The sequence below is a fragment of the Capricornis sumatraensis genome, chromosome 20 (genome assembly GCF_032405125.1).
Source record: "Capricornis sumatraensis isolate serow.1 chromosome 20, serow.2, whole genome shotgun sequence".
Classification (NCBI taxonomy): domain Eukaryota; kingdom Metazoa; phylum Chordata; class Mammalia; order Artiodactyla; family Bovidae; genus Capricornis; species Capricornis sumatraensis.
Genome location: NC_091088.1, coordinates 2750310 through 3029392, shown reverse-complemented (window position 1 = coordinate 3029392; position 279083 = coordinate 2750310).

Here is a 279083-nt window from a genome sequence, read left to right as displayed (position 1 = left end):
AACCTTGTGTGGAGTCAGGGCCGGAAACGAGGATTCCTCTCAGGGGCTGACATGGATCTTTGGGTACTTCTGGAGTCTCCGCAGGGGAGTCAGGCCTCGTCTCGAGTGGGGGCATGCACGTGCGTTTTATTTCCAGGCTGTAGCAGCAATGTCACGCTTCCCGTCGCGTGGATCAAAGGATCTGTGGTTTTCCCTCGAGGCTTTCCCTCGAGGCTTTCCCACAGGGCTGTCCCACGTGCCACCGTGGTGTGAGTCGATCCTCGGCGTGAAAGATGAGCCAGTGCAGGGCAAAGAGTTTCCTCTGGAATGGACTGAGACATCTGGGGGACTCTTGGAATGGTGGTACGACCATGGAGTTCCTCTCGCCTTTCCTGTTGAGAGTGCCTCCTCTTGAGATGCGACGGGAACGCCGGGAATTTTTTCCCGTTGAAAGCAGGAAAAGGATCCCTCATCTCGAGCTACGAGGGGGAAACGGGGCTCCTCTGGATGTGGGCGGGACCATCGTGCTTCCTCTCGAGTGGAGACGGGTATGGCGGTGAACTTCTTGAGTTGCAGCAAGGGTGTGAAAGACCCTTTCGAAGTTCCAGAGGTTAGGTGTCATTAGTCTCCAGACGCCTCATCAGAAATAGGCCTCATCTCGCCTGGAAGGGAGAACTTCCTGGATTTTTTCGAGTTGGGGCAGGTGTTCTCTAGTTACGACGGGGACCTCAGGGACCCGCCCTGGTGGCCTCAGTAGAGGCCAGTCCCCATGCGAGTTGCTAGGGGGCCTCTCGGGATTCCTCTCCCGTCGATACCGGGGCCAAAAACCTTGTGTGGAGTCAGGGCCGGAACCGAGGATTCCTCTCAGGGGCTGACATGGATCTTTGGGTACTTCTGGAGTCTCCCCAGGGGAGTCAGGCCTCGTCTCGAGTGGGGGCATGCACGTGCGCTTTCCTTCCAGGCTGTAGCAGCAATGTCACGCTTCCCTTCGCGTGGATCAAAGGATCTGTGGTTTTCCCTCGAGGCTTTCCCTCGAGGCTTTCCCTCAGGGCTGTCCCACGTGCCACCGTGGTGTGAGTCGATCCTCGGCATGAAAGAAGAGCCAGTGCAGGGCAAAGAGTTTCCTCTGGAATGGACTGAGACATCTGGGGGACTCTTGGAATGGTGGTACGACCATGGAGTTCCTCTCGCCTTTCCTGTTGAGAGTGCCTCCTCTTGAGATGCGACGGGAATGACGGGAATACTTTCCCGTTGAAAGCAGGGAAAGGATCCCTCATCTCGAGCTACGAGGGGGAAACGGGGCTCCTCTGGATGTGGGCGGGACCATCGTGCTTCCTCTCGAGTGGAGACGGGTATGGCGGTGAACTTCTTGAGTTGCAGCAAGGGTGTGAAAGACCCTTTCGAAGTTCCAGAGGTTAGGTGTCATTAGTCTCCAGACGCCTCATCGGAAATAGGCCTCATCTCGCCTGGAAGGGAGAACTTCCTGGATTTTCTCGAGTTGCGGCAGGTGTTCTCGAGTTACGACGGGGACCTCAGGGACCCGCCCTGGTGGCCTCAGGAAAGGCCAGTCCCCATGCGAGTTGCTAGGGGGCCTCTCGGGATTCCTCTCCCGTCGATACCGGGGCCAAAAACCTTGTGTGGAGTCAGGGCCAGAACCGAGGATTCCTCTCAGGGGCTGACATGGATCTTTGGGTACTTCTGGAGTCTCCCCAGGGGAGTCAGGCCTCGTCTCGAGTGGGGGCATGCACGTGCGCTTTCCTTCCAGGCTGTAGCAGCAATGTCACGCTTCCCGTCGCGTGGATCAAAGAATCTGTGGTTTTCCCTGGAGGCTTTCCCACAGGGCTGTCCCACGTGCCACCGTGGTGTGAGTCGATCCTCGGCGTGAAAGATGAGCCAGTGCAGGGCAAAGAGGTTCCTCTGGAATGGACTGAGACATCTGGGGGACTCTTGGAATGGTGGTACGACCATGGAGTTCCTCTCGCCTTTCCTGTTGAGAGTGCCTCCTCTTGAGATGCGACGGGAACTCCGGGAATTCTTTCCCGTTGAAAGCAGGCAAAGGATCCCTCATCTCGAGCTACGAGGGGGAAACGGGGCTCCTCTGGATGTGGGCGGGACCATCGTGCTTCCTCTCGAGTGGACACGGGTATGGCGGTGAACTTCTTGAGTTGCAGCAAGGGTGTGAAAGACCCTTTCGAAGTTCCAGAGGTTAGGTGTCATTAGTCTCCAGACGCCTCATCGGAAATAGGCCTCATCTCGCCTGGAAGGGAGAACTTCCTGGATTTTCTCGAGTTGCGGCAGGTGTTCTCGAGTTACGACGGGGACCTCAGGGACCCGCCCTGGTGGCCTCAGGAGTGGCCAGTCACTATGCGAGTTGCTAGGGGGCCTCTCGGGATTCCTCTTCCGTCGATACCGGGGCCAAAAACCTTGTGTGGAGTCAGGGCCAGAACCGAGGATTCCTCTCAGGGGCTGATATGGATCTTTGGGTACTTCTGGAGTCTCGCCAGGGGAGACAGGCCTCGTCTCGTGAGGGGGCATGCACGTGCACTTTCCTTCCAGGCTGTAGCAGCAATGTCACGCTTCCCGTCGCGTGGATCATAGGATCTGTGGTTTTCCCTCGAGGCTTTCCCTCGAGGCTTTCCCACAGGGCTGTCCCACGTGCCACCGTGGTGTGAGTCGATCCTCGGCGTGAAAGATGAGCCAGTGCAGGGCAAAGAGCTTCCTCTGCAATGTACTGAGACATCTGGGGGACTCTTGGAATGGTGGTACCACCATGGAGTTCCTCTCGCCTTTCCTGTTCAGAGTGCCTCCTCTTGAGATGCGATGGGAACGCCGGGAATTCTTTCCCGTTGAAAGCAGGCAAAGGATCCCTCATCTCGAGCTACGAGGGGGAAACGGGGCTCCTCTGGATGTGGGCGGGAACATCCTGCTTCCTCTCGAGTGGAGACGGGTATGGAAGTGAACTTCTTGAGTTGCAGCAAGGGTGTGAAAGACCCTTTCGAAATTCCAGAGGTTAGGTGTCATTAGTCTCCAGACGCCTCATCGGAAATAGGATTCTTCTCGCCTGGAAGGGAGAACTTCCTGGATTTTCTCGAGATGCGGCAGGTGTTCTCGAGTTACGACGGGGACCTCAGGGACCCGCCCTGGTGGCCTCAGGAGAGGCCAGTCCACATGCGAGTTGCTAGGGGGCCTCTCGGAATTCCTCTCCCGTCGATACCGGGGCCAAAAACCTTGTGTGGAGTCAGGGCCGGAAACGAGGATTCCTCTCAGGGGCTGACATGGATCTTTGGGTACTTCTGGAGTCTCCGCAGGGGAGTCAGGCCTCGTCTCGAGTGGGGGCATGCACGTGCGCTATCCTTCCAAGCTGTAGCAGCAATGTCACGCTTCTCGACCCATGGATCAAAGGATCTGTGGTTTTCCCTCCAGGCTTTCCCACAGGGCTGTCCCACGTGCCACCGTGGTGTGAGTCGATCTTCGGCGTGAAAGATGAGCCAGTGCAGGGCAAAGAGGTTCCTCTGGAATGGACTGATACATCTGGGGGACTCTTGGAATGGTGGTACGATCATGGAGTTCCTCTCGCCTTTCCTGTTGAGAGTGCCTCCTCTTGAGATGCGACGGGAACGCCTGGAATTCTTTCCCGTTGAAAGCAGGGAAAGGATCCCTCATCTCGAGCTACGAGGGGGAAACGGGGCTCCTCTGGATGTGGGCGGGACCATCGTGCTTCCTCTCGAGTGGAGACGGGTATGGCGGTGAACTTTTTGAGTTGCAGCAAGGGTGTGAAAGACCCTTTCGAAGTTCCAGAGGTTAGGTGTCATTAGTCTCCAGAAGCCTCATCGGAAATAGGCCTCATCTCGCCTGGAAGGGAGAACTTCCTGGATTTTCTCGAGTTGCAGCAGGTGTTCTCGAGTTACGACGTGGACCTCAGGGACCCTCCCTGGTGGCCTCAGGAAAGGCCAGTCCCCATGCGAGTTGCTAGGGGGCCTCTCGGGATTCCTCTCCCGTCGATACCGGTGCCAAATACCTTGTGTGGAGTCAGGGCCGGAACCGAGGATTCCTCTCAGGGGCTGACATGGATCTTTGGGTACTTGTGGAGTCTCCCCAGGGGAGTCAGGCCTCGTCTCGAGTGGGGGCATGCACGTGTGCTTTCCTTCCAGGCTGTAGCAGCAATGTCACGCTTCCCGTCGCGTGGATCAAAGGATCTGTGATTTTCCCTCGAGGCTTTCCCTCGAGGCTTTCCCACAGGGGTGTCCCACGTGCCTCCGTGGTGTGAGTCGATCCTCTGCGTGAAAGATGAGCCAGTGCAGGGCAAAGAGCTTCCTCTGGAATGGACTGAGACATCTGGGGGACTCTTGGAATGGTGGTACGACCATGGAGTTCCTCTCGCCTTTCCTGTTGAGAGTGCCTCCTCTTGAGATGCGACGGGAACGCCGGGAATTCTTTCCCGTTGAAAGCAGGCAAAGGATCCCTCATCTCGAGCTACGAGGGGGAAACGGGGCTCCTCTGGATGTGGGCGGGACCATCCTGCTTCCTCTCTAGTGGAGACGGGTATGGAAGTGAACTTCTTGAGTTGCAGCAAGGGTGTGAAAGACCCTTTCGAAGTTCCAGAGGTTAGGTGTCATTAGTCTCCAGACGCCTCATCGGAAATAGGCCTCATCTCGCCTGGAAGGGAGAACTTCCTGGATTTTCTCGAGATGCGGCAGGTGTTCTCGAGTTACGACGGGGACCTCAGGGACCCGCCCTGGTGGCCTCAGGAGAGGCCAGTCCACATGCGAGTTGCTAGGGGGCCTCGCGGGATTCCTCTCCCGTCGATACCGGGGCCAAAAACCTTGTGTGGAGTCAGGGCCGGAAACGAGGATTCCTCTCAGGGGCTGACATGGATCTTTGGGTACTTCTGGAGTCTCCGCAGGGGAGTCAGGCCTCGTCTCGAGTGGGGGCATGCACGTGCGTTTTATTTCCAGGCTGTAGCAGCAATGTCACGCTTCCCGTCGCGTGGATCAAAGGATCTGTGGTTTTCCCTCGAGGCTTTCCCTCGAGGCTTTCCCACAGGGCTGTCCCACGTGCCACCGTGGTGTGAGTCGATCCTCGGCGTGAAAGATGAGCCAGTGCAGGGCAAAGAGTTTCCTCTGGAATGGACTGAGACATCTGGGGGACTCTTGGAATGGTGGTACGACCATGGAGTTCCTCTCGCCTTTCCTGTTGAGAGTGCCTCCTCTTGAGATGCGACGGGAACGCCGGGAATTTTTTCCCGTTGAAAGCAGGAAAAGGATCCCTCATCTCGAGCTACGAGGGGGAAACGGGGCTCCTCTGGATGTGGGCGGGACCATCGTGCTTCCTCTCGAGTGGAGACGGGTATGGCGGTGAACTTCTTGAGTTGCAGCAAGGGTGTGAAAGACCCTTTCGAAGTTCCAGAGGTTAGGTGTCATTAGTCTCCAGACGCCTCATCAGAAATAGGCCTCATCTCGCCTGGAAGGGAGAACTTCCTGGATTTTTTCGAGTTGGGGCAGGTGTTCTCTAGTTACGACGGGGACCTCAGGGACCCGCCCTGGTGGCCTCAGTAGAGGCCAGTCCCCATGCGAGTTGCTAGGGGGCCTCTCGGGATTCCTCTCCCGTCGATACCGGGGCCAAAAACCTTGTGTGGAGTCAGGGCCGGAACCGAGGATTCCTCTCAGGGGCTGACATGGATCTTTGGGTACTTCTGGAGTCTCCCCAGGGGAGTCAGGCCTCGTCTCGAGTGGGGGCATGCACGTGCGCTTTCCTTCCAGGCTGTAGCAGCAATGTCACGCTTCCCTTCGCGTGGATCAAAGGATCTGTGGTTTTCCCTCGAGGCTTTCCCTCGAGGCTTTCCCTCAGGGCTGTCCCACGTGCCACCGTGGTGTGAGTCGATCCTCGGCATGAAAGAAGAGCCAGTGCAGGGCAAAGAGTTTCCTCTGGAATGGACTGAGACATCTGGGGGACTCTTGGAATGGTGGTACGACCATGGAGTTCCTCTCGCCTTTCCTGTTGAGAGTGCCTCCTCTTGAGATGCGACGGGAATGACGGGAATACTTTCCCGTTGAAAGCAGGGAAAGGATCCCTCATCTCGAGCTACGAGGGGGAAACGGGGCTCCTCTGGATGTGGGCGGGACCATCGTGCTTCCTCTCGAGTGGAGACGGGTATGGCGGTGAACTTCTTGAGTTGCAGCAAGGGTGTGAAAGACCCTTTCGAAGTTCCAGAGGTTAGGTGTCATTAGTCTCCAGACGCCTCATCGGAAATAGGCCTCATCTCGCCTGGAAGGGAGAACTTCCTGGATTTTCTCGAGTTGCGGCAGGTGTTCTCGAGTTACGACGGGGACCTCAGGGACCCGCCCTGGTGGCCTCAGGAAAGGCCAGTCCCCATGCGAGTTGCTAGGGGGCCTCTCGGGATTCCTCTCCCGTCGATACCGGGGCCAAAAACCTTGTGTGGAGTCAGGGCCAGAACCGAGGATTCCTCTCAGGGGCTGACATGGATCTTTGGGTACTTCTGGAGTCTCCCCAGGGGAGTCAGGCCTCGTCTCGAGTGGGGGCATGCACGTGCGCTTTCCTTCCAGGCTGTAGCAGCAATGTCACGCTTCCCGTCGCGTGGATCAAAGAATCTGTGGTTTTCCCTGGAGGCTTTCCCACAGGGCTGTCCCACGTGCCACCGTGGTGTGAGTCGATCCTCGGCGTGAAAGATGAGCCAGTGCAGGGCAAAGAGGTTCCTCTGGAATGGACTGAGACATCTGGGGGACTCTTGGAATGGTGGTACGACCATGGAGTTCCTCTCGCCTTTCCTGTTGAGAGTGCCTCCTCTTGAGATGCGACGGGAACTCCGGGAATTCTTTCCCGTTGAAAGCAGGCAAAGGATCCCTCATCTCGAGCTACGAGGGGGAAACGGGGCTCCTCTGGATGTGGGCGGGACCATCGTGCTTCCTCTCGAGTGGACACGGGTATGGCGGTGAACTTCTTGAGTTGCAGCAAGGGTGTGAAAGACCCTTTCGAAGTTCCAGAGGTTAGGTGTCATTAGTCTCCAGACGCCTCATCGGAAATAGGCCTCATCTCGCCTGGAAGGGAGAACTTCCTGGATTTTCTCGAGTTGCGGCAGGTGTTCTCGAGTTACGACGGGGACCTCAGGGACCCGCCCTGGTGGCCTCAGGAGTGGCCAGTCACTATGCGAGTTGCTAGGGGGCCTCTCGGGATTCCTCTTCCGTCGATACCGGGGCCAAAAACCTTGTGTGGAGTCAGGGCCAGAACCGAGGATTCCTCTCAGGGGCTGATATGGATCTTTGGGTACTTCTGGAGTCTCGCCAGGGGAGACAGGCCTCGTCTCGTGAGGGGGCATGCACGTGCACTTTCCTTCCAGGCTGTAGCAGCAATGTCACGCTTCCCGTCGCGTGGATCATAGGATCTGTGGTTTTCCCTCGAGGCTTTCCCTCGAGGCTTTCCCACAGGGCTGTCCCACGTGCCACCGTGGTGTGAGTCGATCCTCGGCGTGAAAGATGAGCCAGTGCAGGGCAAAGAGCTTCCTCTGCAATGTACTGAGACATCTGGGGGACTCTTGGAATGGTGGTACCACCATGGAGTTCCTCTCGCCTTTCCTGTTCAGAGTGCCTCCTCTTGAGATGCGATGGGAACGCCGGGAATTCTTTCCCGTTGAAAGCAGGCAAAGGATCCCTCATCTCGAGCTACGAGGGGGAAACGGGGCTCCTCTGGATGTGGGCGGGAACATCCTGCTTCCTCTCGAGTGGAGACGGGTATGGAAGTGAACTTCTTGAGTTGCAGCAAGGGTGTGAAAGACCCTTTCGAAATTCCAGAGGTTAGGTGTCATTAGTCTCCAGACGCCTCATCGGAAATAGGATTCTTCTCGCCTGGAAGGGAGAACTTCCTGGATTTTCTCGAGATGCGGCAGGTGTTCTCGAGTTACGACGGGGACCTCAGGGACCCGCCCTGGTGGCCTCAGGAGAGGCCAGTCCACATGCGAGTTGCTAGGGGGCCTCTCGGAATTCCTCTCCCGTCGATACCGGGGCCAAAAACCTTGTGTGGAGTCAGGGCCGGAAACGAGGATTCCTCTCAGGGGCTGACATGGATCTTTGGGTACTTCTGGAGTCTCCGCAGGGGAGTCAGGCCTCGTCTCGAGTGGGGGCATGCACGTGCGCTATCCTTCCAAGCTGTAGCAGCAATGTCACGCTTCTCGACCCATGGATCAAAGGATCTGTGGTTTTCCCTCCAGGCTTTCCCACAGGGCTGTCCCACGTGCCACCGTGGTGTGAGTCGATCTTCGGCGTGAAAGATGAGCCAGTGCAGGGCAAAGAGGTTCCTCTGGAATGGACTGATACATCTGGGGGACTCTTGGAATGGTGGTACGATCATGGAGTTCCTCTCGCCTTTCCTGTTGAGAGTGCCTCCTCTTGAGATGCGACGGGAACGCCTGGAATTCTTTCCCGTTGAAAGCAGGGAAAGGATCCCTCATCTCGAGCTACGAGGGGGAAACGGGGCTCCTCTGGATGTGGGCGGGACCATCGTGCTTCCTCTCGAGTGGAGACGGGTATGGCGGTGAACTTCTTGAGTTGCAGCAAGGGTGTGAAAGACCCTTTCGAAGTTCCAGAGGTTAGGTGTCATTAGTCTCCAGACGCCTCATCGGAAGTAGGCCTCATCTCGCCTGGAAGGGAGAACTTCCTGGATTTTCTCGAGTTGCAGCAGGTGTTCTCGAGTTACGACGTGGACCTCAGGGACCCTCCCTGGTGGCCTCAGGAAAGGCCAGTCCCCATGCGAGTTGCTAGGGGGCCTCTCGGGATTCCTCTCCCGTCGATACCGGTGCCAAATACCTTGTGTGGAGTCAGGGCCGGAACCGAGGATTCCTCTCAGGGGCTGACATGGATCTTTGGGTACTTCTGGAGTCTCCCCAGGGGAGTCAGGCCTCGTCTCGAGTGGGGGCATGCACGTGTGCTTTCCTTCCAGGCTGTAGCAGCAATGTCACGCTTCCCGTTGCGTGGATCAAAGGATCTGTGATTTTCCCTCGAGGCTTTCCCTCGAGGCTTTCCCACAGGGCTGTCCCACGTGCCTCCGTGGTGTGAGTCGATCCTCTGCGTGAAAGATGAGCCAGTGCAGGGCAAAGAGCTTCCTCTGGAATGGACTGAGACATCTGGGGGACTCTTGGAATGGTGGTACGACCATGGAGTTCCTCTCGCCTTTCCTGTTGAGAGTGCCTCCTCTTGAGATGCGACGGGAACGCCGGGAATTCTTTCCCGTTGAATGCAGGCAAAGGATCCCTCATCTCGAGCTACGTGGGGGAAACGGGGCTCCTCTGGATGTGGGTGGGACCATCCTGCTTCCTCTCTAGTGGAGACGGGTATGGAAGTGAACTTCTTGAGTTGCAGCAAGGGTGTGAAAGACCCTTTCGAAGTTCCAGAGGTTAGGTGTCATTAGTCTCCAGACGCCTCATCGGAAATAGGCCTCATCTCGCCTGGAAGGGAGAACTTCCTGGATTTTCTCGAGATGCGGCAGGTGTTCTCGAGTTACGACGGGGACCTCAGGGACCCGCCCTGGTGGCCTCAGGAGAGGCCAGTCCACATGCGAGTTGCTAGGGGGCCTCGCGGGATTCCTCTCCCGTCGATACCGGGGCCAAAAACCTTGTGTGGAGTCAGGGCCGGAAACGAGGATTCCTCTCAGGGGCTGACATGGATCTTTGGGTACTTCTGGAGTCTCCGCAGGGGAGTCAGGCCTCGTCTCGAGTGGGGGCATGCACGTGCGTTTTCTTTCCAGGCTGTAGCAGCAATGTCACGCTTCCCTTCGCGTGGATCAAAGGATCTGTGGTTTTCCCTCGAGGCTTTCCCACAGGGCTGTCCCACGTGCCACCGTGGTGTGAGTCGATCCTCGGCGTGAAAGATGAGCCAGTGCAGGGCAAAGAGTTTCCTCTGGAATGGACTGAGACATCTGGGGGACTCTTGGAATGGTGGTACGACCATGGAGTTCCTCTCGCCTTTCCTGTTGAGAGTGCCTCCTCTTGAGATGCGACGGGAACGCCGGGAATTTTTTCCCGTTGAAAGCAGGAAAAGGATCCCTCATCTCGAGCTACGAGGGGGAAACGGGTCTCCTCTGGATGTGGGCGGGACCATCGTGCTTCCTCTCGAGTGGAGACGGGTATGGCGGTGAACTTCTTGAGTTGCAGCAAGGGTGTGAAAGACCCTTTCGAAGTTCCAGAGGTTAGGTGTCATTAGTCTCCAGACGCCTCATCAGAAATAGGCCTCATCTCGCCTGGAAGGGAGAACTTCCTGGATTTTCTCGAGTTGCGGCAGGTGTTCTCGAGTTACGATGGGGACCTCAGGGACCCGCCCTGGTGGCCTCAGGAGAGGCCAGTCCCTATGCGAGTTGCTAGGGGGCCTCTCGGGATTCCTCTCCCGTCGATACCGGGGCCAAAAACCTTGTGTGGAGTCAGGGCCGGAACCGAGGATTCCTCTCAGGGGCTGACATGGATCTTTGGGTACTTCTGGAGTCTCCCCAGGGGAGTCAGGCCTCGTCTCGAGGGGGGCATGCACGTGCGCTTTCCTTCCAGGCTGTAGCAGCAATGTCACACTTCCCGTCGCGTGGATCATAGGATCTGTGGTTTTCCCTCGAGGCTTTCCCTCGAGGCTTTCCCACAGGGCTGTCCCACGTGCCACCGTGGTGTGAGTCGATCCTCGGCGTGAAAGATGAGCCAGTGCAGGGCAAAGAGGTTCCTCTGGAATGGACTGAGACATCTGGGGGAGTCTTGGAATGGTGGTACGACCATGGAGTTCCTCTCGCCTTTCCTGTTGAGAGTGCCTCCTCTTGAGATGCGACGGGAACGCCGGGAATTCTTTCCCGTTGAAAGCAGGCAAAGGATCCCTCATCTCGAGCTACGAGGGGGAAACGGGGCTCCTCTGGATGTGGGCGGGACCATCCTGCTTCCTCTCGAGTGGAGACGGGTATGGAAGTGAACTTCTTGAGTTACAGCAAGGGTGTGAAAGACCCTTTCGAAGTTCCAGAGGTTAGGTGTCATTAGTCTCCAGACGCCTCATCGGAAATAGGCCTCATCTCGCCTGGAAGGGAGAACTTCCTGGATTTTCTCGAGATGCGGCAGGTGTTCTCGAGTTACGACGGGGACCTCAGGGACCCGCCCTGGTGGCCTCAGGAGAGGCCAGTCCACATGCGAGTTGCTAGGGGGCCTCGCGGGATTCCTCTCCCGTCGATACCGGGGCCAAAAACCTTGTGTGGAGTCAGGGACGGAAACGAGGATTCCTCTCAGGGGCTGACATGGATCTTTGGGTACTTCTGGAGTCTCCGCAGGGGAGTCAGGCCTCGTCTCGAGTGGGGGCATGCACGTGCGTTTTCTTTCCAGGCTGTAGCAGCAATGTCACGCTTCCCGTCGCGTGGATCAAAGGATCTGTGGTTTTCCCTCGAGGCTTTCCCACAGGGCTGTCCCACGTTCCACCGTGGTGTGAGTCGATCCTCGGCGTGAAAGATGAGCCAGTGCAGGGCAAAGAGGTTCCTCTGGAATGGACTGAGACATCTGGGGGACTCTTGGAATGGTGGTACGACCATGGAGTTCCTCTCGCCTTTCCTGTTGAGAGTGCCTCCTCTTGAGATGCGACGGGAACGCCGGGAATTCTTTCCCGTTGAAAGCAGGCAAAGGATCCCTCATCTCGAGCTCCGAGGGGGAAACGGGGCTCCTCTGGATGTGGGCGGGACCATCGTGCTTCCTCTCTAGTGGAGACGGGTATTGCCGGGGTCCAGCCCCGGTGGATCCAGGGAATTCGAAGGGTGGACGGCGTTGGCGTGGAAAGACTTGTTTATTTATTAATATAAGATTAGATTAAGAAACTGTAGTGCAGTAGGAAGATTAAGTGGAGAAAGAGGGCTGAATAGCTTGGTTTACGCGGAAGACCAATAAAATTCCAGACAAGGAATTTGCACCATCTACGTTGGGCCACCGGTGCCCGCTTGAATATCTAAGGGTGCCTCGCCTTAAGCTCCCTTTCTCGCGGATCTTAATAACCAGGGCAAATAAGTAGACCTGGCGAGCCTCCGCGCCCCAGATGGAAATTCAGCCTGAAATTAAAGTAAAGAGCAGAGGGAAGAAAAGGGAGAGAAAAAGAGAGAGAGAGAGAGAGACGGGGGGAGCCAGATTCCCAAGAAACCAGGCCGAGACTAGTCCGAGAAACTGGTCTGAGAATCTGGTCCCGTCCTTTATTGTTCAGAAGGCCTTTTATACTTTTGATAAAACATGGAGATCAATGGGTAACACAAAGTTATGCAACGTTAGCAGTCCAGACTCTTATCAAAACCAGGCTTTTCTCTCTGCATACCTAATTGTATACACAAGTCTTAGGTAATTTACATCATCTTCCAACCAAAAGGGCCAATTAACATTTTACAGCCTTTTTTCTGATAAGGGTTTGTCAACCACAAGACTTATTTGTGTTGATCTTCCCAAGGTCTGGTGCCACTCTCGGAAAGCACTAAAGAAAGTTACATTCTTAGACAGCAAGGATACAGCAACTTATAACAAGTAGAGGGAGTGCAGTGATTTATAGCAAAAGAGAAGCAATTAACTCAAAAGTCTAGTGTTGCTAACATCAAAACTACTATGTATCTTTTTCTACATCCTGCTTACATTAACATCCTTCCAGGTGCCTAAAAGATAAAGAATAAGGAGGTCTGGCAGCAATCCTTGAGTCAACAGTGAAAACCCTCTACCAATATAATTTTTAACTCTTTAGAAAAGGCTCTGTATCTTTAAGATGCTTTTAAGCTTTGTGCCTCCCGCGGTTGGGGGGCTGTAAGCAATTCACAAGCTGTAAGCTTTGTGCCTCTCGCGGTTGGGGGGCTGTAAGCAATTCACAAGCTGTAAGAGGTCTGGGGAACCTGTTAGGCAGACTAGAGAGCTATCAGAGGGGTTTAACTGAAACATCCCTTTCAAATGCAGAAGACTAAAACCCTGAATTGACTTTTTTCCAGAGAATATCAGAAAAGTGGAAAAGCAGAGCACAAAAGCCAGCAGATTTTTGCTGGGGTACATGCTTAGGAATATCCAGAGGGGTCCCTGAAGTCTGAGCACGCCTTGCGTATGTCAGCTTCCTTCCTCATGACCTTGTCACGGGCGGGATTCCTCACACTGGCTTCCGGCAGGGTATGGTGGTGAACTTCTTGAGTTGCAGCAAGGCTGTGAAAGACCCTTTCGAAGTTCCAGAGGTAAGGTGTCATTAGTCTCCAGACGCCTCATCGGAAATAGGCCTCATCTCGCCTGGAAGGGAGAACTTCCTGGATTTTCTCGAGTTGCGGCAGGTGTTCTCGAGTTACGACGGGGACCTCAGGGACCCGCCCTGGTGGCCTCAGGAGAGGCCAGTCCCTATGCGAGTTGCTAGGGGGCCTCTCGGGATTCCTCTCCCGTCGATACCGGGGCCAAAAACCTTGTGTGGAGTCAGGGCCGGAACCGAGGGTTCCTCTCAGGGGCTGACATGGATCTTTGGGTACTTCTGGAGTCTCCCCAGGGGAGTCAGGCCTCGTCTCGAGTGGGGGCATGCACGTGCACTTTCCTTCCAGGCTGTAGCAGCAATGTCACGCTACCTGTCGCGTGGATCAAATGATCTGTGGTTTTCCCTTGAGGCTTTCCCACAGGGCTGTCCCACGTGCCACCGTGGTGTGAGTCGATCCTCGGCGTGAAAGATGAGCCAGTGCAGGGCAAAGAGGTTCCTCTGGAATGGACTGAGACATCTGGGGGACTCTTGGAATGGTGGTACGACCATGGAGTTCCTCTCGCCTTTCCTGTTGAGAGTGCCTCCTCTTGAGATGCGACGGGAACGCCGGGAATATTTTCCCGTTGAAAGCAGGGAAAGGATCCCTCATCTCGAGCTACGAGGGGGAAACGGGGCTCCTCTGGATGTGGGCGGGACCATCGTGCTTTCTCTCGAGTGGAGACGGGTATGGCGGTGAACTTCTTGAGTTGCAGCAAGGGTGTGAAAGACCCTTTCGAAGTTCCAGAGGTTAGGTGTCATTAGACTCCAGACGCCTCATCGGAAATAGGCCTCATCTCGCCTGGAAGGAAGAACTTCCTTGATTTTCTCGAGTTGCGGCAGGTGTTCTCGAGTTACGACGGGGACCTCAGGGACCCACCCTGTTGGCCTCAGGAGAGGCCAGTCCCTATGCGTGTTGCTAGGGGGCCCCTCGGGATTCCTCTCCCGTCGATACCGGGGCCAAAAACCTTGTGTGGAGACAGGGCTGGAACCGAGGATTCCTCTCAGGGACTGATATGGATCTTTGGGTACTTCTGGAGTCTCGCCAGGGGAGACAGGCCTCGTCTCGTGTGGGGGCATGCACGTGCACTTTCCTTCCAGGCTGTAGCAGCAATGTCACGCTTCACGTCGCGTGGATCAAAGGATCTGCGGTTTTCCCTCGAGGCTTTCCCTCGAGGCTTTCCCACAGGGCTGTCCCACGTGACACCGTGGTGTGAGTCGATTCTCGGCGTGAAAAATGAGCCAGTGCAGGGCAAAGAGGTTCCTCTGGAATGGACTGAGACATCTGGGCGACTCTTGGAATGGTGGTACGACCATGGAGTTCCTCTCGCCTTTCCTGTTGAGAGTGCCTCCTCTTGAGATGCGACGGGAACGCCGGGAATTCTTTCCCGTTGAAAGGAGGGAAAGGATCCCTCATCTCGAGCTACGAGGGGGAAACGGGGCTCCTCTGGATGTGGGCGGGACCATCGTGCTTTCTCTCGACTGGAGACGGGTATGGCGGTGAACTTCTTGAGTTGCAGCAAGGGTGTGAAAGACCCTTTCGAAGTTCCAGAGGTTAGGTGTCATTAGTCTCCAGACGCCTCATCGGAAATAGGCCTCATCTCGCCTGGAAGGGAGAACTTCCTGGATTTTCTCGAGTTGCGGCAGGTGTTCTCGAGTTACGACGGGGACCTCAGGGACCCGCCCTGGTGGCCTCAGGAGAGCCCAGTCCCCATGCGAGTTGCTAGGGGGCCTCTCGGGATTCCTCTCCCGTCGATACCGGGGCCAAAAAGCTTGTGTGGAGTCAGGGCCGGAACCGAGGATTCCTCTCAGGGGCTGACATGGATCTTTGGGTACTTCTGGAGTCTCCCCAGGGGAGTCAGGCCTCGTCTCGAGTGGGGGCATGCACGTGCGCTTTCCTTCCAGGCTGTAGCAGCAATGTCACGCTTCCCGTCGCGTGGATCAAAGGATCTGTGGTTTTCCCTCGAGGCTTTCCCTCGAGGCTTTCCCACAGGGCTGTCCCACGTGCCACCGTGTTGTGAGTCGATCCTCGGCTTGAAAGATGAGCCAGTGCAGGGCAAAGAGGTTCCTCTGGAATGGACTGAGACATCTGGGGGACTCTTGGAATGGTGGTACGACCATGGAGTTCCTCTCGCCTTTCCTGTTGAGAGTGCCTCCTCTTGAGATGCGACGGGAACGCCGGGAATACTTTCCCGTTGAAAGCAGGGAAAGGATCCCTCATCTCGAGCTCCGAGGGGGAAACGGGGCTCCTCTGGATGTGGGCGGGACCATCGTGCTTCCTCTCGAGTGGAGACGGGTATGGCGGTGAACTTCTTGAGTTGCAGCAAGGGTGTGAAAGACCCTTTCGAAGTTCCAGAGGTTAGGTGTCATTAGTCTCCAGAGGCCTCATCGGAAATAGGCCTCATCTCGCCTGGAAGGGAGAACTTCCTGGATTTTCTCGAGTTGCGGCAGGTGTTCTCGAGTTACGACGGGGACCTCAGGGACCCGCCCTGGTGGCCTCCGGAGAGGCCAGTCCCCATGCGAGTTGCTAGGGGGCCTCTCGGGATTCCTCTCCCGTCGATACCGGGGCCAAAAACCTTGTGTGCAGTAAGGGCCGGAACCGAGGATTCCTCTCAGGGGCTGACATGGATCTTTGGGTACTTCTGGAGTCTCCCCAGGGGAGTCAGGCCTCGTCTCGAGTGGGGGCATGCACGTGCGCTTTCCTTCCAGGCTGTAGCAGCAATGTCACGTTTCCCGTCGCGTGGATCAAAGGATCTGTGGTTTTCCCTCGAGGCTTTCCCACAGGGCTGTCCCACGTGCCACCGTGGTGTGAGTCGATCCTCGGCGTGAAAGATGAGCCAGTGCAGGGCAAAGAGGTTCCTCTGGAATGGACTGAGACATCTGGGGGACTCTTGGAATGGTGGTACGACCATGGAGTTCCTCTCGCCTTTCCTGTTGAGAGTGCCTCCTCTTGAGATGCGACGGGAACGCCGGGAATTCTTTCCCGTTTAAAGCAGGGAAAGGATCCCTCATCTCGAGCTACGAGGGGGAAACGGGGCTCCTCTGGATGTGGGCGGGACCATCGTGCTTCCTCTCGAGTGGAGACGGGTATGGCGGTGAACTTCTTGAGTTGCAGCAAGGGTGTGAAAGACCCTTTCGAAGTTCCAGAGGTTAGGTGTCATTAGTCTCCAGACGCCTCATCGGAAATAGGCCTCATCTCGCCTGGAAGGGAGAACTTCCTGGATTTTCTCGAGTTGCGGCAGGTGTTCTCGAGTTACGACGGGGACCTCAGGGACCCGCCCTGGTGGCCTCAGGAGAGGTCAGTCCCCATGCGAGTTGCTAGGGGGCCTCTCGGGATTCCTCTCCCGTCGATACCGGGGCCAAAAAGCTTGTGTGGAGTCAGGGCCGGAACCGAGGATTCCTCTCAGGGGCTGACATGGATCTTTGGGTACTTCTGGAGTCTCCCCAGGGGAGTCAGGCCTCGTCTCAAGTGGGGGCATGCACGTGCGCTTTCCTTCCAGGCTGTAGCAGCAATGTCACGCTTCCCGTCGCGTGGATCAAAGGATCTGTGGTTTTCCCTCGAGGCTTTCCCTCGAGGCTTTCCCACAGGACTGTCCCACGTGCCACCGTGTTGTGAGTCGATCCTCGGCGTGAAAGATGAGCCAGTGCAGGGCAAAGAGGTTCCTCTGGAATGGACTGAGACATCTGGGGGACTCTTGGAATGGTGGTACGACCATGGAGTTCCTCTCGCCTTTCCTGTTGAGAGTGCCTCCTCTTGAGATGCGACGGGAACGCCGGGAATTCTTTCCCGTTGAAAGCAGGGAAAGGATCCCTCATCTCGAGCTACGAGGGGGAAACGGGGCTCCTCTGGATGTGGGCGGGACCATCGTGCTTCCTCTCGAGTGGAGACGGGTATGGCGGTGAACTTCTTGAGTTGCAGCAAGGGTGTGAAAGACCCTTTCGAAGTTCCAGAGGTTAGGTGTCATTAGTCTCCAGACGCCTCATCGGAAATAGGCCTCATCTCGCCTGGAAGGGAGAACTTCCTGGATTTTCTCGAGTTGCGGCAGGTGTTCTCGAGTTACGACGGGGACCTCAGGGACCCGCCCTGGTGGCCTCAGGAGAGGCCAGTCCCCATGCGAGTTGCTAGGGGGCCTCTCGGGATTCCTCTCCCGTCGATACCGGGGCCAAAAACCTTGTGTGGAGTCAGGGCCGGAACCGAGGATTCCTCTCAGGGGCTGACATGGATCTTTGGGTACTTCTGGAGTCTCCCCAGGGGAGTCAGGCCTCGTCTCGAGTGGGGGCATGCACGTGCACTTTCCTTCCAGGCTGTAGCAGCAATGTCACGCTTCCCGTCGCGTGGATCAAAGGATCTGTGGTTTTCCCTCGAGGCTTTCCCACAGGGCTGTCCCACGTGCCACCGTGGTGTGAGTCGATCCTCGGCGTGAAAGATGAGCCAGTGCAGGGCAAAGAGGTTCCTCTGGAATGGACTGAGACATCTGGGGGACTCTTGGAATGGTGGTACGACCATGGAGTTCCTCTCGCCTTTCCTGTTGAGAGTGCCTCCTCTTGAGATGCGACGGGAACGCCGGGAATTTTTTGCCGTTGAAAGCAGGGAAAGGATCCCTCATCTCGAGCTACGAGGGGGAAACGGGGCTCCTCTGGATGTGGGCGGGACCATCGTGCTTCCTCTCGAGTGGAGACGGATATGGCGGTGAACTTCTTGAGTTGCAGCAAGGGTGTGAAAGACCCTTTCGAAGTTCCAGAGGTTAGGTGTCATTAGTCTCCAGAGGCCTCATCGGAAATAGGCCTCATCTCGCCTGGAAGGGAGAACTTCCTGGATTTTCTCGAGTTGCGGCAGGTGTTCTCGAGTTACGACGGGGACCTCAGGGACCCGCCCTGGTGGCCTCAGGAGAGGCCAGTCCCCATGCGAGTTGCTAGGGGGCCTCTCGGGATTCCTCTCCCGTCGATACCGGGGCCAAAAAGCTTGTGTGGAGTCAAGGCCGGATCCGAGGATTCCTCTCAGGGGCTGACATGGATCTTTGGGTACTTCTGGAGTCTCGCCAGGGGAGTCAGGCCTCGTCTCGAGTGGGGGCATGCACGTGCGCTTTCCTTCCAGGCTGTAGCAGCAATGTCACGCTTCCCGTCGCGTGGATCAAAGGATCTGTGGTTTTCCCTCGAGGCTTTCCCTCGAGGCTTTCCCACAGGGCTGTCCCACGTGCCACCGTGTTGTGAGTCGATCCTCGGCGTGAAAGATGAGCCAGTGCAGGGCAAAGAGGTTCCTCTGGAATGGACTGAGACATCTGGGGGACTCTTGGAATGGTGGTACGACCATGGAGTTCCTCTCGCCTTTCCTGTTGAGAGTGCCTCCTCTTGAGATGCGACGGGAACGCCGGGAATTCTTTCCCGTTGAAACCAGGGAAAGGATCCCGCATCTCGAGCTACGAGGGGGAAACGGGGCTCCTCTGGATGTGGGCGGGACCATCGTGCTTCCTCTCGAGTGGAGACGGGTATGGCGGTGAACTTCTTGAGTTGCAGCAAGGGTGTGAAAGACCCTTTCGAAGTTCCAGAGGTTTGTTGTCATTAGTCTCCAGAGGCCTCATCGGAAATAGGCCTCATCTCGCCTGGAAGGGAGAACTTCCTGGATTTTCTCGAGTTTCGGCAGGTGTTCTCGAATTACGACGGGGACCTCAGGGACCCGCCCTGGTGGCCTCCGGAGAGGCCAGTCCCCATGCGAGTTGCTAGGGGGCCTCTCGGGATTCCTCTCCCGTCAATACCGGGGCCAAAAACCTTGTGTGGAGTCAGGGCCGGAACCGAGGATTCCTCTCAGGGGCTGACATGGATCTTTGGGTACTTCGGGAGTCACCCGAGTGGAGTCAGGCCTCGTCTCGAGTAGGGGCATGCACGTGCGCTTTCCTTTCAGGCTGTAGCAGCAATGTCACGCTTCCCGTCGCGTGGATCAAAGGATCTGTGGTTTTCCCTCGAGGCTTTCCCTCGAGGCTTTCCCACAGGGCTGTCCCACGTGCCACCGTGGTGTGAGTCGATCCTCGGCGTGAAAGATGAGCCAGTGCAGGGCAAAGAGGTTCCTCTGGAATGGACTGAGACATCTGGGGGACTCTTGGAATGGTGGTACGACCATGGAGTTCCTCTCGCCTTTCCTGTTGAGAGTGCCTCCTCTTGAGATGCGACGGGAACGCCGGGAATTCTTTCCCGTTGAAAGCAGGGAAAGGATCCCTCATCTCGAGCTACGAGGGGGAAACGGGGCTCCTCTGGATGTGGGCGGGACCATCGTGCTTCCTCTCTAGTGGAGACGGGTATGGCGGTGAACTTCTTGAGTTGCAGCAAGGGTGTGAAAGACCCTTTCGAAGTTCCAGAGGTTAGGTGTCATTAGTCTCCAGAGGCCTCATCGGAAATAGGCCTCATCTCGCCTGGAAGGGAGAACTTCCTGGATTTTCTCGAGTTGCGGCAGGTGTTCTCGAGTTACGACGGGGACCTCAGGGACCCGCCCTGGTGGCCTCAGGAGAGGCCAGTCCCTAGGCGAGTTGCTAGGGGGCCTCTCGGGATTCCTCTCCCGTTGATACCGGGGCCAAAAACCTTGTGTGGAGTCAAGGCCGGAACCGAGGATTCCTCTCAGGGGCTGACATGGATCTTTGGGTACTTGTGGAGTCTCCCCAGGGGAGTCAGGCCTCGTCTCGAGTGGGGGCATGCACGTGCGCTTTCCTTCCAGGCTGTAGCAGCAATGTCACGCTTCCCGTCGCGTGGATCAAAGGATCTGTGGTTTTCCCTCGAGGCTTTCCCTCGAGCCTTTCCCACAGGGCTGTCCCACGTGCCACCGTGGTGTGAGTCGATCCTCGGCGTGAAAGATGAACCAGTGCAGGGCAAAGAGGTTCCTCTCGAATGGACTGAGACATCTGGGGGACTCTTGGAATGGTGGTACGACCATGGAGTTCCTCTCGCCTTTCCTGTTGAGAGTGCCTCCTCTTGAGATGCGACGGGAACGCCGGGAATTCTTTCCCGTTGAAAGCAGGGAAAGGATCCCTCATCTCGAGCTAAGAGGGGGAAACGGGGCTCCTCTGGATGTGGGCGGGACCATCGTGCTTCCTCTCTAGTGGAGACGGGTATGGTGGTGAACTTCTTGAGTTGCAGCAAGGCCCTGAAAGACCCTTTCGAAGTTCCAGAGGTTAGGTGTCATTAGTCTCCAGACGCCTCATCGGAAATAGGCCTCATCTCGCCTGGAAGGGAGAACTTCCTGGATTTTCTCGAGTTGCGGCAGGTGTTCTCGAGTTACGACGGGGACCTCAGGGACCCGCCCTGGTGGCCTCAGGAGAGGCCAGTCCCTATGCGAGTTGCTAGGGGGCCTCTCGGGATTCCTCTCCCGTCGATACCGGGGCCAAAAACCTTGTGTGGAGTCAGGGCCGGAACCGAGGATTCCTCTCAGGGGCTGACATGGATCTTTGGGTACTTCTGGAGTCTCCCCAGGGGAGTCAGGCCTCGTCTCGAGTGGGGGCATGCACGTGCACTTTCCTTCCAGGCTGTAGCAGCAATGTCACGCTTCCCGTCGCGTGGATCAAATGATGTGTGGTTTTCCCTCGAGGCTTTCCCACAGGGCTGTCCCACGTGCCACCGTGGTGTGAGTCGATCCTCGGCGTGAAAGATGAGCCAGTGCAGGGCAAAGAGGTTCCTCTGGAATGGACTGAGACATCTGGGGGACTCTTGGAATGGTGGTACGACCATGGAGTTCCTCTCGCCTTTCCTGTTGAGAGTGCCTCCTCTTGAGATGCGACGGGAACGCCGGGAATTTTTTGCCGTTGAAAGCAGGGAAAGGATCCCTCATCTCGAGCTACGAGGGGGAAACGGGGCTCCTCTGGATGTGGGCGGGACCATCGAGCTTCCTCTCGAGTGGAGACGGATATGGCGGTGAACTTCTTGAGTTGCAGCAAGGGTGTGAAAGACCCTTTCGAAGTTCCAGAGGTTAGGTGTCATTAGTCTCCAGAGGCCTCATCGGAAATAGGCCTCATCTCGCCTGGAAGGGAGAACTTCCTGGATTTTCTCGAGTTGCGGCAGGTGTTCTCGAGTTACGACGGGGACCTCAGGGACCCGCCCTGGTGGCCTCAGGAGAGGCCAGTCCCCATGCGAGTTGCTAGGGGGCCTCTCGGGATTCCTCTCCCGTCGATACCGGGGCCAAAAAGCTTGTGTGGAGTCAAGGCCGGAACCGAGGATTCCTCTCAGGGGCTGACATGGATCTTTGGGTACTTCTGGAGTCTCGCCAGGGGAGTCAGGCCTCGTCTCGAGTGGGGGCATGCACGTGCGCTTTCCTTCCAGGCTGTAGCAGCAATGTCACGCTTCCCGTCGCGTGGATCAAAGGATCTGTGGTTTTCCCTCGAGGCTTTCCCTCGAGGCTTTCCCACAGGGCTGTCCCACGTGCCACCGTGTTGTGAGTCGATCCTCGGCGTGAAAGATGAGCCAGTGCAGGGCAAAGAGGTTCCTCTGGAATGGACTGAGACATCTGGGGGACTCTTGGAATGGTGGTACGACCATGGAGTTCCTCTCGCCTTTCCTGTTGAGAGTGCCTCCTCTTGAGATGCGACGGGAACGCCGGGAATTCTTTCCCGTTGAAACCAGGGAAAGGATCCCGCATCTCGAGCTACGAGGGGGAAACGGGGCTCCTCTGGATGTGGGCGGGACCATCGTGCTTCCTCTCGAGTGGAGACGGGTATGGCGGTGAACTTCTTGAGTTGCAGCAAGGGTGTGAAAGACCCTTTCGAAGTTCCAGAGGTTAGGTGTCATTAGTCTCCAGACGCCTCATCGGAAATAGGCCTCATCTCGCCTGGAAGGGAGAACTTCCTGGATTTTCTCGAGTTGCGGCAGGTGTTCTCGAATTACGACGGGGACCTCAGGGACCCGCCCTGGTGGCCTCCGGAGAGGCCAGTCCCCATGCGAGTTGCTAGGGGGCCTCTCGGGATTCCTCTCCCGTCGATACCGGGGCCAAAAACCTTGTGTGGAGTCAGGGCCGGAACCGAGGATTCCTCTCAGGGGCTGACATGGATCTTTGGGTACTTCTGGAGTCACCCGAGTGGAGTCAGGCCTCGTCTCGAGTAGGGGCATGCACGTGCGCTTTCCTTTCAGGCTGTAGCAGCAATGTCACGCTTCCCGTCGCGTGGATCAAAGGATCTGTGGTTTTCCCTCGAGGCTTTCCCTCGAGGCTTTCCCACAGGGCTGTCCCACGTGCCACCGTGGTGTGAGTCGATCCTCGGCGTGAAAGATGAGCCAGTGCAGGGCAAAGAGGTTCCTCTGGAATGGACTGAGACATCTGGGGGACTCTTGGAATGGTGGTACGACCATGGAGTTCCTCTCGCCTTTCCTGTTGAGAGTGCCTCCTCTTGAGATGCGACGGGAACGCCGGGAATTCTTTCCCGTTGAAAGCAGGGAAAGGATCCCTCATCTCGAGCTACGAGGGGGAAACGGGGCTCCTCTGGATGTGGGCGGGACCATCGTGCTTCCTCTCTAGTGGAGACGGGTATGGCGGTGAACTTCTTGAGTTGCAGCAAGGGTGTGAAAGACCCTTTCGAAGTTCCAGAGGTTAGGTGTCATTAGTCTCCAGAGGCCTCATCGGAAATAGGCCTCATCTCGCCTGGATGGGAGAACTTCCTGGATTTTCTCGAGTTGCGGCAGGTGTTCTCGAGTTACGACGGGGACCTCAGGGACCCGCCCTGGTGGCCTCAGGAGAGGCCAGTCCCCATGCGAGTTGCTAGGGGGCCTCTCGGGATTCCTCTCCCGTCGATACCGGGGCCAAAAAGCTTGTGTGGAGTCAAGGCCGGAACCGAGGATTCCTCTCAGGGGCTGACATGGATCTTTGGGTACTTCTGGAGTCTCGCCAGGGGAGTCAGGCCTCGTCTCGAGTGGGGGCATGCACGTGCGCTTTCCTTCCAAGCTGTAGCAGCAATGTCACGCTTCCCGTCGCGTGGATCAAAGGATCTGTGGTTTTCCCTCGAGGCTTTCCCTCGAGGCTTTCCCACAGGGCTGTCCCACGTGCCACCGTGTTGTGAGTCGATCCTCGGCGTGAAAGATGAGCCAGTGCAGGGCAAAGAGGTTCCTCTGGAATGGACTGAGACATCTGGGGGACTCTTGGAATGGTGGTACGACCATGGAGTTCCTCTCGCCTTTCCTGTTGAGAGTGCCTCCTCTTGAGATGCGACGGGAACGCCGGGAATTCTTTCCCGTTGAAAGCAGGGAAAGGATCCCTCATCTCGAGCTACGAGGGGGAAACGGGGCTCCTCTGGATGTGGGCGGGACCATCGTGCTTCCTCTCTAGTGGAGACGGGTATGGCGGTGAACTTCTTGAGTTGCAGCAAGGGTGTGAAAGACCCTTTCGAAGTTCCAGAGGTTAGGTGTCATTAGTCTCCAGAGGCCTCATCGGAAATAGGCCTCATCTCGCCTGGATGGGAGAACTTCCTGGATTTTCTCGAGTTGCGGCAGGTGTTCTCGAGTTACGACGGGGACCTCAGGGACCCGCCCTGGTGGCCTCAGGAGAGGCCAGTCCCCATGCGAGTTGCTAGGGGGCCTCTCGGGATTCCTCTCCCGTCGATACCGGGGCCAAAAAGCTTGTGTGGAGTCAAGGCCGGAACCGAGGATTCCTCTCAGGGGCTGACATGGATCTTTGGGTACTTCTGGAGTCTCGCCAGGGGAGTCAGGCCTCGTCTCGAGTGGGGGCATGCACGTGCGCTTTCCTTCCAAGCTGTAGCAGCAATGTCACGCTTCCCGTCGCGTGGATCAAAGGATCTGTGGTTTTCCCTCGAGGCTTTCCCTCGAGCCTTTCCCACAGGGCTGTCCCACGTGCCACCGTGGTGTGAGTCGATCCTCGGCGTGAAAGATGAGCCAGTGCAGGGCAAAGAGGTTCCTCTCGAATGGACTGAGACATCTGGGGGACTCTTGGAATGGTGGTACGACCATGGAGTTCCTCTCGCCTTTCCTGTTGAGAGTGCCTCCACTTGAGATGCGACGGGAACGCCGGGAATTCTTTCCCGTTGAAAGCAGGGAAAGGATCCCTCATCTCGAGCTACGAGGGGGAAACGGGGCTCCTCTGGATGTGGGCGGGACCATCGTGCTTCCTCTCGAGTGGAGACGGGTATGGTGGTGAACTTCTTGAGTTGCAGCAAGGCTGTGAAAGACCCTTTCGAAGTTCCAGAGGTTAGGTGTCATTAGTCTCCAGACGCCTCATCGGAAATAGGCCTCATCTCGCCTGGAAGGGAGAACTTCCTGGATTTTCTCGAGTTGCGGCAGGTGTTCTCGAGTTACGACGGGGACCTCAGGGACCCGCCCTGGTGGCCTCAGGAGAGGCCAGTCCCTATGCGAGTTGCTAGGGGGCCTCTCGGGATTCCTCTCCCGTCGATACCGGGGCCAAAAACCTTGTGTGGAGTCAGGGCCGGAACCGAGGATTCCTCTCAGGGGCTGACATGGATCTTTGGGTACTTCTGGAGTCTCCCCAGGGGAGTCAGGCCTCGTCTCGAGTGGGGGCATGCACGTGCACTTTCCTTCCAGGCTGTAGCAGCAATGTCACGCTTCCCGTCGCGTGGATCAAAGGATCTGTGGTTTTCCCTCGAGGCTTTCCCACAGGGCTGTCCCACGTGCCACCGTGGTGTGAGTCGATCCTCGGCGTGAAAGATGAGCCAGTGCAGGGCAAAGAGGTTCCTCTGGAATGGACTGAGACATGTGGGGGACTCTTGGAATGGTGGTACGACCATGGAGTTCCTCTCGCCTTTCCTGTTGAGAGTGCCTCCTCTTGAGATGCGACGGGAACGCCGGGAATTTTTTGCCGTTGAAAGCAGGGAAAGGATCCCTCATCTCGAGCTACGAGGGGGAAACGGGGCTCCTCTGGATGTGGGCGGGACCATCGTGCTTCCTCTCGAGTGGAGACGGATATGGCGGTGAACTTCTTGAGTTGCAGCAAGGGTGTGAAAGACCCTTTCGAAGTTCCAGAGGTTAGGTGTCATTAGTCTCCAGAGGCCTCATCGGAAATAGGCCTCATCTCGCCTGGAAGGGAGAACTTCCTGGATTTTCTCGAGTTGCGGCAGGTGTTCTCGAGTTACGACGGGGACCTCAGGGACCCGCCCTGGTGGCCTCAGGAGAGGCCAGTCCCCATGCGAGTTGCTAGGGGGCCTCTCGGGATTCCTCTCCCGTCCATACCGGGGCCAAAAAGCTTGTGTGGAGTCAAGGCCGGAACCGAGGATTCCTCTCAGGGGCTGACATGGATCTTTGGGTACTTCTGGAGTCTCGCCAGGGGAGTCAGGCCTCGTCTCGAGTGGGGGCATGCACGTGCGCTTTCCTTCCAAGCTGTAGCAGCAATGTCACGCTTCCCGTCGCGTGGATCAAAGGATCTGTGGTTTTCCCTCGAGGCTTTCCCTCGAGGCTTTCCCACAGGGCTGTCCCACGTGCCACCGTGTTGTGAGTCGATCCTCGGCGTGAAAGATGAGCCAGTGCAGGGCAAAGAGGTTCCTCTGGAATGGACTGAGACATCTGGGGGACTCTTGGAATGGTGGTACGACCATGGAGTTCCTCTCGCCTTTCCTGTTGAGAGTGCCTCCTCTTGAGATGCGACGGGAACGCCGGGAATTCTTTCCCGTTGAAACCAGGGAAAGGATCCCGCATCTCGAGCTACGAGGGGGAAACGGGGCTCCTCTGGATGTGGGCGGGACCATCGTGCTTCCTCTCGAGTGGAGACGGGTATGGCGGTGAACTTCTTGAGTTGCAGCAAGGGTGTGAAAGACCCTTTCGAAGTTCCAGAGGTTTGTTGTCATTAGTCTCCAGAGGCCTCATCGGAAATAGGCCTCATCTCGCCTGGAAGGGAGAACTTCCTGGATTTTCTCGAGTTTCGGCAGGTGTTCTCGAATTACGACGGGGACCTCAGGGACCCGCCCTGGTGGCCTCCGGAGAGGCCAGTCCCCATGCGAGTTGCTAGGGGGCCTCTCGGGTTTCCTCTCCCGTCAATACCGGGGCCAAAAACCTTGTGTGGAGTCAGGGCCGGAACCGAGGATTCCTCTCAGGGGCTGACATGGATCTTTGGGTACTTCTGGAGTCACCCGAGTGGAGTCAGGCCTCGTCTCGAGTAGGGGCATGCACGTGCGCTTTCCTTTCAGGCTGTAGCAGCAATGTCACCCTTCCCGTCGCGTGGATCAAAGGATCTGTGGTTTTCCCTCGAGGCTTTCCCTCGAGGCTTTCCCACAGGGCTGTCCCACGTGCCACCGTGGTGTGAGTCGATCCTCGGCGTGAAAGATGAGCCAGTGCAGGGCAAAGAGGTTCCTCTGGAATGGACTGAGACATCTGGGGGACTCTTGGAATGGTGGTACGACCATGGAGTTCCTCTCGCCTTTCCTGTTGAGAGTGCCTCCTCTTGAGATGCGACGGGAACGCCGGGAATTCTTTCCCGTTGAAAGCAGGGAAAGGATCCCTCATCTCGAGCTACGAGGGGGAAACGGGGCTCCTCTGGATGTGGGCGGGACCATCGTGCTTCCTCTCGAGTGGAGACGGGTATGGCGGTGAACTTCTTGAGTTGCAGCAAGGGTGTGAAAGACCCTTTCGAAGTTCCAGAGGTTAGGTGTCATTAGTCTCCAGAGGCCTCATCGGAAATAGGCCTCATCTCGCCTGGAAGGGAGAACTTCCTGGATTTTCTCGAGTTGCGGCAGGTGTTCTCGAGTTACGACGGGGACCTCAGGGACCCGCCCTGGTGGCCTCAGGAGAGGCCAGTCCCTAGGCGAGTTGCTAGGGGGCCTCTCGGGATTCCTCTCCCGTTGATACCGGGGCCAAAAACCTTGTGTGGAGTCAAGGCCGGAACCGAGGATTCCTCTCAGGGGCTGACATGGATCTTTGGGTACTTGTGGAGTCTCCCCAGGGGAGTCAGGCCTCGTCTCGAGTGGGGGCATGCACGTGCGCTTTCCTTCCAGGCTGTAGCAGCAATGTCACGCTTCCCGTCGCGTGGATCAAAGGATCTGTGGTTTTCCCTCGAGGCTTTCCCTCGAGCCTTTCCCACAGGGCTGTCCCACGTGCCACCGTGGTGTGAGTCGATCCTCGGCGTGAAAGATGAGCCAGTGCAGGGCAAAGAGGTTCCTCTCGAATGGACTGAGACATCTGGGGGACTCTTGGAATGGTGGTACGACCATGGAGTTCCTCTCGCCTTTCCTGTTGAGAGTGCCTCCTCTTGAGATGCGACGGGAACGCCGGGAATTCTTTCCCGTTGAAAGCAGGGAAAGGATCCCTCATCTCGAGCTAAGAGGGGGAAACGGGGCTCCTCTGGATGTGGGCGGGACCATCGTGCTTCCTCTCTAGTGGAGACGGGTATGGTGGTGAACTTCTTGAGTTGCAGCAAGGCTGTGAAAGACCCTTTCGAAGTTCCAGAGGTTAGGTGTCATTAGTCTCCAGACGCCTCATCGGAAATAGGCCTCATCTCGCCTGGAAGGGAGAACTTCCTGGATTTTCTCGAGTTGTGGCAGGTGTTCTCGAGTTACGACGGGGACCTCAGGGACCCGCCCTGGTGGCCTCAGGAGAGGCCAGTCCCTATGCGAGTTGCTAGGGGGCCTCTCGGGATTCCTCTCCCGTCGATACCGGGGCCAAAAACCTTGTGTGGAGTCAGGGCCGGAACCGAGGATTCCTCTCAGGGGCTGACATGGATCTTTGGGTACTTCTGGAGTCTCCCCAGGGGAGTCAGGCCTCGTCTCGAGTGGGGGCATGCACGTGCACTTTCCTTCCAGGCTGTAGCAGCAATGTCACGCTTCCCGTCGCGTGGATCAAATGATGTGTGGTTTTCCCTCGAGGCTTTCCCACAGGGCTGTCCCACGTGCCACCGTTTTGTGAGTCGATCCTCGGCGTGAAAGATGAGCCAGTGCAGGGCAAAGAGGTTCCTCTGGAATGGACTGAGACATCTGGGGGACTCTTGGAATGGTGGTACGACCATGGAGTTCCTCTCGCCTTTCCTGTTGAGAGTGCCTCCTCTTGAGATGCGACGGGAACGCCGGGAATTCTTTCCCGTTGAAACCAGGGAAAGGATCCCGCATCTCGAGCTACGAGGGGGAAACGGGGCTCCTCTGGATGTGGGCGGGACCATCGTGCTTCCTCTCGAGTGGAGACGGGTATGGCGGTGAACTTCTTGAGTTGCAGCAAGGGTGTGAAAGACCCTTTCGAAGTTCCAGAGGTTTGTTGTCATTAGTCTCCAGAGGCCTCATCGGAAATAGGCCTCATCTCGCCTGGAAGGGAGAACTTCCTGGATTTTCTCGAGTTTCGGCAGGTGTTCTCGAATTACGACGGGGACCTCAGGGACCCGCCCTGGTGGCCTCCGGAGAGGCCAGTCCCCATGCGAGTTGCTAGGGGGCCTCTCGGGATTCCTCTCCCGTCAATACCGGGGCCAAAAACCTTGTGTGGAGTCAGGGCCGGAACCGAGGATTCCTCTCAGGGGCTGACATGGATCTTTGGGTACTTCTGGAGTCACCCGAGTGGAGTCAGGCCTCGTCTCGAGTAGGGGCATGCACGTGCGCTTTCCTTTCAGGCTGTAGCAGCAATGTCACGCTTCCCGTCGCGTGGATCAAAGGATCTGTGGTTTTCCCTCGAGGCTTTCCCTCGAGGCTTTCCCACAGGGCTGTCCCACGTGCCACCGTGGTGTGAGTCGATCCTCGGCGTGAAAGATGAGCCAGTGCAGGGCAAAGAGGTTCCTCTGGAATGGACTGAGACATCTGGGGGACTCTTGGAATGGTGGTACGACCATGGAGTTCCTCTCGCCTTTCCTGTTGAGAGTGCCTCCTCTTGAGATGCGACGGGAACGCCGGGAATTCTTTCCCGTTGAAAGCAGGGAAAGGATCCCTCATCTCGAGCTACGAGGGGGAAACGGGGCTCCTCTGGATGTGGGCGGGACCATCGTGCTTCCTCTCTAGTGGAGACGGGTATGGCGGTGAACTTCTTGAGTTGCAGCAAGGGTGTGAAAGACCCTTTCGAAGTTCCAGAGGTTAGGTGTCATTAGTCTCCAGAGGCCTCATCGGAAATATGCCTCATCTCGCCTGGAAGGGAGAACTTCCTGGATTTTCTCGAGTTGCGGCAGGTGTTCTCGAGTTACGACGGGGACCTCAGGGACCCGCCCTGGTGGCCTCAGGAGAGGCCAGTCCCTAGGCGAGTTGCTAGGGGGCCTCTCGGGATTCCTCTCCCGTTGATACCGGGGCCAAAAACCTTGTGTGGAGTCAAGGCCGGAACCGAGGATTCCTCTCAGGGGCTGACATGGATCTTTGGGTACTTGTGGAGTCTCCCCAGGGGAGTCAGGCCTCGTCTCGAGTGGGGGCATGCACGTGCGCTTTCCTTCCAGGCTGTAGCAGCAATGTCACGCTTCCCGTCGCGTGGATCAAAGGATCTGTGGTTTTCCCTCGAGGCTTTCCCTCGAGCCTTTCCCACAGGGCTGTCCCACGTGCCACCGTGGTGTGAGTCGATCCTCGGCGTGAAAGATGAGCCAGTGCAGGGCAAAGAGGTTCCTCTCGAATGGACTGAGACATCTGGGGGACTCTTGGAATGGTGGTACGACCATGGAGTTCCTCTCGCCTTTCCTGTTGAGAGTGCCTCCTCTTGAGATGCGACGGGAACGCCGGGAATTCTTTCCCGTTGAAAGCAGGGAAAGGATCCCTCATCTCGAGCTAAGAGGGGGAAACGGGGCTCCTCTGGATGTGGGCGGGACCATCGTGCTTCCTCTCTAGTGGAGACGGGTATGGTGGTGAACTTCTTGAGTTGCAGCAAGGCTGTGAAAGACCCTTTCGAAGTTCCAGAGGTTAGGTGTCATTAGTCTCCAGACGCCTCATCGGAAATAGGCCTCATCTCGCCTGGAAGGGAGAACTTCCTGGATTTTCTCGAGTTGTGGCAGGTGTTCTCGAGTTACGACGGGGACCTCAGGGACCCGCCCTGGTGGCCTCAGGAGAGGCCAGTCCCTATGCGAGTTGCTAGGGGGCCTCTCGGGATTCCTCTCCCGTCGATACCGGGGCCAAAAACCTTGTGTGGAGTCAGGGCCGGAACCGAGGATTCCTCTCAGGGGCTGACATGGATCTTTGGGTACTTCTGGAGTCTCCCCAGGGGAGTCAGGCCTCGTCTCGAGTGGGGGCATGCACGTGCACTTTCCTTCCAGGCTGTAGCAGCAATGTCACGCTTCCCGTCGCGTGGATCAAATGATGTGTGGTTTTCCCTCGAGGCTTTCCCACAGGGCTGTCCCACGTGCCACCGTGGTGTGAGTCGATCCTCGGCGTGAAAGATGAGCCAGTGCAGGGCAAAGAGGTTCCTCTGGAATGGACTGAGACATCTGGGGGACTCTTGGAATGGTGGTACGACCATGGAGTTCCTCTCGCCTTTCCTGTTGAGAGTGCCTCCTCTTGAGATGCGACGGGAACGCCGGGAATTCTTTCCCGTTGAAACCAGGGAAAGGATCCCGCATCTCGAGCTACGAGGGGGAAACGGGGCTCCTCTGGATGTGGGCGGGACCATCGTGCTTCCTCTCGAGTGGAGACGGGTATGGCGGTGAACTTCTTGAGTTGCAGCAAGGGTGTGAAAGACCCTTTCGAAGTTCCAGAGGTTAGGTGTCATTGGTCTCCAGACGCCTCATCGGAAATAGGCCTCATCTCGCCTGGAAGGGAGAACTTCCTGGATTTTCTCGAGTTGCGGCAGGTGTTCTCGAATTACGACGGGGACCTCAGGGACCCGCCCTGGTGGCCTCCGGAGAGGCCAGTCCCCATGCGAGTTGCTAGGGGGCCTCTCGGGATTCCTCTCCCGTCGATACCGGGGCCAAAAACCTTGTGTGGAGTCAGGGCCGGAACCGAGGATTCCTCTCAGGGGCTGACATGGATCTTTGGGTACTTCTGGAGTCACCCGAGTGGAGTCAGGCCTCGTCTCGAGTAGGGGCATGCACGTGCGCTTTCCTTTCAGGCTGTAGCAGCAATGTCACGCTTCCCGTCGCGTGGATCAAAGGATCTGTGGTTTTCCCTCGAGGCTTTCCCTCGAGGCTTTCCCACAGGGCTGTCCCACGTGCCACCGTGGTGTGAGTCGATCCTCGGCGTGAAAGATGAGCCAGTGCAGGGCAAAGAGGTTCCTCTGGAATGGACTGAGACATCTGGGGGACTCTTGGAATGGTGGTACGACCATGGAGTTCCTCTCGCCTTTCCTGTTGAGAGTGCCTCCTCTTGAGATGCGACGGGAACGCCGGGAATTCTTTCCCGTTGAAAGCAGGGAAAGGATCCCTCATCTCGAGCTACGAGGGGGAAACGGGGCTCCTCTGGATGTGGGCGGGACCATCGTGCTTCCTCTCTAGTGGAGACGGGTATGGCGGTGAACTTCTTGAGTTGCAGCAAGGGTGTGAAAGACCCTTTCGAAGTTCCAGAGGTTAGGTGTCATTAGTCTCCAGAGGCCTCATCGGAAATAGGCCTCATCTCGCCTGGAAGGGAGAACTTCCTGGATTTTCTCGAGTTGCGGCAGGTGTTCTCGAGTTACGACGGGGACCTCAGGGACCCGCCCTGGTGGCCTCAGGAGAGGCCAGTCCCTAGGCGAGTTGCTAGGGGGCCTCTCGGGATTCCTCTCCCGTTGATACCGGGGCAAAAAACCTTGTGTGGAGTCAAGGCCGGAACCGAGGATTCCTCTCAGGGGCTGACATGGATCTTTGGGTACTTCTGGAGTCTCCCCAGGGGAGTCAGGCCTCGTCTCGAGTGGGGGCATGCACGTGCGCTTTCCTTCCAGGCTGTAGCAGCAATGTCACGCTTCCCGTCGCGTGGATCAAAGGATCTGTGGTTTTCCCTCGAGGCTTTCCCTCGAGCCTTTCCCACAGGGCTGTCCCACGTGCCACCGTGGTGTGAGTCGATCCTCGGCGTGAAAGATGAGCCAGTGCAGGGCAAAGAGGTTCCTCTCGAATGGACTGAGACATCTGGGGGACTCGTGGAATGGTGGTACGACCATGGAGTTCCTCTCGCCTTTCCTGTTGAGAGTGCCTCCTCTTGAGATGCGACGGGAACGCCGGGAATTCTTTCCCGTTGAAAGCAGGGAAAGGATCCCTCATCTCGAGCTAAGAGGGGGAAACGGGGCTCCTCTGGATGTGGGCGGGACCATCGTGCTTCCTCTCGAGTGGAGACGGGTATGGTGGTGAACTTCTTGAGTTGCAGCAAGGCTGTGAAAGACCCTTTCGAAGTTCCAGAGGTTAGGTGTCATTAGTCTCCAGACGCCTCATCGGAAATAGGCCTCATCTCGCCTGGAAGGGAGAACTTCCTGGATTTTCTCGAGTTGCGGCAGGTGTTCTCGAGTTACGACGGGGACCTCAGGGACCCGCCCTGGTGGCCTCAGGAGAGGCCAGTCCCTATGCGAGTTGCTAGGGGGCCTCTCGGGATTCCTCTCCCGTCGATACCGGGGCCAAAAACCTTGTGTGGAGTCAGGGCCGGAACCGAGGATTCCTCTCAGGGGCTGACATGGATCTTTGGGTACTTCTGGAGTCTCCCCAGGGGAGTCAGGCCTCGTCTCGAGTGGGGGCATGCACGTGCACTTTCCTTCCAGGCTGTAGCAGCAATGTCACGCTTCCCGTCGCGTGGATCAAATGATGTGTGGTTTTCCCTCGAGGCTTTCCCACAGGGCTGTCCCACGTGCCACCGTGGTGTGAGTCGATCCTCGGCGTGAAAGATGAGCCAGTGCAGGGCAAAGAGGTTCCTCTGGAATGGACTGAGACATCTGGGGGACTCTTGGAATGGTGGTACGACCATGGAGTTCCTCTCGCCTTTCCTGTTGAGAGTGCCTCCTCTTGAGATGCGACGGGAACGCCGGGAATTTTTTGCCGTTGAAAGCAGGGAAAGGATCCCTCATCTCGAGCTACGAGGGGGTAACGGGGCTCCTCTGGATGTGGGCGGGACCATCGTGCTTCCTCTCGAGTGGAGACGGATATGGCGGTGAACTTCTTGAGTTGCAGCAAGGGTGTGAAAGACCCTTTCGAAGTTCCAGAGGTTAGGTGTCATTAGTCTCCAGAGGCCTCATCGGAAATAGGCCTCATCTCGCCTGGAAGGGAGAACTTCCTGGATTTTCTCGAGTTGCGGCAGGTGTTCTCGAGTTACGACAGGGACCTCAGGGACCCGCCCTGGTGGCCTCAGGAGAGGCCAGTCCCCATGCGAGTTGCTAGGGGGCCTCTCGGGATTCCTCTCCCGTCGATACCGGGGCCAAAAAGCTTGTGTGGAGTCAAGGCCGGAACCGAGGATTCCTCTCAGGGGCTGACATGGATCTTTGGGTACTTCTGGAGTCTCGCCAGGGGAGTCAGGCCTCGTCTCGAGTGGGGGCATGCACGTGCGCTTTCCTTCCAGGCTGTAGCAGCAATGTCACGCTTCCCGTCGCGTGGATCAAAGGATCTGTGGTTTTCCCTCGAGGCTTTCCCTCGAGGCTTTCCCACAGGGCTGTCCCACGTGCCACCGTGTTGTGAGTCGATCCTCGGCGTGAAAGATGAGCCAGTGCAGGGCAAAGAGGTTCCTCTGGAATGGACTGAGACATCTGGGGGACTCTTGGAATGGTGGTACGACCATGGAGTTCCTCTCGCCTTTCCTGTTGAGAGTGCCTCCTCTTGAGATGCGACGGGAACGCCGGGAATTCTTTCCCGTTGAAACCAGGGAAAGGATCCCGCATCTCGAGCTACGAGGGGGAAACGGGGCTCCTCTGGATGTGGGCGGGACCATCGTGCTTCCTCTCGAGTGGAGACGGGTATGGCGGTGAACTTCTTGAGTTGCAGCAAGGGTGTGAAAGACCCTTTCGAAGTTCCAGAGGTTTGTTGTCATTAGTCTCCAGAGGCCTCATCGGAAATAGGCCTCATCTCGCCTGGAAGGGAGAACTTCCTGGATTTTCTCGAGTTGCGGCAGGTGTTCTCGAATTACGACGGGGACCTCAGGGACCCGCCCTGGTGGCCTCCGGAGAGGCCAGTCCCCATGCGAGTTGCTAGGGGGCCTCTCGGGATTCCTCTCCCGTCGATACCGGGGCCAAAAACCTTGTGTGGAGTCAGGGCCGGAACCGAGGATTCCTCTCAGGGGCTGACATGGATCTTTGGGTACTTCTGGAGTCACCCGAGTGGAGTCAGGCCTCGTCTCGAGTAGGGGCATGCACGTGCGCTTTCCTTTCAGGCTGTAGCAGCAATGTCACGCTTCCCGTCGCGTGGATCAAAGGATCTGTGGTTTTCCCTCGAGGCTTTCCCTCGAGGCTTTCCCACAGGGCTGTCCCACGTGCCACCGTGGTGTGAGTCGATCCTCGGCGTGAAAGATGAGCCAGTGCAGGGCAAAGAGGTTCCTCTGGAATGGACTGAGACATCTGGGGGACTCTTGGAATGGTGGTACGACCATGGAGTTCCTCTCGCCTTTCCTGTTGAGAGTGCCTCCTCTTGAGATGCGACGGGAACGCCGGGAATTCTTTCCCGTTGAAAGCTGGAAAAGGATCCCTCATCTCGAGCTCCGAGGGGGAAACGGGACTCCTCTGGATGTGGGCGGGACCATCGTGCTTCCTCTCGAGTGGAGACGGGTATGGCGGTGAACTTCTTGAGTTGCAGCAAGGGTGTGAAAGACCCTTTCGAAGTTCCAGAGGTTAGGTGTCATTAGTCTCCAGACGCCTCATCGGAAATAGGCCTCATCTCGCCTGGAAGAGAGAACTTCCTGGATTTTCTCGAGTTGCGGCAGGTGTTCTCGAGTTACGACGGGGACCTCAGGGACCCGCCCTGGTGGCCTCAGGAGAGGCCAGTCCCCATGCGAGTTGCTAGGGGGCCTCTCGGGATTCCTCTCCCGTCGATACCGGGGCCAAAAACCTTGTGTGGAGTCAGGGCCGGAACCGAGGATTCCTCTCAGGGGCTGACATGGATCTTTGGGTACTTCTGGAGTCTCCCCAGGGGAGTCAGGCCTCGTCTCGAGTGGGGGCATGCACGTGCGCTTTCCTTCCAGGCTGTAGCAGCAATGTCACGCTTCCCGTCGCGTGGATCAAAGGATCTGTGGTTTTCCCTCGAGGCTTTCCCACAGGGCTGTCCCACGTGCCACCGTGGTGTGAGTCGATCCTCGGCGTGAAAGATGAGCCAGTGCAGGGCAAAGAGGTTCCTCTGGAATGGACTGAGACATCTGGGGGACTCTTGGAATGGTGGTACGACCATGGAGTTCCTCCCGCCTTTCCTGTTGAGAGTGCCTCCTCTTGAGATGCGACGGGAACGCCGGGAATTCTTTCCCGTTGAAACCAGGGAAAGGATCCCTCATCTCGAGCTACGAGGGGGAAACGGGGCTCCTCTGGATGTGGGCGGGACCATCGTGCTTCCTCTCGAGTGGAGACGGGTATGGCGGTGAACTTCTTGAGTTGCAGCAAGGGTGTGAAAGACCCTTTCGAAGTTCCAGAGGTTTGGTGTCATTAGTCTCCAGAGGCCTCATCGGAAATAGGCCTCATCTCGCCTGGAAGGGAGAACGTCCTGGATTTTCTCGAGTTGCGGCAGGTGTTCTCGAATTACGACGGGGACCTCAGGGACCCGCCCTGGTGGCCTCCGGAGAGGCCAGTCCCCATGCGAGTTGCTAGGGGGCCTCTCGGGATTCCTCTCCCGTCGATACCGGGGCCAAAAACCTTGTGTGGAGTCAGGGCCGGAACCGAGGATTCCTCTCAGGGGCTGACATGGATCTTTGGGTACTTCTGGAGTCTCCCCAGGGGAGTCAGGCCTCGTCTCGAGTGGGGGCATGCACGTGCGCTTTCCTTCCAGGCTGTAGCAGCAATGTCACGCTTCCCGTCGCGTGGATCAAAGGATCTGTGGTTTTCCCTCGAGGCTTTCCCTCGAGGCTTTCCCACAGGGCTGTCCCACGTGCCACCGTGTTGTGAGTCGATCCTCGGCGTGAAAGATGAGCCAGTGCAGGGCAAAGAGGTTCCTCTGGAATGGACTGAGACATCTGGGGGACTCTTGGAATGGTGGTACGACCATGGAGTTCCTCCCGCCTTTCCTGTTGAGAGTGCCTCCTCTTGAGATGCGACGGGAACGCCGGGAATTCTTTCCCGTTGAAACCAGGGAAAGGATCCCACATCTCGAGCTACGAGGGGGAAACGGGGCTCCTCTGGATGTGGGCGGGACCATCGTGCTTCCTCTCGAGTGGAGACGGGTATGGCGGTGAACTTCTTGAGTTGCAGCAAGGGTGTGAAAGACCCTTTCGAAGTTCCAGAGGTTTGGTGTCATTAGTCTCCAGAGGCCTCATCGGAAATAGGCCTCATCTCGCCTGGAAGGGAGAACTTCCTGGATTTTCTCGTGTTGCGGCAGGTGTTCTCGAGTTACGACGGGGACCTCAGGGACCCGCCCTGGTGGCCTCAGGAGAGGCCAGTCCCCATGCGAGTTGCTAGGGGTTCTCTCGGGATTCCTATCCCGTCGATACCGGGGCCAAAAAGCTTGTGTGGAGTCAGGGCCGGAACCGAGGATTCTTCTCAGGGGCTGAAATGGATCTTTGGGTACTTCTGGAGTCTCCCCAGGGGAGTCAGGCCTCGTCTCGAGTGGGGGCATGCATGTGCGCTTTCCTTCCAGGCTGTTCCAGCAATGTCATGCTACCCGTCGCGTGGATCAAAGGATCTGTGGTTTTCCCTCGAGGCTTTCCCTCGAGGCTTTCCCACAGGGCTGTCCCACGTGCCACCGTGTTGTGAGTCGATCCTCGGCGTGAAAGATGAGCCAGTGCAGGGCAAAGAGGTTCCTCTGAAATGGACTGAGACATCTGGGGGACTCTTGGAATGGTGGTACGACCATGGAGTTCCTCCCGCCTTTCCTGTTGAGAGTGCCTCCTCTTGAGATGCGACGGGAACGCCGGGAATTCTTTCCCGTTGAAAGCAGGGAAAGGATCCCTCATCTCGAGCTACGAGGGGGAAACGGGGCTCCTCTGGATGTGGGCGGGACCATCGTGCTTCCTCTCGAGTGGAGACGGGTATGGCGGTGAACTTCTTGAGTTGCACCAAGGGTGTGAAAGACCCTTTCGAAGTTCCAGAGGTTTGGTGTCATTAGTCTCCAGAGGCCTCATCGGAAATAGGCCTCATCTCGCCTGGAAGGGAGAACTTCCTGGATTTTCTCGAGTTGCGGCAGGTGTTCTCGAGTTACGACGGGGACCTCAGGGACCCGCCCTGGTGGCCTCCGGAGAGGCCAGTCCCCATGCGAGTTGCTAGGGGGCCTCTCGGGATTCCTCTCCCGTCGATACCGGGGCCAAAAACCTTGTGTGGAGTCAGTGCCGGAACCGAGGATTCCTCTCAGGGGCTGACATGGATCTTTGGGTACTTCTGGAGTCTCCCCAGTGGAGTCAGACCTCGTCTCGAGTGGGGGCATGCACGTGCGCTTTCCTTCCAGGCTGTAGCAGCAATGTCACGCTTCCCGTCGCGTGGATCAAATGATGTGTGGTTTTCCCTCGAGGCTTTCCCACAGGGCTGTCCCACGTGCCACCGTGGTGTGAGTCGATCCTCGGCGTGAAAGATGAGCCAGTGCAGGGCAAAGAGGTTCCTCTGGAATGGACTGAGACATCTGGGGGACTCTTGGAATGGTGGTACGACCATGGAGTTCCTCTCGCCTTTCCTATTGAGAGTGCCTCCTCTTGAGATGCGACGGGAACGCCGGGAATTTTTTGCCGTTGAAAGCAGGGAAAGGATCTCACATCTCGAGCTACGAGGGGGAAACGGGGCTCCTCTGGATGTGGGCGGGACCATCGTGCTTCCTCTCGAGTGGAGACGGATATGGCGGTGAACTTCTTGAGTTGCAGCAAGGGTGTGAAAGACCCTTTCGAAGTTCCAGAGGTTAGGTGTCATTAGTCTCCAGAGGCCTCATCGGAAATAGGCCTCATCTCGCCTGGAAGGGAGAACTTCCTGGATTTCCTCGAGTTGCGGCAGGTGTTCTCGAGTTACGACGGGGACCTCAGGGACCCGCCCTGGTGGCCTCAGGAGAGGCCAGTCCCCATGCGAGTTGCTAGGTGGCCTCTCGGGATTCCTCTCCCGTCGATACCGGGGCCAAAAAGCTTGTGTGGAGTCAAGGCCGGAACCGAGGGTTCCTCTCAGGGGCTGACATGGATCTTTGGGTACTTCTGGAGTCTCCCCAGGGGAGTCAGGCCTCGTCTCGAGTGGGGGCATGCACGTGCGCTTTCCTTCCAGGCTGTAGCAGCAATGTCACGCTTCCCGTCGCGTGGATCAAAGGATCTGTGGTTTTCCCTCGAGGCTTTCCCTCGAGGCTTTCCCACAGGGCTGTCCCACGTGCCACCGTGGTGTGAGTCGATCCTCGGCGTGAAAGATGGCCAGTGCAGGGCAAAGAGGTTCCTCTGGAATGGACTGAGACATCTGGGGGACTCTTGGAATGGTGGTACGACCATGGAGTTCCTCTCGCCTTTCCTGTTGATAGTGCCTCCTCTTGAGATGCGACGGGAACGCCGGGAATTCTTTCCCGTTGAAAGCAGGGAAAGGATCCCTCATCTCGAGCTACGAGGGGGAAACGGGGCTCCTCTGGATGTGGGCGGGACCATCATGCTTCCTCTCGAGTGGAGACGGGTATGGCGGTGAACTTCTTGAGTTGCAGCAAGGTGTGAAAGACCCTTTCGAAGTTCCAGAGGTTAGGTGTCATTAGTCTCCAGAGGCCTCATCGGAAATAGCCCTCATCTCGCCTGGAAGGGAGAACTTCCTGGATTTTCTCGAGTTGCGGCAGGTGTTCTCGAATTACGACGGGGACCTCAGGGACCCGCCCTGGTGGCCTCCGGAGAGGCCAGTCCCCATGCGAGTTGCTAGGGGGCCTCTCGGGATTCCTCTCCCGTCGATACCGGGGCCAAAAACCTTGTGTGGAGTCAGGGCCGGAACCGAGGATTCCTCTCAGGGGCTGACATGGATCTTTGGGTACTTCTGGAGTCTCCCCAGTGGAGTCAGACCTCGTCTCGAGTGGGGGCATGCACGTGCGCTTTCCTTCCAGGCTGTAGCAGCAATGTCACGCTTCCCGTCGCGTGGATCAAAGGATCTGTGGTTTTCCCTCGAGGCTTTCCCTCGAGGCTTTCCCACAGGGCTGTCCCACGTGCCACCGTGGTGTGAGTCGATCCTCGGCGTGAAAGATGAGCCAGTGCAGGGCAAAGAGGTTCCTCTGGAATGGACTGAGACATCTGGGGGACTCTTGGAATGGTGGTACGACCATGGAGATCCTCTCGCCTTTCCTGTTGAGAGTGCCTCCTCTTGAGATGCGACGGGAACGCCGGGAATTCTTTCCCGTTGAAAGCAGGGAAAGGATCCCTCATCTCGAGCACCGAGGGGAAAACGGGGCTCCTCTGGATGTGGGCGGGACCATCGTGCTTCCTCTCGAGTGGAGACGGGTATGGCGGAGAACTTCTTGAGTTGCAGCAAGGGTGTGAAAGACCCTTTCAAAGTTCCAGAGGTTAGGTGTCATTAGTCTCCAGACGCCTCATCGGAAATAGGCCTCATCTCGCCTGGAAGGGAGAACTTCCTGGATTTTCTCGAGTTGCGGAAGGTGTTCTCGAGATACGACGGGGACCTCAGGGACCCGCCCTGGTGGCCTCAGGAGAGGCCAGTCCCCATGCGAGTTGCTAGGGGGCCTCTCGGGATTCCTCTCCCGTCGATACCGGGGCCAAAAACCTTGTGTGGATTCAGGGCCGGAACCGAGGATTCCTCTCAGGGGCTGACATGGATCTTTGGGTACTTCTGGAGTCTCCCCAGGGGAGTCAGGCCTCGTCTCGAGTGGGGGCATGCACGTGCACTTTCCTTCCAGGCTGTAGCAGCAATGTCACGCTTCCCATCGCGTGGATCAAAGGATCTGTGGTTTTCCCTCGAGGCTTTCCCACAGGGCTGTCCCACGTGCCACCGTGGTGTGAGTCGATCCTCGGCGTTAAAGATGAGCCAGTGCAGGGCAAAGAGGTTCCTCTGGAATGGACTGAGACATCTGGGGGACTCTTGGAATGGTGGTACGACCATGGAGTTCCTCTCGCCTTTCCTGTTGAGAGTGCCTCCTCTTGAGATGCGACGGGAACGCCGGGAATTCTTTCCCGTTGAAAGCAGGGAAAGGATCCCTCATCTCGAGCTACGAGGGGGAAACGGGGCTCCTCTGGATGTGGGCGGGACCATCGTGCTTCCTCTCTAGTGGAGACGGGTATGGCGGTGAACTTCTTGAGTTGCAGCAAGGGTGTGAAAGACCCTTTCGAAGTTCCAGAGGTTAGGTGTCATTAGTCTCCAGAGGCCTCATCGGAAATAGGCCTCATCTCGCCTGGAAGGGAGAACTTCCTGGATTTTCTCGAGTTGCGGCAGGTGTTCTCGAGTTACGACGGGGACCTCAGGGACCCGCCCTGGTGGCCTCAGGAGAGGCCAGTCCCTAGGCGAGTTGCTAGGGGGCCTCTCGGGATTCCTCTCCCGTTGATACCGGGGCCAAAAAGCTTGTGTGGAGTCAGGGCCGGAACCGAGGATTCCTCTCAGGGGCTGACATGGATCTTTGGGTACTTCTGGAGTCTCCCCAGGGGAGTCAGGCCTCGTCTCGAGTGGGGGCATGCACGTGCGCTTTCCTTCCAGGCTGTAGCAGCAATGTCACGCTTCCCGTCGCGTGGATCAAAGGATCTGTGGTTTTCCCTCGAGGCTTTCCCTCGAGGCTTTCCCACAGGGCTGTCCCACGTGCCACCGTGGTGTGAGTCAATCCTGGGCGTGAAAGATGAGCCAGTGCAGGGCAAAGAGGTTCCTCTGGAATGGACTGAGACATCTGGGGGACTCTTGGAATGGTGGTACGACCATGGTGTTCCTCTCGCCTTTCCTGTTGAGAGTGCCTCCTCTTGAGATGCGACGGGAACGCCGGGAATTCTTTCCCGTTGAAAGCAGGGAAAGGATCCCTCATCTCGAGCTACGAGGGGGAAACGGGGCTCCTCTGGATGTGGGCGGGACCATCGTGCTTCCTCTCTAGTGGAGACGGGTATGGTGGTGAACTTCTTGAGTTGCAGCAAGGCTGTGAAAGACCCTTTCGAAGTTCCAGAGGTAAGGTGTCATTAGTCTCCAGACGCCTCATCGGAAATAGGCCTCATTTCGCCTGGAAGGGAGAACTTCCTGGATTTTCTCCAGTTGCGGCAGGTGTTCTCGAGTTACGACGGGGACCTCAGGGACCCGCCCTGGTGGCCTCAGGAGAGGCCAGTCCCTATGCGAGTTGCTAGGGGGCCTCTCGGGATTCCTCTCCCGTCGATACCGGGGCCAAAAACCTTGTGTGGAGTCAGGGCCGGAACCGAGGATTCCTCTCAGGGGCTGACATGGATCTTTGGGTACTTCTGGAGTCTCGCCACGGGAGTCAGGCCTCGTCTCGAGTGGGGGCATGCACGTGCACTTTCCTTCCAGGCTGTAGCAGCAATGTCACGCTTCCCGTCGCGTGGATCAAATGATGTGTGGTTTTCCCTAGAGGCTTTCCCACAGGGCTGTCCCACGTGCCACCGTGGTGTTAGTCGATCCTCGGCGTGAAAGATGAGCCAGTGCAGGGCAAAGAGGTTCCTCTGGAATGGACTGAGACATCTGGGGGACTCTTGAAATGGCGGTACGACCATGCAGTTCCTCTCGCCTTTCCTGTTGAGAGTGCCTCCTCTTGAGATGCGACGGGAACGCCGGGAATTTTTTGCCGTTGAAAGCAGGGAAAGGATCCCTCATCTCGAGCTACGAGGGGGAAACGGGGCTCCTCTGGATGTGGGCGGGACCATCGTGCTTTCTCTCGAGTGGAGACGGGTATGGCGGTGAACTTCTTGAGTTGCAGCAAGGGGGTGAAAGACCCTTTCGAAGTTCCAGAGGTTAGGTGTCATTAGTCTCCAGACGCCTCATCGGAAATAGGCCTCATCTCGCCTGGAAGGGAGAACTTCCTTGATTTTCTCGAGTTGCGGCAGGTGTTCTCGAGTTACGACGGGGACCTCAGGGACCCGCCCTGTTGGCCTCAGGAGAGGCCAGTCCCTATGCGTGTTGCTAGGGGGCCCCTCGGGATTCCTCTCCCGTCGATACCTGGGCCAAAAACCTTGTGTGGAGTCAGAGCCGGAACCGAGGATTCCTCTCAGGGACTGATATGGATCTTTGGGTACTTCTGGAGTCTCGCCAGGGGAGACAGGCCTCTTCTCGTGTGGGGGCATGCACGTGCACTTTCCTTCCAGGCTGTAGCAGCAATGTCACGCTTCCCGTCGCGTGGATCAAAGGATCTGCGGTTTTCGCTCAAGGCTTTCCCTCGAGGCTTTCCCACAGGGCTGTCCCACGTGCCACCGTGTTGTGAGTCGATCCTCGGCGTGAAAGATGAGCCAGTGCAGGGCAAAGAGGTTCCTCTGGAATGGACTGAGACATCTGGGGGACTCTTGGAATGGTGGTACGACCATGGAGTTCCTCCCGCCTTTCCTGTTGAGAGTGCCTCCTCTTGAGATTCGACGGGAACGCCGGGAATTCTTTCCCGTTGAAACCAGGGAAAGGATCCCTAATCTCGAGCTACAAGGGGGAAACGGGGCTCCTCTGGATGTGGGCGGGACCATCGTGCTTCCTCTCGAGTGGAGACGGGTATGGCGGTGAACTTCTTGAGTTGCAGCAAGGGTGTGAAAGACCCTTTCGAAGTTCCAGAGGTTTGGTGTCATTAGTCTCCAGAGGCCTCATCGGAAATAGGCCTCATCTCGCCTGGAAGGGAGAACTTCCTGGATTTTCTCGAGTTGCGGCAGGTGTTCTCGAGTTACGACGGGGACCTCAGGGACCCGCCCTGGTGGCCTCAGGAGAGGCCAGTCCCTATGCGAGTTGCTAGGGGGCCTCTCGGGATTCCTCTCCCGTCGATACCGGGGCCAAAATCCTTGTGTGGAGTCAGGGCCGGAACCGAGGATTCCTCTCAGGGGCTGACATGGATCTTTGGGTACTTCTGGAGTCTCCCCAGGGGAGTCAGGCCTCGTCTCGAGTGGGGGCATGCACGTTCACTTTCCTTCCAGGCTGTAGCAGCAATGTCACGCTTCCCGTCGCGTGGATCAAATGATGTGTGGTTTTCCCTCGAGGCTTTCCCACAGGGCTGTCCCACGTGCCACCGTGGTGTGAGTCGATCCTCGGCGTGAAAGATGAGCCAGTGCAGGGCAAAGAGGTTCCTCTGGAATGGACTGAGACATCTGGGGGACTCTTGGAATGGTGGTACGACCATGGAGTTCCTCTCGCCTTTCCTATTGAGAGTGCCTCCTCTTGAGATGCGACGGGAACGCCGGGAATTTTTTGCCGTTGAAAGCAGGGAAAGGATCTCTCATCTCGAGCTACGAGGGGGAAACGGGGCTCCTCTGGATGTGGGCGGGACCATCGTGCTTCCTCTCGAGTGGAGACGGATATGGCGGTGAACTTCTTGAGTTGCAGCAAGGGTGTGAAAGACCCTTTCGAAGTTCCAGAGGTTAGGTGTCATTAGTCTCCAGAGGCCTCATCGGAAATAGGCCTCATCTCGCCTGGAAGGGAGAACTTCCTGGATTTCCTCGAGTTGCGGCAGGTGTTCTCGAGTTACGACGGGGACCTCAGGGACCCGCCCTGGTGGCCTCAGGAGAAGCCAGTCCCCATGCGAGTTGCTAGGTGGCCTCTCGGGATTCCTCTCCCGTCGATACCGGGGCCAAAAAGCTTGTGTGGAGTCAAGGCCGGAACCGAGGATTCCTCTCAGGGGCTGACATGGATCTTTGGGTACTTCTGGAGTCTCCCCAGGGGAGTCAGGCCTCGTCTCGAGTGGGGGCATGCACGTGCGCTTTACTTCCAGGCTGTAGCAGCAATGTCACGCTTCCCGTCGCGTGGATCAAAGGATCTGTGGTTTTCCCTCGAGGCTTTCCCTCGAGGCTTTCCCACAGGGCTGTCCCACGTGCCACCGTGTTGTGAGTCGATCCTCGGCGTGAAAGATGAGCCAGTGCAGGGCAAAGAGGTTCCTCTGGAATGGTCTGAGACATCTGGGGGACTCTTGGAATGGTGGTACGACCATGGAGTTCCTCTCGCCTTTCCTGTTGAGAGTGCCTCCTCTTGAGATGCGACGGGAACCCCGGGAATTCTTTCTCGTTGAAACCAGGGAAAGGATCCCTCATCTCGAGCTACGAGGGGGAAACGGGGCTCCTCTGGATGTGGGCGGGACCATCATGCTTCCTCTCGAGTGGAGACGGGTATGGCGGTGAACTTCTTGAGTTGCAGCAAGGTGTGAAAGACCCTTTCGAAGTTCCAGAGGTTAGGTGTCATTAGTCTCCAGAGGCCTCATCGGAAATAGCCCTCATCTCGCCTGGAAGGGAGAACTTCCTGGATTTTCTCGAGTTGCGGCAGGTTTTCTCGAATTACGACGGGGACCTCAGGGACCCGCCCTGGTGGCCTCCGGAGAGGCCAGTCCCCATGAGAGTTGCTAGGGGGTCTCTCGGGATTCCTCTCCCGTCGATACCGGGGCCAAAAACCTTGTGTGGAGTCAGGGCCGGAACCGAGGATTCCTCTCAGGGGCTGACATGGATCTTTGGGTACTTCTGGAGTCTCCCCAGGGGAGTCAGGCCTCGTCTCGAGTGGGGGCATGCACGTGCGCTTTCCTTCCAGGCTGTAGCAGCAATGTCACGCTTCCCGTCGCTTGGATCAAAGGATCTGTGGTTTTCCCTCGAGGCTTTCCCTCGAGGCTTTCCCACAGGGCTGTCCCACGTGCCACCGTGGTGTGAGTCGATCCTCGGCGTGAAAGATGAGCCAGTGCAGGGCAAAGAGGTTCCTCTGGAATGGACTGAGACATCTGGGGGACTCTTGGAATGGTGGTACGACCATGGAGTTCCTCTCGCCTTTCCTGTTGAGAGTGCCTCCTCTTGAGATGCGACGGGAACGCCGGGAATTCTTTCCCGTTGAAAGCAGGGAAAGGATCCCTCATCTCGAGCTAAGAGGGGGAAACGGGGCTCCTCTGGATGTGGGCGGGACCATCGTGCTTCCTCTCTAGTGGAGACGGGTATGGTGGTGAACTTCTTGAGTTGCAGCAAGGGTGTGAAAGACCCTTTCGAAGTTCCAGAGGTTAGGTGTCATTAGTCTCCAGAGGCCTCATCGGAAATAGGCCTCATCTCGCCTGGAAGGGAGAACTTCCTGGATTTTCTCGAGTTGCGGCAGGTGTTCTCGAGTTACGACGGGGACCTCAGGGACCCGCCCTGGTGGCCTCAGGAGAGGCCAGTCCCCATGCGAGTTGCTAGGGGGCCTCTCGGGATTCCTCTCCCGTCGATACCGGGGCCAAAAAGCTTGTGTGGAGTCAAGGCCGGAACCGAGGATTCCTCTCAGGGGCTGACATGGATCTTTGGGTACTTCTGGAGTCTCCCCAGGGGAGTCAGGCCTCGTCTCGAGTGGGGGCATGCACGTGCGCTTTCCTTCCAGGCTGTAGCAGCAATGTCACGCTTCCCGTCACGTGGATCAAAGGATCTGTGATTTTCACTCGAGGCTTTCCCTCGAGGCTTTCCCACAGGGCTGTCCCACGTGCCACCGTGGTGTGAGTCGATCCTCGGCATGAAAGATGAGCCAGTGCAGGGCAAAGAGGTTCCTCTGGAATGGACTGAGACATCTGGGGGACTCTTGGAATGGTGGTACGACCATGGAGTTCCTCTCGCCTTTCCTGTTGAGAGTGCCTCCTCTTGAGATGCGACGGGAAAGCCGGGAATTTTTTGCCGTTGAAAGCAGGGAAAGGATCCCTCATCTCGAGCTACGAGGGGGAAACGGGGCTCCTCTGGATGTGGGCGGGACCATCGTGCTTTCTCTCGAGTGGAGACGGGTATGGCGGTGAACTTCTTGAGTTGCAGCAAGGGTGTGAAAGACCCTTTCGAAGTTCCAGAGGTTAGGTGTCATTAGTCTCCAGACGCCTCATCGGAAATAGGCCTCATCTCGCCTGGAAGGGAGAACTTCCTTGATTTTCTCGAGTTGCGGCAGGTGTTCTCGAGTTACGACGGGGACCTCAGGGACCCGCCCTGTTGGCCTCAGGAGAGGCCAGTCCCTATGCGTGTTGCTAGGGGGCCCCTCGGGATTCCTCTCTCGTCGATACCGGGGCCAAAAACCTTGTGTGGAGTCAGGGCCGGAACCGAGGATTCCTCTCAGGGACTGATATGGATCTTTGGGTACTTCTGGAGTCTCGCCAGGGGAGACAGGCCTCGTCTCGTGTGGGGGCATGCACGTGCACTTTCCTTCCAGGCTGTAGCAGCAATGTCACGCTTCCCGTCGCGTGGATGAAAGGATCTGCGGTTTTCGCTCGAGGCTTTCCCTCGAGGCTTTCCCACAGGGCTGTCCCACGTGACACCGTGGTGTGAGTCGATTCTCGGCGTGAAAAATGAGCCAGTGCAGGGCAAAGAGGTTCCTCTGGAATGGACTGAGACATCTGGGGGACTCTTGGAATGGTGGTACGACCATGGAGTTCCTCTCGCCTTTCCTGTTGAGAGTGCCTCCTCTTGAGATGCGACGGGAACGCCGGGAATTCTTTCCCGTTGAAAGCAGGGAAAGGATCCCTCATCTCGAGCTACGAGGGGGAAACGGGGCTCCTCTGGATGTGGGCGGGACCTTCCTGCTTCCTCTTGAGTGGACACGGGTATGGCGGTGAACTTCTTGAGTTGCAGCAAGGGTGTGAAAGACCCTTTCGAAGTTCCAGAGGTTAGGTGTCATTAGTCTCCAGACGCCTCATCGGAAATAGGCCTCATCTCGCCTGGAAGGGAGAACTTCCTGGATTTTCTGGATTTGTGGCAGGTGTTCTCGAGTTACGACGGGGACCTCAGGGACCCGCCCTGGTGGCCTCAGGAGAGGCCAGTCCCCATGCGAGTTGTTAGGGGGCCTCTCGGGATTCCTCTCCCGTCGATACCGGGGCCAAAAACCTTGTGTGGAGTCAGGGCCGGAACCGAGGATTCCTCTCAGGGGCTGACATGGATCTTTGGGTACTTCTGGAGTCTCCCCAGGGGAGTCAGGCCTCGTCTCGAGTGGGGGCATGCGCGTGCGCTTTCCTTCCAGGCTTTAGCAGCAATGTCACGCTTCCCGTCGATTGGATCAAAGGATCTGTGGTTTTCCCTCGAGGCTTTCCCTCGAGGCTTTCCCACAGGGCTGTCCCACGTGCCACCGTGGTGTGAGTCGATCCTCGGCGTGAAAGATGAGCCAGTGCAGGGCAAAGAGGTTCCTCTGGAATGGACTGAGACATCTGGGGGACTCTTGGAATGGTGGTACGACCATGGAGTTCCTCTCGCCTTTCCTGTTGAGAGTGCCTCCTCTTGAGATGCGACGGGAACGCCGGGAATTTTTTGCCGTTGAAAGCAGGGAAAGGATCCCTCATCTCGAGCACCGAGGGGAAAACGGGGCTCCTCTGGATGTGGGCGGGACCATCGTGCTTCCTCTCGAGTGGAGACGGGTATGGCGGTGAACTTCTTGAGTTGCAGCAAGGGTGTGAAAGACCCTTTCGAAGTTCCAGAGGTTAGGTGTCATTAGTCTCCAGAGGCCTCATCAGAAATAGGCCTCATCTCGCCTGGAAGGGAGAACTTCCTGGACTTTCTCGAGTTGCGGCAGGTGTTCTCGAGTTACGACGGGGACCTCAGGGACCCGCCCTGGTGGCCTCAGGAGAGGCCAGTCCCCATGCGAGTTGCTAGGGGGCCTCTCGGGATTCCTCTCCCGTCGATACCGGGGCCAAAAAGCTTGTGTGGAGTCAAGGCCGGAACCGAGGATTCCTCTCAGGGGCTGACATGGATCTTTGGGTACTTCTGGAGTCTCCCCAGGGGAGTCAGGCCTCGTCTCGAGTGGGGGCATGCACGTGCGCTTTCCTTCCAGGCTGTAGCAGCAATGTCACGCTTCCCGTCGCGTGGATCAAAGGATCTGTGGTTTTCCCTCGAGGCTTTCCCTCGAGGCTTTCCCACAGGGCTGTCCCACGTGCCACCGTGTTGTGAGTCGATCCTCGGCGTGAAAGATGAGCCAGTGCAGGGCAAAGAGGTTCCTCTGGAATGGACTGAGACATCTGGGGGACTATTGGAATGGTGGTACGACCATGGAGTTCCTCTCGCCTTTCCTGTTGAGAGTGCCTCCTCTTGAGATGCGACGGGAACGCCGGGAATTCTTTCCCGTTGAAACCAGGGAAAGGATCCCTCATCTCGAGCTACGAGGGGGAAACGGGGCTCCTCTGGATGTGGGCGGGACCATCGTGCTTCCTCTCGAGTTGAGACGGGTATGGCGGTGAACTTCTTGAGTTGCAGCAAGGGTGTGAAAGACCCTTTCGAAGTTCCAGAGGTTTGGTGTCATTAGTCTCCAGAGGCCTCATCGGAAATAGGCCTCATCTCGCCTGGAAGGGAGAACTTCCTGGATTTTCTCGAGTTGCGGCAGGTGTTCTCGAGTTACGACGGGGACCTCAGGGACCCGCCCTGGTGGCCTCAGGAGAGGCCAGTCCCCATGCGAGTTGCTAGGGGGCCTCTCGGGATTCCTCTCCCGTCGATACCGGGGCCAAAAACCTTGTGTGGAGTCAGGGCCGGAACCGAGGATTCCTCTCAGGGGCTGACATGGATCTTTGGGTACTTCTGGAGTCTCCCCAGTGGAGTCAGGCCTCGTCTCGAGTGGGGGCATGCACGTGCGCTTTCCTTCCAGGCTGTAGCAGCAATGTCACGCTTCCCGTCGCGTGGATCAAAGGATCTGTGGTTTTCCCTCGAGGCTTTCCCTCGAGGCTTTCCCACAGGGCTGTCCCACGTGCCACCGTGTTGTGAGTCGATCCTCGGCGTGAAAGATGAGCCAGTGCAGGGCAAAGAGGTTCCTCTGGAATGGACTGAGACATCTGGGGGACTCTTGGAATGGTGGTACGACCATGGAGTTCCTCTCGCCTTTCCTGTTTAGAGTGCCTCCTCTTGAGATGCGACGGGAACGCCGGGAATTCTTTCCCGTTGAAAGCAGGGAAAGGATCCCTCATCTCGAGCTACGAGGGGGAAACGGGGCTCCTCTGGATGTGGGCGGGACCATCGTGCTTCCTCTCGAGTGGAGACGGGTATGGCGGTGAACTTCTTGAGTTGCAGCAAGGGTGTGAAAGACCCTTTCGAAGTTCCAGAGGTTTGGTGTCATTAGTCTCCAGAGGCCTCATCGGAAATAGGCCTCATCTCGCCTGGAAGGGAGAACTTCCTGGATTTTCTCGAGTTGCGGCAGGTGTTCTCGAGTTACGAAGGGGACCTCAGAGACCCGCCCTGGTGGCCTCAGGAGAGGCCAGTCCCCATGCGAGTTGCTAGGGGGTCTCTCGGGATTCCTCTCCCGTCGATACCGGGGCCAAAAACTTGTGTGGAGTCAGGGCCGGAACCGAGGATTCTTCTCAGGGGCTGACATGGATCTTTGGGTACTTCTGGAGTCTCCCCAGGGGAGTCAGGCCTCGTCTCGAGTGGGGGCATGCATGTGCGCTTTCCTTCCAGGCTGTAGCAGCAATGTCATGCTTCCCGTCGCGTGGATCAAAGGATCTGTGGTTTTCCCTCGAGGCTTTCCCTCGAGGCTTTCCCACAGGGCTGTCCCACGTGCCACCGTGTTGTGAGTCGATCCTCGGCGTGAAAGATGAGCCAGTGCAGGGCAAAGAGGTTCCTCTGGAATGGACTGAGACATCTGGGGGACTCTTGGAATGGTGGTACGACCATGGAGTTCCTCTCGCCTTTCCTGTTGAGAGTGCCTCCTCTTGAGATGCGACGGGAACGCCGGGAATTCTTTCCCGTTGAAAGCAGGGAAAGGATCCCTCATCTCGAGCTACGAGGGGGAAACGGGGCTCCTCTGGATGTGGGCGGGACCATCGTGCTTCCTCTCGAGTGGAGACGGGTATGGCGGTGAACTTCTTGAGTTGCAGCAAGGGTGTGAAAGACCCTTTCGAAGTTCCAGAGGTTTGGTGTCATTAGTCTCCAGAGGCCTCATCGGAAATAGGCCTCATCTCGCCTGGAAGGGAGAACTTCCTGGATTTTCTCGAGTTGCGGCAGGTGTTCTCGAGTTACGACGGGGACCTCAGAGACCCGCCCTGGTGGCCTCAGGAGAGGCCAGTCCCCATGCGAGTTGCTAGGGGGTCTCTCGGGATTCCTCTCCCGTCGATACCGGGGCCAAAAACTTGTGTGGAGTCAGGGCCGGAACCGAGGATTCTTCTCAGGGGCTGACATGGATCTTTGGGTACTTCTGGAGTCTCCCCAGGGGAGTCAGGCCTCGTCTCGAGTGGGGGCATGCATGTGCGCTTTCCTTCCAGGCTGTAGCAGCAATGTCACGCTTCCCGTCGCGTGGATCAAAGGATCTGTGGTTTTCCCTCGAGGCTTTCCCACAGGGCTGTCCCACGTGCCACCGTGGTGTGAGTCGATCCTCGGCGTGAAAGATGAGCCAGTGCAGGGCAAAGAGGTTCCTCTGGAATGGACTGAGACATCTGGGGGACTCTTGGAATGGTGGTACGACCATGGAGTTCCTCTCGCCTTTCCTGTTGAGAGTGCCTCCTCTTGAGATGCGACGGGAACGCCGGGAATTCTTTCCCGTTGAAAGCAGGGAAAGGATCCCTCATCTCGAGCTACGAGGGGGAAACGGGGCTCCTCTGGATGTGGGCGGGACCATCGTGCTTCCTCTCGAGTGGAGACGGGTATGGCGGTGAACTTCTTGAGTTGCACCAAGGGTGTGAAAGACCCTTTCGAAGTTCCAGAGGTTTGGTGTCATTAGTCTCCAGAGGCCTCATCGGAAATAGGCCTCATCTCGCCTGGAAGGGAGAACTTCCTGGATTTTCTCGAGTTGCGGCAGGTGTTCTCGAGTTACGACGGGGACCTCAGGGACCCGCCCTGGTTGCCTCAGGAGAGGCCAGTCCCCATGCGAGGTGCTAGGGGGCCTCTCGGGATTCCTCTCCCGTCGATACCGGGGCCAAAAACCTTGTGTGGAGTCAGGGCCGGAACCGAGGATTCCTCTCAGGGGCTGACATGGATCTTTGGGTACTTCTGGAGTCTCCCCAGTGGAGTCAGACCTCGTCTCGAGTGGGGGCATGCACGTGCGCTTTCCTTCCATGCTGTAGCAGCAATGTCACGCTTCCCGTCGCGTGGATCAAAGGATCTGTGGTTTTCCCTCGAGGCTTTCCCTCGAGGCTTTCCCACAGGGCTGTCCCACGTGCCACCGTGGTGTGAGTCGATCCTCGGCGTGAAAGATGAGCCAGTGCAGGGCAAAGAGCTTCCTCTGGAATGGACTGAGACATCTGGGGGACTCTTGGAATGGTGGTACGACCATGGAGATCCTCTCGCCTTTCCTGTTGAGAGTGCCTCCTCTTGAGATGCGACGGGAACGCCGGGAATTCTTTCCCGTTGAAAGCAGGGAAAGGATCCCTCATCTCGAGCACCGAGGGGAAAACGGGACTCCTCTGGATGTGGGCGGGACCATCGTGCTTCCTCTCGAGTGGAGACGGGTATGGCGGAGAACTTCTTGAGTTGCAGCAAGGGTGTGAAAGACCCTTTCAAAGTTCCAGAGGTTAGGTGTCATTAGTCTCCAGACGCCTCATCGGAAATAGGCCTCATCTCGCCTGGAAGGGAGAACTTCCTGGATTTTCTCGAGTTGCGGCAGGTGTTCTTAAGTTACGACGGGGAACACAGGGACCCGCCCTGGTGGCCTCAGGAGAGGCCAGTCCCCATGCGAGTTGCTAGGGGGCCTCTCGGGATTCCTCTCCCGTCGATACCGGGGCCAAAAACCTTGTGTGGAGTCAGGGCCGGAACCGAGGATTCCTCTCAGGGGCTGACATGGATCTTTGGGTACTTCTGGAGTCTCCCCAGGGGAGTCAGGCCTCGTCTCCAGTGGGGGCATGCACGTGCACTTTCCTTCCAGGCTGTAGCAGCAATGTCACGCTTCCCGTCGCGTGGATCAAAGGATCTGTGGTTTTCCCTCGAGGCTTTCCCACAGGGCTTTCCCACGTGCCACCGTGGTGTGAGTCGATCCTCGGCGTGAAAGATGAGCCAGTGCAGGGCAAAGAGGTTCCTCTGGAATGGACTGAGACATCTGGGGGACTCTTGGAATGGTGGTACGACCATGGAGTTCCTCTCGCCTTTCCTGTTGAGAGTGCCTCCTCTTGAGATGCGACGGGAACGCCGGGAATTCTTTCCCGTTGAAAGCAGGGAAAGGATCCCTCATCTCGAGCTACGAGGGGGAAACGGGGCTCCTCTGGATGTGGGCGGGACCATCGTGCTTCCTCTCGAGTGGAGACGGGTATGGCGGTGAACTTCTTGAGTTGCAGCAAGGGTGTGAAAGACCCTTTCGAAGTTCCAGAGGTTAGGTGTCATTAGTCTCCAGAGGCCTCATCGGAAATAGGCCTCATCTCGCCTGGAAGGGAGAACTTCCTGGATTTTCTCGAGTTGCGGCAGGTGTTCTCGAGTTACGACGGGGACCTCAGGGACCCGCCCTGGTGGCCTCAGGAGAGGCCAGTCCCTAGGCGAGTTGCTAGGGGGCCTCTCGGATTCCTCTCCCGTTGATACCGGGGCCAAAAACCTTGTGTGGAGTCAGGGCCGGAACCGAGGATTCCTCTCAGGGGCTGACATGGATCTTTGGGTACTTCTGGAGTCTCCCCAGGGGAGTCAGGCCTCGTCTCGAGTGGGGGCATGCACGTGCGCTTTCCTTCCAGGCTGTAGCAGCAATGTCACGCTTCCCGTCGCGTGGATCAAAGGATCTGTGGTTTTCCCTCGAGGCTTTCCCTCGAGGCTTTCCCACAGGGCTGTCCCACGTGCCACCGTGGTGTGAGTCAATCCTGGGCGTGAAAGATGAGCCAGTGCAGGGCAAAGAGGTTCCTCTGGAATGGACTGAGATATCTGGGGGACTCTTGGAATGGTGGTACGACCATGGAGTTCCTCTCGCCTTTCCTGTTGAGAGTGCCTCCTCTTGAGATGCGACGGGAACGCCGGGAATTCTTTCCCGTTTAAAGCAGGGAAAGGATCCCTCATCTCTAGCTACGAGGGGGAAACGGGGCTCCTCTGGATGTGGGCGGGACCATCGTGCTTCCTCTCTAGTGGAGACGGGTATGGTGGTGAACTTCTTGAGTTGCAGCAAGGCTGTGAAAGACCCTTTCGAAGTTCCAGAGGTAAGGTGTCATTAGTCTCCAGACGCCTCATCGGAAATAGGCCTCATTTCGCCTGGAATGGAGAACTTCCTGGATTTTCTCGAGTTGCGGCAGGTGTTCTCGAGTTACGACGGGGACCTCAGGGACCCGCCCTGGTGGCCTCAGGAGAGGCCAGTCCCCATGCGAGTTGCTAGGGGGCCTCTCGGGATTCCTCTCCCGTCGATACCGGGGCCAAAAACCTTGTGTGGAGTCAGGGCCGGAACCGAGGATTCCTCTCAGGGGCTGACATGGATCTTTGGGTACTTCTGGAGTCTCCCCAGGGGAGTCAGGCCTCGTCTCGAGTGGAGGCATGCACGTGCACTTTCCTTCCAGGCTGTAGCAGCAATGTCACGCTTCCCGTCGCGTGGATCAAAGGATCTGTGGTTTTCCCTCGAGGCTTTCCCACAGGGCTGTCCCACGTGCCACCGTGGTGTGAGTCGATCCTCGGCGTGAAAGATGAGCCAGTGCAGGGCAAAGAGGTTCCTCTGGAATGGACTGAGACATCTGGGGGACTCTTGGAATGGTGGTACGACCATGGAGTTCCTCTCGCCTTTCCTGTTGAGAGTGCCTCCTCTTGAGATGCGACGGGAACGCCGGGAATACTTTCCCGTTGAAAGCAGGGAAAGGATCCCTCATCTCGAGCTACGAGGGGGAAACGGGGCTCCTCTGGATGTGGGCGGGACCATCGTGCTTCCTCTCGAGTGGAGACGGGTATGGCGGTGAACTTCTTGAGTTGCACCAAGGGTGTGAAAGACCCTTTCGAAGTTCCAGAGGTTTGGTGTCATTAGTCTCCAGAGGCCTCATCGGAAATAGGCCTCATCTCGCCTGGAAGGGAGAACTTCCTGGATTTTCTCGAGTTGCGGCAGGTGTTCTCGAGTTACGACGGGGACCTCAGGGACCCGCCCTGGTGGCCTCAGGAGAGGCCAGTCCCCATGCGAGTTGCTAGGGGGCCTCTCGGGATTCCTCTCCCGTCGATACCGGGGCCAAAAACCTTGTGTGGAGTCAGGGCCGGAACCGAGGATTCCTCTCAGGGGCTGACATGGATCTTTGGGTACTTCTGGAGTCTCCCCAGTGGAGTCAGACCTCGTCTCGAGTGGGGGCATGCACGTGCGCATTCCTTCCATGCTGTAGCAGCAATGTCACGCTTCCCGTCGCGTGGATCAAAGGATCTGTGGTTTTCCCTCGAGGCTTTCCCTCGAGGCTTTCCCACAGGGCTGTCCCACGTGCCACCGTGGTGTGAGTCGATCCTCGGCGTGAAAGATGAGCCAGTGCAGGGCAAAGAGCTTCCTCTGGAATGGACTGAGACTTCTGGGGGACTCTTGGAATGGTGGTACGACCATGGAGATCCTCTCGCCTTTCCTGTTGAGAGTGCCTCCTCTTGAGATGCGACGGGAACGCCGGGAATTCTTTCCCGTTGAAAGCAGGGAAAGGATCCCTCATCTCGAGCACCGAGGGGAAAACGGGACTCCTCTGGATGTGGGCGGGACCATCGTGCTTCCTCTCGAGTGGAGACGGGTATGGCGGAGAACTTCTTGAGTTGCAGCAAGGGTGTGAAAGACCCTTTCAAAGTTCCAGAGGTTAGGTGTCATTAGTCTCCAGACGCCTCATCGGAAATAGGCCTCATCTCGCCTGGAAGGGAGAACTTCCTGGATTTTCTCGAGTTGCGGCAGGTGTTCTTAAGTTACGACGGAGAACACAGGGACCCGCCCTGGTGGCCTCAGGAGAGGCCAGTCCCCATGCGAGTTGCTAGGGGGCCTCTCGGGATTCCTCTCCCGTCGATACCGGGGCCAAAAACCTTGAGTGGAGTCAGGGCCGGAACCGAGGATTCCTCTCAGGGGCTGACATGGATCTTTGGGTACTTCTGGAGTCTCCCCAGGGGAGTCAGGCCTCGTCTCGAGTGGGGGCATGCACGTGCGCTTTCCTTCCAGGCTGTAGCAGCAATGTCACGCTTCCCGTCACGTGGATCAAAGGATCTGTGGTTTTCCCTCGAGGCTTTCCCTCGAGGCTTTCCCACAGGGCTGTCCCACGTGCCACCGTGGTGTGAGTCGATCCTCGGCGTGAAAGATGAGCCAGTTCAGGGCAAAGAGGTTCCTCTGGAATGGACTGAGACATCTGGGGGACTCTTGGAATGGTGGTACGACCATGGAGTTCCTCTCGCCTTTCCTGTTGAGAGTGCCTCCTCTTGATATGCGACGGGAACGCCGGGAATTCTTTCCCGTTGAAAGCAGGGAAAGGATCCCTCATCTCGAGCTACGAGGGGGAAACGGGGCTCCTCTGGATGTGGGCGGGACCATCGTGCTTCCTCTCGAGTGGAGACGGGTATGGCGGTGAACTTCTTGAGTTGCAGCAAGGGTGTGAAAGACCCTTTCGAAGTTCCAGAGGTTAGGTGTCATTAGTCTCCAGACGCCTCATCGGAAATAGGCCTCATCTCGCCTGGAAGGGAGAACTTCCTGGATTTTCTCGAGTTGTGGCAGGTGTTCTCGAGTTACGACGGGGACCTCAGGGACCCGCCCTGGTGGCCTCAGGAGAGGCCAGTCCCCATGCGAGTTGCTAGGGGGCCTCTCGGGATTCCTCTCCCGTCGATACCGGGGCCAAAAACCTTGTGTGGAGTCAGGGCCGGAACCGAGGATTCCTCTCAGGGGCTGACATGGATCTTTGGGTACTTCTGGAGTCTCCCCAGGGGAGTCAGGCCTCGTCTCCAGTGGGGGCATGCACGTGCACTTTCCTTCCAGGCTGTAGCAGCAATGTCACGCTTCCCGTCGCGTGGATCAAAGGATCTGTGCTTTTCCCTCGAGGCTTTCCCACAGGGCTGTCCCACGTGCCACCGTGGTGTGAGTCGATCCTCGGCGTGAAAGATGAGCCAGTGCAGGGCAAAGAGGTTCCTCTGGAATGGACTGAGACATCTGGGGGACTCTTGGAATGGTGGTACGACCATGGAGTTCCTCTCGCCTTTCCTGTTGAGAGTGCCTCCTCTTGAGATGCGACGGGAACGCCGGGAATTCTTTCCCGTTGAAAGCAGGGAAAGGATCCCTCATCTCGAGCTACGAGGGGGAAACGGGGCTCCTCTGGATGTGGGCGGGACCATCGTGCTTCCTCTCTAGTGGAGACGGGTATGGCGGTGAACTTCTTGAGTTGCAGCAAGGGTGTGAAAGAACCTTTCGAAGTTCCAGAGGTTAGGTGTCATTAGTCTCCAGAGGCCTCATCGGAAATAGGCCTCATCTCGCCTGGAAGGGAGAACTTCCTGGATTTTCTCGAGTTGCGGCAGGTGTTCTCGAGTTACGACGGGGACCTCAGGGACCCGCCCTGGTGGCCTCAGGAAAGGCCAGTCCCTAGGCGAGTTGCTAGGGGGCCTCTCGGGATTCCTCTCCCGTTGATACCGGGGCCAAAAACCTTGTGTGGAGTCAGGGCCGGAACCGAGGATTCCTCTCAGGGGCTGACATGGATCTTTGGGAACTTCTGGAGTCTCCCCAGGGGAGTCAGGCCTCGTCTCGAGTGGGGGCATGCACGTGCGCTTTCCTTCCAGGCTGTAGCAGCAATGTCACGCTTCCCGTCGCGTGGATCAAAGGATCTGTGGTTTTCCCTCGAGGCTTTCCCTCGAGGCTTTCCCACAGGGCTGTCCCACGTGCCACCGTGGTGTGAGTCGATCCTCGGCGTGAAAGATGAGCCAGTGCAGGGCAAAGAGGTTCCTCTGGAATGGACTGAGACATCTGGGGGACTCTTGGAATGGTGGTACGACCATGGAGTTCCTCTCGCCTTTCCTGTTGAGAGTGCCTCCTCTTGAGATGCGACGGGAACGCCGGGAATTCTTTCCCGTTGAAAGCAGGGAAAGGATCCCTCATCTCGAGCTACGAGGGGGAAACAGGGCTCCTCTGGATGTGGGCGGGACCATCGTGCTTCCTCTCTAGTGGAGACGGGTATGGTGGTGAACTTCTTGAGTTGCAGCAAGGCTGTGAAAGACCCTTTCGAAGTTCCAGAGGTTAGGTGTCATTAGTCTCCAGACGCCTCATCGGAAATAGGCCTCATCTCGCCTGGAAGGGAGAACTTCCTGGATTTTCTCGAGTTGCGGCAGGTGTTCTCGAGTTACGACGGGGACCTCAGGGACCCGCCCTGGTGGCCTCAGGAGAAGCCAGTCCCTATGCGAGTTGCTAGGGGGCCTCTCGGGATTCCTCTCCCGTCGATACTGGGGCCAAAAACCTTGTGTGGAGTCAGGGCCGGAACCGAGGATTCCTCTCAGGGGCTGACATGGATCTTTGGGTACTTCTGGAGTCTCCCCAGGGGAGTCAGGCCTCGTCTCGAGTGGGGGCATGCACGTGCACTTTCCTTCCAGGCTGTAGCAGCAATGTCACGCTTCCCGTCGCGTGGATCAAAGGATCTGTGGTTTTCCCTCGAGACTTTCCCACAGGGCTGTCCCACGTGCCACCGTGGTGTGAGTCGATCCTCGGCGTGAAAGATGAGCCAGTGCAGGGCAAAGAGGTTCCTCTGGAATGGACTGAGACATCTGGGGGACTCTTGGAATGGTGGTACGACCATGGAGTTCCTCTCGCCTTTCCTGTTGAGAGTGCCTCCTCTTGAGATGCGACGGGAACGCCGGGAATTCTTTCCCGTTGAAAGCAGGGAAAGGATCCCTCATCTCGAGCTACGAGGGGGAAACGGGGCACCTCTGGATGTGGGCGGGACCATCGTGCTTCCTCTCGAGTGGAGACGGGTATGGCGGTGAACTTCTTGAGTTGCAGCAAGGGTGTGAAAGACCCTTTCGAAGTTCCAGAGGTAAGGTGTCATTAGTCTCCAGACGCCTCATCGGAAATAGGCCTCATTTCGCCTGGAAGGGAGAACTTCCTGGATTTTCTCGAGTTGCGGCAGGTGTTCTCGAGTTACGACGGGGACCTCAGGGACCCGCCCTGGTGGCCTCAGGAGAGGCCAGTCCCTATGCGAGTTGCTAGGGGGCCGCTCGGGATTCCTCTCCCGTCGATACCGGGGCCAAAATCCTTGTGTGGAGTCAGGGCCGGAACCGAGGATTCCTCTCAGGGGCTGACATGGATCTTTGGGTACTTCTGGAGTCTCCCCAGGGGAGTCAGGCCTCGTCTCGAGTGGAGGCATGCACGTGCACTTTCCTTCCAGGCTGTAGCAGCAATGTCACGCTTCCCGTCGCGTGGATCAAAGGATCTGTGGTTTTCCCTCGAGGCTTTCCCACAGGGCTGTCCCACGTGCCACCGTGGTGTGAGTCGATCCTCGGCGTGAAAAATGAGCCAGTGCAGGGCAAAGAGGTTCCTCTGGAATGGACTGAGACATCTGGGGGACTCTTGGAATGGTGGTACGACCATGGAGTTCCTCTCGCCTTTCCTGTTGAGAGTGCCTCCTCTTGAGATGCGACGGGAACGCCGGGAATTCTTTCCCGTTGAAAGCAGGGAAAGGATCCCTCATCTCGAGCTACGAGGGGGAAACGGGGCTCCTTTGGATGTGGTCGGGACCATCGTGCTTCCTCTCGAGTGGAGACGGGTATGGTGGTGAACTTCTTGAGTTGCAGCAAGGGTGTGAAAGACCCTTTCGAAGTTCCAGAGGTTAGGTGTCATTAGTCTCCAGACGCCTCATCGGAAATAAGCCTCATCTCGCCTGGAAGGGAGAACTTCCTGGATTTTCTCGAGTTGTGGCAGGTGTTCTCGAGTAACGACGGGGACCTCAGGGACCGGCCCTGGTGGCCTCAGGAGAGGCCAGTCCCCATGCGAGTTGCTAGGGGGCCTCTCGGGATTCCTCTCCCGTCGATACCGGGGCCAAAAAGCTTGTGTGGAGTCAGGGCCGGAACCGAGGATTCGTCTCAGGGGCTGACATGGATCTTTGGGTACTTCTGGAGTCTCCCCAGGGGAGTCAGGCCTCGTCTCGAGTGGGGGCATGCACGTGCCCTTTCCTTCCAGGCTGTAGCAGCAATGTCACGCTTCCCGTCGCGTGGATCAAAGGATCTGTGGTTTTCCCTCGAGGCTTTCCCTCGAGGCTTTCCCACAGGGCTGTCCCACGTGCCACCGTGGTGTGAGTCGATCCTCGGCGTGAAAGATGAGCCAGTGCAGGGCAAAGAGGTTCCTCTGGAATGGACTGAGACATCTGGGGGATTCTTGGAATGGTGGTACGACCATGGAGTTCCTCTCGCCTTTCCTGTTGAGAGTGCCTCCTCTTGAGATGCGACGGGAACGCCGGGAATTCTTTCCCGTTGAAAGCAGGGAAAGGATCCCTCATCTCGAGCTACGAGGGGGAAACAGGGCTCCTCTGGATGTGGGCGGGACCATCGTGCTTCCTCTCTAGTGGAGACGGGTATGGTGGTGAACTTCTTGAGTTGCAGCAAGGCTGTGAAAGACCCTTTCGAAGTTCCAGAGGTTAGCTGTCATTAGTCTCCAGACGCCTCATCGGAAATAGGCCTCATCTCGCCTGGAAGGGAGAACTTCCTGGATTTTCTCGAGTTGCGGCAGGTGTTCTCGAGTTACGACGGGGACCTCAGGGACCTGCCCTGGTGGCCTCAGGAGAAGCCAGTCCCTATGCGAGTTGCTAGGGGGCCTCTCGGGATTCCTCTCCCGTCGATACCGGGGCCAAAAACCTTGTGTGGAGTCAGGGCCGGAACCGAGGATTCCTCTCAGGGGCTGACATGGATCTTTGGGTACTTCTGGAGTCTCCCCAGGGGAGTCAGGCCTCGTCTCGAGTGGGGGCATGCACGTGCCCTTTCCTTCCAGGCTGTAGCAGCAATGTCACGCTTCCCGTCGCGTGGATCAAAGGATCTGTGGTTTTCCCTCGAGGCTTTCCCACAGGGCTGTCCCACGTGCCACCGTGGTGTGAGTCGATCCTCGGCGTGAAAGATGAGCCAGTGCAGGGCAAAGAGCTTCCTCTGAAATGGACTGAGACATCTGGGGGACTCTTGGAATGGTGGTACGACCATGGAGTTCCTCTCGCCTTTCCTGTTGAGAGTGCCTCCTCTTGAGATGCGACGGGAACGCAGGGAATTCTTTCCCGTTGAAAGCAGGGAAAGGATCCCTCATCTCGAGCTACGAGGGGGAAACGGGGCTCCTTTGGATGTGGTCGGGACCATCGTGCTTCCTCTCGAGTGGAGACGGGTATGGTGGTGAACTTCTTGAGTTGCAGCAAGGCTGTGAAAGACCCTTTCGAAGTTCCAGAGGTTAGGTGTCATTAGTCTCCAGACGCCTCATCGGAAATAAGCCTCATCTCGCCTGGAAGGGAGAACTTCCTGGATTTTCTCGAGTTGTGGCAGGTGTTCTCGAGTAACGACGGGGACCTCAGGGACCGGCCCTGGTGGCCTCAGGAGAGGCCAGTCCCCATGCGAGTTGCTAGGGGGCCTCTCGGGATTCCTCTCCCGTCGATACCGGGGCCAAAAAGCTTGTGTGGAGTCAGGGCCTGAACCGAGGATTCCTCTCAGGGGCTGACATGGATCTTTGGGTACTTCTGGAGTCTCCCCAGGGGAGTCAGGCCTCGTCTCGAGTGGGGGCATGCACGAGCGCTTTCCTTCCAGGCTGTAGCAGCAATGTCACGCTTCCCGTCGCGTGGATCAAAGGATCTGTGGTTTTCCCTCGAGGTTTTCCCTGGAGGCTTTCCCACAGGGCTGTCCCACGTGCCACCGTGGTGTGAGTCGATCCTCGGCGTGAAAGATGAGCCAGTGCAGGGCAAAGAGTTTCCTCTGGAATGGACTGAGACATCTGGGGGACTCTTGGAATGGTGGTACGACCATGGAGTTCCTCTCGCCTTTCCTGTTGAGAGTGCCTCCTCTTGAGATGCGACGGGAACGCCGGGAATTCTTTCCCGTTGAAACCAGGGAAAGGATCCCTCATCTCGAGCTACGAGGGGGAAACGGGGCTCCTCTGGATGTGGGCGGGACCATCGTGCTTCCTCTCGAGTGGAGACGGGTATGGCGGTGAACTTCTTGAGTTGCAGCAAGGGTGTGAAAGACCCTTTCGAAGTTCCAGAGGTTTGGTGTCAATAGTCTCCAGAGGCCTCATCGGAAATAGGCCTCATCTCGCCTGGAAGGGAGAACTACCTGGATTTTCTCGAGTTGCGGCAGGTGTTCTCGAGTTACGACGGGGACCTCAGGGACCCGCCCTGGTGGCCTCAGGAGAGGCCAGTCCCCATGCGAGTTGCTAGGGGGTCTCTCGGGATTCCTCTCCCGTCGATACCGGGGCCAAAAAGCTTGTGTGGAGTCAGGGCCGGAACCGAGGATTCTTCTCAGGGGCTGACATGGATCTTTTGGTACTTCTGGAGTCTCCCCAGGGGAGTCAGGCCTCGTCTCGAGTGGGGGCATGCATGTGCGCTTTCCTTCCAGGCTGTAGCAGCAATGTCACGCTTCCCGTCGCGTGGATCAAAGGATCTGTGGTTTTCCCTCGAGGCTTTCCCACAGGGCTGTCCCACGTGCCACCGTGGTGTGAGTCGATCCTCGGCGTGAAAGATGAGCCAGTGCAGGGCAAAGAGGTTCCTCTGGAATGGACTGAGACATCTGGGGGACTCTTGGAATGGTGGTACGACCATGGAGTTCCTCTCGCCTTTCCTGTTGAGAGTGCCTCCTCTTGAGATGCGACGGGAACGCCGGGAATTTTTTGCCGTTGAAAGCAGGGAAAGGATCCCTCATCTCGAGGTACCAGGGGAAACGGGGCTCCTCTGGATGTGGGCGGGACCATCGTGCTTTCTCTCGAGTGGAGACGGGTATGGCAGTGAACTTCTTGAGTTGCAGCAAGGGTGTGAAAGACCCTTTCGAAGTTCCAGAGGTTAGGTGTCATTAGTCTCCAGACGCCTCATCGGAAATAGGCCTCATCTCGCCTGGAAGGGAGAACTTCCTTGATTTTCTCGTGTTGCGGCAGGTGTTCTCGAGTTACGACGGGGACCTCAGGGACCCGCCCTGTTGGCCTCAGGAGAGGCCAGTCCCTATGCGTGTTGCTAGGGGGCCCCTCGGGATTCCTCTCCCGTCGATACCGGGGCCAAAAACCTTGTGTGGAGTCAGGGCCGGAATCGAGGATTCCTCTCAGGGACTGATATGGATCTTTCGGTACTTCTGGAGTCTCGCCAGGGGAGACAGGTCTCGTCTCGTGTGGGGGCATGCACGTGCACTTTCCTTCCAGGCTGTAGCAGCAATGTCACGCTTCCCGTCGCGTGGATCAAAGGATCTGCGGTTTTCCCTCGAGGCTTTCCCTCGAGGCTTTCCCACAGGGCTGTCCCACGTGACACCGTGGTGTGAGTCGATTCTCGGCGTGAAAAATGAACCAGTGCAGGGCAAAGAGGTTCCTCTGGAATGGACTGAGACATCTGGGGGACTCTTGGAATGGTGGTACGACCATGGAGTTCCTCTCGCCTTTCCTGTTGAGAGTGCCTCCTCTTGAGATGCGACGCGAATGCCGGGAATTCTTTCCCGTTGAAAGCAGGTAAAGGATCCCTCATCTCGAGCTACGAGGGGGAAACGGGGCTCCTCTGGATGTGGGCGGGACCATCGTGCTTCCTCTCGAGTGGAGACGGGTATGGCGGTGAACTTCTTGAGTTGCAGCAAGGGTGTGAAAGACCCTTTCGAAGTTCCAGAGGTTAGGTGTCATTAGTCTCCAGAGGCCTCATCGGAAATAGGCCTCATCTCGCCTGGAAGGGAGAACTTCCTGGATTTTCTCGAGTTGCGGCAGGTGTTCTCGAGTTTCGATGGGGACCTCAGGGACCCGCCCTGGTGGCCTCAGGAGAGGCCAGTCCCCATGCGAGTTGCTAGGGGGCCTCTCGGGATTCCTCTCCCGTCGATACCGGGGCCAATAAGCTTGTGTGGAGTCAGGGCCGGAACCGAGGATTCCTCTCAGGGGCTGACATGGATCTTTGGGTACTTCTGGAGTCTCCCCAGTGGAGTCAGGCCTCGTCTCGAGTGGGGGCATGCACGTGCGCTTTCCTTTCAGGCTGTAGCAGCAATGTCACGCTTCCCGTCACGTGGATCAAAGGATCTGTGGTTTTCCCTCGAGGCTTTCCCTCTAGGCTTTCCCACAGGGCTGTCCCACGTGCCACCGTGGTGTGAGTCGATCCTCGGCGTGAAAGATGAGCCAGTGCAGGGCAAAGAGGTTCCTCTGGAATGGACTGAGACATCTGGGGGACTCTTGGAATGGTGGTACGACCATGGAGTTCCTCTCGCCTTTCCTGTTGAGAGTGCCTCCTCTTGAGATGCGACGGGAACGCCGGGAATTCTTTCCCGTTGAAAGCAGGGAAAGGATCCCTCATCTCGAGCTACGAGGGGGAAACGGGGCTCCTCTGGATGTGGACGGGACCATCGTGCTTCCTGTCTAGTGGAGACGGGTATGGCGGTGAACTTCTTGAGTTGCAGCAAGGGTGTGAAAGACCCTTTCGAAGTTCCAGAGGTTAGGTGTCATTAGTCTCCAGAGGCCTCATCGGAAATAGGCCTCATCTCGCCTGGAAGGGAGAACTTCCTGGATTTTCTCGAGTTGCGGCAGGTGTTCTCGAGTTACGACGGGGACCTCAGGGACCCGCCCTGGTGGCCTCAGGAAAGGCCAGTCCCTAGGCGAGTTGCTAGGGGGCCTCTCGGGATTCCTCTCCCGTTGATACCGGGGCCAAAAACCTTGTGTGGAGTCAGGGCCGGAACCGAGGATTCCTCTCAGGGGCTGACATGGATCTTTGGGTACTTCTGGAGTCTCCCCAGGGGAGTCAGGCCTCGTCTCGAGTGGGGGCATGCACGTGCGCTTTCCTTCCAGGCTGTAGCAGCAATGTCACGCTTCCCGTCACGTGGATCAAAGGATCTGTGGTTTTCCCTCGAGGCTTTCCCTCGAGGCTTTCCCACAGGGCTGTCCCACGTGCCACCGTGGTGTGAGTCGATCCTCGGCGTGAAAGATGAGCCAGTGCAGGGCAAAGAGGTTCCTCTGGAATGGACTGAGACATCTGGGGGACTCTTGGAATGGTGGTACGACCATGGAGTTCCTCTCGCCTTTCCTGTTGAGAGTGCCTCCTCTTGAGATGCGACGGGAACGCCGGGAATTCTTTCCCGTTGAAAGCAGGGAAAGGATCCCTCATCTCGAGCTACGAGGGGGAAACGGGGCTCCTCTGGATGTGGGCGGGACCATCGTGCTTCCTCTCTAGTGGAGACGGGTATGGTGGTGAACTTCTTGAGTTGCAGCAAGGCTGTGAAAGACCCTTTCGAAGTTCCATAGGTTAGGTGTCATTAGTCTCCAGACGCCTCATCGGAAATAGGCCTCATCTCGCCTGGAAGGGAGAACTTCCTGGATTTTCTCGAGTTGCGGCAGGTGTTCTTAAGTTACGACGGGGAACTCAGGGACCCGCCCTGGTGGCCTCAGGAGAGGCCAGTCCCCATGCGAGTTGCTAGGGGGCCTCTCGGGATTCCTCTCCCGTCGATACCGGGGCCAAAAACCTTGAGTGGAGTCAGGGCCGGAACCGAGGATTCCTCTCAGGGGCTGACATGGATCTTTGGGTACTTCTGGAGTCTCCCCAGGGGAGTCAGGCCTCGTCTCGAGTGGGGGCATGCACGTGCGCTTTCCTTCCAGGCTGTAGCAGCAATGTCACGCTTCCCGTCACGTGGATCAAAGGATCTGTGGTTTTCCCTCGAGGCTTTCCCTCGAGGCTTTCCCACAGGGCTGTCCCACGTGCCACCGTGGTGTGAGTCGATCCTCGGCGTGAAAGATGAGCCAGTGCAGGGCAAAGAGCTTCCTCTGGAATGGACTGAGACATCTGGGGGACTCTTGGAATGGTGGTACGACCATGGAGTTCCTCTCGCCTTTCCTGTTGAGAGTGCCTCCTCTTGAGATGCGACGGGAACGCCGGGAATTCTTTCCCGTTGAAACCAGGGAAAGGATCCCTCATCTCGAGCTACGAGGGGGAAACGGGGCTCCTCTGGATGTGGGCGGGACCATCGTGCTTCCTCTCGAGTGGAGACGGGTATGGCGGTGAACTTCTTGAGTTGCACCAAGGGTGTGAAAGACCCTTTCGAAGTTCCAGAGGTTTGATGTCATTAGTCTCCAGACGCCTCATCGGAAATAGGCCTCATCTCGCCTGGAAGGGAGAACTTCCTGGATTTTCTCGAGTTGCGGCAGGTGTTCTCGAGTTACGACGGGGACCTAAGGGACCCGCCCTGGTGGCCTCAGGAGAGGCCAGTCCCCATGCGAGTTGCTAGGGGGCCTCTCGGGATTCCTCTCCCGTCGATACCGGGGCCAAAAACCTTGTGTGGAGTCAGGGCCGGAACCGAGGATTCCTCTCAGGGGCTGACATGGATCTTTGGGTACTTCTGGAGTCTCCCCAGTGGAGTCAGACCTCGTCTCGAGTGGGGGCATGCACGTGCGCTTTCCTTCCAGGCTGTAGTAGCAATGTCACGCTTCCCGTCGCGTGGATCAAAGGATCTGTGGTTTTCCCTCGAGGCTTTCCCTCGAGGCTTTCCCACAGGGCTGTCCCACGTGCCACCGTGGTGTGAGTCGATCCTCGGCGTGAAAGATGAGCCAGTGCAGGGCAAAGAGGTTCCTCTGGAATGGACTGAGACATCTGGGGGACTCTTGGAATGGTGGTACGACCATGGAGTTCCTCTCGCCTTTCCTGTTGAGAGTGCCTCCTCTTGAGATGCGACGGGAACGCCGGGAATTCTTTCCCGTTTAAAGCAGGGAAAGGATCCCTCATCTCGAGCTACGAGGGGGAAACGGGGCTCCTCTGGATGTGGGCGGGACCATCGTGCTTCCTCTCTAGTGGAGACGGGTATGGCGGTGAACTTCTTGAGTTGCAGCAAGGGTGTGAAAGACCCTTTCGAAGTTCCAGAGGTTAGGTGTCATTAGTCTCCAGAGGCCTCATCGGAAATAGGCCTCATCTCGCCTGGAAGGGAGAACTTCCTGGATTTTCTCGAGTTGCGGCAGGTGTTCTCGAGTTACGACGGGGACCTCAGGGACCCGCCCTGGTGGCCTCAGGAGAGGCCAGTGCCTATGCGAGTTGCTAGGGGGCCTATCGGGATTCCTCTCCCGTCGATACCGGGGCCAAAAACCTTGTGTGGAGTCAGGGCCGGAACCGAGGATTCCTCTCAGGGGCTGACATGGATCTTTGGGTACTTCTGGAGTCTCCCCAGGGGAGTCAGGCCTCGTCTCGAGTGGGGGCATGCACGTGCACTTTCCTTCCAGGCTGTAGCAGCAATGTCACGCTTCCCGTCACGTGTATCAAAGGATCTGTGGTTTTCCCTCGAGGCTTTCCCTCTAGGCTTTCCCACAGGGCTGTTCCACGTGCCACCGTGGTGTGAGTCGATCCTCGGCGTGAAAGATGAGCCAGTGCAGGGCAAAGAGGTTCCTCTGGAATGGACTGAGACATCTGGGGGACTCTTGGAATGGTGGTACGACCATGGAGTTCCTCTCGCCTTTCCTGTTGAGAGTGCCTCCTCTTGAGATGCGACGGGAACGCCGGGAATTCTTTCCCGTTGAAAGCAGGGAAAGGATCCCTCATCTCGAGCTACGAGGGGGAAACGGGGCTCCTCTGGATGTGGGCGGGACCATCGTGCTTCCTGTCTAGTGGAGACGGGTATGGCGGTGAACTTCTTGAGTTGCAGCAAGGGTGTGAAAGACCTTTTCGAAGTTCCAGAGGTTAGGTGTCATTAGTCTCCAGAGGCCTCATCGGAAATAGGCCTCATCTCGCCTGGAAGGGAGAACTTCCTGGATTTTCTCGAGTTGCGGCAGGTGTTCTCGAGTTACGACGGGGACCTCAGGGACCCGCCCTGGTGGCCTCAGGAAAGGCCAGTCCCTAGGCGAGTTGCTAGGGGGCCTCTCGGGATTCCTCTCCCGTTGATACCGGGGCCAAAAACCTTGTGTGGAGTCAGGGCCGGAACCGAGGATTCCTCTCAGGGGCTGACATGGATCTTTGGGTACTTCTGGAGTCTCCCCAGGGGAGTCAGGCCTCGTCTCGAGTGGGGGCATGCACGTGCGCTTTCCTTCCAGGCTGTAGCAGCAATGTCACGCTTCCCGTCACGTGGATCAAAGGATCTGTGGTTTTCCCTCGAGGCTTTCCCTCGAGGCTTTCCCACAGGGCTGTCCCACGTGCCACCGTGGTGTGAGTCGATCCTCGGCGTGAAAGATGAGCCAGTGCAGGGCAAAGAGGTTCCTCTGGAATGGACTGAGACATCTGGGGGACTCTTGGAATGGTGGTACGACCATGGAGTTCCTCTCGCCTTTCCTGTTGAGCGTGCCTCCTCTTGAGATGCGACGGGAACGCCGGGAATTCTTTCCCGTTTAAAGCAGGGAAAGGATCCCTCATCTCGAGCTACGAGGTGGAAACGGGGCTCCTCTGGATATGGGCGGGACCATCGTGCTTCCTCTCGAGTGGAGACGGGTATGGCGGTGAACTTCTTGAGTTGCAGCAAGGGTGTGAAAGACCCTTTCGAAGTTCCAGAGGTTAGGTGTCATTAGTCTCCAGACGCCTCATCGGAAATAGGCCTCATCTCGCCTGGAAGGGAGAACTTCCTTGATTTTCTCGAGTTGCGGCAGGTGTTCTCGAGTTTCGACGGGGACCTCAGGGACACGCCCTGTTGGCCTCAGGAGAGGCCAATCCCTATGCGTGTTGCTAGGGGGCCCCTCGGGATTCCTCTCCCGTCGATCCCGGGGCCAAAAACCTTGTGTGGAGTCAGGGCCGGAACCGAGGATTCCTCTCAGGGGCTGACATGGATCTTTGGGTACTTCTGGAGTCCCCCCAGGGGAGTCAGGCCTCGTCTCGAGTGGGGGCATGCACGTGCGCTTTCCTTCCAGGCTGTAGCAGCAATGTTACGCTTCCCCTCGCGTGGATCAAAGGATCTGTGCATTTCCCTCGAGGCTTTCCCTCGAGGCTTTCCCACAGGGTTGTCCCACGTGCCACCGTGGTGTGAGTCGATATTCGGCGTGAAAGACGAGCCAGTGCAGGGAAAAGAGGTTCCTCTGGAATGGACTGAGACATCTGGGGAACTCTTGGAATGGTGGTAAGACCATGGAGTTCCTCTCGCCTTTACTGTGGAGAGTGCCTCCTCTTGAGATGCGACGGGAACGCCGGGAATTCTTTCCCGTTGAAAGCAGGGAAAGGATCCCTCATCTCGAGCTACGAGGGGGAAACGGGGCTCCTCTGGATGTGGGCGGGACCATCGTGCTTCCTCTCGAGTGGAAATGGGTATGGCGGTGAACTTCTTGAGTTGCAGCAAGGGTGTGAAAGACCCTTTCGAAGTTCCAGAGGTTAAGTGTCATTAGTCTCCAGACGCCTCATCGGAAATAGGCCTCATCTCGCCTGGAAGGGAGGACTTCCTGGATTTTCTCGAGTTGCGGCAGGTGTTCTCGAGTTACGACGGGGACCTCAGGGACCCGCCCTGGTGGCCTCAGGAGAGGCCAGTCCCCATGCGAGTTGCTAGGGGGCCTCTCGGGATACCTCTCCCGTCGATACCGGGGCCAAAAAACTTGTGTGGAGTCAGGGCCGGAACCGAGGATTCCTCTCAGGGGCTGACATGGATCTTTGGGTACTTCTGGAGTCTCCCCAGGGGAGTCAGGCCTCGTCTCGAGTGGGGGCATGCACGTGCGCTTTCCTTCCAGGCTGTAGCAGCAATGTCACGCTTCCCGTCGCGTGGATCAAAGGATCTGTGGTTTTCCCTCGAGGCTTTCCCTCGAGGCTTTTCCACAGGGCTGTCCCACGTGCCACCGTGGTGTGATTCGATCCTCGGCGTAAAATATGAGCAAGTGCAGGGCAAAGAGGTTCCTCTGGAATGGACTGAGACATCTGGGGGACTCTTGGAATGGTGGTACGACCATGGAGTTCCTCTCGCCTTTCCTGTTGATAGTGCCTCTTCTTGAGATGCGACGGGAACGCCGGGAATTCTTTCCCGTTGAAAGCAGGGAAAGGATCCCTCATCTCGAGCTACGAGGGGGAAACGGGTCTCCTCTGGATGTGGGCGGGACCATCGTGCTTCCTCTCGAGTGGAGACGGGTATGCCGGTGAACTTCTTGAGTGGCAGCAAGGGTGTGAAAGACCCTTTCGAAGTTCCAGAGGTTAGGTGTCATTAGTTTCCAGACGTCTCATCGGAAATAGGCCTCATCTCGCCTGGAAGGAAGAACTTCCTGGATTTTCTCAAGTTGCGGCAGGTGTTCTCGAGTTACGACGGGGACCTCAGGGACCCGCCCTGGTGGCCTCAGGAGAGGCCAGTCCCCATGCGAGTTGCTAGGGGGCCTCTCGGTATTCCTCTCCCGTCGATACCGGGGCCAAAAACCTTGTGTGGAGTCAGGGCCGGAACTGAGGATTCCTCTCAGGGGCTGACATGGATCTTTGGGTACTTCTGGAGTCTCCCCAGGGGAGTCAGGCCTCGTCTCGAGTGGGGGCATGCACGTGCGCTTTCCTTCCAGGCTGTAGCAGCAATGTCACGCTTCCCGTCGCGTGGATCAAAGGATCTGTGGTTTTCCCTCGAGGCTTTCCCTCAAGGCTTCTCCACAGGGCTGTCCCACGTGCCACCGTGCTGTGAGTCGATCCTCGGCATGAAAGATGAGCCAGTGCAGGCCAAAGAGGTTCCTCTGGAATGGACTGAGATATTTGGGGACTCTTGGAATGGTGGTAGGACCATGGAGTTCCTCTCGCCTTTCCTGTTGACAGTGCCTCCTCTTGAGATGCGCCGGGAACGCCGGGAATTCTTTCCCGTTGAAAGCAGGGAAAGGATCCCTCATCTCGAGCTACGAGGGTGAAACGGGGCTCCTCTGGATGTGGACGGGACCATCGTGCTTCCTCTCGAGTGGAGACGGGTATGGCGGTGAACTTCTTGAGTTGCTGCAAGGGTGTGAAAGACCCTTTCGAAGTTCCAGAGGTTAGGTGTCATTAGTCTCCAGACGCCTCATCGGAAATAGGCCTCATCTCGCCTGAAAGGGAGAACTTCCTGGATTTTCTCGAGTTGCGGCAGGTGTTCTCGAGTTACGACGGGGACCTCAGGGACCCGCCCTGGTGGCCTCAGGAGAGGCAAGTCCCCATGCGAGTTGCTAGGGGGCCTCTCGGGATTCCTCTCCCGTCGATACCGGGGCCAAAAACCTTGTGTGGAGTCAGGGCCGGAACCGAGGATTCCTCTCAGGGGCTGACATGGATCTTTGGGTACTTCTGGAGTCCCCCCAGGGGATTCAGGCCTCGTCTCGATTGGGGGAATGCACGTGCGCTTTCCTTCCAGGCTGTAGCAGCAATGTCACGCTTCCCGTCCCCTGGATCAAAGGATCTGTGGTTTTCCCTGGAGGCTTTCCCTCGAGGCTTTCCCACAGGGCTGTCCCACGTGCCACCGTGGTGTGAGTCGATCCTCGGCGTGAAAGATGAGCCAGTGCAGGGCAAAGAGGTTCCTCTGGAATGGAATGAGACATCTGGGGGACTCTTGGAATGGTGGTACGACCATGGAGTTCCTCTCGCCTTTCCTGGTGAGAGTGCCTCCTCTTGAGATGTGCCGGGAACGCCGGGAATTCTTTCCCGTTGAAAGCAGGGAAAGGATCCCTCATCTCGAGCTACGAGGGGGAAACGGGGCTCCTCTGGATGTGGGCGGGACCATCGTGCTTCCTCTCGAGTGGAGACGGGTATGGCCGTGAAATTCTTGCGTTGCAGCAAGGGTGTGAAAGACGCTTTCGAAGTTCCAGAGGTTAGGTGTCATTAGTCTCCAGACGCCTCATCGGAAATAGGCCTCATCTCGCCTGGAAGGGAGAACTTCTTCGATTTTCTCGAGTTGCGGCAGGTGTTCTCGAGTTACGACGGGGACCTCAGGGACCCGCCCTGGTGGCCTCAGGAGAGGCCAGTCCCCATGCGAGTTGCTAGGGGGCCTCTCGGGATTCCTCTCCCGTCGATACCGGGGACAAAAACCTTGTGTGGAGTCAGCGTCGGAACCGAGGATTCCTCTTAGGGCTGACATGGATCTTTGGGTACTTCTGGAGTCTCCCCAGGGGAGTCAGGCCTCGTCTCGAGGGGGGGCATGCACGTGCGCTTTCCTTCCCGGCTGTAGCAGCAATGTCACGCTTCCCGTGGGGTGGATTAAAGGATCTGTGGTTTTCCCTCGAGGCTTTCCCTCGAGGCTTTTCCACAAGGCTGTTCCACGTGCCACCGTGGTTTGAGTCCATCCTCGGCGTGAAAGATGAGCCAGTGCAGGGCAAAGAGGTTCCTCTGGAATGGACTGAGACATCTGGGGGACTCTTGCAATGGTGGTACGACCATGGAGTTCCTCTCGCCTTTCCTGTTGAGAGTGCCTCCTCTTGAGATGTGCCGGGAATGCCGGGAATTCTTTCCCGGTGAAAGCAGGGAAAGGATCCCTCATCTCGAACCACGAGGGGGAAACGGGGCTCCTCTGGATGTGGGCGGGACCATCGTGCTTCATCTCGAGTGGAGACGGGTATGGCGGTGAACTTCTTGAGTTGCAGCAAGGGTGTGAAAGACCCTTTCGAAGTTCCAGAGGTTAGGTGTCATCAGTCTCCAGACGCCTCATCGGAAATAGGCCTCATCTCGCCTGGAAGGGAGAACTTCCTGGATTTTCTCGAGTTGCGGCAGGTGTTCTCGAGTTACGACGAGGACCTCAGGGACCCGCCCTGGTGGCCTCAGGAGAGGCCAGTCCCCATGCGAGTTGCTAGGGGGCCTCTCGGGATTCCTCTCCCGTCGATACCGGGGCCAAAAAGCTTGTGTGGAGTTAGGACCGGAACCGAGGATTCCTCTCAGGGGCTGACATGGATCTTTGGGTACTTCTGGAGTCCCCCCAGGGGAGTCAGGCCTCGTCTCGAGTGGGGGCATGCACGTGCGCTTTCCTTCCCGGCTGTAGCTGCAATGTTACGCTTCCCGTCGCGTGGATCAAAGGATCTGTGGTTTTCCCTCGAGGCTTTCCCTCGAGGCTTTCCCACAGGGCTGTTTCACGTGCCACCGTGGTTTGAGTCGATCCTCGGCGTGAAAGATGAGCCAGTGCAGGGCAAAGAGGTTCCTCTGGAATGGACTGAGACATCTGGGGGACTCTGGGAATGGTGGTACGACCATGGAGTTCCTCTCGCCTTTCCTGTTGAGAGTGCCTCCTCTTGAGATGCGCCGGGAAATCCGGGAATTCTTTCACGTTGAAAGCAGGGAAAGGATCCCTAATCTCGAGCTACGAGGGGGAAACGGGGCTCCTCTGGATGTGGGCGGGACCATCGTGCTTCCTCTCGAGTGGAGACGGGTATGGCGGTGAACTTCTTGAGTTGCAGCAAGGGTGTGAAAGACCCTTTCGAAGTTCCAGAGTTTAGGTGTCATTAGTCTCCAGACGCCTCATGGGAAATAGGCCTCATCTCGCCTGGAAGAGAGAACTTCCTGGATTTTCTCGAGTTGCGGCAGGTGTTCTCGAGTTACGACGAGGACCTCATTGACCCGCCCTTGTGGCCTGAGGAGAGGCCAGTCCCCATGCGAGTTGCTAGGGGGCCTCTCGTGATTCTTCTCCCGTCGATACCAGGGCCAAAAACCTTGTGTGGAGTCAGGTCCGGAACCGAGGATTTCTCTCAGGGGCTGACATGGATCTTTGGGTACGTCTGGAGTCTCCCCAGGGGAGTCAGGCCTCGTCTCGAGTGGGGCATGCACGTGCGCTTTCCTTCCAGGCTGTAGCAGGAATGTCACACTAACCGTCGCGTGGATCAAAGGATCTGTGGTTTTCCCTCGAGGCTTTCCCACAGGGCTGTCCCACGTGCCACCATGGTGTGAGTCGATCCTCGGCGTGAAAGATGAGCCAGTGCAAGGCAAAGTGGTTCCTCTGGAATGGACTGAGACATCTGGGGGACTCTTGGCAAGGTGGTACGACCATGGAGTTCCTCTCCCCTTTCCTGTTGAGAGTGCCTCCTCTTGAGATGCAACGGAACTCCGGGAATTCTTTCCCATTGAAAGCAGGGAAAGGATCCCTCATCTCGAGCTACGAGGGGGATACGGGGCTCCTCTGGATGTGGGCAGGACCATCGTGCTTCCTCTCGAGGGGAGACGGGTACGGCGGTGAATTTCTTGAGTTGCAGCAAGGGTGTGAAAGACCTTTTCGAAGTTCCAGAGGTTAGGTGTCATTAGTCTCCAGACGCCTCATCGGAAATAGACCTCATCTCGCATGGAGGGGAGAACTTCCTGGATTTTCTCGAGTTGCGGCAGGTGTTATCGAGTTACGACGGGGACCTCAAGGACCCGCCCTGGTGGCCTCAGGAGAGGCCAGTCCCCATGCGAGTTGCTAGGGGGCCTCTCGGGATTCCTCTCCCGTCGATACCGGGGCGAAAAGCCTTGTGTGGAGTCAGGGCCGTAACCGAGGATTCCTCTCAGGAGCTGATATGGATCTTTGGGTACTTCTTGAGTCTCCCCAGGGGAGTCAGGCCTCGTCTCGAGTGGGGGCATGCACGTGCGCTTTCCTTCCAGGCTGTAGCAGCAATGTCACGCTTCCCGTCGCATGGATCAAAGGATCTGTGGCTTTCCCTCGAGGCTTTCCCTCGAGGCTTTCCCACAGAGCTGTCCCACGGGCCACCGTGGTGTGAGTCGATCCTCGGCGTGAAAGATGAGCCAGTGCAGGGCAACGAGGTTTCTCTGGAATGGACTGAAACATCTGTGGGACTCTTGGAATGGTGGTACGACCATGGAGTTCCTCTCGCTATCCCTGTTGTGAATGCCTCCTCTTGAGAATCGCCGGAAACGCCGGGAATTCTTTCCCGTTGAAAGCAGGGAAAGGATCCCTCATCTCGAGCTACGAGGGAGAAACGGGGCTCCTCTGGATGTGGGCGGGACCATCGTGCTTCCTCTCGAGTGGAGACCGGTATGGCGGTGAACTTCTTGAGTTGCAGCAAGGGTGTGAAAGACCCTTTCGAAGTTCCAGAGGTTAGGTGTCATTAGTCTCCAGACGCCTCATCGGAATTAGGCCTCATCTCGCCTGGAAGGGAGAACTTCCTGGATTTTCTCGAGTTGCGGCAGGTGTTCTCGAGTTACGACGGGGACATCAGGGACCCGCCCTGGTGGCCTCAGGAGAGGCCAGTCCCCATGCGAGTTGCTAGGGGGCCTCTCGGGATTCCTCTCCCGTCGATACTGGGGCCAAAAACCTTGTGTGGGTTAGGGCCGGAACCGAGGATTCCTCTCAGGGGCTGACATGGATCTTTGGGTACTTCTGGAGTCTCCCCAGGGGAGTCAGGCCTCGTCTCGAGTGGGGGCATGCACGTGCACTTTACTTCCAGGCTGTAGCAGCAATGTCACGCTAACCGTCGCGTGGATCAAAGGATCTGTGGTTTTCCCTCGAGGCTTTCCCTCGAGGCTTCCCCACAGGGCTGTCCCACGGGCCACCGTGGTGTGAGTCGATCCTCGGCGTGAAAGATGAGCCAGTGCAGGGCAAAGAGGTTCCTCTGGAATGGACTGAGACATCTGGGGGACTCTTTGAATGGTGGTACGACCATGGAGTTCCTCTGGCTTTCCCTGTTGAGAGTCCCTCCTCTTGAGATGCGACGGAAACGCCAGGAATTCTTTCCCGTTGAAAGCAGGGAAAGGATCCCTCATCTCGAGCTACGAGGGGGAAACGGGGCTCTTCTGGATGTGGGAGGGACCATCGTGCTTCCTCTCGAGTGGAGACGGGTATGGCGGTGAACTTCTTGAGTTGCAGCAAGGGTGTGAAAGACCCTTTGGAAGTTCCAGAGGTTAGGTGTCATTAGTCTCCAGACGCCTCATCGGAAATAGACCTCATCTCGCCTGGAAGGGAGAACTTCCTGGATTTTCTGGAGTTGCGGCAGGTGTTCTTGAGTTACGACGGGGACCTCAGGGACCCGCCCTGGTGGCCTCAGGAGAGGCCAGTACCCAAGCGAGTTGCTAGGGGGCCTCTCGGGATTCCTCTCCCGTCGATACTGGGGCCAAAAACCTTGTGTGGAGTCAGGTCCGGCACCGAGGATTCCTCTCAGGGGCTGACATGGATCTTTGGGTACTTCTGGAGTCTCCCCAGGGGAGTCAGGCCTCGTCTCGAGAGGGGGCATGCACGTGCGCTTTCCTTCCAGGCTGTAGCAGAAATGTCACGCTAACCGTCGCGTGGATCAAAGGATCTGTGGTTTTCCCTCGAGGCTTTCCCTCGAGGCTTTCCCACAGGGCTGTCCCACGTGCCACCGTGGTGTGAGTCGATCCTCGGCGTGAAAGATGAGCCAGTGCAGGGCAAAGTGGTTCCTCTGGAATGGACTGAGACATCTGGGGGACTCTTGGAATGGTGGTACGACCATGGAGTTCCTCTCGCCTTTCCTGTTGAGAGTGCCTCCTCTTGATATGCGACGGGAACGCCGGGAATTCTATCCCGTTGAAAGCAGGGAAAGGATCCCTCATCTCGAGCTACGAGGGGGAAACGGGGCTCCTCTGGATGTGGGCGGGACCATCGTGCATCCTCTCGAGTGGAGACGGGTATGGCGGTGAACTTCTTGAGTTGCAGCAAGGGTGTGAAAGACCCTTTCGAAGTTCCAGAGGTTAGGTGTCATTAGTCTCCAAACGCCTCATTGGAAATAGGCCTCATCTCGCCTGGAAGGGAGAACTTGCTGGATTTTCTCGAGTTGCGGCAGGTGTTCTCGAGTTACGACGGGGACCTCAGGGACCAGCCCTGGTGGCCTCAGGAGAGGCCAGTCCCCATGCGAGTTGCTAGGGGGCCTCTCGGGATTCCTCTCCCGTCGATACCGGGGCCAAAAAGCTTGTGTGGAGTCAGGGCCGGAACCGAGGATTCCTCTCAGGGGCTGACATGGATCTTTGGGTACTTCTGGAGTCTCCCCAGGGGAGTCAGGCCTCGTCTCGAGTGGGGGCATGCACGTGCGCTTTCCTTCCAGGCTGTAGCAGCAATGTCACGCTAACCGTCGCGTGGATCAAAGGATCTGTGGTTTTCCCTCGAGGCTTTCCCTCGAGGCTTCCCCACAGGACTGTCCCAAGGGCCACCGTGGTGTGAGTCGATCCTCGGCGTGAAAGATGAGCCAGTGCAGGGCAAAGAGGTTCCTCTGGAATGGACTGAGACATCTGGGGGACTCTTGGAATGGTGGTACGACCACGGAGTTCCTCTCGCCTTTCCTGTTGAGAATGCCTCCTCTTGAGATGCGCCGGGAACGCCGGGAATTCTTTCCCGTTGAAAGCAGGGTAAGGATCCCTCATCTCGAGCTACGAGGGGGAAACGGGGCTCCTCTGGATGTGGGCGGGACCATCGTGCTTCATCTCGAGTTGAGACGGCCATGGTGGTGAACTTCTTGAGTTGCAGCAAGGGTGTGAAAGACCCTTTGGAATTTCCAGAGGTTAGGTGTCATTAGTCTCCAGAGGCCTCATCGGAAATAGGCCTCATCTCGCCTGGAAGGGAGAACTTCCTGGATTTACTCGAGCTGCGGCAGGTGTTCTCGAGTTATGACGGGGACCTCAGGGACCCGCCCTGGTGGCCTCAGGAGAGGCCAGTCCCCATGCGAGTTGCTAGGGGGCCTCTCGGGATTCCTCTCCCGTCGATACCGGGGCCAAAAACCTTGTGTGGGTCAGGCCCGGAACCGAGGATTCCTCTCAGGGGCTGACATGGATCTTTGGGTACTTCTGGAGTCTCCTCAGAAGAGTCAGGCCTCGTCTCGAGTGGGGGCATGCACGTGCGCTTTCCTTCCCGGCTGTAGCAGCAATGTCACGCTTCCCGTCGCGTGGATCAAAGGATCTGTGGTTTTCCCTCAAGGCTTTCCCTCGAGGCTTTCCCACAGGGCTGTCCCAAGTGCCACCGTGGTGTGAGTCGATCCTCGGCGTGAAAGATGAGCCAGTTCAGGGCAAAGAGGTTCCTCTGGAATGGACTGAGACATCTGGGGGACTCTTGGAATGGTGGTACGACCATGGAGTTCCTCTCGCCTTTCCTGTTGAGAGTGCCTCCTCTTGAGATGCGACGGGAACGCCGGGAATTCTTTCCCGTTGAAAGCAGGGAAAGGATCCCTCATCTCGAGCTACCAGGGGGAAACGGGGCTCCTCTGGATGTGGTCGGGACCATCGTGCTCCCTCTCGAGTGGACGGATATGGCGGTGAACTTCTTGAGTTGCAGCAAGGGTGTGAAAGACCCTTTCGAAGTTCCAGAGGTTAGGTGTCATTAGTTTCCAGACGCCTCATCGGAAATAGGCCTCATCTCGCCTGGAAGGGAGAACTTCCTGGACTTTCTCGAGTTGCGGCAGGTGTTCTCGAGTTACGACGGGGACCTCAGGACAAACCCTGGTGGCCTCAGGAGAGGCCAGTCCCCATGCGAGTTGCTAGGGGGCCTCTCGGGATTCCTCTCCCGTCGATACCGGGGCCAAAAACCTTGTGTGGAGTCAGGGCCGGAACCGAGGATTCCTCTCAGGGGCTGACATGGATCTTTGGGTACTTCTGGAGTCTCCCCAGAAGAGTCAGGCCTCGTCTCGAGTGGGGGCATGCACGTGCGCTTTCCTTCCCGGCTGTAGCAGCAATGTCACGCTTCCCGTCGCGTGGATCAAAGGATCTGTGGTTTTCCCTCGAGGCTTTCCCTCGAGGCTTTCCCACAGGGCTGTCCCACGTGCCACCGTGGTGTGAGTCGATCCTCGGCATGAAAGATGAGCCAGTGCAGGGTAAAGAGGTTCTTCTGGAATGGACTGAGACATCTGGTGGACTCTTGGAATGGTGGTACGACCATGGAGTTCCTCTCGCCTTTCCTGTTGAGAATGCCTCCTCTTGAGATGCGACGGGAACGCCGGGAATTCTTTCCCGTTGAAAGCAGGGAAAGGATCCCTCATCTCGAGCTACGAGGGGGAAACGGGGCTCCTCTGGATGTGGGCGGGACCATCGTGCTTCCTCTCGAGTGGAGACGGGTATGGCGGTGAACTTCTTGAGTTGCAGCAAGGGTGTGAAAGACCCTTTCGAAGTTCCAGAGGTTAGGTGTCATTAGTCTCCAGACGCCTCATCGGAAATAGTCCTCATCTCGCCTGGAAGGGAGAACTTCCTGGATTTTCTCGAGTTGCGGCAGGTGTTCTCGAGTTACGACGGGGACCTCAGGGACCCGCCCTGGTGGCCTCAGGAGAGGCCAGTCCCCATGCGAGTTGCTAGGGGGCCTCTCGGGATTCCTCTCCCGTCGATACCGGGGACAAAAACCTAGTGTGGATTCAGGGTCGGAACCGAGGATTCCTCTCAGGGGCTGACATGGATCTTTGGGTACTTCTGGAGTCTCCCCAGGGGAGTCAGGCCTCGTCTCGAGTGGGGGCATGCACGTGCGCTTTCCTTCCAGGCTGTAGCAGCAATGTCACGCTTCCCGTCGCGTGGATCAAAGGATCTGTGGTTTTCCCTCGAGGCTTTCCCTCGAGGCTTTCCCACAGGGCTGTCCCACGTGCCACCGTGGTGTGAGTCGATCCTCGGCGTGAAAGATGAGAGAGTGCAGGGCAAGGAGGTTCCTCTGGAATGGACTGAGACATCTGGGGGACTCTGGGAATGGTGGTACGACCATGGAGTTCTTCTCGCCTTTCGTGTTGAGAGTGCCTCCTCTTGAGATGTGACGGGAACGCCGGGAATTCTTTCCCGTTGAAAGCAGGGAAAGGATCCCTCATCTCGAGCTCCGAGGGGGAAACGGGGCTCCTCTGGATGTGGGAGGGACCATCGTGCTTCCTCTCGAGTGGAGACGGGTATGGCGGTGAACTTCTTGAGTTGCAGCAAGGGTGTGAAAGACCCTTTCGAAGTTCCAGAGGTTAGGTGTCATTAGTCTCCAGACGCCTCATCGGAAATAGGCCTCATCTCGCCTGGAAGGGAGAACTTCCTGGATTTTCTCGAGTTGCGGCAGGTGTTCTCGAATTACGACGGGGACCTCAGGGACCCGCCCTGGTGGCCTCAGGAGAGGCCAGTCCCCATGCGAGTTGCTAGGGGGCCTCTCGGGATTCCTCTCCCGTCGATACCGGGGCCAAAAACCTTGTGTGGAGTCAGCGTAGGAACCGAGGATTCCTCTCAGGGGCTGACATTGATCTTTGGGTACTTCTGGAGTCTCCCCAGGGGAGTCAGGCCTCGTCTCGAGTGGGGGCCTGCACGTGCGCTTTCCTTCCCGGCTGTAGCAGCAATGTCACGCTTCCCGTCGCGTGGATCAAAGGATCTGTGGTTTTCCCTCGAGGCTTTCCCTCGAGGCTTTCCCACAGGGCTGTCCCACGTGCCACCGTGGTGTGAGTCGATCCTCGGCGTGAAAGATGAGCCAGTGCAGGGCAAAGAGGTTCCTCTGGAATGGACTGAGACATCTGGGGGACTCTTGGAATGGTGGTACGACCATGGAGTTCCTCTCGCCTTTCCTGTTGAGAGTGCCTCCTCTTGAGATGCGACGGGAACGCCGGGAATTCTTTCCCGTTGAAAGCAGGGAAAGGATCCCTCATCTCGAGCTACCAGGGGGAAACGGGGCTCCTCTGGATGTGGGCGGGACCATCGTGCTTCCTCTCGAGTGGAGACGGGTATGGCGGTGAACTTCTTGAGTTGCAGCAAGGGTGTGAAAGACCCTTTCGAAGTTCCAGAGGTTAGGTGTCATCAGTCTCCAGACGCCTCATCGGAAATAGGCCTCATCTCGCCTGGAAGGCAGAACTTCCTGGATTTTCTCGAGTTGCGGCAGGTGTTCTCGAGTTACGACGGGGACCACAGGGACCCGCCCTGGTGGCCTCAGGAGAGGCCAGTCCCCATGCGAGTTGCTAGGGGGCCTCTCGGGATTCCTCTCCCGTCGATACCGGGGCCAAAAAGCTTGTGTGGAGTCAGGGCCGGAACCGAAGATTCCTCTCAGGGGCTGACATGGATCTTTGGATACTTCTGGAGTCTCCCCAGGGGAGTCAGGCCTCTTATCGAGTCGGGGCATGCACGTGTGCTTTCCTTCCAGGTTGTAGCAGCAATGTCATGCTTCCCTTCGCGTGGATCAAAGGATCTGTGGTTTTCCCTCGAGGCTTTCCCTCGAGGCTTTTCCACAGGGCTGTCCCAAGTGCCACCGTGGTGTGAGTCGATGCTCGGCGTGAAAGATGAGCCAGTGCAGGGCAAAGAGTTTCCTCTGGAATGGACTGAGACATCTGGGGGACTCTTGGAATGGTGGTACGACCATGGAGTTCCTCTCGCCTTTCCTGTTGAGAGTGCCTCCTCTTGAGATGCGACGGGAACGCCGGGAATTCTTTCCCGTTGAAAGCAGGGAAAGGATCCCTCATCTCGAGCTACGAGGGGGAAACGGGGCTCCTCTGGATGTGGGCGGGACCATCGTGCTTCCTCTCGAGTGGAGACGGGTATCGCGGTGAACTTCTTGAGTGGCAGCAAGGGTGTGAAAGACCCTTTCGAATTTCCAGAGGTTAGGTGTCATTAGTCTCCAGACCCCTCATCGGAAATAGTCCTCATCTCGCCTGGAAGGGAGAACTTCCTGGATTTTCTCGAGTTGCGGCAGGTGTTCTCGAGTTACGACGGGGACCTCAGGGACCCGCCCTGGTGGCCTCAGGAGAGGCCAGTCCCCATGCGAGTTGCTAGGGGGCCTCTCGGGATTCCTCTCCCGTCGATACCGGGGCCAAAAAGCTTGTGTGGAGTCAGGGCCGGAACCGAGGATTCCTCTCAGGGGCTGACATGGATCTTTGCGTACTTCTGGAGTCTCCCCAAGGGAGTCAGGCCTCGTCTCGAGTGGGGGCATGCACGTGCGCTTTCCCTACAGGCTATAGCAACAATGTCACGCTTCCCGTCGCGTGGATCAAAGGATCTGTGGTTTTCCCTCGAGGCTTTCCCTCGAGGCTTTCCCACAGGGCTGTCCCACGTGCCACCGTGGTGTGAGTCGATCCTCGGCGTGAAAGATGAGCCAGTGCAGGGCAAAGAGGTTCCTCTGGAATGGACTGAGTCATCTGGGGGACTCTGGGAATGGTGGTACGACCATGGAGTTCCTCTCGCCTTTCCTGTTGAGAGTGCCTCCTCTTGAGTTGCGACGGGAACGCCAGGAATTCTTTCCCGTTGAAAGCAGGGAAAGGATCCCTCATCTCGAGCTACGAGTGGGAAATGGGGCTCCTCTGGATGTGGGCGGGACCATCGTGCTTCCTCTCGAGTGGAGACGGGTATCGCGGTGAACTTCTTGAGTGGCAGCAAGGGTGTGAAAGACCCTTTCGAAGTTCCAGAGGTTAGGTGTCATTAGTCTCCAGACCCCTCATCGGAAATAGTCCTCATCTCGCCTGGAAGGGAGAACTTCCTGGATTTTCTCGAGTTGCGGCAGGTGTTCTCGAGTTACGACGGGGACCTCAGGGACCCGCCCTGGTGGCCTCAGGAGAGGCCAGTCCCCATGCGAGTTGCTAGGGGGCCTCTCGGGATTCCTCTCCCGTCGATACCGGGGACAAAAACCTTGTGTGGAGTCAGGGCCGGAACCGAGGATTCCTCTCAGAGGCTGACATGGATCTTTGCGTACTTCTGGAGTCTCCCCAGGGGAGTCAGGCCTCGTCTCGAGTGGGGGCATGCACGTGCGCTTTCCCTACAGGCTATAGCAACAATGTCACGCTTCCCGTCGCGTGGATCAAAGGATCTGTGGTTTTCCCTCGAGGCTTTCCCTCGAGGCTTTCCCACAGGGCTGTCCCACGTGCCACCGTGGTGTGAGTCGATCCTCGGCGTGAAAGATGAGCCAGTGCAGGGCAAAGAGGTTCCTCTGGAATGGACTGAGACATCTGGGGGACTCTGGGAATGGTGGTACGACCATGGAGTTCCTCTCGCCTTTCCTGTTGAGAGTGCCTCCTCTTGAGTTGCGACGGGAACGCCAGGAATTCTTTCCCGTTGAAAGCAGGGAAAGGATCCCTCATCTCGAGCTACGAGTGGAAAACGGGGCTCCTCTGGATGTGGGCGGGACCATCGTGCTTCCTCTTGAGTGGAGACGGGTATCGCGTTGAACTTCTTAAGTGGCAGCAAGGGTGTGAAAGACCCTTTCGAAGTTCCAGAGGTTAGGTGTCATTAGTCTCCAGACGCCTCATCGGAAATAGTCCTCATCTCGCCTGGAAGGGAGAACTTCCTGGATTTTCTCGAGTTGCGGCAGGTGTTCTCGAGTTACGACGGGGACCACAGGGACCCGCCCTGGTGGCCTCAGGAGAGGCCAGTCCCCATGCGAGTTGCTAGGGGGCCTCTCGGGATTCCTCTCCCGTCGATACCGGGGCCAAAAACCTTGTGTGGAGTCAGGTCCGGAACCGAGGATTCCTCTCAGGGGTTGACATGGAACTTTGGGTACTTCTGGAGTCTCCCCAGGGAGTCAGGCCTCGTCTCGAGTTGGGGCATGCACGTGCGCTTTCCTTCCCGGCTGTAGCAGCAATGTCACGCTTCCCTTCGCGTGGATCAAAGGATCTGTGGTTTTCCCTCGAGGCTTTCCCTCGAGGCTTCCCCACAGGGCTGTCCCACGGGCCACCGTGGTGTGAGTCGATCCTCGGCGTGAAAGATGAGCCAGTGCAGGGCAAAGAGGTTCCTCTGGAATGGACTGAGACATCTGGGGGACTCTTGGAATGGTGGTACGACCATGGAGTTCCTCTCGCTTTCGCTGTTGAGAGTGCCTCCTCTTGAGATGCGACGGGAACGCCAGGAATTCTTTCCCGTTGAAAGCAGGGAAAGGATCCCTCATCTCGAGCTACGAGGGGGAAACGGGGCTCCTCTGGATGTGGGCGGGACCATCGTGCTTCGTCTCGAGTTGAGACGGGTATGGTGGTGAACTTCTTGAGTTGCAGCAAGGGTGTGAAAGACCCTTTGGAATTTCCAGAGGTTAGGTGTCATTAGTCTCCAGACGCCTCATCGGAAATAGGCCTCATCTCGCCTGAAAGGGAGAACTTCCTGGATTTTCTCGAGTTGCGGCAGGTGTTCTCGAGTTACAACGGGGACCTCAGGGACCCGCCCTGGTGGCCTCAGGAGAGGCCAGTCCCCATGCGAGTTGCTAGGGGGCCTCTCGGGATTCCTCTCCCGTCGATACCGGGGCCAAAAACCTTGTGTGGAGTCAGGTCCGGAACCGAGGATTCCTCTCAGGGGTTGACATGGAACTTTGGGTACTTCTGGAGTCTCCCCAGGGAGTCAGGCCTCGTCTCGAGTTGGGGCATGCACGTGCGCTTTCCTTCCCGGCTGTAGCAGCAATGTCACGCTTCCCTTCGCGTGGATCAAAGGATCTGTGGTTTTCCCTCGAGGCTTTCCCTCGAGGCTTTCCCACAGGGCTGTCCCACGTGCCACCGTGGTGTGAGTCGATCCTCGGCGTGAAAGATGAGCCAGTGCAGGGCAAAGAGGTTCCTCTGGAATGGACTGAGACATCTGGGGGACTCTTGGCATGGTGGTACGACCATGGAGTTCCTCTCGCCTTTCCTGTTGAGAGTGCCTCCTCTTGAGATGCGACGGGAACGCCGGGAATTCTTTCCCGTTGAAAGCAGGGAAAGGATCCCTCATCTCGAGCTACCAGGGGGAAACGGGGCTCCTCTGGATGTGGTCGGGACCATCGTGCTCCCTCTCGAGTGGACGGATATGGCGGTGAACTTCTTGAGTTGCAGCAAGGGTGTGAAAGACCCTTTCGAAGTTCCAGAGGTTAGGTGTCATTAGTTTCCAGACGCCTCATCGGAAATAGGCCTCATCTCGCCTGGAAGGGAGAACTTCCTGGACTTTCTCGAGTTGCGGCAGGTGTTCTCGAGTTACGACGGGGACCTCAGGACAAACCCTGGTGGCCTCAGGAGAGGCCAGTCCCCATGCGAGTTGCTAGGGGGCCTCTCGGGATTCCTCTCCCGTCGATACCGGGGCCAAAAACCTTGTGTGGAGACAGGGCTGGAACCGAGGATTCCTCTCAGGGGCTGACATGGATCTTTGGGTACTTCTGGAGTCTCCCCAGAAGAGTCAGGCCTCGTCTCGAGTGGGGGCATGCACGTGCGCTTTCCTTCCCGGCTGTAGCAGCAATGTCACGCTTCCCGTCGCGTGGATCAAAGGATCTGTGGTTTTCCCTCGAGGCTTTCCCTCGAGGCTTTCCCACAGGGCTGTCCCACGTGCCACCGTGGTGTGAGTCGATCCTCGGCATGAAAGATGAGCCAGTGCAGGGTAAAGAGGTTCTTCTGGAATGGACTGAGACATCTGGTGGACTCTTGGAATGGTGGTACGACCATGGAGTTCCTCTCGCCTTTCCTGTTGAGAATGCCTCCTCTTGAGATGCGACGGGAACGCCGGGAATTCTTTCCCGTTGAAAGCAGGGAAAGGATCCCTCATCTCGAGCTACGAGGGGGAAACGGGGCTCCTCTGGATGTGGGCGGGACCATCGTGCTTCCTCTCGAGTGGAGACGGGTATGGCGGTGAACTTCTTGAGTTGCAGCAAGGGTGTGAAAGACCCTTTCGAAGTTCCAGAGGTTAGGTGTCATTAGTCTCCAGACGCCTCATCGGAAATAGTCCTCATCTCGCCTGGAAGGGAGAGCTTCCTGGATTTTCTCGAGTTGCGGCAGGTGTTCTCGAGTTACGACGGGGACCTCAGGGACCCGCCCTGGTGGCCTCAGGAGAGGCCAGTCCCCATGCGAGTTGCTAGGGGGCCTCTCGGGATTCCTCTCCCGTCGATACCGGGGACAAAAACCTAGTGTGGATTCAGGGTCGGAACCGAGGATTCCTCTCAGGGGCTGACATGGATCTTTGGGTACTTCTGGAGTCTCCCCAGGGGAGTCAGGCCTCGTCTCGAGTGGGGGCATGCACGTGCGCTTTCCTTCCAGGCTGTAGCAGCAATGTCACGCTTCCCGTCGCGTGGATCAAAGGATCTGTGGTTTTCCCTCGAGGCTTTCCCACAGGGCTGTCCCACGTGCCACCGTGGTGTGAGTCGATCCTCGGCGTGAAAGATGAGAGAGTGCAGGGCAAGGAGGTTCCTCTGGAATGGACTGAGACATCTGGGGGACTCTGGGAATGGTGGTACGACCATGGAGTTCTTCTCGCCTTTCGTGTTGAGAGTGCCTCCTCTTGAGATGTGACGGGAACGCCGGGAATTCTTTCCCGTTGAAAGCAGGGAAAGGATCCCTCATCTCGAGCTCCGAGGGGGAAACGGGGCTCCTCTGGATGTGGGCGGGACCATCGTGCTTCCTCTCGAGTGGAGACGGGTATGGCGGTGAACTTCTTGAGTTGCAGCAAGGGTGTGAAAGACCCTTTCGAAGTTCCAGAGGTTAGGTGTCATTAGTCTCCAGACGCCTCATCGGAAATAGGCCTCATCTCGCCTGGAAGGGAGAACTTCCTGGATTTTCTAGAGTTGTGGCAGGTGTTCTCGAGTTACGACGGGGACCTCAGGGACCCGCCCTGGTGGCCTCAGGAGAGGCCAGTCCCCATGCGAGTTGCTAGGGGGCCTCTCGGGATTCCTCTCCCGTCGATACCGGGGCCAAAAACCTTGTGTGGAGTCAGCGTAGGAACCGAGGATTCCTCTCAGGGGCTGACATTGATCTTTGGGTACTTCTGGAGTCTCCCCAGGGGAGTCAGGCCTCGTCTCGAGTGGGGGCCTGCACGTGCGCTTTCCTTCCCGGCTGTAGCAGCAATGTCACGCTTCCCGTCGCGTGGATCAAAGGATCTGTGGTTTTCCCTCGAGGCTTTCCCTCGAGGCTTTCCCACAGGGCTGTCCCACGTGCCACCGTGGTGTGAGTCGATCCTCGGCGTGAAAGATGAGCCAGTGCAGGGCAAAGAGGTTCCTCTGGAATGGACTGAGACATCTGGGGGACTCTTGGAATGGTGGTACGACCATGGAGTTCCTCTCGCCTTTCCTGTTGAGAGTGCCTCCTCTTGAGATGCGACGGGAACGCCGGGAATTCTTTCCCGTTGAAAGCAGGGAAAGGATCCCTCATCTCGAGCTACCAGGGGGAAACGGGGCTCCTCTGGATGTGGGCGGGACCATCGTGCTTCCTCTCGAGTGGAGACGGGTATGGCGGTGAACTTCTTGAGTTGCAGCAAGGGTGTGAAAGACCCTTTCGAAGTTCCAGAGGTTAGGTGTCATCAGTCTCCAGACGCCTCATCGGAAATAGGCCTCATCTCGCCTGGAAGGCAGAACTTCCTGGATTTTCTCGAGTTGCGGCAGGTGTTCTCGAGTTACGACGGGGACCACAGGGACCCGCCCTGGTGGCCTCAGGAGAGGCCAGTCCCCATGCGAGTTGCTAGGGGGCCTCTCGGGATTCCTCTCCCGTCGATACCGGGGCCAAAAAGCTTGTGTGGAGTCAGGGCCGGAACCGAGGATTCCTCTCAGGGGCTGACATGGATCTTTGCGTACTTCTGGAGTCTCCCCAAGGGAGTCAGGCCTCGTCTCGAGTGGGGGCATGCACGTGCGCTTTCCCTACAGGCTATAGCAACAATGTCACGCTTCCCGTCGCGTGGATCAAAGGATCTGTGGTTTTCCCTCGAGGCTTTCCCTCGAGGCTTTCCCACAGGGCTGTCCCACGTGCCACCGTGGTGTGAGTCGATCCTCGGCGTGAAAGATGAGCCAGTGCAGGGCAAAGAGGTTCCTCTGGAATGGACTGAGTCATCTGGGGGACTCTGGGAATGGTGGTACGACCATGGAGTTCCTCTCGCCTTTCCTGTTGAGAGTGCCTCCTCTTGAGTTGCGACGGGAACGCCAGGAATTCTTTCCCGTTGAAAGCAGGGAAAGGATCCCTCATCTCGAGCTACGAGTGGGAAATGGGGCTCCTCTGGATGTGGGCGGGACCATCGTGCTTCCTCTCGAGTGGAGACGGGTATCGCGGTGAACTTCTTGAGTGGCAGCAAGGGTGTGAAAGACCCTTTCGAAGTTCCAGAGGTTAGGTGTCATTAGTCTCCAGACCCCTCATCGGAAATAGTCCTCATCTCGCCTGGAAGGGAGAACTTCCTGGATTTTCTCGAGTTGCGGCAGGTGTTCTCGAGTTACGACGGGGACCTCAGGGACCCGCCCTGGTGGCCTCAGGAGAGGCCAGTCCCCATGCGAGTTGCTAGGGGGCCTCTCGGGATTCCTCTCCCGTCGATACCGGGGACAAAAACCTTGTGTGGAGTCAGGGCCGGAACCGAGGATTCCTCTCAGAGGCTGACATGGATCTTTGCGTACTTCTGGAGTCTCCCCAGGGGAGTCAGGCCTCGTCTCGAGTGGGGGCATGCACGTGCGCTTTCCCTACAGGCTATAGCAACAATGTCACGCTTCCCGTCGCGTGGATCAAAGGATCTGTGGTTTTCCCTCGAGGCTTTCCCTCGAGGCTTTCCCACAGGGCTGTCCCACGTGCCACCGTGGTGTGAGTCGATCCTCGGCGTGAAAGATGAGCCAGTGCAGGGCAAAGAGGTTCCTCTGGAATGGACTGAGACATCTGGGGGACTCTGGGAATGGTGGTACGACCATGGAGTTCCTCTCGCCTTTCCTGTTGAGAGTGCCTCCTCTTGAGTTGCGACGGGAACGCCAGGAATTCTTTCCCGTTGAAAGCAGGGAAAGGATCCCTCATCTCGAGCTACGAGTGGAAAACGGGGCTCCTCTGGATGTGGGCGGGACCATCGTGCTTCCTCTTGAGTGGAGACGGGTATCGCGTTGAACTTCTTAAGTGGCAGCAAGGGTGTGAAAGACCCTTTCGAAGTTCCAGAGGTTAGGTGTCATTAGTCTCCAGACGCCTCATCGGAAATAGTCCTCATCTCGCCTGGAAGGGAGAACTTCCTGGATTTTCTCGAGTTGCGGCAGGTGTTCTCGAGTTACGACGGGGACCACAGGGACCCGCCCTGGTGGCCTCAGGAGAGGCCAGTCCCCATGCGTGTTGCTAGGGGGCCTCTCGGGATCCTCTCCCGTCCATACCGGGGCCAAAAACCTTGTGTGGAGTCAGCGTCGGAACCGAGGATTCCTTTCAGGGGCTGACATGGATCTTGGGGTACTTCTGAGGTCTCCCCAGGGGAGTCAGGCCTCGTCTCGAGTGGGGGCATGCACGTGCGCTTTCCTTCCTGGCTGTAGCAGCAATGTCACGCTTCCCGAGGCGTGGATTAAAGGATCTGTGGTTTTCCCTCGAGGCTTTCCCTCGAGGCTTTCCCACAGGGCTGATCCACGTGCCACCGTGGTGTGAGTCGATCCTCGGCGTGAAAGATGAGCCAGTGCAGGGCAAAGAGGTTCCTCTGGAATGGACTGAGACATCTGGGGGACTCTTGGAATGGTGGTACGACCATGGAGTTCCTCTCGCCTTTCCTGTTGAGAGTGCCTCCTCTTGAGATGCGACGGGAACGCCGGAATTCTTTCCCGTTGAAAGCAGGGAAAGGATCCCTCATCTCTAGCTACAACGGGGAAACGGGGCTCCTCTGGATGTGGGCGGGACCATCGTGCTTCCTCTCGAGTGGAGACGGGTATCGCGGTGAACTTCTTGTTTGGCAGCAAGGGTGTGAAAGACCCTTTCGAAGTTCCAGAGGTTAGGTGTCATTAGTCTCCAGACGCCTCATCGGAAATAGTCCTAATCTCGCCTGGAAGGGAGAACTTCCTTGATTTTCTCGAGTTGCGGCAGGTGTTCTCGAGTTACGACGGGGACCTCAGGGACCCGCCCTGGTGGCCTCAGGAGAGGCCAGTCCCCATGCGAGTTGCTAGGGGGCCTCTCGGGATTCCTCTCCCGTCGATACCGGGGCCAAAAACCTTGTGTGGAGTCAGGGCCGGAACCGAGGATTCCTCTCAGGGGCTGACATGGATCTTTGGGTACTTCTGGAGTCTCCCCAGGGGAGTCAGGCCTCGTCTCGAGTGGGGGCATGCACGTGCGCTTTCCTTCCAGGCTGTAGCAGCAATGTCACGCTTCCCGTCGCGTGGATCAAAGGATCTGTGGTTTTCCCTCGAGGCTTTCCCTCGAGGCTTTCCCACAGGGTTGTCCCTCGTGCCACCGTGGTGTGAGTCGATCCTCGGCGTGAAAGATGAGCCAGTGCAGGGCAAAGAGGTTCCTCTGGAATGGACTGAGACATCTGGGGGACTCTTGGAATGGTGATACGACCATGGAGTTCCTCTCGCCTTTCCTGTTGAGAGTGCCTCCTCTTGAGATGCGACGGGAACGCCGGGAATTCTTTCCCGTTGAAAGCAGGGAAAGGATCCCTCATCTCGAGCTACGAGGGGGAAACGGGGCTCCTCTGGATGTGGGCGGGACCATCGTGCTTCCTCTCGAGTGGAGACGGGTATCGCGGTGAACTTCTTGAGTGGCAGCAAGGGTGTGAAAGACCCTTTCGAAGTTCCAGAGGTTAGGTGTCATTAGTCTCCAGACCCCTCATCGGAAATAGTCCTCATCTCGCCTGGAAGGGAGAACTTCCTGGATTTTCTCGAGTTGCGGCAGGTGTTCTCGAGTTACGACGGGGACCTCAGGGACCCGCCCTGGTGGCCTCAGGAGAGGCCAGTCCCCATGCGAGTTGCTAGGGGGCCTCTCGGGATTCCTCTCCCGTCGATACCGGGGACAAAAACCTTGTGTGGAGTCAGGGTCGGAACCGAGGATTCCTCTCAGGGGCTGACATGGATCTTTGGGTACTTCTGGAGTCTCCCCAGGGAAGTCAGGCCTCGTCTCGAGTGGGGGCATGCACGTGCGCTTTCCTTCCAGGCTGTAGCAGCAATGTCACGCTTCCCGTCGCGTGGATCAAAGGATCTGTGGTTTTCCCTCGAGGTTTTCCCTCGAGGCTTTCCCACAGGGCTGTCCCACGTGCCAACATGGTGTGAGTCGATCCTCGGCGTGAAAGATGAGCCAGTGCAGGGCAAAGAGGTTCCTCTGGAATGGACTGAGACATCTGGGGGACTCTTGGAATGGTGGTACGACCATGGAGTTCCTCTCGCCTTTCCTGTTGAGAGTGCCTCCTCTTGAGATGCGACGGGAACGCCGGGAATTCTTTCCCGTTGAAAGCAGGGAAAGGATCCCTCATCTCGAGCTCTGAGGGGGAAACGGGGCTCCTCTGGATGTGGGCGGGACCACCGTGCTTCCTCTCGAGTGGAGACGGGTATGGCGGTGAACTTCTTGAGTTGCAGCAAGGGGGTGAAAGACCCTTTCGAAGTTCCAGAGGTTAGGTGTCATTAGTCTCCAGACGCCTCATCGGAAATAGGCCTCATCTCGCCTGGAAGGGAGAACTTCCTGGATTTTCTCGAGTTGCGGCAGGTGTTCTCGAGTTACGACGGGGACCTCAGGGACCCGCCCTGATGGCCTCAGGAGAGGCCAGTCCCCATGCGAGTTGCTAGGGGGCCTCTCGGGATTCCTCTCCCGTCGATACCGGGGCCAAAAACCTTGTGTGGAGTCAGCGTCGGAACCGAGGATTCCTCTCAGGGGCTGACATGGATCTTTGGGTACTTCTGGAGTCTCCCCAGGGGAGTCAGGCCTCGTCTCGAGTAGGGGCATGCACGTGCGCTTTCCTTCCCGGCTGTAGCAGCAATGTCACGCTTCCTGTGGCGTGGATTAAAGGATCTGTGGTTTTCCCTCGAGGCTTTCCCTCGAGGCTTTTCCACAGGGCTGTCCCACGTGCCACCGTGGTGTGAGTCAATCCTCGGCGTGAAAGATGAGCCAGTGCAGGGCAAAGAGGTTCCTCTGGAATGGACTGAGACATCTGGGGGACTCTTGGAATGGTGGTACGACCATGGAGTTCCTCTCGCCTTTCCTGTTGAGAGTGCCTCCTCTTGAGATGCGACGGGAACGCCGGGAATTCTTTCCCGTTGAAAGCAGGGAAAGGATCCCTCATCTCGAGCTACGAGGGGGAAACGGGGCTCCTCTGGATGTGGGCGGGACCATCGTGCTTCCTCTCGAGTGGAGACGGGTATGGCGGTGAACTTCTTGAGTTGCAGCAAGGGTGTGAAAGACCCTTTCGAAGTTCCAGAGGTTAGGTGTCATTAGTCTCCAGACGCCTCATCGGAAATAGGCCTCATCTCGCCTGGAAGGGAGAACTTCCTGGATTTTCTCGAGTTGCGGCTGGTGTTCTCGAGTTACGAGGGGAACCTCAGGGACCCGCCCTGGTGGCCTCAGGAGAGGCCAGTCCCCATGCGAGTTGCTAGGCGGCCTCTCGGGATTCCTCTCCCGTCGATACCGGGGCCAAAAACCTTGTGTGGAGTCAGGGCCGGAACCGAGGATTCCTCTCAGGGGCTGACATGGATCTTTGGGTACTTCTGGAGTCTCCCCAGGGGAGTCAGGCCTCGTCTCGAGTGGGGGCATGCACGTGCGCTTTCCTTCCAGGCTGTAGCAGCAATGTCACGCTTCCCGTCGCGTGGATCAAAGGATCTGTGGTTTTCCCTCGAGGCTTTCCCTCGAGGCTTTCCCACAGGGTTGTCCCTCGTGCCACCGTGGTGTGAGTCGATCCTCGGCGTGAAAGATGAGCCAGTGCAGGGCAAAGAGGTTCCTCTGGAATGGACTGAGACATCTGGGGGACTCTTGGAATGGTGGTACGACCATGGAGTTCCTCTCGCCTTTCCTGTTGAGAGTGCCTCCTCTTGAGATGCGACGGGAACGCCGGGAATTCTTTCCCGTTGAAAGCAGGGAAAGGATCCCTCATCTCGAGCTACGAGGGGGAAACGGGGCTCCTCTGGATGTGGGCGGGACCATCGTGCTTCCTCTCGAGTGGAGACGGTTATCGCGGTGAACTTCTTGAGTGGCAGCAAGGGTGTGAAAGACCCTTTCGAAGTTCCAGAGGTTAGGTGTCATTAGTCTCCAGACCCCTCATCGGAAATAGTCCTCATCTCGCCTGGAAGGGAGAACTTCCTGGATTTTCTCGAGTTGCGGCAGGTGTTCTCGAGTTACGACGGGGACCTCAGGGACCCGCCCTGGTGGCCTCAGGAGAGGCCAGTCCCCATGCGAGTTGCTAGGGGGCCTCTCGGGATTCCTCTCCCGTCGATACCGGGGACAAAAACCTTGTGTGGAGTCAGGGTCGGAACCGAGGATTCCTCTCAGGGGCTGACATGGATCTTTGGGTACTTCTGGAGTCTCCCCAGGGAAGTCAGGCCTCGTCTCGAGTGGGGGCATGCACGTGCGCTTTCCTTCCAGGCTGTAGCAGCAATGTCACGCTTCCCGTCGCGTGGATCAAAGGATCTGTGGTTTTCCCTCGAGGTTTTCCCTCGAGGCTTTCCCACAGGGCTGTCCCACGTGCCAACATGGTGTGAGTCGATCCTCGGCGTGAAAGATGAGCCAGGGCAGGGCAAAGAGGTTCCTCTGGAATGGACTGAGACATCTGGGGGACTCTTGGAATGGTGGTACGACCATGGAGTTCCTCTCGCCTTTCCTGTTGAGAGTGCCTCCTCTTGAGATGCGACGGGAACGCCGGGAATTCTTTCCCGTTGAAAGCAGGGAAAGGATCCCTCATCTCGAGCTCCGAGGGGGAAACGGGGCTCCTCTGGATGTGGGCGGGACCACCGTGCTTCCTCTCGAGTGGAGACGGGTATGGCGGTGAACTTCTTGAGTTGCAGCAAGGGGGTGAAAGACCCTTTCGAAGTTCCAGAGGTTAGGTGTCATTAGTCTCCAGACGCCTCATCGGAAATAGGCCTCATCTCGCCTGGAAGGGAGAACTTCCTGGATTTTCTCGAGTTGCGGCAGTTGTTCTCGAGTTACGACGGGGACCTCAGGGACCCGCCCTGATGGCCTCAGGAGAGGCCAGTCCCCATGCGAGTTGCTAGGGGGCCTCTCGGGATTCCTCTCCCGTCGATACCGGGGCCAAAAACCTTGTGTGGAGTCAGCGTCGGAACCGAGGATTCCTCTCAGGGGCTGACATGGATCTTTGGGTACTTCTGGAGTCTCCCCAGGGGAGTCAGGCCTCGTCTCGAGTAGGGGCATGCACGTGCGCTTTCCTTCCCGGCTGTAGCAGCAATGTCACGCTTCCTGTGGCGTGGATTAAAGGATCTGTGGTTTTCCCTCGAGGCTTTCCCTCGAGGCTTTTCCACAGGGCTGTCCCACGTGCCACCGTGGTGTGAGTCAATCCTCGGCGTGAAAGATGAGCCAGTGCAGGGCAAAGAGGTTCCTCTGGAATGGACTGAGACATCTGGGGGACTCTTGGAATGGTGGTACGACCATGGAGTTCCTCTCGCCTTTCCTGTTGAGAGTGCCTCCTCTTGAGATGCGACGGGAACGCCGGAATTCTTTCCCGTTGAAAGCAGGGAAAGGATCCCTCATCTCTAGCTACAAGGGGGAAACGGGGCTCCTCTGGATGTGGGCGGGACCATCGTGCTTCCTCTAGAGTGGAGACGGGTATCGCGGTGAACTTCTTGTTTGGCAGCAAGGGTGTGAAAGACCCTTTCGAAGTTCCAGAGGTTAGGTGTCATTAGTCTCCAGACGCCTCATCGGAAATAGTCCTAATCTCGCCTGGAAGGGAGAACTTCCTTGGTTTTCTCGAGTTGCGGCAGGTGTTCTCGAGTTACGACGGGGACCTCAGGGACCCGCCCTGGTGGCCTCAGGAGAGGCCAGTCCCCATGCGAGTTGCTAGGGGGCCTCTCGGGATTCCTCTCCCGTCGATACCGGGGCCAAAAACCTTGTGTGGAGTCAGGGCCGGAACCGAGGATTCCTCTCAGGGGCTGACATGGATCTTTGGGTACTTCTGGAGTCTCCCCAGGGGAGTCAGGCCTCGTCTCGAGTGGGGGCATGCACGTGCGCTTTCCTTCCAGGCTGTAGCAGCAATGTCACGCTTCCCGTCGCGTGGATCAAAGGATCTGTGGTTTTCCCTCGAGGCTTTCCCTCGAGGCTTTCCCACAGGGTTGTCCCTCGTGCCACCGTGGTGTGAGTCGATCCTCGGCGTGAAAGATGAGCCAGTGCAGGGCAAAGAGGTTCCTCTGGAATGGACTGAGACATCTGGGGGACTCTTGGAATGGTGATACGACCATGGAGTTCCTCTCGCCTTTCCTGTTGAGAGTGCCTCCTCTTGAGATGCGACGGGAACACCGGGAATTCTTTCCCGTTGAAAGCAGGGAAAGGATCCCTCATCTCGAGCTACGAGGGGGAAACGGGGCTCCTCTGGATGTGGGCGGGACCATCGTGCTTCCTCTCGAGTGGAGACGGGTATCGCGGTGAACTTCTTGAGTGGCAGCAAGGGTGTGAAAGACCCTTTCGAAGTTCCAGAGGTTAGGTGTCATTAGTCTCCAGACCCCTCATCGGAAATAGTCCTCATCTCGCCTGGAAGGGAGAACTTCCTGGATTTTCTCGAGTTGCGGCAGGTGTTCTCGAGTTACGACGGGGACCTCAGGGACCCGCCCTGGTGGCCTCAGGAGAGGCCAGTCCCCATGCGAGTTGCTAGGGGGCCTCTCGGGATTCCTCTCCCGTCGATACCGGGGACAAAAACCTTGTGTGGAGTCAGGGTCGGAACCGAGGATTCCTCTCAGAGGCTGACATGGATCTTTGGGTACTTCTGGAGTCTCCCCAGGGAAGTCAGGCCTCGTCTCGAGTGGGGGCATGCACGTGCGCTTTCCTTCCAGGCTGTAGCAGCAATGTCACGCTTCCCGTCGCGTGGATCAAAGGATCTGTGGTTTTCCCTCGAGGTTTTCCCTAGAGGCTTTCCCACAGGGCTGTCCCACGTGCCAACATGGTGTGAGTCGATCCTCGGCGTGAAAGATGAGCCAGTGCAGGGCAAAGAGGTTCCTCTGGAATGGACTGAGACATCTGGGGGACTCTTGGAATGGTGGTACGACCATGGAGTTCCTCTCGCCTTTCCTGTTGAGAGTGCCTCCTCTTGAGATGCGACGGGAACGCCGGGAATTCTTTCCCGTTGAAAGCAGGGAAAGGATCCCTCATCTCGAGCTCTGAGGGGGAAACGGGGCTCCTCTGGATGTGGGCGGGACCACCGTGCTTCCTCTCGAGTGGAGACGGGTATGGCGGTGAACTTCTTGAGTTGCAGCAAGGGGGTGAAAGACCCTTTCGAAGTTCCAGAGGTTAGGTGTCATTAGTCTCCAGACGCCTCATCGGAAATAGGCCTCATCTCGCCTGGAAGGGAGAACTTCCTGGATTTTCTCGAGTTGCGGCAGGTGTTCTCGAGTTACGACGGGGACCTCAGGGACCCGCCCTGATGGCCTCAGGAGAGGCCAGTCCCCATGCGAGTTGCTAGGGGGCCTCTCGGGATTCCTCTCCCGTCGATACCGGGGCCAAAAACCTTGTGTGGAGTCAGCGTCGGAACCGAGGATTCCTCTCAGGGGCTGACATGGATCTTTGGGTACTTCTGGAGTCTCCCCAGGGGAGTCAGGCCTCGTCTCGAGTAGGGGCATGCACGTGCGCTTTCCTTCCCGGCTGTAGCAGCAATGTCACGCTTCCTGTGGCGTGGATTAAAGGATCTGTGGTTTTCCCTCGAGGCTTTCCCTCGAGGCTTTTCCACAGGGCTGTCCCACGTGCCACCGTGGTGTGAGTCAATCCTCGGCGTGAAAGATGAGCCAGTGCAGGGCAAAGAGGTTCCTCTGGAATGGACTGAGACATCTGGCGGACTCTTGGAATGGTGGTACGACCATGGAGTTCCTCTCGCCTTTCCTGTTGAGAGTGCCTCCTCTTGAGATGCGACGGGAACGCCGGGAATTCTTTCCCGTTGAAAGCAGGGAAAGGATCCCTCATCTCGAGCTACGAGGGGGAAACGGGGCTCCTCTGGATGTGGGCGGGACCATCGTGCTTCCTCTCGAGTGGAGACGGGTATGGCGGTGAACTTCTTGAGTTGCAGCAAGGGTGTGAAAGACCCTTTCGAAGTTCCAGAGGTTAGGTGTCATTAGTCTCCAGACGCCTCATCGGAAATAGGCCTCATCTCGCCTGGAAGGGAGAACTTCCTGGATTTTCTCGAGTTGCGGCTGGTGTTCTCGAGTTACGAGGGGAACCTCAGGGACCCGCCCTGGTGGCCTCAGGAGAGGCCAGTCCCCATGCGAGTTGCTAGGCGGCCTCTCGGGATTCCTCTCCCGTCGATACCGGGGCCAAAAACCTTGTGTGGAGTCAGGGCCGGAACCGAGGATTCCTCTCAGGGGCTGACATGGTTCTTTGGGTACTTCTGGAGTCTCCCCAGGGGAGTCAGGCCTCGTCTCGAGTGGGGGCATGCACGTGCGCTTTCCTTACCGGCTGTAGCAGCAATGTCACCCTTCCCGTGGCGTGGATCAAAGGATCTGTGGTTTTCCCTCGAGGCTTTCCCTCGAGGCTTTTCCACAGGGCTGTCCCACGTGCCACCGTGGTGTGAGTCGATCCTCGGCGTAAAAGATGAGCCAGTGCACGGCAAAGAGTTTCCTCTGGAATGGACTGAGACATCTGGGGGACTCTTGGAATGGTGGTACGACCATGGAGTTCCTCTCGCCTTTCCTGTTGAGAGTGCCTCCTCTTGAGATGCGACGGGAACGCCGGAAATTCTTTCCCATTGAAAGCAGGAAAAGGATCCCTCATCTCGAGCTACGAGGGGGAAACCGGGCTCCTCTGGATGTGGGCGGGACCATCGTGCTTCCTCTCGAATGGAGACGGGTATCGCGGTGAACGTCTTGAGTGGCAGCAAGGGTGTGAAAGACCCTTTCGAAGTTCCAGAGGTTAGGTGTCATTAGTCTCCAGACGCCTCATCGGAAATAGTCCTCATCTCGCCTGGAAGGGAGAACTTCCTGGATTTTCTCGAGTTGCGGCAGGTGTTCTCGAGTTACGATTGGGACCTCAGGAACCCGCCCTGGTTGCATCAGGAGAGGCCAGTCCCCATGCGAGTTGCTAGGGGGCCTCTCGGGATTCCTCTCCCGTCGATACCGGGGCCAAAAACCTTGTGTGGAGTCAGGGCCCGAACCGAGGATTCCTCTCAGGGGCTGACATGGATCTTTGGGTACTTCTGGAGTCTCCCCAGGGGAGTCAGGCCTCGTCTCGAGTGGGGGCATGCACGTGCGCTTTCCTTCCAGGCTGTAGCAGCAATGTCACGCTTCCCGTCGCGTGGATCAAAGGATCTGTGGTTTTCCCTCGAGGCTTTCCCTCGAGGCTTTCCCACAGGGTTGTCCCTCGTGCCACCGTGGTGTGAGTCGATCCTCGGCGTGAAAGATGAGCCAGTGCAGGGCAAAGAGGTTCCTCTGGAATGGACTGAGACATCTGGGGGACTCTTGGAATGGTGATACGACCATGGAGTTCCTCTCGCCTTTCCTGTTGAGAGTGCCTCCTCTTGAGATGCGACGGGAACGCCGGGAATTCTTTCCCGTTGAAAGCAGGGAAAGGATCCCTCATCTCGAGCTACGAGGGGGAAACGGGGCTCCTCTGGATGTGGGCGGGACCATCGTGCTTCCTCTCGAGTGGAGACGGTTAGCGCGGTGAACTTCTTGAGTGGCAGCAAGGGTGTGAAAGACCCTTTCGAAGTTCCAGAGGTTAGGTGTCATTAGTCTCCAGACCCCTCATCGGAAATAGTCCTCATCTCGCCTGGAAGGGAGAACTTCCTGGATTTTCTCGAGTTGCGGCAGGTGTTCTCGAGTTACGACGGGGACCTCAGGGACACGCCCTGGTGGCCTCAGGAGAGGCCAGTCCCCATGCGAGTTGCTAGGGGGCCTCTCGGGATTCCTCTCCCGTCGATACCGGGGACAAAAACCTTGTGTGGAGTCAGGGTCGGAACCGAGGATTCCTCTCAGGGGCTGACATGGATCTTTGGGTACTTCTGGAGTCTCCCCAGGGAAGTCAGGCCTCGTCTCGAGTGGGGGCATGCACGTGCGCTTTCCTTCCAGGCTGTAGCAGCAATGTCACGCTTCCCGTCGCGTGGATCAAAGGATCTGTGGTTTTCCCTCGAGGTTTTCCCTCGAGGCTTTCCCACAGGGCTGTCCCACGTGCCAACATGGTGTGAGTCGATCCTCGGCGTGAAAGATGAGCCAGTGCAGGGCAAAGAGGTTCCTCTGGAATGGACTGAGACATCTGGGGGACTCTTGGAATGGTGGTACGACCATGGAGTTCCTCTCGCCTTTCCTGTTGAGAGTGCCTCCTCTTGAGATGCGACGGGAACGCCGGGAATTCTTTCCCGTTGAAAGCAGGGAAAGGATCCCTCATCTCGAGCTCCGAGGGGGAAACGGGGCTCCTCTGGATGTGGGCGGGACCACCGTGCTTCCTCTCGAGTGGAGACGGGTATGGCGGTGAACTTCTTGAGTTGCAGCAAGGGGGTGAAAGACCCTTTCGAAGTTCCAGAGGTTAGGTGTCATTAGTCTCCAGACGCCTCATCGGAAATAGGCCTCATCTCGCCTGGAAGGGAGAACTTCCTGGATTTTCTCGAGTTGCGGCAGGTGTTCTCGAGTTACGACGGGGACCTCAGGGACCCGCCCTGATGGCCTCAGGAGAGGCCAGTCCCCATGCGAGTTGCTAGGGGGCCTCTCGGGATTCCTCTCCCGTCGATACCGGGGCCAAAAACCTTGTGTGGAGTCAGCGTCGGAACCGAGGATTCCTCTCAGGGGCTGACATGGATCTTTGGGTACTTCTGGAGTCTCCCCAGGGGAGTCAGGCCTCGTCTCGAGTAGGGGCATGCACGTGCGCTTTCCTTCCCGGCTGTAGCAGCAATGTCACGCTTCCTGTGGCGTGGATTAAAGGATCTGTGGTTTTCCCTCGAGGCTTTCCCTCGAGGCTTTTCCACAGGGCTGTCCCACGTGCCACCGTGGTGTGAGTCAATCCTCGGCGTGAAAGATGAGCCAGTGCAGGGCAAAGAGGTTCCTCTGGAATGGACTGAGACATCTGGGGGACTCTTGGAATGGTGGTACGACCATGGAGTTCCTCTCGCCTTTCCTGTTGAGAGTGCCTCCTCTTGAGATGCGACGGGAACGCCGGGAATTCTTTCCCGTTGAAAGCAGGGAAAGGATCCCTCATCTCGAGCTACGAGGGGGAAACGGGGCTCCTCTGGATGTGGGCGGGACCATCGTGCTTCCTCTCGAGTGGAGACGGGTATGGCGGTGAATTTCTTGAGTTGCAGCAAGGGTGTGAAAGACCCTTTCGAAGTTCCAGAGGTTAGGTGTCATTAGTCTCCAGACGCCTCATCGGAAATAGGCCTCATCTCGCCTGGATGGGAGAACTTCCTGGATTTTCTCGAGTTGCGGCTGGTGTTCTCGAGTTACGAGGGGAACCTCAGGGACCCGCCCTGGTGGCCTCAGGAGAGGCCAGTCCCCATGCGAGTTGCTAGGCGGCCTCTCGGGATTCCTCTCCCGTCGATACCGGGGCCAAAAACCTTGTGTGGAGTCAGGGCCGGAACCGAGGATTCCTCTCAGGGGCTGACATGGATCTTTGGGTACTTCTGGAGTCTCTCCAGGGGAGTCAGGCCTCGTCTCGAGTGGGGGCATGCACGTGCGCTTTCCTTCGAGGCTGTAGCAGCAATGTCACGCTTCCCGTCGCGAGGATCAAAGGATCTGTGGTTTTCCCTCGAGGCTTTCCCTCGAGGCTTTCCCACAGGGCTGTCCCACGTGCCACCATGGTGTGAGTCGATCCTCGGCGTGAAAGATGAGCCAGTGCAGGGCAAAGAGTTTCCTCTGGAATGGACTGAGACATCTGGGGGACTCTTGTAATGGTGGTACGACCATGGAGTTCCTCTCGCCTTTCCTGTTGAGAGTGCCTCCTCTTGAGATGCGACGGGAATGCCGGGAATTCTTTCCCGTTGAAAGCAGGGAAAGGATCCCTCATCTCGAGCTACGAGGGGGAAACGGGGCTCCTCTGGATGTGGGCGGGACCATCGTGCTTCCTCTCGAGTGGAGACGGGTATGGCGGTGAACTTCTTGAGTTGCAGCAAGGGTGTGAAAGACCCTTTCGAAGTTCCAGAGGTTAGGTGTCATTAGTCTCCAGACGCCTCATCGGAAATAGTCCTCATCTCGCCTGGAAGGGAGAACTTCCTGGATTTTCTCGAGTGGCGGCAGGTGTTCTCGAGTTACGACGGGGACCTCAGGGACCCGCCCTGGTGGCCTTAGGAGAGGCCAGTCCACATGCGAGTTGCTAGGGGGCCTCTCGGGATTCCTCTCACGTCGATACCGGGGCCAAAAACCTTGTGTGGAGTCAGGGCCGGAACCGAGGATTCCTTTCAGGGTCTGACATGGATCTTTGGGTACTTCTGGAGTCTCCCCAGGAGAGTCAGGCCTCGTCTCGAGTGGGGGCATGCACGTGCGCTTTCCTTCCAGGCTGTAGCAGCAATGTCACACTTCCCGTCGCGTGGATAAAAGGATCTGTGGTTTTCCCTCGAGGCTTTCCCTTGAGGCTTTCCCACAGGGCTGTCCCACGTGCCACCGTGGTGTGAGTCGATCCTCGGCGTGAAAGATGAGCCAGGGCAGGGCAAAGAGCTTTCTCTGGAATGGACTGAGACATCTGGGGGACTCTGGGAATGGTGGTTCGACCATGGAGTTCCTCTCGCCTTTCCTGTTGAGAGTGCCTCCTCTTGAGATGCGACGGGAACGCCGGAAATTCTTTCCCGTTGAAAGCAGGGAAAGGATCCCTCATCTCGAGCTACGAGGGGGAAACGGGGCTCCTCTGGATGTGGGCGGGACCATCGTGCTTCCTCTCGAGTGGAGACGGGTATCGCGGTGAACTTCTTGAGTGGCAGCAAGGGTGTGAAAGACCCTTTCGAAGTTCCAGAGGTTAGGTGTCATTAGTCTCCGGACGCCTCATCGGAAATAGTCCTCATCTCGCCTGGAAGGGAGAACTTCCTGGATTTTCTCGAGTTGCGGCAGGTGTTCTCGAGTTACGACGGGGACCTCAGGGACCCGCCCTGGTGGCCTCAGGAGAGGCCAGTCCCCATGCGAGTTGCTAGGGGGCCTCTCGGGATTCCTCTCCCGTCGATACCGGGGACAAAAACCTTGTGTGGAGTCAGGGCCGGAACCGAGGATTCCTCTCAGGGGCTGACATGGATCTTTGCGTACTTCTGGAGTCTCCCCAGGGGAGTCAGGCCTCGTCTCGAGTGGGGGCATGCACGTGCGCTTTCCTTCCAGGCTGTAGCAGCAATGTCACGCTTCCCATCGCGAGAATCAAAGGATCTGTGGTTTTCCCAGGAGGCTTTCCCTCGAGGCTTTCCCACAGGGCTGTCCCACGTGCCACCGTGGTGTGAGTCGATCCTCGGCGTGAAAGATGAGCCAGTGCAGGGCAAAGAGGTTCCTCTGGAATGGACTGAGACATCTGGGGGACTCTTGGAATGGTGGTACGACCATGGAGTTCCTCTCGCCTTTCCTGTTGAGAGTGCCTCCTCTTGAGATGCGACGGGAACGCCGGGAATTCTTTCCCGTTGAAAGCAGGGAAAGGATCCCTCATCTCGAGCTCCGAGGGGGAAACGGGGCTCCTCTGGATGTGGGCGGGACCATCGTGCTTCCTCTCGAGTGGAGACGGGTATGGCGGTGAACTTCTTGAGTTGCAGCAAGGGTGTGAAAGACCCTTTCGAAGTTCCAGAGGTTAGGTGTCATTAGTCTCCAGACGCCTCATCGGAAATAGGCCTCATCTCGCCTGGAAGGGAGAACTTCCTGGATTTTCTCGAGTTGCGGCAGGTGTTCTCGAGTTACGACGGGGACCTCAGGGACCCGCCCTGGTGGCCTCAGGAGAGGCCAGTCCCCATGCGAGTTGCTAGGGGGCCTCTCGGGATTCCTCTCCCATCGATACCGGGGCCAAAAACCTTGTGTGGAGTCAGGGCCGGAACCGAGGATTCCTCTCAGGGGCTGACATGGATCTTTGGGTACTTCTGGAGTCTCCCCAGGGGAGTAAGGCCTCGTCTCGATTGGGGGCATGCACGTGCACTTTCCTTCCAGGCTGTAGCAGCATTGTCATGCTTCCCGTCGCGTGGATCAAAGGATCTGTGGTTTTCCCTCGAGGCTTTCCCTCGAGGCTTTCCCACAGGGCTGTCCCACGTGCCACCGTGGTGTGAGTCGATCCTCGGCGTGAAAGATGAGCCAGTGCAGGGCAACGAGGTTCCTCTGGAATGGACTGAGACATCTGGGGGACTCTGGGAATGGTGGTACGACCATGGAGTTCCTCTCGCCTTTCTTGTTGAGAGTGCCTCCTCTTGAGATGCGACGGGAACGCCGGGAATTCTTTCCCGTTGAAAGCAGGGAAAGGATCCCTCATCTCGAGCTCCGAGGGGGAAACGGGGCTCCTCTGGATGTGGGCGGGACCATCGTGCTTCCTCTCGAGTGGAGACGGGTATGGCGGTGAACTTCTTGAGTTGCTGCAAGGGTGTGAAAGACCCTTTCGAAGTTCCAGAGGTTAGGTGTCATTAGTCTCCAGACGCCTCATCGGAAATAGGCCTCATCTCGCCTGGAAGGGAGAACTTCCGGGATTTTCTCGAGTTGCGGCAGGTGTTCTCGAGTTACAACGGGGACCTCAGGGACCCGCCCTGGTGGCCTCAGGAGAGGCCAGTCCCCATGCGAGTAGCTAGGGGGCCTCTCGGGATTCCTCTCCCATCGATACCGGGGCCAAAAACCTTGTGTGGAGTCAGGGCCGAAACCGAGGATTCCTCTCAGGGGCTGACATGGATCTTTGGGTACTTCTGGAGTCCCCCCAGGGGAGTAAGGCCTCGTCTCGATTGGGGGCATGCACGTGCGCTTTCCTTCCAGGCTGTAGCAGCAATGTCATGCTTCCCGTCGCGTGGATCAAAGGATCTGTGGTTTTCCCTCGAGGCTTTCCCTCGAGGCTTTCCCACAGGGCTGTCCCACGTGCCACCGTGGTGTGAGTCGATCCTCGGCGTGAAAGATGAGCCAGTGCAGGGCAACGAGGTTCCTCTGGAATGGACTGAGACATCTGGGGAACTCTGGGAATGGTGGTACGACCATGGAGTTCCTCTCGCCTTTCCTGTTGAGAGTGCCTCCTCTTGAGATGCGACGGGAACGCCGGGAATTCTTTCCCGTTGAAAGCAGGGAAAGGATCCCTCATCTCGAGCTCCGAGGGGGAAACGGGGCTCCTCTGGATGTGGGCGGGACCATCGTGCTTCCTCTCGAGTGGAGACGGGTATGGCGGTGAACTTCTTGAGTTGCAGCAAGGGTGTGAAAGACCCTTTCGAAGTTCCAGAGGTTAGGTGTCATTAGTCTCCAGACGCCTCATCGGAAATAGGCCTCATCTCGCCTGGAAGGGAGAACTTCCGGGATTTTCTCGAGTTGCGGCAGGTGTTCTCGAGTTACAACGGGGACCTCAGGGACCCGCCCTGGTGGCCTCAGGAGAGGCCAGTCCCCATGCGAGTTGCTAGGGGGCTTCTCGGGATTCCTCTCCCATCGATACCGGGGCCAAAAACCTTGTGTGGAGTCAGGGCCAGAACCGAGGATTCCTCTCAGGGGCTGACATGGATCTTTGGGTACTTCTGGAGTCTCCCCAGGGGAGTAAGGCCTCGTCTCGATTGGGGGCATGCACGTGCGCTTTCCTTCCAGGCTGTAGCAGCAATGTCATGCTTCCCGTCGCGTGGATCAAAGGATCTGTGGTTTTCCCTCGAGGCTTTCCCTCGAGGCTTTCCCACAGGGCTGTCCCACGTGCCACCGTGGTGTGAGTCGATCCTCGGCGTGAAAGATGAGCCAGTGCAGGGCAAAGAGGTTCCTCTGGAATGGACTGAGACATCTGGGGGACTCTTGGAATGGTGGTACGACCATGGAGTTCCTCTCGCCTTTCCTGTTGAGAGTGCCTCCTCTTGAGATGCGACGGGAACGCCGGGAATTCTTTCCCGTTGAATGCAGGGAAAGGATCCCTCATCTCGAGCTACGAGGGGGAAACGGGGCTCCTCTGGATGTGGGCGGGACCATCGTGCTTCCTCTCGAGTGGAGACGGGTATGGCGGTGAACTTCTTGAGTTGCAGCAAGGGTGTGAAAGACCCTTTCGAAGTTCCAGAGGTTAGGTGTCATTAGTCTCCAGACGCCTCATCGGAAATAGGCCTCATCTCGCCTGGAAGGGAGAACTTCCTGGATTTTCTAGAGTTGTGGCAGGTGTTCTCGAGTTACGACGGGGACCTCAGGGACCCGCCCTGGTGGCCTCAGGAGAGGCCAGTCCCCATGCGAGTTGCTAGGGGGCCTCTCGGGATTCCTCTCCCGTCGATACCGGGGCCAAAAACCTTGTGTGGAGTCAGGGACGGATCCGAGGATTCCTCTCAAGGGCTGACATGGATCTTTGGGTACTTGTGCAGTCTCCCCAGGGGAGTCAGGCCTCGTCTCGAGTGGGGGCATGCACGTGCGCTTTCCTTCCAGGCTGTAGCAGCAATGTCACGCTTCCCGTGGCGTGGATCAAAGGATCTGTGGTTTTCCCTCGAGGCTTTCCCTCGATGCTTTCCCACAGGGCTGTCCCACGTGCCACCGTGGTGTGAGTCGATCCTCGGCGTGAAAGATGAGCCAGTGCAGGGCAAAGAGGTTCCTCTGGAATGGACTGAGACATCTGGGGGACTCTTGGAATGGTGGTACGACCATGGAGTTCCTCTCGCCTTTCCTGTTGAGAGTGCCTCCTCTTGAGATGCGACGGGAACGCCGGGAATTCTTTCCCGTTGAAAGCAGGGAAAGGATCCCTCATCTCGAGCAACGAGTGGGAAACGGGGCTCCTCTGGATGTGGGCGGGACCATCGTGCTTCCTCTCGAGTGGAGAAGGGTATGGCGGTGAACTTCTTGAGTTGCAGCAAGGGTGTGAAAGACCCTTTCGAAGTTCCAGAGGTTAGGTGTCATTAGTCTCCAGACGCCTCATCGGAAATAGGCCTCATCTCGCCTGGAAGGGAGAACTTCCTGGATTTTCTCGAGTTGCAGCAGGTGTTCTCGAGTTACGACGGGGACCTCAGGGACCCGCCCTGGTTGCCTCAAGAGATGCCAGTCCCCATGCGAGGTGCTAGGGGGCCTCTCGTGATTCCTCTCCCGTCGATACCGGGGCCAAAAACCTTGTGTGGAGTCAGGGCCGGAACCGAGGATTCCTCTCAGGGGCTGACATGGATCTTTGGGTACTTCTGGAGTCTCCCCAGGGGAGTCAGGCCTCGTCTCGAGTGGGGGCATGCACGTGCGCTTTCCTTCCAGGCTGTAGCAGCAATGTCACGCTTCCTGTGGCGTGGATCAAAGGATCTGTGGTTTTTCCTCGAGGCTTTCCCTCGAGGCTTTCCCACAGGGCTGTCCCACGTGCCACCGTGGTGTGAGTCGATCCTCGGCGTGCAAGATGAGCCAGTGCAGGGCAAAGAGGTTCCTCTGGAATGGACTGAGACATCTGGGGGACTCTTGGAATGGTGGTACGACCATGGAGTTCCTCTCGCCTTTCCTGTTGAGAGTGCCTCCTCTTGAGATGCGACGGGAACGCCGGGAATTCTTTCCCGTTGAAAGCAGGGAAAGGATCCCTCATTTCGAGCTCCGAGGGGGAAACGGGTCTCCTCTGGATGTGGGCGGGACCATCGTGCTTCCTCTCGAGTGGAGACGGGTATGGCGGTGAACTTCTTGAGTTGCAGCAAGGGTGTGAAAGACCCTTTCGAAGTTCCAGAGGTTAGGTGTCATTAGTCTCCAGACGCCTCATCGGAAATAGGCCTCATCTCGCCTGGAAGGGAGAACTTCCGGGATTTTCTCGAGTTGCGGCAGGTGTTCTCGAGTTACAACGGGGACCTCAGGGAACCGCCCTGGTGGCCTCAGGAGAGGCCAGTCCCCATGCGAGTTGCTAGGGGGCCTCTCGGGATTCCTCTCCCATCGATACCGGGGCCAAAAACCTTGTGTGGAGTCAGGGCCGCAACCGAGGATTCCTCTCAGGGGCTGACATGGATCTTTGGGTACTTCTGGAGTCCCCCCAGGGGAGTAAGGCCTCGTCTCGATTGGGGGCATGCACGTGCGCTTTCCTTCCAGGCTGTAGCAGCAATGTCATGCTTCCCGTCGCGTGGATCAAAGGATCTGTGGTTTTCCCTCGAGGCTTTCCCTCGAGGCTTTCCCACAGGGCTGTCCCACGTGCCACCGTGGTGTGAGTCGATCCTCGGCGTGAAAGATGAGCCAGTGCAGGGCAACGAGGTTCCTCTGGAATGGACTGAGACATCTGGGGAACTCTGGGAATGGTGGTACGACCATGGAGTTCCTCTCGCCTTTCCTGTTGAGAGTGACTCCTCTTGAGATGCGACGGGAACGCCGGGAATTCTTTCCCGTTGAAAGCAGGGAAAGGATCCCTCATCTCGAGCTCCGAGGGGGAAACGGGGCTCCTCTGGATGTGGGCGGGACCATCGTGCTTCCTCTCGAGTGGAGACGGGTATGGCGGTGAACTTCTTGAGTTGCAGCAAGGGTGTGAAAGACCCTTTCGAAGTTCCAGAGGTTAGGTGTCATTAGTCTCCAGACGCCTCATCGGAAATAGGCCTCATCTCGCCTGGAAGGGAGAACTTCCGGGATTTTCTCGAGTTGCGGCAGGTGTTCTCGAGTTACAACGGGGACCTCAGGGACCCGCCCTGGTGGCCTCAGGAGAGGCCAGTCCCCATGCGAGTTGCTAGGGTGCTTCTCGGGATTCCTCTCCCATCGATACCGGGGCCAAAAACCTTGTGTGGAGTCAGGGCCAGAACCGAGGATTCCTCTCAGGGGCTGACATGGATCTTTGGGTACTTCTGGAATCTCCCCAGGGGAGTAAGGCCTCGTCTCGATTGGGGGCATGCACGTGCGCTTTCCTTCCAGGCTGTAGCAGCAATGTCATGCTTCCCGTCGCGTGGATCAAAGGATCTGTGGTTTTCCCTCGAGGCTTTCCCTCGAGGCTTTCCCACAGGGCTGTCCCACGTGCCACCGTGGTGTGAGTCGATCCTCGGCGTGAAAGATGAGCCAGTGCAGGGCAAAGAGGTTCCTCTGGAATGGACTGAGACATCTGGGGGACTCTTGGAATGGTGGTACGACCATGGAGTTCCTCTCGCCTTTCCTGTTGAGAGTGCCTCCTCTTGAGATGCGACGGGAACGCCGGGAATTCTTTCCCGTTGAATGCAGGGAAAGGATCCCTCATCTCGAGCTACGAGGGGGAAACGGGGCTCCTCTGGATGTGGGCGGGACCATCGTGCTTCCTCTCGAGTGGAGACGGGTATGGCGGTGAACTTCTTGAGTTGCAGCAAGGGTGTGAAAGACCCTTTCGAAGTTCCAGAGGTTAGGTGTCATTAGTCTCCAGACGCCTCATCGGAAATAGGCCTCATCTCGCCTGGAAGGGAGAACTTCCTGGATTTTCTAGAGTTGTGGCAGGTGTTCTCGAGTTACGACGGGGACCTCAGGGACCCGCCCTGGTGGCCTCAGGAGAGGCCAGTCCCCATGCGAGTTGCTAGGGGGCCTCTCGGGATTCCTCTCCCGTCGATACCGGGGCCAAAAACCTTGTGTGGAGTCAGGGACGGATCCGAGGATTCCTCTCAAGGGCTGACATGGATCTTTGGGTACTTGTGGAGTCTCCCCAGGGGAGTCAGGCCTCGTCTCGAGTGGGGGCATGCACGTGCGCTTTCCTTCCAGGCTGTAGCAGCAATGTCACGCTTCCCGTGGCGTGGATCAAAGGATCTGTGGTTTTCCCTCGAGGCTTTCCCTCGATGCTTTCCCACAGGGCTGTCCCACGTGCCACCGTGGTGTGAGTCAATCCTCGGCGTGAAAGATGAGCCAGTGCAGGGCAAAGAGGTTCCTCTGGAATGGACTGAGACATCTGGGGGACTCTTGGAATGGTGGTACGACCATGGAGTTCCTCTCGCCTTTCCTGTTGAGAGTGCCTCCTCTTGAGATGCGACGGGAACGCCGGGAATTCTTTCCCGTTGAAAGCAGGGAAAGGATCCCTCATCTCGAGCAACGAGTGGGAAACGGGGCTCCTCTGGATGTGGGCGGGACCATCGTGCTTCCTCTCGAGTGGAGACGGGTATGGCGGTGAACTTCTTGAGTTGCAGCAAGGGTGTGAAAGACCCTTTCGAAGTTCCAGAGGTTAGGTGTCATTAGTCTCCAGACGCCTCATCGGAAATAGGCCTCATCTCGCCTGGAAGGGAGAACTTCCTGGATTTTCTCGAGTTGCAGCAGGTGTTCTCGAGTTACGACGGGGACCTAAGGGACCCGCCCTGGTTGCCTCAAGAGATGCCAGTCCCCATGCGAGGTGCTAGGGGGCCTCTCGTGATTCCTCTCCCGTCGATACCGGGGCCAAAAACCTTGTGTGGAGTCAGGGCCGGAACAGAGGATTCCTCTCAGGGGCTGACATGGATCTTTGGGTACTTCTGGAGTCTCCCCAGGGGAGTCAGGCCTCGTCTCGAGTGGGGGCATGCACGTGCGCTTTCCTTCCAGGCTGTAGCAGCAATGTCACGCTTCCTGTGGCGTGGATCAAAGGATCTGTGGTTTTTCCTCGAGGCTTTCCCTCGAGGCTTTCCCACAGGGCTGTCCCACGTGCCACCGTGGTGTGAGTCGATCCTCGGCGTGAAAGATGAGCCAGTGCAGGGCAACGAGGTTCCTCTGGAATGGACTGAGACATCTGGGGGACTCTGGGAATGGTGGTACGACCATGGAGTTCCTCTCGCCTTTCTTGTTGAGAGTGCCTCCTCTTGAGATGCGACGGGAACGCCGGGAATTCTTTCCCGTTGAAAGCAGGGAAAGGATCCCTCATCTCGAGCTCCGAGGGGGAAACGGGGCTCCTCTGGATGTGGGCGGGACCATCGTGCTTCCTCTCGAGTGGAGACGGGTATGGCGGTGAACTTCTTGAGTTGCTGCAAGGGTGTGAAAGACCCTTTCGAAGTTCCAGAGGTTAGGTGTCATTAGTCTCCAGACGCCTCATCGGAAATAGGCCTCATCTCGCCTGGAAGGGAGAACTTCCGGGATTTTCTCGAGTTGCGGCAGGTGTTCTCGAGTTACAACGGGGACCTCAGGGACCCGCCCTGGTGGCCTCAGGAGAGGCCAGTCCCCATGCGAGTAGCTAGGGGGCCTCTCGGGATTCCTCTCCCATCGATACCGGGGCCAAAAACCTTGTGTGGAGTCAGGGCCGAAACCGAGGATTCCTCTCAGGGGCTGACATGGATCTTTGGGTACTTCTGGAGTCCCCCCAGGGGAGTAAGGCCTCGTCTCGATTGGGGGCATGCACGTGCGCTTTCCTTCCAGGCTGTAGCAGCAATGTCATGCTTCCCGTCGCGTGGATCAAAGGATCTGTGGTTTTCCCTCGAGGCTTTCCCTCGAGGCTTTCCCACAGGGCTGTCCCACGTGCCACCGTGGTGTGAGTCGATCCTCGGCGTGAAAGATGAGCCAGTGCAGGGCAACGAGGTTCCTCTGGAATGGACTGAGACATCTGGGGAACTCTGGGAATGGTGGTACGACCATGGAGTTCCTCTCGCCTTTCCTGTTGAGAGTGCCTCCTCTTGAGATGCGACGGGAACGCCGGGAATTCTTTCCCGTTGAAAGCAGGGAAAGGATCCCTCATCTCGAGCTCCGAGGGGGAAACGGGGCTCCTCTGGATGTGGGCGGGACCATCGTGCTTCCTCTCGAGTGGAGACGGGTATGGCGGTGAACTTCTTGAGTTGCAGCAAGGGTGTGAAAGACCCTTTCGAAGTTCCAGAGGTTAGGTGTCATTAGTCTCCAGACGCCTCATCGGAAATAGGCCTCATCTCGCCTGGAAGGGAGAACTTCCGGGATTTTCTCGAGTTGCGGCAGGTGTTCTCGAGTTACAACGGGGACCTCAGGGACCCGCCCTGGTGGCCTCAGGAGAGGCCAGTCCCCATGCGAGTTGCTAGGGGGCTTCTCGGGATTCCTCTCCCATCGATACCGGGGCCAAAAACCTTGTGTGGAGTCAGGGCCAGAACCGAGGATTCCTCTCAGGGGCTGACATGGATCTTTGGGTACTTCTGGAGTCTCCCCAGGGGAGTAAGGCCTCGTCTCGATTGGGGGCATGCACGTGCGCTTTCCTTCCAGGCTGTAGCAGCAATGTCATGCTTCCCGTCGCGTGGATCAAAGGATCTGTGGTTTTCCCTCGAGGCTTTCCCTCGAGGCTTTCCCACAGGGCTGTCCCACGTGCCACCGTGGTGTGAGTCGATCCTCGGCGTGAAAGATGAGCCAGTGCAGGGCAAAGAGGTTCCTCTGGAATGGACTGAGACATCTGGGGGACTCTTGGAATGGTGGTACGACCATGGAGTTCCTCTCGCCTTTCCTGTTGAGAGTGCCTCCTCTTGAGATGCGACGGGAACGCCGGGAATTCTTTCCCGTTGAATGCAGGGAAAGGATCCCTCATCTCGAGCTACGAGGGGGAAACGGGGCTCCTCTGGATGTGGGCGGGACCATCGTGCTTCCTCTCGAGTGGAGACGGGTATGGCGGTGAACTTCTTGAGTTGCAGCAAGGGTGTGAAAGACCCTTTCGAAGTTCCAGAGGTTAGGTGTCATTAGTCTCCAGACGCCTCATCGGAAATAGGCCTCATCTCGCCTGGAAGGGAGAACTTCCTGGATTTTCTAGAGTTGTGGCAGGTGTTCTCGAGTTACGACGGGGACCTCAGGGACCCGCCCTGGTGGCCTCAGGAGAGGCCAGTCCCCATGCGAGTTGCTAGGGGGCCTCTCGGGATTCCTCTCCCGTCGATACCGGGGCCAAAAACCTTGTGTGGAGTCAGGGACGGATCCGAGGATTCCTCTCAAGGGCTGACATGGATCTTTGGGTACTTGTGCAGTCTCCCCAGGGGAGTCAGGCCTCGTCTCGAGTGGGGGCATGCACGTGCGCTTTCCTTCCAGGCTGTAGCAGCAATGTCACGCTTCCCGTGGCGTGGATCAAAGGATCTGTGGTTTTCCCTCGAGGCTTTCCCTCGATGCTTTCCCACAGGGCTGTCCCACGTGCCACCGTGGTGTGAGTCGATCCTCGGCGTGAAAGATGAGCCAGTGCAGGGCAAAGAGGTTCCTCTGGAATGGACTGAGACATCTGGGGGACTCTTGGAATGGTGGTACGACCATGGAGTTCCTCTCGCCTTTCCTGTTGAGAGTGCCTCCTCTTGAGATGCGACGGGAACGCCGGGAATTCTTTCCCGTTGAAAGCAGGGAAAGGATCCCTCATCTCGAGCAACGAGTGGGAAACGGGGCTCCTCTGGATGTGGGCGGGACCATCGTGCTTCCTCTCGAGTGGAGAAGGGTATGGCGGTGAACTTCTTGAGTTGCAGCAAGGGTGTGAAAGACCCTTTCGAAGTTCCAGAGGTTAGGTGTCATTAGTCTCCAGACGCCTCATCGGAAATAGGCCTCATCTCGCCTGGAAGGGAGAACTTCCTGGATTTTCTCGAGTTGCAGCAGGTGTTCTCGAGTTACGACGGGGACCTCAGGGACCCGCCCTGGTTGCCTCAAGAGATGCCAGTCCCCATGCGAGGTGCTAGGGGGCCTCTCGTGATTCCTCTCCCGTCGATACCGGGGCCAAAAACCTTGTGTGGAGTCAGGGCCGGAACCGAGGATTCCTCTCAGGGGCTGACATGGATCTTTGGGTACTTCTGGAGTCTCCCCAGGGGAGTCAGGCCTCGTCTCGAGTGGGGGCATGCACGTGCGCTTTCCTTCCAGGCTGTAGCAGCAATGTCACGCTTCCTGTGGCGTGGATCAAAGGATCTGTGGTTTTTCCTCGAGGCTTTCCCTCGAGGCTTTCCCACAGGGCTGTCCCACGTGCCACCGTGGTGTGAGTCGATCCTCGGCGTGCAAGATGAGCCAGTGCAGGGCAAAGAGGTTCCTCTGGAATGGACTGAGACATCTGGGGGACTCTTGGAATGGTGGTACGACCATGGAGTTCCTCTCGCCTTTCCTGTTGAGAGTGCCTCCTCTTGAGATGCGACGGGAACGCCGGGAATTCTTTCCCGTTGAAAGCAGGGAAAGGATCCCTCATTTCGAGCTCCGAGGGGGAAACGGGTCTCCTCTGGATGTGGGCGGGACCATCGTGCTTCCTCTCGAGTGGAGACGGGTATGGCGGTGAACTTCTTGAGTTGCAGCAAGGGTGTGAAAGACCCTTTCGAAGTTCCAGAGGTTAGGTGTCATTAGTCTCCAGACGCCTCATCGGAAATAGGCCTCATCTCGCCTGGAAGGGAGAACTTCCTGGATTTTCTCGAGTTGCGGCAGGTGTTCTCGAGTTACGACGGGGACCTCAGGGACCCGCCCTGGTGGCCTCAGGAGAGGCCAGTCCCCATGCGAAGTGCTAGGGGGCCTCTCGGGATTCCTCTCCCATCGATACCGGGGCCAAAAACCTTGTGTGGAGTCAGGGCCGGAACCGAGGATTCCTCTCAGGGGCTGACATGGATCTTTGGGTACTTCTGGAGTCTCCCCAGGGGAGCCAGGCCTCGTCTCGAGTGGGGGCATGCATGTGCGCTTTCCTTCCAGGCTGTAGCAGCAATGTCACGCTTCCCGTGGCGTCGATCAAAGGATCTGTGGTTTTCCCTCGAGGCTTTCCCTCGAGGCTTTCCCACAAGGCTGTCCTACGTGCCACCGTGGTGTGAGTCGATCCTCGGCGTGAAAGATGAGCCAGTTCAGGGCAAAGAGGTTCCTCTGGAATGGACTGAGACATCTGGGGGACTCTTGGAATGGTGGTACGACCATGGAGTTCCTCTCGCCTTTCCTGTTGAGAGTGCCTCCTCTTGAGATGCGACAGGAACGCCGGGAATTCTTTCCCGTTGAAAGCAGGGAAAGGATCCCTCATTTCGAGCTACGAGGGGGAAACGGGGCTCCTCTGGATGTGGGCGGGACCATCGTGCTTCCTCTCGAGTGGAGACGGGTATGGCGGTGAACTTCTTGAGTTGCAGCAAGTGTGTGAAAGACACTTTCGAAGTTCCAGAGGTTAGGTGTCATTAGTCTCCAGACGCCTCATCGGAAATTGGCCTCATCTCGCCTGGAAGGGAGAACTTCCTGGATTTTCTCGAGTTGCGGCAGGTGTTCTCGTGTTACGACGGGGACCTCAGGGACCCGCCCTGGTGGCCTCAGGAGAGGCCAGTCCCCATGCGAGTTGTTAGGGGGCCTCTTGGGATTCCTCTCCCGTCGATACCGGGGCCAAAAACCTTGTGTGGAGTCAGGGCCAGAACCGAGGATTCCTCTCAGGGGCTGACATGGATCTTTGGGTACTTCTGGAGTCTCCCCAGGGGACTCAGGCCTCGTCTCGAGTGGGGGCATGCACGTGCGCTTTCCTTCCAGGCTGTAGCAGCAATGTCACGCTTCCCGTGGCGTCGATCAAAGGATCTGTGGTTTTCCCTCGAGGCTTTCCCTCGAGGCTTTCCCACAGGGCTGTCCCACGTGCCACCGTGGTGTGAGTCGATCCTTGGCGTGAAAGATGAGCCAGTGCAGGGCAAAGAGGTTCCTCTAGAATGGACTGAGACATCTGGGGGACTCTTGGAATGGTGGTACGACCATGGAGTTCCTCTCGCCTTTCCTGTTGAGAGTGCCTCCTCTTGAGATGCGACGGGAACGCCGGGAATTCTTTCCCGTTGAAAGCAGGGAAAGGATCCCTCATCTCGAGCTCCGAGGGGGAAACGGGGCTCCTCTGGATGTGGGCGGGACCATCGTGCTTCCTCTCGAGTGGAGACGGGTATGGCGGTGAACTTCTTGAGTTGCAGCAAGGGTGTGAAAGACCCTTTCGAAGTTCCAGAGGTTAGGTGTCATTAGTCTCCAGACGCCTCATCGGAAATAGGCCTCATCTCGCCTGGAAGGGAGAACTTCCGGGATTTTCTCGAGTTGCGGCAGGTGTTCTCGAGTTACAACGGGGACCTCAGGGAACCGCCCTGGTGGCCTCAGGAGAGGCCAGTCCCCATGCGAGTTGCTAGGGGGCCTCTCGGGATTCCTCTCCCATCGATACCGGGGCCAAAAACCTTGTGTGGAGTCAGGGCCGCAACCGAGGATTCCTCTCAGGGGCTGACATGGATCTTTGGGTACTTCTGGAGTCCCCCCAGGGGAGTAAGGCCTCGTCTCGATTGGGGGCATGCACGTGCGCTTTCCTTCCAGGCTGTAGCAGCAATGTCATGCTTCCCGTCGCGTGGATCAAAGGATCTGTGGTTTTCCCTCGAGGCTTTCCCTCGAGGCTTTCCCACAGGGCTGTCCCACGTGCCACCGTGGTGTGAGTCGATCCTCGGCGTGAAAGATGAGCCAGTGCAGGGCAACGAGGTTCCTCTGGAATGGACTGAGACATCTGGGGAACTCTGGGAATGGTGGTACGACCATGGAGTTCCTCTCGCCTTTCCTGTTGAGAGTGACTCCTCTTGAGATGCGACGGGAACGCCGGGAATTCTTTCCCGTTGAAAGCAGGGAAAGGATCCCTCATCTCGAGCTCCGAGGGGGAAACGGGGCTCCTCTGGATGTGGGCGGGACCATCGTGCTTCCTCTCGAGTGGAGACGGGTATGGCGGTGAACTTCTTGAGTTGCAGCAAGGGTGTGAAAGACCCTTTCGAAGTTCCAGAGGTTAGGTGTCATTAGTCTCCAGACGCCTCATCGGAAATAGGCCTCATCTCGCCTGGAAGGGAGAACTTCCGGGATTTTCTCGAGTTGCGGCAGGTGTTCTCGAGTTACAACGGGGACCTCAGGGACCCGCCCTGGTGGCCTCAGGAGAGGCCAGTCCCCATGCGAGTTGCTAGGGTGCTTCTCGGGATTCCTCTCCCATCGATACCGGGGCCAAAAACCTTGTGTGGAGTCAGGGCCAGAACCGAGGATTCCTCTCAGGGGCTGACATGGATCTTTGGGTACTTCTGGAGTCTCCCCAGGGGAGTAAGGCCTCGTCTCGATTGGGGGCATGCACGTGCGCTTTCCTTCCAGGCTGTAGCAGCAATGTCATGCTTCCCGTCGCGTGGATCAAAGGATCTGTGGTTTTCCCTCGAGGCTTTCCCTCGAGGCTTTCCCACAGGGCTGTCCCACGTGCCACCGTGGTGTGAGTCGATCCTCGGCGTGAAAGATGAGCCAGTGCAGGGCAAAGAGGTTCCTCTGGAATGGACTGAGACATCTGGGGGACTCTTGGAATGGTGGTACGACCATGGAGTTCCTCTCGCCTTTCCTGTTGAGAGTGCCTCCTCTTGAGATGCGACGGGAACGCCGGGAATTCTTTCCCGTTGAATGCAGGGAAAGGATCCCTCATCTCGAGCTACGAGGGGGAAACGGGGCTCCTCTGGATGTGGGCGGGACCATCGTGCTTCCTCTCGAGTGGAGACGGGTATGGCGGTGAACTTCTTGAGTTGCAGCAAGGGTGTGAAAGACCCTTTCGAAGTTCCAGAGGTTAGGTGTCATTAGTCTCCAGACGCCTCATCGGAAATAGGCCTCATCTCGCCTGGAAGGGAGAACTTCCTGGATTTTCTAGAGTTGTGGCAGGTGTTCTCGAGTTACGACGGGGACCTCAGGGACCCGCCCTGGTGGCCTCAGGAGAGGCCAGTCCCCATGCGAGTTGCTAGGGGGCCTCTCGGGATTCCTCTCCCGTCGATACCGGGGCCAAAAACCTTGTGTGGAGTCAGGGACGGATCCGAGGATTCCTCTCAAGGGCTGACATGGATCTTTGGGTACTTGTGGAGTCTCCCCAGGGGAGTCAGGCCTCGTCTCGAGTGGGGGCATGCACGTGCGCTTTCCTTCCAGGCTGTAGCAGCAATGTCACGCTTCCCGTGGCGTGGATCAAAGGATCTGTGGTTTTCCCTCGAGGCTTTCCCTCGATGCTTTCCCACAGGGCTGTCCCACGTGCCACCGTGGTGTGAGTCAATCCTCGGCGTGAAAGATGAGCCAGTGCAGGGCAAAGAGGTTCCTCTGGAATGGACTGAGACATCTGGGGGACTCTTGGAATGGTGGTACGACCATGGAGTTCCTCTCGCCTTTCCTGTTGAGAGTGCCTCCTCTTGAGATGCGACGGGAACGCCGGGAATTCTTTCCCGTTGAAAGCAGGGAAAGGATCCCTCATCTCGAGCAACGAGTGGGAAACGGGGCTCCTCTGGATGTGGGCGGGACCATCGTGCTTCCTCTCGAGTGGAGACGGGTATGGCGGTGAACTTCTTGAGTTGCAGCAAGGGTGTGAAAGACCCTTTCGAAGTTCCAGAGGTTAGGTGTCATTAGTCTCCAGACGCCTCATCGGAAATAGGCCTCATCTCGCCTGGAAGGGAGAACTTCCTGGATTTTCTCGAGTTGCAGCAGGTGTTCTCGAGTTACGACGGGGACCTAAGGGACCCGCCCTGGTTGCCTCAAGAGATGCCAGTCCCCATGCGAGGTGCTAGGGGGCCTCTCGTGATTCCTCTCCCGTCGATACCGGGGCCAAAAACCTTGTGTGGAGTCAGGGCCGGAACCGAGGATTCCTCTCAGGGGCTGACATGGATCTTTGGGTACTTCTGGAGTCTCCCCAGGGGAGTCAGGCCTCGTCTCGAGTGGGGGCATGCACGTGCGCTTTCCTTCCAGGCTGTAGCAGCAATGTCACGCTTCCTGTGGCGTGGATCAAAGGATCTGTGGTTTTTCCTCGAGGCTTTCCCTCGAGGCTTTCCCACAGGGCTGTCCCACGTGCCACCGTGGTGTGAGTCGATCCTCGGCGTGCAAGATGAGCCAGTGCAGGGCAAAGAGGTTCCTCTGGAATGGACTGAGACATCTGGGGGACTCTTGGAATGGTGGTACGACCATGGAGTTCCTCTCGCCTTTCCTGTTGAGAGTGCCTCCTCTTGAGATGCGACGGGAACGCCGGGAATTCTTTCCCGTTGAAAGCAGGGAAAGGATCCCTCATTTCGAGCTCCGAGGGGGAAACGGGGCTCCTCTGGATGTGGGCGGGACCATCGTGCTTCCTCTCGAGTGGAGAAGGGTATGGCGGTGAACTTCTTGAGTTGCAGCAAGGGTGTGAAAGACCCTTTCGAAGTTCCAGAGGTTAGGTGTCATTAGTCTCCAGACGCCTCATCGGAAATAGGCCTCATCTCGCCTGGAAGGGAGAACTTCCTGGATTTTCTCGAGTTGCGGCAGGTGTTCTCGAGTTACGACGGGGACCTCAGGGACCCGCCCTGGTGGCCTCAGGAGAGGCCAGTCCCCATGCGAAGTGCTAGGGGGCCTCTCGGGATTCCTCTCCCATCGATACCGGGGCCAAAAACCTTGTGTGGAGTCAGGGCCGGAACCGAGGATTCCTCTCAGGGGCTGACATGGATCTTTGGGTACTTCTGGAGTCTCCCCAGGGGAGCCAGGCCTCATCTCGAGTGGGGGCATGCATGTGCGCTTTCCTTCCAGGCTGTAGCAGCAATGTCACGCTTCCCGTGGCGTCGATCAAAGGATCTGTGGTTTTCCCTCGAGGCTTTCCCTCGAGGCTTTCCCACAGGGCTGTTCCACGTGCCACCGTGGTGTGAGTCGATCCTCGGCGTGAAAGATGAGCCAGTGCAGGGCAAAGAGGTTCCTCTGGAATGGACTGAGACATCTGGGGGACTCTTGGAATGGTGGTACGACCATGGAGTTCCTCTCGCCTTTCCTGTTGAGAGTGCCTCCTCTTGAGATGCGACGGGAACGCCGGGAATTCTTTCCCGTTGAAAGCAGGGAAAGGATCCCACATTTCGAGCTCCGAGGGGGAAACGGGGCTCCTCTGGATGTGGGCGGGACCATCGTGCTTCCTTTCGAGTGGAGACGGGTATGGCGGTGAACTTCTTGAGTTACAGCAAGGGTGTGAAAGACCCTTTCGAAGTTCCAGAGGTTAGGTGTCATTAGTCTCCAGATGCCTCATCGGAAATAGGCCTCACCTCGCCTGGAAGGGAGAACTTCCTGGATTTTCTCGAGTTGCAGCAGGTGTTCTCGAGTTACGACGGGGACCTCAGGGACCCGCCCTGGTTGCCTCAAGAGATGCCAGTCCCCATGCGAGGTGCTAGGGGGCCTCTCGTGATTCCTCTCCCGTCGATACCGGGGCCAAAAACCTTGTGTGGATTCAGGGCCGGAACCGAGGATTCCTCTCAGGGGCTGACATGGATCTTTGGGTACTTCTGGAGTCTCCTCAGGGGAGTCAGGCCTCGTCTCGAGTGGGGGCATGCACGTGCGCTTTACTTCCAGGCTCTAGCAGCAATGTCACGCTTCCCGTGGCGTGGATCAAAGGATCTGTGGTTTTTCCTCGAGGCTTTCCCTCGAGGCTTTCCCACAGGGCTGTCCCACGTGCCACCGTGGTGTGAGTCGATCCTCGGCGTGAAAGATGAGCCAGTCCAGGGCAAAGAGGTTCCTCTGGAAAGGACTGAGACATCTGGGGGACTCTTGGAATGGTGGTACGACCATGGAGTTCCTCTCGCCTTTCCTATTGAGAGTGCTTCCTCTTGAGATGCGACGGGAACGCCGGGAATTCTTTCCCGTTGAAAGCAGGGAAAGGATCCCTCATCTCGAGCTACGAGGGGGAAACGGGGCTCCTCTGGATGTGGGCGGGACCATCGTGCTTCCTCTCGAGTGGAGACGGGTATGGCGGTGAACTTCTTGAGTTGCAGCAAGAGTGTGAAAGACCCTTTCGAAGTTCCAGAGGTTAGGTGTCATTAGTCTCCGGACGCCTCATCGGAAATAGGCCTCATCTCGCCTGGAAGGGAGAACTTCCTGGATTTTCTCGAGTTGCGGCAGGTGTTCTCGAGTTACGACGGGGACCTCAGGGACCCGCCCTGGTGGCCTCAGGAGAGGCCAGTCCCCATGCGAGTTGCTAGGGGGCCTCTCGGGATTCCTCTCCCGTCTATACCGGGGCCAATAACCTTGTGTGGAGTCAGGGCCGGAACCGAGGATTCCTCTCAGGGGCTGACATGGATCTTTGGGTACTTCTGGAGTCTCCCCAGGGGAGTCAGGCCTCGTCTCGAGTGGGGGCATGCACGTGCGCTTTCCTTCCAGGCTGTAGCAGCAATGTCACGCTTCCAGTCGCGTGGATCAAAGGATCTGTGGTTTTCCCTCGAGGCTTTCCCTCGATGCTTTCCCACAGGGCTGTCCCACGTGCCACCGTGGTGTGAGTCAATCCTCGGCGTGAAAGATGAGCCAGTGCAGGGCAAAGAGGTTCCTCTGGAATGGACTGAGACATCTGGGGGACTCTTGGAATGGTGGTACGACCATGGAGTTCCTCTCGCCTTTCCTGTTGAGAGTGCCTCCTCTTGAGATGCGACGGGAACGCCGGGAATTCTTTCCCGTTGAAAGCAGGGAAAGGATCCCTCATCTCGAGCAACGAGTGGGAAACGGGGCTCCTCTGGATGTGGGCGGGACCATCGTGCTTCCTCTCGAGTGGAGACGGGTATGGCGGTGAACTTCTTGAGTTGCAGCAAGGGTGTGAAAGACCCTTTCGAAGTTCCAGAGGTTAGGTGTCATTAGTCTCCAGACGCCTCATCGGAAATAGGCCTCATCTCGCCTGGAAGGGAGAACTTCCTGGATTTTCTCGAGTTGCAGCAGGTGTTCTCGAGTTACGACGGGGACCTAAGGGACCCGCCCTGGTTGCCTCAAGAGATGCCAGTCCCCATGCGAGGTGCTAGGGGGCCTCTCGTGATTCCTCTCCCGTCGATACCGGGGCCAAAAACCTTGTGTGGAGTCAGGGCCGGAACCGAGGATTCCTCTCAGGGGCTGACATGGATCTTTGGGTACTTCTGGAGTCTCCCCAGGGGAGTCAGGCCTCGTCTCGAGTGGGGGCATGCACGTGCGCTTTCCTTCCAGGCTGTAGCAGCAATGTCACGCTTCCTGTGGCGTGGATCAAAGGATCTGTGGTTTTTCTTCGAGGCTTTCCCTCGAGGCTTTCCCACAGGGCTGTCCCACGTGCCACCGTGGTGTGAGTCGATCCTCGGCGTGCAAGATGAGCCAGTGCAGGGCAAAGAGGTTCCTCTGGAATGGACTGAGACATCTGGGGGACTCTTGGAATGGTGGTACGACCATGGAGTTCCTCTCGCCTTTCCTGTTGAGAGTGCCTCCTCTTGAGATGCGACGGGAACGCCGGGAATTCTTTCCCGTTGAAAGCAGGGAAAGGATCCCTCATTTCGAGCTCCGAGGGGGAAACGGGGCTCCTCTGGATGTGGGCGGGACCATCGTGCTTCCTCTCGAGTGGAGAAGGGTATGGCGGTGAACTTCTTGAGTTGCAGCAAGGGTGTGAAAGACCCTTTCGAAGTTCCAGAGGTTAGGTGTCATTAGTCTCCAGACGCCTCATCGGAAATAGGCCTCATCTCGCCTGGAAGGGAGAACTTCCTGGATTTTCTCGAGTTGCGGCAGGTGTTCTCGAGTTACGACGGGGACCTCAGGGACCCGCCCTGGTGGCCTCAGGAGAGGCCAGTCCCCATGCGAAGTGCTAGGGGGCCTCTCGGGATTCCTCTCCCATCGATACCGGGGCCAAAAACCTTGTGTGGAGTCAGGGCCGGAACCGAGGATTCCTCTCAGGGGCTGACATGGATCTTTGGGTACTTCTGGAGTCTCCCCAGGGGAGCCAGGCCTCATCTCGAGTGGGGGCATGCATGTGCGCTTTCCTTCCAGGCTGTAGCAGCAATGTCACGCTTCCCGTGGCGTCGATCAAAGGATCTGTGGTTTTCCCTCGAGGCTTTCCCTCGAGGCTTTCCCACAGGGCTGTTCCACGTGCCACCGTGGTGTGAGTCGATCCTCGGCGTGAAAGATGAGCCAGTGCAGGGCAAAGAGGTTCCTCTGGAATGGACTGAGACATCTGGGGGACTCTTGGAATGGTGGTACGACCATGGAGTTCCTCTCGCCTTTCCTGTTGAGAGTGCCTCCTCTTGAGATGCGACGGGAACGCCGGGAATTCTTTCCCGTTGAAAGCAGGGAAAGGATCCCACATTTCGAGCTCCGAGGGGGAAACGGGGCTCCTCTGGATGTGGGCGGGACCATCGTGCTTCCTTTCGAGTGGAGACGGGTATGGCGGTGAACTTCTTGAGTTACAGCAAGGGTGTGAAAGACCCTTTCGAAGTTCCAGAGGTTAGGTGTCATTAGTCTCCAGATGCCTCATCGGAAATAGGCCTCACCTCGCCTGGAAGGGAGAACTTCCTGGATTTTCTCGAGTTGCAGCAGGTGTTCTCGAGTTACGACGGGGACCTCAGGGACCCGCCCTGGTTGCCTCAAGAGATGCCAGTCCCCATGCGAGGTGCTAGGGGGCCTCTCGTGATTCCTCTCCCGTCGATACCGGGGCCAAAAACCTTGTGTGGATTCAGGGCCGGAACCGAAGATTCCTCTCAGGGGCTGACATGGATCTTTGGGTACTTCTGGAGTCTCCTCAGGGGAGTCAGGCCTCGTCTCGAGTGGGGGCATGCACGTGCGCTTTACTTCCAGGCTCTAGCAGCAATGTCACGCTTCCCGTGGCGTGGATCAAAGGATCTGTGGTTTTTCCTCGAGGCTTTCCCTCGAGGCTTTCCCACAGGGCTGTCCCACGTGCCACCGTGGTGTGAGTCGATCCTCGGCGTGAAAGATGAGCCAGTCCAGGGCAAAGAGGTTCCTCTGGAAAGGACTGAGACATCTGGGGGACTCTTGGAATGGTGGTACGACCATGGAGTTCCTCTCGCCTTTCCTATTGAGAGTGCCTCCTCTTGAGATGCGACGGGAACGCCGGGAATTCTTTCCCGTTGAAAGCAGGGAAAGGATCCCTCATCTCGAGCTACGAGGGGGAAACGGGGCTCCTCTGGATGTGGGCGGGACCATCGTGCTTCCTCTCGAGTGGAGACGGGTATGGCGGTGAACTTCTTGAGTTGCAGCAAGAGTGTGAAAGACCCTTTCGAAGTTCCAGAGGTTAGGTGTCATTAGTCTCCGGACGCCTCATCGGAAATAGGCCTCATCTCGCCTGGAAGGGAGAACTTCCTGGATTTTCTCGAGTTGCGGCAGGTGTTCTCGAGTTACGACGGGGACCTCAGGGACCCGCCCTGGTGGCCTCAGGAGAGGCCAGTCCCCATGCGAGTTGCTAGGGGGCCTCTCGGGATTCCTCTCCCGTCGATACCGGGGCCAAAAACCTTGTGTGGAGTCAGGGCCGGAACCGAGGATTCCTCTCAGGGGCTGACATGGATCTTTGGGTACTTCTGGAGTCTCCCCAGGGGAGTCAGGCCTCGTCTCGAGTGGGGGCATGCACGTGCGCTTTCCTTCCAGGCTGTAGCAGCAATGTCACGCTTCCCGTCGCGTGGATCAAAGGATCTGTGGTTTTCCCTCCAGGCTTTCCCTCGAGGCTTTCCCACAGGGCTGTCCCACGTGCCACCGTGGTGTGAGTCAATCCTCGTCGTGAAAGATGGGCCAGTGCATGGCAAAGAGGTTCCTCTGGAATGGACTGAGACATCTGGGGGACTCTTGGCATGGTGGTACGAACATGGAGTTCCTCTCGCCTTTCCTGTTGTGAGTGCCTCCTCTTGAGATGCGCCGGGAACGCCGGGAATTCTTTCCCGTTGAAAGCAGGGAAAGGATCCCTCATCTCGAGCTCCGAGGGGGAAACGGGGCTCCTCTGGATGTGGGCGGGACCATCGTGCTTCCTCTCGAGTGGAGACGGGTATGGCGGTGAACTTCTTGAGTTGCAGCAAGGGTGTGAAAGACCCTTTCCAAGTTCCAGAGGTTAGGTGTCATTAGTTTCCAGACGCCTCATCTGAAATAGGCCTCATCTCGCCTGGAAGGGAGAACTTCCTGGATTTTCTCGAGTTGCGGCAGGTGTTCTCGAGTTACCACGGGGACCTCAGGGACCCGCCCTGGTGGCCTCAGGAGAGGCCAGTCCCCATGCGAGTTGCTAGGGGGCCTCTCGGGATTCCTCTCCCGTCGATACCGGGGTCAAAAACCTTGTGTGGAGTCAGGGCCGGAACCGAGGATTCCTCTCAAGGGCTGACATGGATCTTTGGGTAATTGTGGAGTCTCCCCAGGGGAGTCAGGCCTCGTCTCGAGTGGGGGCATGCACGTGCGCTTTCCTTCCAGGCTGTAGCAGCAATGTCACGCTTCCCGTCGCGTGGATCAAAGGATCTGTGGTTTTCCCTCGAGGCTTTCCCTCGAGGCTTTCCCACAGGGCTGTCCCTCGTGCCATCATGGTGTGAGTCGATCCTCGGCATGAAAGATGAGCCAGTGCAGGGCAAAGAGGTTCCTCTGGAACGGACTGAGACATCTGGGGGACTCTTGGCATGGTGGTACGACCATGGAGTTCCTCTCGCCTTTCCTGTTGAGAGTGCCTCCTCTTGAGATGCGACGGGATCGCCGGGAATTCTTTCCCGTTGAAAGCAGGGAAAGGATCCCTCATCTCGAGCTACGAGGGGGAAACGGGGCTCCTCTGGATGTGGGCGGGTCCATCGTGCATCCTCTCGAGTGGAGAGGCGGTGAACTTCTTGAGTTGCAGCAAGGGTGCGAACGACCCTTTCAAAGTTCCAGAGTTTAGGTGTCATTAGTCTCCAGACGCTTCATCTGAAATAGGCCTCATCTCGCCTGGAAGGGAGAACTTCCTGGATTTTCTCGAGTTGCGGCAGGTGTTCTCGAGTTACGACGGGGACCTCAGGGACCCGCCCTGGGGGCCTCAGGAAAGGCCAGTCCCCATGCGAGTTGCTAGGGAGCCTCTCGGGATTCCTCTCCCGTCGATACCGGGGCCAAAAACCTTGCGTGGAGTCAGGGCCGGAACCAAGGATTCCTCTCAGGGGCTGACATGGATCTTTGGGTACTTCTGGAGTCTCCCCAGGGGAGTCAGGCCTTGTCTCGAGTGGGGGCATGCACGTGCGCTTTCCATCCAGGCTGTAGCAGCAATGTCATGCTTCCCGTCGCGTGGATCAAAGTATCTGTGGTTTTCCCTCGAGGCTTTCCCACAGAGCTGTCCCATGTGCCACCGTGGTGTGATTAGATCCTCGGCGTGAAAGATGAGCCAGTGCAGGGCAAAGAGGTTCCTCTGCAATGGACTGAGACATCTGGGGGACTCTTGGAATGGTGGTACGACCATGGATTTCCTCTCGCCCTTCCTGTTGAGAGTGCCTCCTCTTGAGATGCGACGGGAACGCGGGGAATTCATTCCCGTTGAAAGCAGGGAAAGGATCCCTCATCTCGAGCTACGAGGGGGAAATTGGGCTCCTCTGAATGTGGGCAGGACCATCGTGCTTCCTCTCAAGTGTAGGCGGGTATGGCGGTGAACTTCTTGAGTTGCAGCAAGGGTGTGAAAGACCCTTTCGAAGTTCCAGAGGTTACGTGTAATTAGTCTCCAGACGCCTCATCGGAAATAGGCCTCATCTCGCCTGGAAGGGAGAACTTCCTGGATTTTCTCGAGTTGCGGCAGGTGTTCTCGAGTTACGACGGGGACCTCAGGGACCCGCCCTTGTGGCCTCAGGAGAGGCCAGTCCCCATGCGAGTTGCTAGGGGGCCTCTCGGGATTCCTCTCCCGTCGATACCGGGGCCAAAAACCTTGTGTGGAGTCAGGGCCGCAACCGAGTATTCCTCTCATTGGCTGACATGGATCTTTGGGTACTTCTAGAGTCTCCCCAGGGGAGTCAGGCCTCGTCTCGAGTGGGGGCATGCACGTGCGCTTTCCTTCCAGGCTGTAGCAGCAATGTCACGCTTCCCTTCGCGTGGATCAAAGGATCTGTGGTTTTCTCTCGAGGCTTTCCCTCGAGACTTTCCCACAGGGCTGTCCCAGGTGCCACCGTGGTGTCAGTCGATTCTCGGCGTGAACGTTGAGCCAGTGCAGGTCAAAGAGGTTCCTCTGGAATGGACTGAGACATCTGGGAGACTCTTGTAATGGTGGTACGACCATGGAGTTCCTCTCGCCTTTCGTGTTGAGAGGGCCTCCTCTTGAGATGCGACGGGAAAGCCGGGAATTCATTCCCGTTGAAAGCAGGGAAAGGATCCCTCATCTTGAGCTACGAGGGGGAAACGGGGCTCCTCTGGATGTGGGCGGGACCATCGTGCTTCCTCTCGAGTGGAGAGGGGTATGGCGGTGAACTTCTTGAGTTGCAGCAAGGGTGTGAAAGACCCTTTCGAAGTTCCAGAGGTTAGGTGTCATTAGTCTCCAGACGCCTCATCGGAAATAGGCCTCATCTTGCCTGGAAGGGAGAACTTTCTGGATTTTCTCGAGTTGCGGCAGGTGTTCTCGAGTTACGACGGGGACCTCAGGGATCCGGCCTGGTGGCCTCAGGAAAGGCCAGTCCCCATGCGAGTTGCTAGGGGGCCTCTCGGGATTCCTCTCCCGTCGATACCGGGGCCAAAAACCTTGTGTGGAATCAGGGCCGGAACCGAGGATTCCTCTCAGGGGCTGACATGGATCTTTGGGTACTTCTGGAGTCTCCCCAGGGGACTCAGGCCTCGTCTCGAGTGGGGGTATGCACGTGCGCTTTCCTTCCAGGCTGTAGCATCAATGTCACGCTTCCCGTCGCGTGGATCAAAGGATCTGTGGTTTTCCCTCGAGGCTTTCCCTCCAGGCTTTCCCACAGGGCTGTACCACGTGCCACCGTGGTTTGAGTCGATCCTCGGCGTGAAAGATGAGCCAGTGCAGGGCAAAGAGGTTCCTCTGGAATGGACTGAGATATCTGGTTGACTCTTAGAATGGTGGTACGACCATGGAGTTCCTCTCGCCTTTCCTGTTGAGAGTGCCTCCTCTTGAGATGCGACGGGAACGCCGGGAATTCTTTCCCGTTGAAAGCAGGGAAAGGATCCCTCATCTCGAGCTACGAGGGGGAAACGGGGCTCCTCTGGATGTGGGCGGGACCATCGTGCTTCCTCTCGAGTGGAGACGGGTATGGCGGTGAACTTCTTGAGTTGCAGCAAGGGTGTGAAAGACCCTTTCGAAGTTCCAGAGGTTAGGTGTCATTAGTCTCCAAACGCCTCATCGGAAATAGGCCTCATCTCGCCTGGAAGGGAGAACTTCCTGGATTTTCTCGAGTTGCAGCAGGTGTTCTCGAGTTACGACTGGGACCTCAGGGACCCGCCCTGGTGGCCGCAGTAGAGGCCAGTCCCCATGCGAGTTGCTAGGGGGCCTCTCGGGATTCCTCTCCCATCGATACCGGGGCCAAAAACCTTGTGTGGAGTCAGGGCCGGAACCGAGGATTCCTCTCAGGGGCTGACATGGATCTTTGGGTACTTCTGGAGTCTCCCCAGGGGAGTCAGGCCTCGTCTCGAGTGGGGGCATGCACGTGCGCTTTCCTTCCAGGCTGTAGCAGCAATGTCACGCTTCCCGTCGCGTGGATCAAAGGATCTGTGGTTTTCCCTCCAGGCTTTCCCTCGAGGCTTTCCCACAGCGCTGTCCCACGTGCCACCGTGGTGTGAGTCGATCCTCGGCGTGAAAGATGGGCCAGTGCAGGGCAAAGAGGTTCCTCTGGAATGGACTGAGACATCTGGGGGACTCTTGGCATGGTGGTACGACCATGGAGTTCCTCTCGCCTTTCCTGTTGAGAGTGCCTCCTCTTGAGATGCGACGGGAACGCCGGGAATTCTTTCCCGTTGAAAGCAGGGAAAGGATCCCTCATCTCGAGCTCCGAGGGGGAAACGGGGCTCCTCTGGATGTGGGCGGGACCATCGTGCTTCCTCTCGAGTGGAGACGGGTATGGCGGTGAACTTCTTGAGTTGCAGCAAGGGTGTGAAAGACCCTTTCAAAGTTCCAGAGGTTAGGTGTCATTAGTCTCCAGACGCCTCATCTGAAATAGGCCTCATCTCGCCTGGAAGGGAGAACTTCCTGGATTTTCTCGAGTTGCGGCAGGTGTTCTCGAGTTACCACGGGGACCTCAGGGACCCGCCCTGGTGGCCTCAGGAGAGGCCAGTCCCCATGCGAGTTGCTAGGGGGCCTCTCGGGATTCCTCTCCCGTCGATACCGGGGCCAAAAACCTTGTGTGGAGTCAGGGCCAGAACCGAGGATTCCTCTCAAGGGCTGACATGGATCTTTGGGTAATTGTGGAGTCTCCCCAGGGGAGTCAGGCCTCGTCTCGAGTGGGGGCATGCACGTGCGCTTTCCTTCCAGGCTGTAGCAGCAATGTCACGCTTCCCGTCGCGTGGATCAAAGGATCTGTGGTTTTCCCTCGAGGCTTTCCCTCGAGGCTTTCCCACAGGGCTGTCCCTCGTGCCACCATGGTGTGAGTCGATCCTCGGCATGAAAGATGAGCCAGTGCAGGGCAAAGAGGTTCCTCTGGAATGGACTGAGACATCTGGGAGACTCTTGTAATGGTGGTACGACCATGAAGTTCCTCTCGCCTTTCCTGTTGAGAGTGCCTCCTCTTGAGATGCGACGGGAAAGCCGGGAATACTTTCCCGTTGAAAGCAGGGAAAGGATCCCTCATCTCGAGCCACGAGGGGGAAACGGGGCTCCTCTGGATGTGGGCGGGACCATCGTGCTTCCTCTCGAGTGGAGACGGGTATGGCGGTGAACTTCTTGAGTTGCAGCAAGGGTGTGAAAGACCCTTTCGAAGTTCCAGAGGTTAGGTGTCATTAGTCTCCAGACGCCTCATCGGAAATAGGCCTCATCTCGCCTGGAAGGGAGAACTTCCTGGATTTTCTCGAGTTGCGGCAGGTGTTCTCGAGTTACGACGGGGACCTCAGGGATCCGGCCTGGTGGCCTCAGGAAAGGCCAGTCCCCATGCGAGTTGCTAGGGGGCCTCTCGGGATTCCTCTCCCGTCGATACCGGGGCCAGAAACCTTGTGTGGAATCAGGGACGGAACCGAGGATTCCTCTCAGGGGCTGACATGGATCTTTGGGTACTTCTGGAGTCTCCCCAGGGGACTCAGGCCTCGTCTCGAGTGGGGGCATGCACGTGCGCTTTCCTTCCAGGCTGTAGCAGTAATGTCACGCTTCCCGTCGCGTGGATCAAAGGATCTGTGGTTTTCCCTCGAGGCTTTCCCTCGAGGCTTTGCCACAGGGCTGTCCCACGTGCCATCGTGGTGTGAGTCGATCCTCGGCGTGAGAGATGAGCCAGTGCAGGGCAAAGAGGTTCCTCTGGAATGGACTGAGACATCTGGGGGACTCTTGGAATGGTGGTACGACCATGGAGTTCCTCTCGCCTTTCCTGTTGAGAGTGCCTCCTCTTGAGATGCGACGGGAACGCCGGGAATTCTTTCCCGTTGAAAGCAGGGAAAGGATCCCTCATCTCGAGCTACGAGGGGGAAACGGGGCTCCTCTGGATGTGGGCGGGACCATCGTGCTTCCTCTCGAGTGGAGACGGGTATGGCGGTCAACTTCTTGAGTTGCAGCAAGGGTGTAAATGACCCTTTCGAAGTTCCAGAGGTTAGGTGTCATCAGTCTCCAGACGCCTCATTGAAAATAGGCCTCATCTCGCCTGGAAGGGAGAACTTCCTGGATTTTCTCGAGTTGCGGCAGGTGTTCTCGAGTTACGACGGGGACATCAGGGACCCGCCCTGGTGGCCTCAGGAGAGGCCAGTCCCCATGCGAGTTGCTAGGGGGCCTCTCGGGATTCCTCTCCCGTTGATACCGGGGCCAAAAACCTTGTGTGGAGTCAGGGCCGGAACCGAGGATTCCTCTCAGGGGCTGACATGGATCTTTGGGTACTTCTGGAGTCTCCCCATGGGAGTCAGGCCTCGTCTCGAGTGGGGGCATGCACGTGCGCTTTCCTTCCAGGCTGTAGCAGCAATGTCACGCTTCCTGTCGCGTGGATCAAAGGATCTGTGGTTTTCCCTCGAGGCTTTCCCTCGAGGCTTTCCCACAGGGCTGTCCCACTTGCCACCATGGTGTGAGTCGATCCTCGGCGTGAAAGATGAGCCAGTGCAGGGCAAAGAGGTTCCTCTGGAATGGACTGAGACATTTGGGGGACTCTGGGAATGGTGGTACGACCATGGAGTTCCTCTCGCCTTTCGTGTTGAGAGTGCCTCCTCTTGAGATGCGACGGGAACGCCGGGAATCCTTTCCCGTTAAAAGCAGGGAAAGGATCCCTCATCTCGAGCTACGAGGGGGAAACGGGGCTCCTCTGGATGTGGGCGGGACCATCGTGCTTCCTCTCGAGTGGAGACGGGTATCGCGGTGAACTTCTTGAGTGGCAGCAAGGGTGTGAAAGACCCTTTCGAAGTTCCAGAGGTTAGGTGTCATTAGTCTCCAGACGCCTCATCGGAAATAGTCCTCATCTCGCCTGGAAGGGAGAACTTCCTGGATTTTCTCGAGTTGCGGCAGGTGTTCTCGAGTTACGACGGGGACCTCAGGGACCCGCGCTGGTGGCCTCAGGAGAGGCCAGTCCCCATGCGAGTTGCTAGGGGGCCTCTCGGGATTCCTCTCCCGTCGATACCGGGGCCAAAAACCTTGTGTGGAGTCAGGGCCAGAACCGAGGATTCCTCTTAGGGGCTGACATGGATCTTTGGGAACTTCTGGAGTCTCCCCAGGGGAGTCAGGCCGCGTCTCGAGTAGGGGCATGCACGTGCGCTTTCCTTCCAGGCTGTAGCAGCAATGTCACGCTTCCTATCGCGTGGATCAGAGGATCTGTGGTTTTCCCTCGAGGCTTTCCCTCGAGGCTTTCCCACAGGGCTGTCCCACGTGCCACCGTGGTGTGAGTCGATCCTCGGCGTGAATGATGAGCCAGTGCAGGGCAAAGAGGCTCCTCTGGAATGGACTGAGACATCTGGGGGACTCTTGGAATGGTGGTACGACCATGGAGTTCCTCTCGCCTTTCCTGTTGAGAGTGCCTCCTCTTGGGATGCGACGGGAACGCCGGGAATTCTTTCCCGTTGAAAGCAGGGAAAGGATCCCTCATCTCGAGCTACGAGGGGGAAACGGGGCTCCTCTGGATGTGGGCGGCACCATCGTGCTTCCTCTCGAGTGGAGACGGGTATGGTGGTGAACTTCTTGAGTTGCAGCAAGGGTGTGAAAGACCCTTTCGAAGTTCCAGAGGTTAGGTGTCATTAGTCTCCAGACGCCTGATCGGAAATAGGCCTCATCTCGCCTGGAAGGGAGAACTTCCTGGAATTTCTCGAGTTGCGCCAGGTGTTCTCGAGTTACGACGGGGACCTCAGGGACCCGCCCTGGTGGCCTCAGGAGAGGCCAGTCCCCATGCGAGTTGCTAGGGGCCTCTCGGGATTCCTCTCCCGTCGATACCGGGGCCAAAAACCTTGTGTGGAGTCAGGGCCGGAACCGAGGATTCCTCTCAAGGGCTGACATGGATCTTTGGGTACTTCTGGAGTTTCCCCAGGGGACTTAGGCCTCGTCTCGAGTGGGGGCATGCACGTGCGCTTTCCTTCCAGGCTGTAGCGGCAATGTCACGATTCCCGTCCCGTGGATCAAAGGATCTGTGGTTTTCCCTCGAGGCTTTCCCTCGAGGCTTTCCCACAGGGCTGTCCCACGTGCCACCGTGGTGTGAGTCGATCCTCGGCGTGAAAGATGAGCCAGTGCAGGGAAAAGAGGTTCCTCTGGAATGGACTGAGACATCTGGGGGACTCTTGGGATGGTGGTACTACCATGGAGTTCCTCTCGCCTTCCTGTTGAGAGTGCCTCCTCTTGAGATGCGACGGGAACGCCGGGAATTCTTTCCCGTTGAAAGCAGGGAAAGGATCCCTCATCTCGAGCTACGAGGGGGAAACGGGGCTCCTCTGGATGTGGGCGGGACCATCGTGCTTCCTCTCGAGTGGAGACGGGTATGGTGGTGAACTTCTAGAGTTGCAGCAAGGGTGTGAAAGACCCTTTCGAAGTTCCAGAGGTTAGGTGTCATTAGTCTCCGGACGCCTCATCGGAAATAGGCCTCATCTCGCCTGGAAGGGAGAACTTCCTGGATTTTCTCGAGTTGCGGCAGGTGTTCTCGAGTTACGACGGGGACCTCAGGGACCCGCACTGGTGGCCTCAGGAGAGGCCAGTCCCCATGCAAGTTGCTAGGGGGCCTCTCGGAATTCCTCTCCCGTCGATACCGGGGCCAAAAACCTTGTGTGGAGTCAGGGCCGGAACCGAGGGTTCCTCTCAGGAGCTGACATGGATCTTTGGCGACTTCTGCAGTCTCCCCAGGGGAGTCAGGCCTCGTCTCGAGTGGGGGCATGCACGTGCGCTTTCCTTCCAGGCTGTAGCAGCAATGTCACGCTTCCCGTCGCGTGGATCAAAGGATCTGTGGTTTTCACACGAGGCTTTCCCTCGAGGCTTTCCCACAGGGCTGTCCCACGTGCCACCGTGGTGTGAGTCGATCCTCGGCGTGAAAGATGAGCCAGTGCAGGGCAAAGAGGTTCCTCTGGAATGGACTGAGATATCTGGGGGACTCTGGGAATGGTGGTACGACCATGGAGTTCCTCTCGCCTTTCCTGTTGAGAGTGCCTCCTCTTGAGATGCGACGGGAACGCCGGGAATTCTTTCCCGTTGAAAGCAGGGAATGGATCCCTCATCTCGAGCTACGAGGGGGAAACGGGGCTCCTCTGGATGTGGGCGGGACCATCGTGCTTCCTCTCGAGTGGAGACGGGTATGGCGGTGAACTTCTTGAGTTGCAGCAAGGGTGTGAAAGACCCTTTCGAAGTTCCAGAGGTTAGGTGTCATTAGTCTCCAGACGCCTCATCGGAAATAGGCCTCATCTCGCCTGGAAGGGAGAACTTCCTGGATTTTCTCGAGTAGCGGCAGGTGTTCTCGAGTTACGACGGGGACCTCAGGGACCCGCCCTGGTGGCCTCAGGAGAGGCCAGTCCCCATGCGAGTTGCTAGGGGGCCTCTCGGGATTCCTCTCCCGTCGATACCGGGACCAAAAACCTTGTGTGGAGTCAGGGCCGGAACCGAGGATTCCTCTCAGGGGCTGACATGGATCTTTGGGTACTTCTGGAGTCTCCCCAGGGGAGTCAGGCCTCGTCTCGAGTGGGGGCATGCACGTGCGCTTTCCTTCCAGGCTGTAGCAGCAATGTCACGCTTCCCTTCGCGTGGATTAAAGGATCTGTGGTTTTCCCTCGAGGCTTTCCCTCGAGGCTTTCCCACAGGGCTGTCCCACATGCCACCGTGGTGTGAGTGGATCCTCGGCATGAAAGATGAGCCAGTGCAGGGCAAAGAGGTTCCTCTGGAATGGACTGAGACATCTGGGGGACTCTTGGAATGGTGGTACGACCATGGAGTTCCTCTCGCCTTTCCTGTTGAAAGTGCCTCCTCTTGAGTTGCGACGGGAACGCCGGGAATTCTTTCCCGTTGAAAGCAGGGAAAGGATCCCTCATCTCGAGCTACGAGGGGGAAACAGGGCTCCACTGGATGTGGGCGGGACCATCGTGCTTCCTCTCGAGTGGAGACGAGTATGGCGGTGAACTTCTTGAGTTGCAGCAAGGGTGTGAAAGACCCTTTCGAAGTTCCAGAGGTTAGGTGTCATTAGTCTCCAGACGCCTCATCGGAAATAGGCCTCATCTCGCCTGGAAGGGAGAACTTCCTGGATTTTCTCGAGTTGCGGCAGGTGTTCTCGAGTTACGACGGGGACCTCAGGGACCCGCCCTGGTGGCCTCAGGAGAGGCCAGTCCCCATGCGAGTTGCTAGGGGGCCTCTCGGGATTCCTCTCCCGTCGATACCGGGACCAAAAACCTTGTGTGGAGTCAGGGCCGGAACTGAGGATTCCTCTCAGGGGCTGACATGGATCTTTGGGTACTTCTGGAGTCTCCCCAGGGGAGTCAGGCCTCGTCTCGAGTGGGGGCATGCACGTGCGCTTTCCTTCCAGGCGGTAGCAGCAATGTCACGCTTCCCGTCGCGTGGATCAAAGGATCTGTGGTTTTCCCTTGAGGCTTTCCCTCGAGGCTTTCCCACAGGGCTGTCCCACGTGCCACCGTGGTGTGAGTCGATCCTCGGCGTGAAAGATGAGCCAGTGCAGGGCAAAGAGGTTCCTCTGGAATGGACTGAGACATCTGGGGGACTCTTGGAATGGTGGTACGACCATGGAGTTCCTCTCGCCTTTCCTGTTGAGATTGCCTCCTCTTGAGATGCGCCGGGAATGCCCGAATTCTTTCCCGTTGAAAGCAGGGAAAGGATCCCTCATCTCGAGCTACGAGGGGGAAACGGGGCTACTCTGGATGTGGGCGGGACCATCGTGCTTCCTCTCGAGTGGAGACGGGTATGGCGGTGAACTTCTTGAGTTGCAGCAAGGGTGTGAAAGACCCTTTCGAAGTTCCAGAGGTTAGGTGTCATTAGTCTCCAGACGCCTCATCGGAAATAGGCCTCATCTCGCCTGGAAGGGAGAACTTCCTGGATTTTCTCGAGTTGCGGCAGGTGTTCTCGAGTTACGACGGGGACCTCAGGGACCCGCCCTGGTGGCTTCAGGAGAGGCCAGTCCCCATGCGAGTTGCTAGGGTGCCTCTCGAGATTCCTCTCCCGTCGATACCGGGACCAAAAACCTTGTGTGGAGTCAGGGCCGGAACCGAGGATTCCTCTCAGGGGCTGACATGGATCTTTGGGTACTTCTGGAGTCTCCCCAGGGGAGTCAGGCCTCGTCTCGAGTGGGGGCATGCACGTGCGCTTTCCTTCCAGGCTGTAGCAGCAATGACACGCTTCCCGTCGCGTGGATCAAAGGATCTGTGATTTTCCCTCGAGGCTTTCCCTCGAGGCTTTCCCACAGGGCTGTCCCACGTGCCACCGTGGTGTGAGTCGATCCTCGGCGTGAAAGATGAGCCAGTGCAGGGCAAAGAGGTTCCTCTGGAATGGACTGAGACATCTGGGGGACTCTTGGCATGGTGGTACGACCATGGAGTTCCTCTCGCCTTTCCTGTTGAGAGTGCCTCCTCTTGAGATGCGCCGGGAATGCCGGAATTCTTTCCCGTTGAAAGCAGGGAAAGGATCCCTCATCTCGAGCTACGAGGGGGAAACGGGGCTACTCTGGAAGTGGGCGGGACCATCGTGCTTCCTCTCGAGTGGAGACGGGTATGGCGGTGAACTTCTTGAGTTGCAGCAAGGGTGTGAAAGACCCTTTCGAAGTTCCAGAGGTTAGGTGTCATTAGTCTCCAGACGCCTGATTGGAAATAGGCCTCATCTCGCCTGGAAGGGAGAACTTCCTGGATTTTCTCGAGTTGCGGCAGGTGTTCTCGAGTTACGACGGGGACCTCAGGGACCCGCCCTGGTGGCCTCAGGAGAGGCCAGTCCCCATGCGAGTTGCTAGGGGCCTCTCGGGATTCCTCTCCCGTCGATACCGGGGCCAAAAACCTTGTGTGGAGTCAGGGCCGGAACCGAGGATTCCTCTCAAGGGCTGACATGGATCTTTGGGTACTTCTGGAGTTTCCCCAGGGGACTTAGGCCTCGTCTCGAGTGGGGGCATGCACGTGCGCTTTCCTTCCAGGCTGTAGCGGCAATGTCACGATTCCCGTCCCGTGGATCAAAGGATCTGTGGTTTTCCCTCGAGGCTTTCCCTCGAGGCTTTCCCACAGGGCTGTCCCACGTGCCACCGTGGTGTGAGTCGATCCTCGGCGTGAAAGATGAGCCAGTGCAGGGAAAAGAGGTTCCTCTGGAATGGACTGAGACATCTGGGGGACTCTTGGGATGGTGGTACTACCATGGAGTTCCTCTCGCCTTCCTGTTGAGAGTGCCTCCTCTTGAGATGCGACGGGAACGCCGGGAATTCTTTCCCGTTGAAAGCAGGGAAAGGATCCCTCATCTCGAGCTACGAGGGGGAAACGGGGCTCCTCTGGATGTGGGCGGGACCATCGTGCTTCCTCTCGAGTGGAGACGGGTATGGTGGTGAACTTCTAGAGTTGCAGCAAGGGTGTGAAAGACCCTTTCGAAGTTCCAGAGGTTAGGTGTCATTAGTCTCCGGACGCCTCATCGGAAATAGGCCTCATCTCGCCTGGAAGGGAGAACTTCCTGGATTTTCTCGAGTTGCGGCAGGTGTTCTCGAGTTACGACGGGGACCTCAGGGACCCGCACTGGTGGCCTCAGGAGAGGCCAGTCCCCATGCAAGTTGCTAGGGGGCCTCTCGGAATTCCTCTCCCGTCAATACCGGGGCCAAAAACCTTGTGTGGAGTCAGGGCCGGAACCGAGGGTTCCTCTCAGGAGCTGACATGGATCTTTGGCGACTTCTGCAGTCTCCCCAGGGGAGTCAGGCCTCGTCTCGAGTGGGGGCATGCACGTGCGCTTTCCTTCCAGGCTGTAGCAGCAATGTCACGCTTCCCGTCGCGTGGATCAAAGGATCTGTGGTTTTCACACGAGGCTTTCCCTCGAGGCTTTCCCACAGGGCTGTCCCACGTGCCACCGTGGTGTGAGTCGATCCTCGGCGTGAAAGATGAGCCAGTGCAGGGCAAAGAGGTTCCTCTGGAATGGACTGAGATATCTGGGGGACTCTGGGAATGGTGGTACGACCATGGAGTTCCTCTCGCCTTTCCTGTTGAGAGTGCCTCCTCTTGAGATGCGACGGGAACGCCGGGAATTCTTTCCCGTTGAAAGCAGGGAATGGATCCCTCATCTCGAGCTACGAGGGGGAAACGGGGCTCCTCTGGATGTGGGCGGGACCATCGTGCTTCCTCTCGAGTGGAGACGGGTATGGCGGTGAACTTCTTGAGTTGCAGCAAGGGTGTGAAAGACCCTTTCGAAGTTCCAGAGGTTAGGTGTCATTAGTCTCCAGACGCCTCATCGGAAATAGGCCTCATCTCGCCTGGAAGGGAGAACTTCCTGGATTTTCTCGAGTAGCGGCAGGTGTTCTCGAGTTACGACGGGGACCTCAGGGACCCGCCCTGGTGGCCTCAGGAGAGGCCAGTCCCCATGCGAGTTGCTAGGGGGCCTCTCGGGATTCCTCTCCCGTCGATACCGGGACCAAAAACCTTGTGTGGAGTCAGGGCCGGAACCGAGGATTCCTCTCAGGGGCTGACATGGATCTTTGGGTACTTCTGGAGTCTCCCCAGGGGAGTCAGGCCTCGTCTCGAGTGGGGGCATGCACGTGCGCTTTCCTTCCAGGCTGTAGCAGCAATGTCACGCTTCCCTTCGCGTGGATTAAAGGATCTGTGGTTTTCCCTCGAGGCTTTCCCTCGAGGCTTTCCCACAGGGCTGTCCCACATGCCACCGTGGTGTGAGTGGATCCTCGGCATGAAAGATGAGCCAGTGCAGGGCAAAGAGGTTCCTCTGGAATGGACTGAGACATCTGGGGGACTCTTGGAATGGTGGTACGACCATGGAGTTCCTCTCGCCTTTCCTGTTGAAAGTGCCTCCTCTTGAGTTGCGACGGGAACGCCGGGAATTCTTTCCCGTTGAAAGCAGGGAAAGGATCCCTCATCTCGAGCTACGAGGGGGAAACAGGGCTCCACTGGATGTGGGCGGGACCATCGTGCTTCCTCTCGAGTGGAGACGAGTATGGCGGTGAACTTCTTGAGTTGCAGCAAGGGTGTGAAAGACCCTTTCGAAGTTCCAGAGGTTAGGTGTCATTAGTCTCCAGACGCCTCATCGGAAATAGGCCTCATCTCGCCTGGAAGGGAGAACTTCCTGGATTTTCTCGAGTTGCGGCAGGTGTTCTCGAGTTACGACGGGGACCTCAGGGACCCGCCCTGGTGGCCTCAGGAGAGGCCAGTCCCCATGCGAGTTGCTAGGGGGCCTCTCGGGATTCCTCTCCCGTCGATACCGGGACCAAAAACCTTGTGTGGAGTCAGGGCCGGAACTGAGGATTCCTCTCAGGGGCTGACATGGATCTTTGGGTACTTCTGGAGTCTCCCCAGGGGAGTCAGGCCTCGTCTCGAGTGGGGGCATGCACGTGCGCTTTCCTTCCAGGCGGTAGCAGCAATGTCACGCTTCCCGTCGCGTGGATCAAAGGATCTGTGGTTTTCCCTTGAGGCTTTCCCTCGAGGCTTTCCCACAGGGCTGTCCCACGTGCCACCGTGGTGTGAGTCGATCCTCGGCGTGAAAGATGAGCCAGTGCAGGGCAAAGAGGTTCCTCTGGAATGGACTGAGACATCTGGGGGACTCTTGGAATGGTGGTACGACCATGGAGTTCCTCTCGCCTTTCCTGTTGAGATTGCCTCCTCTTGAGATGCGCCGGGAATGCCCGAATTCTTTCCCGTTGAAAGCAGGGAAAGGATCCCTCATCTCGAGCTACGAGGGGGAAACGGGGCTACTCTGGATGTGGGCGGGACCATCGTGCTTCCTCTCGAGTGGAGACGGGTATGGCGGTGAACTTCTTGAGTTGCAGCAAGGGTGTGAAAGACCCTTTCGAAGTTCCAGAGGTTAGGTGTCATTAGTCTCCAGACGCCTCATCGGAAATAGGCCTCATCTCGCCTGGAAGGGAGAACTTCCTGGATTTTCTCGAGTTGCGGCAGGTGTTCTCGAGTTACGACGGGGACCTCAGGGACCCGCCCTGGTGGCTTCAGGAGAGGCCAGTCCCCATGCGAGTTGCTAGGGTGCCTCTCGAGATTCCTCTCCCGTCGATACCGGGACCAAAAACCTTGTGTGGAGTCAGGGCCGGAACCGAGGATTCCTCTCAGGGGCTGACATGGATCTTTGGGTACTTCTGGAGTCTCCCCAGGGGAGTCAGGCCTCGTCTCGAGTGGGGGCATGCACGTGCGCTTTCCTTCCAGGCTGTAGCAGCAATGACACGCTTCCCGTCGCGTGGATCAAAGGATCTGTGATTTTCCCTCGAGGCTTTCCCTCGAGGCTTTCCCACAGGGCTGTCCCACGTGCCACCGTGGTGTGAGTCGATCCTCGGCGTGAAAGATGAGCCAGTGCAGGGCAAAGAGGTTCCTCTGGAATGGACTGAGACATCTGGGGGACTCTTGGCATGGTGGTACGACCATGGAGTTCCTCTCGCCTTTCCTGTTGAGAGTGCCTCCTCTTGAGATGCGCCGGGAATGCCGGAATTCTTTCCCGTTGAAAGCAGGGAAAGGATCCCTCATCTCGAGCTACGAGGGGGAAACGGGGCTACTCTGGAAGTGGGCGGGACCATCGTGCTTCCTCTCGAGTGGAGACGGGTATGGCGGTGAACTTCTTGAGTTGCAGCAAGGGTGTGAAAGACCCTTTCGAAGTTCCAGAGGTTAGGTGTCATTAGTCTCCAGACGCCTGATTGGAAATAGGCCTCATCTCGCCTGGAAGGGAGAACTTCCTGGATTTTCTCGAGTTGCGGCAGGTGTTCTCGAGTTACGACGGGGACCTCAGGGACCCGCCCTGGTGGCCTCAGGAGAGGCCAGTCCCCATGCGAGTTGCTAGGGGCCTCTCGGGATTCCTCTCCCGTCGATACCGGGGCCAAAAACCTTGTGTGGAGTCAGGGCCGGAACCGAGGATTCCTCTCAAGGGCGGACATGGATCTTTGGGTACTTCTGGAGTTTCCCCAGGGGACTTAGGCCTCGTCTCGAGTGGGGGCATGCACGTGCGCTTTCCTTCCAGGCTGTAGCAGCAATGTCACGATTCCCATCCCGTGGATCAAAGGATCTGTGGTTTTCCCTCGAGGCTTTCCCTCGAGGCTTTCCCACAGGGCTGTCCCACGTGCCACCGTGGTGTGAGTCGATCCTCTGCGTGAAAGATGAGCCAGTGCAGGGAAAAGAGGTTCCTCTGGAATGGACTGAGACATCTGGGGGACTCTTGGGATGGTGGTACTACCATGGAGTTCCTCTCGCCTTCCTGTTGAGAGTGCCTCCTCTTGAGATGCGACGGGAACGCCGGGAATTCTTTCCCGTTGAAAGCAGGGAAAGGATCCCTCATCTCGAGCTACGAGGGGGAAATGGGGCTCCTCTGGATGTGGGCGGGACCATCGTGCTTCCTCTCGAGTGGAGACGGGTATGGTGGTGAACTTCTAGAGTTGCAGCAAGGGTGTGAAAGACCCTTTCGAAGTTCCAGAGGTTAGGTGTCATTAGTCTCCAGACGCCTCATCGGAAATAGGCCTCATCTCGCCTGGAAGGGAGAACTTCCTGGATTTTCTCGAGTTGCGGCAGGTGTTCTCGAGTTACGACGGGGACCTCAGGGACCCGCACTGGTGGCCTCAGGAGAGGCCAGTCCCCATGCGAGTTGCTAGGGGGCCTCTCGGAATTCCTCTCCCGTCGATACCGGGGCCAAAAACCTTGTGTGGAGTCAGGGCCGGAACCGAGGGTTCCTCTCAGGAGCTGACATGGATCTTTGGGTACTTCTGCAGTCTCCCCAGGGGAGTCAGGCCTCGTCTCGAGTGGGGGCATGCACGTGCGCTTTCCTTCCAGGCTGTAGCAGCAATGTCACGCTTCCCGTCGCGTGGATCAAAGGATCTGTGGTTTTCACACGAGGCTTTCCCTCGAGGCTTTCCCACAGGGCTGTCCCACGTGCCACCGTGGTGTGAGTCGATCCTCGGCGTGAAAGATGAGCCAGTGCAGGGCAAAGAGGTTCCTCTGGAATGGACTGAGATATCTGGGGGACTCTGGGAATGGTGGTACGACCATGGAGTTCCTCTCGCCTTTCCTGTTGAGAGTGCCTCCTCTTGAGATGCGACGGGAACGCCGGGAATTCTTTCCCGTTGAAAGCAGGGAATGGATCCCTCATCTCGAGCTACGAGGGGGAAACGGGGCTCCTCTGGATGTGGGCGGGACCATCGTGCTTCCTCTCGAGTGGAGACGGGTATGGCGGTGAACTTCTTGAGTTGCAGCAAGGGTGTGAAAGACCCTTTCGAAGTTCCAGAGGTTTGGTGTCATTAGTCTCCAGAGGCCTCATCGGAAATAGGCCTCATCTCGCCTGGAAGGGAGAACTTCCTGGATTTTCTCGAGTTGCGGCAGGTGTTCTCGAATTACGACGGGGACCTCAGGGACCCGCCCTGGTGGCCTCCGGAGAGGCCAGTCCCCATGCGAGTTGCTAGGGGGCCTCTCGGGATTCCTCTCCCGTCGATACCGGGGCCAAAAACCTTGTGTGGAGTCAGGGCCGGAACCGAGGATTCCTCTCAGGGGCTGACATGGATCTTTGGGTACTTCTGGAGTCACCCCAGTGGAGTCAGGCCTCGTCTCGAGTAGGGGCATGCACGTGCGCTTTCCTTTCAGGCTGTAGCAGCAATGTCACGCTTCCCGTCACGTGGATCAAAGGATCTGTGGTTTTCCCTCGAGGCTTTCCCTCGAGGCTTTCCCACAGGGCTGTCCCACGTGCCACCGTGGTGTGAGTCGATCCTCGGCGTGAAAGATGAGCCAGTGCAGGGCAAAGAGGTTCCTCTGGAATTGGACTGAGACATCTGGGGGACTCTTGGAATGGTGGTACGACCATGGAGTTCCTCTCGCCTTTCCTGTTGAGAGTTCCTCCTCTTCAGATGCGACGGGAACGCCGGGAATTCTTTCCCGTTGAAAGCAGGGAAAGGATCCCTCATCTCGAGCTACGAGGGGGAAACGGGGCTCCTCTGGATGTGGGCGGGACCATCGTGCTTCCTCTCTAGTGGAGACGGGTATGGCGGTGAACTTCTTGAGTTGCAGCAAGGGTGTGAAAGACCCTTTCGAAGTTCCAGAGGTTAGGTGTCATTAGTCTCCAGAGGCCTCATCGGAAATAGGCCTCATCTCGCCTGGAAGGGAGAACTTCCTGGATTTTCTCGAGTTGCGGCAGGTGTTCTCGAGTTACGACGGGGACCTCAGGGACCCGCCCTGGTGGCCTCAGGAGAGGCCAGTCCCTAGGCGAGTGGCTAGGGGGCCTCTCGGGATTCCTCTCCCGTTGATACCGGGGCCAAAAACCTTGTGTGGAGTCAAGGCCGGAACCGAGGATTCCTCTCAGGGGCTGACATGGATCTTTGGGTACTTGTGGAGTTTCCCCAGGGGAGTCAGGCCTCGTCTCGAGTGGGGGCATGCACGTGCGCTTTCCTTCCAGGCTGTAGCAGCAATGTCACGCTTGCCGTCGCGTGGATCAAAGGATCTGTGGTTTTCCCTCGAGGCTTTCCCTCGAGCCTTTCCCACAGGGCTGTCCCACGTGCCACCGTGGTGTGAGTCTATCCTCGGCGTGAAAGATGAGCCATTGCAGGGCAAAGAGGTTCCTCTGGAATGGACTGAGACATCTGGGGGACTCTTGGAATGGTGGTACGACCATGGAGTTCCTCTCGCCTTTCCTGTTGAGAGTGCCTCCTCTTGAGATGTGACGGGAACGCCGGGAATTCCTTCCCGTTGAAAGCAGGGAAAGGATCCCTCATCTCGAGCTAAGAGGGGGAAACGGGGCTCCTCTGGATGTGGGCGGGACCATCGTGCTTCCTCTCGAGTGGAGACGGGTATGGTGGTGAACTTCTTGAGTTGCAGCAAGGCTGTGAAAGACCCTTTCGAAGTTCCAGAGGTTAGGTGTCATTAGTCTCCAGACGCCTCATCGGAAATAGGCCTCATCTCGCCTGGAAGTGAGAACTTCCTGGATTTTCTCGAGTTGCGGCAGGTGTTCTCGAGTTACGACGGGGACCTCAGGGACCCGCCCTGGTGGCCTCAGGAGAGGCCAGTCCCTATGCGAGTTGCTAGGGGGCCTCTCGGGATTCCTCTCCCGTCGATACCGGGGCCAAAAACCTTGTGTGGAGTCAGGGCCGGAACCGAGGATTCCTCTCAGGGGCTGACATGGATCTTTGGGTACTTCTGGAGTCTCCCCAGGGGAGTCAGGCCTCGTCTCGAGTGGGGGCATGCACGTGCACTTTCCTTCCAGGCTGTAGCAGCAATGTCACGCTTCCCGTCTCGTGGATCAAATGATGTGTGGTTTTCCCTCGAGGCTTTCCCACAGGGCTGTCCCACGTGCCACCGTGGTGTGAGTCGATCCTCGGCGTGAAAGATGAGCCAGTGCAGGGCAAAGAGGTTCCTCTGGAATGGACTGAGACATCTGGGGGACTCTTGGAATGGTGGTACGACCATGGAGTTCCTCTCGCCTTTCCTGTTGAGAGTGCCTCCTCTTGAGATGCGACGGGAACGCCGGGAATTTTTTGCCGTTGAAAGCAGGGAAAGGATCCCTCATCTCGAGCTACGAGGGGGAAACGGGGCTCCTCTGGATGTGGGCGGGACCATCGTGCTTCCTCTCGAGTGGAGACGGATATGGCGGTGAACTTCTTGAGTTGCAGCAAGGGTGTGAAAGACCCTTTCGAAGTTCCAGAGGTTAGGTGTCATTAGTCTCCAGAGGCCTCATCGGAAATAGGCCTCATCTCGCCTGGAAGCGAGAACTTCCTGGATTTTCTCGAGTTGCGGCAGGTGTTCTCGAGTTACGACGGGGACCTCAGGGACCCGCCCTGGTGGCCTCCGGAGAGGCCAGTCCCCATGCGAGTTGCTAGGGGGCCTCTCGGGATTCCTCTCCCGTCGATACCGGGGCCAAAAAGCTTGTGTGGAGTCAAGGCCGGAACCGAGGATTCCTCTCAGGGGCTGACATGGATCTTTGGGTACTTCTGGAGTCTCCCCAGGGGAGTCAGGCCTCGTCTCGAGTGGGGGCATGCACGTGCGCTTTCCTTCCAGGCTGTAGCAGCAATGTCACGCTTCCCGTCGCGAGGATCAAAGGATCTGTGGTTTTCCCTCGAGGCTTTCCCTCGAGGCTTTCCCACAGGGCTGTCCCACGTGCCACCGTGTTGTGAGTCGATCCTCGGCGTGAAAGATGAGCCAGTGCAGGGCAAAGAGGTTCCTCTGGAATGGACTGAGACATCTGGGGGACTCTTGGAATGGTGGTACGACCATGGAGTTCCTCTCGCCTTTCCTGTTGAGAGTGCCTCCTCTTGAGAGGCGACGGGAACGCCGGGAATTCTTTCCCGTTGAAACCAGGGAAAGGATCCCTCATCTCGAGCTACGAGGGGGAAACGGGGCTCCTCTGGATGTGGGCGGGACCATCGTGCTTCCTCTCGAGTGGAGACGGGTATGGCGGTGAACTTCTTGAGTTGCAGCAAGGGTGTGAAAGACCCTTTCGAAGTTCCAGAGGTTTGGTGTCATTAGTCTCCAGAGGCCTCATCGGAAATAGGCCTCATCTCGCCTGGAAGGGAGAACTTCCTGGATTTTCTCGAGTTGCGGCAGGTGTTCTCGAATTACGACGGGGACCTCAGGGACCCGCCCTGGTGGCCTCCGGAGAGGCCAGTCCCCATGCGAGTTGCTAGGGGGCCTCTCGGGATTCCTCTCCCGTCGATACCGGGGCCAAAAACCTTGTGTGGAGTCAGGGCCAGAACCGAGGATTCCTCTCAGGGGCTGACATGGATCTTTGGGTACTTCTGGAGTCTCCCCAGTGGAGTCAGGCCTCGTATCGAGTGGGGGCATGCACGTGCGCTTTCATTCCAGGCTGTAGCAGCAATGTCACGCTTCCCGTCGCTTGGATCAAAGGATCTGTGGTTTTCCCTCGAGGCTTTCCCTCGAGGCTTTCCCACAGGGCTGTCCCACGTGCCACCGTGGTGTGAGTCGATCCTCGGTGTGAAAGATGAGCCAGTGCAGGGCAAAGAGCTTCCCCTGGAATGGACTGAGACATCTGGGGGACTCTTGGAATGGTGGTACGACCATGGAGTTCCTCTCGCCTTTCCTGTTGAGAGTGCCTCCTCTTGAGATGCGACGGGAACGCAGGGAATTCTTTCCCGTTGAAAGCAGGGAAAGGATCCCTCATCTCGAGCTACGAGGGGGAAACGGGGCTCCTTTGGATGTGGTCGGGACCATCGTGCTTCCTCTCGAGTGGAGACGGGTATGGCGGTGAACTTCTTGAGTTGCAGCAAGGGTGTGAAAGACCCTTTCGAAGTTCCAGAGGTTAGGTGTCATTAGTCTCCAGACGCCTCATCGGAAATAGGCCTCATCTCGCCTGGAAGGGAGAACTTCCTGGATTTTCTCGAGTTGCGGCAGGTGTTCTCGAGTTACGACGGGGACCTCAGGGACCGGCCCTGGTGGCCTCAGGAGACGCCAGTCCCCATGCGAGTTGCTAGGGGGCCTCTCGGGATTCCTCTCCCGTCGATACCGGGGCCAAAAAGCTTGTGTGGAGTCAGGGCCGGAACCGAGGATTCCTCTCAGGGGCTGACATGGATCTTTGGGTACTTCTGGAGTCTCCCCAGGGGAGTCAGGCCTCGTCTCGAGTGGGGGCATGCACGTGCGCTTTCCTTCCAGGCTGTAGCAGCAATGTCACGCTTCCCGTCGCGTGGATCAAAGGATCTGTGGTTTTTCCTCGAGGCTTTCCCTCGAGGCTTTCCCACAGGGCTGTCCCACGTGCCACCGTGTTGTGAGTCGATCCTCAGCGTGAAAGATGAGCCAGTGCAGGGCAAAGACGTTCCTCTGGAATGGACTGAGACATCTGGGGGACTCTTGGAATGGCGGTACCACCATGGAGTTCCTCTCGCCTTTCCTGTTGAGAGTGCCTCCTCTTGAGATGCGACGGGAACGCCGGGAATTCTTTCCCGTTGAAACCAGGGAAAGGATCCCTCATCTCGAGCTACGAGGGGGAAACGGGGCTCCTCTGGATGTGGGCGGGACCATCGTGCTTCCTCTCGAGTGGAGACGGGTATGGCGGTGAACTTCTTGAGTTGCAGCAAGGGTGTGAAAGACCCTTTCGAAGTTCCAGAGGTTTGGTATCATTAGTCTCCAGAGGCCTCATCGGAAATAGGCCTCATCTCGCCTGGAAGGGAGAACTTCCTGGATTTTCTCGAGTTGCGGCAGGTGTTCTCGAGTTACGACGGGGACCTCAGGGACCCGCCCTGGTGGCCTCAGGAGAGGCCAGTCCCCATGCGAGTTGCTAGGGGGTCTCTCGGGATTCCTCTCCCGTCGATACCGGGGCCAAAAAGCTTGTGTGGAGTCAGGGCCGGAACCGAGGATTTTTCTCAGGGGCTGACATGGATCTTTGGGTACTTCTGGAGTCTCCCCAGGGGAGTCAGGCCTCGTCTCGAGTGGGGGCATGCATGTGCGCTTTCCTTCCAGGCTGTTCCAGCAATGTCAGGCTTCCCGTCGCGTGGATCAAAGGATCTGTGGTTTTCCCTCGAGGCTTTCCCTCGAGGCTTTCCCACAGGGCTGTCCGACGTGCCACCGTGTTGTGAATCGATCCTCGGCGTGAAAGATGAGCCAGTGCAGGGCAAAGAGGTTCCTCTGAAATGGACTGAGACATCTGGGGGACTCTTGGAATGGTGGTACGACCATGGAGTTCCTCTCGCCTTTCCTGTTGAGAGTGCCTCCTCTTGAGATGCGACGGGAACGCCGGGAATTCTTTCCCGTTGAAAGCAGGGAAAGGATCCCTCATCTCGAGCTACGAGGGGGAAACGGGGCTCCTCTGGATGTGGGCGGGACCATCGTGCTTCCTCTCGAGTGGAGACGGGTATGGCGGTGAACTTCTTGAGTTGCACCAAGGGTGTGAAAGACCCTTTCGAAGTTCAAGAGGTTTGGTGTCATTAGTCTCCAGAGGCCTCATCGGAAATAGGCCTCATCTCGCCTGGAAGGGAGAACTTCCTGGATTTTCTCGAGTTGCGGCATGTGTTCTCGAGTTACGACGGGGACCTCAGGGACCCGCCCTGGTGGCCTCCGGAGAGGCCAGTCCCCATGCGAGTTGCTAGGGGGCCTCTCGGGATTCCTCTCCCGTCGATACCGGGGCCAAAAACCTTGTGTGGAGTCAGGGCCGGAACCGAGGATTCCTCTCAGGGGCTGACATGGATCTTTGGGTACTTCTGGAGTCTCCCCAGTGGAGTCAGACCTCGTCTCGAGTGGGGGCATGCACGTGCGCTTTCCTTCCAGGCTGTAGCAGCAATGTCACGCTTCCCGTCGCGTGGATCAAAGGATCTGTGGTTTTCCCTCGAGGCTTTCCCTCGAGGCTTTCCCACAGGGCTGTCCCACGTGCCACCGTGGTGTGAGTCGATCCTCGGCGTGAAAGATGAGCCAGTGCAGGGCAAAGAGGTTCCTCTGGAATGGACTGAGACATCTGGGGGACTCTTGGAATGGTGGTACGACCATGGAGATCCTCTCGCCTTTCCTGTTGAGAGTGCCTCCTCTTGAGATGCGACGGGAACGCCGGGAATTCTTTCCCGTTGAAAGCAGGGAAAGGATCCCTCATCTCGAGCACCGAGGGGAAAATGGGGCTCCTCTGGATGTGGGCGGGACCATCGTGCTTCCTCTCGAGTGGAGACGGGTATGGCGGAGAACTTCTTGAGTTGCAGCAAGGGTGTGAAAGACCCTTTCAAAGTTCCAGAGGTTAGGTGTCATTAGTCTCCAGACGCCTCATCGGAAATAGGCCTCATCTCGCCTGGAAGGGAGAACTTCCTGGATTTTCTCGAGTTGCGGCAGGTGTTCTTAAGTTACGACGGGGAACTCAGGGACCCGCCCTGGTGGCCTCAGGAGAGGCCAGTCCCCATGCGAGTTGCTAGGGGGCCTCTCGGGATTCCTCTCCCGTCGATACCGGGGCCAAAAACCTTGAGTGGAGTCAGGGCCGGAACCGAGGATTCCTCTCAGGGGCTGACATGGATCTTTGGGTACTTCTGGAGTCTCCCCAGGGGAGTCAGGCCTCGTCTCGAGTGGGGGCATGCACGTGCGCTTTCCTTCCAGGCTGTAGCAGCAATGTCACGCTTCCCGTCACGTGGATCAAAGGATCTGTGGTTTTCCCTCGAGGCTTTCCCTCGAGGCTTTCCCACAGGGCTGTCCCACGTGCCACCGTGGTGTGAGTCGATCCTCGGCGTGAAAGATGAGCCAGTGCAGGGCAAAGAGTTTCCTCTGGAATGGACTGAGACATCTGGGGGACTCTTGGAATGGTGGTACGACCATGGAGTTCCTCTCGCCTTTCCTGTTGAGAGTGCCTCCTCTTGAGATGCGACGGGAACGCCGGGAATTCTTTCCCGTTGAAAGCAGGGAAAGGATCCCTCATCTCGAGCTACGAGGGGGAAACGGGGCTCCTCTGGATGTGGGCGGGACCATCGTGCTTCCTCTCGAGTGGAGACGGGTATGGCGGTGAACTTCTTGAGTTGCAGCAAGGGTGTGAAAGACCCTTTCGAAGTTCCAGAGGTTAGGTGTCATTAGTCTCCAGACGCCTCATCGGAAATAGGCCTCATCTCGGCTGGAAGGGAGAACTTCCTGGATTTTCTCGAGTTGCGGCAGGTGTTCTCGAGTTACGACGGGGACCTCAGGGACCCGCCCTGGTGGCCTCAGGAGAGGCCAGTCCCCATGCGAGTTGCTAGGGGGCCTCTCGGGATTCCTCTCCCGTCGATACCGGGGCCAAAAACCTTGTGTGGAGTCAGGGCCGGAACCGAGGATTCCTCTCAGGGGCTGACATGGATCTTTGGGTACTTCTGGAGTCTCCCCAGTGGAGTCAGACCTCGTCTCGAGTGGGGGCATGCACGTGCGCTTTCCTTCCAGGCTGTAGCAGCAATGTCACGCTTCCCGTCGCGTGGATCAAAGGATCTGTGGCTTTCCCTCGAGGCTTTCCCTCGAGGCTTTCCCACAGGGCTGTCCCACGTGCCACCGTGGTGTGAGTCGATCCTCGGCGTGAAAGATGAGCCAGTGCAGGGCAAAGAGGTTCCTCTGGAATGGACTGAGACATCTGGGGGACTCTTGGAATGGTGGTATGACCATGGAGTTCCTCTCGCCTTTCCTGTTGAGAGTGCCTCCTCTTGAGATGCGACGGGAACGCCGGGAATTCTTTCCCGTTGAAAGCAGGGAAAGGATCCCTCATCTCGAGCACCGAGGGGAAAATGGGGCTCCTCTGGATGTGGGCGGGACCATCGTGCTTCCTCTCGAGTGGAGACGGGTATGGCGGAGAACTTCTTGAGTTGCAGCAAGGGTGTGAAAGACCCTTTCAAAGTTCCAGAAGTTAGGTGTCATTAGTCTCCAGACGCCTCATCGGAAATAGGCCTCATCTCGCCTGGAAGGGAGAACTTCCTGGATTTTCTCGAGTTGCGGCAGGTGTTCTTAAGTTACGACGGGGAACTCAGGGACCCGCCCTGGTGGCCTCAGGAGAGGCCAGTCCCCATGCGAGTTGCTAGGGGGCCTCTCGGGATTCCTCTCCCGTCGATACCGGGGCCAAAAACCTTGAGTGGAGTCAGGGCCGGAACCGAGGATTCCTCTCAGGGGCTGACATGGATCTTTGGGTACTTCTGGACTCTCCCCAGGGGAGTCAGGCCTCGTCTCGAGTGGGGGCATGCACGTGCGCTTTCCTTCCAGGCTGTAGCAGCAATGTCACGCTTCCCGTCACGTGGATCAAAGGATCTGTGGTTTTCCCTCGAGGCTTTCCCTCGAGGCTTTCCCACAGGGCTGTCCCACGTGCCACCGTGGTGTGAGTCGATCCTCGGCGTGAAAGATGAGCCAGTGCAGGGCAAAGAGTTTCCTCTGGAATGGACTGAGACATCTGGGGGACTCTTGGAATGGTGGTACGACCATGGAGTTCCTCTCGCCTTTCCTGTTGAGAGTGCCTCCTCTTGAGATGCGACGGGAACGCCGGGAATTCTTTCCCGTTGAAAGCAGGGAAAGGATCCCTCATCTCGAGCTACGAGGGGGAAACGGGGCTCCTCTGGATGTGGGCGGGACCATCGTGCTTCCTCTCGAGTGGAGACGGGTATGGCGGTGAACTTCTTGAGTTGCAGCAAGGGTGTGAAAGACCCTTTCGAAGTTCCAGAGGTTAGGTGTCATTAGTCTCCAGACGCCTCATCGGAAATAGGCCTCATCTCGGCTGGAAGGGAGAACTTCCTGGATTTTCTCGAGTTGCGGCAGGTGTTCTCGAGTTACGACGGGGACCTCAGGGACCCGCCCTGGTGGCCTCAGGAGAGGCCAGTCCCCATGCGAGTTGCTAGGGGCCCTCTCGGGATTCCTCTCCCGTCGATACCGGGGCCAAAAACCTTGTGTGGAGTCAGGGCCGGAACCGAGGATTCCTCTCAGGGGCTGACATGGATCTTTGGGTACTTCTGGAGTCTCCCCAGGGGAGTCAGGCCTCGTCTCGAGTGGGGGCATGCGCGTGCGCTTTCCTTCCAGGCTTTAGCAGCAATGTCACGATTCCCGTCGCTTGGATCAAAGGATCTGTGGTTTTCCCTCGAGGCTTTCCCTCGAGGCTTTCCCACAGGGCTGTCCCACGTGCCACCGTGGTGTGAGTCGATCCTCGGCGTGAAAGATGAGCCAGTGCAGGGCAAAGAGGTTCCTCTGGAATGGACTGAGACATCTGGGGGACTCTTGGAATGGTGGTACGACCATGGAGTTCCTCTCGCCTTTCCTGTTGAGAGTGCCTCCTCTTGAGATGCGACGGGAACGCCGGGAATTTTTTGCCGTTGAAAGCAGGGAAAGGATCCCTCATCTCGAGCTACGAGGGGGAAACGGGGCTCCTCTGGATGTGGGCGGGACCATCGTGCATCCTCTCGAGTGGAGACGGGTATGGCGGTGAACTTCTTGAGTTGCAGCAAGGGTGTGAAAGACCCTTTCGAAGTTCCAGAGGTTAGGTGTCATTAGTCTCCAGAGGCCTCATCGGAAATAGGCCTCATCTCGCCTGGAAGGGAGAACTTCCTGGATTTTCTCGAGTTGCGGCAGGTGTTCTCGAGTTACGACGGGGACCTCATTGACCCGCCCTGGTGGCCTCAGGAGAGGCCAGTCCCCATGCGAGTTGCTAGGGGGCCTCTCGGGATTCCTCTCCCGTCGATACCGGGGCCAAAAACCTTGTGTGGAGTCAGGGCCGGAACCGAGGATTCCTCTCAGGGGCTGACATGGATCTTTGGGTACTTCTGGAGTCTCCCCAGGGGAGTCAGGCCTCGTCTCGAGTGGGGGCATGCACGTGCACTTTCCTTCCAGGCTGTAGCAGCAATGTCACGCTTCCCGTCGCGTGGATCAAAGGATCTGTGGTTTTCCCTCGAGGCTTTCCCACAGGGCTGTCCCACGTGCCACCGTGGTGTGGGTCGATCCTCGGCGTGAAAGATGAGCCAGTGCAGGGCAAAGAGGTTCCTCTGGAATGGACTGAGACATCTGGGGGACTCTTGGAATGGTGGTACGACCATGGAGTTCCTCTCGACTTTCCTGTTGAGAGTGCCTCCTCTTGAGATGCGACGGGAACGCCGGGAATTCTTTCCCGTTGAAACCAGGGAAAGGATCCCTCATCTCGAGCTACGAGGGGAAAACGGGGCTCCTCTGGATGTGGGCGGGACCATCGTGCTTCCTCTCGAGTGGAGACGGGTATGGCGGTGAACTTCTTGAGTTGCAGCAAGGGTGTGAAAGACCCTTTCGAAGTTCCAGAGGTTAGGTGTCATTAGTCTCCAGACGCCTCATCGGAAATAGGCCTCATCTCGCCTGGAAGGGAGAACTTCCTGGATTTTCTCGAGTTGCGGCAGGTGTTCTCGAGTTACGACGGGGACCTCAGGGACCCGCCCTGGTGGCCTCAGGAGAGGCCAGTCCCCATGCGAGTTGCTAGGGGGCCTCTCGGGATTCCTCTCCCGTCGATACCGGGGCCAAAAACCTTGTGTGGAGTCAGGGCCGGAACCGAGGATTCCTCTCAGGGGCTGACATGGATCTTTGGGTACTTCTGGAGTCTCCCCAGGGGAGTCAGGCCTCGTCTCGAGTGGGGGCATGCACGTGCACTTTCCTTCCAGGCTGTAGCAGCAATGTCACGCTTCCCGTCGCGTGGATCAAAGGATCTGTGGTTTTCCCTCAAGGCTTTCCCACAGGGCTGTCCCACGTGCCACCGTGGTGTGAGTCGATCCTCGGCGTGAAAGATGAGCCAGTGCAGGGCAAAGAGGTTCCTCTGGAATGGACTGAGACATCTGGGGGACTCTTGGAATGGTGGTACGACCATGGAGTTCCTCTCGCCTTTCCTGTTGAGAGTGCCTCCTCTTGAGATGCGACGGGAACGCCGGGAATTCTTACCCGTTGAAAGCAGGGAAAGGATCCCTCATCTCGAGCTACGAGGGGGAAACGGGGCTCCTCTGGATGTGGGCGGGACCATCGTGCTTCCTCTCGAGTGGAGACGGGTATGGCGGTGAACTTCTTGAGTTGCAGCAAGGGTGTGAAAGACCCTTTCGAAGTTCCAGAGGTTTGGTGTCATTAGTCTCCAGAGGGCTCATCGGAAATAGGCCTCATCTCGCCTGGAAGGGAGAACTTCCTGGATTTTCTCGAGTTGCGGCAGGTGTTCTCGAGTTACGACGGGGACCTCAGGGACCCGCCCTGGTGGCCTCAGGAGAGGCCAGTCCCCATGCGAGTTGCTAGGGGGCCTCTCGGGATTCCTCTCCCGTCGATACCGGGGCCAAAAACCTTGTGTGGAGTCAGGGCCGGAACCGAGGATTCCTCTCAGGGGCTGACATGGATCTTTGGGTACTTCTGGAGTCTCCCCAGGGGAGTCAGGCCTCGTCTCGAGTGGGGGCATGCACGTGCACTTTCCTTCCAGGCTGTAGCAGCAATGTCACGCTTCCCGTCGCGTGGATCAAAGGATCTGTGGTTTTCCCTCGAGGCTTTCCCACAGGGCTGTCCCACGTGCCACCGTGGTGTGAGTCGATCCTCGGCGTGAAAGATGAGCCAGTGCACTGCAAAGAGGTTCCTCTGGAATGGACTGAGACATCTGGGGGACTCTTGGAATGGTGGTACGACCATGGAGTTCCTCTCGCCTTTCCTGTTGAGAGTGCCTCCTCTTGAGATGCGACGGGAACGCCGGGAATTCTTTCCCGTTGAAACCAGGGAAAGGATCCCTCATCTCGAGCTACGAGGGGAAAACGGGGCTCCTCTGGATGTGGGCGGGACCATCGTGCTTCCTCTCGAGTGGAGACGGGTATGGCGGTGAACTTCTTGAGTTGCAGCAAGGGTGTGAAAGACCCTTTCGAAGTTCCAGAGGTTAGGTGTCATTAGTCTCCAGACGCCTCATCGGAAATAGGCCTCATCTCGCCTGGAAGGGAGAACTTCCTGGATTTTCTCGAGTTGCGGCAGGTGTTCTCGAGTTACGACGGGGACCTCAGGGACCCGCCCTGGTGGCCTCAGGAGAGGCCAGTCCCCATGCGAATTGCTAGGGGGCCTCTCGGGATTCCTCTCCCGTCGATACCGGGGCCAAAAACCTTGTGTGGAGTCAGGGCCGGAACCGAGGATTCCTCTCAGGGGCTGACATGGATCTTTGGGTACTTCTGGAGTCTCCCCAGGGGAGTCAGGCCTCGTCTCGAGTGGGGGCATGCACGTGCACTTTCCTTCCAGGCTGTAGCAGCAATGTCACGCTTCCCGTCGCGTGGATCAAAGAATCTGTGGTTTTCCCTCGAGGCTTTCCCACAGGGCTGTCCCACGTGCCACAGTGGTGTGAGTCGATCCTCGGCGTGAAAGATGAGCCAGTGCAGGGCAAAGAGGTTCCTCTGGAATGGACTGAGACATCTGGGGGACTCTTGGAATGGTGGTACGACCATGGAGTTCCTCTCGCCTTTCCTGTTGAGAGTGCCTCCTCTTGAGATGCGACGGGAACGCCGGGAATTCTTACCCGTTGAAAGCAGGGAAAGGATCCCTCATCTCGAGCTACGAGGGGGAAACGGGGCTCCTCTGGATGTGGGCGGGACCATCGTGCTTCCTCTCGAGTGGAGACGGGTATGGCGGTGAACTTCTTGAGTTGCAGCAAGGGTGTGAAAGACCCTTTCGAAGTTCCAGAGGTTTGGTGTCATTAGTCTCCAGAGGGCTCATCGGAAATAGGCCTCATCTCGCCTGGAAGGGAGAACTTCCTGGATTTTCTCGAGTTGCGGCAGGTGTTCTCGAGTTACGACGGGGACCTCAGGGACCCGCCCTGGTGGCCTCAGGAGAGGCCAGTCCCCATGCGAGTTGCTAGGGGGCCTCTCGGGATTCCTCTCCCGTCGATACCGGGGCCAAAAACCTTGTGTGGAGTCAGGGCCGGAACCGAGGATTCCTCTCAGGGGCTGACATGGATCTTTGGGTACTTCTGGAGTCACCCCAGTGGAGTCAGGCCTCGTCTCGAGTAGGGGCATGCACGTGCGCTTTCCTTTCAGGCTGTAGCAGCAATGTCACGCTTCCCGTCACGTGGATCAAAGGATCTGTGGTTTTCCCTCGAGGTTTCCCTCGAGGCTTTCCCACAGGGCTGTCCCACGTGCCACTGTGGTGTGAGTCGATCCTCGGCGTGAAAGATGAGCCAGTGCAGGGCAAAGAGCTTCCTCTGGAATGGACTGAGACATCTGGGGGACTCTTGGAATGGTGGTACGACCATGGAGTTCCTCTCGCCTTTCCTGTTGAGAGTGCCTCCTCTTGAGATGCGACGGGAACGCCGGGAATTCTTTCCCGTTGAAACCAGGGAAAGGATCCCTCATCTCGAGCTACGAGGGGGAAACGGGGCTCCTCTGGATGTGGGCGGGACCATCGTGCTTCCTCTCGAGTGGAGACGGATATGGCGGTGAACTTCTTGAGTTGCAGCAAGGGTGTGAAAGACCCTTTCGAAGTTCCAGAGGTTAGGTGTCATTAGTCTCCAGAGGCCTCATCGGAAATAGGCCTCATCTCGCCTGGAAGGGAGAACTTCCTGGATTTTCTCGAGTTGCGGCAGGTGTTCTCGAGTTACGACGGGGACCTCAGGGACCCGCCCTGGTGGCCTCCGGAGAGGCCAGTCCCCATGCGAGTTGCTAGGGGGCCTCTCGGGATTCCTCTCCCGTCGATACCGGGGCCAAAAAGCTTGTGTGGAGTCAAGGCCGGAACCGAGGATTCCTCTCAGGGGCTGACATGGATCTTTGGGTACTTCTGGAGTCTCCCCAGGGGAGTCAGGCCTCGTCTCGAGTGGGGGCATGCGCGTGCGCTTTCCTTCCAGGCTTTAGCAGCAATGTCACGATTCCCGTCGCTTGGATCAAAGGATCTGTGGTTTTCCCTCGAGGCTTTCCCTCGAGGCTTTCCCACAGGGCTGTCCCACGTGCCACCGTGGTGTGAGTCGATCCTCGGCGTGAAAGATGAGCCAGTGCAGGGCAAAGAGGTTCCTCTGGAATGGACTGAGACATCTGGGGGACTCTTGGAATGGTGGTACGACCATGGAGTTCCTCTCGCCTTTCCTGTTGAGAGTGCCTCCTCTTGAGATGCGACGGGAACGCCGGGAATTTTTTGCCGTTGAAAGCAGGGAAAGGATCCCTCATCTCAAGCTACGAGGGGGAAACGGGGCTCCTCTGGATGTGGGCGGGACCATCGTGCATCCTCTCGAGTGGAGACGGGTATGGCGGTGAACTTCTTGAGTTGCAGCAAGGGTGTGAAAGACCCTTTCGAAGTTCCAGAGGTTAGGTGTCATTAGTCTCCAGAGGCCTCATCGGAAATAGGCCTCATCTCGCCTGGAAGGGAGAACTTCCTGGATTTTCTCGAGTTGCGGCAGGTGTTCTCGAGTTACGACGGGGACCTCATTGACCCGCCCTGGTGGCCTCCGGAGAGGCCAGTCCCCATGCGAGTTGCTAGGGGGCCTCTCGGGATTCCTCTCCCGTCGATACCGGGGCCAAAAAGCTTGTGTGGAGTCAAGGCCGGAACCGAGGATTCCTCTCAGGGGCTGACATGGATCTTTGGGTACTTCTGGAGTCTCCCCAGGGGAGTCAGGCCTCGTCTCGAGTGGGGGCATGCGCGTGCGCTTTCCTTCCAGGCTTTAGCAGCAATGTCACGATTCCCGTCGCTTGGATCAAAGGATCTGTGGTTTTCCCTCGAGGCTTTCCCTCGAGGCTTTCCCACAGGGCTGTCCCACGTGCCACCGTGGTGTGAGTCGATCCTCGGCGTGAAAGATGAGCCAGTGCAGGGCAAAGAGGTTCCTCTGGAATGGACTGAGACATCTGGGGGACTCTTGGAATGGTGGTACGACCATGGAGTTCCTCTCGCCTTTCCTGTTGAGAGTGCCTCCTCTTGAGATGCGACGGGAACGCCGGGAATTTTTTGCCGTTGAAAGCAGGGAAAGGATCCCTCATCTCAAGCTACGAGGGGGAAACGGGGCTCCTCTGGATGTGGGCGGGACCATCGTGCATCCTCTCGAGTGGAGACGGGTATGGCGGTGAACTTCTTGAGTTGCAGCAAGGGTGTGAAAGACCCTTTCGAAGTTCCAGAGGTTAGGTGTCATTAGTCTCCAGAGGCCTCATCGGAAATAGGCCTCATCTCGCCTGGAAGGGAGAACTTCCTGGATTTTCTCGAGTTGCGGCAGGTGTTCTCGAGTTACGACGGGGACCTCATTGACCCGCCCTGGTGGCCTCAGGAGAGGCCAGTCCCCATGCGAGTTGCTAGGGGGCCTCTCGGGATTCCTCTCCCGTCGATACCGGGGCCAAAAACCTTGTGTGGAGTCAGGGCCGGAACCGAGGATTCCTCTCAGGGGCTGACATGGATCTTTGGGTACTTCTGGAGTCTCCCCAGGGGAGTCAGGCCTCGTCTCGAGTGGGGGCATGCACGTGCACTTTCCTTCCAGGCTGTAGCAGCAATGTCACGCTTCCCGTCGCGTGGATCAAAGGATCTGTGGTTTTCCCTCGAGGCTTTCCCACAGGGCTGTCCCACGTGCCACCGTGGTGTGAGTCGATCCTCGGCGTGAAAGATGAGCCAGTGCAGGGCAAAGAGGTTCCTCTGGAATGGACTGAGACATCTGGGGGACTCTTGGAATGGTGGTACGACCATGGAGTTCCTCTCGCCTTTCCTGTTGAGAGTGCCTCCTCTTGAGATGCGACGGGAACACCGGGAATTCTTTCCCGTTGAAACCAGGGAAAGGATCCCTCATCTCGAGCTACGAGGGGAAAACGGGGCTCCTCTGGATGTGGGCGGGACCATCGTGCTTCCTCTCGAGTGGAGACGGGTATGGCGGTGAACTTCTTGAGTTGCAGCAAGGGTGTGAAAGACCCTTTCGAAGTTCCAGAGGTTAGGTGTCATTAGTCTCCAGACGCCTCATCGGAAATAGGCCTCATCTCGCCTGGAAGGGAGAACTTCCTGGATTTTCTCGAGTTGCGGCAGGTGTTCTCGAGTTACGACGGGGACCTCAGGGACCCGCCCTGGTGGCCTCAGGAGAGGCCAGTCCCCATGCGAGTTGCTAGGGGGCCTCTCGGGATTCCTCTCCCGTCGATACCGGGGCCAAAAACCTTGTGTGGAGTCAGGGCCGGAACCGAGGATTCCTCTCAGGGGCTGACATGGATCTTTGGGTACTTCTGGAGTCTCCCCAGGGGAGTCAGGCCTCGTCTCGAGTGGGGGCATGCACGTGCACTTTCCTTCCAGGCTGTAGCAGCAATGTCACGCTTCCCGTCGCGTGGATCAAAGAATCTGTGGTTTTCCCTCGAGGCTTTCCCACAGGGCTGTCCCACGTGCCACCGTGGTGTGAGTCGATCCTCGGCGTGAAAGATGAGCCAGTGCAGGGCAAAGAGGTTCCTCTGGAATGGACTGAGACATCTGGGGGACTCTTGGAATGGTGGTACGACCATGGAGTTCCTCTCGCCTTTCCTGTTGAGAGTGCCTCCTCTTGAGATGCGACGGGAACGCCGGGAATTCTTACCCGTTGAAAGCAGGGAAAGGATCCCTCATCTCGAGCTACGAGGGGGAAACGGGGCTCCTCTGGATGTGGGCGGGACCATCGTGCTTCCTCTCGAGTGGAGACGGATATGGCGGTGAACTTCTTGAGTTGCACCAAGGGTGTGAAAGACCCTTTCGAAGTTCCAGAGGTTAGGTGTCATTAGTCTCCAGAGGCCTCATCGGAAATAGGCCTCATCTCGCCTGGAAGGGAGAACTTCCTGGATTTTCTCGAGTTGCGGCAGGTGTTCTCGAGTTACGACGGGGACCTCAGGGACCCGCCCTGGTGGCCTCCGGAGAGGCCAGTCCCCATGCGAGTTGCTAGGGGGCCTCTCGGGATTCCTCTCCCGTCGATACCGGGGCCAAAAACCTTGTGTGGAGTCAGGGCCGGAACCGAGGATTCCTCTCAGGGGCTGACATGGATCTTTGGGTACTTCTGGAGTCTCCCCAGTGGAGTCAGACCTCGTCTCGTGTGGGGGCATGCACGTGCGCTTTCCTTCCAGGCTGTAGCAGCAATGTCACGCTTCCCGTCGCGTGGATCAAAGGATCTGTGGTTTTCCCTCGAGGCTTTCCCACAGGGCTGTCCCACGTGCCACCGTGGTGTGAGTCGATCCTCGGCGTGAAAGATGAGCCAGTGCAGGGCAAAGAGGTTCCTCTGGAATGGACTGAGACATCTGGGGGACTCTTGGAATGGTGGTACGACCATGGAGTTCCTCTCGCCTTTCCTGTTGAGAGTGCCTCCTCTTGAGATGCGACGGGAACGCCGGGAATTCTTTCCCGTTGAAACCAGGGAAAGGATCCCTCATCTCGAGCTACGAGGGGAAAACGGGGCTCCTCTGGATGTGGGCGGGACCATCGTGCTTCCTCTCGAGTGGAGACGGGTATGGCGGTGAACTTCTTGAGTTGCAGCAAGGGTGTGAAAGACCCTTTCGAAGTTCCAGAGGTTAGGTGTCATTAGTCTCCAGACGCCTCATCGGAAATAGGCCTCATCTCGCCTGGAAGGGAGAACTTCCTGGATTTTCTCGAGTTGCGGCAGGTGTTCTCGAGTTACGACGGGGACCTCAGGGACCCGCCCTGGTGGCCTCAGGAGAGGCCAGTCCCCATGCGAGTTGCTAGGGGGCCTCTCGGGATTCCTCTCCCGTCGATACCGGGGCCAAAAACCTTGTGTGGAGTCAGGGCCGGAACCGAGGATTCCTCTCAGGGGCTGACATGGATCTTTGGGTACTTCTGGAGTCTCCCCAGGGGAGTCAGGCCTCGTCTCGAGTGGGGGCATGCACGTGCACTTTCCTTCCAGGCTGTAGCAGCAATGTCACGCTTCCCGTCGCGTGGATCAAAGAATCTGTGGTTTTCCCTCGAGGCTTTCCCACAGGGCTGTCCCACGTGCCACCGTGGTGTGAGTCGATCCTCGGCGTGAAAGATGAGCCAGTGCAGGGCAAAGAGGTTCCTCTGGAATGGACTGAGACATCTGGGGGACTCTTGGAATGGTGGTACGACCATGGAGTTCCTCTCGCCTTTCCTGTTGAGAGTGCCTCCTCTTGAGATGCGACGGGAACGCCGGGAATTCTTACCCGTTGAAAGCAGGGAAAGGATCCCTCATCTCGAGCTACGAGGGGGAAACGGGGCTCCTCTGGATGTGGGCGGGACCATCGTGCTTCCTCTCGAGTGGAGACGGATATGGCGGTGAACTTCTTGAGTTGCACCAAGGGTGTGAAAGACCCTTTCGAAGTTCCAGAGGTTAGGTGTCATTAGTCTCCAGAGGCCTCATCGGAAATAGGCCTCATCTCGCCTGGAAGGGAGAACTTCCTGGATTTTCTCGAGTTGCGGCAGGTGTTCTCGAGTTACGACGGGGACCTCAGGGACCCGCCCTGGTGGCCTCCGGAGAGGCCAGTCCCCATGCGAGTTGCTAGGGGGCCTCTCGGGATTCCTCTCCCGTCGATACCGGGGCCAAAAACCTTGTGTGGAGTCAGGGCCGGAACCGAGGATTCCTCTCAGGGGCTGACATGGATCTTTGGGTACTTCTGGAGTCTCCCCAGTGGAGTCAGACCTCGTCTCGTGTGGGGGCATGCACGTGCGCTTTCCTTCCAGGCTGTAGCAGCAATGTCACGCTTCCCGTCGCGTGGATCAAAGGATCTGTGGTTTTCCCTAGAGGCTTTCCCTCGAGGCTTTCCCACAGGGCTGTCCCACGTGCCACCGTGGTGTGAGTCGATCCTCGGCGTGAAAGATGAGCCAGTGCAGGGCAAAGAGGTTCCTCTGGAATGGACTGAGACATCTGGGGGACTCTTGGAATGGTGGTACGACCATGGAGATCCTCTCGCCTTTCCTGTTGAGAGTGCCTCCTCTTGAGATGCGACGGGAACGCCGGGAATTCTTTCCCGTTGAAAGCAGGGAAAGGATCCCTCATCTCGAGCACCGAGGGGAAAACGGGGCTCCCCTGGATGTGGGCGGGAACATCGTGCTTCCTCTCGAGTGGAGACGGGTATGGCGGAGAACTGCTTGAGTTGCAGCAAGGGTGTGAAAGACCCTTTCAAAGTTCCAGAGGTTAGGTGTCATTAGTCTCCAGACGCCTCATCGGAAATAGGCCTCATCTCGCCTGGAAGGGAGAACTTCCTGGATTTTCTCGAGTTGCGGCAGGTGTTCTTAAGTTACGACGGGGAACTAAGGGACCCGCCCTGGTGGCCTCAGGAGAGGCCAGTCCCCATGCGAGTTGCTAGGGGGCCTCTCGGGATTCCTCTCCCGTCGATACCGGGGCCAAAAACCTTGAGTGGAGTCAGGGCCGGAACCGAGGATTCCTCTCAGGGGCTGACATGGATCTTTGGGTACTTCTGGAGTCTCCCCAGGGGAGTCAGGCCTCGTCTCGAGTGGGTGCATGCACGTGCGCTTTCCTTCCAGGCTGTAGCAGCAATGTCACACTTCCCGTCACGTGGATCAAAGGATCTGTGGTTTTCCCTCGAGGCTTTCCCTCGAGGCTTTCCCACAGGGCTGTCCCACGTGCCACCGTGGTGTGAGTCGATCCTCGGCGTGAAAGATGAGCCAGTGCAGGGCAAATAGGTTCCTCTGGAATGGACTGAGACATCTGGGGGACTCTTGGAATGGTGGTACGGCCATGGAGTTCCTCTCGCCTTTCCTGTTGAGAGTGCCTCCTCTTGAGATGCGACGGGAACGCCGGGAATTCTTTCCCGTTTAAAGCAGGGAAAGGATCCCTCATCTCGAGCTACGAGGGGGAAACGGGGCTCCTCTGGATGTGGGCGGGACCATCGTGCTTCCTCTCGAGTGGAGACGGGTATGGCGGTGAACTTCTTGAGTTGCAGCAAGGGTGTGAAAGACCCTTTCGAAGTTCCAGAGGTTTGGTGTCATTAGTCTCCAGAGGCCTCATCGGAAATAGGCCTCATCTCGCCTGGAAGGGAGAACTTCCTGGATTTTCTCGAGTTGCGGCAGGTGTTCTCGAGTTACGACGGGGACCTCAGGGACCCGCCCTGGTGGCCTCAGGAGAGGCCAGTCCCCATGCGAGTTGCTAGGGGGTCTCTCGGGATTCCTCTCCCGTCGATACCGGGGCCAAAAAGCTTGTGTGGAGTCAGGGCCGGAACCGAGGATTCCTTTCAGGGGCTGACATGGAACTTGGGTACTTCTGGAGTCTCCCCAGGGGAGTCAGGCCTCGTCTCGAGTGGGGGCATGCATGTGCGCTTTCCTTCCAGGCTGTTCCAGCAATGTCATGCTTCCCGTCTCGTGGATCAAAGGATCTGTGGTTTTCCCTCGAGGCTTTCCCTCGAGGCTTTCCCACAGGGCTGTCCCACGTGCCACCGTGTTGTGAGTCGATCCTCGGCGTGAAAGATGAGCCAGTGCAGGGCAAAGAGGTTCCTCTGAAATGGACTGAGACATCTGGGGGACTCTTGGAATGGTGGTACGACCATGGAGTTCCTCTCGCCTTTCCTGTTGAGAGTGCCTCCTCTTGAGATGCGACGGGAACGCCGGGAATTCTTTCCCGTTGAAAGCAGTGAAAGGATCCCTCATCTCGAGCTACGAGGGGGAAACGGGGCTCCTCTGGATGTGGGCGGGACCATCGTGCTTCCTCTCGAGTGGAGACGGGTATGGCGGTGAACTTCTTGAGTTGCAGCAAGGGTGTGAAAGACCCTTTCGAAGTTCAAGAGGTTTGGTGTCATTAGTCTCCAGAGGCCTCATCGGAAATAGGCCTCATCTCGCCTGGAAGGGAGAACTTCCTGGATTTTCTCGAGTTGCGGCAGGTGTTCTCGAGTTACGACGGGGACCTCAGGGACCCGCCCTGGTGGCCTCCGGAGAGGCCAGTCCCCATGCGAGTTGCTAGGGGGCCTCTCGGGATTCCTCTCCCGTCGATACCGGGGCCAAAAACCTTGTGTGGAGTCAGGGCCGGAACCGAGGATTCCTCTCAGGGGCTGACATGGATCTTTGGGTACTTCTGGAGTCTCCCCAGTGGAGTCAGACCTCGTCTCGAGTGGGGGCATGCACGTGCGCTTTCCTTCCAGGCTGTAGCAGCAATCTCACGCTTCCCGTCGCGTGGATCAAAGGATCTGTGGTTTTCCCTCGAGGCTTTCCCTCGAGGCTTTCCCACAGGGCTGTCCCACGTGCCACCGTGGTGTGAGTCGATCCTCGGCGTGAAAGATGAGCCAGTGCAGGGCAAAGAGGTTCCTCTGGAATGGACTGAGACATCTGGGGGACTCTTGGAATGGTGGTACGACCATGGAGATCCTCTCGCCTTTCCTGTTGAGAGTGCCTCCTCTTGAGATGCGACGGGAACGCCGGGAATTCTTTCCCGTTGAAAGCAGGGAAAGGATCCCTCATCTCGAGCACCGAGGGGAAAACGGGGCTCCCCTGGATGTGGGCGGGACCATCGTGCTTCCTCTCGAGTGGAGACGGGTATGGCGGAGAACTGCTTGATTTGCAGCAAGGGTGTGAAAGACCCTTTCAAAGTTCCAGAGGTTAGGTGTCATTAGTCTCCAGACGCCTCATCGGAAATAGGCCTCATCTCGCCTGGAAGGGAGAACTTCCTGGATTTTCTCGAGTTGCGGCAGGTGTTCTTAAGTTACGACGGGGAACTAAGGGACCCGCCCTGGTGGCCTCAGGAGAGGCCAGTCCCCATGCGAGTTGCTAGGGGGCCTCTCGGGATTCCTCTCCCGTCGATACCGGGGCCAAAAACCTTGAGTGGAGTCAGGGCCGGAACCGAGGATTCCTCTCAGGGGCTGACATGGATCTTTGGGTACTTCTGGAGTCTCCCCAGGGGAGTCAGGCCTCGTCTCGAGTGGGTGCATGCACGTGCGCTTTCCTTCCAGGATGTAGCAGCAATGTCACGCTTCCCGTCACGTGGATCAAAGGATCTGTGGTTTTCCCTCGAGGCTTTCCCTCGAGGCTTTCCCACAGGGCTGTCCCACATGCCACCGTGGTGTGAGTCGATCCTCGGCGTGAAAGATGAGCCAGTGCAGGGCAAAGAGGTTCCTCTGGAATGGACTGAGACATCTGGGGGACTCTTGGAATGGTGGTACGACCATGGAGTTCCTCTCGCCTTTCCTGTTGAGAGTGCCTCCTCTTGAGATGCGACGGGAACGCCGGGAATTCTTTCCCGTTGAAAGCAGGGAAAGGATCCCTCATCTCGAGCTACGAGGGGGAAACGGGGCTCCTCTGGATGTGGGCGGGACCATCGTGCTTCCTCTCTAGTGGAGACGGGTATGGCGGTGAACTTCTTGAGTTGCAGCAAGGGTGTGAAAGACCCTTTCGAAGTTCCAGAGGTTAGGTGTCATTAGTCTCCAGAGGCCTCATCGGAAATAGGCCTCATCTCGTCTGGAAGGGAGAACTTCCCGGATTTTCTCGAGTTGCGGCAGGTGTTCTCGAGTTACGACGGGGACCTCAGGGACCCGCCCTGGTGGCCTCAGGAGAGGCCAGTCCCTAGGCGAGTTGCTAGGGGGCCTCTCGGGATTCCTCTCCCGTTGATACCGGGGCCAAAAACCTTGTGTGGAGTCAGGGCCGGAACCGAGGATTCCTCTCAGGGGCTGACATGGATCTTTGGGTACTTCTGGAGTCTCCCCAGGGGAGTCAGGCCTCGTCTCGAGTGGGGCCATGCACGTGCGCTTTCCTTCCAGGCTGTAGCAGCAATGTCACGCTTCCCGTCGCGTGGATCAAAGGATCTGTGGTTTTCCCTCGAGGCTTTCCCTCGAGGCTTTCCCACAGGGCTGTCCCACGTTCCACCGTGGTGTGAGTCAATCCTGGGCGTGAAAGATGAGCCAGTGCAGGGCAAAGAGGTTCCTCTGGAATGGACTGAGACATCTGGGGGACTCTTGGAATGGTGGTACGACCATGGAGTTCCTCTCGCCTTTCCTGTTGAGAGTGCCTCTTCTTGAGATGCGACGGGAACGCCGGGAATTCTATCCCGTTTAAAGCAGGGAAAGGATCCCTCATCTCGAGCTACGAGGGGGAAACGGGGCTCCTCTGGATGTGGGCGGGACCATCGTGCTTCCTCTCTAGTGGAGACGGGTATGGTGGTGAACTTCTTGAGTTGCAGCAAGGCTGTGAAAGACCCTTTCGAAGTTCCAGAGGTAAGGTGTCATTAGTCTCCAGATGCCTCATCGGAAATAGGCCTCATTTCGCCTGGAAGGGAGAACTTCCTGGATTTTCTCCAGTTGCGGCAGGTGTTCTCGAGTTACGACGGGGACCTCAGGGACCCGCCCTGGTGGCCTCAGGAGAGGCCAGTCCCTATGCGAGTTGCTAGGGGGCCTCTCGGGATTCCTCTCCCGTCGATACCGGGGCCAAAAACCTTGTGTGGAGTCAGGGCCGGAACCGAGGATTCCTCTCAGGGGCTGACATGGATCTTTGGGTACTTCTGGAGTCTCCCCAGGGGAGTCAGGCCTCGTCTCGAGTGGGGGCATGCACGTGCACTTTCCTTCCAGGCTGTAGCAGCAATGTCACGCTTCCCGTCGCGTGGATCAAATGATGTGTGGTTTTCCCTAGAGGCTTTCCCACAGGGCTGTCCCACGTGCCACCGTGGTGTGAGTCGATCCTCGGCGTGAAAGATGAGCCAGTGCAGGGCAAAGAGGTTCCTCTGGAATGGACTGAGACATCTGGGGGACTCTTGGAATGGTGGTACGACCATGGAGTTCCTCTCGACTTTCCTGTTGAGAGTGCCTCCTCTTGAGATGCGACGGGAACGCCGGGAATTATTTCCCGTTGAAAGCAGGGAAAGGATCCCTCATCTCGAGCTCCGAGGGGGAAACGGGGCTCCTCTGGATGTGGGCGGGACCATCGTGCTTTCTCTCGAGTGGAGACGGGTATGGCGGTGAACTTCTTGAGTTGCAGCAAGGGTGTGAAAGACCCTTTCGAAGTTCCAGAGGTTAGGTGTCATTAGTCTCCAGACGCCTCATCGGAAATAGGCCTCATCTCGCCTGGAAGGGAGAACTTCCTTGATTTTCTCGAGTTGCGGCAGGTGTTCTCGAGTTACGACGGGGACCTCAGGGACCCGCCCTGTTGGCCTCAGGAGAGGCCAGTCCCTATGCGTGTTGCTAGGGGGCCCCTCGGGATTCCTCTCCCGTCGATACCGGGGCCAAAAACCTTGTGTGGAGTCAGGGCCGGAACCGAGGATTCCTCTCAGGGACTGATATGGATCTTTGGGTACTTCTGGAGTTTCGCCAGGGGAGACAGGCCTCGTCTCGTGTGGGGGCATGCACGTGCACTTTCCTTCCAGGCTGTAGCAGCAATGTCACGCTTCCCGTCGCGTGGATCAAAGGATCTGCGGTTTTCGCTCGAGGCTTTCCCTCGAGGCTTTCCCACAGGGCTGTCCCACGTGACACCGTGGTGTGAGTCGATTCTCGGCGTGAAAAATGAGCCAAGGCAGGGCAAAGAGGTTCCTCTGGAATGGACTGAGACATCTGGGGGACTCTTGGAATGGTGGTACGACCATGGAGTTCCTCTCGCCTTTCCTGTTGAGAGTGCCTCCTCTTGAGATGCGACGGGAACGCCGGGAATTCTTTCCCGTTGAAAGCAGGGAAAGGATCCCTCATCTCGAGCTACGAGGGGGAAACGGGGCTCCTCTGGATGTGGGCGGGACCATCGTGCTTCCTCTTGAGTGGACACGGGTATGGCGGTGAACTTCTTGAGTTGCAGCAAGGGTGTGAAAGACCCTTTCGAAGTTCCAGAGGTTAGGTGTCATTAGTCTCCAGACGCCTCATCGGAAATAGGCCTCATCTCGCCTGGAAGGGAGAACTTCCTGGATTTTCTCGATTTGCGGCTGGTGTTCTCGAGTTACGACGGGGACCTCAGGGACCCGCCCTGGTGGCCTCAGGAGAGGCCAGTCCCCATGCGAGTTGTTAGGGGGCCTCTCGGGATTCCTCTCCCGTCGATACCGGGGCCAAAAACCTTGAGTGGAGTCAGGGCCGGAACCGAGGATTCCTCTCAGGGGCTGACATGGATCTTTGGGTACTTCTGGAGTCTCCCCAGGGGAGTCAGGCCTCGTCTCGAGTGGGGGCATGCGCGTGCGCTTTCCTTCCAGGCTTTAGCAGCAATGTCACGCTTCCCGTCGCTTGGATCAAAGGATCTGTGGTTTTCCCTCGAGGCTTTCCCTCGAGGCTTTCCCACAGGGCTGTCCCACGTGCCACCGTGGTGTGAGTCGATCCTCGGCGTGAAAGATGAGCCAGTGCAGGGCAAAGAGGTTCCTCTGGAATGGACTGAGACATCTGGGGGACTCTTGGAATGGTGGTACGACCATGGAGTTCCTCTCGCCTTTCCTGTTGAGAGTGCCTCCTCTTGAGATGCGACGGGAACGCCGGGAATTTTTTGCCGTTGAAAGCAGGGAAAGGATCCCTCATCTCGAGCTACGAGGGGGAAACGGGGCTCCTCTGGATGTGGGCGGGACCATCGTGCTTCCTCTCGAGTGGAGACGGGTATGGCGGTGAACTTCTTGAGTTGCAGCAAGGGTGTGAAAGACCCTTTCGAACTTCCAGAGGTTAGGTGTCATTAGTCTCCAGACGCCTCATCGGAAATAGGCCTCATCTCGCCTGGAAGGGAGAACTTCCTGGATTTTCTCGAGTTGCGGCAGGTGTTCTCGAGTTACGACGGGGACCTCAGGGACCCGCCCTGGTGGCCTCAGGAGAGGCCAGTCCCCATGCGAGTTGCTAGGGGGCCTCTCGGGATTCCTCTCCCGTCGATACCGGGGCCAAAAACCTTGTGTGGAGTCAGGGCCGGAACCGAGGATTCCTCTCAGGGGCTGACATGGATCTTTGGGTACTTCTGGAGTCTCCCCAGGGGAGTCAGGCCTCGTCTCGAGTGGAGGCATGCATGTGCACTTTCCTTCCAGGCTGTAGCAGCAATGTCACGCTTCCCGTCGCGTGGATCAAAGGATCTGTGGTTTTCCCTCGAGGCTTTCCCACAGGGCTGTCCCACGTGCCACCGTGGTGTGAGTCGATCCTCGGCGTGAAAGATGAGCCAGTGCAGGGCAAAGAGGTTCCTCTGGAATGGACTGAGACATCTGGGGGACTCTTGGAATGGTGGTACGACCATGGAGTTCCTCTCGCCTTTCCTGTTGAGAGTGCCTCCTCTTGAGATGCGACGGGAACGCCGGGAATTCTTTCCCGTTGAAAGCAGGGAAAGGATCCCTCATCTCGAGCTACGAGGGGGAAACGGGGCTCCTCTGGATGTGGGCGGGACCATCGTGCTTCCTCTCGAGTGGAGACGGGTATGGCGGTGAACTTCTTGAGTTGCAGCAAGGGTGTGAAAGACCCTTTCGAAGTTCCAGAGGTTTGGTGTCATTAGTCTCCAGAGGCCTCATCGGAAATAGGCCTCATCTCGCCTGGAAGGGAGAACTTCCTGGATTTTCTCGAGTTGCGGCAGGTGTTCTCGAGTTACGACGGGGACCTCAGGGACCCGCCCTGGTGTCCTCAGGAGAGGCCAGTCCCCATGCGAGTTGCTAGGGGGCCTCTCGGGATTCCTCTCCCGTCGATACCGGGGCCAAAAACCTTGTGTGGAGTCAGGGCCGGAACCGAGGATTCCTCTCATGGGCTGACATGGATCTTTGGGTACTTCTGGAGTCTCCCCAGGGGAGTCAGGCCTCGTCTCGAGTGGGGGCATGCACGTGCACTTTCCTTCCAGGCTGTAGCAGCAATGTCACGCTTCCCGTCGCGTGGATCAAAGGATCTGTGGTTTTCCCTCGAGGCTTTCCCACAGGGCTGTCCCACGTGCCACCGTGGTGTGAGTCGATCCTCGGCGTGAAAGATGAGCCAGTGCAGGGCAAAGAGGTTCCTCTGGAATGGACTGAGACATCTGGGGGACTCTTGGAATGGTGGTACGACCATGGAGTTCCTCTCGCCTTTCCTGTTGAGAGTGCCTCCTCTTGAGATGCGACGGGAACGCCGGGAATTTTTTGCCGTTGAAAGCAGGGAAAGGATCCCTCATCTCGAGCTACGAGGGGGAAACGGGGCTCCTCTGGATGTGGGCGGGACCATCGTGCTTCCTCTCGAGTGGAGACGGGTATGGCGGTGAACTTCTTGAGTTGCAGCAAGGGTGTGAAAGACCCTTTCAAAGTTCCAGAGGTTTGGTGTCATTAGTCTCCAGAGGCCTCATCGGAAATAGGCCTCATCTCGCCTGGAAGGGAGAACTTCCTGGATTTTCTCGAGTTGCGGCAGGTGTTCTTAAGTTACTACGGGGAACTCAGGGACCCGCCCTGGTGGCCTCAGGAGAGGCCAGTCCCCATGCGAGTTGCTAGGGGGCCTCTCGGGATTCCTCTCCCGTCGATACCGGGGCCAAAAACCTTGAGTGGAGTCAGGGCCGGAACCGAGGATTCCTCTCAGGGTCTGACATGGATCTTTGGGTACTTCTGGAGTCTCCCCAGGGGAGTCAGGCCTCGTCTCGAGTGGGGGCATGCACGTGCGCTTTCCTTCCAGGCTGTAGCAGCAATGTCACGCTTCCCGTCACGTGCATCAAAGGATCTGTGGTTTTCCCTCGAGGCTTTCCCTCGAGGCTTTCCCACAGGGCTGTCCCACGTGCCACCGTGGTGTGAGTCGATCCTCGGCGTGAAAGATGAGCCAGTGCAGGGCAAAGAGTTTCCTCTGGAATGGACTGAGACATCTGGGGGACTCTTGGAATGGTGGTACGACCATGGAGTTCCTCTCGCCTTTCCTGTTGAGAGTGCCTCCTCTTGATATGCGACGGGAACGCCGGGAATTCTTTCCCGTTGAAAGCAGGGAAAGGATCCCTCATCTCGAGCTACGAGGGGGAAACGGGGCTCCTCTGGATGTGGGCGGGACCATCGTGCTTCCTCTCGAGTGGAGACGGGTATGGCGGTGAACTTCTTGAGTTGCAGCAAGGGTGTGAAAGACCCTTACGAAGTTCCAGAGGTTAGGTGTCATTAGTCTCCAGACGCCTCATCGGAAATAGGCCTCATCTCGCCTGGAAGGGAGAACTTCCTGGATTTTCTCGAGTTGCGGCAGGTGTTCTCGAGTTACGACGGGGACCTCAGGGACCCGCCCTGGTGGCCTCAGGAGAGGCCAGTCCCCATGCGAGTTGCTAGGGGGCCTCTCGGGATTCCTCTCCCGTCAATACCGGGGCCAAAAACCTTGTGTGGAGTCAGGGCCGGAACCGAGGATTCCTCTCAGGGGCTGACATGGATCTTTGGGTACTTCTGGAGTCTCCCCAGGGGAGTCAGGCCTCGTCTCGAGTGGAGGCATGCACGTGCACTTTCCTTCCAGGCTGTAGCAGCAATGTCACGCTTCCCGTCGCATGGATCAAAGGATCTGTGGTTTTCCCTCGAGGCTTTCCCACAGGGCTGTCCCACGTGCCACCGTGGTGTGAGTCGATCCTCGGCGTGAAAGATGAGCCAGTGCAGGGCAAAGAGGTTCCTCTGGAATGGACTGAGACATCTGGGGGACTCTTGGAATGGTGGTACGACCATGGAGTTCCTCTCGCCTTTCCTGTTGAGAGTGCCTCCTCTTGAGATGCGACGGGAACGCCGGGAATTCTTTCCCGTTGAAAGCAGGGAAAGGATCCCTCATCTCGAGCTACGAGGGGGAAACGGGGCTCCTCTGGATGTGGGCGGGACCATCGTGCTTCCTCTCGAGTGGAGACGGGTATGGCGGTGAACTTCTTGAGTTGCACCAAGGGTGTGAAAGACCCTTTCGAAGTTCCAGAGGTTTGGTGTCATTAGTCTCCAGAGGCCTCATCGGAAATAGGCCTCATCTCGCCTGGAAGGGAGAACTTCCTGGATTTTCTCGAGTTGCGGCAGGTGTTCTCGAGTTACGACGGGGACCTCAGGGACCCGCCCTGGTGGCCTCAGGAGAGGCCAGTCCCCATGCGAGTTGCTAGGGGGCCTCTCGGGATTCCTCTCCCGTCGATACCGGGGCGAAAAACCTTGTGTGGAGTCAGGGCCGGAACCGAGGATTCCTCTCAGGGGCTGACATGGATCTTTGGGTACTTCTGGAGTCTCCCCAGTGGAGTCAGACCTCGTCTCGAGTGGGGGCATGCACGTGCGCTTTCCTTCCAGGCTGTAGCAGCAATGTCACGCTTCCCGTCGCGTGGATCAAAGGATCTGTGGTTTTCCCTCGAGGCTTTCCCTCGAGGCTTTCCCACAGGGCTGTCCCACGTGCCACCGTGGTGTGAGTCGATCCTCGGCGTGAAAGATGAGCCAGTGCAGGGCAAAGAGGTTCCTCTGGAATGGACTGAGACATCTGGGGGACTCTTGGAATGGTGGTCCGACCATGGAGATCCTCTCGCCTTTCCTGTTGAGAGTGCCTCCTCTTGAGATGCGACGGGAACGCCGGGAATTCTTTCCCGTTGAAAGCAGGGAAAGGATCCCTCATCTCGAGCACCGAGGGGAAAACGGGGCTCCTCTGGATGTGGGCGGGACCATCGTGCTTCCTCTCGAGTGGAGACGGGTATGGCGGAGAACTTCTTGAGTTGCAGCAAGGGTGTGAAAGACCCTTTCAAAGTTCCAGAGGTTAGGTGTCATTAGTCTCCAGACGCCTCATCGGAAATAGGCCTCATCTCGCCTGGAAGGGAGAACTTCCTGGATTTTCTCGAGTTGCGGCAGGTGTTCTTAAGTTACGACGGGGAACTCAGGGACCCGCCCTGGTGGCCTCATGAGAGGCCAGTCCCCATGCGAGTTGCTAGGGGGCCTCTCGGGATTCCTCTCCCGTCGATACCGGGGCCAAAAACCTTGAGTGGAGTCAGGGCCGGAACCGAGGATTCCTCTCAGGGGCTGACATGGATCTTTGGGTACTTCTGGAGTCTCCCCAGGGGAGTCAGGCCTCGTCTCGAGTGGGGGCATGCACGTGCGCTTTCCTTCCAGGCTGTAGCAGCAATGTCACGCTTCCCGTCACGTGGATCAAAGGATCTGTGGTTTTCCATCGAGGCTTTCCCTCGAGGCTTTCCCACAGGGCTGTCCCACGTGCCACCGTGGTGTGAGTCGATCCTCGGCGTGAAAGATGAGCCAGTGCAGGGCAAAGAGTTTCCTCTGGAATGGACTTAGACATCTGGGGGACTCTTGGAATGGTGGTACGACCATGGAGTTCCTCTCGCCTTTCCTGTTGAGAGTGCCTCCTCTTGATATGTGACGGGAACGCCGGGAATTCTTTCCCGTTGAAAGCAGGGAAAGGATCCCTCATCTCGAGCTACGAGGGGGAAACGGGGCTCCTCTGGATGTGGGCGGGACCATCGTGCTTCCTCTCGAGTGGAGACGGGTATGGCGGTGAACTTCGTGAGTTGCAGCAAGGGTGTGAAAGACCCTTTCGAAGTTCCAGAGGTTAGGTGTCATTAGTCTCCAGACCCCTCATCGGAAATAGGCCTCATCTCGCCTGGAAGGGAGAACTTCCTGGATTTTCTCGAGTTGCGGCAGGTGTTCTCGAGTTACGACGGGGACCTCAGGGACCCGCCCTGGTGGCCTCAGGAGAGGCCAGTCCCCATGCGAGTTGCTAGGGGGCCTCTCGGGATTCCTCTCCCGTCGATACCGGGGCCAAAAACCTTGTGTGGAGTCAGGGCCGGAACCGAGGATTCCTCTCAGGGGCTGACATGGATCTTTGGGTACTTCTGGAGTCTCCCCAGGGGAGTCAGGCCTCGTCTCGAGTGGGGGCATGCACGTGCACTTTCCTTCCAGGCTGTAGCAGCAATGTCACGCTTCCCGTCGCGTGGATCAAAGGATCTGTGGTTTTCCCTCGAGGCTTTCCCACAGGGCTGTCCCACGTGCCACCGTGGTGTGAGTCGATCCTCGGCGTGAAAGATGAGCCAGTGCAGGGCAAAGAGGTTCCTCTGGAATGGACTGAGACATCTGGGGGACTCTTGGAATGGTGGTACGACCATGGAGTTCCTCTCGCCTTTCCTGTTGAGAGTGCCTCCTCTTGAGATGCGACGGGAACGCCGGGAATTCTTTCCTGTTGAAAGCAGGGAAAGGATCCCTCATCTCGAGCTACGAGGGGGAAACGGGGCTCCTCTGGATTTGGGCGGGACCATCGTGCGTCCTCTCTAGTGGAGACGGGTATGGCGGTGAACTTCTTGAGTTGCAGCAAGGGTGTGAAAGACCCTTTCGAAGTTCCAGAGGTTAGGTGTCATTAGTCTCCAGAGGCCTCATCGGAAATAGGCCTCATCTCGCCTGGAAGGGAGAACTTCCTGGATTTTCTCGAGTTGCGGCAGGTGTTCTCGAGATACGACGGGGACCTCAGGGACCCGCCCTGGTGGCCTCAGGAGAGGCCAGTCCCTAGGCGAGTTGCTATGGGGCCTCTCGGGATTCCTCTCCCGTTGATACCGGGGCCAAAATCCTTGTGTGGAGTCAGGGCCGGAACCGAGGATTCCTCTCAGGGGCTGACATGGATCTTTGGGTACTTCTGGAGTCTCCCCAGGGGAGTCAGGCCTCGTCTCGAGTGGGGGCATGCACGTGCGCTTTCCTTCCAGGCTTTAGCAGCAATGTCACGCTTCCCGTCGCGTGGATCAAAGGATCTGTGGTTTTCCCTCGAGGCTTTCCCTCGAGGCTTTCCCACAGGGCTGTCCCACGTGCCACCGTGGTGTTAGTCAATCCTGGGCGTGAAAGATGAGCCAGTGCAGGGCAAAGAGGTTCCTCTGGAATGGACTGAGACATCTGGGGGACTCTTGGAATGGTGGTACGACCATGGAGTTCCTCTCGCCTTTCCTGTTGAGAGTGCCTCCTCTTGAGATGCGACGGGAACGCCGGGAATTCTTTCCCGTTGAAAGCAGGGAAAGGATCCCTCATCTCGAGCTACGAGGGGGAAACGGGGCTCCTCTGGATGTGGGCGGGACCATCGTGCTTCCTCTCGAGTGGAGACGGGTATGGTGGTGAACTTCTTGAGTTGCAGCAAGGCTGTGAAAGACCCTTTCGAAGTTCCAGAGGTAAGGTGTCATTAGTCTCCAGACGCCTCATCGGAAATAGGCCTCATTTCGCCTGGAAGGGAGAACTTCCTGGATTTTCTCGAGTTGCGGCAGGTGTTCTCGAGTTACGACGGGGACCTCAGGGACCCGCCCTGGTGGCCTCAGGAGAGGCCAGTCCCTATGCGAGTTGCTAGGGGGCCTCTCGGGATTCCTCTCCCGTCGATACCGGGGCCAAAAACCTTGTGTGGAGTCAGGGCCGGAACCGAGGATTCCTCTCAGGGGCTGACATGGATCTTTGGGTACTTCTGGAGTCTCCCCAGGGGAGTCAGGCCTCGTCTCGAGTGGGGGCATGCACGTGCACTTTCCTTCCAGGCTGTAGCAGCAATGTCACGCTTCCCGTCGCGTGGATCTAATGATGTGTGGTTTTCCCTCGAGGCTTTCCCACAGGGCTGTCCCACGTGCCACCGTGGTGTCAGTCGATCCTCGGCGTGAAAGATGAGCCAGTGCAGGGCAAAGAGGTTCCTCTGGAATGGACTGAGACATCTGGGGGACTCTTGGAATGGTGGTACGACCATGGAGTTCCTCTCGCCTTTCCTGTTGAGAGTGCCTCCTCTTGAGATGCGACGGGAACGCCGGGAATTTTTTGCCGTTGAAAGCAGGGAAAGGATCCCTCATCTCGAGCTACGAGGGGGAAACGGGGCTCCTCTGGATGTGGGCGGGACCATCGTGCTTTCTCTCGAGTGGAGACGGGTATGGCGGTGAACTTCTTGAGTTGCAGCAAGGGTGTGAAAGTCCCTTTCGAAGTTCCAGAGGTTAGGTGTCATTAGTCTCCAGACGCCTCATCGGAAATAGGCCTCATCTCGCCTGGAAGGGAGAACTTCCTTGATTTTCTCGAGTTGCGGCAGGTGTTCTCGAGTTACGACGGGGACCTCAGGGACCCGCCCTGTTGGCCTCAGGAGAGGCCAGTCCCTATGCGTGTTGCTGGGGGCCCCTCGGGATTCCTATCCCGTCGATACCGGGGCCAAAAACCTTGTGTGGAGTCAGGGCCGGAACCGAGGATTCCTCTCAGGGACTGATATGGAACTTTGGGTACTTCTGGAGACTCGCCAGGGGAGACAGGCCTCGTCTCGTGTGGGGGCATGCACGTGCACTTTCCTTCCAGGCTGTAGCAGCAATGTCACGCTTCCCGTCGCGTGGATCAAAGGATCTGCGGTTTTCGCTCGAGGCTTTCCCTCGAGGCTTTCCCACAGGGCTGTCCCACGTGACACCGTGGTGTGAGTCGATTCTCGGCGTGAAAAATGAGCTAGTGCAGGGCAAAGAGGTTCGTCTGGAATGGACTGAGACATCTGGGGGACTCTTGGAATGGTGGTACGACCATGGAGTTCCTCTCGCCTTTCCTGTTGAGAGTGCCTCCTCTTGAGATGCGACGGGAACGCCGGGAATTCTTTCCCGTTGAAAGCAGGGAAAGGATCCCTCATCTCGAGCTACGAGGGGGAAACGGGGCTCCTCTGGATGTGGGCGGGACCATCGTGCTTCCTCTTGAGTGGACACGGGTATGGCGGTGAACTTCTTGAGTTGCAGCAAGGGTGTGAAAGACCCTTTCGAAGTTCCAGAGGTTAGGTGTCATTAGTCTCCAGAGGCCTCATCGGAAATAGGCCTCATCTCGCCTGGAAGGGAGAACTTCCTGGATTTTCTCGAGTTGCGGCAGGTGTTCTCGAGTTACGACGGGGACCTCAGGGACCCGCCCTGGTGGCCTCAGGAGAGGCCAGTCCCCATGCGAGTTGCTAGGGGGCCTCTCGGGATTCCTCTCCCGTTGATACCGGGGCCAAAAACCTTCTGTGGAGTCAGGACTGGAACCGAGGATTCCTCTCAGGGGCTGACATGGATCTTTGGGTACTTCTGGAGTCTCCCCAGGTGAGTCAGGCCTCGTCTCTAGTGGGGGCAAGCACTTGCGCTTTCCTTCCAGGCTGTAGCAGCAATGTCACGCTTCCCGTCGCGTGGATCAAAGGATCTGTGGTTTTCCCTCGAGGCTTTCCCTCGAGGCTTTCCACAGGGCTGTCCCACGTGCCACCGTGGTGTGAGTCGATCCTCGGCGTGAAAGATGAGCCAGTGCAGGGCAAAGAGGTTCCTCTGGAATGGAATGAGACATCTGGGGGACTCTTGGAATGGTGGTACGACCATGGAGTTCCTCTCGCCTTTCCTGTTGAGAGTGCCTCCTCTTGAGATGCGACGGGAACGCCGGGAATTCTTTCCCGTTGAAACCAGGGAAAGGATCCCTCATCTCGAGCTACGAGGGGGAAACTGGGCTCCTCTGGATGTGGGCGGGACCATCGTGCTTCCTCTCGAGTGGAGACGGGTATGGCGGTGAACTTCTTGAGTTGCAGCAAGGGTGTGAAAGACCCTTTCGAAGTTCCAGAGGTTAGGTGTCATTAGTCTCCAGAGGCCTCATCGGAAATAGGCCTCATCTCGCCTGGAAGGTAGAACTTCCTGGATTTTCTCGAGTTGCGGCAGGTGTTCTCGAGTTACGACGGGGACCTCAGGGACCCGCCCTGGTGGCCTCAGGAGAGGCCAGTCCCCATGCGAATTGTTTGGGGGCCTCTCGGGATTCCTCTCCCGTCGATACCGGGGCCAAAAACCTTGTGTGGAGTCAGGGCCGGAACCGAGGATTCCTCTCAGGGGCTGACATGGATCTTTGGGTACTTCTGGAGTCTCCCCAGTGGAGTCAGGCCTCGTCTCGAGTGGGGGCATGCACGTGCGCTTTCCTTCCAGGCTGTAGCAGCAATGTCACGCTTCCCGTCGCGTGGATCAAAGGATCTGTGGTTTTCCCTCGAGGCTTTCCCTCGAGGCTTTCCCACAGGGCTGTCCCACGTGCCACCGTGGTGTGAGTCGATCCTCGGCGTGAAAGATGAGCCAGTGCAGGGCAAAGAGATTCCTCTGGAATGGACTGAGACATCTGGGGGACTCTTGGAATGGTGGTACGACCATGGAGTTCCTCTCGCCTTTCCTGTTGAGAGTGCCTCCTCTTGAGATGCGACGGGAACGCAGGGAATTCTTTCCCGTTTAAAGCAGGGAAAGGATCCCTCATCTCGAGCTACGAGGGGGAAACGGGGCTCCTTTGGATGTGGGCGGGACCATCGTGCTTCCTCTCGAGTGGAGACGGGTATGGTGGTGAACTTCTTGAGTTGCAGCAAGGGTGTGAAAGACCCTTTCGAAGTTCCAGAGGTTAGGTGTCATTAGTCTCCAGACGCCTCATCGGAAATAGGCCTCATCTCGCCTGGAAGGGAGAACTTCCTGGATTTTCTCGAGTTGCGGCAGGTGTTCTCGAGTTACGACGGGGACCTCAGGGACCGGCCCTGGTGGTCTCAGGAGAGGCCAGTCCCCATGCGAGTTGCTAGGGGGCCTCTCAGGATTCCTCTCCCGTCGATACCGGGGCCAAAAACCTTGTGTGGAGTCAGGGCCGGAACCGAGGATTCCTCTCAGGGGCTGATATGGATCTTTGGATACTTCTGGAGTCTCGCCAGGGGAGACAGGCCTCGTTTCGTGAGGGGGCATGCACGTGCACTTTCCTTCCAGGCTGTAGCAGCAATGTCACGCTTCCCGTCGCGTGGATCAAAGGATCTGTGGTTTTCCCTCGAGGCTTTCCCTCGAGGCTTTCCCACAGGGCTGTCCCACGTGCCACCGTGGTGTGAGTCGATCCTCGGCGTGAAAGATGAGCCAGTGCAGGGCAAAGAGGTTCCTCTGGAATGGACTGAGACATCTGGGGGACTCTTGGAATGGTGGTACGACCATGGAGTTCCTCTCGCCTTTCCTGTTGAGAGTGCCTCCTCTTGAGATGCGACGGGAACGCCGGGAATTCTTTCCCGTTGAAACCAGGGAAAGGATCCCTCATCTCGAGCTACGAGGGGGAAACGGGGCTCCTCTGGATGTGGGGGGGACCATCGTGCTTCCTCTCGAGTGGAGACGGGTATGGCGGTGAACTTCTTGAGTTGCAGCAAGGGTGTGAAAGACCCTTTCGAAGTTCCAGAGGTTTGGTGTCATTAGTCTCCAGAGGCCTCATCGGAAATAGCCCTCATCTCGCCTGGAAGGGAGAACTTCCTGGATTTTCTCGAGTTGCGGCAGGTGGTCTCGAGTTACGACGGGGACCTCAGGGACCCGCCCTGGTGGCCTCAGGAGAGGCCAGTCCCCATGCGAGTTGCTAGGGGGCCTCTCGGGATTACTCTCCCGTCGATACCGGGGCCAAAAACCTTGTGTGGAGTCAGGGCCGGAACCGAGGATTCCTCTCAGGGGCTGACATGGATCTTTGGGTACTTCTGGAGTCTCCCCAGTGGAGTCAGGCCTCGTCTCGAGTGGGGGCATGCACGTGCGCTTTCCTTCCAGGCTTTAGCAGCAATGTCACGCTTCCCGTCGCGTGGATCAAAGGATCTGTGGTTTTCCCTCGAGGCTTTCCCTCGAGGCTTTCCCACAGGGCTGTCCCACGTGCCACCGTGGTGTGAGTCGATCATCGGCGTGAAAGATGAGCCAGTGCAGGGCAAAGAGTTTCCTCTGGAATGGACTGAGACATCTGGGGGACTCTTGGAATGGTGGTGCGACCATGGAGTTCCTCTCCTTTCCTGTTGACAGTGCCTCCTCTTGAGATGCGACGGGAACGCAGGGAATTCTTTCCCGTTGAAAGCAGGGAAAGGATCCCTCATCTCGAGCTACGAGGGGGAAACGGGGCTCCTTTGGATGTGGTCGGGACCATCGTGCTTCCTCTCGAGTGGAGACGGGCATGGTGGTGAACTTCTTGAGTTGCAGCAAGGGTGTGAAAGACCCTTTAGAAGTTCCAGAGGTTAGGTGTCATTAGTCTCCAGACGCCTCATCGGAAATAGGCCTCATCTCGCCTGGAAGGGAGAACTTCCTGGATTTTCTCGAGTTGCGGCAGGTGTTCTCGAGTTACGACGGGGAACTCAGGGACCGGCCCTGGTGGCCTCAGGAGAGGCCAGTCCCCATGCGAGTTGCTAGGGGGCCTCTCGGGATTCCTCTCCCGTCGATACCGGGGCCAAAAACCTTGTGTGGAGTCAGGGCCGGAACCGAGGATTCCTCTCAGGGGCTGATATGGATCTTTGGATACTTCTGGAGTCTCGCCAGGGGAGACAGGCCTCGTTTCGTGAGGGGGCATGCACGTGCACTTTCCTTCCAGGCTGTAGCAGCAATGTCACGCTTCCCGTCGCGTGGATCAAAGGATCTGTGGTTTTCCCTCGAGGCTTTCCCTCGAGGCTTTCCCACAGGGCTGTCCCACGTGCCACCGTGGTGTGAGTCGATCCTCGGCGTGAAAGATGAGCCAGTGCAGGGCAAAGAGGTTCCTCTGGAATGGACTGAGACATCTGGGGGACTCTTGGAATGGTGGTACGACCATGGAGTTCCTCTCGCCTTTCCTGTTGAGAGTGCCTCCTCTTGAGATGCGACGGGAACGCCGGGAATTCTTTCCCGTTGAAACCAGGGAAAGGATCCCTCATCTCGAGCTACGAGGGGGAAACGGGGCTCCTCTGGATGTGGGGGGGACCATCGTGCTTCCTCTCGAGTGGAGACGGGTATGGCGGTGAACTTCTTGAGTTGCAGCAAGGGTGTGAAAGACCCTTTCGAAGTTCCAGAGGTTTGGTGTCATTAGTCTCCAGAGGCCTCATCGGAAATAGCCCTCATCTCGCCTGGAAGGGAGAACTTCCTGGATTTTCTCGAGTTGCGGCAGGTGGTCTCGAGTTACGACGGGGACCTCAGGGACCCGCCCTGGTGGCCTCAGGAGAGGCCAGTCCCCATGCGAGTTGCTAGGGGGCCTCTCGGGATTACTCTCCCGTCGATACCGGGGCCAAAAACCTTGTGTGGAGTCAGGGCCGGAACCGAGGATTCCTCTCAGGGGCTGACATGGATCTTTGGGTACTTCTGGAGTCTCCCCAGTGGAGTCAGGCCTCGTCTCGAGTGGGGGCATGCACGTGCGCTTTCCTTCCAGGCTTTAGCAGCAATGTCACGCTTCCCGTCGCGTGGATCAAAGGATCTGTGGTTTTCCCTCGAGGCTTTCCCTCGAGGCTTTCCCACAGGGCTGTCCCACGTGCCACCGTGGTGTGAGTCGATCATCGGCGTGAAAGATGAGCCAGTGCAGGGCAAAGAGTTTCCTCTGGAATGGACTGAGACATCTGGGGGACTCTTGGAATGGTGGTGCGACCATGGAGTTCCTCTCCTTTCCTGTTGACAGTGCCTCCTCTTGAGATGCGACGGGAACGCAGGGAATTCTTTCCCGTTGAAAGCAGGGAAAGGATCCCTCATCTCGAGCTACGAGGGGGAAACGGGGCTCCTTTGGATGTGGTCGGGACCATCGTGCTTCCTCTCGAGTGGAGACGGGCATGGTGGTGAACTTCTTGAGTTGCAGCAAGGGTGTGAAAGACCCTTTAGAAGTTCCAGAGGTTAGGTGTCATTAGTCTCCAGACGCCTCATCGGAAATAGGCCTCATCTCGCCTGGAAGGGAGAACTTCCTGGATTTTCTCGAGTTGCGGCAGGTGTTCTCGAGTTACGACGGGGAACTCAGGGACCGGCCCTGGTGGCCTCAGGAGAGGCCAGTCCCCATGCGAGTTGCTAGGGGGCCTCTCGGGATTCCTCTCCCGTCGATACCGGGGCCAAAAACCTTGTGTGGAGTCAGGGCCGGAACCGAGGATTCCTCTCAGGGGCTGATATGGATCTTTGGATACTTCTGGAGTCTCGCCAGGGGAGACAGGCCTCGTTTCGTGAGGGGGCATGCACGTGCACTTTCCTTCCAGGCTGTAGCAGCAATGTCACGCTTCCCGTCGCGTGGATCAAAGGATCTGTGGTTTTCCCTCGAGGCTTTCCCTCGAGGCTTTCCCACAGGGCTGTCCCACGTGCCACCGTGGTGTGAGTCGATCCTCGGCGTGAAAGATGAGCCAGTGCAGGGCAAAGAGGTTCCTCTGGAATGGACTGAGACATCTGGGGGACTCTTGGAATGGTGGTACGACCATGGAGTTCCTCTCGCCTTTCCTGTTGAGAGTGCCTCCTCTTGAGATTCGACGGGAACGCCGGGAATTCTTTTCCGTTGAAACCAGGGAAAGGATCCCTCATCTCGAGCTACGAGGGGGAAACGGGGCTCCTCTGGATGTGGGCGGGACCATCGTGCTTCCTCTCGAGTGGAGACGGGTATGGCGGTGAACTTCTTGAGTTGCAGCAAGGGTGTGAAAGACCCTTTCGAAGTTCCAGAGGTTTGGTGTCATTAGTCTCCAGAGGCCTCATCGGAAATAGCCCTCATCTCGCCTGGAAGGGAGAACTTCCTGGATTTTCTCGAGTTGCGGCAGGTGGTCTCGAGTTACGACGGGGACCTCAGGGACCCGCCCTGGTGGCCTCAGGAGAGGCCAGTCCCCATGCGAGTTGCTAGGGGGCCTCTCGGGATTCCTCTCCCGTCGATACCGGGGCCAAAAACCTTGTGTGGAGTCAGGGCCGGAACCGAGGATTCCTCTCAGGGGCTGACATGGATCTTTGGGTACTTCTGGAGTCTCCCCAGTGGAGTCAGGCCTCGTCTCGAGTGGGGGCATGCACGTGCGCTTTCCTTCCAGGCTTTAGCAGCAATGTCACGATTCCCGTCGCGTGGATCAAAGGATCTGTGGTTTTCCCTCGAGGCTTTCCCTCGAGGCTTTCCCACAGGGCTGTCCCACGTGCCACCGTGGTGTGAGTCGATCATCGGCGTGAAAGATGAGCCAGTGCAGGGCAAAGAGGTTCCTCTGGAATGGACTGAGACATCTGGGGGACTCTTGGAATGGTGGTGCGACCATGGAGTTCCTCTCCTTTCCTGTTGACAGTGCCTCCTCTTGAGATGCGACGGGAACGCAGGGAATTCTTTCCCGTTGAAAGCAGGGAAAGGATCCCTCATCTCGAGCTACGAGGGGGAAACGGGGCTCCTTTGGATGTGGTCGGGACCATCGTGCTTCCTCTCGAGTGGAGACGGGTATGGTGGTGAACTTCTTGAGTTGCAGCAAGGGTGTGAAAGACCCTTTCGAAGTTCCAGAGGTTAGGTGTCATTAGTCTCCAGACGCCTCATCGGAAATAGGCCTCATCTCGCCTGGAAGGGAGAACTTCCTGGATTCTCTCGAGTTGCGGCAGGTGTTCTCGAGTTACGACGGGGAACTCAGGGACCGGCCCTGGTGGCCTCAGGAGAGGCCAGTCCCCATGCGAGTTGCTAGGGTGCCTCTCGGGATTCCTCTCCCGTCGATACCGGGGCCAAAAACCTTGTGTGGAGTCAGGGCCGGAACCGAGGATTCCTCTCAGGGGCTGATATGGATCTTTGGATACTTCTGGAGTCTCGCCAGGGGAGACAGGCCTCGTTTCGTGAGGGGGCATGCACGTGCACTTTCCATCCAGGCTTTAGCAGCAATGTCACGCATCCCGTGGCGTGGATCAAAGGATCTGTGGTTTTCCCTCGAGGCTTTCCCTCGAGGCTTTCCCACTGGGCTGTCCCACGTGCCACCGTGGTGTGAGTCGATCCTCGGCGTGAAAGATGAGCCAGTGCAGGGCAAAGAGGTTCCTCTGGAATGGACTGAGACATCTGGGGGACTCTTGGAATGGTGGTACGACCATGGAGTTCCTCTCGCCTTCCCTGTTGAGAGTGCCTCCTCTTGAGATGCGACGGGAACGCCGGGAATTCTTTCCCGTTTAAAGCAGGGAAAGGATCCCTCATCTCGAGCTACGAGGGGGAAACGGGGCTCCTCTGGATGTGGGCGGGACCATCGTGCTTCCTCTCGAGTGGAGACGGGTATGTTGGTGAACTTCTTGAGTCGCAGCAAGGGTGTGAAAGACCCTTTCGAAGTTCCAGAGGTTAGGTGTCATTAGTCTCCAGACGCCTTATCGGAAATAGGCCTCATCTCGCCTGGAAGGGAGAACTTCCTGGATTTTCTCGAGTTGCGGCAGGTGTTCTCGAGTTACGACGGGGACCTCAGGGACCCGCCCTGGTGGCCTCAGGAGAGGCCAGTCCCCATGCGAGTTGCTAGGGGGCCTCTCGGGATTCCTCTCCCGTCGATACCGGGGCCAAAAACCTTGTGTGGAGTCAGGGCTGGAACCGAGGATTCCTCTCAGGGGCTGACATGGATCTTTGGGTACTTCTGGAGTCTCCCCAGGGGAGTCAGGCCTCGTCTCGAGTGGGGGCATGCACGTGCGCTTTCCTTCCAGGCTGTAGCAGCAATGTCACGCTTCCCGTCGCGTGGATCAAAGGATCTGTGGTTTTCCCTCGAGGCTTTCCCTCGAGGCTTTCCCACAGGGCTGTCCCACGTGCCACCGTGGTGTGAGTCCATCCTCGGCGTGAAAGATGAGCCAGTGCAGGGCAAAGAGTTTCCTCTGGAATGGACTGAGACATCTGGTGGACTCTTGGAATGGTGGTACGACCATGGAGTTCCTCTCGCCTTTCCTGTTGAGAGTGCCTCCTCTTGAGATGCGACGGGAACGCCGGGAATTCTTCCCCGTTGAAAGCAGGGAAAGGATCCATCATCTCGAGCTATGAGGGGGAAACGGGGATCCTCTGGATGTGGGCGGGACCATCGTGCTTCCTCTCGAGTGGAGACGGGTATGGCGGTGAACTTCTTGAGTCGCAGCAAGGGTGTGAAAGACCCTTTCGAAGTTCCAGAGGTTAGGTGTCATTAGTCTCCAGACGCCTCATCGGAAATAGGCCTCATCTCGCCTGGAAGGGAGAACTTCCTGGATTTTCTCGAGTTGCGGCAGGTGCTCTCGAGTTACGACGAGGACCTCAGGGACACGCCCTGGTGGCCTCAGGAGAGGCCAGTCCCCATGCGAGTTGCTAGGGGGCCTCTCGGGATTCCTCTCCCGTCGATACCGGGGCCAAAAACCTTGTGTGGAGTCAGGGCCGTAACCGAGGATTCCTCTCAGGGGCTGACATGGATCTTTGGGTACTTCTGGAGTCTCCCCAGTGGAGTCAGGCCTCGTCTCGAGTGGGGGCATGCACGTGCGCTTTCCTTCCAGGCTTTAGCAGCAATGTCACTCTTCCCGTGGCGTGGATCAAAGGATCTGTGGTTTTCCCTCGAGGCTTTCCCTCGAGGCTATCCCACAGGGCTGTCCCACGTGCCACCGTGGTGTGAGTCGATCCTCGGCGTGAAAGATGAGCCAGTGCAGGGCAAAGAGGTTCCTGTGGAATGGACTGAGACATCTGGGGGACTCTTGGAATGGTGGTACGACCATGGAGTTCCTCTCCTTTCCTGTTGACAGTGCCTCCTCTTGAGATGCGACGGGAACGCAGGGAATTCTTTCCCGTTGAAAGCAGGGAAAGGATCCCTCATCTCGAGCTACGAGGGGGAAACGGGGCTCCTCTGGATGTGGTCGGGACCATCGTGCTTCCTCTCGAGTGGAGACGGGTATGGTGGTGAACTTCTTGAGTTGCAGCAAGGGTGTGAAAGACCCTTTCGAAGTTCCAGAGGTTAGGTGTCATTAGTCTCCAGACGCCTCATCGGAAATAGGCCTCATCTCGCCTGGAAGGGAGAACTTCCTGGATTTTCTCGAGTTGCGGCAGGTGTTCTCGAGTTACGACGGGGACCTCAGGGACCCGCCCTGGTGGCCTCAGGAGAGGCCAGTCCCCATGCGAGTTGCTAGGGGGCCACTCGGGATTCCTCTCCCGTCGATACCGGGGCCAAAAACCTTGTGTGGAGTCAGGGCCGGAACCGAGGATTCCTCTCAGGGGCTGACATGGATCTTTGGGTACTTCTGGAGTCTCCCCAGGGGAGTCAGGCCTCGTCTTGAGTGGGGGCATGCACGTGCGCTTTCCTTCCAGGCTGTAGCAGCAATGTCACGCTTCCCGTCGCGTGGATCAAAGGATCTGTGGTTTTCCCTCGAGGCTTTCCCTCGAGGCTTTCCCACAGGGCTGTCCCACGTGCCACCGTGGTGTGAGTCGATCCTCGGCGTGAAAGATGAGCCAGTGCAGGGCAAAGAGGTTCCTCTGGAATGGACTGAGACATCTGGGGGACTCTTGGAATGGTGGTACGACCATGGAGTTCCTCTCGCCTTTCCTGTTGAGAGTCCCTCCTCTTGAGATGCGACGGGAACGCCGGGAATTCTTTCCCGTTGAAAGCAGGGAAAGGATCCCTCATCTCGAGCTACGAGGGGGAAAAGGGGCTCCTCTGGATGTGGGCGGGACCATCGTGCTTCCTCTCGAGTGGAGACGGGTATGGCGGTGAACTTCTTGAGTCGCAGCAAGGGTGTGAAAGACCCTTTCGAAGTTCCAGAGGTTAGGTGTCATTAGTCTCCAGACGCCTCATCGGAAATAGGCCTCATCTCGCCTGGAAGGGAGAACTTCCTGGATTTTCTCGAGTTGCGGCAGGTGTTCTCGAGTTACGACGGGGACCTCAGGGACCCGCCCTGGTGGCCTCAGGAGAGGCCACTCCCCATGCGAGTTGCTAGGGGGCCTCTCGGGATTCCTCTCCCGTCGATACCGGGGCCAAAAACCTTGTGTGGAGTCAGGGCCGGAACCGAGGATTCCTCTCAGGGGCTGACATGGATCTTTGGGTACTTGTGGAGTCTCCCCAGGGGAGTCAGGCCTCGTCTCGAGTGGGGGCATGCACGTGCGCTTTCCTTCCAGGCTGTAGCAGCAATGTCACGCTTCCCGTCGCGTGGATCAAAGGATCTGTGGTTTTCCCTCGAGGCTTTCCCTCGAGGCTTTCCCACAGGGCTGTCCCACGTGCCACCGTGATGTGAGTCGATCCTCGGCGTGAAAGATGAGCCAGTGCAGGGCAAAGAGGTTCCTCTGGAATGGACTGAGACATCTGGGGGACTCTTGGAATGGTGGTACGACCATGGAGTTCCTCTCGCCTTTCCTGTTCAGAATGCTCCTCTTGAGATGCGACGGGAACGCAGGGAATTCTTTCCCGTTGAAAGCAGGGAAAGGATCCCTCATCTCGAGCTACGAGGGGGAAACGGGGCTCCTCTGGATGTGGTCGGGACCATCGTGCTTCCTCTCGAGTGGAGACGGGTATGGTGGTGAACTTCTTGAGTTGCAGCAAGGGTGTGAAAGACCCTTACGAAGTTCCAGAGGTTAGGTGTCATTAGTCTCCAGACGCCTCATCGGAAATAGGCCTCATCTCGCCTGGAAGGGAGAACTTCCTGGATTTTCTCGAGTTGCGGCAGGTGTTCTCGAGTTACGACGGGGACCTCAGGGACCGGCCCTGGTGGCCTCAGGAGAGGCCAGTCCCCATGCGAGTTGCTAGGGGGCCTCTCGGGATTCCTCTTCCGTCGATACCGGGGCCAAAAACCTTGTGTGGAGTCAGGGCCGGAACCGAGGATTCCTCTCAGGGGCTGATATGGATCTTTGGGTACTTCTGGAGTCTCCCCAGGGGAGTCAGGCCTCGTCTCGAGTGGGGGAATGCACGTGCGCTTTCCTTCCAGGCTGTAGCAGCAATGTCACGCTTCCCGTCGCGTGGATCAAAGGATCTGTGGTTTTCCCTCGAGGCTTTCCCTCGAGGCTTTCCCACAGGGCTGTCCCACGTGCCACCGTGGTGTGAGTCGATCCTCGGCGTGAAAGATCAGCCAGTGCAGGGCAAAGAGGTTCCTCTGGAATGGACTGAGACATCTGGGGGACTCTTGGAATGGTGGTACGACCATGGAGTTCCTCTCGCCTTTCCTGTTGAGAGTGCCTCCTCTTGAGATGCGACGGGAACGCCGGGAATTCTTTCCCGTTGAAAGCAGGGAAAGGATCCCTCATCTCGAGCTACGAGGGGGAAACGGGGATCCTCTGGATGTGGGCGGGACCATCGTGCTTCCTCTCGAGTGGAGACGGGTATGGCGGTGAACTTCTTGAGTCGCAGCAAGGGTGTGAAAGACCCTTTCGAAGTTCCAGAGGTTAGGTGTCATTAGTCTCCAGACGCCTCATCGGAAATAGGCCTCATCTCGCCTGGAAGGGAGAACTTCCTGGATTTTCTCGAGTTGCGGCAGGTGCTCTCGAGTTACGATGAGGACCTCAGGGACACGCCCTGGTGGCCTCAGGAGAGGCCAGTCCCCATGCGAGTTGCTAGGGGGCCTCTCGGGATTCCTCTCCCGTCGATACCGGGGCCAAAAACCCTGTGTGGAGTCAGGGCCGGAACCGAGGATTCCTCTCAGGGGCTGACATGGATCTTTGGGTACTTCTGGAGTCTCCCCAGGGGAGTCAGGCCTCGTCTCGAGTGGGGGCATGCACGTGTGCTTTCCTTCCAGGCTGTAGCAGCAATGTCACGCTTCCCGTCGCGTGGATCAAAGGATCTGTGGTTTTCCCTCGAGGCTTTCCCTCGAGGCTTTCCCACAGGGCTGTCCCACGTGCCACCGTGGTGTGAGTCGATCCTCGGCGTGAAAGATGAGCCAGTGCAGGGCAAAGAGGTTCCTCTGGAATGGACTGAGACATCTGGGGGACTCTTGGAATGGTGGTACGACCATGGAGTTCCTCTCGCCTTTCCTGTTGAAAGTGCCTCCTCTTGAGATGCGACGGGAACGCAGGGAATTCTTTCCCGTTGAAAGCAGGGAAAGGATCCCTCATCTCGAGCTACGAGGGGGAAACGGGGCTCCTCTGGATGTGGTCGGGACCATCGTGCTTCCTCTCGAGTGGAGACGGGTATGGTGGTGAACTTCTTGAGTTGCAGCAAGGGTGTGAAAGACCCTTTCGAAGTTCCAGAGGTTCGGTGTCATTAGTCTCCAGACGCCTCATCGAAAATAGGCCTCATCTCGCCTGGAAGGGAGAACTTCCTGGATTTTCTCGAGTTGCGGCAGGTGTTCTCGAGTTACGACGGGGACCTCAGGGACCGGCCCTGGTGGCCTCAGGAGAAGCCAGTCCCCATGCGAGTTGCTAGGGGGCCTCTCGGGATTCCTCTCCCGTCGATACCGGGGCCAAAAACCTTGTGTGGAGTCAGGGCCGGAACCGAGGATTCCTCTCAGGGGCTGATATGTATCTTTGGATACTTCTGGAGTCTCGCCAGGGGAGACAGGCCTCGTTTCGTGAGGGGGCATGCACGTGCACTTTCCTTCCAGGCTTTAGCAGCAATGTCACGCTTCCCGTGGCGTGGATCAAAGGATCTGTGGTTTTCCCTCGAGGCTTTCCCTCGAGGCTTTCCCACAGGGCTGTCCCACGTGCCACCGTGGTGTGAGTCGATCCTCGGCGTGAAAGATGAGCCAGTGCAGGGCAAAGAGGTTCCTCTGGAATGGACTGAGACATCTGGGGGACTCTTGGAATGGTGGTACGAACATGGAGTTCCTCTCGCCTTTCCGGTTGAGAGTGCCTCCTCTTGAGATGCGACGGGAACGCCGAGAATTCTTTCCCGTTGAAAGCAGGGAAAGGTTCCCTCATCTCGAGCTACGAGGGGGAAACGGGGATCCTATGGATGTGGGCGGGACCATCGTGCTTCCTCTCGAGTGGAGACGGGTATGGCGGTGAACTTCTTGAGTCGCAGCAAGGGTGTGAAAGACCCTTTCGAAGTTCCAGAGGTTAGGTGTCATTAGTCTCCAGACGCCTCATCGGAAATAGGCCTCATCTCGCCTGGAAGGGAGAACTTCCTGGATTTTCTCGAGTTGCGGCAGGTGCTCTCGAGTTACGACGAGGACCTCAGCGACCCGCCCTGGTGGCCTCAGGAGAGGCCAGTCCCCATGCGAGTTGCTAGGGGGCCTCTCGGGATTCCTCTCCCGTCGATACCGGGGCCAAAAACCTTGTATGGAGTCAGGGCCGGAACCGAGGATTCCTCACAGGGGCTGACATGGATCTTTGGGTACTTCTGGAGTCTCCCCAGGGGAGTCAGGCCTCGTCTCGAGTGGGGGCATGCACGTGCGCTTTCCTTCCAGGCTGTAGCAGCAATGTCACGCTTCCCGTCGCGTGGATCAAAGGATCTGTGGTTTTCCCTCGAGGCTTTCCCTCGAGGCTTTCCCACAGGGCTGTCCCACGTGCCACCGTGGTGTGAGTCGATCCTCGGCGTGAAAGATGAGCCAGTGCAGGGCAAAGAGGTTCCTCTGGAATGGACTGAGACATCTGGGGGACTCTTGGAATGGTGGTACGACCATGGAGTTCCTCTCGCCTTTCCTGTTGAGAGTGCCTCCTCTTGAGATGCGACGGGAACGCCGGGAATTCTTTCCCGTTGAAAGCAGGGAAAGGATCCCTCATCTCGAGCTACGAGGGGGAAACGGGGCTCCTCTGGATGTGGGCGGGACCATCGTGCTTCCTCTCGAGTGGAGACGGGTATGGCGGTGAACTTCTTGAGTTGCAGCAAGGGTGTGAAAGACCCTTTCGAAGTTCCAGAGGTTTGGTGTCATTAGTCTCCAGAGGCCTCATCGGAAATAGGCCTCATCTCGCCTGGAAGGGAGAACTTCCTGGATTTTCTCGAGTTGCGGCAGGTGTTCTCGAGTTACGACGGGGACCTCAGGGACCCGCCCTGGTGGCCTCAGTAGAGGCCAGTCCCCATGCGAGTTGCTAGGGGGCCTCTCGGGATTCCTCTCCCGTCGATACCGGGGCCAAAAACCTTGTGTGGAGTCAGGGCCGGAACCGAGGATTCCTCTCAGGGGCTGACATGGATCTTTGGGTACTTCTGGAGTCTCCCCAGGGGAGTCAGGCCTCGTCTCGAGTAGGGGCATGCACGTGCGCTTTCCTTCCAGGCTGTAGCAGCAATGTCACGCTTCCCGTCGCGTGGATCAAAGGATCTGTGGTTTTCCCTCGAGGCTTTCCCTCGAGGCTTTCCCACAGGGCTTTCCCACGTGCCACCGTGGTGTGAGTCGATCCTCGGCGTGAAAGATGAGCCAGTGCAGGGCAAAGAGGTTCCTCTGGAATGGACTGAGACATCTGGGGGACTCTTGGAATGGTGGTACGACCATGGAGTTCCTCTCGCCTTTCCTGTTGAGAGTGCCTCCTCTTGAGATGCGACGGGAACGCCGGGAATACTTTCCCGTTGAAAACAGGGAAAGGATCCCTCATCTCGAGCTACGAGGGGGAAACTGGGCTCCTCTGGATGTGGGCGGGACCATCGTGATTCCTCTCGAGTGGAGACGGGTATGGCGGTGAAATTCTTGAGTTGCAGCAAGGGTGTGAAAGACCCTTTCGAAGTTCCAGAGGTTAGGTGTCATTAGTCTCCAGACGCCTCATCGGAAATAGGCCTCACTTCGCCTGGAAAGGAGAACTTCCTGGATTTTCTCGAGTTGCGGCAGGTGTTCTCGATTTACGACGGGGACCTCAGGGACCCGCCCTGCTGGCCTCAGGTACGGCCAGTCCCCATGATAGTTGCTAGGGGGCCTCTCGGTATTCCTCTCCCGTCGATACCGGGGCCAAAAACCTTGTGTGGAGTCAGGGCCGGAACCGAGGATTCCTCTCAGGGGCTGACATGGATCTTTGGGTACTTCTGGAGTCTCCCCAGGGGAGTCAGGACTCGTCTCGAGTGGGGGCATGCACGTGCGCTTTCCTTCCAGGCTGTAGCAGCAATGTCATGCTTCCCGTCGCGTGGATCAAAGGATCTGTGGTTTTCCCTCGAGGCTTTCCCTCGAGGCTTTCCCACAGGGCTGTCCCACGTGCCACCGTGGTGTGAGTCGATCCTCGGCGTGAAAGATGAGCCAGTGCAGGGCAAAGAGTTTCTTCTGGAATGGACTGAGAAATCTCGGGGACTCTTGGAATGGTGGTACGACCATGGAGTTCCTCTCATCTTTCCTGTTGAGAGTGCCTCCACTTGAGATGCGACGGGAACGCCGGGAATTCTATCCCGTTGATAGCAGGGAAAGGATCCCTCATCTCGAGCTACGAGGGGGAAACGGGGCTCCTCTGGATGTGGGCGGGACCATCGTGTTTAATCTCGAGTGGAGACGGGTATGGCGGTGAACTTCTTGAGTTGCAGCAAGGGTGTGAACGACCCTTTCGAAGTTCCAGAGGTTCGGTGTCATTAGTCTCCAGACGCCTCATCGGAAATAGGCCTCATCTCGCCTGGAAGGGAGAACTTCCTGGATTTTCTCGAGTTGCGGCAGGTGTTCTCGAGTTACGACGGGGACCTCAGGGACCCGCCCTGGTGGCCTCAGGAGAGGCCAGTCCCCATGCGAGATGCTAGGGGGCCTCTCGGGATTCCTCTCCCGTCGATACCGGGGCAAAAACCTTGTGTGGAGTCAGGGCCGGAACCGAGGATTCCTCTCAGGGGCTGACATGGATCTTTGGGTACTTCTGGAGTCTCCCCAGGGGAGTCAGGCCTCGTCTCGAGTGGGGGCATGCACGTGCGCTTTCCTTCCAGGCTGTAGCAGCAATGTCACGCTTCCCGTCGCGTGGATCAAAGGATCTGTGGTTTTCCCTCGAGGCTTTCCTTCGAGGCTTTCCCACAGGGCTGTCCCACGTGCCACCGTGGTGTGAGTCGATCCTCGGCGTGAAAGATGAGCCAGTGCAGGGCAAAGAGGCTCCTCTGGAATGGACTGAGACATCTGGGGGACTCTTGGAATGGTGGTACGACCATGGAGTTCCTCTCGCCTTTCCTGTTGAGAGTGCCTCCTCTTGAGATGCGACGGGAACGCCGGGAATTCTTTCCCGTTGAAAGCAGGGAAAGGATCCCTCATCTCGAGCTACGAGGGGGAAACGGGGCTCCTCTGGATGTGGGCGGGACCATCGTGCTTCCTCTCGAGTGGAGACGGGTACGGCGGTGAACTTATTGAGTTGCAGCAAGGGTGTGAAAGACCCTTTCGAAGTTACAGAGGTTAGGTGTCATTTGTCTCCAGAAGCCTCATCGGAAATAGGCCTCATCTCGCCTGGAAGGGAGAACTTCCTGGATTTTCTCGAGTTGCGTCAGGTGTTCTCGAGTTACGACGGGGACCTCAGGGACCCGCCCTGTTGGCCTCAGGAGAGGCCAGTCCCCATGCGAGTTGCTAGGGGGCCTCTCGGGATTCCTCTCCCGTCGATACCGGGGCCAAAAACCTTGTGTGGTGTCAGGGCCGGAACCGAGGATTCCTCTCAGGGGCAGACATGGATCTTTGGGTACTTCTGGAGTCTCCCCAGGGGAGTCAGGCCTCGTCTCGAGTGGGGGCATGCACGTGCGCTTTCCTTCCAGGCTGTAGCAGCAATGTCACGCTTCCCGTCGCATGGATCAAAGGATCTGTGGTTTTCCCTCGAGGCTTTCCCTCGAGGCTTTCCCACAGGGCTGTCCCACATGCAACCGTGGTGTGAGTCGATCCTCGGCGTGAAAGATGAGCCAGTGCAGGGCAAAGAGGCTCCTCTGGAATGGACTGAGACATCTGGGGGACTCTTCGAATGGTGGTACGACCAGGGAGTTCCTCTCGCCTTTCCTGTTGAGAGTGCCTCCTCTTGAGATGCGACGGGAACGCCGGGAATTCTTTCCCGTTGAAAGCAGGGAATGGATCCCTCATCTCGAGCTCCAAGGGGGAAACGGGTCTCCTCTGGATGTGGGCGGGACCATCGGGCTTCCTCTCGAGTGGAGACGGGTATGGCGGTGAACTTCTTGAGTTGCAGCAAGGGTGTGAAAGACCCTTTCGAAGTTCCAGAGTTTAGGTGTCATTAGTCTCCAGACGCCTCATCGGAAATAGGCCTCATCTCGCCTGGAAGGGAGAACTTCCTGGATTTTCTCGAGTTGCGGCAGGTGTTCTCGAGTTACGACGGGGACCTCAGGGACCCGCCCTGGTGGCCTCAGGAGAGGCCAGTCCCCATGCGAGTTGCTAGGGGGCCTCTCGGGAGTCCTCTACCGTCGATACCAGGGCCAAAAACCTTGTGTGGAGTCAGGGCCGGAACCGAGGATTCCTCTCATGGGCTGACATGGATCTTTGGGTACTTCTGGAGTCTCCCCAGGGGAGTCAGGCCTCGTCTCGAGTGGGGGCATGCACGTGCGCTTTCCTTCCAGGCTGTAGCAGCTATGTCACGCTTCCCGTCGCGTGGATCAAAGGATCTGTGGTTTTCCCTCTAGGCTTTCCCTCGAGGCTATCCCACAGGGCTGACCCACGTGCCACCGTGGTGTGAGTCGATCTTCGGCATGAAAGATGAGTCAGTGCAGGGCAAAGAGGTTCCTCTGGAATAGACTGAAACATCTGGGGGACTCTTGGAATGGTGGTACGACCATGGAGTTCCTCTCGTCTTTCCTGTTGAGAGTGCCTCCTCTTGAGATGCGACGGGAACGCCGAAAATACTTTCCCGTTGATAGCAGGGAAAGGATCCCTCATCTCGAGCTACGAGGGGCAAACGGGGCTCCTCTGGATGTGGGCGGGACCATCATGTTTCCTCTCGAGTGGAGACGGATATGGCGGTGAACTTCTTGAGTTGCAGCAAGGGTGTGAAAGACCCTTTCGAAGTTCCAGAGGTTCCGTGTCATTAGTCTCCAGACGCCTCATCGGAAATAGGCCTCATCTCGCCTGGAAGGGAGAACTTCCTGAAGTTTCTCGAGTTGCGGCAGGTGTTCTCGAGTTACGACGGGGACCTCAGGGACCCGCCCTGGTGGCCTCAGGAAAGGCCAATCCCCATGCGAGTTGCTCGGGGGCCTCTCAGGATTCCTCTCCTGTCGATACCGGGGCCAAAATCTTGTGTGGAGTCAGGGCCGGAACCGAGGATTCCTCTCAGGGGCTGACATGGATCTTTGGGTACTTCTGGAGTCTCCCCAGGGGAGTCAGGCCTTGTCTCGAGTGGGGGCATGCACGTGCGCTTTCCTTCCAGGCTGTAGCAGCAATGTCTCGGTTCCCGTCGCGTGGATCAAAGGATCTGTGGTTTTCCCTCGAGGCTTTCCCACAGGGCTGTCCCACGTGCCACCGTGGTGTGAGTCGATTCTCGGCGTGAAAGATGAGACAGTGCAGGGCAAAGAGGTTCCTCTGGATTGGACTGAGACATCTGGGGGACTCTTGGAATGGTGGTAGGACCATGGAGTTCCTCTCGCCTTTCCTGTTGAGAGTGCCTCCTCTTGAGATGCGACGGGAACGCCGGGAATTCTTTCCCGTTGAAAGCAGGGAAAGGATCCCTCATCTCGAGCTACGAGGGGGAAACGGGGCTCCTCTGGATGTGGGCGGGACCATCGTGCTTCCTCTCGAGTGTAGACGGGTATGGCGGTGAACTTTTTGAGTTGCAGCAAGGGTGTGAAAGACCCTTTCGAAGTTCCAGAGGTTCGGTGTCATTAGTCTCCAGACGCCTCATCGGAAATAGGCCTCATCTCGCCTGGAAGGGAGAACTTCCTGGATTTTCTCGAGTTGCGGCAGGTGTTCTCGAGATACGAAGGGGACCTCAGGGACCCGCCCTGGTGTCCTCAGGAAAGGCCAGTCCCCATGCGAGTTGCTCGGGGGCCTCTCGGGATTCCTCTCCCGTCGATACCGGGGCCAAAATCCTTCTGTGGAGTCAGGGCCGGAACCGAGGATTTCTCTCAGGGGCTGACATGGGTCTTTGGGTACTTCTGGAGTCTCCCCAGGGGGGTCAGGCCTCGTCTCGAGTGGGGGCATGCACGTGCGCCTTCCTTCCAGGCTGTAGCAGCAATGTCACGCTTCCCGTCGCGTGGATCAAAGGATCTGTGGTTTTCCCTCGAGGCTTTCCCTCGAGGCTTTCCCACAGGGCTGTCTCACGTGCCACCGTTGTGTGAGTCGATCCTCGGCGTGAAAGATGAGCCAGTGCAGGGCAAACAGGTTCCTCTGGAATGGACTGAGACATCTGGGGGACTCTTGGAATGGTGGTACGACCATGGAGTTCCTCTCGCCTTTCCTGTTGAGAGTGCCTCCTCTTGAGATGCGACGGGAACGCCGGGAATTCTTTCCCGTTGAAAGCAGGGAAAGGATCCCTCATCTCGAGCTACGAGGGGGAAACGGGGCTCCTCTGGATGTGGGCGGGACCATCGTGCTTCCTCTCGAGTGGAGACGGGTATGGCGGTGAACTTCTTGAGTTGCAGCAAGGGTGTGAAAGACCCTTTCGAAGTTCCAGAGGTTCGGTGTCATTAGTCTCCAGACGCCTCATCGGAAATAGGCCTCATCTCGCCTGGAAGGGAGAACTTCCTGAAGTTTCTCAAGTTGCGGCAGGTGTTCTCGAGTTACGACGGGGACCTCAGGGACCCGCCCTGGTGGCCTCAGGAAAGGCCAATCCCCATGCGAGTTGCTCGGGGGCCTCTCAGGATTCCTCTCCTGTCGATTCCGGGGCCAAAAATCTTGTGTGGAGTCAGGGCCGGAACCGAGGATTCCTCTCAGGGGCTGACATGGATCTTTGGGTACTTCTGGAGTCTCCCCAGGGGAGTCAGGCCTTGTCTCGAGTGGGGGCATGCACGTGCGCTTTCCTTCCAGGCTGTAGCAGCAATGTCTCGGTTCCCGTCGCGTGGATCAAAGGATCTGTGGTTTTCCCTCGAGGCTTTCCCACAGGGCTGTCCCACGTGCCACCGTGGTGTGAGTCGATTCTCGGCGTGAAAGATGAGACAGTGCAGGGCAAGGAGGTTCCTCTGGATTGGACTGAGACATCTGGGGGACTCTTGGAATGGTGGTACGACCATGGAGTTCCTCTCGTCTTTCCTGTTGAGAGTGCCTCCTCTTGAGATGCGACGGGAACGCCGGGAATTCTTTCCCGTTGAAAGCAGGGAAAGGATCCCTCATCTCGAGCTACGAGGGGGAAACGGGGCTCCTCTGGATGTGGGCGGGACCATCGTGCTTCCTCTCGAATGGAGACGGGTATGGCGGTGAAATTCTTGAGTTGCAGCAAGGGTGTGAAAGACCCTTTCGAAGTTCCAGAGGTTAGGTGTCATTAGTCTCCAGACGCCTCATCGGAAATAGGCCTCATTTCGCCTGGAAAGGAGAACTTCCTGGATTTTCTCGAGTTGCGTCAGGTGTTCTCGATTTACGACGGGGACCTCAGGGACCCGTCCTGGTGGCCTCAGGTACGGCCAGTCCCCATGCTAGTTGCTAGGGGGCCTCTCGGGATTCCTCTCCCGTCGATACCGGGGCCAAAAACCTTGTGTGGAGTCAGGGCCGGAATCGAGGATTCCTCTCAGGGGCTGACATGGATCTTTGGGTACTTCTGGAGTCTCCCCAGGGGAGTTAGGACTCGTCTCGAGTGGGGGCATGCACGTGCGCTTTCCTTCCAGGCTGTAGCAGCAATGTCATGCTTCCCGTCGCGTGGATCAAAGGATCTGTGGTTTTCCCTCGAGGCTTTCCCTCGAGGCTTTCCCACAGGGCTGTCCCACGTGCCACCATGGTGTGAGTCTATCCTCGGCGTGAAAGATGAGCCAGTGCAGGGCAAAGAGTTTCCTCTGGAATGGACTGAGAAATCTCGGGGACTCTTGGAATGGTGATACGACCATGGAGTTCCTCTCATCTTTCCTGTTGAGAGTGCCTCCTCTTGAGATGCGACGGGAACGCCGGGAATTCTTTCCCGTTGATAGCAGGGAAAGGATCCCTCATCTCGAGCTACGAGGGGGAAACGGGGCTCCTCTGGATGTGGGCGGGACCATCGTGTTTCCTCTCGAGTGGAGACGGGTATGGCGGTGAATTTCTTGAGTTGCAGCAAGGGTGTGAAAGACCCTTTCGAAGTTCCAGAGGTTCGGTGTCATTAGTCTCCAGACGCCTCATCGGAAATAGGCCTCATCTCGCCTGGAAGGGAGAACTTCCTGGATTTTCTCGAGTTGCGGCAGGTGTTCTCGAGTTACGACGGGGACCTCAGGGACCCGCCCTGGTGTCCTCAGGAAAGGCCAGTCCCCATGCGAGTTGCTCGGGGGCCTCTCGGGATTCCTCTCCCGTCGATACCGGGGCCAAAATCCTTCTGTGGAGTCAGGGCCGGAACCGAGGATTCCTCTCAGGGGCTGACATGGGTCTTTGGGTACTTCTGGAGTCTCCCCAGGGGGGTCAGGCCTCGTCTCGAGTGGGGGCATGCACGTGCGCCTTCATTCCAGGCTGTAGCAGCAACGTCACGCTTCCCGTCGCGTGGATCAAAGGATCTGTGGTTTTCCCTCGAGGCTTTCCCTCGAGGCTTTCCCACAGGGCTGTCTCACGTGCCATCGTGGTGTGAGTCGATCCTCGGCGTGAAAGATGAGCCCGTGCAGGGCAAACAGGTTCCTCTGGAATGGAATGAGACATCTGGGGGACTCTTGAAATGGTGGTACGACCATGGAGTTACTCTCGCCTTTCCTGTTGAGAGTGCCTCCTCTTGAGATGCGACGGGAACGCCGGGAATTCTTTCCCGTTGAAAGCAGGGAAAGGATCCCTCATCTCGAGCTACGAGGGGGAAACGGGGCTCCTCTGGATGTAGGCGGGACCATCGTGCTTCCTCTCGAGTGGAGACGGGTACAGCGGTGAACTTCTTGAGTTGCAGCAAGGGTGTGAAAGACCCTTTCGAAGTTCCAGAGGTTAGGTGTCTTTTGTCTCCAGAGGCCTCATCGGAAATAGGCCTCATCTCGCCTGGAAGGGAGAACTTCCTGGATTTTCTCGAGTTGCGGCAGGTGTTCTCGAGTTACGACGGGGACCTCAGGGACCCGCCGTGGTGGCCTCAGGAGAGGCCAGTCCCCATGCGAGTTGCTAGGGGGCCTCTCGGGATTCCTCTCCCATCGATACCGGGGCCAAAAACCTTGTGTGGAGTCAGGGCCGGAACCGAGGATTCCTCTCAGGGGCTGACATGGATCTTTGGGTACTTGTGGAGTCTCCCCAGGGGAGTCAGGCCTCGTCTCGAGTGGGGGCATGCACGTGCGCTTTCCTTCCAGGCTGTAGCAGCAATGTCACGCTTCCCGTCGCGTGGATCAAAGGATCTGTGGTTTTCCCTCGAGGCTTTCCCTCGAGGCTTTCCCACAGGGCTGTCCCACGTGCCACCATGGTGTGAGTCGATCCTCGGGGTCAAAGATGAGCCAGTGCAGGGCAAAGAGGCTCCTCTGGAATGGACTGAGACATCTGGGGGACTCTTGGAATGGTGGTACGACCATGGAGTTCCTCTCGCCTTTCCTGTTGAGAGTGCCTCCTCTTGAGATTCGACGGGAACGCCGGGAATTCTTTCCCGTTGAAAGCAGGGAAAGGATCCCTCATCTCGAGCTACGAGGGGGAAACGGGGCTCCTCTGGATGTGGGCGGGACGATCGTGCTTCCTCTCGAGTGGACACGGGTATGGCGCTGAACTTCTTGAGTTGCAGCAAGGGTGTGAAAGACCCTTTCGAAGTTCCAGAGGTTAGGTGTCATTCGTCTCCAAACGCCTCATCGGAAATAGGCCTCATCTCGCCTGGAAGGGAGAACTTCCTGGATTTTCTCGAGTTGCGACAGGTGTTCTCGAGTTACGACGGGGACCTCAGGGACCCGCCCTGGTGGCCTCAGGAGAGGCCAGTCCCCATGCGAGTTGCTAGGGGGCCTCTCGGGATTCCTCTCCCGTCGATACTGGGGCAAAAACCTTGTGTGGAGTCAGGGCCGGAACCGAGGATTTCTCTCAGGGCCTGACATGGATCTTTGGGTACTTCTGGAGTCTCCCCATGGGAGTCAGGCCTCGTCTCGAGTGGGGGCATGCACGTGCGCTTTCCTTCCAGGCTGTAGCAGCAATGTCACGCTTCCCGTCACGTGGATCAAAGGATCTGTGGTTTTCCCTCGAGGCTTTCCCTCGAGGCTTTCCCACAGGGCTGTCCCACGTGCCACCGTGGTGTGAGTCGATCCTCGGCGTGAAAGATGAGCCAGTGCAGGGCAAAGAGGCTCCTCTGGAATGGACTGAGACATCTGGGGGACTCTTGGAATGGTGGTACGACCATGGAGTTACTCTCGCCTTTCCTGTTGAGAGTGCCTCCTCTTGAGATGCGACGGGAACGCCGGGAATTCTTTCCCGTTGAAAGCAGGGAAAGGATCCCTCATCTCGAGCTACGAGGGGGAAACGGGGCTCCTCTGGATGTGGGCGGGACCATCGTGCTTCCTCTCGAGTGGAGACGGGTACGGCGGTGAACTTCTTGAGTTGCAGCAAGGGTGTGAAAGACCCTTTCGAAGTTCCAGAGGTTAGGTGTCATTTGTCTCCAGAGGCCTCATCGGAAATAGGCCTCATCTCGCCTGGAAGGGAGAACTTCCTGGATTTTCTCGAGTTGCGACAGGTGTTCTCGAGTTACGACGGGGACCTCAGGGACCCGCCCTGGTGGCCTCAGGAGAGGCCAGTCCCCATGCGAGTTGCTAGGGGGCCTCTCGGGATTCCTCTCCCGTCGATACCGGGGCCAAAAACCTTGTGTGGAGTCAGGGCCGGAACCGAGGATTCCTCTCAGGGGCTGACATGGATCTTTGGGTACTTCTGGAGTCTCCCCAGGGGAGTCAGGCCTCGTCTCGAGTGGGGGCATGCACATGCGCTTTCCTTCCAGGCTGTAGCAGCAATGTCACGCTTCCCGTCGCGTGGATCAAAGGATCTGTGGTTTTCCCTCGAGGCTTTCCCTCGAGGCTTTCCCACAGGGCTGTCCGACGTGCCACCGTGGTGTGAGTCGATCCTCGGCGTGAAAGATGAGCCAGTGCAGGGCAAAGAGGCTCCTCTGGAATGGACTGAGACATCTGGGGGACTCTTGGAATGGTGGTACGACCATGGAGTTCCTCTCGCCTTTCCTGTTGAGAGTGCCTCCTCTTCAGATGCGACGGGAACGCCGGGAATTCTTTCCCGTTGAAAGCAGGGAAAGGATCCCTCATCTCGAGCTACGAGGGGGAAACGGGGCTCCTCTGGATGTGGGCGGGACCATCGTGCTTCCTCTCGAGTGGAGACGGCTATGGCGGTGAACTTCTTGAGTTGCAGCAAGGATGTGAAAGACCCTTTCGAAGTTCCAGAGGTTAGGTGTCATTAGTCTCCAGACGCCTCATCGGAAATAGGCCTCATCTCGCCTGGAAGGGAGAACTTCCTGGATTTTCTCGAGTTGCGGCAGGTGTTCTCGAGTTACGACGGGGACCTCAGGGACCCGCCCTGGTGGCCTCAGGAGAGGCCAGTCCCCATGCGACTTGCTAGGGGGCCTCTCGGGATTCCTCTCCCGTCGATACCGGGGCCAAAAACCTTGTGTGGAGTCAGGGCCGGAACCGAGGATTCCTCTCAGGGGCTGACATGGATCTTTGGGTACTTCTGGAGTCTCCCCAGGGGAGTCAGGCCTCGTCTCGAGTGGGGGCATGCACGTGCGCTTTCCTTCCAGGCTGTAGCAGCAATGTCACGCTTCCCGTCGCGTGGATCAAAGGATCTGTGGTTTTCCCTCGAGGCTTTCCCTCGAGGCTTTCCCACAGGGTTGTCCAACGTGCCACCGTGGTGTGTGTGGATCCTCGGCGTGAAAGATGAGCCAGTGCAGGGCAAAGAGGTTCCTCTGGAATGGACTGAGACATCTGGGGGACTCTTTGAATGGTGGTACCACCACGGAGTTCCTCTCGCCTTTCCTGTTAAGAGTGCCTCCTCTTGAGATGCGACGGGAACGCCGGGAATTCTTTCCCGTTGAATGCAGGGAAAGGATCCCTCATCTCGAGCTCCGAGGGGGAAACGGGGCTCCTCTGGATGTGGGCGGGACCATCGTGCTTCCTCTCGAGTGGAGACGGGTATGGCGGTGAACTTCTTGAGTTGCAGCAAAAGTGTGAAAGACCCTTTCGAGGTTCCAGAGGTTAGGTGTCATTAGTCTCCAGACGCCTCATTGGAAATAGGCCTCATCTCGCCTGGAAGGGAAAACTTCCTGGATTTTCTCGAGTTGCGGCAGGTGTTCTCGAGTTACGAGGGGGACCTCAGGGACCCGCCCTGGTGGCCTCAGGAGACGCCAGTCCCCATGCGAGTTGCTAGGGGGCCTCTCGGGATTCCTCTCCCGTCGATACCGGGGCCAAAAACCTTGTGTGGAGTCAGGGCCGGAACCGAGGATTCCTCTCAGGGGCTGATATGGATCTTTGGGTACATCTGGAGTCTCGCCAGGGGAGACAGGCCTCGTCTCGAGTCGGGGCATGCACGTGCACTTTCCCTCCAGGCTGTAGCAGCAATGTCACGCTTCCCGTCGCGTGGATCAAAGGATCTGTGGTTTTCCCTCGAGGCTTTCCCTTGAGGCTTTCCCACAGGGCTGTCCCACGTGCCACCGTGGTGTGAGTCGATCCTCGGCGTGAAAGATGAGCCAGTGCAAGGCAAAGAGGTTCCTCTGGAATGGACTGAGACATCTGGGGGACTCTTGGAATAGTGGTACGACCATGGAGTTCCTCTCGCCTTTCCTGTTGAGAGTGCCTCCTCTTGAGATGCGACAGGAACGCCGGGAATTCTTTCCCGTTGAAAGCAGGGAAAGGATCCCTCATCTCGAGCTACGAGGGGGAAACGGGGCTCCTCTGGATGTGGGCGGGACCATCGTGCTTCCTCTCGAGTGGAGACGGGTATGGCGGTGAACTTCTTGAGTCGCAGCAAGGGTGTGAAAGACCCTTTCGAAGTTCCAGAGGTTAGGTGTCATTAGTCTCCAGACGCCTCATCGGAAATAGGCCTCATCTCGCCTGGAAGGGAGAACTTCCTGGATTTTCTCGAGTTGCGGCAGGTGTTCTCGAGTTACGACGGGGACCTCAGGGACCCGCCCTGGTGGCCTCAGGAGAGGCCAGTCCCCATGCGAGTTGCTAGGGGGCCTCTCGGGATTCCTCTCCCGTCGATACCGGGGCCAAAAACATTTGGTGGAGTCAGGGCCGGAACCGAGGATTCCTCTCAGGGGCTGACATGGATCTTTGGGTACTTCTGGAGTCTCCCCAGGGGAGTCAGGCCTCGTCTCGAGTGGGGGCATGCACGTGCGCTTTCCTTCCATGCGGTAGCAGCAATGTCACGCTTCCCGTGGCGTGGATCAAAGGATCTGTGGTTTTCCCTCGAGGATTTCCCTCGAGGATTTCCCACAGGGCTGTCCCACGTGCCACCGTGGTGTGATTCGATCCTCGGTGTGAAAGATGAGCCAGTGCAGGGCAAAGAGGTTCCTTTGGAATGGACTGAGACATCTGGGGGACTCTTGGAATGGTGGTACGACCATGGAGTTCCTCTCGCCTTTCCTGTTGAGAGTGCCTCCTCTTGAGATGCGACGGGAACGCCGGGAATTCTTTCCCGTTGAAAGCAGGGAAAGGATCCCTCATCTCGAGCTACGAGGGGGAAACGGGGCTCCTCTGGATGTGGGCGGAACCATCGTGCTTCCTCTCGAGTGGAGACGGTTATGGCGGTGAACTTCTTGAGTCGCAGCAAGGGTGTGAAAGACCCTTTCGAAGTTCCAGAGGTTAGGTGTCATTAGTCTCCAGACGCCTCATCGGAAATAGGCCTCATCTCGCCTGGAAGGGAGAACTTCCTGGATTTTCTCGAGTTGCGGCAGGTGTTCTCGAGTTACGACGGGGACCTCAGGGACCCGCCCTGTTGGCCTCAGGAGAGGCCAGTCCCCATGCGAGTTGCTAGGGGGCCTCTCGGGATTCCTCTCCCGTCGATACCGGGGCCAAAAACCTTGTGTGGAGTCAGGGCCGGAACCGAGGATTACTCTCATGGGCTGATATGGATCTTTGGGTACATCTGGAGTCTCGCCAAGGGAGACAGGCCTCGTCTCGAGTCGGGGCATGCACGTGCACTTTCCTTCCAGGCTGTAGCAGCAATGTCACGCTTCCCGTCGCGTGGATCAAAGGATCTGTGGTTTTCCCTCGAGGCTTTCCCTCGAGGCTTTCCCACAGGGCTGTCCCACGTGCCACCATGGTGTGAGTCGATCCTCGGCGTGAAAGATGAGCCAGTGCAGGGCAAAGAGGTTCCTCTGGAATGGACTGAGACATCTGGGGGACTCTTGGAATGGTGGTACGACCATGGAGTTCCTCTCGCCTTTCCTGTTGAGAGTGCCTCCTCTTGAGATGCGACGGGAACGCCGGGAATTCTTTCCCGTTGAAAGCATGGAAAGGTTCCCTCATCTCGAGCTACGAGGGGGAAACGGGGCTCCTCTGGATGTGGGCGGGACCATCGTGCTTCCTCTCGAGTGGAGACGGGTATGGCGGTGAACTTCTTGAGTCGCAGCAAGGGTGTGAAAGACCCTTTCGAAGTTCCAGAGGTTAGGTGTCATTAGTCTCCAGACGCCTCATCGGAAATAGGCCTCATCTCGCCTGGAAGGGAGAACTTCCTGGATTTTCTCGAGTTGCGGCAGGTGTTCTCGAGTTACGACGGGGACCTCAGGGACCCGCCCTGGTGGCCTCAGGAGAGGCCAGTCCCCATGCGAGTTGCTAGGGGGCCTCTCGGGATTCCTCTCCCGTCGATACCGGGGCCAAAAACCTTTGGTGGAGTCAGGGCCGGAACCGAGGATTCCTCTCAGGTGCTGACATGGATCTTTGGGTATTTCTGGAGTCTCCCCAGGGGAGTCAGGCCTCGTCTCGAGTGGGGGCATGCACGTGCGCTTTCCTTCCAGGCTGTAGCAGCAATGTCACGCTTCCCGTTGCGTGGATCAAAGGATCTGTGGTTTTCCCTCGAGGATTTCCCTCGAGGATTTCCCACAGGGCTGTCCCACGTGCCACCGTGGTGTGATTCGATCCTCGGTGTGAAACATGTGCCAGTGCAGGGCAAAGAGGTTCCTTTGGAATGGACTGAGACATCTGGGGGACTCTTGGAATGGTGGTACGACCATGGAGTTCCTCTCGCCTTTCCTGTTGAGAGTGCCTGCTCTTGAGATGCGACGGGAACGCCGGGAATTCTTTCCCGTTGAAAGCAGGGAAAGGATCCCTCATCTCGAGCTACGAGGGGGAAACGGTGCTCCTCTGGATGTGGGCGGGACCATCGTGCTTCCTCTTGAGTGGACACGGGTATGTCGGTGAACTTCTTGAGTTGCAGCAAGGGTGTGAAAGACTCTTTCGAAGTTCCAGAGGTTAGGTGTCATTAGTCCCCAGACGCCTCATCAGAAATAGGCCTCATCTCGCCTGGAAGGGAGAACTTCCTGGATTTTCTCGAGTTGCGGCAGGTGTTCTCGAGTTACGACGGGGACCTCAGGGACCCGTCCTGGTGGCCTCAGGAGACGCCAGTCCCCATGCGAGTTGCTAGGGGGCCTCTCGGGATTCCTCTCCCGTCGATACCGGGGCCAAAAACCTTGTGTGGAGTCAGGGCCGGAACCGAGGATTCCTCTCAGGGGCTGATATGGATCTATGGGTACATCTGGAGTCTCGCCAGGGGAGACAGGGCTCGTCTCGAGTCGGGGCGTGCACGTGCACTTTCCTTCCAGGCTGTAGCAGCAATGTCACGCTTCCCGTCGCGTGGATCAAAGGATCTGTGGTTTTCCCTCGAGGCTTTCCCTTGAGGCTTTCCCACAGGGCTGTCCCACGTGTCGCCGTGGTGTGAGTCGTTCCTCGGCGTGAAAGATGAGCCAGTGCAGGGCAAAGAGGTTCCTCTGGAATGGACTGAGACATCTGGGGGACTCTTGGAATAGTGGTACGACCATGGAGTTCCTCTCGCCTTTCCTGTTGAGAGTGCCTCCTCTTGAGATGCGACGGGAACGCCGGGAATTCTTTCCCGTTGAAAGCATGGAAAGGATCCCTCATCTCGAGCTACGAGGGGGAAACGGGGCTCCTCTGGATGTGGGCGGGACCATCGTGCTTCCTCTCGAGTGGAGACGGTTATGGCGGTGAACTTCTTGAGTCGCAGCAAGGGTGTGAAAGACCCTTTCGAAGTTCCAGAGGTTAGGTGTCATTAGTCTCCAGACGCCTCATCGGAAATAGGCCTCATCTCGCCTGGAAGGGAGAACTTCCTGGATTTTCTCGAGTTGCGGCAGGTGTTCTCGAGTTACGACGGGGACCTCAGGGACCCGCCCTGTTGGCCTCAGGAGAGGCCAGTCCCCATGCGAGTTGCTTGGGGGCCTCTCGGGATTCCTCTCCCGTCGATACCGGGGCCAAAAACCTTGTGTGGAGTCAGGGCCGGAACCGAGGATTACTCTCATGGGCTGATATGGATCTTTGGGTACATCTGGAGTCTCGCCAAGGGAGACAGGCCTCGTCTCGAGTCGGGGCATGCACGTGCACTTTCCTTCCAGGCTGTAGCAGCAATGTCACGCTTCCCGTCGCGTGGATCAAAGGATCTGTGGTTTTCCCTCGAGGCTTTCCCTCGAGGCTTTCCCACAGGGCTGTCCCACGTGCCACCATGGTGTGAGTCGATCCTCGGCGTGAAAGATGAGCCAGTGCAGGGCAAAGAGGTTCCTCTGGAATGGACTGAGACATCTGGGGGACTCTTGGAATGGTGGTACGACCATGGAGTTCCTCTCGACTTTCCTGTTGAGAGTGCCTCCTCTTGAGATGCGACGGGAACGCCGGGAATTCTTTCCCGTTGAAAGCATGGAAAGGTTCCCTCATCTCGAGCTACGAGGGGGAAACGGTGCCCCTCTGGATGTGGTCGGGACCATCGTGCTTCCTCTCGAGTGGACACGGGTATGGCGGTGAACTTCTTGAGTCGCAGCAAGGGTGTGAAAGACCCTTGCGAAGTTCCAGAGGTTAGGTGTCATCAGTCTCCAGACGCCTCATCGGAAATAGGCCTCATCTCGCCTGGAAGGGAGAACTTCCTGGATTTTCTCGAGTTGCGGCAGGTGTTCTCGAGTTACGACGGGGACCTCAGGGACCCGCCCTGGTTGCCTCAGGAGAGGCCAGTCCCCATGCGAGTTGCTAGGGGGCCTCTCGGTTTTCCTCTCCCGTCGATACCGGGGCCAAAAACCTTTGGTGGAGTCAGGGCCGGAACCGAGGATTCCTCTCAGGGGCTGACATGGATCTTTGAGTACTTCTGGAGTCTCCCTAGGGGAGTCAGGCCTCGTCTCGACTGGGGGCATGCACGTGCGCTTTCCTTCCAGGCTGTAGCAGCAATGTCACGCTTCCCGTGGCGTGGATCAAAGGATCTGTGGATTTCCCTCGAGGCTTTCCATCGAGGCTTTCCCACAGGGCTGTCCCACGTGCCACCATGGTGTGAGTCGATCCTCGGCGTGATAGATGAGCCAGTGCAGGGCAAAGAGGTTCCTCTGGAATGGACTGAGACATCTGGGGGACTCTTGGAATGGTGGTACGACCATGGAGTTCCTCTCGCCTTTCCTGCTGAGAGTGCCTCCTCTTGAGATGCGATGGGAACGCCGGGAATTCTTTCCCGTTGAAAGCAGGGAAAGGATCCCTCATCTCGAGCTACGAGGGGGAAACGGGGCTCCTCTGGATGTGGGCGGGACCATCGTGCTTCCTCTCGAGTGGACACGGGTATGGCGGTGAACTTCTTGAGTCGCAGCAAGGGTGTGAAAGACCCTTTCGAAGTTCCAGAGGTTAGGTGTCATTAGTCTCCAGACGCCTCATCGGAAATAGGCCTCATCTCGCCTGGAAGGGAGAACTTCCTGGAATTTCTCGAGTTGCGGCAGGTGTTCTCGAGTTACGACGGGGACCTCAGGGACCCGCCCTGGTGGCCTCAGGAGAGGCCAGTCCCCATGCGAGTTGCTAGGGGGCCTCTCGGGATTCCTCTCCCGTCGATACTGGGGCCAAAAACCTTGTGTGGAGTCAGGGCCGGAACCGAGGATTCCTCTCAGGGGCTGACATGGATCTTTGAGTACTTCTGGAGTCTCCCCAGGGGAGTCAGGCCTCGTCTCGACTGGGGGCATGCACGTGCGCTTTCCTTCCAGGCTGTAGCAGCAACGCTTCCCGTGGCGTGGATCAAAGTATCTGTGGTTTTCCCTCGAGGCTTTCCATCGAGGCTTTCCCACAGGGCTGTCCCACGTGCCACCATGGTGTGAGTCGATCCTCGGCGTGATAGATGAGCCAGTGCAGGGCAAAGAGGTTCCTCTGGAATGGACTGAGACATCTGGGGGACTCTTGGAATGGTGGTACGACCATGGAGTTCCTCTCGCCTTTCCTGCTGAGAGTGCCTCCTCTTGAGATGCGACGAGAACGCCGGGAATTCTTTCCCGTTGAAAGCAGGGAAAGGATCCCTCATCTCGAGCTACGAGGGGGAAACTGTGCTCCTCTGGATGTGGGCGGGACCATCGTGCTTCCTCTTGAGTGGACACGGGTATGGCGGTGAACTTCTTGAGTTGCAGCAAGGGTGTGAAAGACCCTTTCGAAGTTCCAGAGTTTAGGTGTCATTAGTCTCCAGACGCCTCATCGGAAATAGGCCTCCTCTCGCCTGGAAGGGAGAACTTCCTGGATTTCTCGAGTTGCGGCAGGTGTTCTCGAGTTACGACGGGGACCTCAGGGACCCGCCCTGGTGGCCTCAGGAGAGGCCAGTCCCCATGCGAGTTGCTAGGGGGCCTCTCGGGATTACTCTTCCGTCGATACCGGGGCCAAAACCCTTTGGTGGAGTCAGGGCCGGAACCGAGGATTCCTCTCAGGGGCTGACATGGATCTTTGGGTACTTCTGGAGTCTCCCCAGGGGAGTCAGGCCTCGTCTCGAGTGGGGGCATGCACGTGCGCTTTCCTTCCAGGCTGTAGCAGCAATGTCACGCTTCCCGTGGCGTGGATCAAAGGATCTGTGGTTTTCCCTCGAGGCTTTCCCTCGAGGCTTTCCCACAGGGCTGTCCCACGTGCCACCGTGGTGTGATTCGATCCTCGGCGTGAAAGATGTGCCAGTGCAGGGCAAAGAGGTTCCTCTGGAATGGACTGAGACATCTGGGGGACTCTTGGAATGGTGGTACGACCATGGAGTTCCTCTCGCCTTTCCTGTTGAGAGTGCCTGCTCTTGACATGCGACGGGAACGCCGGGAATTCTTTCCCGTTGAAAGCAGGGAAAGGATCCCTCATCTCGAGCTACGAGGGGGAAACGGTGCTCCTCTGGATGTGGGCGGGACCATCATGCTTCCTCTTGAGTGGACACGGGTATGGCGGTGAACTTCTTGAGTTGCAGCAAGGGTGTGAAAGACTCTTTCGAAGTTCCAGAGGTTAGGTGTCATTAGTCTCCAGACGCCTCATCAGAAATAGGCCTCATCTCGCCTGGAAGGGAGAACTTCCTGGATTTTCTCGAGTTGCGGCAGGTGTTCTCGAGTTACGACGGGGACCTCAGGGACACGCCCTGGTGCCCTCAGGAGACGCCAGTCCCCATGCGAGTTGCTAGGGGGCCTCTCGGGATTCCTCTCCCGTCGATACCGGGGCCAAAAACCTTGTGTGGAGTCAGGGCCGGAACCGAGGATTCCTCTCAGGGGCTGATATGGATCTTTGGGTACATCTGGAGTCTCGCCAGGGGAGACCGGCCTCGTCTCGAGTCAGGGCATGCACGTGCACTTTCCTTCCAGGCTGTAGCAGCAATGTCACGCTTCCCGTCGCGTGGATCAAAGGATCTGTGGTTTTCCCTCGAGGCTTTCCCTCGAGGCTTTCCCACAGGGCTGTCCCACGTGCCACCATGGTGTGAGTCGATCCTCGGCGTGAAAGATGAGCCAGTGCAGGGCAAAGAGGTTCCTTTGGAATGGACTGAGACATCTGGGATACTCTTGGAATGGTGGAACGACCATGGAGTTCCTCTCGCCTTTCCTGTTGAGAGTGCCTCATCTTGAGATGCGACGGGAACGCCGGGAATTCTTTCCCGTTGTAAGCATGGAAAGGTTCCCTCATCTAGAGCTACGGGGGGGAAACGGTGCTCCTCTGGATGTGGGCGGGACCATCGTGATTCCTCTCGAGTGGACACGGGTATGGCGGTGAACTTCTTGAGTCGCAGCAAGGGTGTGAAAGACCCTTTCGAAGTTCCAGAGGTTAGGTGTCATTAGTCTCCAGACGCCTCATCGGAAATAGGCCTCATCTCGCCTGGAAGGGAGAACTTCCTGGATTTTCTCGAGTTGCGGCAGGTGTTCTCGAGTTACGACGGGGACCTCAGGGACCCTCCCTGGTGGCATCAGGAGAGGCCAGTCCCCATGCGAGTTGCTAGGGGGCCTCTCGGGATTCCTCTCCCGTCGATACCGGGGCCAAAAACCTTTGGTGGAGTCAGGGCCGGAACCGAGGATTCCTCTCAGGGGCTGACATGGATCTTTGAGTACTTCTGGAGTCTCCCCAGGGGAGTCAGGCCTCGTCTCGACTGGGGGCATGCACGTGCGCTTTCCTTCCAGGCTGTAGCAGCAATGTCACGCTTCCCGTGGCGTGGATCAAAGGATCTGTGGTTTTCCCTTGAGGCTTTCCATCGAGGCTTTCCCACAGGGCTGTCCCACGTGCCACCATGGTGTGAGTCGATCCTCGGCGTGATAGATGAGCCAGTGCAGGGCAAAGAGTTTCCTCTGGAATGGACTGAGACATCTGGGGGACTCTTGGAATGGTGGTACGACCATGGAGTTCCTCTCGCCTTTCCTGCTGAGAGTGCCTCCTCTTGAGATGCGACGGGAACGCCGGGAATTCTTTCCCGTTGAAAGCAGGGAAAGGATCCCTCATCTCGAGCTACGAGGGGGAAACGGTGCTCTTCTGGATGTGGGCGGGACCATCGTGCTTCCTCTTGAGTGGACACGGGTATGGCGGTGAACTTCTTGAGTTGCAGCAAGGGTGTGAAAGACCCTTTCGAAGTTCCAGAGTTTAGGTGTCATTAGTCTCCAGACGCCTCATCGGAAATAGGCCTCATCTCGCCTGGAAGGGAAAACTTCCTGGATTTCTCGAGTTGCGGCAGGTGTTCTCGAGTTACGATGGGGACCTCAGGGACCCGCCCTGGTGGCCTCAGGAGAGGCCAGTCCCCATGCGAGTTGCTAGGGGGCCTCTCGGGATTCCTCTCCCGTCGATACCGGGGCCAAAAACCTTGTGTGGAGTCAGGGCCGGAACAGGGGATTCCTCTCAGGGGCTGATATGGATCTTTGGGTACATCTGGAGTCTCGCCAGGGGAGACAGGCCTCGTCTCGAGTCGGGGCATGCACGTGCACTTTCCTTCCAGGCTGTAGCAGCAATGTCACGCTTCCCGTCGCGTGGATCAAAGGATCTGTGGTTTTCCCTCGAGCCTTTCCTTCGAGGCTTTCCCACAGGGCTGTCCCACGTGCCACCATGGTGTGAGTCGATCCTCGGCGTGAAAGATGAGCCAGTGCAGGGCAAAGAGGTTCCTCTGGAATGGACTGAGACATCTGGGGGACTCTTGGAATGGTGGTACGACCATGGAGTTCCTCTCGCCTTTCCTGTTGAGAGTGCCTCCTCTTGAGATGCGACGGGAACGCCGGGAATTCTTTCCCGTTGAAAGCAGGGAAAGGATCCCTCATCTCGAGCTACGAGGTGGAACCGGGGCTCCTCTGGATGTGGGCGGGACCATCGTGCTTCCTCTCGAGTGGAGACGGGTATGGCGGTGAACTTCTTGAGTCGCAGCAAGGGTGTGAAAGACCCTTTCGAAGTTCCAGAGGTTAGGTGTCATTAGTCTCCAGACGCCTCATCGGAAATAGGCCTCATCTCGCCTGGAAGGGAGAACTTCCTGGATTTTCTCGAGTTGCGGCAGGTGTTCTCGAGTTACGACGGGGACCTCAGGGACCCGCCCTGGTGGCCTCAGGAGAGGCCAGTCCCCATGCGAGTTGCTAGGGGGCCTCTCGGGATTCCTCTCCCGTCGATACCGGGGCCAAAAACCTTGTGTGGAGTCAGGGCCGGAACCGAGGATTCCTCTCAGGGGCTGACATGGATCTTTGGGTATTTCTGGAGTCTCCCCAGGGGAGTCAGGCCTCGTCTCGAGTGGGGGCATGCACGTGCGCTTTCCTTCCAGGCTGTAACAGCAATGTCACGCTTCCCGTCGCGTGGATCAAAGGATCTGTGGTTTTCCCTCGAGGCTTTCCCACAGGGCTGTCCCGCGTGCCATCGTGGTGTGAGTCGATCCTCGGCGTGAAAGATGAGCCAGTGCAGGGCAAAGAGGTTCCTCTGGAATGGACTGAGACATCTGGGGGACTCTTGGAATGGTGGTACGACCATAGAGTTCCTCTCACCTTTCCTGTTGAGAGTGCCTCCTCTTGAGATGCGACGGGAACGCCGGGAATTCTTTCCCGTTGAAAGCAGGGAAAGGATCCCTCATCTCGAGCTACGAGGGGGAAACGGGGCTCCTCTGGATGTGGGCGGGACCATCGTGCTTCCTCTCGAGTGGAGACGGGTATGGCGGTGAACTTCTTGAGTTGCAGCAAGGGTGTGAAAGACCCTTTCGAAGTTCCAGAGGTTAGGTGTCATTAGTCTCCAGACGCCTCATCGGAAATAGGCCTCATATCGCCTGGAAGGGTGAACTTCCTGGATTTTCTCGAGTTGCGGCAGGTGTTCTCGAGTTATGACGGGGACCTCAGGGACCCGCCCTGGTGGCCTCAGGAACGGCCAGTCCCCATGCGAGTTGCTAGGGGGCCTCTCGAGATTCCTCTCCCGTCGATACCGGGGCCAAAAACTTTGTGTGGAGTCAGGGCCGGAACCCAGGATTCCTCTCAGGGGCTGACATGGATCTTTGGGTACTTCTGGAGTCTCCCCAGGGGAGTCAGGCCTCGTCTCGAGTGGGGGCATGCACGTGCACTTTCCTTCCAGGCTGTAGCAGCAATGTCACGCTTCCCGTCGCGTGGATCAAAGGATCTGTGGTTTTCCCTCGAGGCTTTCCCACAGGGATGTCCCGCGTGCCATCGTGGTGTGAGTCGATCCTCGGCGTGAAAGATGAGCCAGTGCAGGGCAAAGAGGTTCCTCTGGAATGGACTGAGACATCTGGGGGACTCTTGGAATGGTGGTACGACCATAGAGTTCCTCTCGCCTTTCCTGTTGAGAGTGCCTCCTCTTGAGATGCGACGGGAACGCCGGGAATTCTTTCCCGTTGAAAGCAGGGAAAGGATCCCTCATCTCGAGCTACGAGGGGGAAACGGGGCTCCTCTGGATGTGGGCGGGACCATCGTGCTTCCTCTCGAGTGGAGACGGGTATGGCGGTGAACTTCTTGAGTTGCAGCAAGGGTGTGAAAGACCCTTTCGAAGTTCCAGAGGTTAGGTGTCATTAGTCTCCAGGCGCCTCATCGGAAATAGGCCTCATCTCGCCTGGAAGGGAGAACTTCCTGGATTTTCTCGAGTTGCGGCAGGTGTTCTCGAGTTACGACGGGGACCTCAGCGACCCGGCCTGGTGGCCTCAGGAGAGGCCAGTCCCCATGAGAGTTGCTAGGGGGCCTCTCGGGATTCCTCTCCCGTCGATACCGGAGCCAAAAACCTTGTGTGGAGTCAGGGCCGGAACCGAGGATTCCTCTCAGGGGCTGACATCGATCTTTGGGTACTTCTTGAGTCTCCCCAGGGGAGTCAGGCATCGTCTCGAGTGGGGGCATGCACGTGCGCTTTCCTTCCAGGCTGTAGTAGCAATGTCACACTTCCCGTGGCGTGGATCAAAGGATCTGTGGTTTTCCCTCTAGGCTTTCCCTCGAGGCTTTCCCACAGGGCTGTCCCACGTGCCACCGTGGTGTGAGTCGATCCTCGGCGTGAAAGATTAGCCAGTGCAGGGCAAAGAGGTTCCTCTGGAATGGACTGCGACATCTGGGGTACTCGTGGAATGGTGGTACGACCATGGAGTTCCTCTCGCCTTTCCTGTTGAGAGTGCCTCCTCTTGAGATGCGATGGGAACGCCGGGAATTCTTTCCCGTTGAAAGCAGGGAAAGGATCCCTCATCTCGAGCTACGAGGGGGAAACGGGGCTCCTCTGGATGTGGGCCGGACCATCGTGCTTCCTCTCGAGTGGAGACAGGTATGGCGGTGAACTTCTTGAGTTGCAGAAAGGGTGTGAAAGACCCTTTCGAAGTTCCAAAGGTTAGGTGTCATTAGTCTCCAGACGCCTCATCGGAAATAGGCCTCATCTCGCCTGGAAGGGAGAACTTCCTGGATTTTCTCGAGTTGCGGCAGGTGTTCTCGAGTTACGACGGGGACCTCAGGGACCCGCCGTGGTGGCCACAGGATAGGCCAGTCCCCATGAGAGTTGCTAGGGGGCCTCTCGGGATTCCTCTCCCGTCGATACCGGAGCCAAAAACCTTGTGTGGAGTCAGGGCCGGAACCGAGGATTCCTCTCAGGGGCTGACATGGATCTTTGGGTACTTCTGGAGTCTCCCCAGGGGAGTCAGGCCTCGTCTCGAGTGGGGGCATGCACGTGCGCTTTCCTTCCAGGCTGTAGTAGCAATGTCACACTTCCCGTGGCGTGGATCAAAGGATCTGTGGTTTTCCCTCGAGGCTTTCGCTCGAGGCTTTCCCACAGGGCTGTCCCACGTGCCACCGTGGTGTGAGTCGATCCTCGGCGTGAAAGATGAGCCAGTGCAGGGCAAAGAGGTTCCTCTGGAATGGACTGCGACATCTGGGGGACTCGTGGAATGGTGGTACGACCATGGAGTTCCTCTCGCCTTTCCTGTTGAGAGTGCCTCCTCTTGAGATGCGACGGGAACGCCGGGAAATCTTTCCCGTTGAAAGCAGGGAAAGGATCCCTCATCTCGAGCTACGAGGGGGAAACGGGGCTCCTCTGGATGTGGGCCGGACCATCGTGCTTCCTCTCGAGTGGAGACAGGTATGGCGGTGAAATTCTTGAGTTGCAGCAAGGGTGTGAAAGACCCTTTCGAAGTTCCAGAGGTTAGGTGTCATTAGTCTCCAGACGCCTCATCGGAAATAGGCCTCATCTCGCCTGGAAGGGAGAACTTCCTGGATTTTCTCGAGTTGCGGCAGGTGTTCTCGAGTTACGACGGGGACCTCAGGGACCCGCCCTGGTGGCCTCAGGAACGGCCAGTCCCCATGCGAGTTGCTAGGGGGCCTCTCGAGATTCCTCTCCCGTCGATACCGGGGCCAAAAACCTTGTGTGGAGTCAGGGCCGGAACCGAGGATTCCTCTCAGGGGCTGACATGGATCTTTGGGTAATTCTGGAGTCTCCCCAGGGGAGTCAGGCCTCGTCTCGAGTGGGGGCATGCACGTGCGCTTTCCTTCCAGGCTGTAGCAGCAATGTCACGCTTCCCGTCGCGTGGATCAAAGGATCTGTGGTTTTCCCTCGAGGCTTTCCCTCGAGGCTTTCCCACAGGGCTGTCCCACGTGCCACCGTGGTGTGAGTCGATCCTCGGCGTGAAAGATGAGCCAGTGCAGGGCAAAGAGGTTCCTCTGGAATGGATTGAGACATCTGGGGGACTCTTGGAATGGTGGTACGACCATGGAGTTCCTCTCGCCTTTCCTGTTGAGAGTGCCTCCTCTTGAGATGCGACGGGAACGCCGGGAATTCTTTCCCGTTGAAAGCAGGGAAAGGATCCCTCATCTCGAGCTACGAGGGGGAAACGGGACTCCTCTGGATGTGGGCGGGACCATCGTGCTTCCTCTCGAGTGGAGACGGGTATGGCGGTGAACTTCTTGAGTTGCAGCAAGGGTGTGAAAGACCCTTTCGAAGTTTCAGAGGTTAGGTGTCATTAGTCTCCAGACGCCTCATCGGAAATAGGCCTCATCTCGCCTGGAAGGGAGAACTTCCTGGATTTTCTCGAGTTGCGTCAGGTGTTCTCGAATTACGACGGGGACCTCAGGGACCCGCCCTGGTGGCCTCAGGAGAGGCCAGTCCCCATGAGAGTTGCTAGGGGGCCTCTCGGGATTCCTCTCCCGTCGATACCGGAGCCAAAAACCTTGTGTGGAGTCAGGGCCGGAACCGAGGATTCCTCTCAGGGGCTGACATGGATCTTTGGGTACTTCTGGAGTCTCCACAGGGGAGTCAGGCCTCGTCTCGAGAGGGGGCATGCACGTGTGCTTTCCTTCCAGGCTGTAGCAGCAATGTCACGCTTCCCATCGCGTGGATCAAGGATCTGTGGTTTTCCATCGAGGCTTTCCCTCGAGGCTTTCCCACAGGGCTGTCCCACGTGCCACCGTGGTGTGAGTCGATCCTCGGCGTGAAAGATGAGCCAGTGAAGGCAAAGAGGTTCCTCTGGAATGGACTGATATATCTGGGGGACCTTTGAAATGGTGGTATGAGCATGGAGTTCCTCTCGCCTTTCCTGTTGAGAGTGCCTCCTCTTGAGATGCGACGGGAACGCCGGGAATTCTTTCCCGTTGAAAGCAGGGAAAGGATCCCTCATCTCGAGCTACGAGGCGGAAACGGGGCTCCTCTGGATGTGGGCGGGACCATCGTGCTTCCTCTCGAGTGGAGACGGGTATGGCGGTGAACTTCTTGAGTTGCAGCAAGGGTGTGAAAGACCCTTTCGAAGTTCCAGAGGTTAGGTGTCATTAGTCTCCAGACGCCTCATCGGATATAGGCCTCATCTCGCCTGGAAGGGAGAACTTCCTGGATTTTCTCGAGTTGCGGCAGGTGTTCTCAAGTTACGACAGGGACATCAGGGACCCGCCCTGGTGGCCTCAGGAGAGGCTGGTCCCCATGCGAGTTGCTAGGGGGCCTCTCGGGATTCCTCTCCCGTCGATTTCGGGGCCAAAAACCTTGTGTGGAGTCAGGGCCGGAACCGAGGATTCCTCTCAGGGGCTGACATGGATCTTTGGGTACTTCTGGAGTCTCCCCAGGGGAGTCAGGCCTCGTCTCGAGTGGGGGCATGCACGTGCGCTTTCCTTCCAGGCTGTAGCAGCAATGTCACGCTTCCCGTCGCGTGGATCAAAGGATCTGTGGTTTTCCCTCGAGGCTTTCCCTCGAGGCTTTCTCACAGGGCTGTCCCACGTGCCACCGTGGTGTGAGTCGATCCTCGGCGTGAAAGATGTGCCAGTGCAGGGCAAAGAGGTTCCTCTGGAATGGACTGAGACATCTGGGGGACTCTTGGAATGGTGGTACGACCATGGAGTTCCTCTGGCCTTTCCTGTTGAGAATGCCTCCTGTTGAGATGCGACGGGAACGCCGGGAATTCTTTCCCGTTGAAAGCAGGGAAAGGATCCCTCATCTCGAGCTACGAGGGAGAAACGGGGCTCCTCTTGATGTGGGCGGGACCATCGTGCTTCCTCTCGAGTGGAAACGGGTATGGCGGTGAACTTCTTGAGTTGCAGCAAGGGTGTGAAAGACCCTTTCGAAGTTCCAGAGGTAAGGTGTCATTAGTCTCCAGACGGCTCATCGGAAATAGGCCTCATCTCGCCTGGAAGAGAGAAATTCCTGGATTTTCTCGAGTTGCGGCAGGAGTTCTCGAGTTACGGCGGTGACATCAGGGACCCGCCCTGGTGGCCTCAGGAGAGGCCAGTCCCCATGCGAGTTGCTAGGGGGCCTCTCGGGATTCCTCTCCCGTCGATACCGGGGCCAAAAACCTTGTGTGGCGTCAGGGCCGGAACCGAGGATTCCTCTCAGGGGCTGACATGGATCTTTGGGTACTTCTGGAGTCTCCCCAGGGGAGTCAGGCCTCGTCTCGAGTGGGGGCATGCACGTGCGCTTTCCTTCCAGGCTGTAACAGCAATGTCACGCTTCCCGTCGCGTGGATCAAAGGATCTGTGGTTTTCCCTCGAGGCTTTCCCTCGAGGCTTTCCCACAGGGCTGTCCCGCGTGCCATCGTGGTGTGAGTCGATCCTCGGAGTGAAAGATGAGCCAGTGCAGGGCAAAGAGGTTCCTCTGGAATGGACTGAGACATCTGGGGGACTCTTGGAATGGTGGTACGACCATGGAGTTCCTCTCGCCTTTCCTGTTGAGAGTGCCTCCTCTTGAGATGCGACGGGAACGCCGGGAATTCTTTACCGTTGAAAGCAGGGAAAGGATCCCTCATATCGAGCTACGAGGGGGAAACGGGGCTCCTCTGGATGTGGGCGGGACCATCGTGCTTCCGCTCGAGTGGAGACGGGTTTGGCGGTGAACTTCTTGAGTTGCAGCAAGGGTGTGAAAGACCCTTTCAAAGTTCCAGAGGTTAGGTGTCATTAGTCTCCAGACACCTCATCGGAAATAGGCCTCATCTCGCCTGGAAGGGAGAACTTCCTGGATTTTCTCGAGTTGCGGCATGTGTTCTCGAGTTAGGACGGGGACCTCCGGGACCGGCCCTGGTGGCCTCAGGAACGGCCAGTCCCCATGCAAGTTGCTAGGGGGCCTCTCGGGATTCCTCTCCCGTCGATACCGGGGCCAAAATCCTTGTGTGGAGTCAGGGCCGGAACCGAGGATTCCTCTCAGGGGCTGACATGGATCTTTGGGTACTTCTGGAGTCTCACCAGGGGAGTCAGGCCTCGTCTCGAGTGGGGGCATGCACGTGCGCTTTCCTTCCAGGCTGTAGCAGCAATGTCACGCTTCCCGTCGCGTGGATCAAAGGATCTGTGGTTTTCCCTCGAGGCTTTCCCACAGGGCTGTCCCACGTGCCAACGTGGTGTGAGTCGATCCTCGGCGTGAAAGATGAGCCAGTGCAGGGCAAAGAGGTTCCTCTGGAATGGACTGAGACATCTGGGGGACTCTTGGAATGGTGGTACGACCATAGAGTTCCTCTCGCCTTTCCTGTTGAGAGTGCCTCCTCTTGAGATGCGACGGGAACGCCGGGAATTCTTTCCCGTTGATAGCAGGGAAAGGATCCCTCATCTCGAGCTGCGAGGGGGAAACGGGGCTCCTCTGGATGTGGGCGGGACTATCGTGCTTCCTCTCGAGTGGAGACGGGTAAGGCGGTGAACTTCTTGAGTTGCAGCAAGGGTGTGAAAAACCCTTTCGAAGTTCCAGAGTTTAGGTGTCATTAGTCTCCAGACGCCTCATCGGAAATAGGCCTCATCTGGCCTGGAAGGGAGAACTTCCTGGATTTTCTCGAGTTGCGGCAGGTGTTCTCGAGTTACGACGGGGACCTCAGGGACCCGCCCTGGTGGCCTCAGGAGAGGCCAGTCCCCATGAGACTTGCTAGGGGGCCTCTCGGGATTCCTCTCCCGTCGATACCGGGACCAAAAACCTTGTGTGGAGTCAGGGCCGGAACCGAGGATTCCTCTCAGGGGCTGACATGGATCTTTGGGTACTTCTGGAGTCTCCCAAGCGGTGTCAGGTCTCGTCTCGTGTGGGGGCATGCACGTGCGCTTTCCTTCCAGGCTGTAACAGCAATGTCACGCTTCCCGTCGCGTGGATCAAAGGATCTGTGGTTTTCCCTCGAGGCTTTCCCACAGGGCTGTCCCGCGTGCCATCGTGGTGTGAGTCGATCCTCGGCGTGAAAGATGAGCCAGTGCAGGGCAAAGAGGTTCCTCTGTAATGGACTTTGACATCTGGGGGACTCTTGGAATGGTGGTACGACCATGGAGTTCCTCTCGCCTTTCCTGTTGAGAGTGCCTCCTCTTGAGATGCGACGGGAACGCCGGGAATTCTTTCCCGTTGAAAGCAGGGAAAGGATCCCTCATTTCGAGCTACGAGGGGGAAACGGGGCTCCTCTGGATGTGGGCCGGACCATCGTGCTTCCTCTCGAGTGGAGACGGGTATGGCAGCGAACTTCTTGAGTTGCAGCAAGGGTGTGAAAGACCCTTTCGAAGTTCCAGAGGTTAGGTGTCATTAGTCTCCAGACGCCTCATCGGAAATAGGCCTCATCTCGCCTGGAAGGGTGAACTTCCTGGATTTACTCGAGTTGCGGCAGGTGTTCTCGAGTTACGACGGGGACCTCAGGGACCCGCCCTGGTTGCCTCAGGAACGGCCAGTCCCCATGCGAGTTGCTAGGGGGCCTCTCGGGATTCCTCTCCCGTCGATACCGGGGCCAAAAACCTTGTGTGGAGTCAGGGCCGGAACCGAGGATTCCTCTCAGGGGCTGACATGGATCTTTGGGTACTTCTGGAGTCTCCCCAGGGGAGTCAGGCCTCGTCTCGAGAGGCGGCATGCACGTGCGCTTTCCTTCCAGGCTGTAGCAGCAATGTCACGCTTCCCGTGGCGTGGATCAAAGGATCTGTGGTTTTCCCTCGAGGCTTTCCCTCGAGGCTTTCCCACAGGGCTGTCCCACGTGCCACCGTGGTGTGAGTCGATCCTCGGCGTGAAAGATGGGCCAGTGATGGCAAAGAGGTTCCTCTGGAATGGACTGATATATCTGGGGGACCTTTGAAATGGTGGTATGAACATGGAGTTCCTCTCGCCTTTCCTGTTGAGAGTGCCTCCTCTTGAGATGCAATGGGAACGCCGGGAATTCTTTCCCGTTGAAAGCAGGGAAAGGATCCCTCATCTCGAGTTACGAGGGGGAAACAGGGCTCCTCTGGATGTGGGCGGGACCATCGTGCTTCGTCTCAAGTGGAGACGGGTATGGCGGTGAACTTCTTGAGTTGCAGCAAGGGTGTGAAAGTCCCTTTCGAAGTTCCAGAGGTTAGGTGTCATTAGTCTCCATGCGCCTCATCGGAAATAGGCCTCATCTCACCTGGAAGGGAGAACTTCCTGGATTTTCTAGAGTTGCGGCAGGTGTTCTCGAGTTACGACAGGGACTTCAGGGACCCGCCCTGGTGGACTCAGGAGAGGCCAGTCCCCATGCGAATTGCTAGGGGGCCTCTCGGGATTCCTCTCCCGTCGATACCGGGGCCAAAAACCTTGTGTGGAGTCAGGGCCGGAACAAAGGATTCCTCTCAGGGGCTGACATGGATCTTTGGGTACTTCTGGAGTCTCCCCAGGGGAGTCAGGCCTCGTCTCGAGTGGGGGCATGCACGTGCGCTTTCCTTCCAGACTGTAACAGCAATGTCACGCTTCCCGTCGCGTGGATCAAAGGATCTGTGGTTTTCCCTCGAGGCTTTCCCACAGGGATGTCCCGCGTGCCATCGTGGTGTGAATCGATCCTCGGCGTGAAAGATGAGCCAGTGCAGGGCAAAGAGGTTCCTCTGGAATGGACTGCGACATCTGGTGGACTCGTGGAATGGTGGTACGACCATGGAGTTCCTCTCGCCTTTCCTGTTTAGAGTGCCTCCTCTTGAGATGCGATGGGAACGCCGGGAATTCTTTCCTGTTGAAAGCAGGGAAAGGATCCCTCATCTCGAGCTACGAGGGGGAAACGGGGCTCCTCTGGATGTGGGCCGGACCATCGTGCTTCCTCTCGAGTGGAGACAGGTATGGCGGTGAACTTCTTGAGTTGCAGAAAGGGTGTGAAAGACCCTTTCGAAGTTCCAGAGGTTAGGTGTCATTAGTCTCCAGACGCCTCATCGGAAATAGGCCTCATCTCGCCTTGAAGGGAGAACTTCCTGGATTTTCTCGAGTTGCGGCAGGTGTTCTCGAGTTACGACGGGGACCACAGGGACCCGCCCTGGTGGCCTCAGGAGAGGCCAGTCCCCATGAGAGTTGCTAGGGGGCCTCTCGGGATTCCTCTCCCGTCGATACCGGAGCCAAAAACCTTGTGTGGAGTCAGGGCCGGAACCGAGGATTCCTCTCAGGGGCTGACATGGATCTTTGGGTATTTCTGGAGTCTCCCCAGGGGAGTCAGGCCTCGTCTCGAGTGGGGGCATGCACGTGCACTTTCCTTCCAGGCTGTAGCAGCAATGTCACGCTTCCCGTCGCGTGGATCAAAGGATCTGTGGTTTTCCCTCTAGGCTTTCCCACAGGGCTGTCCCACGTGCCACCGTGGTGTGAGTCGATCCTCGGCGTGAAAGATGAGCCAGTGCAGGGCAAAGAGGTTCCTCTGGAATGGACTGAGACATCTGGGGGACTCTTGGAATGGTGGTACGACCATGGAGTTCCTCTCGCATTTCCTGTTGAGAGTGCCTCCTCTTGAGATGCGAAGGGAAAGCCGGGAATTCTTTCCCGTTGAAAGCAGGGAAAGGATCTCTCATCTCGAGCTACGAGGGGGAAACGGGGCTCCTCTGGATGTGGGCGGGACCATCGTGCTTCCTCTCGAGTGGAGACGGGTATGGCGGTGAACTTCTTGAGTTGCAGCAAGGGTGTGAAAGACCCTTTCAAAGTTCCAGAGGTTAGGTGTCATTTGTCTCCAGACGCCTCATCGGTAATAGGCCTCATCTCGCCTGGAAGGGAGAACTTCCTGGATTTTCTCGAGTTGTGGCAGGTGTTCTCGAGTTACGACGGGGACCTCAGGGACCCGCCCTGGTGGCCTCAGGAAAGGCCAGTCTCCATGCGAGTTGCTAGGGGGCCTCTCGGGATTCCTCTCCCGTCGATACCGGGGCCAAAAACCTTGTGTGGAGTCAGGGCCGGAACCGAGGATTCCTCTCAGGGGCTAACATGGATCTTTGGGTACTTCTGGAGTCTCCCCAGGGGAGTCAGGCCTCGTCTCGAGTGGGGGCATGCACGTGTGCTTTCCTTCCAGGCTGTAGCAGCAATGTCACGCTTCCCGTCGCGTGGATTAAAGGATCTGTGGTTTTCCCTCGAGGCTTTCCCTCGAGGCTTTCCCACAGGGCTGTCCCTCGTGCCACCGTGGTGTGAGTCGATCCTCGGCGTGAAAGATGAGCCAGTGCAGGGCAAAGAGGTTCCTCTTTAATGGACTGAGACATCTGGGGGACTCCTGGAATGGTGCTACGACCATGGAGTTCCTATCGCCTTTCCTGTTGAGAGTGCCTCCTCCTGAGATGCGACGGGAAAGCCTGGAATTCTTTCCCGTTAAAAGCAGGGAAAGGATCCCTCATCTCGAGCTACGAGGGGGAAACGGGTCTCCTCTGGATGTGGGCGGGACCATCGTGCTTTCTCTCGAGTGGAGACGGGTATGGCGGTGAACTTCTTGACCCTTTCGAAGTTCCAGAGGTTAGGTGTCATTAGTCTCCAGACGCCTCATCGGAAATAGGCCTCATCTCGCCTGGAAGGGAGAACTTCCTGGAATTTCTCGAGTTGCGGCAGGTGTTCTCGAGTTACGAAGGGGACATCAGGGAACCGCCCTGGTGTCCTCAGGAAAAGCCAGTCCCCATGCGAGTTGCTAGGGGGCCTCTAGGGATTCCTTTCCCGTCGATACCGGGGCCAAAATCCTTTTGTGGAGTCAGGGCCGGAACCGAGGATTCCACTCAGGGGCTGACATGAATCTTGGGGTACTTCTGAAGTCTCCCCAGGGGAGTCAGGCCTCGTCTCGAGTGGGGGCATGCACGTGCGCTTTCCCTCCAGGCTGTAGCAGTAATGTCACGCTTCCCGTCGCGTGAATCTAAGGATCTGTGGTTTTCCCTCAAGGCTTTCCCTCGAGGCTTTCCAACAGGGCTGTCCCACGTGCCACCGTGGTGTGAGTCGATCCTCGGCGTGAAAGATGAGCCAGTGCAGGGCAAAGAGGTTCCTCTGGAATGGACAGAGACATCTGGGGGACTCTTGGAATGGTGGTACGATCATGGAGTTCCTCTCGCCTTTCCTGTTGAGAGTGCCTCCTTTTGAGATGCGACGGGAACGCCGGGAATTCTTTCCCGTTGAAAGCAGGCAAAGGATCCCTTATCTCGAGCTACGAGGGGGAAACGGGGCTCCTCTGGATGTGGGCGGGACCATCGTGCTTCCTTTCGAGTGTAGACGGGTATGGCGGTGAACTTCTTGAGTTGCAGCAAGGGTGTGAAAGGCCCTTTCGAAGTTCCCGACTTTAGGTGTCATTAGTCTCCAGAGGCCTCATCGGAAATTGGCCTCATCTCGCCTGGAAGGGAGAACTTCCTGGATTTCTCGAGTTGCGGCAGGTGTTCTCGAGTTACGACGGGGACCTCAGGGACCCGCCCTGGTGGCCTCAGGAGAGGCCATTCCCCATGCGAGTTGCTAGGGGGCCTCTCGGGATTCCTCTCCCGTCGATACCGGGGCCAAAGCCTTGTGTGGAGTCAGGGCCGGAACCGAGGATTCCTTTCAGGGGCTGACATGGATCTTTGGGTACTTCTGGAGTCTCCCCAGGGGAGTCAGGCCTCGTCTCGAGTGGGTGCATGCACGTGCGCTTTCCTTCCAGGCTGTAGCAGCAATGTCACGCTTCCCGTCGCGTGGATCAAAGGATCTGTGGTTTTCCCTCGAGGCTTTCCCTCGAGGCTTTCCCACAGGGCTGTCCCACGTGCCACCGTGGTGTGAGTCGATCCTCGGCGTGAAAGATGAGCCAGTGCAGGGCAAAGAGGTTCCTCTGGAATGGACTGAGACATCTGGGGGACTCTTGGAATGGTGGTACGACCATGGAGTTCCTCTCGCCTTTCCTGTTGAGAGTGCCTCCTCTTGAGATGCGACGGGAATGCCGGGAATTCTTTCCCGTTGAAAGCAGGGAAAGGATCCCTCATCTCGAGCTCCGAGGGGGAAACGGGGCTCCTCTGGATGTGGGCGGGACCATCGTGCTTCCTCTCGAGTGGAGACGGGTATGGCGGTGAACTTCTTGAGTTGCAGCAAGGGTGTGAAAGACCCTTTCGAAGTTCCAGAGGTTAGGTGTCATTAGTCTCCAGACGCCTCATCGGAAATAGGCCTCATCTCGCCTGGAAGGGAGAACTTCCTGGATTTTCTCGAGTTGCGGCAGCTGTTCTCGAGTTACGACGGGGACCTCAGGGACCCGCCCTGGTGGCCTCAGGAGAGGCCAGTCCCCATGCGAGTTGCTAGGGGGCCTCTCGGGATTCCTCTCCCGTCGATACCGGGGCCAAAAACCTTGTGTGGAGTCAGGGCCGGAACCGAGGATTCCTCTCAGGGGCTGACATGGATCTTTGGGTACTTGTGGAGTCTCCCCAGGGGAGTCAGGCCTCGTCTCGAGTGGGGGCATGCACGTGCGCTTTCCTTCCAGGCTGTAGCAGCAATGTCACGCTTCCCGTGGCGTGGATCAAAGGATCTGTGGTTTTCCCTCGAGGCTTTCCCACAGGGCTGTCCCACGTGCCACCGTGGTGTGAGTCGATCCTCGGCGTGAAAGATGAGCCAGTGCAGGGCAAAGAGTTTCCTCTGGAATGGACTGAGACATCTGGGGGACTCTTGGAATGGTGGTACGACCATGGAGTTCCTCTTGCCTTTCCTGCTGAGAGTGCCTCCTCTTGAGATGCGTCGGGAACGCCGGGAATTCTTTCCCGTTGAAAGCAGGGAAAGGATCCCTCATCTCGAGCTACGAGGGGGAAACGGGGCTCCTCTGGATGTGGGCCGGACCATAGTGCTTCCTCTCGAGTGGAGACGGGTATGGTGGTGAACATCTTGAGTTGCAGCAAGGGTGTGAAAGACCTTTTCGAAGTTCCAGAGGTTAGGTGTCATTAGTCTCCTGACACCTCATCGGAAATAGGCCTCATCTCGCCTGGAAGGGAGAACTTCCTGGATTTTCTCGAGTTGCGGCAGGTGTTCTCGAGTTACGACGGGGACCTCAGGGACCCGCCCTGGTGGCCTCAGGAAAGGCCAGTCCCCATGCGAGTTGCTCGGGGGCCTCTCGGGATTCCTCTCCCGTCGATACGGGGGCCAAAAACTTTGTGTGGAGTCAGGGCCGGAACCGAGGATTCCTCTCAGGGGCTGACATGGATCTTTGGGTACTTCTGGAGTCTCCCCAGGGGAGTCAGGCCTCGTCTCGAGTGGGGGCATGCACGTGCGCTTTCCTTCCAGGCTGTAGCAGCAATGTCACGCTTCCCGTGGCGTGGATCAAAGGATCTGTGGTTTACCCTCGAGGCTTTCCCACAGGGCTGTCCCACGTGCCACCGTGGTGTGAGTCGATCCTCGGCGTGAAAGATGAGCCAGTGCAGGGCAAAGAGGTTCCTCTGGAATGGACTGAGACATCTGGGGGACTCTTGGAATGGTGGTACGACCATGGAGTTCCTCTCGTCTTTCCTGTTGAGAGTGCCTCCTCTTGAGATGCGACGGAAACGCCGAAAATACTTTCCCGTTGATAGCAGGGAAAGGATCCCTCATCTCGAGCTACGAGGGGCCAACGGGGCTCCTCTGGATGTGGGCCGGACCATAGTGCTTCCTCTCGAGTGGAGACGGGTATGGTGGTGAACATCTTGAGTTGCAGCAAGGGTGTGAAAGACCTTTTCGAAGTTCCAGAGGTTAGGTGTCATTAGTCTCCTGACACCTCATCGGAAATAGGCCTCATCTCGCCTGGAAGGGAGAACTTCCTGGATTTTCTCGAGTTGCGGCAGGTGTTCTCGAGTTACGACGGGGACGTGAGGGACAAGCCCTGGTGGCCTCAGGAAACTCCAGTCCCCATACGAGTTGCTAGGGTGCCTCTCGGGATTCCTCTCCAGTCGATACCGGGGCCTAAAACCTTGTGTGGAGTCAGGGCCGGAACGGAGGATTCCTCTAAGGGGCTGACATGGATCTTTGAGTCTTTCTGGAGTCTCCCCAGGGGAGTCAGGCCTCGTCTCGAGTGGGGGCATGCACGTGCGCTTTCCTTCCAGGCTGTAGCAGCAATGTCACGCTTCCCGTCGCGTGGATCAAAGGATCTGTGGTTTTCCCTCTAGGCTTTCCCTCGAGGCTATCCCACAGGGCTGTCCCACGTGCCACCGTGGTGTGAGTCGATCTTCGGCATGAAAGATGAGTCAGTGCAGGGCAAAGAGTTTCCTCTGGAATAGACTGAAACATCTGGGGGACTCTTGGAATGGTGGTACGACCATGGAGTTCCTCTCGTCTTTCCTGTTGAGAGTGCCTCCTCTTGAGATGCGACGGGAACGCCGAAAATACTTTCCCGTTGATACCAGGGAAAGGATCCCTCATCTCGAGCTACGAGGGGCAAACGGGGCTCCTCTGGATGTGGGCGGGACCATCATGTTTCCTCTCGAGTGGAGACGGATATGGCGGGGAACTTCTTGAGTTGCAGCAAGGGTGTGAAAGACCCTTTCGAAGTTCCAGAGGTTCCGTGTCATTAGTCTCCAGACGCCTCATCGGAAATAGGCCTCATCTCGCCTGGAAGGGAGAACTTCCTGAAGTTTCTCGAGTTGCGGCAGGTGTTCTCGAGTTACGACGGGGACCTCAGGGACCCGCCCTGGTGGCCTCAGGAAAGGCCAATCCCCATGCGAGTTGCTCGGGGGCCTCTCAGGATTCCTCTCCTGTCGATACCGGGGCCAAAAAACTTGTGTGGAATCAGGGCCGGAACCGAGGATTCCTCTCAGGGGCTGACATGGATCTTTGGGTACTTCTGGAGTCTCCCCAGGGGAGTCAGGCCTTGTCTCGAGTGGGGGCATGCACGTGCGCTTTCCTTACAGGCTGTAGCAGCAATGTCACGGTTCCCGTCGCGTGGATCAAAGGATCTGTGGTTTTCCCTCGAGGCTTTCCCACAGGGCTGTCCCACGTGCCACCGTGGTGTGAGTCGATCCTCGGCGTGAAAGATGAGCCAGTGCAGGGCAAAGAGGTTCCTCTGGAATGGATTGAGACATCTGGGGGACTCTTGGAATGGTGGTACGACCATGGAGTTCCTCTCGCCTTTCGTGTTGAGAGTTCCTCCTCTTGAGATGCGACGAGAACGCCGGGAATTCTTTCCTGTTGAAAGCAGGGAAAGGATCCCTCATCTCGAGCTCCGAGGGGGAAACGGGGCTCCTCTGAATGTGGGCGGGACCATCGTGCTTCCTCTCGAGTGGACACGGGTATGGCGGTGAACTTCTTGAGTTGCAGCAAGGGTGTGAAAGACCCTTTTGAAGTCCCAGAGATTAGCTGTCATTAGACTCCAGACGCCTCATCGGAAATAGGCCTCATCTCGCCTGGAACGGAGAACTTCCTGGATTTTCTCGAGTTGCGGCAGGTGTTCTCGAGTTACGACGGGGACCTCAGGGACCCGCCCTGGTGTCCTCAGGAAAGGCCAGTCCCCATGGGAGTTGCTCGGGGGCCTCTCGGGATTCCTCTCCCGTCGATACCGGGGCCAAAATCCTTCTGTGGAGTCAGGGCCGGAACCGAGGATTTCTCTCAGGGGCTGACATGGGTCTTTGGGTACTTCTGGAGTCTCCCCAGGGGGGTCAGGCCTCGTCTCGAGTGGGGGCATGCACGTGCGCCTTCCTTCCAGGCTGTAGCAGCAATGTCACGCTTCCCGTCGCGTGGATCAAAGGATCTGTGGTTTTCCCTCGAGGCTTTCCCTCGAGGCTTTCCCACAGGGCTGTCTCACGTGCCACCGTTGTGTGAGTCGATCCTCGGCGTGAAAGATGAGCCAGTGCAGGGCAAACAGGTTCCTCTGGAATGGACTGAGACATCTGGGGGACTCTTGGAATGGTGGTACGACCATGGAGTTCCTCTCGCCTTTCCTGTTGAGAGTGCCTCCTCTTGAGATGCGACGGGAACGCCGGGAATTCTTTCCCGTTGAAAGTAGGGAAAGGATCCCTCATCTCGAGCTACGAGGGGGAAACGGGGCTCCTCTGGATGTGGGCGGGACCATCGTGCTTCCTCTCGAGTGGAGACGGGTATGGCGGTGAACTTCTTGAGTTGCAGCAAGGGTGTGAAAGACCCTTTCGAAGTTCCAGAGGTTCGGTGTCATTAGTCTCTAGACGCCTCATCGGAAATAGGCCTCATCTCGCCTGGAAGGGAGAACTTCCTGAAGTTTCTCAAGTTGCGGCAGGTGTTCTCGAGTTACGACGGGGACCTCAGGGACCCGCCCTGGTGGCCTCAGGAAAGGCCAATCCCCATGAGAGTTGCTCGGGGGCCTCTCAGGATTCCTCTCCAGTCTATTCCGGGGCCAAAAAACTTGTGTGGAGTCAGGGCCGGAAATGAGGATTCCTCTCAGGGGCTGACATGGATCTTTGGGTACTTCTGGAGTCTCCCCAGGGGAGTCAGGCCTTGTCTCGAGTGGGGGCATGCACGTGCGCTTTCCTTCCAGGCTGTAGCAGCAATGTCTCGGTTCCCGTCGCGTGGATCAAAGGATCTGTGGTTTTCCCTCGAGGCTTTCCCACAGGGCTGTCCCACGTGCCACCGTGGTGTGAGTCGATTCTCGGCGTGAAAGATGAGACAGTGCAGGGCAAGGAGGTTCCTCTGGATTGGACTGAGACATCTGGGGGACTCTTGGAACGGTGGTACGACCATGGAGTTCCTCTCGCCTTTCCTGTTGAGAGTGCCTCCTCTTGAGATGCGACGGGAACGCCGGGAATTCTTTCCCGTTGAAAGCAGGGAAAGGATCCCTCATCTCGAGCTACGAGGGGGAAACGGGGCTCCTCTGGATGTGGGCGGGACCATCGTGCTTCCTCTCGAGTGGAGACGGGTATGGCGGTGAAATTCTTGAGTTGCAGCAAGGGTGTGAAAGACCCTTTCGAAGTTCCAGAGGTTAGGTGTCATTAGTCTCCAGACGCCTCATCGGAAATAGGCCTCATTTCGCCTGGAAAGGAGAACTTCCTGGATTTTCTCGAGTTGCGTCAGGTGTTCTCGAATTACGACGGGGACCTCAGGGACCCGTCCTGGTGGCCTCAGGTACGGCCAGTCCCCATGCTAGTTGCTAGGGGGCCTCTCGGGATTCCTCTCCCGTCGATACCGGGGCCAAAAACCTTGTGTGGAGTCAGGGCCGGAATCGAGGATTCCTCTCAGGGGCTGACATGGATCTTTGGGTACTTCTGGAGTCTCCCCAGGGGAGTTAGGACTCGTCTCGAGTGGGGGCATGCACGTGCGCTTTCCTTCCAGGCTGTAGCAGCAATGTCATGCTTCCCGTCGCGTGGATCAAAGGATCTGTGGTTTTCCCTCGAGGCTTTCCCTCGAGGCTTTCCCACAGGGCTGTCCCACGTGCCACCATGGTGTGAGTCGATCCTCGGCGTGAAAGATGAGCCAGTGCAGGGCAAAGAGTTTCCTCTGGAATGGACTGAGAAATCTCGGGGACTCTTGGAATGGTGGTACGACCATGGAGTTCCTCTCGCCTTTCCTGTTGAGAGTGCCTCCTCTTCAGATGCGACGGGAACGCCGGGAATTCTTTCCCGTTGAAAGCAGGGAAAGGATCCCTCATCTCGAGCTACGAGGGGGAAACGGGGCTCCTCTGGATGTGGGCGGGACCATCGTGCTTCCTCTCGAGTGGAGACGGGTATGGCGGTGAACTTTTTGAGTTGCAGCAAGGATGTGAAAGACCCTTTCGAAGTTCCAGAGGTTAGGTGTCATTAGTCTCCAGACGCCTCATCGGAAATAGGCCTCATCTCGCCTGGAAGGGAGAACTTCCTGGATTTTCTCGAGTTGTGGCAGGTGTTCTCGAGTTACGACGGGGACCTCAGGGACCCGCCCTGGTGGCCTCAGGAGAGGCCAGTCCCCATGCGAGTTGCTAGGGGGCCTCTCGGGATTCCTCTCCCGTCGATACCGGGGCCAAAAACCTTGTGTGGAGTCAGGGCCGGAACCGAGGATTCCTCTCAGGGGCTGACATGGATCTTTGGGTACTTCTGGAGTCTCCCCAGGGGAGTCAGGCCTCGTCTCGAGTGGGGGCATGCACGTGCGCTTTCCTTCCAGGCTGTAGCAGCAATGTCACGCTTCCCGTCGCGTGGATCAAAGGATCTGTGGTTTTCCCTCGAGGCTTTCCCTCGAGGCTTTCCCACAGGGTTGTCCCACGTGCCACCGTGGTGTGTGTGGATCCTCGGCGTGAAAGATGAGCCAGTGCAGGGCAAAGAGGTTCCTCTGGAATGGACTGAGACATCTGGGGGACTCTTGGAATGGTGGTAAGACCACGGAGTTCCTCTCGCCTTTCCTGTTAAGAGTGCCTCCTCTTGAGATGCGACGGGAACGCCGGGAATTCTTTCCCGTTGAAAGCAGGGAAAGGATCCCTCATCTCGAGCTCCGAGGGGGAAACGGGGCTCCTCTGGATGTGGGCGGGACCATCGTGCTTCCTCTCGAGTGGAGACGGGTATGGCGGTGAACTTCTTGAGTTGCAGCAAAAGTGTGAAAGACCCTTTCGAAGTTCCAGAGGTTAGGTGTCATTAGTCTCCAGACGCCTCATCGGAAATAGGCCTCATCTCGCCTGGAAGGGAGAACTTCCTGGATTTTCTCGAGTTGCGGCAGGTGTTCTCGAGTTACGACGGGGACCTCAGGGACCCGCCCTGGTGGCCTCAGGAGAGGCCAGTCCCCATGCGAGTTGCTAGGGGGCCTCTCGGGATTCCTCTCCCGTCGATACCGGGGCCAAAAACCTTGTGTGGAGTCAGGGCCGGAACCGAGGATTCCTCTCAGGGGCTGACATGGATCTTTGGGTACTTCTGGAGTCTCCCCAGGGGAGTCAGGCCTCGTCTCGAGTGGGGGCATGCACGTGCGCTTTCCTTCCAGGCTGTAGCAGCAATGTTACGCTTCCCGTCGCGTGGATCAAAGGATCTGTGGTTTTCCCTCGAGGCTTTCCCTCGAGGCTTTCCCACAGGGTTGTCCCACGTGCCACCGTGGTGTGTGTGGATCCTCGGCGTGAAAGATGAGCCAGTGCAGGGCAAAGAGGTTCCTCTGGAATGGACTGAGACATCTGGGGGACTCTTGGAATGGTGGTACGACCACGGAGTTCCTCTCGCCTTTCCTGTTAAGAGTGCCTCCTCTTGAGATGCGACGGGAACGCCGGAATTCTTTCCCGTTGAAAGCAGGGAAAGGATCCCTCATCTCGAGCTCCGAGGGGGAAACGGGGCTCCTCTGGATGTGGGCGGGACCATCGTGCTTCCTCTCGAGTGGAGACGGGTATGGCGGTGAACTTCTTGAGTTGCAGCAAAAGTGTGAAAGACCCTTTCGAAGTTCCAGAGGTTAGGTGTCATTAGTCTCCAGACGCCTCATCGGAAATAGGCCTCATCTCGCCTGGAAGGGAGAACTTCCTGGATTTTCTCGAGTTGCGGCAGGTGTTCTCGAGATACGACGGGGACCTCAGGGACCCGCCCTGGTGGCCTCAGGAGAGGCCAGTCCCCATGCGAGTTGCTAGGGGCCCTCTCGGAATTCCTCTCCCGTCGATACCGGGGCCAAAAACCTTGTGTGGAGTCAGGGCCGGAACCGAGGATTCCTCTCAGGGTCTGATATGGATCTTTGGGTACATCTGGAGTCTCGCCAGGGGAGACAGGCCTCGTCTCGAGTCGGGGCATGCACGTGCACTTTCCTTCCAGGCTGTAGCAGCAATGTCTCACTTCCCGTCGCGTGGATCAAAGGATCTGTGGTTTTCCCTCGAGGCTTTCCCTCGAGGCTTTAACACAGGGCTGTCCCACGTGCCACCGTGGTGTGAGTCGATCCTCGGCGTGAAAGATGAGCCAGTGCAGGGCAAAGAGGTTCCTCTGGAATGGACTGAGACATCTGGGGGACTCTTGGAATGGTGGTACGACCATGGAGTTCCTCTCGCCTTTCCTGTTGAGAGTGCCTCCTCTTGAGATGCGACGGGAACGCCGGGAATTCTTTCCCGTTGAAAGCAGGGAAAGGATCCCTCATCTCGAGCTACGAGGGGGAAACGGGGCTCCTCTGGATGTGGGCGGGACCATCGTGCTTCCTCTCGAGTGGAGACGGGTATGGCGGTGAACTTCTTGAGTCGCAGCAAGGGTGTGAAAGACCCTTTCGAAGTTCCAGAGGTTAGGTGTCATTAGTCTCCAGACGCCTCATCGGAAATAGGCCTCATCTCGCCTGGAAGGGAGAACTTCCTGGATTTTCTCGAGTTGCGGCAGGTGTTCTCGAGTTACGACGGGGACCTCAGGGACCCGCCCTGGTGGCCTCAGGAGAGGCCAGTCCCCATGCGAGTTGCTAGGGGGCCTCTCGGGATTCCTCTCCCGTCGATACCGGGGCCAAAAACCTTGTGTGGAGTCAGGGCCGGAACCGAGGATTCCTCTCAGGGGCTGACATGGATCTTTGGGTACTTCTGGAGTCTCCCCAGGGGAGTCAGGCCTCGTCTCGAGTGGGGGCATGCACGTGCGCTTTCCTTCCAGGCTGTAGCAGCAATGTCACGCTTCTCGTCGCGTGGATCAAAGGATCTGTGGTTTTCCCCCGAGGCTTTCCCACAGGGCTGTCGCACGTGCCACCGTGGTGGGAGTCGATCCTCGGCGTGAAAGATGAGCCAGTGCAGGGCAAAGAGGTTCCTCTGGAATGGACTGAGACATCTGGGGGACTCTTGGAATGGTGGTACGATCATGGAGTTCCTCTCGCCTTTCCTGTTGAGAGTGCCTCCTCTTGAGATGCGACGGGAACGCCGGGAATTCTTTCCCGTTGAAAGCAGGGAAAGGATCCCTCATCTCGAGCTACGAGGGGGAAACGGGGCTCCTCTGGATGTGGGCGGGACCATCGTGCTTCCTCTCGAGTGGAGACGGGTATGGCGGTGAACTTCTTGAGTCGCAGCAAGGGTGTGAAAGACCCTTTCGAAGTTCCAGACGTTAGGTGTCATTAGTCTGCAGACGCCTCATCGGAAATAGGCCTCATCTCGCCTGGAATGGAGAACTTCCTGGATTTTCTCGAGTTGCGGCAGGTGTTCTCGAGTTACGACTGGGACCTCAGGGACCCGCCCTGGTGGCCTCAGGAGAGGCCAGTCCCCATGCGAGTTGCTAGGGGGCCTCTCGGGATTACTCTTCCGTCGATACCGGGGCCAAAACCCTTTGGTGGAGTCAGGGCCGGAACCGAGGATTCCTCTCAGGGGCTGACATGGATCTTTGGGTACTTCTGGAGTCTCCCCAGGGGAGTCAGGCCTCGTCTAGAGTGGGGGCATGCACGTGCGCTTTCCTTCCAAGCTGTAGCAGCAATGTCACGCTTCCCGTCGCGTGGATCAAACGACCTGTGGTTTTCCCTCGAGGCTTTCCCTCGAGGCTTTCCCACAGGGCTGTCCCACGTGCCACCGTGGTGTGAGTCGATCCTCGGCATGAAAGATGAGCCAGTGAAGGGCAAAGAGGTTCCTCTGGAATGCACTGAGACATCTGGGGGACTCTTGGAATGGTGGTACGACCATGGAGTTCCTCTCGCCTTTCCTGTTGAGAGTGCCTCCTCTTGAGATGCGACGGGAACGCCGGGAATTCTTTCCCGTTGAAAGCAGGGAAAGGATCCCTCATCTCGAGCTACGAGGGGGAAACGGGGCTCCTCTGGATGTGGGCGGGACCATCGTGCTTCCTCTCGAGTGGACACGGGTATGGCGGTGAACTTCTTGAGTTGCAGCAAGGGTGTGAAAGACCCTTTCGAAGTTCCAGAGGTTAGGTGTCATTAGTCTCCAGACGCCTCATCGGAAATAGGCCTCATCTCGCCTGGAAGGGAGAATTTCCTGGATTTTCTCGAGTTGCGGCAGGTGTTCTCGAGTTACGACGGGGACCTCAGGGACCCGCCCTGGTGGCCTCAGGAGACGCCAGTCCCCATGCGAGTTGCTAGGGGGCCTCTCGGGATTCCTCTCCCGTCGATACCGTGGCCAAAAACCTTGTGTGGAGTCAGGGCCGGAACCGAGGATTCCTCTCAGGGTCTGATATGGATCTTTGGGTACATCTGGAGTCTCGCCAGGGGAGACAGGCCTCGTCTCGAGTCGGGGCATGCACGTGCACTTTCCTTCCAGGCTGTAGCAGCAATGTCACGCTTCCCGTCGCGTGGATCAAAGGATCTGTGGTTTTCCCTCGAGGCTTTCCCTCGAGGCTTTCCCACAGGGCTGTCCCACGTGCCACCGTGGTGTGAGTCGATCCTCGGCGTGAAAGATGAGCCAGTGCAGGGCAAAGAGGTTCCTCTGGAATGGACTGAGACATCTGGGGGACTCTTGGAATGGTGGTACGACCATGGAGTTCCTCTCGCCTTTCCTGTTGAGAGTGCCTCCTCTTGAGATGCGACGGGAACGCCGGGAATTCTTTCCCGTTGAAAGCAGGGAAAGGATCCCTCATCTCGAGCTACGAGGGGGAAACGGGGCTCCTCTGGATGTGGGCGGGACCATCGTGCTTCCTCTCGAGTGGAGACGGGTATGGCGGTGAACTTCTTGAGTCGCAGCAAGGGTGTGAGAGACCCTTTCGAAGTTCCAGAGGTTAGGTGTCATTAGTCTCCAGACGCCTCATCGGAAATAGGCCTCATCTCGCCTGGAAGGGAGAACTTCCTGGATTTTCTCGAGTTGCGGCAGGTGTTCTCGAGTTACGACGGGGACCTCAGGGACCCGCCCTGGTGGCCTCAGGAGAGGCCAGTCCCCATGCGAGTTGCTAGGGGGCCTCTCGGGATTCCTCTCCCGTCGATACCGGGGCCAAAAACCTTGTGTGGAGTCAGGGCCGGAACCGAGGATTCCTCTCAGGGGCTGACATGGATCTTTGGGTACTTCTGGAGTCTCCCCAGGGGAGTCAGGCCTCGTCTCGAGTGGGGGCATGCACGTGCGCTTTCCTTCCAGGCTGTAGCAGCAATGTCATGCTTCTCGTCGCGTGGATCAAAGGATCTGTGGTTTTCCCTCGAGGCTTTCCCACAGGGCTGTCGCACGTGCCACCGTGGTGTGAGTCGATCCTCGGCGTGAAAGATGAGCCAGTGCAGGGCAAAGAGGTTCCTCTGGAATGGACTGAGACATCTGGGGGACTCTTGGAATGGTGGTACGACCATGGAGTTCCTCTCGCCTTTCCTGTTGAGAGTGCCTCCTCTTGAGATGCGACGGGAACGCCGGGAATTCTTTCCCGTTGAAAGCAGGGAAAGGATCCCTCATCTCGAGCTACGAGGGGGAAACGGTGCTCTTCTGGATGTGGGCGGGACCATCGTGCTTCCTCTCGAGTGGACACGGGTATGGCGGTGAACTTCTTGAGTCGCAGCAAGGGTGTGAAAGACCCTTTCGAAGTTCCAGAGGTTAGGTGTCATTAGTCTCCAGACGCCTCATCGGAAATAGGCCTCATCTCGCCTGGAAGGGAGAACTTCCTGGATTTTCTCGAGTTGCGGCAGGTGTTCTCGAGTTACGACGGGGACCTCAGGGACCCGCCCTGGTGGCCTCAGGAGAGGCCAGTCCCCATGCGAGTTGCTATGGGGCCTCTCGGGATTCCTCTCCCGTCGATACCGGGGCCAAAAACCTTTGGTGGAGTCAGGGCCGGAACCGAGGATTCCTCTCATGGGCTGACGTGGATCTTTGAGTACTTCTGGAGTCTCCCCAGGGGAGTCAGGCCTCGTCTCGACTGGGGGCATGCACATGCGCTTTCCTTCCAGGCTGTAGCAGCAATGTCACGCTTCCCGTGGCGTGGATCAAAGGATCTGTGGTTTTCCCTCGAGGCTTTCCCTCGAGGCTTTCCCACAGGGCTGTCCCACGTGCCACCATGGTGTGAGTCGATCCTCGGCGTGATAGATGAGCCAGTGCAGGGCAAAGAGGTTCCTCTGGAATGGACTGAGACATCTGGGGGACTCTTGGAATGGTGGTACGACCATGGAGTTCCTCTCGCCTTTCCTGCTGAGAGTGCCTCCTCTTGAGATGCGATGGGAACGCCGGGAATTCTTTCCCGTTGAAAGCAGGGAAAGGATCCCTCATCTCGAGCTACGAGGGGGAAACGGTGCTCCTCTGGATGTGGGCGGGACCATCGTGCTTCCTCTTGAGTGGACACGGGTATGGCGGTGAACTTCTTGAGTTGCAGCAAGGGTGTGAAAGACCCTTTCGAAGTCCCAGAGGTTAGGTCTCATTAGTCTCCAGACGCCTCATTGGAAATAGGCCTCATCTCGCCTGGAAGGGAGAATTTCCTGGATTTTCTCGAGTTGCGGCAGGTGTTCTCGAGTTACGACGGGGACCTCAGGGACCCGCCCTGGTGGCCTCAGTAGACGCCAGTCCCCATGTGAGTTGCTAGGGGGCCTCTCGGGATTCCTCTCCCTTCGAAACCGGGGCCAAAAACCTTGTGTGGAGTCAGGGCCGGAACCGAGGATTCCTCTCAGGGGCTGATATGGATCTTTGGGTACATCTGGAGTCTCGCCAGGGGAGACAGGCCTCGTCTCGAGTCGGGGCATGCACGTGCACTTTCCTTCCAGGCTGTAGCAGCAATGTCACGCTTCCCGTCGCGTGGATCAAAGGATCTGTGGTTTTCCCTCGAGGCTTTCCCTCGAGGCTTTCCCACAGGGCTGTCCCACGTGCCACCGTGGTGTGAGTCGATCCTCGGCGTGAAAGATGAGCCAGTGCAGGGCAAAGAGGTTCCTCTGGAATGGACTGAGACATCTGGGGGACTCTTGGAATGGTGGTACGACCATGGAGTTCCTCTCGCCTTTCCTGTTGAGAGTGCCTCCTCTTGAGATGCGACGGGAACGCCGGGAATTCTTTCCCGTTGAAAGCAGGGAAAGGATCCCTCATCTCGAGCAACGAGGGGGAAACGGGGCTCCTCGGGATGTGGGCGGGACCATCGTGCTTCCTCTCGAGTGGAGACGGGTCTGGCGGTGAACTTCTTGAGTTGCAGCAAGGGTGTGAAAGACCCTTCCGAAGTTCCAGAGGTTACGTGTCAGTCTCCAGACGCCTCATCGGAAATAGACCTCATCTCGCCTGGAAGGGAGAACTTCCTGGATTTTCTCGAGTTCCGGCAGGTGTTCTCGAGTTACGACGGGGACCTCAGGGACCCGCCCTGGTGGCCTCAGGAGAGGCCAGTCCCCATGCGAGTTGCTAGGGGGCCTCTCGGGATTCCTCTCCCGTCGATACCGGGGCCAAAAACCTTGTGTGGAGTCAGGGCCGGAACCTAGGATTCCTCTCAGGGGCTGACATGGATCTTTGGGTACTTCTGGAGTCTCCCCAGGGGAGTCAGGCCTCGTCTCGAGTGGGGGCATGCACGTGTGCTTTCCTTCCAGGCTGTAGCAGCAATGTCACGCTTCCCGTCGCGTGGATCAAAGGATCTGTGGTTTTCCCTCCAGGCTTTCCCTCCAGGCTTTCCCACAGGGCTCTCCCACGTGCCACCGTGGTGTGAGTCGATCCACGGCGAGAAAGATGAGCCAGTGCAGGGCAAAGAGGTTCCTCTGGAATGGACTGAGACATCTGGGGGACTCTTGGAATGGTGGTACGACCATGGAGTTCCTCTCGCCTTTCCTGTTGAGAGTGCCTCCTCTTGAGATGCGACGGGAACGCCGGGAATTCTTTCCCGTTGAAAGCAGGGAAAGGATCCCTCATCTCGAGCTACGAGGGGGAAACGGGGCTCCTCTGAATGTGGGCGGGACCATCGTGCTTCCTCTCGAGTGGACACGGGTATGTCGGTGAACTTCTTGAGTTGCAGCAATGGTGTGAAAGACCCTTTCGAAGTTCCAGAGGTTGGGTGTCATTAGTCTCCAGACGCCTCATCGGAAATAGGCCTCATCTCGCCTGGAAGGGAGAACTTCCTGGATTTTCTCGAGTTGCGGCAGGTGGTCTCGAGTTACGACGGGGACCTCAGGGACCCGCCCTGGTGGCCTCAGGAGAGGCCAGTCCCCATGCGAGTTGCTAGGGGGCCTCTCGGGATTCCTCTCCCGTCGATACCGGAGCCAAAAACCTTGTGTGGAGTCAGGGCCGGAACCGAGGATTCCTCTCAGGGGCTGACATGGATCTTTGGGTATTTCTGGAGTCTCCCCAGGAGAGTCAGGCCTCGTCTCGAGAGGGGGCATGCACGTGCGCTTTCCTTTCAGGCTGTAGCAGCAATGTCACGCTTCCCGTCGCGTGGATGAAATGATCTGTGGTTTTCCCTCGAGGCTTTCCCACAGGGCTGTCCCACGTGCCACCGTGGTGTGAGTCGATCCTCGGCGTGAAAGATGAGCCAGTGCAGGGCAAAGAGGTTCCTCTGGAATGGACTGAGACATCTGGGGGACTCTTGGAATGGTGGTACGACCATGGAGTTCCTCTCGCCTTTCCTGTTGAGAGTGCCTCCTCTTGAGATGCGACGGGAACGCCGGGAATTCTTTCCCGTTGAAAGCAGGGAAAGGATCCCTCATCTCGAGCTCCGAGGGGGAAACGGGGCTCCTCTGGATGTGGGCGGGACCATCGTGCTTCCTCCCGAGTGGACACGGGTATGGCGGTGAACTTCTTGAGTTGCAGCAAGGGTGTGAAAGACCCTTTCGAAGTTCCAGAGGTTAGGTGTCATTAGTCTCCAGACGCCTCATCGGAAATAGGCCTCATCTCGCCTGGAAGGGAGAACTTCCTGGATTTTCTCGAGTTGCGGCAGGTGTTCTCGAGTTACGACGGGGACCTCAGGGACCCGCCCTGGTGGCCTCAGGAGAGGCCAGTCCCCATGCGAGTTGCTAGGGGGCCTCTCGGGATTCCTCTCCCGTCGATACCGGGGCCAAAAGCCTTGTGTGGAGTCAGGGCCGGAACCGAGCATTCCTCTCAGGGGTTACATGGATCTTTGGGTACTTCTGGAGTCTTCCCAGGGGAGTCAGGCCTCGTCTCGAGTGGGGGCATGCACGTGCGCTTTCCTTCCTGGCTGTAGCAGCAATGTCACGCTTCCCGTCGCGTGGATCAAATGATCTGTGGTTTTCCCTCGAGGCTTTCCCTCGAGGCTTTCCCACAGGGCTGTCCCATGTGCCACCGTGGTGTGAGTCGATCCTCGGAGTGAAAGATGAGCCAGTGCAGGGCAAAGAGGTTCCTCTGGAATGGACTGAGACATCTGGGGGACTCTTGGAATGGTGGTACGACCATGGAGTTCCTCTCGCCTTTCCTGTTGAGAGTGCCTCCTCTTGAGATGCGACGGGAACGCTGGGAATTCTTTCCCGTTGAAAGCAGGGAAAGGATCCCTCATCTCGAGCTACGAGGGGGAAACGGGGCTCCTCTGGATGTGGGCGGGACCATCGTGCTTCCTCTCGAGTGGAGACGGGTATGGCGGTGAACTTCTTGAGTTGCAGCAAGGGTGTGAAAGACCCTTTCGAAGTTCCAGAGGTTACGTGTCAGTCTCCAGACGCCTCATCGGAAATAGACCTCATCTCGCCTGGAAGGGAGAACTTCCTGGATTTTCTCGAGGTGCGGCAGGTGTTCTCGAGTTACGACTGGTACCACAGGGACCCGCCCTGATGGCCTCAGGAGAGGCCAGTCCCCATGCGTGTTGCTAGGGGGCCTCTCGGGATTCCTCTCCCGTCGATACCGGGGCCAAATACCTTGTGTGGAGTCAGGGCCGGAACCGAGGATTCCTCTCAGGGGCTGACATGGATCTTTGGGTACTTCTGGAGTCTCCCCAGGGGAGTCAGGCCTCGTCTCGAGTGGGGGCATGCACGTGCGCTTTCCTTCCAGGCTGTAGCAGCAATGTCACGCTTCCCGTCGCGTGGATCAAAGTATCTGTGGTTTTCCCTCTAGGCTTTCCCTCGAGGCTTTCCCACAGGGCTGTCCCACGTGCCACCGTGGTGTGAGTCGATTCTCGGCGTGAAAGATGAGCCAGTGCAGGGCAAAGAGGTTCCTCTGGAATGGACTGAGACATCTGGGGGACTCTTGGAATGGTGGTACGACCATGGAGTTCCTCTCGCCTTTCCTGTTGAGAGTGCCTCCTCTTGAGATGCGACGGGAATGCCGGGAATTCTTTCCCGTTGAAAGCAGGGAAAGGATCCCTCATCTCGAGCTACGAGGGGGAAACGGGGCTCCTCTGGATGTGGGTGGGACCATCGTGCTTTCTCTCGTGTGGAGACGGGTATGGCGGTCAACTTCTTGAGTTGCAGCAAAGGTGTGAAAGACCCTTTCGAAGTTCCAGAGTTTGGGTGTCATTAGTCTCCAGACGCCTCATCGGAAATAGGCCTCATCTCGCCTGGAAGGGAGAACTTCCTGGATTTTCTCGAGTTGCGGCAGGTGTTCTCGAGTTATGACGGGGACCTCAGGGACCCGCCCTGGTGGCCTCAGGAGAGGCCAGTCCCCATGCGAGTTGCTAGGGGGCCTCTCGGGATTCCTCTCCCGTCGATACCGGGGCCAAAAACCTTGTGTGGAGTCAGGGCCAGAACCGAGGATTCCTCTCAGGGGCTGACATGGATCTTTGGGTACTTCTGGAGTCTCCCCAGGGGAGTCAGGCCTCGTCTCGAGTGGGGGCATGCACGTGCGCTTTCCTTCCAGGCTGTAGCAGCAATGTCACGCTTCCCGTCACGTGGATCAAAGGATCTGTGGTTTTCCCTCGAGGCTTTCCCTCGAGGCTTTCCCACAGGGCTGTCCCACGTGCCACCGTGGTGTGAGTTGATCCTCGGCGCGAAAGATGAGCCAGTGCAGGGCAAAGAGGTTCCTCTGGAATGGACTGAGACATGTGGGGGACTCTTGGAATGGTGGTACGACCATGGAGTTCCTCTCGCCTTTCCTGTTAAGAGTGCCTCCTCTTGAGATCCGACGGGAACGCCGGGAATTCTTTCCCGTTGAAAGCAGGGAAAGGATCCCTCATCTCGAGCTACGAGGGGGAAACGGGGCTCCTCTGGATGTGGGCGGGACCATCGTGCTTCCTTTCGAGTGGAGACGGGTATGGCGGTGAACTTCTTGAGTTGCAGCAAGGGTGTGAAAGACCCTTTCGAAGTTCCAGAGGTTAGGTGTCATTAGTCTCCAGACGCCTCATCGGAAATAGGCCTCATCTAGCCTGGAAGGGAGAACTTCCTGGATTTTCTCGAGGTGCGGCAGGTGTTCTCGAGTTACGACGGGTACCACATGGACCCTCCCTGATGGCCTCAGGAAAGGCCAGTCCCCATGCGAGTTGCTAGGGGGCCTCTCGGTATTCCTCTCCCGTCGATACCGGGGCCAAAAACCTTGTGTGGAGTCAGGGCCGGAACCGAGGATTCCTCTCAGGGGCTGACATGGATCTTTGGGTACTTCTAGAGTCTCCCCAGGAGAGTCAGGCCTCGTCTCGAGTGGGGGCATGCACGTGCGCTTTCCTTTCAGGCTGTAGCAGCAATGTCACGCTTCCCTTCGAGTGGATCAAATGATCTGTGGTTTTCCCTCGAGGCTTTCCCTCGAGGCTTTCCCACAGGGCTGTCCCACGTGCCACCGTGGTGTGAGTCGATCCTCGGCGTGAAAGATGAGCCAGTGCAGGGCAAAGGGGTTCCTCTGGAATGGACTGAGACATCTGGGGGACTTTGGAATGGTGGTACGACCATGGAGTTCCTCTCGCCTTTCCTGTTGAGAGTGCCTCCTCTTGAGATACGACGGGAACGCCGGGAATTCTTTCCCGTTGAAAGCAGGGAAAGGTTCCCTCATCTCGAGCTACGAGGGGGAAACGGGGCTCCTCTGGATGTGGGCGGGACCATCGTGCTTCCTCCCGAGTGGAGACGGGTATGGCGGTGAACTTCTTGAGTTGCAGCAAGGGTGTGAAAGACCCTTTCGAAGTTCCAGAGGTTAGGTGTCATTAGTCTCCAGACGCCTCATCGGAAATAGGCCTCATCTCGCCTGGAAGGGAGAACTTCCTGGATTTTCTCGAGTTGCGGCAGGTGTTCTCGAGTTACGACGGGGACCTCAGGGACCCGCCCTGGTGGCCTCAGTAGAGGCCAGTCCCCATGCGAGTTGCTAGGGGGCCTCTCGGGATTCCTCTCCCGTCCATACCGGGGCCAAAAGCCTTGTGTGGAGTCAGGGCCGGAACCGAGCATTCCTCTCAGGGGTTACATGGATCTTTGGGTACTTCTGGAGTCTCCCCAGGGGAGTCAGGCCTCGTCTCGAGTGGGGGCATGCACGTGCGCTTTCCTTCCAGGCTGTAGCAGCAATGTCACGCTTCCCATCGCGAGGATTAAAGGATCTGTGGTTTTCCCTCGAGGCTTTCCCTCGAGGCTTTCCCACAGGGCTGTCCCACGTGCCACCGTGGTGTGAGTCGATCCTCGGCGTGAAAGATGAGCCAGTGCAGGGCAAAGAGGTTCCTCTGGAATGGACTGAGACATCTGGGGGACTCTTGGAATGGTGGTACGACCATGGAGTTCCTCTCGCCTTTCCTGTTGAGAGTGCCTCCTCTTGAGCTGCGACGGGAATGCCGGGAATTCTTTCCCGTTGAAAGCAGGGAAAGGATCCCTCATCTCGAGCTACGAGGGGAAAACGTGGCTCCTCTGTATGTGGGCGGGACCATCGTGCTTTCTCTCGTGTGGAGACGGGTATGGCGGTAAACTTCTTGAGTTGCAGCAAGGGTGTGAAAGACCTTTTCGAAGTTCCAGAGGTTAGGTGTCATTAGTCTCCAGACGCCTCATCGGAAATAGGCCTCATCTCGCCTGGAAGGGAGAACTTCCTGGATTTTCTCGAGTTGCGGCAGGTGTTCTCGAGTTACGACGGGGACCTCAGGGACCCGCCCTGGTGCCCTCAGGAGAGGCCAGTCCCCATGCGAGTTGCTAGGGGGCCTCTCGGGATTCCTCTCCCGTCGATACCGGGGCCAAAAACCTTGTGTGGAGTCAGGGCCGGAACCGAGGATTCCTCTCAGTGGCTGACATGGATCTTTGGGTACTTCTGGAGTCTCCCCAGGGGAGTCAGGCCTCGTCTCGAGTGGGGGCATGCACGTGTGCTTTCCTTCCAGGCTGTAGCAGCAATGTCACGCTTCCCGTCGCGTGGATCAAAGGATCTGTGGTTTTCCCTCGAGGCTTTCCCTCGAGGCTTTCCCACAGGGCTGTCCCACGCGCCACCGTGGTGTGAGTCGATTCTCGGCGTGAAAGATGAGCCAGTGCAGGGCAAAGAGGTTCCTCTGGAATGGACTGAGACATCTGGGGGACTCTTGGAATGGTGGTACGACCATGGAGTTCCTCTCGCCTTTCCTGTTGAGAGTGCCTCCTCTTGAGATGCGACGGGAATGCCGGGAATTCTTTCCCGTTGAAAGCAGGGAAAGGATCCCTCATCTCGAGCTACGAGGGGGAAACGGGGCTCCTCTGGATGTGGGCGGGACCAACGTGCTTTCTCTCGTGTGGAGACGGGTATGGCGGTAAACTTCTTGAGTTGCAGCAAGGGTGTGAAAGACCCTTTCGAAGTTCCAGAGGTTAGGTGTCATTAGTCTCCAGATGCCTCATCGGAAATAGGCCTCATCTCGCCTGGAAGGGAGAACTTCCCGGATTTTCTCGAGGTGCGCCCGGTGTTCTCGAGTTACGACGGGGACCTCAGGGACCCGCCCTGGTGGCCTCAGGAGAGGCCAGTCCCCATGCGAGTTGCTAGGGGGCCTCTCGGGATTCCTCTCCCGTCGATACCGGGGCCAAAAACCTTGTGTGGAGTCAGGGCTGGAACCGAGGATTCCTCTCAGGAGCTGACATGGATCTTTGGGTACTTCTGGAGTCCCACCAGGGGAGTCAGGCCTCTTCTCGATTGGGGGCATGCACGTGTGCTTTCCTTCCAGGCTGTAGCAGCAATGTCACGCTTCCCGTCGCGTGGATCAAAGGATCTGTGGTTTTCCCTCGAGGCTTTCCCACAGGGCTGTCCCACGTGCCACCGTGGTGTGAGTCGATCCTCGGCGTGAAAGATGAGCCAGTGCAGGGCAAAGAGGTTCCTCTGGAATGGACTGAGACATCTGGGGGACTCTTGGAATGGTGGTACGACCATGGAGTTCCTCTCGCCTTTCCTGTTGAGAGTGCCTCCTCTTGAGATGCGACGGGAACGCCGGGAATTCTTTCCCGTTGAAAGCAGGGAAAGGATCCCTCATCTCGAGCTCCGAGGGGGAAACGGGGCTCCTCTGGATGTGGGCGGGACCATCGTGCTTCCTCCCGAGTGGACACGGGTATGGCGGTGAACTTCTTGAGTTGCAGCAAGGGTGTGAAAGACCCTTTCGAAGTTCCAGAGTTTAGGTGTCATTAGTCTGCAGACGCATCATCGGAAATAGGCCTCATCTCGCCTGGAAGGGAGAACTTCCTGGATTTTCTCGAGTTGCGGCAGGTGTTCTCGAGTTACGACGGGGACCTCAGGGACCCGCCCTGGTGGCCTCAGGAGAGGCCAGTCCCCATGCGAGTTGCTAGGGGGCCTCTCGGGATTCCTCTCCCGTCGATACCGGGGCCAAAAGCCTTGTGTGGAGTCAGGGCCGGAACCGAGCATTCCTCTCAGGGGTGACATGGATCTTTGGGTACTTCTGGAGTCTCCCCAGGGGAGTCAGGCCTCGTCTCGAGTGGGGGCATGCACGTGCGCTTTCCTTCCAGGCTGTAGCAGCAATGTCACGCTTCCCGTCGCGAGAATCAAAGGATCTGTGGTTTTCCCTCGAGGCTTTCCTTCGAGGCTTTCCCACAGGGCTGTCCCACGTGCCACCGTGGTGTGAGTCGATCCTCGGCGTGAAAGATGAGCCAGTGCAGGGCAAAGAGGTTCCTCTGGAATGGACTGAGACATCTGGGGGACTCTTGGAATGGTGGTACGACCATGGAGTTCCTCTCGCCTTTCCTGTTGAGAGTGCCTCCTCTTTGGATGCGACGGGAACGCCGGGAATTCTTTCCCGTTGAAAGCAGGGAAAGGATCCCTCATCTCGAGCTACGAGGGGGAAACGGGGCTCCTCTGGATGTGGGCGGGACCATCGTGCTTCCTCTCGAGTGGACACGGGTATGGCGGTGAACTTCTTGAGTTGCAGCAAGGGTGTGAAAGACCCTTTCGAAATTCCAGAGGTTAGGTGTCATTAGTCTCCAGACGCCTCATCGGAAATAGGCCTCATCTCGCCTGGAAGGGAGAACTTCCTGGATTTTCTCGAGTTACGGCAGGTGTTCTCGAGTTACGACGGGGACCTCAGGGACCCGCCCTGGTGGCCTCAGGAGAGGCCAGTCCCCATGCGAGTTGCTAGGGGGCCTCTCGGGATTCCTCTCCCGTCCATACCGGGGCCAAGAACCTTGTGTGGAGTCAGGGCCCGAACCGAGGATTCCTCTCAGGGGCTGACATGGATCTTTGGGTACTTCTGGAGTCTCCCCAGGGGAGTCAGGCCTCGTCTCGAGTGGGGGCATGCACGTGTGCTTTCCTTCCAGGCTGTAGCTGCAATGTCACGCTTCCCGTCGCGTGGATCAAAGGATCTTTGGTTTTCCCTCGAGGCTTTCCCTCGAGGCTTTCCCACAGGGCTGTCCCACGTTCCACCGTGGTGTGAGTCGATCCTCGGCGTGAAAAATGAGCCAGTGCAGGGCAGAGAGGTTCCTCTGGAATGGACTGAGACATCTGGGGGACTCTTGGAATGGTGGTACGACCATGGAGATCCTCTCGCATTTCCTGTTCAGAGTGCCTCCTCTTGAGATGCGACGGGAATGCCGGGAATTCTTTCCCGTTGAAAGCAGGGAAAGGATCCCTCATCTCGAGCTACGAGGGGGAAACGGGGCTCCTCTGGATATGGGCGGGACCATCGTGCTTCCTCTCGAGTGGAGACGGGTATGGCGGTGAACTTCTTGAGTTGCAGCAAGGGTGTGAAAGACCCTTTCGAAGTTCCAGAGGTTAGGTGTCATTAGTCTCCAGACGCCTCATTGGAAATAGGCCTCATCTCGCCTGGAAGGGAGAACTTCCTGGATTTTCTCGAGTTGCGGCAGGTGTTCTCGAGTTACGACGGGGACCTCAGGGACCCGCCATGGTGGCCTCAGGAAAGGCCAGTCCCCATGCGAGTTGCTAGGGGGCCTCTCAGGATTCCTCTCCCGTCGATACCGGGGCCAAAAACCTTGTGTGAAGTCAGGGCCCGAACCGGGGATTTCTCTCAGGGGCTGACATGGATCTTTGGGTACTTCTGGAGTCTCCCCTGGGGAGTCAGGCCTCTTCTCGAGTGGGGGCATGCACGTGTGCTTTCCTTCCAGGCTGTAGCAGCAATGTCACGCTTCCCGTCGCGTGGATCAAAGGATCTGTGGTTTTCCCTCGAGGTTTTCCCTCGAGGCTTTCCCACAAGGCTGTCCCACGTGCCACCGTGGTGTGAGTCGATCCTCGGCGTGAAAGATGAGCCAGTGCAGGGCAAAGAGGTTCCTCTGGAATGGACTGAGACATCTGGGGGACTCTTGGAATGGTGGTACGACCATGGAGTTCCTCTCGCCTTTCCTGTTGAGAGTGCCTCCTCTTGAGATGCGACGGGAACGCCGGGAATACTTTCCCGTTGAAAGCAGGGAAAGGATCCCTCATCTCGAGCTACGAGGGGGAAACGGGGCTCCTCTGGATGTGGGCGGGACCATCGTGCTTCCTCTCGAGTGGAGACGGGTATGGCGGTGAACTTCTTGAGTTGCAGCAAGGGTGTGAAAGACCCTTTCGAAATTCCAGAGGTTAGGTGTCATTAGTCTCCAGACGCCTCATCGGAAATAGGCCTCATCTCGCCTGGAAGGGAGAACTTCCTGGATTTTCTTGAGTTGCGGCAGGTGTTCTCGAGTTACGACGGGGACCTCAGGGACCCGCCCGGGTGGCCTCAAGAGAGGCCAGTCCCCATGCGAGTTGCTAGGGGGCCTCTCGGGATTCCTCTCCCGTCGATACCGGGGCCAAAAACCTTGTGTGGAGTCAGGGCCGGGACCGAGGATTCCTCTCAGGGGTGACAAGGATCTTTGGGTACTTCTGGAGTCTCCCCAGGGGAGTCAGGCCTCCTCTCGAGTGGGGGCATGCACGTGCGCTTTCCTTCCAGGCTGTAGCAGCAATGTCACGCTTCCCGTCGCGTGGATCAAAGGATCTGTGGTTTTCCCTCGAGGCTTTCCCTCGAGGCTTTCCCACAGGGCTGTCCCACGTGCCACCGTGGTGTGAGTCGATCCTCGGCGTGAAAGATGAGCCAGTGCAGGGCAAAGAGGTTCCTCTGGAATGGACTGAGTCATCTGGGGGACTCTTGGAATGTTGGTACGACCATGGAGTTCCTCTCGCCTTTCCTGTTGAGAGTGCCTCCTCTTGAGATGCGACGGGAACGCCGGGAATTCTTTCCCGTTGAAAGCAGGGAAAGGATCCCTCATCTCGATCTACGAGGGGGAAACGGGGCTCCTCTGGATGTGGGCGGGACCATCGTGCTTCCTCTCGAGTGGAGACGGGTAAGGCGGTGAACTTCTTGAGTTGCAGCAAGGGTGTGAAAGACCCTTTCGAAGTTCCAGAGGTTAGGTGTCATTAGTCTCCAGACGCCTCATCGGAAATAGGCCTCATCTCGCCTGCAAGGGAGAACTTCCTGGATTTTCTCGAGTTGCGGCAGGTGTTCTCGAGTTACGACGGGGACCTCAGGGACCCGCCCTGGTTGCCTCAGGAGAGGCCAGTCCCCATGCGAGTTGCTAGGGGGCCTCTCGGGATTCCTATCCCGTCGATACCGGGGCCAAAAACCTTGTGTGGAGTCAGGGCCGGAACCGAGGATTCCTCTCAGGGGTGACATGTATCTTTGGGTACTTCTGGAGTCTCCCCAGGGGAGTCAGGCCTCGTCTCGAGTGGGGGCATGCACGTGCGCTTTCCTTCCAGGCTGTAGCAGCAATGTCACGCTTCCCGTCGAGTGGATCAAAGGATCTGTGGTATTCCCACGAGGCTTTCCCTCGAGGCTTTCCCACAAGGCTGTCCCACGTGCCACCGTGGTGTGAGTCGATCCTCGGCGTGAAAGATGAGCCAGTGCAGGGCAAAGAGGTTCCTCTGGAATGGACTGAGACATCTGGGGGACTCTTGGAATGGTGGTACGACCATGGAGTTCCTCTCGCCTTTCCTGTTGAGAGTGCCTCCTCTTGAGATGCGACGGGAACGCTGGGAATTCTTTCCCGTTGAAAGCAGGGAAAGGATCCCTCATCTCGAGCTACGAGGGGGAAACGGGGCTCCTCTGGATGTGGGCGGGACCATCGTGCTTCCTCTCGAGTGGAGACGGGTATGGCGGTGTACTTCTTGAGTTGCAGCAAGGGTGTGAAAGACCCTTTCGAAATTCCAGAGGTTAGGTGTCATTAGTCTCCAGACGCCTCATCGGAAATAGGCCTCATCTCACCTGGAAGGGAGAACTTCCTGGATTTTCTCGAGATGCGGCAGGTGATCTCGAGTTACGACGGGGACCTCAGGGACCCGCCCTGGTGGCCTCAGGAGAGGCCAGTCCCCATGCGAGTTGCTAGGGGGCCTCTCGGGATTCCTCTCCCGTCGATACCGGGGCCAATAACCTTGTGTGGAGTCAGGGCCTGAACCGAGGATTCCTCTCAGGGGCTGACATGGATCTTTGAGTACTTCTGGAGTCTCCCCAGGGGAGTCAGGCCTCGTCTCGAGTGGGGGCATGCACGTGCGCTTTCCTTCCAGACTGTAGCAGCAATGTCACACTTCCCGTCGCGTGGATCAAAGGATCTGTGGTTTTCCCTCGAGGCTTTCCCTCGAGGCTTTCCCACAGGGCTGTCCCACGTGCCACCGTGGTGTGAGTCGATCCTCGGCGTGAAAGATGAGCCAGTGCAGGGCAAAGAGGTTCCTCTGGAATGGACTGAGACATCTGGGGGACTCTTGGAATGGTGGTACGACCATGGAGTTCCTCTCGCCTTTCCTGTTGAGAGTGCCTCCTCTTGAGATGCGACGGGAACGCCGGGAATTCTTTCCCGTTGAAAGCAGGGAAAGGATCCCTCATCTCGAGCTACGAGGGGGAAACGGGGCTCCTCTGGATGTGGGCGGGACCATCGTGCTTCCTCTCGAGTGGAGACGGGTATGGCGGTGAACTTCTTGAGTTGCAGCAAGGGTGTGAAAGACCCTTTCGAAATTCCAGAGGTTAGGTGTCATTAGTCTCCAGAGGCCTCATCGGAAATAGGCCTCATCTCGCCTGGAAGGGAGAACTTCCTGGATTTTCTAGAGTTACGGCAGGTGTTCTCGAGTTACGACGGGGACCTCAGGGACCCGCCCTGGTGGCCTCAGGAGAGGCCAGTCCCCATGCGAGTTGCTAGGGGGCCTCTCGGGATTCCTCTCCCGTCCATACCGGGGCCAAGAACCTTGTGTGGAGTCAGGGCCCGAACCGAGGATTCCTCTCAGGGGCTGACATGGATCTTTGGGTACTTCTGGAGTCTCCCCAGGGGAGTCAGGCCTCGTCTCGAGTGGGGGCATGCACGTGTGCTTTCCTTCCAGGCTGTAGCTGCAATGTCACGCTTCCCGTCGCGTGGATCAAAGGATCTTTGGTTTTCCCTCGAGGCTTTCCCTCGAGGCTTTCCCACAGGGCTGTCCCACGTTCCACCGTGGTGTGAGTCGATCCTCGGCGTGAAAAATGAGCCAGTGCAGGGCAGAGAGGTTCCTCTGGAATGTACTGAGACATCTGGGGGACTCTTGGAATGGTGGTACGACCATGGAGATCCTCTCGCCTTTCCTGTTGAGAGTGCCTCCTCTTGAGATGCGACGGGAATGCCGGGAATTCTTTCCCGTTGAAAGCAGGGAAAGGATCCCTCATCTCGAGCTACGAGGGGGAAACGGGGCTCCTCTGGATATGGGCGGGACCATCGTGCTTCCTCTCGAGTGGAGACGGGTATGGCGGTGAACTTCTTGAGTTGCAGCAAGGGTGTGAAAGACCCTTTCGAAGTTCCAGAGGTTAGGTGTCATTAGTCTCCAGACGCCTCATTGGAAATAGGCCTCATCTCGCCTGGAAGGGAGAACTTCCTGGATTTTCTCGAGTTGCGGCTGGTGTTCTCGAGTTACGACGGGGACCTCAGGGACCCGCCATGGTGGCCTCAGGAAAGGCCAGTCCCCATGCGAGTTGCTAGGGGGCCTCTCAGGATTCCTCTCCCGTCGATACCGGGGCCAAAAACCTTGTGTGAAGTCAGGGCCCGAACCGGGGATTCCTCTCAGGGGCTGACATGGATGTTTGGGTACTTCTGGAGTCTCCCCAGGGGAGTCAGGCCTCGTTTCGAGTGGGGGCATGCACGTGCGCTTTCCTTCCAGGCTGTAGCAGCAATGTCACACTTCCCGTCGCGTGGATCAAAGGATCTGTGGTTTTCCCTCGAGGCTTTCCCTCGAGGCTTTCCCACAGGGCTGTCCCACGTGCCACCGTGGTGTGAGTCGATCCTCGGCGTGAAAGATGAGGCAGTGCAGGGCAAAGAGGTTCCTCTGGAATGGACTGAGACATCTGGGGGACTCTTGGAATGGTGGTACGACCATGGAGTTCCTATCGCCTTTTCTGTTGAGAGTGCCTCCTCTTGAGATGCGACGGGAACGCCGGGAATTCTTTCACGTTGAAAGCAGGGAAAGGATCCCTCATCTCGAGCTACGAGGGGGAAACGGGGCTCCTCTGGATGTGGGCGGGACCATCGTGCTTCCTCTCGATTGGACACGGGTATGGCGGTGAACTTCTTGAGTTGCAGCAAGGGTGTGAAAGACCCTTTCGAAGTTCCAGAGGTTAGGTGTCATTAGTCTCCAGACGCCTCATCGGAAATAGGCCTCATCTCGCCTGGAAGGGAGAACTTCCTGGATTTTCTCGAGTTGCGGCAGGTGTTCTCGAGTTACGACGGGTACCTCAGGGACCCGCCCTGGTGGCCTCAGGAGAGGCCAGTCCCCATGCGATTTGCTAGGGGGCCTCTCGGGATTCCTCTCCCGTCGATACCGGTGCCAAAAACCTTGTGTGGAGTCAGGGCCGGAACCGAGTATTCCTCTCAGGGTCTGACATGGATCTTTGGGTACTTCTGGAGTCTCCCCAGGGGAGTCAGGCCTCGTCTCGAGTGGGGGCATGCACGTGTGCTTTCCTTCCAGGCTGTAGCAGCAATGTCACGCTTCCCGTCGCGTGGATCAAAGGATCTGTGGTTTTCCCTCGAGGCTTTCCCTTGAGGCTTTCCCACAGGGCTGTCCCACGTGCCACTGTGGTGTGAGTCGATCCTCGGCGTGAAAGAAGAGCCAGTGCAGGGCAAAGAGGTTCCTCTGGAATGGACTGAGACATCTGGGGTACTCTTGGAATGGTGGTACGACCATGGAGTTCCTCTCGCCTTTCCTGTTGAGAGTGCCTCCTCTTGAGATGCGACGGGAACGCCGGGAATTCTTTCCCGTTGAAAGCAGGGAAAGGATCCCTCATCTCGAGCTACGAGGGGGAAACGGGGCTCCTCTGGATGTGGGCGGGACCATCGTGCTTCCTCTCAAGTGGAGACGGGTATGGCGGTGAACTTCTTGAGTTGCAGCAAGGGTGTGAAAGACCCTTTCGAAGTTCCAGAGGTTAGGTGTCATTAGTCTCCAGACGCCTCATCGGAAATAGGCCTCATCTCGCCTGGAAGGGAGAACTTCCTGGATTTTCTCGAGTTGCGGCAGGTGTTCTCGAGTTACGACGGGGACCTCAGGGACCCGCCATGGTGGCCTCAGGAAAGGCCAGTCCCCATGCGAGTTGCTAGGGGGCCTCTCAGGATTCCTCTCCCGTCGATACCGGGGCCAAAAACCTTGTGTGAAGTCAGGGCCCGAACCGGGGATTCCTCTCAGGGGCTGACATGGATGTTTGGGTACTTCTGGAGTCTCCCCAGGGGAGTCAGGCCTCGTTTCGAGTGGGGGCATGCACGTGCGCTTTCCTTCCAGGCTGTAGCAGCAATGTCACACTTCCCGTCGCGTGGATCAAAGGATCTGTGGTTTTCCCTCGAGGCTTTCCCTCGAGGCTTTCCCACAGGGCTGTCCCACGTGCCACCGTGGTGTGAGTCGATCCTCGGCGTGAAAGATGAGCCAGTGCAGGGCAAAGAGGTTCCTCTGGAATGGACTGAGACATCTGGGGGACTCTTGGAATGGTGGTACGACCATGGAGTTCCTATCGCCTTTTCTGTTGAGAGTGCCTCCTCTTGAGATGCGACGGGAACGCCGGGAATTCTTTCACGTTGAAAGCAGGGAAAGGATCCCTCATCTCGAGCTACGAGGGGGAAACGGGGCTCCTCTGGATGTGGGCGGGACCATCGTGCTTCCTCTCGATTGGACACGGGTATGGCGGTGAACTTCTTGAGTTGCAGCAAGGGTGTGAAAGACCCTTTCGAAGTTCCAGAGGTTAGGTGTCATTAGTCTCCAGACGCCTCATCGGAAATAGGCCTCATCTCGCCTGGAAGGGAGAACTTCCTGGATTTTCTCGAGTTGCGGCAGGTGTTCTCGAGTTACGACGGGGACCTCAGGGACCCGCCCTGGTGGCCTCAGGAGAGGCCAGTCCCCATGCGATTTGCTAGGGGGCCTCTCGGGATTCCTCTCCCGTCGATACCGGGGCCAAAAACCTTGTGTGGAGTCAGGGCCGGAACCGAGTATTCCTCTCAGGGGCTGACATGGATCTTTGGGTACTTCTGGAGTCTCCCCAGGGGAGTCAGGCCTCGTCTCGAGTGGGGGCATGCACGTGTGCTTTCCTTCCAGGCTGTAGCAGCAATGTCACGCTTCCCGTCGCGTGGATCAAAGGATCTGTGGTTTTCCATCGAGGCTTTCCCTTGAGGCTTTCCCACAGGGCTGTCCCACGTGCCACTGTGGTGTGAGTCGATCCTCGGCGTGAAAGATGAGCCAGTGCAGGGCAAAGAGGTTCCTCTGGAATGGACTGAGACATCTGGGGTACTCTTGGAATGGTGGTACGACCATGGAGTTCCTCTCGCCTTTCCTGTTGAGAGTGCCTCCTCTTGAGATGCGACGGGAACGCCGGGAATTCTTTCCCGTTGAAAGCAGGGAAAGGATCCCTCATCTCGAGCTACGAATGTGAAACGGGGCTCCTCTGGATGTGGGTGGGACCATCGTGCTTCCTCTCGAGTGGAGCCGGGTATGGCGGTGAACTTCTTGAGTTGCAGCAAGGGTGTGAAAGACCCTTTCGAAGTTCCAGAGGTTAGGTGTCATTAGTCTCCAGACGCCTCATCGGAAATAGGCCTCATCTCGCCTGGAAGGGAGAACTTCCTGGATTTTCTCGAGTTGCGGCAGGTGTTCTAGAGTTACGACGGGGACCTCAGGGACCCGCCATGGTGGCCTCAGGAAAGGCCAGTCCCCATGCGAGTTGCTAGGGGGCCTCTCAGGATTCCTCTCCCGTCGATACCGGGGCCAAAAACCTTGTGTGGAGTCAGGCCCGGAACTGAGGTTTCCTCTCAGTGGTGACATTGAACTTTGGGTATTTCTGGAGTCTCCCCAGGGGAGTCAGGCCTCGTCTCGAGTGGGGGCATGCACATGCGCTTTCCTTCCAGGCTGTAGCAGCAATGTCACGCTTCCCGTCGCGTGGATCAAAGGATCTGTGGTTTTCCCTCGAGGCTTTCCCTCGAGGCTTTGCCACAGGGCTGTCCCACGTGCCACCGTGGTGTGAGTCGATCCTCAGCGTGAAAGATGAGCCAGTGCAGGGCAAAGAGGTTCCTCTGGAATGGACTGAGACATCTGGGGGACTCTTGGAATGGTGGTACGACCATGGAGTTCCTCTCGCCTTTCCTGTTGAGAGTGCCTCCTCTTGAGATGCGACGGGAACGCCGGGAATTCTTTCCCGTTGAAAGCAGGGAAAGGATCCCTCATCTCGAGCTACGAATGTGAAACGGGGCTCCTCTGGATGTGGGCGGGACCATCGTGCTTCCTCTCGAGTGGAGACGGGTATGGCGGTGAACTTCTTGAGTTGCAGCAAGGGTGTGAAAGACCCTTTCGAAGTTCCAGAGGTTAGGTGTCATTAGTCTCCAGACGCCTCATCGGAAATAGGCCTCATCTCGCCTGGAAGGGAGAACTTCCTGGATTTTCTCGAGTTGCGGCAGGTGTTCTCGAGTTACGACGGGGACCTCAGGGACCCGCCATGGTGGCCTCAGGAAAGGCCAGTCCCCATGCGAGTTGCTAGGGGGCCTCTCAGGATTCCTCTCCCGTCGATACCGGGGCCAAAAACCTTGTGTGGAGTCAGGCCCGGAACTGAGGTTTCCTCTCAGTGGTGACATGGAACTTTGGGTATTTCTGGAGTCTCCCCAGGGGAGTCAGGCCTCGTCTCGAGTGGGGGCATGCACGTGCGCTTTCCTTCCAGGCTGTAGCAGCAATGTCACGCTTCCCGTCGCGTGGATCAAAGGATCTGTGGTTTTCCCTCGAGGCTTTCCCTCGAGGCTTTGCCACAGGGCTGTCCCACGTGCCACCGTGGTGTGAGTCGATCCTCGGCGTGAAAGATGAGCCAGTGCAGGGCAAAGAGGTTCCTCTGGAATGGACTGAGACATCTGGGGGACTCTTGGAATGGTGGTACGACCATGGAGTTCCTCTCGCCTTTCCTGTTGAGAGTGCCTCCTCTTGAGATGCGACGGGAACGCCGGGAATTCTTTCCCGTTGAAAGCAGGGAAAGGATCCCTCATCTCGAGCTACGAGGGGGAAACGGGGCTCCTCTGGATGTGGGCGGGACCATCGTGCTTCCTCTCGAGTGGAGACGGGTATGGCGGTGAACTTCTTGAGTAACAGCAAGGGTGTGAAAGACCCTTTCGAAGTTCCAGAGGTTAGGTGTCATTAGTCTCCAGACGCCTCATAGGAAATAGGCCTCATCTCGCCTGGAAGGGAGAACTTCCTGGATTTTCTCGAGTTGCGGCAGGTGTTCTCGAGTTAAGACGGGGACCTCAGGGACCCGCCATGGTGGCCTCAGGAAAGGCCAGTCCCCATGCGAGTTGCTAGGGGGCCTCTCAGGATTCCTCTCCCGTCGATACCGGGGCCAAAAACCTTGTGTGGAGTAAGGGCCGGAACCGAGGTTTTCTCTTAGGGGTGACATGGAATTTTGGGTATTTCTGGAGTCTCCCCAGGGGAGTCAGGCCTCGTCTCGAGTGGGGGCATGCACGTGCGCTTTCCTTCCAGGCTGTAGCAGCAATGTCACGCGTCTCGTCGCGTGGATCAAAGGATCTGTGGTTTTCCCTCGAGGCTTTCCCTCGAGGCTTTCCCACAGGGTTGTCCCACGTGCCGCCGTGGTGTGAGTCGATCCTCGGCGTGAAAGATTAGCCAGTGTAGGGCAAAGAGGTTCCTCTGGAATGGACTGAGACATCTGGGGGACTCTTGGAATGGTGGTACGACCATGGAGTTCCTCTCGCCTTTCCTGTTGAGAGTGCCTCCTCTTGAGATGCGACAGAAATGCAGGGAATTCTTTCCCGTTAAAAGCAGGGAAAGGATCCCTCATCTCGAGCTACGAGGGGAAACGGGGCTCCTCTGGATGTGGGCGGGACCATCGTGCTTCCTCTCGAGTGGAGACGGGTATGGCGGTGAACTTCTTGTGTTGCAGCAAGGGTGTGAAAGACCCTTTCGAAGTTCCAGAGGTTAGGTGTCATTAGTCTCCAGACGCCTCATTGGAAATAGGCCTCATCTCGCCTGGAAGGGAGAACATCCTGGATTTTCTCGAGTTGCGGCAGGTGTTCTCGAGTTACGACGGGGACCTCAGGGAACCGCCCTGGTGGCCTCAGGAAAAGCCAGTCCCCATGCGAGTTGCTAGGGGGCCTCTCAGGATTCCTCTCCTGTCGATACCGGGGCCAAAAACCTTGTTTGGAGTCAGGGCCGGAACCGAGGATTCGTTTCAGGGGCTGACATGGATCTTTGGGTACTTCTGGAGTCTCCCCACTGGAGTCAGGCCTCGTTTCGAGTGGGGGCATGCACGAGCGCTTTTCTTCCAGGCTGTAGCAGCAATGTCACGCTTACCTTCGCGTGTATCAAAGGATCTGTGGTTTTCCCTCGAGGCTTTCCCTCGAGGCTTTCCCACAGGGCTGTCCCACTTGCCACCGTGGTGTGAGTCGATCCTCGGCGTGAAAGATGAGCCAGTGCAGGGCAAAGAGGTTCCTCTGGAATGGACTGAGACATCTGGGGGATTCTTGGAATGGTGGTACGACCATAGAGTTCCTCTCGCCTTTCCTGTTGAGAGTGCCTCCTCTTGAGATGCGAGGGGAATGCCGGGAATTCTTTCCCGTTGAAAGCAGGGAAAGGATCCCTCATCTCGGGCTACGAGGGGGAAACGGGGCTCCTCTGGATATGGGCGGGACCATCGTGCTTCCTCTCGAGTGGAGACGGGTATGGCGGTGAACTTCTTGAGTTGCAGCAAGGGTGTGAAAGACCCTTTCGAAGTTCCAGAGGTTAGGTGTCATTAGTCTCCAGACGCCTCATTGGAAATAGGCCTCATCTCGCCTGGAAGGGAGAACTTCCTGGATTTTCTCGAGTTGCGGCAGGAGTTCTCGAGTTACGACGGGGACCTCAGGACCCGCCATGGTGGCCTCAGGAAAGGCCAGTCCCCATGCGAGTTGCTAGGGGGCCTCTCAGGATTTCTCTCCCGTCGATACCGGGGCCAAAAACCTTGTGTGGAGTCAGGGCCGGAACCGAGGTTTTCTCTCAGGGGTGACATGGAACTTTGGGTATTTCTGGAGTCTCCCCAGGGGAGTCAGGCCTCGTCTCGAGTGGGGGCATGCACGTGCGCTTTCCTTCCAGGCTGTAGCAGCAATGTCACGCTTCCCGTCGCGTGGATCAAAGGATCTGTGGTTTTCCCTCGAGGCTTTCCCACAGGGCTGTCCCACGTGCCACCGTGGTGTGAGTCGATCCTTGGCGTGAAAGATGAGCCAGTGCAGGGCAAAGAGGTTCCTCTGGAATGGACTGAGACATCTGGGGGACTCTTGGAATGGTGGTAGGACCATGGAGTTCCTCTCGCCTTTCCTGTTGAGAGTGCCTCCTCTTGAGATGCGACGGGAACGCCGGGAATTCTTTCCCGTTGAAAGCAGGGAAAGGATCCCTCATCTCGAGCTACGAGGGGGAAACGGGGCTCCTCTGGATGTGGGCGGGACCATCGTGCTTCCTCTCGAGTGGAGACGGGTATGGCGGTGAACTTCTTGAGTTGCAGCAAGGGTGTGAATTACCCTTTCGAAGTTCCAGAGTTTAGGTGTCATTAGTCTCCAGACGCCTCATTGGAAGTAGGCCTCATCTCGCCTGGAAGGGAGAACTTCCTGGATTTTCTCGAGTTGCGGCAGGTGTTCTCGAGTTACAACGGGGACCTCAGGGACCCGCCATGGTGGCCTCAGGAAAGGCCAGTCCCCATGCGAGTTGCTAGGGGGCCTCTCGGGATTCCTCTCCCGTCGATACCGGGGCCAAAAACCTTGTGTGGAGTCAGGCCCGGAACTGAGGTTTCCTCTCAGTGGTGACATGGAACTTTGGGTATTTCTGGAGTCTCCCCAGGGGAGTCAGGCCTCGTCTCGAGTGGGGGCATGCACGTGCGCTTTCCTTCCAGGCTGTAGCAGCAATGTCACGCTTCCCGTCGCGTGGATCAAAGGATCTGTGGTTTTCCCTCGAGGCTTTCCCTCGAGGCTTTGCCACAGGGCTGTCCCACGTGCCACCGTGGTGTGAGTCGATCCTCGGCGTGAAAGATGAGCCAGTGCAGGGCAAAGAGGTTCCTCTGGAATGGACTGAGACATCTGGGGGACTCTTGGAATGGTGGTACGACCATGGAGTTCCTCTCGCCTTTCCTGTTGAGAGTGCCTCCTCTTGAGATGCGACGGGAACGCCGGGAATTCTTTCCCGTTGAAAGCAGGGAAAGGATCCCTCATCTCGAGCTACGAGGGGGAAACGGGGCTCCTCTGGATGTGGGCGGGACCATCGTGCTTCCTCTCGAGTGGAGACGGGTATGGCGGTGAACTTCTTGAGTAACAGCAAGGGTGTGAAAGACCCTTTCGAAGTTCCAGAGGTTAGGTGTCATTAGTCTCCAGACGCCTCATAGGAAATAGGCTTCATCTCGCCTGGAAGGGAGAACTTCCTGGATTTTCTCGAGTTGCGGCAGGTGTTCTCGAGTTACGACGGTGACCTCAGGGACCCGCCATGGTGGCCTCAGGAAAGGCCAGTCCCCATGCGAATTGCTAGGGGGCCTCTCAGGATTCCTCTCCCGTCGATACCGGGGCCAAAAACCTTGTGTGGAGTAAGGGCCGGAACCGAGGTTTTCTCTTAGGGGTGACATGGAATTTTGGGTATTTCTGGAGTCTCCCCAGGGGAGTCAGGCCTCGTCTCGAGTGGGGGCATGCACGTGCGCTTTCCTTCCAGGCTGTAGCAGCAATGTCACGCTTCCCGTCGCGTGGATCAAAGGATCTGTGGTTTTCCCTCGAGGCTTTCCCTCGAGGCTTTGCCACAGGGCTGTCCCACGTGCCACCGTGGTGTGAGTCGATCCTCGGCGTGAAAGATGAGCCAGTGCAGGGCAAAGAGGTTCCTCTGGAATGGACTGAGATATCTGGGGGACTCTTGGAATGGTGGTACGACCATGGAGTTCTTCTCACCTTTCCTGTTGAGAGTGCCTCCTCTTGAGATGCGACGGAAATGCCGGGAATTCTTTCCCGTTAAAAGCAGGGAAAGGATCCCTCATCTCGAGCTACGAGGGGAAACGGGGCTCCTCTGGATGTGGGCGGGACCATCGTGCTTCCTCTCGAGTGGAGACGGGTATGGCGTTGAACTTCTTGTGTTGCAGCAAGGGTGTGAAAGACCCTTTCGAAGTTCCAGAGGTTAGGTGTCATTAGTCTCCAGACGCCTCATTGGAAATAGGCCTCATCTCGCCTGGAAGGGAGAACATCCTGGATTTTCTCGAGTTGCGGCAGGTGTTCTCGAGTTACGACGGGGACCTCAGGGAACCGCCCTGGTGGCCTCAGGAAAAGCCAGTCCCCATGCGAGTTGCTAGGGGGCCTCTCAGGATTCCTCTCCTGTCGATACCGGGGCCAAAAACCTTGTTTGGAGTCAGGGCCGGAACCGAGGATTCGTTTCAGGGGCTGACATGGATCTTTGGGTACTTCTGGAGTCTCCCCACTGGAGTCAGGCCTCGTTTCGAGTGGGGGCATGCACGAGCGCTTTTCTTCCAGGCTGTAGCAGCAATGTCACGCTTACCTTCGCGTGTATCAAAGGATCTGTGGTTTTCCCTCGAGGCTTTCCCTCGAGGCTTTCCCACAGGGCTGTCCCACTTGCCACCGTGGTGTGAGTCGATCCTCGGCGTGAAAGATGAGCCAGTGCAGGGCAAAGAGGTTCCTCTGGAATGGACTGAGACATCTGCGGGATTCTTGGAATGGTGGTACGACCATAGAGTTCCTCTCGCCTTTCCTGTTGAGAGTGCCTCCTCTTGAGATGCGAGGGGAATGCCGGGAATTCTTTCCCGTTGAAAGCAGGGAAAGGATCCCTCATCTCGAGCTACGAGGGGGAAACGGGGCTCCTCTGGATATGGGCGGGACCATCGTGCTTCCTCTCGAGTGGAGACGGGTATGGCGGTGAACTTCTTGAGTTGCAGCAAGGGTGTGAAAGACCCTTTCGAAGTTCCAGAGGTTAGGTGTCATTAGTCTCCAGACGCCTCATTGGAAATAGGCCTCATCTCGCCTGGAAGGGAGAACTTCCTGGATTTTCTCGAGTTGCGGCAGGAGTTCTCGAGTTACGACGGGGACCTCAGGACCCGCCATGGTGGCCTCAGGAAAGGCCAGTCCCCATGCGAGTTGCTAGGGGGCCTCTCAGGATTTCTCTCCCGTCGATACCGGGGCCAAAAACCTTGTGTGGAGTCAGGGCCGGAACCGAGGTTTTCTCTCAGGGGTGACATGGAACTTTGGGTATTTCTGGAGTCTCCCCAGGGGAGTCAGGCCTCGTCTCGAGTGGGGGCATGCACGTGCGCTTTCCTTCCAGGCTGTAGCAGCAATGTCACGCTTCCCGTCGCGTGGATCAAAGGATCTGTGGTTTTCCCTCGAGGCTTTCCCACAGGGCTGTCCCACGTGCCACCGTGGTGTGAGTCGATCCTTGGCGTGAAAGATGAGCCAGTGCAGGGCAAAGAGGTTCCTCTGGAATGGACTGAGACATCTGGGGGACTCTTGGAATGGTGGTAGGACCATGGAGTTCCTCTCGCCTTTCCTGTTGAGAGTGCCTCCTCTTGAGATGCGACGGGAACGCCGGGAATTCTTTCCCGTTGAAAGCAGGGAAAGGATCCCTCATCTCGAGCTACGAGGGGGAAACGGGGCTCCTCTGGATGTGGGCGGGACCATCGTGCTTCCTCTCGAGTGGAGACGGGTATGGCGGTGAACTTCTTGAGTTGCAGCAAGGGTGTGAATGACCCTTTCGAAGTTCCAGAGTTTAGGTGTCATTAGTCTCCAGACGCCTCATTGGAAGTAGGCCTCATCTCGCCTGGAAGGGAGAACTTCCTGGATTTTCTCGAGTTGCGGCAGGTGTTCTCGAGTTACAACGGGGACCTCAGGGACCCGCCATGGTGGCCTCAGGAAAGGCCAGTCCCCATGCGAGTTGCTAGGGGGCCTCTCAGGATTCCTCTCCCGTCGATACCGGGGCCAAAAACCTTCTGTGAAGTCAGGGCCGGAACCGGGGATTCCTCTCAGGGGCTGACATGGATCTTTGGGTACTTCTGGAGTCTCCCCAGGGGAGTGAGGCCTCGTCTCGAGTGGGGGCATGCACGTGCGCTTTCCTTCCAGGCTGTAGCAGCAATGTCACGCGTCTCGTCGCGTGGATCAAAGGATCTGTGGTTTTCCCTCGAGGCTTTCCCTCGAGGCTTTCCCACAGGGTTGTCCCACGTGCCGCCGTGGTGTGAGTCGATCCTCGGCGTGAAAGATTAGCCAGTGTAGGGCAAAGAGGTTCCTCTGGAATGGACTGAGACATCTGGGGGACTCTTGGAATGGTGGTACGACCATGGAGTTCCTCTCGCCTTTCCTGTTGAGAGTGCCTCCTCTTGAGATGCGACAGAAATGCAGGGAATTCTTTCCCGTAAAAAGCAGGGAAAGGATCCCTCATCTCGAGCTACGAGGGGAAACGGGGCTCCTCTGGATGTGGGCGGGACCATCGTGCTTCCTCTCGAGTGGAGACGGGTATGGCAGTGAACTTCTTGTGTTGCAGCAAGGGTGTGAAAGACCCTTTCGAAGTTCCAGAGGTTAGGTGTCATTAGTCTCCAGACGCCTCATTGGAAATAGGCCTCATCTCGCCTGGAAGGGAGAACATCCTGGATTTTCTCGAGTTGCGGCAGGTGTTCTCGAGTTACGACGGGGACCTCAGGGAACCGCCCTGGTGGCCTCAGGAAAAGCCAGTCCCCATGCGAGTTGCTAGGGGGCCTCTCAGGATTCCTCTCCTGTCGATACCGGGGCCAAAAACCTTGTTTGGAGTCAGGGCCGGAACCGAGGATTCGTTTCAGGGGCTGACATGGATCTTTGGATACTTCTGGAGTCTCCCCACTGGAGTCAGGCCTCGTTTCGAGTGGGGGCATGCACGAGCGCTTTTCTTCCAGGCTGTAGCAGCAATGTCACGCTTACCTTCGCGTGTATCAAAGGATCTGTGGTTTTCCCTCGAGGCTTTCCCTCGAGGCTTTCCCACAGGGCTGTCCCACTTGCCACCGTGGTGTGAGTCGATCCTCGGCGTGAAAGATGAGCCAGTGCAGGGCAAAGAGGTTCCTCTGGAATGGACTGAGACATCTGGGGGATTCTTGGAATGGTGGTACGACCATAGAGTTCCTCTCGCCTTTCCTGTTGAGAGTGCCTCCTCTTGAGATGCGAGGGGAATGCCGGGAATTCTTTCCCGTTGAAAGCTGGGAAAGGATCCCTCATCTCGAGCTACGAGGGGGAAACGGGGCTCCTCTGGATATGGGCGGGACCATCGTGCTTCCTCTCGAGTGGAGACGGGTATGGCGGTGAACTTCTTGAGTTGCAGCAAGGGTGTGAAAGACCCTTTCGAAGTTCCAGAGGTTAGGTGTCATTAGTCTCCAGACGCCTCATTGGAAATAGGCCTCATCTCGCCTGGAAGGGAGAACTTCCTGGATTTTCTCGAGTTGCGGCAGGAGTTCTCGAGTTACGACGGGGACCTCAGGACCCGCCATGGTGGCCTCAGGAAAGGCCAGTCCCCATGCGAGTTGCTAGGGGGCCTCTCAGGATTTCTCTCCCGTCGATACCGGGGCCAAAAACCTTGTGTGGAGTCAGGGCCGGAACCGAGGTTTTCTCTCAGGGGTGACATGGAACTTTGGGTATTTCTGGAGTCTCCCCAGGGGAGTCAGGCCTCGTCTCGAGTGGGGGCATGCACGTGCGCTTTGCTTCCAGGCTGTAGCAGCAATGTCACGCTTCCCGTCGCGTGGATCAAAGGATCTGTGGTTTTCCCTCGAGGCTTTCCCACAGGGCTGTCCCACGTGCCACCGTGGTGTGAGTCGATCCTTGGCGTGAAAGATGAGCCAGTGCAGGGCAAAGAGGTTCCTCTGGAATGGACTGAGACATCTGAGGGACTCTTGGAATGGTGGTAGGACCATGGAGTTCCTCTCGCCTTTCCTGTTGAGAGTGCCTCCTCTTGAGATGCGACGGGTACGCCGGGAATTCTTTCCCGTTGAAAGCAGGGAAAGGATCCCTCATCTCGAGCTACGAGGGGGAAACGGGGCTCCTCTGGATGTGGGCGGGACCATCGTGCTTCCTCTCGAGTGGAGACGGGTATGGCGGTGAACTTCTTGAGTTGCAGCAAGGGTGTGAATGACCCTTTCGAAGTTCCAGAGTTTAGGTGTCATTAGTCTCCAGACGCCTCATTGGAAGTAGGCCTCATCTCGCCTGGAAGGGAGAACTTCCTGGATTTTCTCGAGTTGCGGCAGGTGTTCTCGAGTTACAACGGGGACCTCAGGGACCCGCCATGGTGGCCTCAGGAAAGGCCAGTCCCCATGCGAGTTGCTAGGGGGCCTCTCGGGATTCCTCTCCCGTCGATACCGGGGCCAAAAACCTTCTGTGAAGTCAGGGCCGGAACCGGGGATTCCTCTCAGGGGCTGACATGGATCTTTGGGTACTTCTGGAGTCTCCCCAGGGGAGTGAGGCCTCGTCTCGAGTGGGGGCATGCACGTGCGCTTTCCTTCCAGGCTGTAGCAGCAATGTCACGCGTCTCGTCGCGTGGATCAAAGGATCTGTGGTTTTCCCTCGAGGCTTTCCCTCGAGGCTTTCCCACAGGGTTGTCCCACGTGCCGCCGTGGTGTGAGTCGATCCTCGGCGTGAAAGATTAGCCAGTGTAGGGCAAAGAGGTTCCTCTGGAATGGACTGAGACATCTGGGGGACTCTTGGAATGGTGGTACGACCATGGAGTTCCTCTCGCCTTTCCTGTTGAGAGTGCCTCCTCTTGAGATGCGACAGAAATGCAGGGAATTCTTTCCCGTTAAAAGCAGGGAAAGGATCCCTCATCTCGAGCTACGAGGGGAAACGGGGCTCCTCTGGATGTGGGCGGGACCATCGTGCTTCCTCTCGAGTGGAGACGGGTATGGCGGTGAACTTCTTGTGTTGCAGCAAGGGTGTGAAAGACCCTTTCGAAGTTCCAGAGGTTAGGTGTCATTAGTCTCCAGACGCCTCATTGGAAATAGGCCTCATCTCGCCTGGAAGGGAGAACATACTGGATTTTCTCGAGTTGCGGCAGGTGTTCTCGAGTTACGACCCGGACCTCAGGGAACCGCCCTGGTGGACTCAGGAAAAGCCAGTCCCCATGCGAGTTGCTAGGGGGCCTCTCAGGATTCCTCTCCTGTCGATACCGGGGCCAAAAACCTTGTTTGGAGTCAGGGCCGGAACCGAGGATTCCTCTCAGGGGCTGACATGGATCTTTGGGTACTTCTGGAGTCTCCCCAATGGAGTCAGGCCTCGTTTCGAGTGGGGGCATGCACGAGCGCTTTTCTTCCAGGCTGTAGCAGCAATGTCACGCTTACCTTCGCGTGGATCAGAGGATCTGTGGTTTTCCCTCGAGGCTTTCCCTCGAGGCTTTCCCACAGGGCTGTCCCACTTGCCACCGTGGTGTGAGTCGATCCTCGGCGTGAAAGATGAGCCAGTGCAGGGCAAAGAGGTTCCTATGGAATGGACTGAGACATCTGGGGGATTCTTGGAATGGTGGTACGACCATAGAGTTCCTCTCGCCTTTCCTGTTGAGAGTGCCTCCTCTTGAGATGCGACGGGAATGCCGGGAATTCTTTCCCGTTGAAAGCAGGGAAAGGATCCCTCATCTCGAGCTACGAGGGGGAAACGGGGCTCCTCTGGATGTGGGCGGGACCATCGTGCTTCCTCTCGAGTGGAGACGGGTATGGCGGTGAACTTCTTGAGTTGCAGCAAGGGTGTGAAAGACCCTTTCGAAGTTCCAGAGTTTAGGTGTCATTAGTCTCCAGACGCCTCATAGGAAATAGGCCTCATCTCGCCTGGAAGGGAGAACTTCCTGGATTTTCTCGAGTTGCGGCAGGTGTTCTCGAGTTACGACGGGGACCTCAGGGACCCGCCATGGTGGCCTCAGGAAAGGCCAGTCCCCATGCGAGTTGCTAGGGGGCCTCTCAGGATTCCTCTCCCGTCGATACCGGGGCCAAAAACCTTGTGTGGAGTCAGGGCCGGAACCGAGGTTTTCTCTCAGGGGTGACATGGAACTTTGGGTATTTCTGGAGTCTCCCCAGGGGAGTCAGGCCTCGTCTCGAGTGGGGGCATGCACGTGCGCTTTCCTTCCAGGCTGTAGCAGCAATGTCACGCTTCCCGTCGCGTGGATCAAAGGATCTGTGGTTTTCCCTCGAGGCTTTCCCACAGGGCTGTCCCACGTGCCACCGTGGTGTGAGTCGATCCTCGGCGTGAAAGATGAGCCAGTGCAGGGCAAAGAGGTTCCTCTGGAATGGACTGAGACATCTGGGGGACTCTTGGAATGGTGGTACGACCATGGAGTTCCTCTCGCCTTTCCTGTTGAGAGTGCCTCCTCTTGAGATGCGACAGGAACGCCGGGAATTCTTTCCCGTTGAAAGCAGGGAAAGGATCCCTCATCTCGAGCTCCGAGGGGGAAGCGGGGCTCCTCTGGATGTGGGCGGGACCATCGTGCTTCCTCTCAAGTGGATACGGGTATGGCGGTGAACTACTTGAGTTGCAGCAAGGGTGTGAAAGACCCTTTCGAAGTTCCATAGTTTAGGTGTCGTTAGTCTCTAGACGCCTCATCGGAAATAGGCCTCATCTCGCCTGGAAGGGAGAACTTCCTGGATTTTCTCGAGTTGCGGCAGGTGATCTCGAGTTACGATGGGGACCTCAGGGACCCGCCCTGGTGGCCTCAGGAGAGGCCAGTCCCCAGGCGAGTTGCTAGGGGGCCTCTCGGGATATCTCTCCCGGCGATACCCGGGCCAAATCCTTGTGTGGAGTCAGGGCCGGAAACGAGAATTCCTCTCAGGGGCTGACATGGATCTTTGGGTACTTCTGGAGTCTCCCCAGGGGAGTCAGGCCTCGTCTCGAGTGGGGGCATGCACGTGCGCTTTCCCTCCAGGCTGAAGCAGCAATGTCACGCTTCCCGTCGCGGGGATCAAAGGATCTGTGGTTTTCCCTCGAGGCTTTCCGTCGAGGCTTTCCCACAGGGCTGTCCCACGTGCCACCGTGGTGTGAGTCGATCCTCGGCGTGAAAGATGAGCCAATGCAGGGCAAAGAGCTTCCTCTCGAATGGACTGAGACATCTGGGGGACTCTTGGAATGGTGGTACGACCATGGAGTTCCTCTCGCCTTTCCTGTTGAGAGTGCCTCCTCTTGAGATGTGACGGGAACGCCGGGAATTCTTTCCCGTTGAAAGCAGGGAAAGGATCCCTCATCTCGAGCTACGAGGGGGAAACGGGGCTCCTCTGGATGTGGGCGGGACCATCGTGCTTCCTCTCGAGTGGAGACGGGTATGGCGGTGAACTTCTTGAGTAGCAGCAAGGGTGTGAAAGACCCTCTCGAAATTCCAGAGGTTAGGTGTCATTAGTCTCCAGACGCCTCATCGGAAATAGGCCTCATCTCGCCTGGAAGGGAGAACTTCATGGATTTTCTCGAGTTGCGGCAGGTGTTCTCGAGTTACGACGGGGACCTCAGGGACCCGCCCTGGTGGCCCCAGGAGATGCCAGTCCCCATGCGAGTTGCTACGGGGCCTCTCGGGATTCCTCTCCCGTCGATACCGGGGCCAAAAACCTTGTGTGGAGTCAGGGCCGGAACCGAGAATTCCTCTCAAGGGCTGACATGGATCTTTGGGTACTTCTGGAGTCTCCCCAGGGGAGTCAGGCCTCGTCTCGAGTGGGGGCATGCACGTGCGCTTTCCTTCCAGGCTGTAGCAGCAATGTCACGCTTCCCGTCGCCTGGATCAAAGGATCTGTGGTTTTCCCTCGAGGCTTTCCCTCGAGGCTTTCCCACAGGGCTGTCCCACTTGCCACCGTGGTGTGAGTCGATCCTCGGAGTGAAAGATGAGCCAGTGCAGGGCAAAGAGGTTCCTCTGGAATGGACTGAGACATCTGGGGGACTCTTGGAATGGTGGTACGACCATGGAGTTCTTCTCGCCTTTCCTGTTGAGAGTGCCTCCTCTTGAGATGCGACTGGAACGCCGGGAATTCTTTCCCGTTGAAAGCAGGGAAAGGATCCCTCATCTCGAGCTACGAGGGGGAAACAGGGCTCCTCTGGATGTGGGCGGGACCATCGTGCTTCCTCTCGAGTGGAGACGGGTATGGCGGTGAACTTCTTGAGTAGCAGCAAGGGTGTGAAAGACCCTTTCGAAGTTCCAGAGGTTAGGTGTCATTAGTCTCCAGACGCCTCATAGGAAATAGGCCTCATCTCGCCTGGAAGGGAGAACTTCCTGGATTTTCTCGAGTTGCGGCAGGTATTCTCGAGTTACGACGGGGACCTCAGGGACCCGCCATGGTGGCCTCAGGAAAGGCCAGTCCCCATGCGAGTTGCTAGGGGGCCTCTCAGGATTCCTCTCCCGTCGATACCGGGGCCAAAAACCTTGTGTGGAGTAAGGGCCGGAACCGAGGTTTTCTCTCAGGGGTGACATGGAACTTTGGGTATTTCTGGAGTCTCCCCAGGGGAGTCAGGCCTCGTCTCGAGTGGGGGCATGCACGTGCGCTTTCCTTCCAGGCTGTAGCAGCAATGTCACGCTTCCCGTCGCGTGGATCAAAGGATCTGTGGTTTTCCCTCGAGGCTTTCCCACAGGGCTGTCCCACGTGCCACCGTGGTGTGAGTCGATCCTTGGCGTGAAAGATGAGCCAGTGCAGGGCAAAGAGGTTCCTCTGGAATGGACTGAGACATCTGGGGGACTCTTGGAATGGTGGTACGACCATGGAGATCCTCTCGCCTTTCCTGTTGAGAGTGCCTCCTCTTGAGATGCGACGGGAACGCCGGGAATTCTTTCCCGTTGAAAGCAGGGAAAGGATCCCTCATCTCGAGCTACGAGGGGGAAACGGGGCTCCTCTGGATGTGGGCGGGACCATCGTGCTTCCTCTCGAGTGGAGACGGGTATGGCGGTGAACTTCTTGAGTTGCAGCAAGGGTGTGAAAGACCCTTTCGAAGTTCCAGAGGTTACGTGTCAGTCTCCAGACGTCTCATCGGAAATAAACCTCATCTCGCCTGGAAGGGAGAACTTCCTGGATTTTCTCGAGGTGCGGCAGGTGTTCTCGAGTTACGACTGGTACCACAGGGACCCGCCCTGAGGGCCTCAGGAGAGGCCAGTCCCCATGCGAGTTGCTAGGGGGCCTCTCGGGATTCCTCTCCCGTCGATACTGGGGCCAAATACCTTGTGTGGAGTCAGGGCCGGAACCGAGGATTCCTCTCAGGGGCTGACATGGATCTTTGGGTACTTCTGGAGTCTCCCCAGGGGAGTCAGGCCTCGTCTCGAGTGGGGGCATGCACGTGCGCTTTCCTTCCAGGCTGTAGCAGCAATGTCACGCTTCCCGTCGCGTGGATCAAAGTATCTGTGGTTTTCCCTCTAGGCTTTCCCTCGAGGCTTTCCCACAGGGCTGTCCCACGTGCCACCGTGGTGTGAGTCGATTCTCGGCGTGAAAGATGAGCCAGTGCAGGGCAAAGAGGTTCCTCTGGAATGGACTGAGACATCTGGGGGACTCTTGGAATGGTGGTACGACCATGGAGTTCCTCTCGCCTTTCCTGTTGAGAGTGCCTCCTCTTGAGATGCGACGGGAATGCCGGGAATTCTTTCCCGTTGAAAGCAGGGAAAGGATCCCTCATCTCGAGCTACGAGGGGGAAACGGGGCTCCTCTGGATGTGGGCGGGACCATCGTGCTTTCTCTCGTGTGGAGACGGGTATGGCGGTAAACTTCTTGAGTTGCAGCAAGGGTGTGAAAGACCCTTTCGAAGTTCCAGAGGTTAGGTGTCATTAGTCTCCAGACGCCTCATCGGAAATAGGCCTCATCTCGCCTGGAAGGGAGAACTTCCTGGATTTTCTCGAGTTGCGGCAGGTGTTTTCGAGTTACGACGGGGACCTCATGGACCCGCCCTGGTGGCCTCAGGAGAGGCCAGTCCCCATGCGAGTTGCTAGGGGGCCTCTCGGGATTCCTCTCCCGTCGATACCGGGGCCAAAAACCTTGTGTGGAGTCAGGGCCAGAACCGAGGATTCCTCTCAGGGGCTGACATGGATCTTTGGGTACTTCTGGAGTCTCCCCAGGGGAGTCAGGCCTCGTCTCGAGTGGGGGCATGCACGTGCGCTTTCCTTCCAGGCTGTAGCAGCAATGTCACGCTTCCCGTCGCGTGGATCAAAGGATCTGTGGTTTTCCCTCGAGGCTTTCCCTCGAGGCTTTCCCACAGGGCTGTCCCACGTGCCACCGTGGTGTGAGTCGATCCTCGGCGCGAAAGATGAGCCAGTGCAGGGCAAAGAGGTTCCTCTGGAATGGACTGAGACATCTGGGGGACTCTTGGAATGGTGGTACGACCATGGAGTTCCTCTCGGCTTTCCTGTTAAGAGTGCCTCCTCTTTAGATCCGACGGGAATGCCGGGAATTCTTTCCCGTTGAAAGCAGGGAAAGGATCCCTCATCTCGAGCTACGAGGGGGAAACGGGGCTCCTCTGGATGTGGGCGGGACCATCGTGCTTTCTCTCGTGTGGAGACGGGTATGGCGGTAAACTTCTTGAGTTGCAGCAAGGGTGTGAAAGACCCTTTCGAAGTTCCAGAGGTTAGGTGTCATTAGTCTCCAGACGCCTCATCGGAAATAGGCCTCATCTCGCCTGGAAGGGAGAACTTCCTGGATTTTCTCGAGTTGCGGCAGGTGTTTTCGAGTTACGACGGGGACCTCAGGGACCCGCCCTGGTGGCCTCAGGAGAGGCCAGTCCCCATGCGAGTTGCTAGGGGGCCTCTCGGGATTCCTCTCCCGTCGATACCGGGGCCAAAAACCTTGTGTGGAGTTAGGGCCAGAACCGAGGATTCCTCTCAGGGGCTGACATGGATCTTTGGGTACTTCTGGAGTCTCCCCAGGGGAGTCAGGCCTCGTCTCGAGTGGGGGCATGCACGTGCGCTTTCCTTCCAGGCTGTAGCAGCAATGTCACGCTTCCCGTCGCGTGGATCAAAGGATCTGTGGTTTTCCCTCGAGGCTTTCCCTCGAGGCTTTCCCACAGGGCTGTCCCACGTGCCACCGTGGTGTGAGTCGATCCTCGGCGCGAAAGATGAGCCAGTGCAGGGCAAAGAGGTTCCTCTGGAATGGACTGAGACATCTGGGGGACTCTTGGAATGGTGGTACGACCATGGAGTTTCTCTCGCCTTTCCTGTTAAGAGTGCCTCCTCTTTAGATCCGACGGGAACGCCGGGAATTCTTTCCCGTTGAAAGCAGGGAAAGGATCCCTCATCTCGAGCTACGAGGGGGAAACGGGGCTCCTCTGGATGTGGGCGGGACCATCGTGCTTCCTCTCGAGTGGAGACGGGTATGGCGGTGAACTTCTTGAGTTGCAGCAAGGGTGTGAAAGACCCTTTCGAAGTTCCAGAGGTTAGGTGTCATTAGTCTCCAGACGCCTCATCGGAAATAGGCCTCATCTCGCCTGGAAGGGAGAACTTCCTGGATTTTCTCGAGTTGCGGCAGGTGTTCTCGAGTTACGACGGGGAACTCAGGGACCCGCCCTGGTGGCCTCAGGAGAGGCCAGTCCCCATGCGAGTTGCTAGGGGGCCTCTCGGGATTCCTCTCCCGTCGATACTGGGGCCAAAAACCTTGTGTGGAGTCAGGGCCGGAACCGAGGATTCCTCTCAGGGGCTGACATGGATCTTTGGGTACTTCTACAGTCTCACCAGGGGAGTCAGGCCTCGTCTCGAGTGGGGGCATGCACGTGCGCTTTCCTTTCAGGCTGTAGCAGCAATGTCACGCTTCCCGTCGCGTGGATCAAATGATCTGTGGTTTTCCCTCGAGGCTTTCCCTCGAGGCTTTCCCACAGGGCTGTCCCACGTGCCACCGTGGTGTGAGTCGATCCTCGGCGTGAAAGATGAGCCAGTGCAGGGCAAAGGGGTTCCTCTGGAATGGACTGAGACATCTGGGGGACTCTTGGAATGGTGGTACGACCATGGAGTTCCTCTCGCCTTTCCTGTTGAGAGTGCCTCCTCTTGAGATGCGACGGGAACGCCGGGAATTCTTTCCCGTTGAAAGCAGGGAAAGGATCCCTCATCTCGAGCTCCGAGGGGGAAACGGGGCTCCTCTGGATGTGGGCGGGACCATCGTGCTTCCTCCCGAGTGGACACGGGTATGGCGGTGAACTTCTTGAGTTGCAGCAAGGGTGTGAAAGACCCTTTCGAAGTTCCAGAGGTTAGGTGTCATTAGTCTCCAGACGCCTCATCGGAAATAGGCCTCATCTCGCCTGGAAGGGAGAACTTCCTGGATTTTCTCGAGTTGCGGCAGGTGTTCTCGAGTTACGACGGGGACCTCAGGGACCCGCCCTGGTGGCCTCAGTAGAGGCCAGTCCCCATGCGAGTTGCTAGGGGGCCTCTCGGGATTCCTCTCCCGTCGTTACCGGGGCCAAAAGCCTTGTGTGGAGTCAGGGCCGGAACCGAGCATTCCTCTCAGGGGTTACATGGATCTTTGGGTACTTCTGGAGTCTCCCCAGGGGAGTCAGGCCTCGTCTCGAGTGGGGGCATGCACGTGCGCTTTCCTTCCAGGCTGTAGCAGCAATGTCACGCATCCCATCGCGAGGATTAAAGGATCTGTGGTTTTCCCTCGAGGCTTTCCCTCGAGGCTTTCCCACAGGGCTGTCCCACGTGCCACCGTGGTGTGAGTCGATCCTCGGCGTGAAAGATGAGCCAGTGCAGGGCAAAGCGGTTCCTCTGGAATGGACTGAGACATCTGGGGGACTCTTGGAATGGTGGTACGACCATGGAGTTCCTCTCGCCTTTCCTGTTGAGAGTGCCTCCTCTTGAGCTGCGACGGGAATGCCGGAAATTCTTTCCCGTTGGAAGCAGGGAAAGGATCCCTCATCTCGAGCTCCGAGGGGGAAACGTGGCTCCTCTGTATGTGGGCGGGACCATCGTGCTTTCTCTCGTGTGGAGACGGGTATGGCGGTAAACTTCTTGAGTTGCAGCAAGGGTGTGAAAGACCCTTTCGAAGTTCCAGAGGTGAGGTGTCATTAGTCTCCAGACGCCTCATCGGAAATAGGCCTCATCTCGCCTGGAAGGGAGAACTTCCTGGATTTTCTCGAGTTGCGGCAGGTGTTCTCGAGTTACGACGGGGACTTCAGGGACCCGCCCTGGTGGCCTCAGGAGAGGCCAGTCCCCATGCAAGTTGCTAGGGGGCCTCTCGGGATTCCTCTCCAGTCGATACCGGGGCCAAAAACCTTGTGTGGAGTCAGGGCCGGAACCGAGGATTCCTCTCAGGGGCTGACATGGATCTTTGGGTACTTCTGGAGTCTCCCCAGGGGAGTCAGGCATCGTCTCGAGTGGGGGCATTCACGTGTGCTTTCCTTCCAGGCTGTAGCAGCAATGTCACGCTTCCCGTCGCGTGGATCAAAGGATCTGTGGTTTTCCCTCGAGGCTTTCCCTCGAGGTTTTCCCACAGGGCTGTCCCACGTGCCACCGTGGTGTGAGTCGATCCTCAGCGTGAAAGATGAGCCAGTGCAGGGCAAAGAGCTTCCTCTCGAATGGACTGAGACATCTGGGGGACTCTTGGAATGGTGGTACGACCATGGATTTCCTCTCACCTTTCCTGTTGAGAGTGCCTCCTCTTGAGATGCGCCGGGAACGCCGGGAATTCTTTCCCGTTGAAAGCAGGGAAAGGATCCCTCTTCTCGAGCTACGAGGGGGAAACAGGGCTCCTCTGGATGTGGGCGGGACCATCGTGCTTCCTCTCGAGTGGAGACGGGTATGGCGGTGAACTTCTTGAGTTGCAGCAAGGGTGTGAAAGACCCTTTCGAAGTTCCAGAGGTTAGGTGTCATTAGTCTCCAGACGCCTCATCGGAAATAGGCCTCATCTAGCCTGGAAGGGAGAACTTCCTGAATTTTCTCGAGGTGCGGCAGGTGTTCTCGAGTTACGACGGGTACCACAGGGACCCGCCCTGATGGCCTCAGGAACGGCCAGTCTCCATGCGAGTTGCTAGGGGGCCTCTCGTGATTCCTCTCCCGTCGATCCCGGGGCCAAAAACCTTGTGTGGAGTCAGGGCCGGAACCGAGGATTCCTCTCAGGGGCTGACATGGATCTTTGGGTACTTCTAGAGTCTCCCCAGGGGAGTCAGGCCTCGTCTCGAGTGGGGGCATGCACGTGCGCTTTCCTTCCAGGCTGTAGCAGCAATGTCACGCTTCCCGTCTTGTGGATCAAAGGATCTGTGGTTTTCCCTCGAGGCTTTCCCTCGAGGCTTTCCCACAGGGCTGTCCCACGTGCCACCGTGGTGTGAGTCGATCCTCGGCGTGAAAGATGAGCCAGTGCAGGGCAAAGAGGTTCCTCTGGAATGGACTGAGACATCTGGGGGACTCTTGGAATGGTGGTACGACCATGGAGTTCCTCTCGCCTTTCCTGTTGAGAGTGCCTCCTCTTGAGATGCGACGGGAATGCCGGGAATTATTTCCCGTTGAAAGCAGGGAAAGGATCCCTCATCTCGAGCTCCGAGGGGGAAACGGGGCTCCTCTGGATGTGGGCGGGACCATCGTGCTTTCTCTCGTGTGGAGACGGGTATGGCGGTAAACTTCTTGAGTTGCAGCAAGGGTGTGAAAGACCCTTTCGAAGTTCCAGAGGTTAGGTGTCATTAGTCTCCAGACGCCTCATCGGAAATAGGCCTCATCTCGCCTGGAAGGGAGAACTTCCCGGATTTTCTCGAGGTGCGGCCGGTGTTCTCGAGTTACGACGGGGACCTCAGGGACCCGCCCTGGTGGCCTCAGGAGAGGCCAGTCCCCATGCGAGTTGCTAGGGGGCCTCTCGGGATTCCTCTCCCGTCGATACCGGGGCCAAAAACCTTGTGTGGAGTCAGGGCTGGAACCGAGGATTCCTCTCAGGAGCTGACATGGACCTTTGGGTACTTCTGGAGTCCCACCAGGGGAGTCAGTCCTCTTCTCGATTAGGGGCATGCACGTGTGCTTTCCTTCCAGGCTGTAGCAGCAATGTCACGCTTCCCGTCGCGTGGATCAAAGGATCTGTGGTTTTCCCTCGAGGCTTTCCCACAGGGCTGTCCCACGTGCCACCGTGGTGTGAGTCGATCCTCGGCGTGAAAGATGAGCCAGTGCAGGGCAAAGAGGTTCCTCTGGAATGGACTGAGACATCTGGGGGACTCTTGGAATGGTGGTACGACCATGGAGTTCCTCTCGCCTTTCCTGTTGAGAGTGCCTCCTCTTTGGATGCGACGGGAACGCCGGGAATTCTTTCCCGTTGAAAGCAGGGAAAGGATCCCTCATCTCGAGCTACAAGGGGGAAACGGGGCTCCTCTGGATGTGGGCGGGACCATCGTGCTTCCTCTCGAGTGGACACGGGTATGGCGGTGAACTTCTTGAGTTGCAGCAAGGGTGTGAAAGACCCTTTCGAAGTTCCAGAGGTTAGGTGTCATTAGTCTCCAGACGCCTCATCGGAAATAGGCCTCATCTCGCCTGGAAGGGAGAACTTCCTGGATATTCTCGATTTGCGGCAGGTGTTCTCGAGTTATGACGGGGACCTCAGGGACCCGCCCTGGTGGCCTCAGGAGAGGCCAGTCCCCATGCGAGTTGCTAGGGGGCCTCTCGGGAATCCTCTCCCGTCGATACCGGGGCCAAAAACCTTGTGTGGAGTCAGGGCCGGAACCGAGGATTCCTCTCAGGGGTGACATGGATCTTTGGGCACTTCTGGAGTCTCCCCAGGGGAGTCAGGCCTCGTCTCGAGTGGGGACATGCACGTGCGCTTTCCTTCCAGGCTGTAGCACCAATGTCACGCTTCCCGTCGCGTGCATCAAAGGATCTGTGGTTTTCCCTCGAGGCTTTCCCTCGAGGCTTTCCCACAGGGCTGTCCCACGTGCCACCGTGGTGTGAGTCGATCCTCGGCGTGGAAGATGAGCCAGTGCAGGGCAAAGAGCTTCCTCTGGAATGGACTGAGACATCTGGGGGACTCTTGGAATGGTGGTACGACCCTGGAGTTCCTCTCGCCTTTCCTGTTGAGAGTGCCTCCTCTTGAGATGCGATGGGAACGCCGGGAAATCTTTCCCGTTGAAAGCAGGGAAAGGATCCCACATCTCGAGCTCCGAGGGGGAAACGGGGCTCCTATGGATGTGGGCGGGACCATCGTGCTTCCTCTCGAGTGGAGACGGGCAAGGAGGTGAACTTCTTGAGTAGCAGCAAGGGTGTGAAAGACCCTTTCGAAGTTCCAGAGGTTGGGTGTCATTAGTCTCCAGACGCCTCATCGGAAATAGGCCTCATCTCGCCCGGAAGGGAGAACTTCCTGGATTTTCTCGAGTTGCGGCAGGTGTTCTCGAGTTACGACGGGGACCTCAGGGACTCGCCCTGGTGGCCTCAGGAGAGGCCAGTCCCCATGCGAGGTGCTAGGGGGCCTCTCGGGATTCCTCTCCCGTCGATACCGGGGCCAAAAACCTTGTGTGCAGTCAGGGCCGGAAACGAGGATTCCTCTCAGGGGCTGACATGGATCTTTGGGTACTTCTGGAGTCTCCCCAGGGGATTCAGGCCTCGTCTCGAGTGGGGGCATGCACGTGCGCTTTCCTTCCAGGCTGTAGCAGCAATGTCACGCTTCCCGTCGCGTGGATCAAAGGATCTGTGGTTTTCCCTCGAGGCTTTCCCTCGAGGCTTTCCCACATGGCTGTGCCACGTGCCACCGTGGTGTGAGTCGATCCTCGGCGTGAAAGATGAGCCAGTGCAGGGCAAAGAGGTTCCTCTGGAATGGACTGAAACATCTGGGGGACTCTTGGAATGGTGGTACGACCATGGAGTTCCTCTCGCCTTTCCTGTTGAGAGTGCCTCCTCTTGAGATGCGACGGGAATGACGGGAATACTTTCCCGTTGAAAGCAGGGAAAGGATCCCTCATCTCGAGCTACGAGGGGGAAACGGGGCTCCTCTGGATGTGGGCGGGACCATCGTGCTTCCTCTCGAGTGGAGACGGGTATGGCGGTGAACTTCTTGAGTTTCAGCAAGTGTGTGAAAGACCCTTTCGAAGTTCCAGAGGTTTGGTGTCATTAGTCTCCAGACGCCTCATCGGAAATAGGCCTCATCTCGCCTGCAAGGGAGAACTTCCTTGATTTTCTCGAGTTGCGGTAGGTGTTCTCGAGTTACGACGGGGACATCAGGGACCCGCCCTGGTTGCCTCAAGAGGCCAGTCCCCATGCGATTTGCTACGGGGCCTCTCGGGATTCCTCTCCCGTCGATACCGGGGCCAAAAACCTTGTGTGGAGTCAGGGCCGTAACCGAGGATTCCTCTCAGGGGCTGACATGGATCTTTGGGTACTTCTGGAGTCTCCCCAGGGGAGTCAGGCCTCGTCTCGAGTGGGGGCATGCACGTGCGCTTTCCTTCCAGGCTATAGCAGCAATGTCACGCTTCCCGTGGCGTGGATCAAAGGATCTGTGGTTTTCCCTCGAGGCTTTCCCACAGGGCTGTCCCACGTGCCACCGTGGTGTGAGTCGATCCTCGGCGTGAAAGATGAGCCAGTGCAGGGCAAAGAGGTTCCTCTGGAATGGACTGAGACATCTGGGGGACTCTTGGAATGGTGGTACGACCATGGAGTTCCTCTCGCCTTTCCTGTTGAGAGTGCCTCCTCTTGAGATGCGACGGGAACGCCGGGAATTCTTTCCCGTTGAAAGCAGGGAAAGGATCCCTCATCTCGAGCTACGAGGGGGAAACGGGGCTCCTCTGGATGTGGGCGGGACCATCGTGCTTCCTCTCGAGTGGACACGGGTATGGCGGTGAACTTCTTGAGTTGCAGCAAGGTTGTGAAAGACCCTTTCGAAGTTCCAGAGGTTAGGTGTCATTAGTCTCCAGACGCCTCATCGGAAATAGGCCTCATCTCGCCTGGAAGGGAGAACTTCCTGGATTTTCTCGAGGTGCGGCAGGTGTTCTCGAGTTACGACGGGTACCACAGGGACCCGCCCTGATGGCCTCAGGAGAGGCCAGTCCCCATGCGAGTTGCTAGGGGGCTTCTCGGGATTCCTCTCCCGTCGATACTAGGGCCAAAAACCTTGTGTGGAATCACGGCCGGAACCGAGGATTCCTCACAGGGGTGACATGGATCTTTGGGTACTTCTGGAGTCTCCCCAGGGGAGTCAGGCCTCGTCTCGAGTGGGGGCATGCACGTGCGCTTTCCTTCCAGGCTGTAGCAGCAATGTCACGCTTCCCGTCGCGTGGATCAAAGGATCTGTGGTTTTCCCTCGAGGCTTTCCCTCGAGGCTTTCCCGCAGGGCTGTCCCACGTGCCACCGTGGTGTGAGTCGATCCACGGCGTCAAAGATGAGCCAGTGCTGGGCAAAGAGGTTCCTCTGGAATGGACTGAGACATCTGGGGGACTCTTGGAATGGTGGTACGACCATGGAGTTCCTCTCGCCTTTCCTGTTGAGAGTGCCTCCTCTTGAGATGCGACGGGAACGCCGGGAATTCTTTCCCGTTGAAAGCAGGGAAAGGATCCCTCATCTCGAGCTACGAGGGGGAAACGGGGCTCCTCTGGATGTGGGCGGGACCATCGTGCTTCCTCTCGAGTGGAGACGGGTATGGCGGTGAACTTCTTGAGTTGCAGCAAGGGTGTGAAAGACCCTTTCGAAGTTCCAGAGGTTAGGTGTCATTAGTCTCCAGACGCCTCATCGGAAATAGGCCTCATCTCGCCTGGAAGGGAGAACTTCCTGGATTTTCTCGAGTTGCGGCAGGTGTTCTCGAGTTACGACGGGGACCTCAGGGACCCGCCCTGGTGGCCTCAAGAACAGCCAGTCCCCATGCGAGTTGCTAGGGGGCCTCTCGGGATTCCTCTCCCGTCGATACCGGGGCCAAAAACCTTGTGTGGAGTCAGGGCCGGAACCGAGGATTCCTCTCAGGGGCTGACATGGATCTTTGGGTACTTCTGGAGTCTCCCCAGGGGAGTCAGGCCTCGTCTCGAGTGGGGGCATGCACGTGTGCTTTCCTTCCAGGCTGTAGCAGCAATGTCACGCTTCCCGTCGCGTGGATCAAAGGATCTGTGGTTTTCCCTCGAGGCTTTCCCTCGAGGCTTTCCCACAGGGCTGTCCCACGTGCCACCGTGGTGTGAGTCGACCCTCGGCATGAAAGATGAGCCAGTGCAGGGCAAAGAGGTTCCTCTGGAATGGACTCAGACATCTGGGGGACTCTTGGAATGGTGGTACGACCATGGAGTTCCTCTCGCCTTTCCTGTTGAGAGTGCCTCCTCTTGAGATGCGACGGGAATGCCGGGAATTCTTTCCCGTTGAAAGCAGGGAAAGGATCCCTCATCTCTAGCTACGAGGGGGAAACGGGGCTCCTCTGGATGTGGGCGGGACCATCGTGCTTCCTCTCGAGTGGAGACGGGCAAGGAGGTGAACTTCTTGAGTAGCAGCAAGGGTGTGAAAGACCCTTTCGAAGTTCCAGAGGTTGGGTGTCATTAGTCTCCAGACGCCTCATCGGAAATAGGCCTCATCTCGCCTGGAAGGGAGAACTTCCTGGATTTTCTCGAGTTGCGGCAGGTGTTCTCGAGTTACGACGGGGACCTCAGGGACCCGCCCTGGTGGCCTCAGGAGAGGCCAGTCCCCATGCGAGGTGCTAGGGGGCCTCTGGGGAATCCTCTCCCGTCGATACCGGGGCCAAAAAACTTGTGTGCAGTCAGGGCCGGAAACGAGGATTCCTCTCAGGGGCTGACATGGATCTTTGGGTACTTCTGGAGTCTCCCCAGGGGATTCAGGCCTCGTCTCGAGTGGGGGCATGCACGTGCGCTTTCCTTCCAGGCTGTAGCAGCAATGTCACGCTTCCCGTCGCGTGGATCAAAGGATCTGTGGTTTTCCCTCGAGGCTTTCCCTCGAGGCTTTCCCACATGGCTGTGCCACGTGCCACCGTGGTGTGAGTCGATTCTCGGCGTGAAAGATGAGCCAGTGCAGGGCAAAGAGGTTCCTCTGGAATGGACTGAGACATCTGGGGGACTCTTGGAATGGTGGTACGACCATGGAGTTCCTCTCGCCTTTCCTGTTGAGAGTGCCTCCTCTTGAGATGCGACGGGAATGACGGGAATACTTTCCCGTTGAAAGCAGGGAAAGGATCCCTCATCTCGAGCTACGAGGGGGAAACGGGGCTCCTCTGGATGTGGGCGGGACCATCGTGCTTCCTCTCGAGTGGAGACGGGTATGGCGGTGAACTTCTTGAGTTGCAGCAAGTGTGTGAAAGACCCTTTCGAAGTTCCAGAGGTTAGGTGTCATTAGTCTCCAGACGCCTCATCGGAAATAGGCCTCATCTCGCCTGCAAGGGAGAACTTCCTTGATTTTCTCGAGTTGCGGTAGGTGTTCTCGAGTTACGACGGGGACCTCAGGGACCCGCCCTGGTTGCCTCAAGAGGCCAGTCCCCATGCGATTTGCTACGGGGCCTCTCGGGATTCCTCTCCCGTCGATACCGGGGCCAAAAACCTTGTGTGGAGTCAGGGCCGTAACCGAGGATTCCTCTCAGGGGCTGACATGGATCTTTGGGTACTTCTGGAGTCTCCCCAGGGGAGTCAGGCCTCGTCTCGAGTGGGGGCATGCACGTGCGCTTTCCTTCCAGGCTGTAGCAGCAATGTCACGCTTCCCGTGGCGTGGATCAAAGGATCTGTGGTTTTCCCTCGAGGCTTTCCCACAGGGCTGTCCCACGTGCCACCGTGGTGTGAGTCGATCCTCGGCGTCAAAGATGAGCCAGTGCAGGGCAAAGAGGTTCCTCTGGAATGGACTGAGACATCTGGGGGACTCTTGGAATGGTGGTACGACCATGGAGTTCCTCTCGCCTTTCCTGTTGAGAGTGCCTCCTCTTGAGATGCGACGGGAACGCCGGGAATTCTTTCCCGTTGAAAGCAGGGAAAGGATCCCTCATCTCGAGCTCCGAGGGGGAAACGGGGCTCCTCTGGATGTGGGCGGGACCATCGTGCTTCCTCTCGAGTGGAGACGGGTATGGCGGTGAACTTCTTGAGTTGCAGCAAGGGTGTGAAAGACCCTTTCGAAGTTCCAGAGGTTAGGTGTCATTAGTCTCCAGACGCCTCATCGGAAATAGGCCTCATCTCGCCTGGAAGGGAGAACTTCCTGGATTTTCTCGAGTTGCGGCAGGTGTTCTCGAGTTACGACGGGGACCTCAGGGACCCGCCCTGGTGGCCTCAAGAACAGCCAGTCCCCATGCGAGTTGCTAGGGGGCCTCTCGGGATTCCTCTCCCGTCGATACCGGGGCCAAAAACCTTGTGTGGAGTCAGGGCCGGAACCGAGGATTCCTCTCAGGGGCTGACATGGATCTTTGGGTACTTCTGGAGTCTCCCCAGGGGAGTCAGGCCTCATCTCGAGTGGGGGCATGCACGTGTGCTTTCCTTCCAGGCTGTAGCAGCAATGTCACGCTTCCCGTGGCGTGGATCAAAGGATCTGTGGTTTTCCCTCGAGGCTTTCCCTCGAGGCTTTCCCACAGGGCTGTCCCACGTTCCACCGTGGTGTGAGTCAATCCTCGGCGTGAAAGATGAGCCAGTGCAGGGCAAAGAGGTTCCTCTGGAATGGACTGAGACATCTGGGGGACTCTTGGAATGGTGGTACGACCATGGAGTTCCTCTCGCCTTTCCTGTTGAGAGTGCCTCCTCTTGAGATGCGATGGGAACGCCGGGAATTCTTTCCCGTTGAAAGCAGGGAAAGGATCCCTCATCTCGAGCTACGAGGGGGAAACGGGGCTCCTCTGGATGTGGGTAGGACCATCGTGCTTCCTCTCGAGTGGAGACGGGTATGGCGGTGAACTTCTTGAGTTGCAGCAAGGGTGTGAAAGACCCTTTCGAAGTTCCAGAGGTTACGTGTCAGTCTCCAGATGCCTCATCGGAAATAGACCTCATCTCGCCTGGAAGGGAGAACTTCCTGGATTTTCTCGAGGTGCGGCAGGTGTTCTCGAGTTACGACGGGTACCACAGGGACCCGCCCTGATGGCCTCAGGAGAGGCCAGTCCCCATGCGAGTTGCTAGGGGGCCTCTCGGGATTCCTCTCCCGTCGATACTAGGGCCAAAAACCTTGTGTGGAGTCAGGGCCGGAACCGTTGATTCCTCTCAGGGTGACATGGATCTTTGGGTACTTCTGGAGTCTCCCCAGGGGAGTCAGGCCTCGTCTCGAGTGGGGGCATGCACGTGCGCTTTCCTTCCAGGCTGTAGCAGCAATGTCACGCTTCCCGTCGCGTGCATCAAAGGATCTGTGGTTTTCCCTCGAGGCTTTCCCTCGAGGCTTTCCCGCAGGGCTGTCCCACGTGCCACCGTGGTGTGAGTCGATCCTCGGCGTCAAAGATGAGCCAGTGCAGGGCAAAGAGGTTCCTCTGGAATGGACTGAGACATCTGGGGGACTCTTGGAATGGTGGTACGACCATGGAGTTCCTCTCGCCTTTCCTGTTGAGAGTGCCTCCTCTTGAGATGCGACGGGAACGCCGGGAATTCTTTCCCGTTGAAAGCAGGGAAAGGATCCCTCATCTCGAGCTCCGAGGGGGAAACGGGGCTCCTCTGGATGTGGGCGGGACCATCGTGCTTCCTCTCCAGTGGAGACGGTTATGGCGGTGAACTTCTTGAGTTGCAGCAAGGGTGTGAAAGACCCTTTCGAAGTTCCAGAGGTTAGGTGTCATTAGTCTCTAGACGCCTCATCGGAAATAGGCCTCATCTCGCCTGGAAGGGAGAACTTCCTGGATTTTCTCGAGTTGCGGCAGGTGTTCTCGAGTTAGGACGGGGACCTCAGGGACCCGCCCTGGTGGCCTCAAGAACAACCAGTCCCCATGCGAGTTGCTAGGGGGCCTCTCGGGATTCCTCTCCCGTCGATACCGGGGCCAAAAACCTTGTGTGGAGTCAGGGCCGGAACCGAGGATTCCTCTCAGGGGCTGACATGGATCTTTGGGTACTTCTGGAGTCTCCCCAGGGGAGTCAGGCCTCGTCTCGAGTGGGGGCATGCACGTGTGCTTTCCTTCCAGGCTGTAGCAGCAATGTCACGCTTCCCGTCGCGTGGATCAAAGGATCTGTGGTTTTCCCTCGAGGCTTTCCCTCGAGGCTTTCCCACAGGGCTGTCCCACGTGCCACCGTGGTGTGAGTCGATCCTCGGCATGAAAGATGAGCCAGTGCAGGGCAAAGAGGTTCCTCTGGAATGGACTCAGACATCTGGGGGATTCTTGGAATGGTGGTACGACCATGGAGTTCCTCTCGCCTTTCCTGTTGAGAGTGCCTCCTCTTGAGATGCGACGGGAATGCCGGGAATTCTTTCCCGTTGAAAGCAGGGAAAGGATCCCTCATCTCTAGCTACGAGGGGGAAACGGGGCTCCTCTGGATGTGGGCGGGACCATCGTGCTTCCTCTCGAGTGGAGACGGGCAAGGAGGTGAACTTCTTGAGTAGCAGCAAGGGTGTGAAAGACCCTTTCGAAGTTCCAGAGGTTGGGTGTCATTAGTCTCCAGACGCCTCATCGGAAATAGGCCTCATCTCGCCTGGAAGGGAGAACTTCCTGGATTTTCTCGAGTTGCGGCAGGTGTTCTCGAGTTACGACGGGGACCTCAGGGACCCGCCCTGGTGGCCTCAGGAGAGGCCAGTCCCCATGCGAGGTGCTAGGGGGCCTCTCGGGATTCCTCTCCCGTCGATACCGGGGCCAAAAAGCTTGTGTGGAGTCAGGGCCGGAACCGAGGATTCCTCTCAGGGGCTGACATGGATCTTTGGGTACTTCTGGAGTCTCCCCAGGGAGTCAGGCCTCGACTCGAGTGGGGGCATGCACGTGCGCTTTCCTTCCAGGCTGTAGCAGCAATGTCACGCTTCCCGTCGCGTGGATCAAAGGATCTGTGGTATTCCCTCGAGGCTTTCCCTCGAGGCTTTCCCACAGGGCTGTCCCACGTGCCACCGTGGTGTGAGTCGATCCTCGGCGTGAAAGATTAGCCAGTGCAGGGCAAAGAGGTTCCTCTGGAATGGACTGAGACATCTGGGGGACTCTTGGAATGGTGGTACGACCATGGAGTTCCTCTCGCCTTTCCTGTTGAGAGTGCCTCCTCTTGAGATACGACGGGAACACCGGGAATTCTTTCCCGTTGAAAGCAGGGAAAGGATCCCTCATCTCGAGCTAAGAGGGGGAAACGGGGCTCCTCTGGATGTGGGCGGGACCATCGTGCTTCCTCTCGAGTGGAGACGGGTATGGCGGTGAACTTCTTGAGTTGCAGCAAGGGTGTGAAAGACCCTTTCGAAGTTCCAGAGGTTAGGTGTCATTAGTCTCCAGACGCCTCATCGGAAATAGGCCTCATCTCGCCTGGAAGGGAGAACTTCCTGGATTTTCTCGAGTTGCGGCAGGTGTTCTCGAGTTACGACGGGGACCTCAGGGACCGGCCCTGGTGGCCTCAGGAGAGGCCAGTCCCCATGCGAGTTGCTAGGGGGCCTCTCGGGATTCCTCTCCCGTCGATACCGGGGCCAAAAACCTTGTGTGGAGTCAGGGCCGGAACCGAGGATTCCTCTCAGGGGCTGATATGGATCTTTGGATACTTCTGGAGTCTCGCCAGGGGAGACAGGCCTCGTTTCGTGAGGGGGCATGCACGTGCACTTTCCTTCCAGGCTGTAGCAGCAATGTCACGCTTCCCGTCGCGTGGATCAAAGGATCTGTGGTTTTCCCTCGAGGCTTTCCCTCGAGGCTTTCCCACAGGGCTGTCCCACGTGCCACCGTGGTGTGAGTCAATCCTCGGCGTGAAAGATGAGCCAGTGCAGGGCAAAGAGGTTCCTCTGGAATGGACTGAGACATCTGGGGGACTCTTGGAATGGTGGTACGACCATGGAGTTCCTCTCGCCTTTCCTGTTGAGAGTGCCTCCTCTTGAGATGCGACGGGAACGCCGGGAATTCTTTCCCGTTGAAACCAGGGAAAGGATCCCTCATCTCGAGCTACGAGGGGGAAACGGGGCTCCTCTGTATGTGGGCGGGACCATCGTGCTTCCTCTCGAGTGG